Genomic DNA, 288,358 nt, shown 5'->3' with positions numbered 1-288,358 from the left:
GTTGGAGATTTTATGTTTTGCCGGATTCCTGATATTCACGGAAAAGTCGTGAATTGGTCGTCTGGTAAAATCCGCACATCATCACTACCTCAGAGATGCTGCGTTCCATCACTCGTGCGCCGACTATAACACCACGTTCAAGCTTCTCAAATACTGATAACTTGCCATTATAGTTGCAGTAATCGATCTAACAATTGCGCCGGACACCTGTTGTATCACATTGTTATTGCAGAGAGCAGCGCCGTATTACGCCTGTTTACATATCTCTGTCCAAATGAGCACTATGGGACTTACCTTCGGAGGTCATCAATCCCCCAGAACGTAGAACTACTTAAACCTAACTAACCTAAGGATATCACATACATCCATGACCAAGGCAGGTTTCGAACCTCCGACCGTAGCGGTCGTGCGGTTCCAGACTGTAGCCTGGCCGGCCCATATCCCTGTGTTTGAATTTACATGCCTCTACCAGTTTCTTTGGCGCTCCAAGGTATGTTATAGCAGTCGAATCTCTCATTACAAAGCACAGCTGTGAACTAAAAGTGACAAATGTTTATGCGAAAGATATGGTTGTAATAATTGGGAGTGATGAGGACAGTGGAAAATTAAAGAGTGTAATTCAGATTTATTGAATATAAATGAGCATAACAAAAAGTTAATTCCTTAATATGAAAGGTTTCCATGATGCAGATCACCAGATATCACTGGAAATGATCTTTCTTAAGTGAGAGGATAATACAGTACATAAAGGAAAATGAAAACCTAGTAGGCAGGGGGCCTAGAACGCAGTTGTAGGGAAGAGAATAGATGAAACGGTTACAGGAGAATATGGGATTGGAACCAGGAAAGAGAGAAGAGAAAGGCTAATTGAGTTCTGTAATAAATTTCACTTCGTGATACCGGATACTCTGTTCAAGAGTCGCAAGAGTAGGAGGGATACTTGGAAAAGGCCGGGTGATACGGGGAGATTGCAGTTAGATTACATCATGGTCAAGCAGAAATTCCGAAATCAGATACGGGATTTTAAGGTGTAACCAGGATATAGACTCAGATCACAATGTGGTGTCCGCATTGTCACCGGTCGCGCGGCTTCCCCCTTCGAATGTTCGAGTTCTCCCTCGGGCTTGGGCGCGTGTGTTGTCCTTCACGTAAGTTAATTTAAGTTAGAATAAGTAGTGTGTAAGCGTAGGGACCGATGACCTCAGAAATTTGGTCCCATAGAACTTACCACAAATTATTAATTACCACAACAATGTAGTAATCATGAAGAGTAGGCTGAAGATTAAGAGATTACTCAAGAAGAATCAATATGCAAGGAACAGGATATAGAAGTACTAAGGAAAGACGAGATACGCTTGAAATTCTCTTAGGCTATAGATACATCAATAAGGAATACCTCAGAAGGCAATACAGTTGAAGAGGCCTGGACATCTCTAAAAAGAACTATGACAAAAGTTGGAAAGAGAGACATAGGTACAAGGACGGTAACTACGAAGAAACTATGGGTAACAGAAGAAATACTTCAGCTGATAGATGAAAGAAGAAAGTACAAAAGTGTCCAGGAAAATTCAGGAATACAGATATACAAGTCGCTGAGGAATGAAATAAATAGCAAGTGCAGGGGAGCTAAGACGAAACGGCTGCACGAAAAATATAAGGAAATTGTAAAAGAAATGATTGTTGGAAGGACTGACCCAGCATATATGAAAGTCAGAACAACATTCCGTGAAATCAAAAACAAGGTTTGGAACATTAAGAGGCCAACGGAAATTCCTTAGTAAATGTAGAGGAGTGAGCGGATAGATGTAAAGAGTATGTTGACGGCCTCTACGATAGGCAAGGTTTGTCTGACGTGGAAGAAGAAGAAATAGGAATCGATTTAGAAGAGATAGGGGATCCAGTGTTAGAATTTAAAAAGGCTTTGGAGGACATAAGATCAGATAAGGTAAAATGGATAGGTAACATTCCTTCGGAATTCCTAAAGTCGTCGGGGGAAGTGGCAACAAAACGACTGTTCACTTTGATGTGTATAATGTGTGAGTCTGGCGATATAGCATCTGACTGTGGGGAAAATACCATCCACATACAATTCGGAAGACAGCAAGAACCGACAAGCACGGGAATTATCGCAGAATCAGCTTAACAGCTGACACATCCATCTTGCAGGCGAGAATAATATACAGAAGAACTCAAATGATAATTGATCATGTATAATATGACGATCAGTATGGTTGTTCGAAAGGTAAAGGCAGTAGAGAGACAGTTATGTAGGTTGTAGTTGATAATGGTAGCAAGACTAAATAAAAGTCAACACATGTTCATCGAATTTGTCGATCTGGAGAAAGTGTTCAGCGATGTAAAATGGTGGGTGATGTTCGAAATTCTGAGAAAAATAGGGGTAAGCTGTAGGGAGTGACGAGTAGTATACACTATGTACAAGAACGAAGAAGGAATAATAAGAGTGGACGACCAAGAACGAAGTGCTCGGATTAAAAAGGATGTAAGACAGGGTGTAGTCTTTCGCCCCTACTCTTCAATCTGTGCAAGGAATTATGGAAATAAAAGAAAGATTCAGAAGTGGGATTAAAATATATATATCATTGATACGATTCGTTGATGACAGTGCTACCCTGAGTGAAAACGAAGAATTACATTATTTTCTGAATGTAATGAATAGTCTGATGAGTACAGAATATTGAGATTAAATCGAAGAAGGACGAAAGTAATGAGAAGTAGCAGAAATAAGAACAGCGTGAAATTGTCATCTGGATTGATGGTCATGAAGTAGATGCAGTTAAGGAATTCTATCACCTAGGCAGAAAGATAACCAACAACGGATGCAGCAAGGAGGACATCAAAAGTAGACTAAAACTGGCAAAAAGGGCATTCCTGGCCACGATAGGTTTGCTAGTATCAAACATTGGCCTTAATTTGAGGAAGAAATGTCTGAATGTGTATGTTTGTAGCACAGCATTTTATGGTAGTGAAACATGGACTGTGGGGGGACCAGAACAGAAGAGAATGGAAGAGTTTGAGATGTGGTGCTACAGTGGAATGTTGAAAATTAGGTGGACTGATAAGGTGAGGAAAGAGGGGGTTCTGTGCAGAATCGCAGAGAAAAGGAATATAAGGAAAACATTGGCAAGGAGAAGGGACAAGATGATAGGACACCTGTTAAGACATCAGGGAATGACTTCCATTGTTCTAAAGAGAGCAACAGAGAACAAAAGCTGTAGAGGCAGTCAGAGACTGGAAATCATCCAGCAATTAATTGCGGGCGTAGGCTGCATGTGCTACTCTAAGATGAAAAGGCTGGCACAGGAGCACAATTTGTGGCGGGCCGCATCAAACAAGTCACAAAACTGATGACTCATATAGAAAAAAGTGCCCTTCCAGAACGGCTGCAGCAAACTGGAAATAAATGTTGGCATCACGCTGGGGACGGTGAATGAACACAGAAATAGATAAATGGATTAAGTACAGGCAGTGTAGATGTACAACTATACTATCTTTTCAAAAGCTTTTTATCTAGGTCAGTGCCTACTGACCCCCTTGTGAACTACGAAGAACACTACGACAACAGTTTGCTAGCTCATATGGAGGGAGCATTTATTTAAGGCATCTGGTGCTGCAAAATTCATGAGGCTTTTAAAAACTCGCTGACTGTATAATCTCATTATTATTAAATACAACGGCGCCAAAGAGCTAGATCTGCCTATACACATACTGTCAATAAAATTTTAATTAAAGCACATCAGAATTTATTTTGTCGTAGCAAGTTGTTTTCGGTGATTGTGTAAAATTAAAGGCTATATCACCTAGCCATCCGTCTGCCAAACACTTCCACGGAATGAAGTGAAAGGCAGAATAGAGGTGTACAAACGAACTGAAACTGGTAAGATATATGGAACACCATCAACGGTAGAGTCCTGTCAACAGAAAATAGTTAACTTGCTGAAAAATCATTTAACAGAAGCCTAAAATTCGGTCGGCTGTATAATGATAGTAATTCAGTGAGGCGGTCTTGTATCAGCTCCTGATAACAAAGGACCTTACGTAGCCTTACATTACGTAAGTCCTAACTACAATGCAAAGAGATTACAGAATTTGCTAGTATTAACTGTGATTAGTTCCTACTCTGCGACTGAATGGCTGTGACGAAAATAGCTGTTCCGCAACAAGGCAAGACGGTGGCTTTGCAAGGTGGCATATTTAACTAACGGTTGTATGAAGAGGACACGTTTTTAGTAAAAAGGTATTGCAACACATGACTCAACACATGACTTTAAGTTTGAACTTGTTTAAACTTTGAACGCAATAGACACAATGTATGAACTCGTGAGAGTGAAATAACTCACACTTCTCTCTTACAAAACGAAGACAATCGTGTTGAGCACGTGATCTAGAATCATGATTACAAAACTAAGCTCGCACTCCTTGAAGAATTAGCACTACAGAATTTAAGACTGTATATACTGAAATGAAGTTCTGAAGATTAGTAACCCGCCTCCAAGCCCTTAATAAATCGCACTCTCCGAACCTATTCCGCTCTTCCTAAGCGTGCAGAGGGATACCAGCGCGAGGAGCAATACTTATAAATAACCCGGCTAACCTCACACAATAAACTCCACTTGAGTTGTAGTAATCCTGCCAGACGTTACTCAAACTGTTCAGTCGCACATTTCCCATCAAACAAAAGTGACTTAGACCCAGCAGCATGCATCCGACTGAATGCATCCTCAAGAAGCCCACCAACCGGATACGTCTTAACACTCCAAAATACTGAAAAGCAACGCGACAACAGGCAAGCACGGCATAATGACTGTCTTCCTTCCAATAAGGCATCCAACGAATCCTGTTAGTTGATGGCCAACTGGCTTTCCAAAAGCATACTACCGACTCAAGCGTTCACTAAAGAGATGGTATAAGTGTCTCAATCAATATACTGAAATCGGTTATTTGCAAGATATCGAAGTTTTAGAAAAATAAGTGATTAAAATCATGAACACGACTGTGGTCCTCATTGCGGCGACAGAGTAGCTTTTCCTGTACTGTCGCCAGAGTATTGACCAAACAAATGGGCCTGTAATGTTTTGGTTGCCTCTGGTATTCTTTTTACTTCTTTTTCGCATAAAGATATTAGAGATTTTACCGAGTCTTGACACACGCCCCTTCAAAAGGCATTCGTTTAACAACACTATTATATATGGTACAATTTAGTCTACTAGCTTATATAACACTTCTACCAAAATTCTGTCAGGCCCTGGTCCTTTATTCTTCCGTAACTTCATTATTGTGAGCCTCACTTCCTCCTCAGCAAATGTAAAAACAATACAGTTATTCAATGCTATTGAGGAAATTCAGAGCGAGGATGGTGCTGTTACTCAGTGCCTTCCGTCGACGTATCGTCCAGCATCTGAGTTCTGAATAAGTACTACACTGATGTCTATGATACTCAGGGTAAAAAATTCAAAAGGATTTGCTTGACGTAAAATAACTCTGGTTGACTCTGAGCTGTGTGACTGCTCAAGTTACGTGCTGGAAGAATCAAAATTGTAATTTAACCACATCTACTCAAAGGAGATGGGAGCCTAGGTATATTTGCTGATGGACAAACTTGTGGTTGACACAGAATTTTAATTTCCACTAATGAACAAATATCATTATTACGGAGCTACAAACTTGGAATAACAACATAAAATTTAATTCGTACCTTTGTCCTCTGAAGAAAATATACAACTAACTTCAACCATCTGCCATGAATTAATATAACAAACAGTATTTTAAAGATAATAATCTGATTGCAGAAGGATTACAGACAGTCAGCACCATAAGCCCACTGTTCAGTTCACTTCTTACGTAACCAAAATTTACACAACACTAATTATTCACTTTGAGTTACTTACAAAAAGATCTCGACCGCGTGGCGGACAGGTCTGATACTTAACTAAAGGATGGGAGCACAGTTTATACACAGTGGTACTCGGAACAAGAGAGTAGAAAGCAACCGCCAAGCAATTTTGAAGATGATAAGGCTGCAAATCAGGGCAGAAAACGCGCCAAACACACACACACACACACACACACACACACACACACAAACAAACACACACACACACACGACCTTAGCCTACCCACCAAGGCGACGAACACCATCTGCTCCACATAGCAGACCATTTATGGAACAACAAATAATTCACGCGGAAGACAAATTCAACTCGTGATTCAGCTTTTTCAAGACCATGCAAGGCTTACTAACTATGCGACTACCTGTAACATAACTGACAACCAAATTGAGACATCTACCGAATAACAGAACAATTAAAGTAACACTGACTTACAAAGCTCTGCCCTTCACATTAAAAGAAAGTCTGAAACCAAAACAAGGCGAAGAGCACACAACCTTACATACTCCATCAAATGAACACTGTAAGAAACCTTTAAAACAGCCGGTAAACAACACATGGAAGCCTTAGACTTCGTAAGTTCAGTATAACACTCTCTTATTCAGAACCATCCTTAGCTGATCTCCTGCAGATACAACATGCCACCACCATAAGTTTCACAAATCTTCACAGGTTAACAGCATATGAATCATACGTAACTCAATGCTTACAATTATGCGATGAGAAGATGTCCAGCCTGAGACTACGGGCCCGCCACAGTTTCGCACGCAAACGTGTCGACTAATTAGCACCGAACACCGGGCGCGGGGCAAAACGGCAAGCACAGCGAGGACAGTGGGTTCCAGGCACAGCGGATAGAGACGAGGGCACACTGGACTCGCATTCGGGAGGACGACGGTTCAATCACGCGTCCGGTCATCCTGATTTAAGTTTTTCGTAATTTCCCTAAATCGCTCCAGTTAAATGCGGGGATGGTTCCTTCGAAAAGGCACTGCTGACTTCCTTCCCCGTTCTTCCCTAGTCCGATGACCTCGCTGTTTGGTCTCTTCCCCCAAACAACCCAACTCCAACCCCAGAGACGAGGGCCTGCCTTCAAAACATGTTGGCTCGTTGAACGCCGACCAGCGAGAGAAGTCGGCCACATGCCAAGCCGGAAAACCAAAGGGGGAACAGTCAGAGATATAAGACCAGACGAGTGTCGGTATCAGCGACGCATGTGGAGCAGCGCCAGTCGCCACGGCTCAAACTCACTATAGGCAAACGAAGATGAAGTTCTGCGGCTCGGAAGATGAATTTTAACTAATCTTCCTGGCAGATTAAAACTGTGTGCCGGGCCGAGACTCGAACTCGGGAACTTTGCCTTTCGCGGCCAAGTGCTCTATCGACTGAGCCACCTAAGCACGACTCACGCCCCCTCCTCACAGCTTTAATTCTGCCAGTACCTCGTCTCCTACCTTCCAAGCTTCACAGGAACTCTCCTGCGAACCTTGCAGAACTAGCACTCCTGGAAGAAAGGATATTACGGAGACATGGCTTAGCCACAGCCTGGGAGATGTTTCTAGAATGAAATTTTCACTCTGCAGCGGAATGTGAGCTGATATGAAACTTCCTGGCAGATTAAAACTGTGTGCCAGACCGAGACTCGAACTCGGGACCTTTGCCTTTCGCGGGCAAGTGCTCTACCGACTGAGCGTGAGTCGTGCTTGGGTGGCTCAGTCGGTAGAGCACTTGCCCGCGAAAGGCAAAGGTCCCGAGGTCGAGTCTCGCTCCGGCCGGCACACAGATTTAATCTGCCAGGAAGTTTCATATCAGCGCACACTCCGCTGTAGACTGAAAATTTCATTCCATGAATTTTAACGTGTACGTGTAACCTGATATACTATATGCATCTAAAAACAAAATATAGTTTATTCATAGCGAGAGAGAGAATATGAAATCTCGCTCGTGGTTTCTGAAGGTGTTGCGGGTTGCATAAAACGCGTAGGAAGAGGAGCTGAGTTATCCTGTACAGTAAAATCACGTGCTCAACTGGAAAATTAAATAGAACACATTGGCTTCATGAATGACTCTGATTTGCTTTTAAGATGCCCAGATCCCCTTGACAGTTTGGTCAGGCCTTGTTCCACAATCCTTCCGTGCTGGCGAAATTGTGAGACAACTTTGACTGTACCAAGAAGAAGCGATATTCTCGGGAACGGGAGATACGTTGGTGCAAAGCAACACGCCTGTGACGATGAGCTGGAGGTACGCGGCAGGGCCAGGACAGGGACAGGGGACGACAGGGGCTCTTTCTGTCGGCGGACAGCGCAGGTGTTGAGTAGCGCGCGTGACACCGGCACAAACGCCTCTCGATCGGAGCTGGCTGGCCACCAACAAAGACGGCCCACGTGCAGCTGACGGCTCGTCCACCACGCCCCGGCCGCGCTGGCACGCAAAAGCCACTGTCGCTCTTCGGGCACGCTTCGAAAACACCGTGAGAGCGGTTTTTGTAGCGCCTGGAGTAAACGCGCTTCTCTTGTTCTGTTCTGTTAATTGCGTTGTCTGACAAAGAGAAATAATCGCCGTCAGAGAGCTAGCACGTCCGTATGGGATACGAAAAGTCCTTTCGCGTCTACTGTCCAGATACAGGCGGTCGAAGCATGAAGTGCTAGGGAAGGGAAATTACATTCACTTGCCAACATAGTTACTGCAATCCGTAACGTAGTATCGCACCCGTTACGCCGCTGGTGTAGTATGAAAGTGTTGGACTGTAGCTGCGATGAGGGAATATTGAATCTATTGGTACTACGTGTCTGATTTGACCAAAGACATCATCAAATGGCGGACATAAGTGTAAGTCACTCACCAGAACCCCTACGCAGAAAATACGCATCATAACAAAAATTATAGTTATTCTCATGCCATCAAATACATTAGCTTCACTGCTTACAACCAAATTGCCACCATACAACCTAATCTAGGCCTAATCCTGTGCTCAGAATATGAATAGGAATTGAAAACTACTAAAGATCTTTAAGGGAAACATAACGACAAAGAAAGCTGATTTCCTACCAACCTGTCACATAGAAATATAAATAATATTACACCAAATAAGAGTAGAAAAAAGGGAGGCATACTCCAAGGATGAAATAGATGTCTGCGGTTTTTCACACAAATTTGTGACACACAATGTTCTATCACCCGCTACGCTACGAACTCTGAGACGATTTTGGCAAATCTCAGATCTTTTTCAAATAGTAGCAGCATAACGTACATTGTTCTTAGGGTGTAGTTCTGGTGGTAAACGGCAAGGAGATAGTTTTTACAAAATGTAACTACTCATTCAGAAAATGTCAGGTATTCAAGAAGTTGTAGTAACATCCACTAAATGTATAGGAGAATAACCTATGAAAAAGGAGTTACACAACAGCGTGAACTATAGCGAAAAGCACACATACAAAAGCGCTGAATTCAGCAATTAATAAAACAATCATCTAAACATTAGCACTGGCGAAACAAATGAGCATCGCACTGGCATTGTAGCAGGCTAGTCACAACGCTTTTTGACAGATGATGAACCCCTAAATTACGAGTGAGTGAAAAGGAAAGACAATTCGCCATACAGGAAAAGTAAGCGTGACAGACAAAAAAATGGTTCAAATGGCTCTGAGCACTATGGGACTTAACTTCGGAGGTCATCAGTCCGCTAGAACATAGAACTACTTGAACCTAACTAATCTAAGGACATCACATACATCCATGCCCGAGGCAGGATTCGAACCTGTGACCGCAGCGGTCGCGCGGTTCCAGACTGTAGCGCCTAAAACCGCTCGGTCACTTCGGCCGGCGTGACAGACAATCATGCGATTTTAAGGAGACTTCAAAAGTCTCTAGTTTAACTGGAACATCTCATGGTGCGTGCATGGACAAGATCCAAAACAGTCAAAACTGCTCCACAGGAATCATTTTGAAACACCATCACGTGTTGATCCTCTTTCTTACATTCCGTTTAACGATTTATGTCCAAGGATGGTGTATGTTGTCACCTTGGGTCGTAATCTCTGTCATAAGGGCTACCCTTCACGCACGGGTGGTGACTGGAACTGCATATACGCCAGGTGAAACTAGATCGTAAAAATTCCAGTGGCCCTCAGCTGAGGAGGAGAAGGAGGTTAGTGTTTAATGTCTTGTCGACTGCGAGGGAGCACAAGCACGGATGAGGGAGGAATGGGGAAGGAAATCATCTGCCGCGCCCTTTCAAAGGAATCATCCCGGAATTTGCCTGAAGCGATTTAGAGAAATCATGGAAAACCTAAGTCAGGATGGCCGGAAACAGGTTTGAAACGCCGTCCTCTGCTGAGGTGGACAACAGTAATGGACTACGATGCACATCACTCATCACGTGCTGCCAATAGGACGGAGCTGTTGCATCGCTCATGCAAACATATAAGTTGCGCGCCACGGCTTAGACGGCAGAGAATGTTACCCATCGAAGAATTATCCAGCAGCGAGAGACATCGAGTGTTTTCACAGTAGTAGCCGTTGCAGTTCCAATCACACCAACTTTCAGATCGAGAAGGAAATAACACTTTTCAGCAGTGTTTACGACAGGATAGACACTGCGCTTCTGAAATGGAATAAGTCGATGACACGACTGTTACGGACTTGCATTCTGCATTTATCTACCGTTGCGTATCTGTGTTCTATTGATAAAAGCTTGCCATTGGGACTTTGTATTGTAATCATGCTGACCACATGCGCCACCACATCCGCATCCAGTGACGCCTGTCGTCTGAGGATGACAGATCGATCGCTCAGTGCCGAGAACTCCAACTGAGAAGTACTGAATATCTTGTGGCTATTTGAAGTGGAGGATTAGTTAGTAGCGACATCGATTCTGCCGCCTGTCCAGGTAACGACCTGAAGGACTGCTTTTCCTGTTTAGTAGACATGTCTGGGGCTAATTCCGAGTGAGGTACTGTCACCGTAAAGCAGACGCGTCGTCGCCTCTGTGCTTATTGCGAGCGGACAAACGCTCGAGGACAGAGGGTACTGGAAACGCCGGCCGGGCGCGTAAAATGATTTTACGCGTGCCTGCGGCGCCGGCGAGCCGCCGCGGTCCCCCTGCCGAGATAAGCGCCGACGGCCGTCGTAAATCCGGGCTGCGGGCGCCGGCCTTTTGATGAGCACCGCTAACAGCCCCATGAATGATGCATGGCCTCGTAACCGATACACTTAAAGGCCGAGGTTACCGCCGCCTGCTTAGCTCCGTGTGTGCAGCCCGCGTGAGCACCCACTCCCGGACAGCTACTTATCGCCGGCCACAAAGTCGTCACGCACTGTGGATTTTGTCGACAGCAGGTGTCACTGCGCTGGCCCCCATTCTCCCGCTGACGACAAACAGAAGTTGCTGCCACGAACGTAAGTCAATAAACCTCCACACACTGTTTCTCTAGTCCATGCACGCTAGTTCGTCATAAACTGTCGTGTTTGTTTCTAAAAATCTCGTCTTTGAATGATTGTTGGAGAAAACAGGAAGACTTCTAAAGAATTTTTGATTGGTGTGACGAACGGCAGCCTCCTCTAAATGTGGAATAATGTACAAAAACTATTTTTTTTTCAAGTTCCGATCCCAAAATGAAAACAGAAGTGAAAATAAAAATGTTTTGTTTGCAAAATTTGGTTACTCCTTCCAGCACCGAGGGGTGTTCAATATATCAATGCTACACATTTTTTCCTCGGTAACTTTCGGTTGAAAACAGGAGCAGTTGGATGCGAGACATCATGGACCACTCTACACCTTCATCTTCATAGATACTCCGCAAGCCACCGTACGGTGTGTGATGGAGAATACACTGTACCATTACTAGTCATTTCCTTTCCTGTTGCACTCGCAAACAGAGCGAGAGCAAAACGACTATATGCCTCTGCATGAGCCTTAATTTCTCGTAACTTATCTTCGGGGTCTTTACACGCAGTGCATCTTGATGGCAGTAGAATAGTTTAGCAGTCAGCTTCAAATGCCGGTTCTATAAATTTTCTCAATGATGTTTCTCGGAAAACGCGTTACCTACTCCTTCCCCCCCCCCCCCTTGCCCCCCCCCCCCCCCCAATCCTCCAGCCCCAAGGGATTCCCATTTGAGTTCCCGAAGCATCTCCGTAACAATTACGTGTTGTCTAAACCTGCCGGTAGCAAACCTTCCAGCTTCAGCTCCTATAGTTTCATCAAGTTCCGGTTGGTGGCTATTCGTTGCCTTCAACATGGCGTCTGTAACGGAGGCGAGTTCCAAGCACAGAGTTGGAAGTAAGTTTCTTTTGGTGGAAAGTAAAGCATCGTAGGGGGAGGCGTGTTTATAGCGATAAGAAGTGCAATAGTATCGAAGGAAATTGAGGGAGATTCGAATTGTGAAATGATTTGGGTGAAGGTCACGGTTAAAGCAGGCTCAGACATGGTAATTGGATGTCTCTATAGGCCCCCGGGCTCAGCAGCTGTTGTGGCTCAGCACCTGAAGAATAATTTGGAGAATATTTCGAGTAGATTTCCCCACCATGTTATAGTTCTGGGTGGAGATTTTAATTTGCCGGATATAGACTGGGAGACTCAAACGTTCATAACGGGTGGCAGGGACAAAGAATCCAGTGAAATATTTTTAAGTGCTTTATCTGAAAACTACCTTGAGCAGTTAAACAGAAAACCGACTCGTGGCGATAATATATTAGACCTTCTGGTGACAAACAGACCCGAACTATTTGAATCAGTTAATGCAGAACAGGGAATCAGCGATCATAAAGCGGTTACTGCGTCGATGATTTCAGCCGTAAATAGAAATATTAAAAAAGGTAGGAAGATTTTTCTGTTTAGCAAAAGTGACAAAAAGCAGATTACAGAGTACCTGACGGCTCAACACAAAAGTTTTGTCTCAAGTGCAGATCGTGTTGAGGATCAGTGGACAAAGTTCAAAACCATGGTACAATATGCGTTAGATGAGTATGTGCCAAGCAAGATCGTAAGAGATGGAAAAGAGCCACCGTGGTACAACAACCGAGTTAGAAAACTGCTGCGGAGGCAAAGGGAACTTCACAGCAAACATAAACATAGCCAAAGCCTTGCAGACAAACAAAAATTACGCGAAGCGAAATGTAGTGTGAGGAGGGCTATGCGAGAGGCTTTCAATGAATTCGAAAGTAAAGTTCTATGTACTGACTTGGCAGAAAATCCTAAGAAATTTTGGTCCTATGTCAAAGCGGTAGGTGGATCAAAACAAAATGTCCAGACACTCTGTGACCAAAATGGTACTGAAACAGAGGATGACAGACTAAAGGCCGAATTACTAAATGTCTTCTTCCAAAGCTGTTTCACAGAGGAAGACTGCACTGTGCTTCCTTCTCTAGATTGTCGCACAGTTGACAAAATGGTAGATATCGAAGTAGACGACAGAGGGATAGAGAAACAATTAAAATCGCTCAAAAGAGGAAAGGCCGCTGGTCCTGATGGGATACCAGTTCGATTTTACACAGAGTACGCGAAGGAACTTGCCCCCCTTCTTGCAGCGGTGTACCGTAGGTCTCTAGAAGAGCGAAGCGTTCCAAAGGATTGGAAAAGGGCACAGGTCATCCCCGTTCTCAAGAAGGGACGTCGAACAGATGTGCAGAACTATAGACCTATATCTCTAACGTCGATCAGTTGTAGAATTTTGGAACACGTATTATATTCGAGTATAATGTCTTTTCTGGAGACTAGAAATCTACTCTGTAGGAATCAGCATGGGTTTCGAAAAAGACGATCGTGTGAAACCCAGCTCGCGCTATTCGTCCACGAGACTCAGAGGGCCTTAGACACGGGTTCACAAGTGGATGCCGTGTTTCTTGACTTCCGCAAGGCGTTTGACACAGTTCCCCACAGTCGTTTAATGAACAAAGTAAGAGCATACGGACTATCAGATCAATTGTGTGATTGGATTGAGGAGTTCCTAGATAACAGAACGCAGCACGTCATTCTCAATGGAGAGAAGTCTTCCGAAGTAAGAGTGATTTCAGGTGTGCCGCAGGGGAGTGTCATAGGACCGTTGCTGTTCACAATATACATAAATGACCTGGTGGATGACATCGGAAGTTCACTGAGGCTTTTTGCAGATGATGCTGTGGTGTATCGAGAGGTTGCAACAATGGAAAATTGTACTGAAATGCAGGAGGATCTGCAGCGAATTGACGCATGGTGCAGGGAATGGCAATTGAATCTCAATGTAGCGAAGTGTAATGTGATGCGAATACATAGAAAGATAGGTCCCTTATCATTTAGCTACAAAATAGCAGGTCAGCAACTGGAAGCAGTTAATTCCATAAATTATCTGGGAGTACGCATTAGGAGTGATTTAAAATGGAATGATCATATAAAGTTGATCGTCGGTAAAGCAGATGCCAGACTGAGATTCATTGGAAGAATCCTAAGGAAATGCAATCCGACAACAAAGGAAGTAGGTTACAGTACACTTGTTCGCCCAATGCTTGAATACTGCTCAGCAGTGTGGGATCCGCACCAGGTAGGGTTGATAGAAGAGATAGAGAGGATCCAACGGAGAGCAGCGCGCTTCGTTACAGGATCATTTAGTAATTGCGAAAGCGTTACGGAGATGATAGATAAACTCCAGTGGAAGACTCTGCAGGAGAGACGCTCAGTAGCTCGGTACGGGCTTTTGTTAAAGTTTCGAGAACATACCTTCACCGAAGAGTCAAGCAGTATATTGCTCCCTCCTACGTATATCTCGCGAAGAGACCATGAGAATAAAATCAGAGAGATTAGAGCCCACACAGAAGCATACCGACAATCCTTCTTTACACGAACAATAAGAGACTGGATTGGAAGGGAGAACCGATAGAGGTACTCAGGGTACCCTCCGCCACACACCGTCAGGTGGCTTGCGGAGTACGGATGTAGATGTAGATGTAGATGTAGATATTCATAGGCGCTTGCAGTATGTCTACGGAGTCCTGACAGTAGACAAAAGCACGGTGAGTCGTCGGGCAAGGCCTTTTTTATCATCGCAAACCTGTCCGGCCGGCTGGCCGCACACGGCTGTGGCTGCTGCAATGCTGAAACATGTGGATACTCTCATTCGAAGTGATCGATGGATGAAACACCTCGCTCCACGAATGGATGTCTCTGTTGGTAGTGATTGACAATCTGCGCAGTCAATCTAAGCTCACAAAACTCCATTGCACTGCTCTCTCTCATCTATCCTACAGCCTGGACCTCGCGCCTTCCGACTTCCATCGGTTTGGCTCAATGAAGAATGCACTCAGCGGGAAGAGCTACGTGGACGATGGAGACGTTATTGATGCAGCAAGACTTTGGCTCTGAAGTCGACCAGTAGAGTGGCACCACGGGGGCATACAGGCTCTCCCAGTAAGGTGGCATAACGCCCTCCCATTGAACGGAAATGGTGTTGAAGGTTAGGGTTTGTGGTCAAAAGAGTGGGGAATATATGGTGTATTGGAATCTTGAATAAAACCAATCCGCTTTCAGGAAAATGCACCTCGTACTTCTCTACAAAGTTGCCATTCTGACTAAGACATTTGTCGTAGCTTGGTACCAACTTTCCAACACCCTCATCATATAAGGTGGCTGCCTGTGCTTTCTATAAATTTCTACGCTGGTCTGAAGCTCGTTTTGTGTGCTGTTCCCATAGCCAGCAGTTCACATGAACAGAGAGTTGCAAATCAGAAGGAGCCAAATCCTGGATGTATGGCGGTGATCAAACACTTCCCATAGAAAAGGCTGCAGGAGCCTCTTTGTTGCATCTGCAGTGTACGGCCTTTGATTGTTCTGAACTGCCCTACGTAGACAGTTTTCTCGATTCGACTGGTCCACTCGCTGAATAAGGCCATCGGTTGGCACTTGTTTCCTTCTCTGACCTCGTGCATGATAAGTGTACGTCCTACTTCCAAGTCCCTGCATCACTGCCGCACTTTGGTGTCATGTTTGACAGCTAAGTTATGTGCGTTGCACGAAATCAGGCGGAACTCATCTACATGAAAAATCGATTTAGAGAACACACTTAACACTGCGCCGGTGTTAAGTATACTGATAAGCGAGAACATTATGATCACCTACCGCCTGCCTAATAGCCGGTATGTCCACGAATAACAGCGGCAACTCGTTGTTGTATGGAAGCAATGAGGCCTTGGTAGGTCATTGGAGCGTGCTGACACCACATCTGCCCACACAAGTCACCTAATTCCGGAGAGGAGGCTATGATCCCCGACGTCATATCCCAGATGCGTTCCATCAGGTTCAGATCTGTCTAACTGGGGAACCAGCACATCAGATGGAACTCGCCACTGTGTTCCTCAGACCACTGCATCACACTTCTGGCCATATGACATGGTGCATTATCTTGATGAAAAATGCCACTGCCGTCGGGTTCAAAAATGGTTCAAATGGCTCTGAGCACTATGGGACTCAACTGCTGTGGTCATCAGTCCCCTAGAACTTAGAACTACTTAAACCTAACTAACCTAAGGACATCACACACATCCATGCCCGAGGCAGGATTCGAACCTGCGACCGTAGCAGTCGCACGGTTCCGGACTGCGCGCCTAGAACCCCGAGACCACCGCTGCCGGCTCATTGCCGTCGGGAAACATGATCGTCATAGAGGGGTGCACGTGGCTTGAAACCAGTGTACGATACTCCTTGGTCATCATTGTGCATTGCACGAGCTCCTTTGGACACATGGATGCCCACGAGAATGTTTGCCAGTGCATAAAGGAGCCGCCGCCATCTTGTCTGCGCCCAGCAGTATAGGTGTCAAAGAGCTCTTCCCCTGGAAGACGAAAGATTGGCACCCTCCCATCGATGTGATGAAGAAGATAGCGGGATTCATCGGAGCATGCAACGCTCTGGCCACTGCACCAGCGTCCAGTGTCGAAGATCACGTATCCATTTCAGTGGATTGGCGCCCTCCCATGGGTATAATGAAGAAGGTAGCGGGATTCATCAGACCATGTAACGCTCTGTCACTGCGCCAACATCCAGTGCCGATGTCACGTGCCCATTTCTGTCCTAGTTGCCGATGTCGTGATGTTAACACAGACATATGGGTCGACCGTCATCTGCGGAGGCCTAGGAGGCCTATCGCCAAGAGAGTTCGTTGCACTGTGTGTTCAGACACACTTGCACTCAGCTCAGCATTAAAATGTGATGTTAATTCGCTGCCTGTCCTGGTTCACCAGTCTGCCCAGCCTACGACGTCTGGCATCTGCATTGATGTCCGGAAATTGTATCACCTTGCTTTAGTCACATTTTGAAGACACTCACCTCACCACTTCTCAAACACCCGACAAGTCATACAGTTTCCGGGATGCTGGTGCCGAACCTCCAGGCCATCATAGCCTGTCCTCGGTCGAACTCAGATAGATCGCACGCCTTCCCCATTCTCCACATGGATAGACGCTCACTGATACTACATGGACCGTGAGCATACCTGATTAGCAGTCATTCGTCACCAGGTGACGCTGCTACTGCTTGGAAGGGGTTTATATCGATAATAGGTCGGTGGTCATAACGTTATGGTTGATCAGTGTACATGCCAATGTGCAGTCAGAACTGAAAAGTGCGATCGACAGGAAAGCTTGTAACGCCGGAAATGCATATCCTCCTATTTCCATCTATTGTGCTATACATTTTTTCCTTATTTTGGTACATAAAGATATGACATTTCTGTGTTTTCATATATTGTAATTGTTTTACTATTCATATAAATATATATTTATGCATTTATGTCGATGTATAGTTGGTTTGTTTATTAAATATTATTTGTATTTTTACGCTGGGTCTGGCCTAGGGAAAACTATGCTATCGAACGATTACATCGATAGGTCGTGTGGAGAACCAAAGTGTTTAGGATCTTTGGTAGTGTTAACTCTGCCGAATGGAGCGCGGGCATAGAGAGTCTGGCTGGAATAGGGCGGTGGAGCAGGTTTGTTGTGTGACGCTCATGCGAGTTGCCGCGCTTTCGGGGTTTGGCAGCATGTAACTGCGCTCGACTTGCTATGATAGTTTCTGACACGGCGTCGCGGACGGGAAGCATTAGCTGGCGCACATCAAGAGTTCGTTTCGTCTGGTGATCGTGTCGAGAAGAACATCCAGCTTATGCAACAGCGACGGACAACATTGAGTGACTGTCGCCACCTCCCCGATCGAAGACTGCAAACCTTCACTCAGCTAACAAGGAAGACTGGAAGCACGTAAAGTTTTAGAACTGTCTGGCAGACCTCAGCTTTTCAAACTGGTAAATTAGTGTCACCAAATTACAGTAACGTAGCATGAACCTTTGTTGCTCATTGTCCCAATTGCATTACCAAGCAGGGTCCCTTCCTTTTCCGGAATGAACCCGAGTGTCGTTGAAATTCAAACGCCAGCATTAAAGTAATATCATTCCATTTCACTGCTTTAATTTCAAAGTTTAGTTAAAGTATTCATAGCTGGCTACAATATTTAGATTACGCAAGCACAAATTGATAGCGCGAGTTTTGTTACCATATTTTAGCTTACCTGTGACTGCAGCTCAGCTTGGTACGTACTAAATTTTATTATTCTTAGTTGTTCAGAATCATTTAATTAAAGTTCAAAGTTATATCTCTTATTTCTAAATTGCGTAGACTCAAGTAGATTTTGAAATGACTGTTGAGGTAGCCCAAGACTAACCTTATTTTACTGAATTTCAATGTGCTTCAGAAACAAAGCTCACTATTAATTTCGGTCACTAAATTAATTTTCTATTTTCAGGTTTTATTAATTCTTCAGCTAAATTAAGTCAGTGTGTAGCGAAATTTATTACTTCTGACAAACACTGAGTCTTCACACTACATGTGTCAACCTTCAGTTGCCACGCTTTTAGTGCTAATTATATGTGCAATAACCTTTCTTTTTCAGTTATTATAGTAGTCGTCCATAGGACTGGCGACCTTAATTTTCTACAATTTCACTGTCATTGAGGTCGATAAGTGAGGGGGAGATTACAAGCTTCATCGGACTTTCATGCAGTTTTAATTTTGTGAATGATTGGATCTTGAAACAAAAATTGTCCTCTTAAATTAAAATAATCTTGTTGTTGTGACCGCGAATTGCAACTCCAGTTAGACTTCCCTGCTGGAACGGAAGGTGAGCGGCATAGCCTACACGCGTAGGAGAAGCAAGTCTGCTAGCAAACTCTAGGTTAAATTCAAAAATGAACTTAAACTCAGATTCAAAACAGGACGAAGAGAGAGAGATGTAGTGCATCATGTGGCGGAAGTCTCTGGTAGAATGTGGAAAAAGTTAACGTCAATGGGTAATATCTACATTGGTTTCCACGCTATAAACGTGCGGAACTTTTTGGTGGTACCTCGCTGCCATAATTGCGGAGATGTAGACCATATACACAAATACTGTGAAAGGAAGTCGGCTTTCTCCAGGTGCGGAGCAGAAGATCATGCAAAAAAGAATAGCGTAAGACCCTCCTATATCAGGAGGGGCAAAAAGACATGCAATATCTCAGGTCGGGATTGCCCTACATACAGGATGCTGGAACAGAGATTAATATCAAGAACTGGCTATGGCTGAGTCCACTCCGGCATTCAGGATGCCCAAACGAAAATCCCCATGCAAGAGGCTAATCGATGCTGTTCAAACAATTCCTAACATTACTTGCAGAGGGTAAAAATGGAAGAAGGGAAGTGAAGATTGCGTGCGTCCAGACGGACCCACGGGAACTCGTGGCCGCCCCCTCTCCCTATTGCTGGGGACTATGAGCGCCAGAAAATCTGGCAATTCAAGACAGGCTTCCTGTAGTTGTGGGCCGACACGTTTTCGTTCAAGGGAGCTCTGTACTGGAACCGCCAGTGCAGGTCAACGCAGTTAGTAACTCAAATGTAGGCACAGGCAGTAGAACAAATGTTAGCACTGTCTCGGGACAACCACCAGCTGGACGAACAGCGGTTGATCCTGTTAGAACATACCAAAATCACGAACATTCTTTGCAACTGTCCCGCTTGGAGGAGTCGGCTGTCCTGACCATCTCACTACGACACCTAGTGCGGGTGGGGCATAAATATGGGCGTAAGGTCACCTTCTCGGTCATGGAGTCTGTTGACAGAGTACAACTAAAGACTATGAATCCTCCCACCGACTTCGGCGCCCTGCCTAACCTCGTAGAGAAGGTATTCGAAAGACGAAATGAAACCTTCAACTTAAACGAAATAGACAATCAGTCTGTCCTATCGAATGGGAGAACAGCTTACGACTGGACGAAAACTTTTCCAGAATCATACGTACATACATAATTCCCATGACTACAGAAATACAGATAGGGCAGCTAAATGCACTCAGCAGCAGGCTGGTCATGCAGGAGCTTCGGAGAGTGGTGGAGGAAAGGAGCCTTGACGTGCTCTGTTTGCAGGAGCCATACTCTCTTGCAGGGAACATAGCTTTTGCTGCCATGAGTTGGCAAGTAGTTAGTTTCGGAGACGACCCGAAAGCCATCATCATAGTAACCAATATGGCACTGCGGTTAAGAGTGCTCTCACACCTCTCAGACGATCAATGCAATGACATAAAACTTCAGTCACCAATTGGCATCATATATCTAATAAATATGTACTTTCAGTACGGCATAGACATTGAAGTGTATCTGGACCAACTTCCTCAGGTCGCTACGGTGCTGAGAGGGAGAAAGATTGTAGCGGTGGCAGATGTGAATGCCAAATCCCCCCTGCGACACAGTGGCTCTCGAGATGAAAGAGGAGGCAAACTGGAAGAGACTATTATGTCTCTATAGCTTCTCTTTGCCAACAGACCAGGAAAGCTCCCCACCTACACGGATGGCGGGGACGAGGGAACGAACATTAATGTTACGTCGATGACAGCCAATATCACTGCCAACGTACAAAATTGGATGGTTGGAGACAGAGACACAACTAGTGATCACAATGTAAATACCTTCACGATCTCAGATAAACAGTGCCACTGGAACATAGAGTGGAAAGTGCAGCTAAACTACAATAATACTAACAGGGAGCGCCTTGCAGGAGAGTTTGACGCCCTCCCATGGCCAGAGTTGAAGACGTCAACAAACACGCCGAAGAGCTAGTGGGCGCACTCACCAGGGCGGTGAAGGCTGCTGAAGCAACCAAGTAGTGGCCTCTCCATCACCATGGTCCGCAGAACTTGGACAGATCCGTCAGTCTGTCAGGAGGGCGAGGATGTACTACCAGAGAAGTGTCGTCTGGGAGGAAAAACAACGCTGGCTGCAAACATACAGAGAAGCCAAAGAGCAGTTCCAGAAGGAACTACGAGCAGTCAGGCTACAAAGCTGGCAGAATTATGCGCAAAACCAATTGGCTATCGATGTCGGGGAATTTCTTATAGGATAGTAAAGAGAAAATTAGATCGCGAATGGTGCTCTCCACAGTCACGGACGGAAACTGGATGACGGGGTCTTGGCAGGAAATTGCTGAGGTCCTTCTCTGCTCCCAGCTCCCTGATGATAGATCTGAAGAAGATACAGAGGAGCAACGCCTAATTAGGCAGGCAATGCAGGAGGAATATAGGAATAATACGATGCTCTATCCATTCTCGGAAGATGATGTGGCGCACATGAAATCATTAGAGAGAGGAAAGGCCCCAGGACCAGGCGGTAGTATTGCGAAAGTAGTGCAATACCTCGCTCCTCAAGTGGTAACACCTCTAGCAAGAATCTATAATGAGGCCCTGCGCCTCGGAAACTTTTCCTCCATCTGGAAACAGGCCAATGTAGTTATCTTCAAAAAAGGACTGGATAAAGACCCAAAAGAAGTAAAGTTCTACACACCAATTTGTCTGTTGGACCTGTTGGGAAAATTGTTGGAGAGGTTGCTAGCTGACAGACTGATGGCACACCGACTGCTGTGTGGGATGAGCGACAGGCAATTCGGTTTTCAGCAGGGGCGATCTGCATCTGACGCAATTGCACTGGCAGCAGAGGATTTTGGGTCGTACCCGCACAAGTACATAGTTGGCATCATGGTGGATATCAGTGGCGCCTTCGACAACCTGTGGTGGCTTTCGCTCTTCTCCTGATTGCGCGAGGAGTATCCAGGGGCGCTACATGGCTGTCTTAGGAGCTATTTTGTGAAAAGGGAGGTCTGGTTGTCGTCCTCTAGCGGGCGAATTGGTAAGAAGATTACAAAGTGGTGTCCATAGGGTTCTGTCATGTGGCCGCTCTTTTGGGATATAAACATGAAGCCTGTCCAGGAGAGCAGTGAGGATGTGCTACAGGCGACAGCCTACGCGGACGACCTCCTCCTGCTGGTTGGCGGCCGTTGTCGCGAAGAACTAGAACCTAAGATTGAAAGGGCATTAACTGTTCTCACACAATGGTGCCACAGGACGAAAATGACAATAGCCCCCAATAAGTCAACATACTTACTATTGAAAGGCCAATGGGCCAGAAATCCGAAGGTAAGGATCGGGGGCTCACCAGTAATTCGGCGTCGTGAGGCCCGGTATCTGGGCGTGATCTTTGACGAAAGATGTAGCTTTTCTAAGAATATCGAAGCGGCAACTCAAAGATCATTAGAAGCTCTGAACAATCTCATCATGATAGGACACAGATGATTTCACCTTCCACCAGAACTCATAAAGTTATATCATAACACCATTCTTGCCTTGATCGTGGGTTACGGATCCGGTGTCAGGGGCACACAGGCTCACGAGGGTCGAGCCTGCTATGGCCGTGAGGAGAGTGCACCACAACATTCTTCTACGTTCCATTGGATCATACAGAACATCTCCAGGAGGAGTACTACTGATATTCATAGAGGTGTGCCCCTGGACTTCAAAATTCGGGAACAGGCTTCTTGGTACTGGGTAAAAACCTGAAAGCATTTTGGGGGTGCGGGTGGAGGATAAGTTTGCAATCAAAAGAAGAGGAGAAGAACTATGGCAAGAACTCTGGGACAAAGAGGAAACAGGCAAAAGGACTCACCAGTTGCTGCTGAACATTAAAGGACGACTCCAACTTTCGCACTTCCAGCCAAGTAAGGGACTGCTGCATTTCCTCACAGGTCATGGACTATACCTGGCATATCTTTGCCAGTTCGAGAAAAGGGCTGCCCCCTCGTGTGACTGCGGAGCTGAATTGGTCACTCATGATCACGTGATCTACGAGTGTCCTATCTGCGATGATGTAACCCTCTGATTTAAGACACCAGCTATCAAATAATGACACTTGTCACCTAATTAGGAACCCGACCACATTTGAGATCATAAACCGCCTTGCCATCGAGGTATCGGCAAAGGTCTTGCGGGAGTATCGTAGGGAAAATATATCACCTATTGATCACGATGTGACATACTGCGACCTATTGGCGTGGGTTGGCAAATAGCCGTAACTGTACGAATGCACCACGTCCTAGAACAAGGGGAAGGTGCGCAAATATCTCGGACTTGACAACTGCACACCGATAATTTTGAGTAGGAAGTGGATTAGGACATCTCTAATCAGTACCTGCAGCAATTTTCGAAAGGTCAGCCCGGTGCCAGGGGCACGCCCACTGGGATTAGCTCGGTGGGTACGACCAAAGAGTAGGTTTATACATTCACTGCACGCCTGTAAGACTGCAGGAGGTGGCTTCTTGAATAGTTAGTTTAGAGTATACTGATTAGTTCTTACCCATTGAATAACTAACTTATTATATCCTGTAGCATGTTGTTGTCTTCAGTCCTGAGACTGGTTTGATGCAGCTCTCCATGCTACTCTATCCTGTGCAAGCTGCTTCATCTCCCAGTACCTACTGCAACCTACATCCTTCTGAATCTGCTTAGTGTACTCATCTCTCGGTCTCCCTCTACGATTTTTACCCTCCACGCTGCCCTCCAATGCTAAATTTGTGATCCCTTGATGCCTCAAAACATGTCCTACCAACCGATCCCTTCTTCTAGGCAAGTTGTGCCACAAACTTCTCTTCTCCCCAATCCTATTCAGTACCTCCTCATTAGTTACGTGATCTATCCACCTTATCTTCAGTATTCTTCTGTAGCATCACATTTCGAAAGCTTCTATTCTCTTCTTGTCCAAACTAGTTATCGTCCATGTTTCACTTCCATACATGGCTACACTCCAAACAAATACTTTCAGAAACGACTTCCTGATACATAAATCTATATTCGATGTTAACAAATTTCTCTTCTTCAGAAACGCTTTCCTTGCCATTGCTAGTCTAAATTTTATATCCTCTCTACTTCGACCATCATCAGTTATTTTACTTCCTAAATAGCAAAACTCCTTTACTACTTTAAGTGTCTCATTTCCTAATCTAATTCCCTCAGCATCACCCGATTTAATTTGACTACATTCCATTATCCTCGTTTTGCTTTTGTTACTGTTCATCTTATATCCTCCTTTCAAGACACTGTCCATTCCGTTCAACTGCTCTTCCAAGTCCTTTGCCGTCTCTGACAGAATTACAATGTCATCGGCGAACCTCAAAGTTTTTACTTCGTCTCCATGAATTTTAATACCTACTCCAAATTTTTCTTTTGTTTCCTTTACTGCTTGCTCAATATACAGATTGAATAACATCGGGGAGAGGCTACAACCCTGTCTCACTCCTTTCCCAACCACTGCTTCCCTTTCATGCCCCTCGACTCTTATTACTGCCATCTGGTTTCTGTACAAATTATAAATAGCCTTTCGCTCCCTGTATTTTACCCCTGCCACCTTTAGAATTTGAAAAAGAGTATTCCAGTCAACATTGTCAAAAGCTTTCTCTAAGTCTACAAATGCTAGAAACGTAGGTTTGCCTTTTCTTAATCTTTCTTCTAAGATAAGTCGTAAGGTCAGTATTGCCTCACGTGTTCCAACATTTCGACGGAATCCAAACTGATCCTCCCCGAGGTCTGCATCTACCAGTTTTTCCATTCGTCTGTAAAGAATTCGCGGAGTATTTTGCAGCCGTGGCTTATTAAACAGATAGTTCGGTAATTTTCACATCTGTCAGCACCTGCTTTCTTTGGGATTGGAATTATTACATTCTTCTTGAAGTCTGAGGGTATTTCGCCTGTCTCATACATCTTGCTCACCAGCTGGTAGAGTTTTGTCATGACTGGCTCTCCCAAGGCCGTCAGTAGTTCTAATGGAATGTTGTCTACTCCGGGGGCCTTGTTTCGACTCAGGTCTTTCAGTGCTCTGTAAACTCTTCACGCAGTATCGTATCTCCCATTTCGTCTTCATCTACATCCTCTTCTATTTCCATAATATTGTCCTCAAGTACATCGCCATTGTATAAACCTTCTGTATACTCCTTCCACCTTTCTGCCTTCCCTTCTTTGCTTAGAACTGGGCTGCCATCTGAGCTCTTGATATTCATACACGTGGTTCTCTTCTCTCCAAAGGTCTCTTTAATTTTCCTGTAGGCAGTATCTATCTTACCCCTAGTGAGATAAGCTTCTACATCCTTACATTTGTCCTCTAGCCATCCCTGTTTAGCCATTTTGCACTTCCTGTCAATCTCATTTTTGAGACGTTTGAATTCCTTTTTGCCTGCTTCGTTTACTGCATTTTTATATTTTCTCCTTTCATCAATTAAATTCAATATTTCTTCTGTTACCCAAGGATTTCTAGCAGCCCTCGTCTTTGTACCTACTTTATCCTCTGCTGCCTTCACTACTTCATCCCTCAGAGCTACCCATTCTTCTTCTACTGTATTTCTTTCCCCTAGTCCTGTCAATTGTTCCCTTATGCTCTCTCTGAAACTCTGTACAACCTCTGGTTCTTTCAGTTTATCCAGCTCCCATCTCCTTAATTTCTCACATTTTTGCAGTTTCTTCAGTTTTAATCTACAGGTCATAACCAATAGATTGTGGTCAGAGTCCACATCTGCCCCTGGAAATGTCTTACAACTTAAAACCTGGTTCCTAAATCTCTGTCTTACCATTATATAATCTATCTGATACCTTTTAGTATCTCCAGGGTTCTTCCACGTATACAACCTTCTTTCATGATTCTTAAACCAAGTGTTAGCTATGATTAATTTGTGCTCTGGGCAAAATTCTACTAGGCGGCTTCCTCTTTCATTTCTTAGCCCCAATCCATATTCACCTACTATGTTTCCTTCTCTCCCTTTTCCTACACTCGAATTCCAGTCACCCATTACTATTAAATTTTCGTCTCCCTTCACTATCTGAATAATTTCTTTTATTTCATCGTACATTTCTTCAATTTCTTCATCATCTGCAGAGCTAGTTGGCATATAAACTTGTACTACTGTAGTAGGTATGGGCTTCGTATCTATCTTGGCCACAATAATGCGTTCACTATGCTGTTTGTAGTAGCTTACCCGCATTCCTATTTTCCTATTCATTATTAAACCTACTCCTGCATTACCCCTATTTGATTTGGTGTTTATAACCCTGTAGTCACCTGACCAGAAGTCTTGTTCCTCCTGCCAGCGAACCTCACTAATTCCCACTATATCTAACTTTAACCTATCCATTTCCCTTTTTAAATTTTCTAACCTACCTGCCCGATTAAGGGAGCTGACATTCCACGCTCCGATCCGTAGAATGCCAGTTTTCTTTCTGCTGATAACGACATCCTCCTGAGTAGTCGCCGCCCGGAGATCCGAATGGGGGACTATTTTACCTCCGGAATATTTTACCCAAGAGGATGCCATCATCATTTAATCGTACAGTAAAGCTGCATGTCCTCGGGAAAAATTACGGCTGTAGTTTCCCCTTGCTTTCAGCCGTTCGCAGTACCAGCACAGCAAGGCCGTTTTGGTTAATGTTGCAAGGCCAGATCAGTCAATCATCCAGACTGTTGCCCCTGCAACTACTGAAAAGGCTGCTGCCCCTCTTCAGGAACCACACGTTTGTCTGGCCTCTCAACAGATACCCCTCCGTTGTGGTTGCACCTACGGTACGGCCATCTGTATCGCTGAGGCACGCAAGCCTCCCCACCAACGGCAAGGTCCATGGTTCATGGGGGGGGGGGGGGGCTGTAGCATGTAAGAAGGTTAAAATTAGAATTGGAAAAAATGGTTCAAATGGCTCTGAGCACTATGGGACTCAACTGCTGTGGTCATCAGTCCCCTAGAACTTAGAACTACTTAAACCTAACTAACCTATCACACACATCCATGCCCGAGGTAGGATTCGAACCTGCGACCGTAGCAGTCGCACGGTTCCGGACTACGCGCCTAGAACCGCGAGACCACCGCGGCCGGCATTTGAATTAGAAAATGTTGCTAAATGTCACTGAATGTATTGTAGATCTCAAGACCTACTAATGTGTGAGGTGGTGGGTTATCATGTATGATATTATTGGTTTGAATAAAGATTAAAAAAAAAAAACTCTAGATTACTGATGCAGAGGTTGCTAGCAGAGCAGAACTACATTTCACGTCAAAAATCTTGTGAAAGCAAACTGTGCAGAGATTAGTATCACTGCGTACTGGTATACAAGTTGCGTACCGTTTCTTCCTCCATCTAGGGTGTTCTCCAGAGTTCCAGCGAAAGTTAGTTCTAGTTCCAGCCGCAGCCGCCGCTGCTACACCAGTCATCGCAGCTCACCTGCCCAAGACGACGTTACAGTCTTCAACAACACACGATACCACCATGACAGTGACTACGCCATATGGAGAATTGTACTGTTCACCAGTGGAGCTAATGTCAGATTAGGACTGTCACATGCTAGGAATATTGTACAATGATCTCTAGAAACCATTAAATAATTGTCTGTGTTTTAAACAGAACTGCAGTCATTTCAGTAGTTGTACTAATGTAGTTACGCATGGCTGATGTTTGGTGGGAAGTAGCGCTCCTGATATCAGCTTCACCTCAGTGTTGGTCGAGAACACCCTACATTAGCGACAAAGTGTAACTTCAGCTGTGGTAGCACTGAAATACAGTAATAGTGGTGCGCTGCAGAGCCACGGCAATTAGATGTCTGGCAGTAGTGGTGCAAAGTGACGTGAAACGAAACGAAACGAGCTTGTAAGGAAGTTAAATGCTCGAATTCATGGTATATAGGAAGGCTTATTGAAAAGTGCAGCACATCTACAAAGGAGGCAGCGCACAGAACATTTGAGTGACCCGATCTTGAGTTCTGTTCGAGTGGGTTGGGATCCCCACCACGTAGGATGATAGGGAGAAATCGAAGTAATTCTGTTGCTTGCTGGTCTGATGAGAGTGTTACGGAAATGCTACGTGAACGCATAAGGGAAGTCCTAGACGAAACATGTTCTTTCGCGAAAGACTACTAAGAAAATTTAGAAAACCGGCATTTCCTGTGACTGGGAGTGCAGAACGATGTTACTGCCACCAGCACACATCTCACTCAAGGACCACGATGGCGAGAGAAATTAGGTATCGAACGGAACCATATAGAGAGACGTAGTTCCCTCGCTCCATTACTAGTGAACAGGAAAGCGAATTCTCAGCAGTGGTATGCACAGTATGGTAGTTTACTGAGTAAGTATGTAGATGTAGGCACCCGGAACATAAATGCTTTGCCTCGCTCTCTTTGTTATGGTCGACCACACACCTAATATTTTGTAAGTGAATATGAAAGCGTTTAAGACTTGCAGTATTTAGTCTTATGGTCTTGGTAGTAGTAGTGTAGTCCACATTTACATATTACATAATTTGTGATCAGACAATGCCGGATAATGTGCGTTCTGGGTTGCGGATGAACAGATATCTGTGCGCCAGATGGCCAGTTGGTAGTACGCAAATATTTCGTGTAGATATTGTTATTAATATAGTTCTTATTAATTCGTTTTGATGTAGATATGTTTTGTAGATCTCCGTCCTTAAATATCAGACAGCTTAGTTGATACCAACACATTTCAAATCATGCTAAAATATTTTGTGCTTATTCATGCCAATTCATGTGTAACGCTTGGTCTGTTCTTTTATACAGATAACAAACTAAAAGAAAATAGCAAATAGATAAATAAATAGATAAATAATCTTTTGGTTCACGAGTTATGCTCATAAAAACTCAAATTTGGGCACATATATTTTTAAACACACATAGCTTTCAGGTGCGTTGCCATGATACAGCCAGTACTCCATTCCAGAGAACACATCAAATAGAAGTTTACCAAATGTCTCATGAAACTCTTATAAATTGTTCATACTAAAATGCTACTATTCACCAGCTGTTACAGTAGAATATTTTAGGTTCGAAATTAATGGCCTTACTGGCGCTCATACCACAACACGTACCTCTTTCACTGCGACCGAACGCCGAGTCCTGCTTCGCCATACTGGCCTCTCATCGGCCGTTTCAAGCGTTCTAAAACCACTTCATGCATTAACGTACCGATCTCAAGGCATGCCATTATGTAAGTAATTATTTATCAAAATTAGCTTACTAACATAATAATAACATCGCTGATTGCTTGCTGGAGGGCAGATCAAAATGGTTTCTCGATAGTAATTTTTCTTACAACTACTCTCTAAAATCGTTAATTATAACATCATGGCAAACTATTGTAACACAGAAAATTATACAATAATAATCTAATGAATGTGTGTGGCATGTTAATCCTTGCTAACATCATTAGCACAATCACTTCATGTTTGTGTACTGTTTTTTAATTACGATCGTTGCTTAAAGGACAAATTTGTAGTGACATCGAAAGAACTTAAGTCACAGAAAAACAGTGAAACATCATTTACCTCATTGTACAACTATTCTAAGCCTCCTGCATGCTTTTACAAGTGAAAGACAGGGCAAGCCATTTGGTTCATATCTTTTCATTTATTTATAAATATTAATTAGGTTGTAGGGAAGTTGAGTTAGCTTAGATGGATTGCATGCGCTGATTTCATTTCCTGTTTTTAACTCTCTTTAATCTATCATGGTGCTGGCTATGTATGTTGCTTTTCTGCGTAACCTTTAGAGAGGTTCGGTAAAAAAAAAAGAAAAAAAAAACGATGAGCCGGGGGAACACGGCACTTCGCAGAACTGCAGGAAAGGGACCGGAAGGTGTAGTTTCCCTTGCCTTGTGTTGGGGTAGGGTCACCTCGGCTAGCGTCATGCTAGCGCCAGCCTATTTTGCGGTTTGTTGCACAAAAACACTTTGGATAGCCGCGATGAACGCATTAATTGAGGATGACGGAACACTGCCAGCAGGAGATACGTGCTCGTACCATGTTGAGAAAAATTCTTTCAGCAGATAAACAACTCCTGATTTAAAAAAAAATGGAAAACAGTTCTGACATATTATAGGTTCATAAGATGACCCAGAGTTAGCCACTAGCGTCATGCTTTTATTAGACCTGCAGTGCGACGCTAACTGCTGGTTGAGAGGGTACCGACTGGTGAAATAGATGTAATGTCAAGAGGTTGTAAAACTTGGGGGAATTGGTTTTAGAAAAGAGGGGAGAAAATACAGATCATCGGTTTTTTGACGTTTTGCTTCTTCTTGCCCCATGTTTTGTTAAAGAAACAACAACACAATTGGTGGATCAATGTAACTTTTAAGAGAGCATCGGTGGTCCCATTTTTCTTGGCAGGAATAAAGGAGCAGTCAGTTCGTTACTGACTTCAGAAGAGTGGCTTCGTCTCTCGCCTTGGCGCGGAATACATCGCTACTCCGCAGGCTGTGCTCTCATCTGGAGGTGTCAGCTGAGGTCCAGTGTTTAAGTCCTCGGTAGAGCGATTCTGCCGTCGAACTTCATTAAGCTGAGACATGGTGCCCCACTCTGTTCGTATTACAATGAAAATTATGGGGAGCAGAGCTACCAGCTCCAGCATGTTAGGGTAATCGAGCTTTGGAAGTGAGTTTAGATTCATGAAAGGTTTCACTATCCCACATACATGTGGACCATCGGATTTATTGGTTTCCTTGATTCTATAATCAGACAAACATTCACTGTAATCGGTATGTAGCCCGGCTCAGGTAAGTTTGACAGTCAGATGCCAATTTATTAACGCTATTGTCATCACTGAGTAACTCAGCCGGCCGCTATCTCCAGTTTTGTAATTCTCATGGTTAATTCTGTGACTGTAAATTGCGTAATTTCACAATTGTTTCAGATGCTTTACAGCTCTAATTTTTTTTTGTAATAAACTACAGAGATCATTTAAATCTTGTCTTTTATTATCATATTTAATTTTTTTCAATACTGAAAAGAAAATTTCGCACCTTGAGATTAACTGTTAGGGCCACAAAATTTCATAGCATTAATCAATCCGTTGTGTACATTATATCCAGAATTAGGTCTCAGGGGTGTGCCTGTATCATGATTAACTTTGATTGAGTTGTATTCAATTACATACATCTGGGGTTTTGCACTTGTTTGTGTAATGGTATTTCAACTATTTATCCAACTGTTTCTAATTAGTAGGTGTAACCTTTGGACTCTGGAAACAGTATATGATATGCAAATTAGATGCCGACGTCAAATCAGTCCTACTACTGTTACCACCTTTTATATGAGGGTTGTCCAGAAAGTAAGTCCCGATTGGTAGCGAAATGGACATCACAGTGATAACATGATGAAGCTTTGCACAGATGTATTGGGTAATGTCTCTAGTATGACCGTCGATTGCATCAAGACGCTCTTTTCGGTTATGAGAGTGCTGTGACCTAGTAAAGGTGCCTAGAACAAAGATGTCTCCCGCCAAGTAGGAGGGCCCGCTGAGAGGCTCCGCCTAAATGAACGCAGCCCACCTAACACAACTGCCACGCACTTCATACTTCATGGCAATTCTCAGCCGCACGGAGCAGGGGCATTGAAGAGGCCCCTGCAGCCTTTTCGATGGGAAGTGTTCGATCACCCCCAACACAGCCCTGATTGGCTCGTTCTGAGTATTATCTCTGTTCATATGAAACGCTGGATACGAAGACAACACTTGGGCACAGGCTACGCGCAATAGACCAGCGCAGAGAATTATCGCAAAGCACAGAGAAGTATGCGACTGATCGGAACTTACTTTCTGGACAAACCTCGTATTACACCACAGTGACAATATATTATTTATAGAAATAACTGAACTGAAAAGACTTGTCTTGATTAAAAATATATATAGTTTTACCACATATGAAGAATTGGTTATAAGAATTAAAATTACTCGATTAAAAATTAAGAAAATCATAAATTGTTAAGAAATTGAAATTGTGTTCGGAAATCGCACAATATGACAAGCTGTTTTTCGAAGAATTGTATTAAACAATTTTCACATCTGTGTAGTAAAGGACAATTATTTTCATTTCTCAGTGAACAATAACATCTGTCACTGGTTGAGTGTTAGCGTCTGAAGACCACGTCGCTGTTTTCTGAGCTTCCCTGTCCACTTCGCCTGCATGGGAATGCGGGACTTCAACTCAACTCAAATTCTAGACGTTAACAGTAAGACAAAATACGTTATGTTTCTTGTTCTACTTCAAATGTCATGGTAAGAAAAACGCACTTTCAGGTGTGTGCCAACCATACGAAACAGAGATTCCTTGAGAAATATATAGAACACACTTTTATTGTGTGTGGCAGCCATTGGCCCCACGTCTTTTCTTGGTAGTAACAGTAACGGAATCTGAACCCTGAACAGTACTTGTATGGTTCAGAGTAACTGATATCACGTTACCAATACCGGTATGAACCTGTGCCTTGAATTAACTGGTTTGGACTGAAGCTGGAATTTGACCAGCAATTGTGGTTCGAAAACTTGATACTTGTCTTGGTAACTGAATTTCTTCTTCAACAGTTTCGAGCAATCACCTTCAGTGCCGGATTAAGGTTAATTGATGCTTGAGGTTGACCAGCATTGTGGTTTGAATTAAAACTTGTAATATTCTGTTTTCAAATAACTGAAACTTTACACGGTAATTTTGGATAGGCACATTCAGAGCCATTCTGACCTCTCAGACGTTATTTGAAGCTTGAGCTTGATAGCGTTGTTCTGAATTACACCTTCTAACTTTTTTGTTTATAAATAAATACAATTTCGACGTAAGGAATTTGGGATGGGCCCCTTCACTGCCGATTTGAAGTGAGCTGAATTTAGAGCTTGACCGTCGTCGTACTTTGAATTATATCTGATAATGTTCTTGTGCTTAAACGACTGAGTTGTATGTAAGAATTTTGGGTGGACACCTTCAGTGCCTGTTATGTTAGTTGAGGCTGGATCTTGGACAGCGGTTGTTATAGACTGGCTTGTATTTGTGCCTTGAAAGTGTGTTATTAATAGCATTGCTACTATTTGCACACGAGGGTGGATATGCTGAGTGTATTTGTGAGCGGGTCTAGGCCTCTCCCTCTGGAAGTGGAATTTCGTCTTTCCATGCCCTTCGAGAAATAAAGATGTTTTTCAAAATGTGTGCAAGTCTGTCAATCCAGCACCACCGCTCCCGAAAAACCAGTTCCGCTATAATATCTTTAGCTGATGGTTCGCTTGATAATGGAATAAAGTGTTTAAACCAGTTATGGAGTTAAATATACATACGGTGTCCCAAGTTCTATCGAAGGTAGGGAAATTTCATCTGAATGTTTTGAGATAAGGAGAGAGTGCTGCCGAGCCAAGTTCTGAATGAAGAACGAATGTGAGATATGTGTTTATAAACCGTTAATCCTCCTTAAAAATGTGCTACTAACCCCAACAACACTTTGTATAGATAGCAAGGCCAAAATCTGACGATCTGGGTACCAAGAGCGGGACTTGGAGTAATAGGTAACTGAGAATTTACCTGTGAAGACATGGTGTGACTATTTGTGTGGTGTCTCCTTCTAGACAAACCATTCCAAGAACACTAAATATAACGTTTCAGCTTCTTGTCTTCCTGTATGTGTATGTGTGTGTGTGTGTGTGTGTGTGTGTGTGTGTGTGTGTTTGTGTGTGTGGGGGGGGGGGCTGACAGTCACGGAATTGAACCTAGGTTCTTTGTCTTCGGCTGGCAAGTGCTCTACCGACTGAGATATCAAAGAACGTTTTAACCACGCTCCCCCCCCCCCCCAACCTTCCACCCCCTCACAGCCATACATCCACGATCACCTCCTCTTCTACCTACCAAACTTGAGGTGGTGAGGTACTGGCAGAAACAAAGCTGGGCGGCCTTTGCGGCCGAGCCGTTCTAGGCGCTTCAGTCTGGAACCGCGGGACCGCTACGGTAGCAGGTTCGAATCCTGCCTCGGACACGGACGTGTGTGATATCCTTAGGTTAGTTATTCGTAAGTAATTCTAAGTTCTATTGTACTGATGACCTCAGATGTTAAGACCCATAGTGCTCAGGGCCATTTGAACCATTTGAAGCAAAGGTGTGAGGGCGGGTCATGACTCATGTTTGGAGAGCTCACTCGGCAGGCGACTTGTCTGCAATCCCCAAAGGAAACAGTAGCCTTTCTGGGTCCACATAGACGTTAACCAAACAAGTGGGGTGTAGAACAACTGGATATTATAATCTGTAGTACAATCGTAGATAATGGAAATTAAACACATAAATAAATAAACACTGATGACTCTATCAGGCTACAAGTGACAAATAAGAATACCAATATGGATATTTTAAACCAGCTTCTAAGAGAAACTTGGAACACGTACCAAAGGCAGTAACCAGAAAATTTTCCGTCTGTTTAGCACTGGAAACCCTACAGTTCCACAAATACACAAATATTAACGCAAAAAAAACGTACACACACTCCTGAAGAATACATCCGGAAGCACTGTCCAATACTCTTGCATAGGCTCTTTGCGGACAGCATGAGTGCAAGGAAATCAGAAAAGTCTAGATCATCACATGTTTTCTGCACCAATACTGCTACCTTTATTTTGTTCGCATCCATGAATGGCGCATACCACGGTTAAGCAGCTGTTATCTGCACGCACAAACACATTCAGTAGGAGATTCTCTACTAGTTGTGTCGTCGAAATATAGTGGATTTTGTGTCTAACTCAGAAGAGTTACCAACAAACAAAGTATCTTACCGCTTTTCTGTTTGACTGACCATCTCCTTACCACTTGTCATCTCTGTTTTCGACATTACCGACTGCTCTAAAAAACGCCAGCTGTGAAACAAAAGGTTCTCTCCATAAATGCAGCATCACCCCTAAACAAATACAAGGATATTCAGTAGAGCAGACCCAATAATTGATGCTAAAAGTCGCCAGTAGGTCGAAAAGCCCGCCGTAAACCACCAAGGTGCTACATTTACAATGCCAGATACAGAATTCGTGGAGTAACAGGATTAAATGAAAGTGACATAAACTGATTATATTAATTACATAGAGCTCTAGTCAGTTAGAAGAGCAGAAAGCGGGGAAAGGGATTACCGCGCGCCATGTTACGGAGAGGACAGACTTCCTCGCTGATTCCCAACGGACCGGACAGCCAAATGGTAAGGCCCTGCCACGGTTCTCTGTGCAATTATAACTTCGAAACCGGCCGCTGGTACGCGCAGCGTCTGTCCCCTCACAAAGGAAACAATAAATAACTTTTGTGCGCGTCACAATGGTAATTGTTTGCCGAACGATAATTGGTGTGGGCGGCAAGCGCAGGCCAATCCTTTGACGTCGCCTCGCCGCAGGCGGGCGGCGCTCGTCTCCAGGTAATTGGTGTACTAATCTGTTTTACCTGCTGCGCCCGTACTGTTTTAGCCCGCTCTGTCGATCGTCAGACAACCGAGATGTGACTCTGTGTAGCCCAGCGCTACTATTTGTTTCACGCTTGTTATCTCTAAAGAACCGATGTAAAAATTCTTTTCACGCGTCAAAGGGATTCTCTGATATAAATTCAGTTCAGTGACGCACAAGAATCTCGAAGACAGACGAACCTGGTGGAAAACTGAAGGAGAGCTGCACTGTCTTTCGAGGCTGGAGCGTCTGAGCTTCTACTGTTTGTAACGTTTCAATTTACAAAATAATACTGGCTACATGCTGTGAATATAGAGTGCCAAAAGAACAAAAAATCGACCACTCAGAAGAGGAGGACGAAAACAAATGAAACTTCTCAGACAGCTTAAGTTATATGAATGATTACAAAATCGAGAAATAATTACGAAGTCCTCGGCAATACGAGCTCAATTATGTGTATGTCGTTGCACCCTCTCTGGCCTAGATGCATGCGCTGATTTTGTTGGAAGGGCGTCATACGTCCATTGTGTTTCTCCCGTCTCAAGTTGGCCCACAAATGTTGTAAGTGTTCCACGATATCCAAGATACTGGCACAGGGACAGGGTTTACGTCCGAGCGTGTCGCACACATGATCTATCAGCAACAGATCTGGGGACCATGCTAGCCACAGAAATGAGACATGTTCCACATGTGGTCAAGCATTGTGCTGCTCGACAACGGGATTATGTTACAGTCACATCAGAGGAAACACATGAGGATGCAGGATGTCCATGACCTACCGTTGTTCTGTCAGTTACCTTAATCACTGACAGCTGTGACATGATGTCATACAAGATGGCTTCTGTCATGTAACACTAAAAAATAAATAAATGAAATTATGAAGTGATTTTTTGAATGTTTATTGAAGAGGTGGGACACACCGCATTGGTGAGAGCAGGAGTCCAATAATAATGACATGGAGTCGTAGAAATTTATGTTCATAATAACATTGAAATTCTCGTAAAAATCAATGGTGGAAATTGGCATTTGAGAGCGGAAAACATGCTGCCGCAGGACTGTGACTACACTAAATTGCCATGTAACAAATGAATTCGGTGTTAATTAGCAACAATGATAACCGGTCTTCGTAAAAAAAAAATTAAATTGCAGCCCCGAGTTGTGAAGTGTGAATGTACATTCGATAGTGCGCTGATGGTGCAGGATCTTCACGTCATCAAACCAACCACTTCCAAAGGCTTAATGGCTGGAACCATACAAATAGTGCACAATTATCCACATTTCACAGTGTGTTTAACGAAAGTTCAAGCGAAGTGTTGTAATTAATGTGGGTGAAGAAACGCCGAAAACTGGCCATCTGGTGTATGGAGACGGAGTAAATATATCCCCAGGACGACACACAAGGATTAGCAACATATAATCACCACTGAAGATACCTCATAATTAAAGAAGCGAAACGCATAAGGCAAAGAACAAACTGCCTTCCACCTAGTCGCAAAGATGGAATATAACCCCATGAATGTTAAAGGAACTGAGGAATGGATAGGTGGAAAGATATATTGAAGGCTTCTATGTGGGGAAGGTTTGTCTAATGTGGTAGAAGAAGAAAGAGTTGTCGATTTGGAATAGACAGTGGATCCAAAATTGCAATCGAACTTTGACCTTGGAGGACTTACGATCAAATAAGGCAGAAGGGATGGATAACATTCCATCAGAATTCCTATCATCATTGCGGGAAGTGGTAACTAAACGACTACACACATTCGTGTCTGGAACCTATGAGTCTCGCAAGATATCATTTAAATATAATCCACACAGTTCCGAATACTACAAGAGCTGAAAACTGAGGGAATTATTGCACAATCAGATTAACAACTCATGCATCCAAGTTGCTGACAAGAGTAATGTACATAAGAACGGAAAAAATTGAAAGTGTGTCAGATGACGATCAGTTTAGCTTTAGGAAAGGTAAAGTCACCAGAGAGGCAATTCGGACATTGAGGTTGAAAATGGAAGCAAGACTAAAGAAAAATCAATACACGTTCATAGGATTTGTTGACCTGCAAAAAGCGTTCGACAGTGCAAAATGGAGGAGGATGTTCTAAATTCTGAGAAAAATAAGGGTAAACTACAGGCAGAGACGGGTGATATACACACACAGAAAAATTGGAAAAGAGATCAACATAAACATTGTTTCCGCCCTTGGTATTGCTCATGAAAACCACGCATTGCATGTTGTACCACCATACAGCGAGACCTACAAAGGTGGTGGTCCAGACTGCTGTATACACCGGTACCTCTAATACCCAGTAGCACGTCCTCTTGCATTGTCGCATGCCTGTATTCGTCGTGGCATACTATCCACAAGATCATCAAGGCACTGTTGGCCCTCATTGTCCCACTCCTCAACGGCGTTACGGCATAGATCCGTCAGAGCGGTTGGTGGGTCACGTAGTCCATAAACAGCCCTTTTTCGGTCTACCCCAGGCATGTTCAATAGGGTTCATGCCTGGAGAACATGCTGGCCTCTAGTTCAGCGATGTCACTACCCTGAAGGAAGTCATTCACAAGATGTGCACAATGCGGACGCGAATTGTCGTCCACGAAGGCGAATGCTCGCCAATGTGTTTAACTCGTTCAGCCTGACATGGTTGCCTCCAAACAGAACGATTCTCTGGTTGAAGGCATACGCGACTATCGGTGAAGAGAATGTGATTCCAATCCTGAGCGGTCCATTCGGCATGTTGTTGGGTCCATCTGTACCGCACTGCATGGTGTCTTAGTCGCAAAGATGGATCTCGTCGTGGCCGTCTGGAGCGAAGTTGCACATCATGTCGCCTGTTGCGCACAGTTTAAGTCGTAACACGTCGTCCTGTGGCTGCACGAAAAGCATTATTCAACATGGTGGCTTTGGTGTGCGGGTTCCTCCGAGCGGTCATCCACTGCAGTAGTAGCCCTTGGGCGGCCTGAGTGAGGAATGTTATCGACAGTTCCTGTCTCTCCGAATCTCCTCCATGTCCGAACAACATCGCTTTGGTACACTCCGCGACGCCTGACACTTCCCTTTTTGAGAGCCGTTCCTGGCATAAAGTAACAATGCGGACGCTATTGATCGTCTAGGCATGGTTGAACTAAGGACAACACGAGCCGTGTACCTCCTTCCTGAAGGAATGACTGGAATTGATCGGCTGTCAGACCTCTTCCGTTAATAGACGCTGCTCGTGTATGGTCGTTTACATCTTTGGGCAGGCATAGTGACATATGTGAAAAGTCAAAGGGACTATGTCTGTGATAAAAGATCCAGAGTAAACGTCTATCTGCAGGTGTTCTAGGAACCAAGGTGATGCAAAACTTATTTTGATATGAGTAAAAAAAATGGTTCAAATGGCTCTGAGCACTATGGGACTTAACATCTGTGGTCATCAGTCCCCTAGAACTTAGAACTGCTTAAACCTAACTAACCTAAGGCCATCACACACATCGATGCCCGATGCAGGATTCGAACCTGCGACCGTAGCGGTCACGTGGTTCCAGACTGAAGCGCCCAGAACCGCACGGCCACACCGGCCGTGAATGAGTAAAATATGTACAGGCTATAAGATATGGAAATAGTCCTGCATCCCTACTGTTCAATCTCTGCTCAATGATGGAAATAAAAGAAAGGTTCAGTAGTGGAATCAAAATTCAAGACTGATATCAATTTACGATTCGCTGATGACATAGCTGACTTGAGTGAAAGTGAAGACGAATTAGATATCTGCCGAATGATCAGTCTAATGAGTACAGAACATGGATTGAGAGTGAATCGAAGCAAGACGAAAGTAATGTAAGTAGCAGAAACGATAACAGCGAGTTAACAGCAGGATTGATGGTGACGAAGTAGATGAGGTTAAGGAATTTTGCGACCTTAGTGCAAAATAACCAATGACCGACAGAACAAGGAAGTCATAAAAAGCAGACTAGTACTGGAAAAAACATTATTCCTGGCCAAGAGAAGTCTACTTGTATCAAACATAGGCCTTGATTTGATGAAGAAATTTCTGAGACTGTACGTCTGGGGTACAACACTGTATGGGTGTGAAACATGGACTGTAGGAAAACTAGAACAGAAAAGAATTAAAGCATTTGAGATGTAGTGCTACAGACGGATGTTAAAAATTAGGTGAATTGATATGGTAAGGAATGTGTAGGTTTCGGACAGAATCTGAGAGGAAAGGAATATGTGGGAAACACTGACAAGAATAAGGGACACAGTGATAGGACGTCTGTTAATGCATGAGGGAATGACTTCCATGGTACTAGAGGGAGCTGCAGTGGGCCAATCTGTAGAGAAAGACAGAGATTGTAATGTATCCAGCAAATAATTGAGGACGAATGTTTCAAGTGCTACTCTAAGACGAAGAGGTTGGCACAGGGGAGAAATTCGAGGCGGGCAGCATCAAACCAGTCAGAAGACTGATGACTCAAAAAACAAAACAAAAAATGAAAATAAAAAAATAAAAATGGAACTACGGAAAACGTGAAAAATGACGTGTTTAGAATTAGTAGAACAGGATCATTATGATTGGCGAAACGACTGAAAGAAATTGCATTTGTAGTTACTAAATATGTTACAAATAGAAACACAGAACCAGTTTCTCTGCACAATGGTTCTGCGCACTATGGGACTTAACATCTATGGTCATCAGTCCCCTACAACTAGAACTACTTAAACCTAACTAACCGAAAGACATCACACAACACCCAGTCATCACGAGGCAGAGAAAATCCCTGACCCCGCCGGGAATCGAACCCGGGAACCCGGGCGTGGGAAGCGAGAACGCTACCGCACGACCACGAGCTGCGGACACATCCAGTCGAGAGAGGAAGCAAGCATAGAGGGCAAGAGCCGAAGCAAGAGTAGGTCGAAAATGTTTTTTTTTTAACCAAATTGTTCTCGTATTTGAGACAGATTTCATCAAATACGCTAATGATGTACTCTCTGCAGGATATTTGTGTCCTTGACTTTAAATAGCGACTCGTTACAATGCCCTCTTGAGTGGCGGAGACAATGTTTACAGTAATTTATTATCGCCATTCAACTGTAATTTATTTACGGGATGAGTATTTCATCATTCTTAGAATAAAATACATGGCAAATCATTGACATACGAATGTAGTATGAATCGTAGCATAAACACCACGCCAGCTGGTTAGCGTTTCTGACAAGTACTTTTTGACATATTACGTGTATAAACGAAATATATATAGTCTAGAGAAACTGCTCGCACCTCTCATTGGGCCACTTGTTCAAACGACCGCTGCGTATCGGTTTTATCACGACTGTCACTGCCTGGCTCCCCATAGGCCACAAGTCTTCATTATCTAGTCAAAGTCGACCTCACGACCAATCTCAACGACCTCACAACTAATCTCAGTGCTTCTTCCTAAAATGATACAAACCCAGTACAGAAATTCAGGCAGTCCCCAGAACCACCGATGACAAGCTTGTCGGTGGTTTTCCACCACGCTGCCTCCGCCCCACCTCCGTCTCCGAAGCGATGTTTCCAACTCACTGCCGACGCACCTAAAAATTCGCTGCAATCGACGCTGCCCCACGTCGTGCCATGGCTCCACCTTCAGATATGGCGGTCCGTGCGTTAGATACAATCACGCGCTCTTCAGATGTAGCGAGCAGCCGGAAGAATTTCAGCTTACCGCGTGCATGGTGACGGGTTGTGCCGTCACAAACACCATCAAACTGCATTATGTCTAAAGTAGTACAAAGTGTAGAACGAAAAGGGCAGAATGATACTTTGTTCACAAAAAATTCTAATGTAATGCTTTGGGGCAAACAACTTATGTTTTTATAGTTGAGGTGTAGAGTTTCTGCTAAGTATATATCCGGTAACATAAAGTTAGTACGGATTAAATTATTCAGCTTAAGCCATGCGTTGTAAGCCCATCGATAAGAAAATAACCCCCTAGGGGGCATCAGTCACTGATGATTTGATACTCTAAAGCTAACAAATTGCGGGACGTTCTCAATTACATTTCGCACATTGTTCCAAATAGTCCTTTGCACTAAAATGAAAGATTTAACGGGAATGTCGGGGTGCAGTAGGGTGTCTGAGTACCCGTCAAAACACAAAAGAATGTATACAGCCTGGTACATGTTAACTAGGATATTTTTTAAAACAATTTAATGTCGCCGTGTTGAGGAGGGGACTGTCCACAGCATACTCATCATGAATATATAGAGAGAAAGGCACCGCTTGCCAACGAGAATGTTGAAATAAATATACCGGGTCACATCCACAGTAATAAGAATGAGTGGGCCGAAGTCATGATTCGGAAACCATCCCCAATGCATCACGGCTACTGGAACCACGTCCGATCAGAACTATACCCTCCACAAATTATTAAAAGCGTCAATGAGTCGTCTGTGTATAATGCACCTCGCAACGTCTGAAAACTGAAATTGCCCCTTGTCACACACCGCTACTACATTGATTGGGTTCTGTCCATTTCACAACGTAGTCTGTATTGGGGCTCAATAGCTCGCTTCAAAAAAGTCATACAGCTTGGGAAGAGTGACTGTATTATGCCAATTACTTACTTGACACGTTTAGAATTTATTTCCATCATCAGATATCTAAAAGTAAGATGAGAACAAATTTGTTCATAGAATATGTAAATATATAACATTTACCGACAAAGTACAAAATGCAGTTATGAAAACCTTCCCAAGTGCACAGGGGGGCACAGCATATGACCATCGTTAGATTTAAATGTAACATAAGCTAACATTACTCGCTGTCGTAGGGAGACGGAGGGGTAAAGAAGACAAGGTTGGCCGGAGGTGAAATGATGATGCCGTGGCCGTAATCTCTGACGTTTCGTATACAAAAATGGCATTTTTACAAAGATTACAGACTCCGTAGTAACAATCAATGCGAAACAGAAACTGAAAATTTCTAGACTGATAGGGTGTACATAACCATAAATAAAATCATGAGCAAATGCTAGGCTCCAAGTAGCAAGGATGCTGGCAGCGTACAGACGTATACTTAAACATAAGGTACGTCAAATATTCAAGATTTGACTGTGATTCATTACCAACTTGCACCTGTAGCCATTACAAATTGGCTAGTTTATGTACGTAAGCAATAATACGACAAAAGTGAGAAATAAAACGACGGATGAAGAAGGTACAGGACACATTTTTTAGTAACAATAATTAAATTATGTTTACGTGGTCAAAACACAATAATAAAAAATCGTGCTGGGTATACAGAAAAAAAGTTACAATCATGTATAGCTTTTGTTTTATAGACTGCTGCATTGGAATTAGTAGGTCCACTAAACTTGCCTTGTTATATATAAGCTTGACTTTTTAATCTTGTACCATTTCCGGATGGATAAGTTCGACCCAGTTTAGTAACTATCTGCCTAGATTGTAAAATTAACTTTGAATGACGATTATTATTTGTTCTGTATATAAGTCTCGTCCTTCGCTCATTTTTAGGATATTGTAAAATATATACCTATTGCTTGTTTTCGTACCACTTTTTATATCCCTTGTATGTGAGTAGCTTTTACGTGTGTGTGTGTTATCGTAAATACATATTTGTGGATGTGAACTGACAACCTCAATATTCTACTGAGCTCAAAGCCAGATCACTTACATGAAATTGAAAAGAATCCAAAGTGTTTGAAAACTGATCTAATTCATAAGAAAAAAAAAGCTAACTAATAATTTAAAGCTCAGTAGACTTGATGAGGTCGAACTGTCTACAAAAAGGTGTAATGTCGCCCTGTGTAATAATGTAACCCGCAACACACGAAAAGTTCTGCACTGATATATGGCCATCGAAAAATAAAGAAACTGACAGAACCTACATTGCGCAAAGGAAACGAAACAATCACGTATGAGGAATCCCACCTGCAAAGTGAAATACTGGCAGGAGCAGCAACACAGCAAGACTGCGCAACAGGTAAAAAAATACTGCTAAAAGCTAACTACAGTTGGTCCAAGGAAACTGGGTTCATAATCTTGACACAGAATGCCAATGGAACACATGACTAAATGTGTTCTGAAATTTCAGTTAGGAAGGAACTTATCAAAAGAATAATAGACTCTAATATAGAAATTCATTTAATCTAATAACGTTTTAGTACAGTAAATTAACTCAGAAAATCAGTCAATAGAATAATTATCAGAATATTCACTGTGGAGAGGGTGAAGTAGACCAACAATGCAGGTCCACACAAATAAAAAACTCATGTTTTTACCTCATGAAATAATACCTTCTTCTTCATTTCAAAACCTTTCTTTTCTGTTTGTATACCTTCCAACCATTGTTCTGAGTCATCATTCCTCCTCGTAATGACTCTCGCCTGTTGCACACCGCAGCTGTCCACTACTGACTCTCATTTTCTACGACTTCACAGTGCTGTCATCACAGACACAGACACTGTTGCCTAACAATTTTTTCTCGGGCCACAATTCTTCAAATGGGTCATTTCCCTTTACAAATATTAACACATCCAATAACATCATCAAACACTAGCCCTCTTATACCCTTATACCACTTTTTCTTCGACTCCCACATAACTTTGTCTTCCCTTTCCCATTCGCCCTTCCCTCTTCGCCACCTCATCCCATTACTTCTACCCGACACCCCCTTCCATCATCAGTCTCATGTCTTCCAATTTCTTTGCCTCCACGCCATGACACCTCATGTTACTTTTACCTCTTACAAGAAATCGTTAAGTTAAACCAGTTCATTTCTATAGTTTATACTTTGTTTTCGTTGACCACATTTAAATAACTTAATTATTGTGACTAAAAATAAGAGACCTGTTCATGTAGCACCTATACCTACGTGCATAAAAAGTTTTTTCTTTTTTCCTTGCTTACATTTGTAAACCATCTAACTTATAATGATTAAAAAGGTTTCGGAAAAGAACAGTCTTGGTTGCGAAATTGTTTAATATCAATAATGTGTTTCACCCTTCTGGGGCATTACCAGATTATGTGAAAGTATGTAACCCAACCACCAAAGCCAGATTAAATGGAAAACGGATGCAACAGTAACTGGATATTATAGATACCAGTTAGTAACGAATCACAGTTGTCTCTGCAACATTTGACGCCACTCATTTTTCTGCATACAATATGTTTGCACTCTGCCAACATCCCTACTGCATGGAGCTTCGCATTTATTTGTCCATGACTTCTCACTGAAAAATTTTCAATTGATATTTATACTTTTAGTAAGCTGCGACATGGTCATGAAATGAACAGTGACTCGAATTCACACACATCAAAAAAGATTTAGCATTACCCCAGTTCCCAGAACTCCTAAAGATAGACGTTGACTTTGGATATTGTATCACAGACACAGTCCCTTTGACTGTTCACTGATGTAGCTAAACCCGCCCAAAGACATAAACAACCATGCATCAGCAGCGCCTATTACACAGAGAGGGTCCGACAGCCGATCAGTTCCAGTCATTCTGTAAGATGGCAAGAACTATGCCCCTTACATGACTTCATTAAAGATCACCTAACTCACATTGAGCGAACAGTAAGGCTGACCCAAAATGACTGACAAGGCACAATGCATCTTGTAGAGGGTATAGTATGGATGTATTGGAATAATTAATGTCAGGTGATAATTTTAAAGTAATTCACACAACATGAATACTTTGTGGAAACACATCGATTTACTGGAGGCTAGTTTATCCCAGGGAAGTATTCAGAGTTGACCAAGGCCAGCTGGGAAGTGGCGAAGGGAAGTGACAATAGGCAGCTTAGGGGGCTCAAGCTCTGAGTAAGCACTAACGGGGTGGTGCCTCCAGCTGCCTTAAGATGAGTGACAGTCAGTGGGTGGTTGACCCCATGCTGGTGTACCGGGAAGCAGATGGAGAACTTGTATGCCTGACAAGTGTCCATTGTCCCGCTTTCAGTGAAACATGCGAGAAAGCCACGCAAAGGTACAGTGGAGCAGTGAACAGAGGCCAAAATATGTGTGTTTGTCACTATAGCAACTTCACGCTGAATTCATGGTCCGCAGAATCTGAAGTAAATCAGGTGAAGAGCGACACAATGAAATACGCCGGCCTCCGATGGGAACATAGGGCCAAGGAATTTAAAGTACTCTTCTAGGAGTCAGAATTTGGGAAAATTGGTGTTTTGTGCAGACGCTAACCTTGATGGGTGGCCTGGGAGGAGCTAAATAGCAGACGTTGAGAGGAAGCGAAATTTTGTGGGAATTTGTTCACTTCCCAGAGCAGGCATTGGTTGGCACTGGGAAGAAACGCATAATTAACGCGACTTGCACTGCAATTGGCGTAAGTGATTTTGCTGGAGGGGAAACCGAAGTGAAGAGCGGACTGGGAGAAGTCTCCATAGTGGTCTTCTGTTCCCAGCTTAACTAGAGTGCTGACATGGCGTTCTTTACTCAGCTTGCCTGAGAAAGAGTGAGCATCTCTGCAGTCTAGGACTTAGCAAATGGAACCATTGAGCTTGGAGATAGAAAGTTTTGGTTCAGCTATGTACTTAGCAAGATAGGTAGGAGTGAATAGATGAGCACAGCCTTGCAGCACTATGAGGCCAGCCGACGTCCTCACAATGAAGCCATCCAACCACCTGAATTCCGTGATATTGCACCTGCTCCGGCTTGAATTAGGCCACTGATTAATTTGTGTTGGCAAAGTTTCCACGAGGGTTTCATGGGCCGTGTATTGGGGAATTCTTCTCGCACTTCTCGTTACGCCTGGGTCAGTCGATATTAACTTTGATTTATTGTGCTTTACTCCACGTAAACGCAATTTATTACCACTGCCTGATAGGAAAGTCATGTAATGTGATGATTGAAGGTCGGGAGTTAAAAAACATTTTTGCTAATCGACTGCTTCTCTTTTCAATCAAGCAGTTAAAATCCCAAGTCACTTTCTTAATTACATTTATGTTCAACATTTGAATCTGGTGTTCAATAGCTGAATATAACATCAATGTGCACCCCTTTTTAATTAAAAGTGATCAATTCTGAATCAATTGATCTCAACACCGCCACCGCAGTTCAATCAGGAGTTACAGGGCCTTATTACTTTCTTTGCGTTACCCAATATTGCAGCAGTTTTGCACTCTCTGTTGATCTGTTAGTCAATTAGCTGGGGTGAACACTAGCCAAAATCAGATAAGTGGCGGGCGGGGTGTTACAATTCCACCAGAAAGGAGATACACGGCTCGTTTTGTCTGTAGTTCAACCATGCCTAGATGGTCAATACCACGGTTCGATCGAGTCGACATCGTTACTTTGTGCCAGGAAGGGCTCCCAACAAGGGAAGTGTCAGGCGTCTCGGAGTGAACCAAAGTGATGTTTTTCTGACATGGAGGAGATACAGAGAGACAGGAACTGTCGATGACATTCCTCGCTCAGTCCGCCAAAGGGCTACTACTGCAGTGGATGACCGCTACCTACGGATTATGGCTCGGAGGAACCCTGACAGCAATGCCACCATTTTGAATAATGCTTTCGTGCATCCACAGGACGTTGTGTTACGACTCAAACAGTGCCCAATAGGCTGCATGATGTGCAACTTCATTTCCGACGTCTATGGCGAGGTCCATCTTTGCAACCACGACACCATGCCACGTGGTACAGATGGACCCAACAACATGCTGAATGCACCGCTCAGGATGGGCATCACGTTCTCTTCACCGATGAGTGTCGCATATCCCTTCAAAGAGACAATCGTCGGGGACGTGTTTAGAGGCAACCCGATCAGGATGAGCGCCTTAGACACACTGTCCAGCGAGTGTAGCAAGGTGGAGTTTCCCTGCCGTTTTGGGGTGGCATTGTGTGGGGCCGACGTACGCCGCTGGTAATTATGGAAGGCGCCGTAACAGCTGTGCGATACGTGAATGCCATCCTCTGACTGATAGTGCAACCAATTTGGCAGCTTACTGGCAAGGCATTAGTGTTCGTGGATGACAATTCGCGCCCACAACGTGCGCATCTTGTCAATGATTTCCTTCAGGATATTGACACCGCTCGACTAGAGTGGCCAGCACGTTCTCCAGACAGGAACCCTATTGAACATGCCTGGGATACATTGAAAATGGTTGTTTATGGACGACGTTACCCATTGAACAAGTTCTAGGAACGATGATGGAAGCTGACAGCGATCATGCACATTTCTCTTCTAACTAAACTACGAAGGCTCAATAATATTGAGTACTGGCGACTGTGGAGACCAGGAGAAATGCGAAAATTCATCCATTATGCTAATTGATTTACGAACCCCTGAGGGTTGATCTATGATATACTGTGCTTAATCCCTCCTTCTGAGAAACCTCCCACTAATCCGCCTCCCCAACTCCTTTCCTACCTGTCTGGTAAATGGGACACTTTTTTGATTACTCCTGACCAATGCAATTGAGATCTACTTTTCTCCCTTCGTAGGAAATCCTCCACCCCTCCTCTCCCATTCACCACTTTCCCCCTCCCATCCCTCACTCAGCCTCCTCTCCCGCATCTGGAAATTTGTGGGAAGAATACTGTCTGTGCTGGAGAGGAAGGGTGTCATGACATGAAATTCGAATCAGTGTCAATAACATGCTGTTCAATTCAGTTTGCATACTCTTTATTTAATCAGTTGGTGTGCGACAGGGTCCCCCACTTGGGTAGAGCTCATGTCTGTACCACCTGCTCCTGCTTCCCATGGCATAATAACTGTAAGCACTGAGCAATGGAATGAAATTTGGTATATTAGCCACAATGTTGGGTCAACCACACACACGTCTGTCGCGTGCGCCGTGGGTCGGCACTGGGTGTGCACATCTGGACGCTGGAGGTCAGGACAAAACAGTGCGCTGTCTGCTGCTGGGCTCGCGGTTACACCGTACCCTAGATAAGTACCCTTTCCGCATACAGTTACGAGTAAGTGCCGATCTAGCGGTATTCACTCAGCTGTCGTAACAAACACTTGGAGACTGTAACTCAGTATTGAAATTACATGCAATCATTACACATACTGAGCTATTCATATATTCACATAGGTAAGAAATGATTGTTGTATTGTCTTCACTGCCTAGTTTCAGCTACTTTTCAAGTTCTTCCAACTACAGTCATTCCATATACATAGCTCATCATAAGCAGCAATCTTTCTCTTTGTATTTATAGCAGGGAAGAAAGAATTTTAAAACAAATATTCTTGTACAAAAGTCAGTGGCCATCCCTATAAAGGGCAATGGCAGATTTTGGAAAGGAAACCGTCGGAACGAAGAAGATGACTACGAAAAAACTATGGGTAATAGAAGAAATGCTTCAGTTGTTTGAGGAAAGAAGGAAGTACAAAAATCTTCAGGGAAATTCAAGATTACAGAAGTAAATGTTGCTGAGGAATTAAATAAATAGGAGGTGCAAGGAGGTTAAGGCCAAATGCCTACATGAAAAATATGAAGATATCGAAAAAAAAATTATTTTCGGAAGAGCTTACTCAGCACAGAAAAATCAAAACAACCTTCGGTGAAATTAGGAGCAAGGTTGCTAAAATTAAGAGTGCAATGGGAACTCCACTGCTAAATGAAGAGGTAAGATCGGATACAAGAAAAGGCTACATTGAAGCCCCCTATGGCGGGGAAGACTTATCTGATATGATAGAAGAAGAAACAGGAGTCTTCAAAGAAGAGATAGGGACCCAGTATTAAAATCAGAATTTAAAAGAGCTTATGAAGACATCAGAATTTCTAAAACCACAGGGGAAAGTGGCAGCAAAACGAATATTCACAATACATTAATTTTATTCGCTACTGGGAATAAGGACAACCATCAATTGTAAAATGGAATTGCGAATACATTTAATTTACTTCATAATGTCTGTTGTCGCCCTAGTGCCTTCTCCTTCGGACAAAGATGCAAAATGATGGTCGGAACAAGGAAAACATTAAAAGCAGACTAGCCTGGCAGAAAAGATCATTCCAAGCCAAGAGAAGTCTATTGGTGTCAATCACAGGCCTTAATTTGAGGAAGACATTTATAAGAATGTACGTTTGGAGCACAGCATCGTATGGTAGTGAAACACGGACTATGGGAAAACCGGAACAGAAGAAATTCGAAGCATTTGAGATGTGGTGCTAAAGACGAATGTCGAAAAATAGGTGGACTGATAAGGTAATGCATGTGGAGGCTCTATACAGAATTGGAGAGGAAGGGGATATATGGAAAACACTGATAAGAAAAGACATAGGACTTGTTTTAAGACATCAAGGAATATCTTCCATGGTACTAGAAGGGTAAGGTGGACGGTGGCTTGCGAATTTGCGAAGTTTGATTTGTATATGCTTGTAGAAAAATAGGAACAGAATATGTATTCCACTAAAGAAAATATAGTACTGAACACTCATCTAATTTCGACTGGCAAAAAGTAATTTATCACATATGAATACTTTAACAAATTGCTTGCAGCCAAGCAAGAGCCGTGACATAATCGCACTGTTTAGGAGTTGTGCATAATAAACGAATGAAATATGCCTGTAACAGTTATAATCTGAGTGTGCTGTAAACTAGTGAATAACAACAACATATCACACCGGAATTTTGCGAAAAGCTACTATGAATGTGATTTAGCATTTTATTCCGGAAATATGAAGTTACTTGAAATCGAAAATATGGTTATCATGTAGAATTTCTCGAGAATAATGTGTATATTTTTCCGAGACACACAAATATATATCACACAATAAGTATGGAATCTGATTGTTCAAATAGGATTCACCAGATTTCACGAAAAGTCTTCTACGTTTAATCTAGTGATGAATCCTATTGCAACACCCTGCATTTTAAAAGTAAAGCTCTAGAATGCCTCGTGCCAAAGACATGTTAATTTATTACCTTGTCTGAAATCTACACTTCCTCTATACTCTTCGGCGTGAGTTATTACTCTTACGTTAATGACATCTTAGTCAACCTAATTGTTCACTCTACCTAATAAGTTACCCTTTCATCTTTCTCCTAAACTAAATCCTCATGTACTCAACCAGAAAAGTAAATAACTCAGCAGAAGTACTAACGGCGACCTTCTCTTAGATGAACAACAGAATATAGCGTTTCTCGTTGATGGAAATGGACAGACGTAGTCATCGTTCTGACTTCTTTTATTTTGTAATTTACATTTACAGCAGAATGTAAATGGGGTCCCATTTACTTGCTAAAGATAAAAAAAAATCTTTTGAGGTTTCTACAGTAATCCGTTTATTTTCCGGTATGTAACATCACATATATAAAAGTACTAGAACAGTTTCGCAGTACATACTCGATTCCTTCCAGCAAAACTGAATGTTTAACTGTAAATCATTAACTAAAGAAACCGTTTCAGTTGCTGTTGAATTGAGTATTATACGATGGTCACACTCCTCAAACTTTCTTTTCTGAATTTTGGCACAAATGCTCCACTAACACATGCGTCAAAAAGTTTTCTCTGAAGCACTTCATACAAATCAGATGAAATCCTACTCAAGTATAGCATTTGCTAATTTAACATAGTAAAACTGCGATACGTATTACAGATTTTCATAGACGTTCTGTTGCCAGGCTGATTAAACATACGATTGAATAACTGAAATGACGTTTTGCAGGACATGAAAATGTATTTTAAATTTATTATACTTTTCGTTTTCATAGCTTTTGCTGTATTTCCAGTCTTCAGACTACCACAACGAAAATAAGTTTCAAATAGTTTATGACGACTGACACCACACTGTCCTTTTGTACTACTTCTTCAGATCACGTTAACCCTTACCTACCTATTTACTATTAACGGTATTTAAGTTATAAAGGTGCAATAAAGTGTCGTGTGACTAGGGCCTCCCGTCGGGTAGGCCGTTCGCCGGGTGCCAGTCTTTCGATTTGACGCCACTTCGGCGACTTGCGCGTCGAAATTACAAAAGTGTTCACTACAGAAGTGCCAACGGCCTTAAGCGCTGTCAGGCTGGGATAGAATTTGGATAGGTGACTATCCGGTCTGCCGAGAGCTGTTGGACGCGGGGTGAACTCAGCCTTTGTAAGGCAAACTGAGGGGCTACTTGACTGAGAAGTAGCGGCTCTGGTCTCAGGAAGTGACATACAGCTGGGAGAGCGGTGTGTCGACCACATGCCCCTCCATATCCGCATCCAGTGACGCACTTTGGGCCTTCATGGCCTGTTTGGGAGGAGAGAGAAGTAAGTATAGGCATTCAAATGTCGCAAGTAGCCAAACAAAGAAAACTGGAAACAAGAAGATAGGTGGCAAGAATGACTGAAGTGGATAACTTCTTGGCATTCAGCTGAAGTAACCTAAGGTAATCAAGTACTATGAAAAACCAAATGGCTGTAGATCAACTTCATACAAAGATATCATTTATTATTGCCGAAGTATCTTGGCTGGCATAGATGTTCAAGCGGTGCGTCAGTGATGTATAATCATGAGGAATTGTGCCTATACATATTACCTACTTACACTGGAATGTTCGCTTCCCGGGTCGGACCACGTTGTCTAAGCAAGAAAGAGTGCCTGTACATGTGTGATCACCAGCACTTTAGCTCGGCGTGTTCGGTGGGGGGTGATGGTCATCCTGTGTCATACAAAACAACCGACTCAATTTCTCATCAATGAAATTTAGATTATGTTGTAAGGTGTCAGGCAAATCCAACACCTTCCATGAAAACCCTGACATGATAAGCAAATCCTGCAGTATGTCACATACCTCCGAATAAATCGTGACATTAAATTAACCAAAGTAATACGAGTAACGAGTGAGCAAATGGAATACCACAGACTAAAACAAGAACGCCTAAATGCATGTCATACAATCCCACCGTAAGACAGACGCACTTCCGAGGGGAGAAACGAGAACAGAAGCCAAGAGCAGAACCTTGTTAAGCTAGAAGGCCCTATGATAAGGGACAGATAACCACCTCGCCAGCTAACCGACAGGACCACTCCTCCAGCCCGTGTTAAAAGCTAGAGCCCTCCAGAAGAACAGTATAGATCTTACGATAACACTAAAAGGGCCACACCAGCGGCAAGTTTTAGCGTGAGACTCTTTCGCGTCACTGTTACGTTGAAAACTTAAAAAACATTGCCCCAACACGAAAAGTATGACGTTTCTCATTGGACAGACAGAATTTTTGTAGCCGGAGCTTAAGGTTAACATTGAGACCCTGATTGGCCAGATGAAAACACAGCCAGATAGTTTTTTTTTTAAACCAACTTCGGTAAATTGTAGTAAGGACAAGTTAGAAAGAAGTTGCTTCGGAGACGGCGAGATGTATGGAGCTGCGCCGGCCGCCGCCCCTTGACGAACACCGACAAGGTAATGAACGCACCCGATGATGCATTTTTGAGTGCATAAGGGTTCACTCAGAATTGCAGAAGTCTCATCTGTTACATCCCCTTTTTACGTAATACTAGTGTCGATCGTCAATTGAAGCTCATGGTATTCACATTTGCTACGTAAGTTAAAAACTGAAAAGCGATGATTTTTTTTGTTATATAATTATTGAGAAGCCACATCAGCCACTGTAATTTATGACAAGTTAGATAAGTAATTAAAGATAATTGAGGGTCACTGTAGACCATTTTGATAGTTTTCTCTTTTGTGAAACTTAATTTAAACCAAGATTATAGATGTGATATGGCATAGGTCATCCTTCGATCAATTGTAGAACTTGGAAGCCCATTCAGGGAATATTCGTTCACATTTTTGTTGAACGCAGTTGGTTTTAACCATCCTGTATTAAAACACTTCATTTTATCAATAGCGCAATTTATAAACAATGTTTTGTGAGTAGAATAAAATTTCCAATGGTAAACTTAACTACTTTTTCGACGTTATTTTACCAGCTAACTAAAAATAGGAAAGCCTTGAACCCCTTCCACTAAATTTAGTTAGTACTAAGATTCATTTACAGGGAGTGCAGCGGAGCTGACGCTGAAATCATTAAGTATTTGATTATGTCATCGCTAGTCTCACCGAACTCTTGTGAACTCTACATGTCATGTGTGGTCTGTCGTCTCCCTACCAGCAACAGGTTCGAGGTTCAAACTAGTCAATTCCCTAAAAAACACGCTCATAGCTTCGTTGCATGAAAGTGGTAGGGAGACACGACTTAAAACGAACAGAAACCACGCAACATGTTAGAGAATGGCGACGATGCCATGATGGTAAAATACCATCGTTCAAGGTCGACCACATGCCCAACTAGGTCAGAAAAACATCCTGTTAAATACTTTCGTAATAATTTTTTTTAAAGCAATAAATAGTTGAAAACAATAGCTGCAGCGATAGATAGTAAGAAAGTATTCAATAGAATGTGAGACATTCTAGCAGAGACAATAGCATAATTAAGTTATGAATTTTAAAAATTGTTACAATTAAGTTTTCTCCCCAATGCAAGCGCAGGTGGCGGATACATCGTTGACAAGTTGGTTCTGGCTCAACAAGTAAGTGAATGGTTTGTCAAGTCGTGTGAGCAAAAAGCTTATGAAACGCGTGCGATCGTATGAGCGCATGTTGACGCGAAGTAGGTGGCGTGAATTTGCTTTTAAAACAGAAAATAAGAAATTCGGAAAGATTAGCAATGGCAGATCGAGACCTGGACCGAATTAAGGTAAACACTCAGCATGAAGATGGACAGAGAATAGAGGACAGTACAACAGACGATGCAGTATCGCGAGAAATAGGACATATAACGCACCATAACGAGGATAATGTACGTCAAGGCATAGAGAACGTAAGTCAGCATACGACAGAGGAGCAGGAAAATAGAGATACAGTCGGTGAGGATTCTAACTTGCGTCTTGAATACGTAGAACCCATAGTGCAAGTAATCAGAGCTCCCTCACCACAGAGTACAAGGAATGCGATCAGAAACGTGTCACAGCACAGTTCAATGCAATCGGTTGCGAACCAACACATGGGCGAAAACACAGAGCGTAAGGCGTCGGAAGAAGACACTATAGGACCCACCAATCTGGTAGAATTATTGCAACAAATTACAGAAACCATGACAGTGCAAAATAAATACATGTTGTTGTTGTTGTTGTTGTTGTCTTCAGTCCTGAGACTGGTTTGATGCAGCTCTCCATGCTACTCTATCCTGTGCAAGCTGCTTCATCTCCCAGTACCTACTGCAACCTACATCCTTCTGAATCTGCTTAGTGTACTCATCTCTCGGTCTCCCTCTACGATTTTTACCCTCCACGCTGCCCTCCAATGCTAAATTTGTGATCCCTTGATGCCTCAAAACATGTCCTACCAACCGATCCCTTCTTCTAGTCAAGTTGTGCCACAAACTTCTCTTCTCCCCAATCCTATTCAATACCTCCTCATTAGTTACGTGATCTATCCACCTTATCTTCAGTATTCTTCTGTAGCACCACATTTCGAAAGCTTCTATTCTCTTCTTGTCCAAACTAGTTATCGTCCATGTTTCACTTCCATACATGGCTACACTCCAAACAAATACTTTCAGAAACGACTTCCTGATACATAAATCTATATTCGATGTTAACAAATTTCTCTTCTTCAGAAACGCTTTCCTTGCCATTGCCAGTCTACATTTTATATCCTCTCTACTTCGACCATCATCAGTTATTTGACTTCCTAAATAGCAAAACTCCTTTACTACTTTAAGTGTCTCATTTCCTAATCTAATTCCCTCAGCATCACCCGATTTAATTTGACTACATTCCATTATCCTCGTTTTGCTTTTGTTGATGTTCACCTTATATCCTCCTTTCAAGACACTGTCCATTCCGTTCAACTGCTCTTCCAAGTCCTTTGCCGTCTCTGACAGAATTACAATGTCATCGGCGAACCTCAAAGTTTTTACTTCGGCTCCATGAATTTTAATGCCTACTCCAAATTTTTCTTTTGTTTCCTTTACTGCTTGCTCAATATACAGATTGAATAACATCGGGGAGAGGCTACAACCCTGTCTCACTCCTTTCCCAACCACTGCTTCCCTTTCATGCCCCTCGACTCTTATTACTGCCATCTGGTTTCTGTACAAATTATAAATAGCCTTTCGCTCCCTGTATTTTACCCCTGCCACCTTTAGAATTTGAAAAAGAGTATTCCAGTCTACATTGTCAAAAGCTTTCTCTAAGTCTACAAATGCTAGAAACGTAGGTTTGCCTTTTCTTAATCTTTCTTCTAAGATAAGTCGTAAGGTCAGTATTGCCTCACGTGTTCCAACATTTCGACGGAATCCAAACTGATCCTCCCCGAGGTCTGCATCTACCAGTTTTTCCATTCGTCTGTAAAGAATTCGCGTTAGTATTTTGCAGCCGTGGCTTATTAAACTGAACCATGGACCTTGCCGTTGGTGGGGAGGCTTGCGTGCCTCAGCGATACAGATGGCCGTACCGTAGGTGCAACCACAACGGAGGGGTATCTGTTGAGAGGCCAGACAAACGTGTGGTTCCTGAAGAGGGGCAGCAGCCTTTTCAGTAGTTGACGGGGCAACAGTCTGGATGATTGACTGATCTGGCCTTGCAACATTAACCTAAACGGCCTTGCTGTGCTGGTACTGCGAACGGCTGAAAGCAAGGGGAAACTACAGCCGTAATTTTTCCCGAGGACATGCAGCTTTACTGTAAGATTAAATGATGATGGCATCCTCTTGGGTAAAATATTCCGGAGGTAAAATAGTCCCCCATTCGGATCTCCGGGCGGGGACTACTCAGGAGGATGTCGTTATCAGGAGAAAGAAAACTGGCGTTCTACGGATCGGAGCGTGGAATGTCAGATCCCTTAATCGGGCAGGTAGGTTAGAAAATTTAAAAAGGGAAATGGATAGGTTAAAGTTAGATATAGTGGGAATTAGTGAAGTTCGGTGGCAGGAGGAACAAGACTTCTGGTCAGGTGACTACAGGGTTATAAACACAAAATCAAATAGGGGTAATGCAGGAGTAGGTTTAATAATGAATAGGAAAATAGGAATGCGGGTAAGCTACTACAAACAGCATAGTGAACGCATTATTGTGGCCAAGATAGATACGAAGCCCACACCTACTACAGTAGTACAAGTTTATATGCCAACTAGCTCTGCAGATGACGAAGAAATTGAAGAAATGTATGATCAAATAAAAGAAATTATTCAGATAGTGAAGGGTGACGAAAATCTAATAGTCATGGGTGACTGGAATTCGAGTGTAGGAAAAGGGAGAGAAGGAAACATAGTAGGTGAATATGGATTGGGGCTAAGAAATGAAAGAGGAAGCCGCCTAGTAGAATTTTGCACAGAGCACAAATTAATCATAGCTAACACTTGGTTTAAGAATCATGAAAGAAGGTTGTATACGTGGAAGAAGCCTGGAGATACTAAAAGGTATCAGATAGATTATATAATGGTAAGACAGAGATTTAGGAACCAGGTTTTAAGTTGTAAGACATTTCCAGGGGCAGATGTGGACTCTGACCACAATCTATTGGTTATGACCTGTAGATTAAAACTGAAGAAACTGCAAAAATGTGAGAAATTAAGGAGATGGGACCTGGATAAACTGAAAGAACCAGAGGTTGTACAGAGTTTCAGAGAGAGCATAAGGGAACAATTGACAGGAATAGGGGAAAGAAATACAGTAGAAGAAGAATGGGTAGCTCTGAGGGATGTAGTAGTGAAGGCAGCAGAGGATAAAGTAGGTACAAAGACGAGGGCTGCTAGAAATCCTTGGGTAACAGAAGAAATATTGAATTTAATTGATGAAAGGAGAAAATATAAAAATGCAGTAAATGAAGCAGGCAAAAAGGAATACAAACGTCTCAAAAATGAGATCGATAGGAAATGCAAAATGGCTAAACAGGGATGGCTAGAGGACAAATGTAAGGATGTAGAAGCTTATCTCACTAGGGGTAAGATAGATACTGCCTACAGGAAAATTAAAGAGACCTTTGGAGAGAAGAGAACCACGTGTATGAATATCAAGAGCTCAGATGGAAGCCCAGTTCTAACCAAAGAAGGGAAGGCAGAAAGGTGGAAGGAGTATATAGAAGGTTTATACAAGGGCGATGTACTTGAGGACAATATTATGGAAATAGAAGAGGATGTAGATGAAGACGAAATGGGAGATACGATACTGCGTGAAGAGTTTGACAGAGCACTGAAAGACCTGAGTCGAAACAAGGCCCCTGGAGTAGACCACATTCCATTAGAACTACTGACGGCCTTGGGAGAGCCAGTCATGACAAAACTCTACCAGCTGGTGAGCAAGATGTATGAGACAGGCGAAATACCCTCAGACTTCAATAAATACATAGCCAACCAAATTCTATTTCAGAATGCGGAAACCACGAGACAAATGAGTGAGATCAAAGAAGAAAACTAAAAAAATCAGTTACACCTAAGTCGTATTGAAGACGAGGCAAAAGAATCTCGAGAAGTGATAGGAAACTTAATAACAGGTCACAATCAATTGAGAACAGACATTGACAAGGTACAAGCGAACGTACAAACATTGCGTAACGACATTCAGGACGAGATAAAAACATTACGTAATAACACCCAGGGAGAAGTAAAGAAACTAGAGAAACAGATAAACGTAATTACTAGACAAGCAGCAGGTACAGCGCGTTAAATTGTTGAAAACAGTGTGTTACGCAAACATATCACAAAAGCAGCGCTGAAAAGATATGATAACCGCATAGTCAAAATAGAAGCGCAAACAAAGCCACGGTTTCAGAAATTGCGAACAGAGTTGTTGCAAACTATTGAAGAGTGTAGTGAACAGCATCGAACAAGCATTCACTGTGCAACCACATCCGTATCTGTAACAGCGCCGGAGAAACAAACAATTAACGAAGATATCATGCATTTGCGATTTAAATCACTGGCGGAAAGTAACATACGTGAAATCAGACAGCCTGCGTCGGGGGTACGCGAAAGTTACAGTGGACAATATCCAATGAATCCACCACAACCTGAAAGAACGACGGGAGAAATAACCAGAAACAAAAGTGGCGAAGAATCGCGAATTTCATATGGAACTATGACGAAGTATGACTATGATCATTTCCTCACAGTCAGAAAATTTTAACACTTTCGAGAAGGAAACTCATTACATCCACGAACTTTTATTGATCAATTCCGAGTAGGATTACCAGAACACTGGACGCCAGCACACAAATTAGACTTTATATGTGCACAGATGTCACAAACAGTCGCAGAAACCATGCAAAATGTGGCAGCGACTTGCCGATCGTACGAAGATTTCAGAGAGAAATTTCTCTCACGATATTGGCACAGACCAGAGTGAAGTACAAATTATTACTGAACCCATATTTTGAAAATTCAGGAGAGAAGAGTGCAGTGAAATTTTTCGAGTTAATGGCAAAGAAAAATCAATGCTTAGATGTACCATAAAGTGACGGAGAGTTCATTAAATTATGCGCGATAAAGTTACCATTGAAATTAGTAGGTCGCGGTGCAATGACGTCGACGCATTTAAAGGTATTGTAAGGGAACTGGAGTTCATATTTTCGGAAGATGACGCAAGAAAAAGACGATTCGCACATGAAAACGAAAGCAAAAAGCAGTGGAATCCACAAGACACAGTACGAGGAAACAATAATTACGACCACGTGATAACTTCGCACCAAGAAACGACAATAGATATCAACTAAGCATCGGCAATGGATTTAGAAGATAATATGGCAATAACTATAATTCACCCAGGAACGGCAACAACTATTACAGAGGGAATAACGACAACTGGAACGGGTACTGGAGAACCAATAGACCGACAAATTATCAACAAAGAAACCACTATCAACAAGCTGAACAAGAAAAGAGAATACATATAGAAGAGGAGAAGGTAAGACCACCAAACCCCGATAAACGTTCGAATTGACAGCTACGCGCCCATGCCAAAGAGAATGACGCACCGACCCAGGACAATTCCAGCACCTTGAACAGAGAAGTAAAAATCTTATTACGAGAAGAGAAGAAGGAAGAAACAAATCCGCAGGGACCAGATGAAAATGAAGACAGGAAAATAACAATATCGTCTTTGGACGAAATTAATTGGGAGAATACTGACGAGAAGATGAATTACCAGAGGCATGCACAACGAATGTAGGAGGAAAGGACGAAGTAATGAGTATTGCAGAGCTATTTGAGATGGAAACCAGGGAAAACGAATTCAATGAGAATAATGCGCAGTCGACAGAAGTTGAAAATAAGTTACTAGTGGGCACACAACCCAACATATATAATGAAGGAAGTTATGAAGCGATGATTAGAGCATTTAGATGTGATTATGCGGAAGTAGCGATGAAGAAGGAGAAGGTAGACGAGGATGAGGAGAAAGTAGAGGATGTTGAAGAAAACGTAACTAAAGGAAGAAATAGAGAGGAGGAAATAAAAGAGAGAGAAGTAGCAGTCGAAGCTTATCCTACAGAACGTTCGAATTCACAAGGGAAACTCCTAAAAAGACTTATCTATGATTCTGTGGAGGATTCGTTGATGCAAGAAGACGAACAACAGAACCAACCCTTTCAAATTCCACCAATTGTGAAGGCCATGGTAAAGAATATCCCAGTCAATATTGTAATTGATAGCGGAAGTGAACTGACTGCGATCTCAGAAAATTTATTCCTGCAGTGTAATGCCAATCAGGAATTGCCAGTTCTGAAAACACGTAAGATTAAAGTAAGAGGTCCTTTTAGAAACAATGCTGCGGAAGTTACGAGACAAACAAGGTTAACTCTTTCGTGTCACGGTCAAAAGATCGAAGCTAACTTCGTGATTATACCTAAACTAAATGAAAATTTGATTATAGGTGCCGATTTTTTAAATGAGAGACGAGCGATAATAGATATAGGGAAAGGCAGCATAACATTCGGGAATGTCACACTTCTCTTTGAGCAAAAGCTAAAATTAGAAGAAATACCAGTTATAAAAAAAATTAAGAATGATGCGAGATAAAGAGGATGGAGAATTAGAATGGTATGCACAAAAGGGGGAATCGCCTCAACTCATGTTAGAAGTCCATAAAGAAATCGACGAAAAATTGCAAGAAGTTCAAGGTATTTCGTAACCCAGTAAAAGAGAATTAGAGGGTATTTTACCAGATAAAGCAGAGGTATTTTTACCTAAGACAGGCAGTATTAAACACTTCCAGTAGAAGTTTGAAGTAGAACAGGCAAAACCTTAGGACTTCACCATGTGAGCCATATCAAAAATTTTGAAGATTAATTTTATTACTGGTAAATAATCAGCACAATATTTCAAGATTATGTTGCAGATAAGATCGTCAGGGGAAAGAAGAATGAAGAGAGGGGAAGGTGGGAAAAAAGAAAGAAGTTTCAATAAAAACAAAAACAAATTTAACAGTAGTACCATAGATTAAGGTGAAGAGACAAAGCATAGATAGTCTAACAGCACGAAATACTAAAATGCTATACACCATGACACTACACAAAAATAAAAAACGAATTTGGGGATTCTTGTAGAAGTTAAGGCTCTAAATATCTTAGAATTGTAACATGGAAAGAGCACCGAAATTTGTGAAGCTTTTTACAAAGGTGTAAAACAATGTAGATACTAGACATGTGTTAGATGAATATAAGTAAAATGTTTTGTGAGAACCATTGTAAAAACTCCAGCAAAGAGCAGATGCAACGACCCAAAAGTTGCAATGCGAGAAGTATCAAGAAAGAAAAGGACGTAATTAGCAAGACACAATTCCTACAAGGCAGAAGCGTCGAGAGATGGGAAAGGACAGCAACCGGTGGAGGGACAGACAAGCAAACACCGGACTTTCACCGCTTGTAAACCCTGGGACGCCCCCACTCAGTGGAGCGAGCAACAAACGGCCCGAAGAGAAGACCGCTTGGGCAAGCCACCACTGGTAAAAAATATGTGTAAAAGTCACTACTGCTATTAAGCAGCACACTGATGCACGAAACTGAAGAAAACGTCCGCAAAGTAGAAATGACATGTCCAAACAATTTATCAAACTGTTACTAAGAGAAGAACTTCAAAGCGACTAGTTATCAATAAATATTTCCATATCCTGCCCAGAGAAGAACCAAGAATCAAGTAAGAAGCAGACAAAATGCAGGAATAACAGAAGTTGAAGATTCGCAAGATTGAGACCAAGAAAGAAGATGGGTGAAGAATAGACGACATACCTTCCCAAATCCCTATTCTATTGTAAACTAGTCGTTTGCGAAGTATTACAACGAAACACGACCGCTTTTAGCGACACATAACGATGACTTTCACGCATACAAAGCCAGTAAACCACAAGATTCTGCACTCACAGCTCCATTCCATTATCGGACCTCCACAACAGCAACACACACTTGCAAAGCCAACAAGGAACGACGAACGAAGCTGTACATCAAATACTTGCCAACATACATCTCACTCAAGTCCATCAGCTTCATACAGAAACATTCGCCAACCTCATGCTTAAACATTCACAGGATTGTATGAATGTGTGAAATCAAATTATGTGATGTAGGAATTGTGCAAAAGAAACGTGAGAAAAACTAAATAAGTTAAGCACACCAGACAGCTAATAAACTACAAAATAACAGTCATTGACTATGGACATAAGTAAAAAATAGACTATCGATAAAAATAAGTCATTGGTTCTGAAATGGACAGTATATAAAGAACAAAAGTAAGGCATAATAAACATTAAATTATATGCCACTCATCTTCTCCTCATAAAAATAAAAGAATAACTATATTTTACTTATTTTCTCCTTATAAAAGCAAAGAATAAAAAATTATCTTGTTGCATGTTTTCCCTTTTTTTAACATTTGTACCATTTGTTAGGACAATATCTCAATACTTGTGTATGTATATTTTTTTGTCAAAGCAATTCTTGGAAATAATTCTTATTTGTTGGTGTAACAATGTTGAACTGAGTGTGTAGAAACAAAAACATTTTACTTGTACATGATACTTTAAAAAAGTGTTAGGAATAGATTTTACTTAATTACTACATTTATAAAAAAAATTCCTAACAAAATCGATGTGAAAGACTCCTCACTTTCGATAATAAACTTCTTAAAAAAAACTTCACACTTTGATAAAGAAATAAAATAATTAAAAATACATAATAATAATAATATCATAAAAATATTCTTCTCTTGTCAATATAAACATATTTTTGAGAATAATGTGGAAGAATATAAAAGTATAAATTAGTAATACAAACTAGCATAGAATCAGAATAACGTGGCTGAACAGTAGGCAACAGAATTTAGATAAAGGAATAATTTTTGACTGACTTAGACAACGATTCAGTCATTGCCTAACTTCAGTGCAAAAATTAAGTTCGAAGGGTCGTGATATGTAAGGTGTCAGGCAGTTCCAACACCTTCCATGGAAACCCTGACATGATAAGCAAATATGGGAGTATGTCACATAGCTCCGAATAAATCCTGACATTATATTAACCAAAATAATACGAGTAACAAGTGAGCAAATGGAATACCACAGACTAAAACAAGAATGCCTAAATGCATGTCATTTCTTCCCACCGTGAGACAGACGCAGTTCCGAGGGGAGAAACGATAACAGAAGCCGAGAGCAGAACCGTGTTAAGCTAGAAGACCCTACGATAAGGGATGGACACCCACATCGCCAGCTAACCGACAGGACCACTCCCCAGCCCGTGTTAAAATCTAGAGCCCTCCAGAAGAACAGTATAGATCTTACGATAACACTAAAAAGGCCACAACAGCCGCAAGTTTTAGCGTGAGACTTTTTCGCCTCTCTGTACGTTGCAAACGTTAAAAACATTGCCCCACCACGAAAAGTAACAGACAAGACCACACCCCAGACCATGTTAAAAAATAGAGCCCTCCAGAAGAACAGTGTAGATCTAACGATAACACTAAAAGACCACACCTGCTGCAAGTTTTGGCGTGAGACTTTTTCGCATTTCTGTTACATTGCAAACTTTAAAAACAAATATAACTTTTCTCATTGGATAGACAGAATTTTTGTAGGCGGAGCTTAAGGTTTACATTGAGAACCTCGATTGGTCAGATGAATACACAGCCAGATAGATTTTTTTTAAAACCAACGTCGGTAAATTGTAGTAAGGACAAGTTAGAAAGAAGTTGCTTCGGAGACGGAGAGATTTATGGAGCTGCGCCGGCCGCCGCCCCTTGACGAACACCGACAAGGTAATGAACGCACCCGATGATGCATTTTTGAGTGCATAAGGCTTCACTCAGAATTGCAGAAGTCTCATCTGTTATATCCCCTTTTTACGTAATACTAGTGTGGATCGTCAATTGAAGCTAATGATATTCACATTTGCTACGTAAGTTAAAATCTGAAAAGCAATGATTTTTTCTGTTATATAATTATTGAGAAGCCACATCAGCCACTGTCATTTACGACAAGTTAGATAAGTAATTAAAGATAATTGAGGGTCACTGTAGACCATTTTGATAGTTTTCTCTTTTGTGAAACTTAATTTAAACCTAGATTATAGATTTGATATGGCATAGGTCATTCTTCGATCCATTGTAGAACTTGGAAACCCACTCAGGGAATATTCGTTCACATTTTTGTTGAACGCAGTTGGTTTTTACCATCCTGTATTAAAACATTTCATCAATAGTGCAATTTATAAACAATGATTTGTGAGTAGATTTAAATTTCCAGTGGTAAACTTAACTGCTTGTTCGACGTTATTTTACCAGCTAACTAAAAATATGGAAGCCTTGAACCCCTTCCACTAAATTTAGTTAGTATTAAGATTCTTTTACAGGGAGTGCAGCGGAGCTGACGCTGAAATCATTAAGTATTTGGTTATGTCATCGCTAGTCTCACTGAACTCTTCTGAACTCTACATGTCATGTATAGTCCGTCGTCTCCTTACCAGCAACAGGTCCGAGGTTCAAACTAGTCAGTTCCCTAAAAAACACGCTCAGAACGTCGTTGCGCGAAAGTGGTAGGGAGACACGACTTAGAACAAACAGACACCACGCATAATGTTAGAATGTTATGTATCATCCGCACAGAACCCTTGAAGAAAAAACGACAATGAAACATATCGGAAGAAAATGAAGCCGCGTAATTGAACCCGTTCGGTTCACACAATTTGTAGGTTGTGTTTTAACCTTGTCTCTTCACATTCTAGCGATGATAAGAGCAGCGAGAAACGACTCGAGATTCGTATTCCACGTTAAACTGTACGTTCTCTCCGCCTGGTTGGATAAGTGGGGTAGTTTAGGAACACGAAGCCACCGATATGGCATCCAATTGAAATACCTGAGCTTATCATTGAGCGACACGAAATTATTATTATTGTTATTATTATTATGCTTGCTTCCTGCTACCGTGCATACCTACTGCTTACCGCTATGTTAATTTTTGGTTTACACACTTCTAGTTCATTGGATGTTCTGTTAGCTACCTCAAAAAGCATCATCCAGCCTTTGCAATAGCACACATTACTTCGTAGACTTCGACTCACGTTTCTACTTCTAATGCCCATCCTAACTCCTATAGCTAACCTCTCTGTAATTTTTAAGGTTGTTAAAAGTAAGTTGATAAGTATTAGGATAACGTGACTGGAAGAATGTTAAGGAAACGACACCCATCAAATAAAGAATTGACTTACAAAAGATTGGTGCCACCGACTCTTTATCAGCAGGGAACCTGACCTTGTACGGTTAACAAAAGTGAAAGACACGATCCAACGAAGTGTGAAGCGTTTCGTCACGGGATCGTTTAGTGAGGACGAGAGGATTTCAGAGATGCTCAATCTAACCTCAGTGATATATGCTGCAGCATAGATGTTGCGCGTCACGGAGAACTGACTGCTGGAATTTCGAGAGAGTTCGTCTTGGAAAGAGTAGGGTAACGTATTACTCTCTACCAGATACACCTCATGATTTACCACGACGAGAAAATCAGAATAATTACAGCACATACGAGGGATTTCTGACAAACACCCTTCCCTCACGCCATTCACGAATGGGACAGGGAAGGGGAAAAAGTTAATTGTGTGATGATACACTCAAATACACACAGCAAAGTGACTTTCGGAGAACAGATGTGTAGACTTGCACAATACACTACCAGTGTGAGACAGGGATGATGCTTATCCTTTACGTTATTCAACAGAAAATTCAGGAAGCAGTAAAGGGGAAAAAGTAAAATTAAAAAGTGAAATAACCTTCTGGAGAACAAAATAAAAGCGATGATGCTGCAATTCTACTGGAGATAGCAAAAAAACTGAGAGATAAACTGATGAAATAGATAGTGTCTTGGAAGCAAGGTTACAAAATGAATAACAAACGCCGAGAAAAAAAACACTGGAATGAAGTAAGACACGTGAAGTAGTAGACGAGTTTCGTTAATTGGGCAGTAAAGTAAATGACGATGGCCAGGGTTGAGAGGACAAAATCCGACTAGCAATAACAAGAATAGCATTTCTGAAGCTGAGAAATAACTTAACAGCGAGTATAATTTAGATTTAATTTTTTCCTCAAGATAACTGTCTCGAGTGCAGCATTGCACGCAAGGGACGTTCAGAATAGTAAAAACGTCAGGCAAGAAGAAGAGATGCTTTTGAACCGAGGCGTTGTAACAGAATGCTGAAGATTAGATGGGCAGATCTGATAACTAGCGATGAGGTACTGAAGCGGATTGCAGAGGAAAGAAATGTATGGCAGAACTTGTCAAGGAGAACGTATCGGTTGATAGGAAACATCCTCAGGCATCAACGGATCGGCACTTTGTTAATGGAGGGACGCGTGGGGCTACAAATTGCAGAAGGATAGGAACTCTTTACTACAGTAATCAGTTGTAAATGAATGTAAGTTGCAGTTGTTAAGCAAATATAACGAGCGTTGAGCAGGACAGACTAATGTGGACAGTTGCATGAAAGAAAAGTCTTCTGACTGATGACGTCAGTAAAAGTATATATTCGTCAATTCGTACGCTAAGAACTGTTTTCCACTTGCACAAACCACTTTTACACGCCGGGCTTTTCCAGACTTTCACGTGGACTCCATATTCAGTGACTCCAACCATGACAGTACGCGCAGTCGCGTGTCTTAAATTCGCGCAAACAAACGCACATTGTTGACAGGACTGTTGCATGATTAGCGCCGAAGCGAGTGGCGTGGGCCGTGAATAGAGGCCTGATTATCGGGCCAGCAACTCGGCGGCGGCCGTGTGTCGCGGCGGGCCGTCCGGAAGAAAAAGCAGGGCGTGGGTGGCGTGAGGGGGGGAGGGGTGCGAGGGCGGATGGGAGGAGGAGTGCGGGTCGCGGGCGGCGGGGTGGGGGCGGGGACGACCGGGGGCTGCATGCGAGGCGCGCAAGAAAAGAAAACTGCGCGGGCGACCGACAAATTGAAAACGGAAATTAAATTTCGGCCGCGAAAAATCGATGCCAGGCGCTGCATTTAATTTTCTAATTCGAGCGTGATTTAATCACAGTGAAAGCAGGTTAGACACAAAGAACGATTAATGGTAAAAAAAAGTCTACTCTCGGCGTGCTCCTCTACAGAGTCGCGCTTGTGCTCGGACGCCTTTCGAGCCGGTGTGTTAATTTCATGTACTACGAGCGCTGAGCCAGCGAGAGAAATTAAATCCGAGTGAGAGCTACATTCGAGCTAAATTATGTTTGTGTTTCTATATTTTCGAGTACATTGTGCGTCTCATTCACGTACAAAAACAAAATAAGCGTCGCTTTCCGAGTAGATTGATCAAGCCATTCTACGGGCCAACGGTTAATAATACGATGTATCTTAACAAGAAGGTGTAGGTATTTCAGGTCTATCGCTATCCCTAGAGAACTTAGTTTTGACTCTCTCATAATTCCAATTGAAGTCACAAGTTTCAAACCACCGACCAGCACTAAATTTCATTGTGCGCTGACAAGGCAACTTCCGTTCTCATATAAAAATTTTCACCACTGCAACTTGAAAAATAAAATGTAGAGTCATTATTATTCCCCATTTCCCAGACACTATGAAAAACGTCGCCATATTTTCCATTAGTTACGAATATCTTAATACCGTGTTAGTTTCACATATCAGGGCTCTTCTCCCCTTATCGATATTCACTACTATTTTTGCAGTCTCTTCAACTCAACTTTATTTAATTATCGAATGGGAACATTTGTCGACTTTTTTATTATCCATCCGTAACATAATTATTGGTGCCTGTGTGAAGTGGTACAATGGTTAACACAAAGACTTGTATTCAGAGGAAGCTGGGTTCAAATCCTCATTAAGCTATCTTCACACAGGTATGGTATTGCAGGTCTGCCTTCATAAAAAAACACTTTCTATGTTATTTTATTTCCCAAACGAGTTTCAGAGGAAATGAAACAAACAATCAGAAATAACAAACCTTCCATAAATACATACACAAAAACATCTGACGAGAAAAGCGCAAACAGTATACACAAAAAACTGAAACAACAAATGCACTCATCACCAATGTGGAGAAAAGAAACTCTCTAGTCTTAGCAACAGAGGTAGAATACACTGAGAAAACAGGAAAATTCTGAGAAGAAAATGAAATAGCCAAGCTAACCAGTGACACAACACAAAGCTACCAAATGAACCTGAAGACTCCCATGAAAAGCATCACAAACACTCTCACAGAGAACAAAACAGAAACAATGACACAAAAGAATTCTCAAGTTCCAGTTGCACTCTTAACAAGCAATCCAAGGATCCAAAGTACTATTATTCTGGTGAGATAGTGACTGATTTCACAAAAGCCCGATCTTCCTTACGAGGGAGACACACGCATACTTTCCAACAGACAACACACACATACATAAACAACAGAAGCCTCAAAACGCAAGAGACACAACAGAGAAAATAAATAACATGAAGATCCTCCAACAACAGAGGCGGTGATACTTCCTGGAAGATTAAAACTGTGTGCCGGACCGAGACTCCAACTCTGGACCATTGCCTTTCGCGGGCAAGTGCTCTACCAACTGAGCTACCCAAGCACGACTCACGCCCCGTCCTCACAGCCTTATTTATGCTAGTATGTCGTCTCCTACATTCCAAACTTAACACAAGCTCTTCTGCGAAGAGTCCAAATACATTACTATTTCTGAGACTCATGGCTGCACAGCAAGCCTGACAAGCAAACTGACCAGCCAATATGTTGATCTAAGTGTTTCCGTAGGTAAGGTGTCGTATTTGGTTGGCGTTTCTCAGAGATATTTCAAAAATGCGTTGCTTTTAGTACGATTTGTTGTCCTGAAGTGTCGGACAATGTAACAGCGGTGGGTAAACATACTATAGATATTATCTTGGAGTTAGCTCTTGGTATTGTTTAGCAGTTTGTTAGGAAAAGGAAAGGAGACACATTGTGTAAACGTTTTAGAGAGCCTAGGCATCGTAGCTCAGATCGGTGAATGTCGAAGTCTTTCTCAGCGTGACAACCACAATATGGGCTTCTTCAAACATAAAGTTGTGTTAAATCGTTCAAGATGAACGGCAATATATAACCAATCTGTAATGTCAGCTATGTATTATTTTCTTCCCTAACGAAAATATTGCTTTGTGAAGCGAAATGTTACTGAAAAACATCTAAAAAACAACAGGTGATGCAAAACTGTTTTTGTGCCACCAGTGGAACATAACCTTAAATGGGCCTAACGATCAAAAGCAGATAAACATTACAGAAGACAAATATTAGAGACAATTTAGACATGCTAAAAAGATTGTAGCACCTTACGTGAGGGTCTTCAGTCTTGTTTCAGGTGTTAAGTGTACCTTAGCCTATATGACACACAAGTAGATTCAATAAAGTGAGACACATGTGATTTTTACCTTTATAGAACAAAATTAACTTATTTTCATAAATAATAGAGCCTTTTTCCTTTATTTAAAGTTCTCTTTCACTGTGGCACAAAGACTACTACAGTCGTCTCCAAACGCGCCTTAACCTGCAACTTAGAGCAACAGTGATAATAAGTGAGCCACATGCATTTTGTAACGTAATGGAACAAGAATACAGTCAGTTTAGATGTAGAAATAACATTGTGATATTTAATATGAGGATATGAGGGTTCATTGTTCATTGGATTGAAGATCATTCTGGACAATTTGAAAGACTGATTTGGTCACACAGAGAACCCAACGTCAATTCCGTGGGACAGTTATGTAACATATCGAGAGGTCAGTTCGTGCAAAAAATCCTGCACCGGTAAAACTTCCGCAGGTATGGACGCCTGTAGAGAGAGCATGGATCAATATTTCTACAAGGAATACCAGTGACGTGTTGAGTCCTTGGTATGTCTATTTGCTGCTCTAAGCCTGGAAAAATGAAGCCCGATACGATATTAGGAGGTATCCCATGACTTTTGTCACCTCAGTGTATTTTATAGTTATACAAATGCTCACCATGGCGCAGAAGTAACGTCTTTGACGAGTAGTCCTGACTTCTAATCCAGCTATTACTCAAATATTGACTAAAAATCATTTGCAATGGAGCTCAAAAGCTTCTGGAATGTGAAGTCAGCCTCCTTCTGCCAACAGCCGTATCAAAGAGGGCGGAGGCTCACAGCGCCCTTTTGCACGGGGATGGGAAATAAACCCTGGAATGCAGACGAATAAGCAATAGTGAACAACATGCGATGCAGAAGGTCATGGAAACGACTGCGTTAAAGATAGACAATGTGTATCCACAAAACATGTTACTTGTAACTGAAAATGTATCACGATTATCCTTTAATTGAGCAAAAGATTCTGAATCAGTCAGCAGTTCGGGTCTCAGGGAGATGACTAACAAGGAGGAGGAAACCATTACGAACGGTTGAATACCCGTAGAAAGAGTAACAGGGTTTCTGTCTGTGCGTGGAATGTCAGAAGTATGAATATCATTGGTAAGCTAGAAATCTGGCCAGGGATTAGCGAAGATTGAATGTAGATAAAGAGTAGGGATAGTGTGAAGTGAAATGAAAGGATGATGAGGATTTTTATGAAAGGAATATAGGATAACATCAATAGCAGCACGAAACGGTTAAACAGAAGTAAAGTTCGTTATGTATAGTGTGCCACGATAAAGCGGCAAGCGAGGCAGTTGAAGTTCTGCACTACATGGCAGTTGGCTCCAAGTTTGGTGATGTGTTCCTGAAGTGGTAGAAAGTTCACACAACATTAAGCAGCCAAGTGCACCTCCACTTCGAGTTGAGGAATGGGCATGAGCTACAGTGGGGTGTAGTGAGATGTGTGGCAGCACAGCAGACATAATTTAAATCCAGCGATTGGCCCAGTGTGGCACTAGACTGACAGTACCTATAAGAGGGGTCAGAGACATAGAAGGTTCAGAGTCCAGTGTTATCTTCGTCTTTGACTGGTCGGTTCCTGGAGTTTTTCGGCAAGCAACGGCATCTCCTGATCTTGTAGCGTGTGTTTAGAACGACGAGTTATGGTTGGCGGGCTGGAAGCACAACTGAGTGGCCCTGTGTATATGGAGCATTGGCTGGCTTACGTTATCTTGATGACGGACAACAGTGGAACTAGGTAGCCTTGGAGTGCAAAGGGTTGCTGGGTAGCAGTTTGGAGGCCCAGTTCCAGAAGTCAGTGGCCCAATGTGCATAGAGCAATGGCTGGTCTATATTACCTTGCCGTCAACTAGTATGTAGGACAACAGTGGAATTGGGCAGTCTTGGAGTGTGCGCTTGGAGAGACGAGAAGTGGTTGGTGGGCTGTCAACACAGGTGAGCAGTTCTGTACCTATGAAGAGTTGACCAGCCAGTGTTTTCCGGTTGTTCACAAGCTTGTGAGACAACAGTGGAACCAAGTATTCTTGAAGTGTGTTGTTCGTGACAGTGCACCCGTTTGTCTGAAGGACTGGCAGCCACTATGTCCTACGTGCTTGAAGAGTGTGTGTCATGGAGCCATTTAACAGTGTAAAACTGCACAGTCACCTGACGAGCCAGGTAGTGTTTTGCCGCAGATAATAGGAGTGTACAGTCCTTATGGCTACAAGTACGGGACATCCAGAGTTGTGTTGGTGCACAGAAGTCTGATTATTGCTGTTCGTGGAGAGCAAGGACTGGTGGGGCATGCTGCGGTGTGTGTTTGTCTTGCAGACTGCACCCCGCTAAGGATAGTGCAAGTTGTCTTTAAGTCTCCTCACAAAGTGGCCAAACTTCTAAAATATGCACAAGTGCTACATAGCATACATGAGCTTCGATGTGTGCAATGTTGATCACATTCTTACACAGCCTCCAGATGATTGTTAGTTTCCTGAGTAACATTATTTCGTACAGCCCTTGCAGCAGTATTTGGAGAAGCAAATTTTTAATATGTGACTGAATGATGAATTTTCACTTAGAGAATAATATTATTTTTGGGGGAAATTAAAGTGATGGTTATGTTGCTATTTCTGGTGCTCATTTCATAATATATTATGTAGGGCTTCTGAGCATGACAAGGTATACTATACCTTTGATAGCCAAGTCCAATGTTAGACTCTCTCTCTCTGGCGTCTCAACCACTGTCAGAGATCCTTAGTTTCCCTTTCCAATTTTCGCACTTGCCTGCCCTTGCTTATGTGAATTATGTGAATGCTATTTTTTCACAAGTCTGATGTCTTCTAAACACCAACTTGAACAGTCGTTTTCTAACCATTTTCTATTCATTATTTTATAAATTTGACGGAAGTTTATCTGTACATTCCGCATTATTTTCTGCCACGACTCAGAAAAAGTGTTTAACAATGTAAAATTGTTACAGAATTTCGAAATCTTTAGAAAATATGTGTAATCGATAGGGAAAAATGAGTATCCCTTTATATTGCTCATCCAAAATAACTACTTTCTGAAACGTTAAATGAAAAATTGTTTCAACAAATGCTTTCTAACGTCATTGGGTAGACCTTCCTGAGGGTATACGATTTACGTAACACCGCAGATCGAGATATGGGGTGGAGGCTAAATTTTATAAATGAAATCACGTATATTTTATTTAACAATACACTCATCCTGTGCAAGGGCTATTCAAAACTGTATCACACTGTACCCTTTTAACAACGAAACTAGTAGCTATGGAAACGGCAAATAATACATAACCTCTCTATTTTAACTATCACTTCACTGCATTTCATTAACCAAATCATTTCATCTCTTCAAGGCACGTTTGAACGTTTTATAAGTAACCAATCTACATTGACTGTAACAGTATGTGGATCTTGTTATTTTACCGTAACGTTTCACAGTGCGAATGACAATGCAGAAGTAACATGGCCTTTTTTGAGTAAATTTGGCTGTGATACCACCACTACATGAAAAACAGAGCGTTTACATCACATGCTCAACATGGTGACCATTGGCATTCATACATAGGATGTCTCTGTAGATGAAGAACGTCCTATATCGTGCTACTACTTCCTCTGTGATGGCTCTGCGAGCAACACTAATGCGTTGCTCTATGGTCTCTAGTGTTGATGGAACATTTTGGTAGACAGCATCCTTGACTGCTCCCCTCAGAAAGAAACCTAGCGGTGTAAGATTCTGAGATCGGGCAGGTCTACTAATTGGCCTACCACGTCCAATCCATCAGTAGGATATTTACGGTATGGAATTCGTCGAGCTGCTAAGGACTTAGGCACTGGGTTTCCAACATGCCGAGACCACATGACCATTCTCTGGTTCAGAGGTACGGCGTGAAAGAGAAAAGGAAGAGTGTGTCTTAAAAACCGGCCACATGGCCTGACATTGTGGTTGCCATTTCCAAAGAAAGGTCCGATAATGGCAACTGCAATAATTTCCGCACCAAACATTAACGTTCCAGGGATGTTGATGCTATACCTGTCAGAGCCAGAAACGATTGTTCACGGACCAATAATACAGATTTCTTATATTGACCATTCCTTTCTTGGAGATTGACGCTTCGTCAGTAAAACAACATCTTAGAAGCAATTGAGTTTAGTCAGAAGTGTTTGCTGAGCCCACTGCTGGCCTGAAGATCCACGGCTACGGCAGCGAGCACAGCGACCTCAGAAGCTTCATCTCTTCTTTTTCTACGACGAATTCGATGTCTTGCGTTTAAACTTCCAGTTTCAAGTAGGCGAGAAACGAGACGACCAAATACTCAGTGAGAAGGCGATTGCTTGTCAAGGGATCGCCTGCTGTACAGTAGTTATGAATAAAAAGAATTTCGCCCACCTACAGCAAATTACAGTACAGGTATCTTCAGCAGAGTACAATTTAGACATAATAGCGAAAGGATCATAGTATTCTCTAATTGTACTGAACATAAAAATGCAAGTTTCTAAATTATTTCCTGTCAATGTACTTTCTCCGCTGATCAGCAGAATTCCTACTTTATCGTCATGCGAGTACATAATACATTTTTACACAACAAAAATTTTTTTCAGAATGAGATTTTCACTCTACAGCGGAGTGAGCGTTGATATGTAACTTCCTGGCAGATTAAAACTGTGTGCTGGACCAAGACTGGAACTCGGGACCTTTGCCTTTCGCGGAGAAGTGCTCTACCAACTTAGCTACCCAAGCACACTTCACGATCTGTCTTCATGACTTCAGTTCTGCCAGTACCTCGTCTCCTACCTTCCAGACTTCACAGAAGCTCTTCTGCAAACCTTGAAGAACTAGGACACCTGGAAGAATGGATATCGCGCAGAGATGGCTCAGCCACAGCCTGGGGGATGTTTCCAGAATGAGGCAAAGGTCTCGAGTTCGAGTCTCGGTTCGGCACACAGTTTTAGTCTGCCAGGAAGTTTCATATCACCGTACAGTCCGCTGCAGAGTGAAAATCTCATTCTGTAAACATCCCTCAGGCTGTGGCTAAGCCATGTCTCCGCAATATCCTTTCTTCCTGGAATGCTAGTTCTGCAAGGTTTGAAGAAGAACTTCTGTGATATTTGTAAGGTAGGAGACAAGGTATTGGCAGAACTGAAGCTGTGAGGACGGGTCGTGAGTTGTGCGTGGGTGGCTCAGTTAGTAGAGAACTTGCCTGCGAACGGCAAAGATCCAGAGTTCGAGTCTCGGTCCGGCAGGCACACAGTTTTAATCTGCCAGGAAGTTTCTTAACAAAAATTGTATTCACAGTGTGTGCCTTAGCGATGTAGTTACTACGTTACGCTGATGCACAACTACACTGGTATGCAGTGTACTGTACGCTAAAGCAACAACAAATGAGGTGCGCGGGGGAGGGAGTATCTATCTTTACATGAGTCCGAAATCCTAAGCAAAACCCACATCTCTACTACAGTAAAACATTGGGAACGTGTTGTGTAAATCAAGGCAGTAAACGGCTAGGTTGCTTCACAAACTATGTACTCTTTATCGTTTGCACGTGTACGTTTTATGGACAAAGATCATACAATTGATACACTTTGGAATAGCTCTTGCAGAGGGTAGGTGTACTCTTGGATAAAATGTGCATGGTTCCATTTAAGAAATTGAACTTCTGCTCCCTATCTCATACATCCGTGGGGATACATAAAACTTATACCCTCAATAAGAGCTACCAAATGATGTTAAAAAAACATTGGTTGAAACAATTTTTCATTTAGCGAGTGAGATAAGAGTTTTTTGGGGAGAGCAAGCTAAATGGAACACCCTGCATATATGCGTAATAACCAAGAAGGAAAAATAAAAATGGAAGTTCAAAGGGGATAAGGCTGGGTTTCGGTCCTCCTCCTGGCTATTCGTCCAGGAAGTAATGCCAGAAATAAAATGTATTTTCGGAAGCTGGAATAGAATTCTGGGTAAATGGATGTCAATAATAAGACTCACCGAGAGAGAACTACAAGAGATACTGAATGGAATAAAACGTTTATGACCACGAAATATGGGCTGAGAGTAAACCAAAGAAATGAGAAGAACCAGAAATTAGATTAGCCACAAGTTTCCTATTGAAATTGGGAACCACGATGTAGACGAGATGAATAAATTCTGGTACAATGGACGCCAAACAACACAAACTGACGAAGCAATAAGGATATAAAAATCAGACTAGCACGGGCAAAGAGGGAATTCCCAGTCGAAAAAAGTCTAATGATGAAAATATTGGCATTAATTAGAGAAAGGAATCTCTACAAATGTAAGTGTGGAGCACAGTGTCGTACGGTTGTGAATCATGGACTGTGGGAGACGGAAAAGAAGAGAATGCAAGCGTCTGAAATATGGTAATACTGAAATGTTTATACGTAAGAGTGGTATGGTGACAGTAGTCTCAAACCAGATCTGCCATTCCATTTCAGAAAACAGTGAGAATCTGCGTGAGAGAAGGCGTTTTTAACGCAGAATAACAATATTGAGTATTTCTTTCATAACGGAAGAACCATTTACATACAGGAAAAGGGAATATATTGCGGCTTCCTGCTTCTGAATACCCTCAGTGCTGCTTCTGGTGCACTATGAAATCACGGGAAATGAACGGCGTTTTGTATGCAGTAGATAACGTTTATAGTCCATCCTCCGTTTTCCTCAGTCTCCCATTTTTCCTGGTAAAGCGCTGACGTTTCTGTGCTGCAGCGTTCCTCTGCGTGACAAATGGGCGAAACGAAATACCTATATCTGCCGGCACTGGACGTCAGGTGGCTCTCCTGTACCAGAAGGCCACAAAAACAGAGCCATCGGTAGCACGGTATTAACCTTTCTTTTCGAGCGAGGAAAGATCAAATGTCAGAACGCAGTATAGCTCTGTGCACGATATTGCCATTCCATCGTGCTTGTCATCCATATGAACTTTTTTCTTTTTACCCAGAAGATCCTCAGAAATACTGAGCCCAACAAAGTCAGTACAAATATTGTTCGTCAACCCACTTCTGCAGTTTTCCATTCGTCTACAAAGTAAAGTTTTCATCAACAGCTTCACATCAACCTATCTGGCATTCGCTACGTTCATAATTTTTTGCTTGTCTCAGCTGTATTTCCTGTACTTTCGCTTCAGGTCTGTATAGTATTTTTCTGATACGTGTTTTTCTGAAATAGACTGTTGTTTCTTACCGCCAAAAATTGCTTTTGGGAGTTTTGTTTCATGTTAGAGACATCTATAGATTTTATAATGAGGCAACTTCTGAGAGGACAAATTACATTACGTTAAATACTGGACCAGCTGCTCTTCTCATTATATATAAATGATCTCTTATGGTGTAGTGACAAAACAGAAAATTGAATGAATGACACGTAATTTTCACTTCAATTACTAACGGATACGTACTGTTCTGCTAGAGGGAGCGTGTAGTTTTGTCACCAATAGAAAGCGAAGGGAGAAATACAGTAGTAAAATGGAATCCTTAAGTTTTCTGGATAGGTATTTAAACAGATTTCATTAACCGGTGTGTTTTATCTTTTTCTCCTTTTCCATTAGGTAATTATTCTTTTGAACAGTTGTATACCGCCATCATTCATTTTTCGTCTGAAGCTAAGGTTTGTTACAATACGTACATGCTATAATGAGAATCATACGTCTTACGTAGTCGTAGCCCTTCCAGCACTGCTTCTCCACCTAGCGCATTTGTGTAGTGTTTTGGGCACCGGTCTCGAATTCTGGACGACCGTGGTTCAAATCCATGTATCCCTATTTAGGTTTCCGTAATCTTCGTTAAGATTAATGATGGGCTGTTTAGTTTTACTTCCCTTTCATCGCCAGTTGATGCTTGTGCTACATTTAAGTGACTGGAGTGATCATATAAAGTTGATCGTCGGTAAAGCAGATGCCAGACTGAGATTCATTGGAAGAATCCTAAGGAAATGCAATCCGAAAACAAAGGAAGTAAGCTACAGTACGCTTGTTCGCCCACTGCTTGAATACTGCTCAGCAATGTGGGATCCGTACCAGATAGGGTTGATACAAGAGATAGAGAAGATCCAACGGAGAGCAGCGCTCTTTGTTACAGGACCATTTAGTAATCACGAAAGTGTTACGGAGATGATAGATAAACTCCAGTGGAATGCAGGAGAGACGCTCTGTAGCTCACTACGGGCTTTTGTTGAAGTTTCGAGAACATACCTTCACCGAGGAGTCAAGCAGTATATTGCTCCCTCCTACGTATATCTCGCGAAGAGACCATGAGAATAAAATCAGAGAGATTAGACCCCACACAGAGGCATACAGACAATCCTTCTTTACACGAACAATAAGAGACTGGATTAGAAGGGAGAACCGATAGAGGTACTCAAGGTAACCTCCGCCGTACACCGTCAGGTGGCTTGCGCAGTATGGATGTAAATGTAGATGTAGACTTCGTCGTCAACAGAATGGTAAAACTTAAGCTTCCTACTTCATTTCCGCACCGGCTCATTCACAGTCGTCATCTATACTCTTAAATTACTGTCTAGTGCTTTGCCGATAGCACTTCCTACCTGTCGAACTCCTTTCGCGAAAAAAAGGTAGCAAACAGCTGTCCGTATGCCTCTGTACTTACCACAACCTGTATTTTCGTATTCGCATTATAACTACTCGGTATATGTGATGGTGGCAGTAAAATTCTTGGAGAATCAACTTCGAATTCCAATTCACATTACTGTGTCGTTCTATCCTCATATATTTATGCCAGGCTGTTCCCAGTCTGCCCCAAGCTATCGCCTGATGTTCAACTAACTCATCGGTTATTCAAGTAAAAATTCTCCAACAACCCCACCATATTCGTATGTTCTACGCAGCACCTCTCCGTATAAAATTGTACATGCCCATTAAATTTTTAAAAGCCTTCTGTAACACCAGTTCAGGGGATAACAGTAACTTCTTCTGTCGTTTAACAAATGATAACTCACAATTACGTACTCCAGCGTCGAAAAGCTCTTCACTTGACAATATTTAATCCCACCAGAACCCTTAAATCTTCTTCTCTAATGTGTCCTCGTGTCTTCCTTCTTTCGGCCATTTTAGCGCTCTATTTATCCTTCCTTCCTCGATTATACCACTGTTCAAACTGCATGTAGCAATTCTTACTCCTTAGGTAAAAAAGGCTTTTTTGAGCGTTGTAATTATTAGAGATTACTCTCGAAGATCTACTCAATTGTGAAATTCTACACTTTCCGTCCCCGCTAATAAAACAGGCTTAGCTACATTGGCCATAAATAGAATTCTGTAATGACTTTTCAATTTTAGCGCAATTGTTAGCGATCTGGGTTCCACTTCAATGGACAACGAGCGTTATGCTGTCTAACACTGCCGCGATATGACGGTCGCAAATACTAAAAAAAAAGGCGTATATAAAAATTGCCAGTTATCACATAGTCGTGCTTCCTTCTTCTCCAAGCACCGCACATCAATACACTGAGGCTTAGATTAATTATTCTGGGTAACAAGGGATTCGGCATACATGTATACAGCGGCAATCACAAGCTCTCGAAGAAATCCTGCATATACAGGGTGGTCCATTGATCGTGACCGGGCCAAATATCTCACGAAATAAGCATCAAACGAAAAAACTACAAAGAACGAAACACGTCCAGCTTGAAAGGGGAAACCAAATGGTGCTATGGTTGGCCCGCTAAATGACGTTCCCATAGGTCAACGGATATCAACAGCGTTTTTTTTTTTAAAAAGGAACCCCCATTTTTATTACATATTAGTTTAGTACGTAAAGAAACATGAATGTATTAGTTGGACCATTTTTTTCGCTTTGTGGTAGATGGCGCTGTAATAGTCACAAACGTATAAGTACCTGGTATCACGTAACATTCCGCCAGTGCGTATGATACTTGCTTCGTGATACATTACACGTGTTGAAATGGACCGTTTACCAATTGCGGAAAAGGTCGATATTGTGTTGGTGTACGGCTATTATGATCAATATGCCAAATGGGTCTGTGCTGTGTATACTGCTCGGTATCCTGGACGACATCATCCAAGTGTCCGGACCGTTCACCGGATAGTTACTTTATTTAAGGAAACAGGAAGTGTTCGGCCACATGTGAAACGTCAACCACGACCTGTAACAAATGATGATGCCCAAGTACGTAGTTCAGCTGCTGTCGCGGGCAATGCGCACATCAGTAGCAGACAAATTGCGCGAGAAACGGGAATCTCAAAAACGTCGGTGTTGAGAAAGCTACATCAACACCGATTGCACCCGTACCATATTTCTATGCACCAGGAATTGCATGTACAGTTCGGCCACTGGGCACAAGAGAAATTATGGGAGGATGACAGATTTTTTGCACGCGTTCTATTTAGCGACGAAGCGTCATTCACCAACAGCGGTAACTTAAACCGGCAGAATATGCGCTACTGGGCAACGGAAAATCCACGATGGCCGCGACAAGTGGAACATAAGCGACCTTGGCGGGTTTGTGTATGGTGCGGCATTATGGGAGGAAGTATAATTGGCCCTCATTTTGTCGATGGCAGTCTAAATGGTGCTACGTATGCTGATTTCCTACGTAATGCTCTACCGATGTTACTACAAGATGTTTCACTGCATGACAGAATGGCGATGTACTTCAAACATGGTGGATGTCCGGCACATAGCTCGCCTGCGATTGAAGCGGTATTGAATAGCATTTTTCATGACAGGTGGATTGGTCGTCGAAGCACCATACCATGGCCCGCACGTTCACGGGATCTGACGTCCCCGGATTTCTTTCTGTGGGAAAAGTTAAAGGATATTTGGTATTATGATCCATCGACAACGCCTGACAACATGCGTCAGCACAATGTCAATACGTGTGTGAACATTACGGAAGGCGAACTACTCGCTATTGAGAGGAATGTCGTTACACGTATTGCCAAATGCATTGAGGTTGACGGACATAATTTTGAGCATTTATTGCATTAATTGGTATTTACAGGTAATCACGTTGTAACAGCATGCGTTCTCAGAAATGATAAGTTCACAAAGGTACATGTAGCACATTAAACAACCGAAATAAAATGTTCAAACGTACCTACGTTCTGTATTTCAATTTAAAAAACCTACCTGCTACCAACGGTTCGTCTAAAATTGTGAGCCTTATGTTTGTGACTGTTACAGTACCATGTATCAAAAAACGAAAAAAGTGGTCCAACTAAAACATTCATATTTCTTTACGTATTACACGAATATGTAATAAAAAATGGGGGTTCTTATTTTAAAAAGGAAACGCAGTTGATATCCGTTTTACCTATGGCAGTGCCATGTAGCGGGCCAACCACAGCGCCATCTGGTTTCCCCCTTCAAGCTAGACAAGTGTCGTTCTTTGTAGTTTTTCCGTGAGATATTGGCCCGGTCACGATCAATGGACGACGTCATTTTTGTGTTCCACATTGTTCGATGTTTAAATTATTAGTTCGCATTTCATGTGTATTAATAAACTCTGCCGATCGATTAGGTAAATTAAGTTCGTCCTCTCAGACAATCAGATTTACCTTACTGCCATCATCATAAATTCTTTGGCAGCTTTAAGTTATAGAGAATATAAGCGGCTACAGAAAACGGACTGACAGGAAATCCAAAATGGCAAAGCAGGAATGGCTAGAGAACTGTAAAGCTGCGGAAGTACGCTCGCTATGGGAAATACGGATGCCGTCTACACAAAACTAAATAAAAGTTGTAACTCCAAGGCATAGATTTTCGTTGTAGGTAAACGGGCAATTAGAAAATAAATTCTGACGTAGCGGTACTTCACTTTAAACATTTCACTTTACATGACTGCTTATGTGATTGCTTAAAACACTGTACAGTGACAGAAGTCATGGGATACCTCCTAATATCGTGTCGCACAGCCTTTTGCCCGATGTAGTGCAGAAATTCGTTATAGCAAGCCGCTGAAAGTCCCCCACAGAAATATTGAGCCATGCTGTCTCTATAGCAGTCCTTAATAGCCAAAGAGTTTCCAGTGCAGGATTTTGTGTACGAACTGATCTCTCCATTTCGTTCCATAAATGTTCGGTGGGATTCATGTGGGGCGATCTGGGTGCCTAAATCATTCGCTCAAATTGTCTATATTGTTCTTCAAACCAACCACGAATAGTTATGGCCCGGAATCAGGTCGCATCGTCATCCATAAAAATTACATCGTTATTTGGGAGCATGAAGACCTTGAATGGCCGCAAGTGATCTCGAAGTAGCCGAACATAACAGGTTAGAGTCAATAATCGGTTCATTTGGGCCAGAGGACCCAGTCATTCCAATGTGAAGACAGCCCTAGTCACTACAGAGCAAACCACCAGTTTGCTCAGTGTCTTGTTGAGAATTTGGGGCCGGCCGCTGTAGCCGAGCGGTTCTAGGAGCTTCAGTCCGGAACCGCGCTGCTGCCACGGTCGCAGGTTCGAATCGTGCCTCGGACATGTATGTGTGTGATGTCCTTAGGTTGGTTAGGTTCAAGCAGTTCTAAGTCTAGGGGACTGATGACCTCAGATGTAAGTCCCACAGTGTTTAGAGCCATTTTTGACCATTTGGGCCCATGGCTTCGTAGGGTCTGGGCCACCCGGAACTCTACCATCAGCTCTTACCAACTGAAATCGTGACTTACCCGACCAGGCCACGGTTCCCAGTCGTTTAGGTTCCAACCACTATGGCCACGAGCCCAGGAGAGGCGCCATAGGCGAAGTCGTGCTCTTAGCAAAGGCACTAGTGTCAGCAGTATACTACTACAGCCCCTTAGTGCCAAATTTAGCCACACTGTCCTAAGGATACAATCATCGTATGTCCTTTATTACCTTTTTAATTCCTGCGGTTATTTCACAAAGTGTTGCTTGTGTGTTAGGTCTGACAACTCTAAGCAAACGCCGCTGCTCTCGGTCGTTAAGTGAAGGCCATGGGCTACTGCGTTTTTCGTGGTGAGAGGTAATGCTTAAAATTTCATCTCAGCACACTCTTGCCTCTGTGGACCTCGAAATATGTAATTCTCTAAGGAGTTCCGAAACTGAATATCCCATACGTGTCGCTCCAACTACCACTCAGCTGTCAAAGTCCGTTAATACCCGTCGTGGGGCCATGATAATTTCGGAATTCTTTTCACACTAATCACCTGACTTCAAATGACACCTCCACTAATGCAGTGCCCTTTTCTACCTTATGTAAGTGATACTACAGCATGTGCATATCGCTATCGTACGACTTTTGTCACCTCAGTGTATAAATGAAGCCATCTCACAGATCAGCCTTTTATTACAGCACAACAGAAATGAATCTCTTTAATGTAGACCCCATATAGCATTTCACTTTGCCGTATTTAATGATACAACTCCCTCATGGAGTTTGCAGATCACAGACACCACATATTACCCGAAACGACCACCCGTAAGGCCAAATAGTTGGGAACGCGGTCCTTCCAGCATGGCTAGAGATACTCATTGCCAAAAACTGTCTCAGTAACTAAAAGAACAGAGATAACAGAACTTTTAATGTTTGTGAGATCGAGACGGCACAAGAAAACAAGAAATTAATATAGGCCAATACTAGAAATAAGAGCAAAACTATGTAGCATGGGCGGTGTGGCGACAATGTGATTGATTGCTTCCTCTTAACGAGAGATTAAAACAAGCCATATGCCAATGTTTCTCGTTCACTTCGTCTACAGACTATTAAAAGTCACATCCCGAGAAGATGTAGTAAATTTAATTCCTAGACAATAAGTGATGGGAATGACCATACAGGCTGGTGGACTAAGGCGGTATGCCGTCGCTGTAATTGGTAGCGGTGCTGCAACTCGTTTTTGTAGAAAAGTTAAAACCACTCCCGGCGACCTGCTCCTAATACTAACATTATAAATGACTCACATTCCTTCGTTACGTGTTGGCCACTGCGTTCAGGGGCGAACTCAGTAATAAGCATAAACTCTCAGGCATTATACTTTTCTTAACAATGCCGCGCACGTTTATACCTTGCTCAGGAAGACGGTAACCAGAAGCATTGCGGCTCTTCCAAAAGACATTTGGATTATTTATTTGTTCATTGTAATTTTAAAGACCTGTTACCTGATATTTTAAAACTGGTCGTACATGCTATAGATTACCATGATCATCTTTTTTGTAATTTTTTTGTTTTGTTTTTATCTGCAACGTTCGACAAAGAATAATACCTTTTTGAAATAACAGTTATGGGTAGTTGAAATATAAAATGCTGTTGTTTTAAGAAGAATGTAAAGGACGAAGGAGAGATTTGTTTGTGCCATCACCTATTGTGATTGGCCGTGAATAACTCGGAGTGGTTTCTTTGAGCTGATGATCGCCAGCCATAACAATGTAGTTTATAGTTAGTAGTTGAGAAAGGGTGTGGCAATTCTATGCATTATCGTTAGGTACTCAACCGCATAGAACATTGAGTGATTTCTTGACTAGATTACCAGCACATTATAGTACATTTACTGTAGTAATTGCTATCCTGAATTATCACTGACTGACATGCACAATATGTCAACGTATTTTGGCATGTTATGTCTGATTCATAATTCTAGGTGTCTTATTACTGTTACATCTCAACTTCCTCCTCCACCTTCTCCCGTCCTCCTGCTTAGCTGCGTGGCAACATGACTGCCTGCCATGCAACGGACCCGAGTTGGATTCCCAGCCGGGTTGGAGATTTTCTCCGCTGGTGGACTGTGTGTTGTGCGGTCGTCATAAACATTACATCATCAGCGACCCGCAAGTTGCCCAAGGTGGCATCAAATGAAGGAAGGCTTGTAACCTGGAGGCCGAGCTTCCCCGGGTGGAACTTCCCGGCAATCAAGGTTACACGATGATTTTATTTTTCCTTCTCCTCTTCGTCTTCAGTGTCGCCGTTTCCGTTGTCACTATGAGCCTCGCTGTCCACCCTCTGGAGATTGTTGTTACGTTCCATATATGCTTGCCTATTGTTTCGCTTCCAGAGGTACTCTTTATGTTAAAATTGAAACAAATGAGCCCTCGGTCACAATTTTTTAGTCTTATTAGTCAGGTTTCAACACTTCTAAGAGTGCCTTCATCAGAATGTAGACATTGCAAATATAAAATAATTGCAAATTTGTGGGGAAAAAATTTATTCAAAAAGTGTGAGTAGTTACTAACAATACAAGACAGAGACAGTACTTACATGTCACGTATATAATAAATAACAGGCCAGAAGGGCTTTAATCACAGAATATTGAAAAGGAATGTGTGAAGGCGATCCTCTAAGGGCTGCTCATACCTGTACAGTCACAGGTTGCAATGAACTCGTAACGTGTGGCTGTACAGGAGTGAGCAGCCTTTAAAGGATCGCCTTCACACAATCCTTTTAAATATTTTGTAACTAAAGCCCTTCTGGCCTGTTATTTATTTTATACGTGACATGTAAGTACTGTGTCTTGTATTGTTAGTCAGTACTTACACCTTTTTTTACATTAACATTTTTCGTCCCACAAATTTGCAATCATTTTATAGACTACTTTAAATGTCTAAATTCTGATGAAGGCACTCTTAGAACTGTTGAAACTAAGTAAATAAGACTAAAAAATTGTGACCGAGGGCTCATTAATTATAATTTTTTATTTATAAACGGTCACTGAATCAAACAGCCATGTTCAAAACTTTACTCTTTATGTGTTATTTTCTGATATATATATATATATATATATATATATATATATATATATATATATATATATATATATATATGTGTGTGTGTGTGTGTGTGTGTGTTTCTGTGTATTTCTATTGTTCGCATATTACCTGCAGAAGAAGACAGTGTGTACTGGGGAACCTTCCTCTGCATGTTCATGAAGACGACTGTCTCATTTTCGGATGGTCCAGATACTATCTCAGACGTGCCGAGAGCAACGAGCGGCTGACAACCTAGTAGCAACGTGAACAGTAAAGACGCCGGATGTCAGTGCTTCCAGGATGGCACCCGAGGGGAAAGAAAGGCAGCAAGCTGGCAGAGAATAAAGGGAGCGGCTCCGTATTTTTAATATGTTGCTGAGCCCCCGAGCGCCGCAGTAATCAACCGGTGAACGATGGCGGCGCGGTGATTAGCGCCCCGGCAGACGTATGGTGGGACAATCTTGCGCGTTATTGCTGCCTGCGTCCGCTGCCGTCTTCCCTTCTCCTCCTACGGGAAGGCCTCCTCGGGGCGATATATGGGAAGGAGCGGGCTGGGGCGAGGTAGGCTGCGGCACCTGACCAGATTTCGCTGGAGGGGCTCCGGCCGGCAGCCTGCGGCGATCACGGCGGACGAGCAAACCTCTCACCCCCTCCGCATCTCCTACCCCTGCAGCCAGCGCGCAGCCAGATGGGGTGTCGTCAGCACCTGCCTGCGGTGCGCACATCTCTCTTCATTCCCAGCCCTAGTCCCTGAGCTTACCACTTAATTTGGCAGCGCCATTTCCCCTCTACCCGCAGAACTAGTGGTATTGCCAAGTTGCAAAGTGGCTAAGTCTGCTACAGCTCTACCTTTCGTGAAGGAAATGGAACTGATAGTGACCACGTCTGGGAATACACCCACCATTTTTAATATCTAACAAGTCTCGTAGTTTTATATGACATTTCTCACACCAAAGTTTCCGATTTTAAACAGGAAACGATCGGTAATTTCATGTTCTCTGCGGTACACTTGGAGACATTACTGAAGCAACCTTACACCAACCAGGTGTAAGGTTTTTGTGGCTTTCCTAAATAAGTTAAGGCGAATAATAGGCTGTGTTCTTGCAAAGTCACAACCTACTTCCTTTTTTTTGTCTTCTGAAACCCTAACTTTCCTTTCATCCTTCTTTGGGGAAATTGTTTACATATCCTGGTGTCCAACAGGCCCAATAGATTCGGCTCAGTTAACCAAACAGAGGGAATCAGTAACAATATGGCTTTTATACTGTGAATTCAAGTGATAAGAGAGACAAAAAAATTATTCATACTGTACATAAATAGCGTAAAAATTCTTCTCTTGGTATGGTGTTTGGTCTGTAGGAGTGTGGCGGCATTTTTTGTGACCGAATACTATGTGTACTTTTACTTTGCGGACTTGTTTTTGGTCATTTTGTGCCAGCTACTTCTAATTGTCTACAACAGTGTAGCTAATAGGGAACAAGGCAAGCCTACATGGTTGACACAGCCTCCTCCCCCCACCCTCTGTTCATGTAGTCGAATTTACCTACACACAAAATGATAGGAAATTCAAAATATGGAGAGAAATTCAAGTAGCTCAGTTGAGCTACAGGGTTTCCTCCACACCTGTGATGTCACAGTAGGAGTTGAGCAGCTGTCCTAAGTGTAAAATGGCGGAAATTTTTAAAAAAGAACTTCCTGGGTAAGGTATATCCTCATTGGTGTGAAATTAAAAATATTTAAAATGGCAGAGCTGTGGAATATGAGCTGAACCATGTGACATCAGATATCCAAGACGACGACCTATGGAGTATGATTGCTGCCCTATGATAAACAGAGTCCATGCTGGCGACACAAGGTGATGGGTCTAGGTTACGGAGGGCAGCCCTATGGCATTAGAATTCAATTCGGTCAACCTAAGGGATAGAGGCACAGCCTGCGTCGTTGTAGGGTCACTTATTCTAAGTATAAAAATGGTCCTAAGCTTAATTTAGTGGGGTAATTCAAAACATCATTGATTTTCCTCACCCCTCTGATATCATAGTTTAATCAGTCATCACATTAAGTTTAAATTCTCTTTTGCTATGCGTACACAACTGCAACCACTGTTAGGACAGGATACAAATAATTGCGTTTTTATATTTAAACAACTACCGCACTGGATAGAGCCCCTTCCACAGTTCCTAAGTTCATGATCACTGGAATAGTTGGGAAGTATAGGCCAAGCCATATGAATTGTGCATCATTACATATTTGAACTTCCAGGTGCATTTGTATCCTGACATTGTGTGACTAGACACTAGTAGCTCAAATGATTTTATATTGTTGTACTAGATACCTGGGTACTTTTGTGACATCACAAATTTTGTTCATCAAATTCGATGGAATAACTCTCAAATTGGTGCAAATGGCTCCGAGCACTACGGGACATAACATCTAAGGTCATCAGTCCCCTAGAACTTAGAACTACTTAAACCTCACCAACGTAAGAACATCACACACATCCTTGCCCGAGGCAGGATTCGAACCTGCGGCCGTGGAGGGCCGCGCGGTTCCAGACTCAAGATCCTGAACCACTCGGCCACACCGGCCGGCCAAACTCTCACCATAGCACCTGTGTTTATTGCAACCAGACTGGGTACTTTTCTTGCTAATACATACACTGTGGCTTGGACAATCTCTTCACTCTGGACATGGCATTTGAAATTGTCTGTAACTAGTTGTTCCCCAAAGTCTGCATCATCGATTTAACAAGATAGATTTACTGTGTTACTCATGTTTCCCCTGTCCACCCCACAGCCAACGTTTTGAGGGCTCTGTGGGGCTGAATTTTATTTGTTGACCTGAATTAGCAGGTCTGGGCTTTTCCACCAGTTCAGTGATGTTCACAGTGCGTTTTCTGTCCACAAATTGCCTTCAAAAGTTCGGTTCTGTACCACGAGAGTTGGTGGCGGTTTTTCATTCGGGAATTAAACCTGTCGTTGTTTTGGTTGTTATTGTGGTTTTGGCAATGCCTATTACTGTTACTGTAATAACCTGGATGACAGCTGTTACATGTTCATTATTCTATTACAGTCCGATGGGCCACAATGAATTTGCTGTGCATTATCCACGGGAAGCAGTCTCATCTTCGCATGTAATTTATCTTATTCTCTCTTGTCCCGCCAATGTTGTAGTATTGAGCATGCAGCAGAGAGGATTGTCTCGCACTGTTGTTGTTATAGCTATTCGATGTCTAATCTTCTTGTATAAGGTCAAGAAAGTCCAGCACAGATATAAAATGTTCAAGAACAGTTTAATATGCAGGAACAAATTTGTCCCACAGATCCAACGGCTGCTTAGCCTTTGGTACTCCTAGAACGCCCTGATTAGATAATCGACTCCAAAGAATTCATGGATTCTACCCTTTCTACTAGTGTAGGGTTCTGAATTAAAGACTTTCTTTGGCAGTCTTTCGTGGACATACCTTGACCAGTGCTTAGCTACGAATGCTCCGGCAAGTTGCACATAATTTTCACATTTCTCTGTAGTCTTGGTAGCCCAAATGGGAGTCTCCTCCTGATTGAAGCGTGTGATGAAGTGAAGTCTTCGTTGATCTGTCCACGACCTTGGTGAAACACCTTTGAACAGCCTGTCGAAGACATCAGAGTGAATAATTTTGTATACAGATTGAACACTCGAAATTTTCTATGCTTTAGTAAGCTCTCATCCAGTAGAACATGTGACAATTGAGGTGCTGTCCCCACCCCATACAATGCAGGGTTAAGTGACATACTTATATGGCTTAGAACATTACCATGTCTTCTCCCACATCTGTAGATTTAAAATTTTCAGCTTCTACTCTATCAACAGGCGTTGCTAAGCCAATTACTCCCTGCCATTGTGGTAACTCTTTGTCTAGCGCCATTTTAATTTGGCTTAATTCCATGTGAATTGCTTCTCCTAAAGTGCCTCCATGACATAATACTAAACTAACTGTCATATGAACAATAAATGGTAGTTCTGAATTTAATCCTCCATTGTTATTGGTTTCCCTATCTGAAATCCATGAGGAATAATATTGCTCAAAATTGTCTCTTTGAATATGAAATTGGAGTTTAATCCTGGCCTTATGCTCTGCAGTGAAATTCTCCAACTTTGAATTTAGCATGGAAACAGACTCCTTAATTTGTACTTGTTTGTCAAACTATTGTTTCATTGTTACAGGCAAATTCTGTAGACATCTTTCAGTGCAACGATTTTGCTAGTTATTGTATTTTGCTCAGTTAACATTTCATTTCATTGTAACTGTTAACTTTGACACAGTGGTCGTTAAACCAGTTATTTGAAATGAAATCTCATTATGGCAGTCATTTTTAGATTATGTTTCATTATAGAATTCGCATTTTTTAGCTGACATTTCATTACACATTGCTGACATTTCACTATGGATAGTAGACATTTTATTTTACATTCATTACATAAAATTACCTCGCATGACAAAGCGAGCATCTGACAATGAATCTTGTTCTGACACACTATACCTGGAATTAAATCGATACTTACTATCCACATAAAAACGGAAAATACAGATAATGAGAAGCTGCTAGCCTGAAAAAGTAAAATATACAACTTTGTAAAAGTCAGAATAAAAAGTTTAAGCATAAAATAACATTTATATAATTAAATCTTCCAGCACGACAAAACAATTACTATAACCGTAATTTTAACGTAATTAACGAAACAGTTACTGTTAATTAGAAAATTAATGTGTCGCATTAGAGGAGAAGTAGTATCTAGAATAAGATTCATTCTACAGTGCGCACTTAAGACGAAAACACAAATTTCGTCAAAAGTTGTGTTTCTGTTTATCCTACTTCCATTATGAGAAAATACAAAGTACATATGCTGCGTCAAACGAAACGTAACCCTTATATTCCTGCGACCAAAGAACCAGCTACATTGTGTTCTGTTGGTCATGGTAACTTGCTTTTTGAGCCAACAGCGAGTTGTGTATCTTGTCTTTCGTTAACGTAAATTTTTCGAGGACTATTATAAATTAATTTTAGTAATTAATCCCCTTTTAGTTATTACATTTCATCCACATGTCATCTTTTCTGGTACTGTCGTTTCAGACTCCATAACGTCTCGAAATTGTATGTTTGTTAGACTTTCTCTGAACAGATACTGAATATTAATATCAAAATTAATGTACTTTCGTTATCTAAAATTTTCTGTACATACAGGCTGAATCATCTAAAACATGCACCGCAAATACTGCGAAAATGGAATGTGTTATTGATGTGTGGTTTTCACCTAATGGATGTTAGTCAGGGGCTCCTGTTGTTAGCTAATCAATAGATATTAATAATACGTAGAAGGTGTATTTTTCCGTAAACATAAACTTTGTATGCAAATCAATACCTGTTGACATTAATAAACTAAAAATAAGGTAAATTTGAATGTCGGTGGTGTTTTTTGCAGTGCGCGGTATCACATTTTCAATATTTCCCATACCGACACTTGTACAATACCTGAGGTACCACACACTACAGAATCACAGAAGTGCATACAATAGTTACGTGGATTCCAACCAGTAACGAGACAATCGACATAAAAGGTTGTGTTCAAAATTACCACCGACAAGCCGGCCGCGCTGCTGCTGCTGCTGCTGCTGTCGCAGGTTCGAATCCTGCCCCTGGTATGGATGTGTGTGATGTCCTTAGGTTAGTTAGGTTTAAGTAGTTCTAAGTCAGGGGGATTGATGACCTCAGATGCTAAGTCCTACAGTGTTTAGAGCCATTTGAACCATACCACTGCCAGCGGCAATACACGCTTCCAGTCCGATATGGAACAACTGCTGCACACGTGCAAGCATTTCAGCGGAGATGTCCGAGCAGGCTGCGGTAATACATAGTCGATATGTCCATGTATACAGCATTTTTCAGCTTTCTGCACTGAATAAATGACTACAGGCGTCAAATCCGGGGAAAGAGCTGGTCAAATACACATCCTCTGCGTTCTATCCAACAATTTGGAAATAATTCGTGTAGACATGCTGTACTACTTCGTGCGCTATATGCCGGACAGCCATCATGTTGGTACCACAGGTTCCTCCTAGCCTGCAGAGGGACTTCCTCCAGCATCCGTAGAAGATGGTCTGTTAGGAGGTTGCGATACTTGTGCGCTTTACGTGTTCAGTCTATGAAGTACGAGCCTGTGAGCTGATGGTTCACCATTCCAAACCAGACGTCCGCACTCCACGGACGTTGACGTTTCACCCGATTAAGCCAACGGGGATTGTCAACATACCAGTAGTGTATGTTTTGGCAGTTTAAGTGGTCATGACTGGTAAATGCTCAAGTCAGCTTTTTCTGCATCCGTAAATCACATCCTCCACTCACGACGCACTGCCTGGGCTATCACACACTGACTAGCAAGATAAAGTGCACTCAAAGAACACAAAAGCAATAACCACACTATCCGGAAACATAAGGACATCGTACCTGGCAACTATACAGGTTGAATGACACACTAAAATGTATTCGTGGAAACTTTTCAAAATTTGATATCACGCAACAAACACCATTGGCATTCTAATTTATGCTACTGTTAGTTTGTTAATGTCAATAGGCATTATCCCGTTTAAAATGTATATGTTAACACAAAAAGTACATTTTCTAGGCGAAACTTTAACACCACTTCTGCGCCAGCACAATCGGTGACTCAGAGGTAGGACCGGTCCCAAAGGCACAAAACAAGATTTTCTAAAATTTTTCATGTTACTTTATTGTAATATCAGTATAAAAGAAATAGTGAATGATTAAATTCAACAATTAAACAATTGTGGTTCATGGTGTGGGTTCCTGTAGTCATGTCCTAGTTCATGAACCATGGGCAACATATGAGTGGCCAAGAAAGTGGTCCCGACAGTCGGTATCCAGTTACCTTGGAATAAGTCTGGACATCTCGGGCATATTCTGAGTCGTGGTCACCTTTGTGCTCATGCGGAAAAGTCTACCTAATCCACCGGTTAGTCCCTCAACCGTTAGGGGTCAAACTCAATGGGACTCGGAGCAAGTAAGGCTAGCAACCTGCTTCACTGATACTTTAAATATGATGCTGGCAACAATCAGAGCAAATTGCCTCGGACCTTTGGAGGTGACGGAGTCCCACCTCTAACTGACGAACCAGAGACTCCTAAGATACGACTTGGTAAACAAATGGTAATGAGATGGGGAGCTATTAATATCAATGTGGGCTACTCTGGGAAGGAGGTAGGGCTGGAAGAGGCTGCAAGTAAGATGGGGCTGGACGTTTTAGCTGTTAGTGACATTCGGGTAAGGGGTGAGAAAGAAGAGGAATTGGGAGAATACAAGGTCTACCTGTGAGGAGTCAAAGCAGGAATAGCACAATGGGGTGTAGGGCTTTACACCAGGAAGGAAATGGAACCCAGCGTAGTTGCAGTAAGGTATGTAAACGAACAACTGATATGGATAGAATTGACAGTGTCCAGCAAGAAAATTAGGATTGTGTCAGTATATTCGCATTGTGAAGCGACAGATCAAGATATGATGGATAGTTTTTATAAGGCACTCAGTGACGTAGTTGTTAAAGTAAAGGACAAGGACAGTGTTCTGCTCATGGGTGATTTTAATGCCAGAATAGGAAATCGAACAGAAGGGTACGAAAAGGTTATGGGTGAATTTGGAGAGGATATGGAGGCCACAGGAACGGGAAACAACTCTTGGATTTCTGTGCCAGTATGGGCTTAGTAATCACAAACTCCCTTTTTAGACATAAGAACATTCACCGGTATACTTGGGAAGACAGGGGAACCAGATCTGTCATTGACTATATAATAACAGATCAGGAATTCAGGAAGGCTGTGAGAGACACATGTGTATTCAGGGGATTCTTTGATGACACTGATCATTATCTAATCTGCAGTGAAATTGGGATTGTGAGGCTGAAAGGGTAGGTGGTCAGGTCCATATGTGGGAGGATAAGAGTGGAGAAACTTCAGGATAAGGAAATCAGGCACAAGTACATAACAGCGATCTCAGAAAGGTACCAGTTAGTTGAATGTAGTCAATTACAGTCATTGGAAAAGGAATGGACAAGGTACAGGGACACAGTACTAGAAGTGGCTGAAAAATGTCTTGGAACAGTAGTGTGTAGCAGTACGATGAAGCAAACAGCTTGGTGGAATGACACAGTCAAGGCAGCCTGTAAAAGGAAAAAGAAGGCGTATCAAAAATGGGTACATACTAGAACTCAGGTAGACAGAGAAAGCTATGTTGAAGAAAGAAACAAAACCAAACAGAAATCTTGGGAAGACTTTGGAAACAGGTTGGAGACTATGGGTCATATTGCTGGAAAACCATTCTGGAGTGTAATTAGTAGTCTTCGAAAGGGAGGTAAGAAGGAAATGACAAGTATTTTGGACAGGTCAGGAAAACTGCTGGTGAATCCTTAGGTTGCCTTGGACAGATGGAGGGAATATTTTGAGAATTGCTCAATGTAGGTGAAAATGCGATCAGTAATGTTTCAGATTTCGAGGTAGAATGGGATAGGAATGATGATGGAAATAGGATCACATTTGAGGAAGTGAAGATAATGGTCAATAGATTGCAGTGCAATAAAGCAGCTGGTGTGGATGAAATTAAGTCGGAACTCATCAAATACAGTGGAATGTCAGGTCTTAAATGGCTACACAGGATAATTGAAATGGCGTAGGAGTCGGTACAGGTTCCATCATACTGGGCAAAAGCAGTAATCACACCAATCTTTAAACATGGAAACAGAAAAGATTGTAACAACTACAGAGATATCTGTTTAATCAGCGTTGTGGGTAAAATCTTCTCAAGTATTGTTGAAAGGAAAGTGCGAGTATTAGTTGAGGACCAATTGGATGAAAATCAGTGTGGGTTTAGGCCTCTTAGAGGTTGTCAGGACCAGATCTTTAGCTTACGGCAAATAATGGAGAAGTGTTATGAGTTGAACGGGGAATTGTATCTATGCTTTATAGATCTAGAAGAGGCATATGATCGGTTTCCTAGGAGGAAGTTATTGACTGTTCTACGAGAATATGGAATAGGAGGCAAACTTTTGCAAGCAATTAAAGGTCTGTACATGGATAGTCAGGCAGCAGTTAGAGTTGACGGTAAATTGAGTTCATGGTTCAGAGTAGTTTCGGGGTAAGACAAGGTTGCAACCTATCTCCACTGTTGTTCATATTATTTATCGATCATATGTTGAAAACAATAGACTGAGTGAGACTACGATATGTGAACACAAAATAAGTAGTCTTGCATGTGCGGATGACTTAGTTGTGAAGGCAGATTCGATTGAAAATTTGCAAAGTGATATTTCAGAGCTAGATCAGAAATATAAAGACTATGGTATGAAGATTAGCATTTCCAAAAGTGAAGTAATGTTAGTGGGATAGAAATATAAACGGATTAAGTGCGATATAGGAGGAAAATAGTTAGAACATGTGGACGGTTTCAAGTACTTAGGATGCATATTCTCACAGGATGGCAACATAGTGAAAGAACTGCAAGCTAGATGTAGCAAAGCTAATGCAGTGAGCGCTCAGCTACGATCTACTCTCTTCTGCAAGAAGGAAGTCAGTACCAAGACTAAGTTACCTGTGCACCGTTCAGTCTTTCGACCAACTTTGTTGTATGGGAGCGAAAGCTGGGTGGGTACAGGTTACCTTATCATCAAGGTTTAGGTCACGGATATGAGAGTAGCTAGGATGATTGCAGGTACTAGTAGATGGGAACAATGGCAGGGGGGTGTCCACAATGATGAAATCAAAGAAAAACTGGGAATGAACTCTATAGAGGTAGCAGTCAGGGCGAACAGGCTTAGATGGTGGGGTCATGTTACACGCATGGGAGTAGCAAGGTTACCCAAGAGACTCATGGGTTCAGCAGTAGAGGGTAGGAGGAGTCGGGGCAGACCAAGGAGAAGGTACCTGGATTAGGTTAAGAACGATTTTGAAGTAATAGGCTTAACATCAGAAGAGGCACGAATGTTAGCGCTGAATAGGGGATCATGGAAGAATTTTATAAGCGGGCTATGCTCCAGACTGAACGCTGAAAGGCATAATCAGTCTTAAATGGTGATGATGATGAATTAAACAATTACAGAAGCCAAACAGAGCTACCATTAAAGAGCATTCATTAATTTATAATAAGTGATAATTGTTTTTCCTTAGAAGTAAATTTAGAAATATGAGCAGGTAGCAATGCAAGCCAATGAAGAAAAATTGAAACTTATTTATTTACTCAGAGCAGGCACTTGTAAGATGACAACTGCCACACTTGCAAGCTATATAAAGTTCTTTGATTTACAGCTAAATTTAGTAAGGCAAATCCGGCCTAGTTAAAGAAAAATTTGATATTCGTATACCAAATAATCATACGCCTCAGACAGCTGTACAAATTAAACAATTTAACAACTGTACAAATTAAACCCATCATGGCGGCCTTGTGGAGCCATATTAGCAATTCAGTATGTAATCAATAGCAAAAAACTAATTAGAAAACAAATGCAAAAAAATGGCTCAGAGGACTATGGGACTTAACATCTGTGGTCATCAGTCCCCTAGAACTTAGAACTACTTAAACCTGACTAACCTAAGGACATCACACACATCCATGCGCGAGGCAGGATTCGAACCTGCGATCGTAGCAGTCGCGCGGTTCCGGACTGAGCGCCTGAACCGCTAGACCACCGCGGCCGGCCAAGTGCAGGATAACAAGAACTTAGATAAGTTCAATAGCTCGGGCTTATAAGGTAATCCAGTGACGTTAAATGAAAGCGGAGACTACTGAGATCAGTTATTTGATTAAAGATTCCCTCAAAAATTTAGTTACTATTGCACAAATTTGGCTGAATAAGTAACGGACTAAAAATCCATTACGGAAGAAATATGCACTTACAGTGACATCACTGTAGATGGTAGTTTCAATTAATTAGATATAACAATTTCATTTTTTAGGGGGGGGGAGGTGCCTTAAAGTTTATTCGACCTCAGACTCCTCACTGGCATCGGTCCAGTCACAGACCACTGGGACATATAGGATCCATTCTGGGTCAAATAAAGCTCTCAGATGAGTACTCGTTTGGCACTGGCGTAAAAGGAGGTCATATTGAAGTACAATTAAATTTTAATCCGAGCTCTACAATTATATAAATACAAAATATCGCATAGTGAAGAGTGAGAAATACGAAGCAGCTTGATTGAGATTTGAGCTAAAGGCGGCAGCTCGTACTCGAACCGAAGCTACTTGAAGTAGTTGCTTAGACTGGTAAATCCCGTGACACATACGTGGTTAGAATACCCGCCAAACGCCGCTCCATACGAGTTTGTTATGAGAGTAGCAAGTGCATGATAAGTATCTGCAGGAAATGACTGAGCTCAGCCAGTTGGCTGCTAGAAGCCAGCTGCTAGCGTTCCAAAATAAATTTCAAGTGCACCTAGTGCGTTCTAGGTCGTCTTGGAATAGTATTATATCTCACTCCATACAGCCCTAACACACAGCTCACAACAAATAACATATTATCTTTACCCCAAAAGCACTTGACAATTTACAAGCCAGTTTTAAAACAGCAGTACTTACGACAGCCAAATTTTAGCCTGAACATGGCTGTCTCTTTCAATAACAGGCAGTAGTTCACATACAAATGTTCAAATGTGTGTAAAATTTTATGGGACTTAACTGCTAAGGTCATCAGTCCCTAAGCATACACACTACGTAACCTAAATTATCCTAAGGACAAACACACACACCCATGCCCCGATGGAGGACTCGAACCTCCACCGGTACCAGCCGCACAGTCCATGACTGCAGCGTCTTAGACCGTTCGGCTAATCCCGTGCGGCAGTTCACTTACACCACTGCATACTTTAACAAATAGTCCAACAATTATTTAGGCACAACGCTAAATAAAGGCCCAAGTTTCAAACAATATTACCGCTTAACGGAACGCACAAGCGCCCAGGTATTATTAACCAGTACACCCAGCCTACTAAATACTTAAACTACTCATCAAGAGTACCTAAGGTCTCTTATGATAAGCATGAATACAGGAACTGGCTTCAGAAGGTGCAATTCCACTCTACAGAGCCATCAGAACTGCTCACTTTTCAACTGGCCACCTTGCTCTCGCACACGCTGTTGTAGACACAAAAATGTACACCAAACTCCCTGTCAAAGATCCTCGTGGTATTCTGTGATGAGCGACACTGCTGAATCACGCTGGGTCGGGAGCGTTGCGTGTCTCAGCGACACAGATAGCCGTACCGTAGGTGCAACCACGGTATCTGTTTAGAGGCCAGACAAACGTGTGGTTCCTAAAGAGGGGCAGCAGCCTTTTCAATAGTTGCAGGGGCAACAGTCTGGATGATTGACTGATCTGGCCTTGTAACACTAACCACAACGGCCTTGCAGTGTTGGTACTGCGAACGGCTGAAAGCAAGGCGAAACTACGGCCATAATTTTTCCCGAGGGCATGCAGCTTTACTGTATGATTAAATGATGATGGCATCCTCTTGGGTAAAATATTCCGGAGGTGAAATAGTCCCCCATTCGGATCTACGGGCGGGGACTACTCAAGAGGATGTCGTTATCAGGTGAAAGAAAACTGGCGTTCTACGGATCGGAGCGTGGAATGTCAGATCCCTTAATCGGGCAGGTAGACTAGAAAATTTAAAAAGGGAGATGGATAGGTTAAAGTTAGATATAGTGGGAATTAGTGAAGTTCGGTGGCAGGAGGAACAAGACTTCTGGTCAGGTGACTACAGGGTTATAAACACAAAATCAAATAGGGGTAATGCAGGAGTAGGTTTAATAATGAATAAGAAAATAGGAATGCGGGTAAGCTACTAAAAACAGCATAGTTAACGCATTATTGTGGCCAAGATAAATACGAAGCGCACACCTACTACAGTAGTACAAGTTTATATGCAAACTAGCTCTGCAGATGACGAAGAAATTGAAGAAATGTATGATGAAATTAATGAAATTATTTAGATAGTGAAGGGTGACGAAAATTTAATAGTCATGGGTGACTGGAATTCGGTATTAAGAAAAGGGAGAGAAGGAAACGTAGTAGGTGAATATGGACTGGGGTAAGAAATGAAAGAGGAAGCCGCCTGGTAGAATTTTGCACAGAGCACAAGTTAATCACAGCTAACACTTGGTTCAACAATTATAAAAGAATGCTGTATACGTGGAAGAAGCCTAGAGATACTGACAGGTTTCTGATAGATTATATAATAGTAAGACAGAGATTAAGGAACCAGGTTTTAAATTGTAAGACATTTCCAGGGCCAGATGTAGACTCTGACCACAATCTATTGGTTATGACCTGTAGATTAGAACTGAAGAAACTGCAAAAAGATGGGAATTTATGGAGATGGGACCTGGATAAACTAAAAGAACCAGAGGTTGTACAGAGCATAAGGGAGCAATTGACAGGAATGAGGGAAAGAAATACAATAGAAGAAGAATGAGTAGCTTTGAGGGATGAAGTAGTGAAGGCAGCAGAGGATCAAGTAGGTAAAAAGACGAGGGCTAGTAGAAATCCTTGGCTAACGGAAGAAGTATTCAATTTAATTGATGAAATGAGAAAATATAAAAATGCAGTAAATGAAACAGTCAAAAAGGATTACAGAGGTCTCAAAAGTGAGATCCACAGGAAGTGCAAAATGGCTAAGCAGGGATGGCTAGAGGTCAAATGTAAGGATATAGAGGCTTATCTCTCTAGGGGTAAGGTAGATACTGCCTACCGGAAAATTAAAGAGACCTTTAGAGATAAGAGAACCACTTGTATGAACATCAAGAGCTCAGATGGAAACCCAGTCCTAAGCAAAGAAGGGAGAGCAGACAGATGGAAAGAGTATATAGAGGGTCTATATAAGGGCGATGTACTTGAGGACAATATTATGGAAATGGAAGAGGATGTAGGTTAAGATGAAATGGGAGATACGATACTGCGTGAAGAGTTTGACAGAGCACTGAAAGACCTGAGTCGAAACAAGGACCCCGGAGTATACAACACTCCATTGGAACTACTGATGGCCTTGGGAGAGCCAGTCCCGACCAAACTCTACCATCTGGTGAGTAAGATGTATGAAACAGGCGAAATACCCTCAGACTTCAAGAAAAATATAATAATTCCATTCCCAAAAAAACAGGTGTTGACAGATGTGAATATTACCGAACTATCAGTTTAATAAGTCACAGCTGCAAAATACTAACGCGAATTCTTTACAGACGAATGGAAAAAATAGTAGAAGCTGACGTCTGGGAAGATCAGTTAGAAATGTTGGAACACGTGAGGCAATACTGACCCTACGAATAACCTTAGAAGCTAGATTAAGGAAGGGAAAACCTACGTTTCTAACATTTGTAGACTCAGAGAAAGCTTTTGACAAAAGTGACCGAAATACTCTCTTTCAAATTCTGAAGGTGGCAGGGGTAAAATACAAGGAGCGAAAGGCTATTTACAATTTTTACAGAAACCAGATGGCAGTTATAAGAGTCGAGGGACACGAAAGGGAAGCAGTGGTTATTCAATCTGTATATTGAGCAAGCAGTAAAGGAAACAAAAGAATAATCTCGGAGATCGTATTAAAACCCATGGAGAAAAAATAAAAACTTTGAGGTTCGCCGATGGCATCGTAATTCTGTCAGAGACAACGAAGGACTTGGAAGAGCAGTTGAACGGAATGGATAGTGTCTTGAAAGGAGGATATAAGGTGGACATCATCAAAAGCAAAACGAGGATAACGGAATGTAGTCGAATTAATTCGAGTGATGCTGAGGGAATTAGATTAGGAAATGAGACACTTAAAGTAGTAAAGGAGTTTTTCTATTTGGGGAGAAAAATAACTGATAATGGCAAAGTAGAGTGGATATAAAATGTAGACTGGCAATGGCAAGGAAGGCGTTTCTGAAGAAGAGAAACTTGTTAACATCGAATACAGATTTAAGTGTCAGGAAGTCATTTCTGAAAGCATTTGTATGGAGTGTAGCCATGTATGGATGTGAAACATGGACGATAAATAGTTTGGACAAGAAGAGAATAGAAGCTTTTGAAATATGGTGCTACAGAAGAATGCTGAAGATTAGATGGGTAGATCACATAACTAATGAGGAAGTATTGAATAGGATTGGGGAGAAGAGAAGTTTGTGGCACAACTTGACCAGAAGAAGGGATCGGTTGGTAGGACATGTGTTGAGGCGTCAAGGGATCACCAATTTAGTATTGGATGGCAGTGTGGAGGGTAAAAATTCTGAGGCATCAAGGAGGGTGGAGGGTAAGAATCGTAGAGGGAGACCAAGAGATGAATACACTAAGCAAATTCAGAAGGATGTAGGTTGCAGTAGGTACTGGGAGATGAAGAAGCTTGCACAGGATAGAGTAGCATGGAGAGCTGCATCAAACCAGTCTCAGGACTGAAGACCACAACAACCCAAACACCCACTGTTATAACAAAATTTACAGCTAACCTCTCAGTCATTTAATACTCCCCACGACCAGTGGTTGCTTATGTGATTTAGGCTGGTCAGACGTTTAGTGACATTTCAGCATGAGAATGGCTATAACGCTGAAAATACAAAAATGAAATAAATGCATAGTAATTTACAGTCTAAAGATGGAAGTTTCTTTGAAAAACGTTGCGTATATAGCGAGAATGTTGGTAGTCCGTGACTATACTTTTGCGAAATCGCGTACTCGCTCTCCTTTCTACGCGGAACGAGTCCGTTTGTACTCGGCCGCAGACTTAAATGATGAATGGACAGTGGCGGAGACTCACCGGACTTTCCAAGCAAAGGTGTACGGCGAGTTCGTAGGTGACGTCATAGGACACGTTGGTGAGTCTGAAACGAGTGTACGGAGCTCATTTATGATGTCTAGTATAAATATCACAAACTGAGGTAGTGTAGGCCCTACTTGCTTCTACTCTGCACAACATTCTTTGGAATACTCAGGAAATGTTGTTCATCCACGTAAGATGTGTGGTTCAAAAGTCTCTTTCGCCCATTTTTGAATACTCCTAGTCACTCTGAGAGGTTTGTATAGTAAGATTACTAACCGGGATGTTGAAGATTCAATGATGAGTGGCACGATTTGTCCCGGACTAGTTTAGTAAGCGCGAGAACTTACTAGAACCATAAGGAAAGAGTTAACGGTACTTGCTCACCTGAAACTACCTGGCAGATTAAAACTGTGTGCCGGACCGAGACTCAAACTCGGGACCTTTGTCTTTCGCGGGCAAGTGCTCTACCAACTGAGCTACCCAAGCACGTCTCACGCCCCGTCGTCACAGCTTTACTTCTGCCAATACCTCGTCTTCTACCTTCCAAACCGGCACACAGTTTTAATCTGCCAGGAAGTTTCATATCGGTGCACACTCCGCTGCAGAGCGAAAGTCTCATTCTGGAAACATCCCCCAGGCTGTGGCTATGCCGTGTCTCTGCAATATCCTTCGGAGTGCTAGTTCTGAAAGGTTCGCAGGAGAGCTTCTGTAAAATTTGGAAGGTAGGATACGAGGTACTGGCAGAAGTAAATCTGTGAGGACGGGGCGCGAGTCATGCTTGGGTAGCTCAGTTGGTAGAGCACTTGCCCGCGGAAGGCAAAGGTCCCGAGTTTGAGTCTCGGTCCGGCACACAGTTTTAATCTGCCAGAAAGTTTCATATCAGCGCACAGTCCTCTGCAGAGTGAAAATCTCATTCTAGAAACTTGCTCACCTGTTGTTAATTAGAATTTACTATCGACGAATAATAACCGGTGGCTGTCTTTGGTTGTGTGATGGAGCTATCTGGCTACGTTGATTGAGCTGTCTTTCTTCATACGGTGTGTAATGGTTTTCTGTCAGCTTCGCCCCAAATGGCGAGGCGTAAAATTTTCTAGGACGGCCCTCTCTCGTTGCTTTCGCTTCTTGGAAATGTTGCGATTTCCACCTGTTTAAACATCGGTAGTTGTCAAAGACGTCACATAAAACTGTTTTGCAATATTTGAGACTTATTTCTTTCATAAGTTACAGCATTGTTATACCCATAAATTTTCAGTCCCTTGAGTCACTGATGACTGATGTGTAATCGAAATCAACGTATTTTTAACTCTTTTCTACCGAGTTCGTGGCTGCTGTAATGTAGCCTACCTACAGTAACTGATACGTAAAAGAAACTTTATTATTTGTCCTCGGATATTCTTTCCAAGCGACCGGGGGGCGCCATCTCAAGCAATTGCCATATTAAAACAAAGACCTGCCTAAGACACAGAGAACTCTTTTTAACTGTGGTGGTCTCTTTCTCTGGGGCATGCATATTTATGAAGATATTTCAGTTTAACTCCTCAGAAGTTTTTCTCTGATTCAATTACCCAGCATTACTGTTAAAGCTCTCCCCCTGACAAAGGGACGCGCGTAGCGAGCGGCCAGTGGCAATCCGAGGAGGTGCGGCTTAAGAAGTCATGGGTCGGCTTTCGTCAGACATTATCGCCCTTCCGAAATGAGTTCCGCTGAAATATTCCCCCTATTTCTGCTGCCTTTAGAAAGCCCACCACCTGCGTGCCAAAGATACTGCGTGATATCGCTCCCGTATTATCGCTGATTTCGGAACAGTAACGAGTACTATTCAATAGTCATCCACTTTCTCCAGATTTGCATAAAGAAATTGTCCACAAAGATAGGATTTCCTTCCTTCATCAGCTTCGCAATATGATATTTTAGGGGCACTGGTGGCAATAATATCAGCTAAAAGCTCTGCGAACTTTTTATTTAAAAATGATGCGAGTTCCGTCGTCAACGAATGCCATTTCCAGGTGACACCATAGACTTGCAGTCAAATGTGAAATAAACATAATTAGTTCTGTACGATGTACATTGTACAACGCAGCACTAATAAAACCCGTCTGTCGATCTTATAGGAGAGGTTGGCGGTGAGGATATCCCGCAAATGTATTATAAGCAATGAAAGAAAGTTCTCTTGAAACTGCGATGGCAAATTTAATAGTTTGGATAATCTGAGTACTCAGTAGCATTGTAATAGTCAATTTTTTTTAGGTAAACCGTATGACTCCCTTTCTTTTGTGCTTTCGAATCTCGTTTTCGTGATAGATGATTTGGTGAGAATTGAGCGAATAATGGACGTGTAGGATTTTTTACCTTCAAATTATCCAGAATAACTAAACTATACTTTACCACATGTCGATTTACATTATTTTCACATTTAACGTTCCACATACTCCGCAATCCAGTTCCCAGGAGAGTCAGCGGTGTCTCTGCCCACAGTTGTCTTCTATATCAGTAAGTTATATGTTTGTGCAAGGTTTGTCGGAAATTACTCAAGATTTACAGAGTTCTCAGAAAACGGCCTGTACTGATTATTTTAATATGAATTTCTCGCAGGTGACATTTGGTTAACCATTGCCTTGCTGATGATTCATCATCATCATTTAAGACTGATTATGACTTTCAGCGTTCAGTCTGGAGCATAGCCCGCTTATAAAATTCTTCCATGATCCCCTATTCAGTGCTATCATTCGTGCCTCGTCTGATGTTAAACCTATTACTTCAAAATCATTCTTAACGGAATCCAGGTACCTTCTCCTTGGCCTGCCCCGACTCCTCCTACCCTCTACTGCTGAACCCATGAGTCTCTTGGGTAACCTTGCTACTCCCATGCGTGTAACATGACCCCACCATCTAAGCCTGTTCGCTCTGACTGCTACCTCTATAGAGTTCATTCCCAGTTTTTCTTTGATTTCATCATTGTGGACACCCCCCTGCCATTGTTCCCATCTACTAGTACCTGCAATCATCCTAGCTACTCTCATATCCGTGACCTAAACCTTGTTGATAAGGTAACCTGAACCCACCCAGCTTTCGCTCCCATACAACAAAGTTGGTCGAAAGACTTAACTGTGCACAGGTAACTTAGTCTTGGTACTGACTTCCTTCTTGCAGAAGAGAGTAGATCGTAGCTGAGCGCTCACTGCATTAGCTTTGCTACATCTAGCTTGCAGTTCTTTCACTATGTTGCCATCCTGTGAGAATATGCATCCTAAGTACTTGAAACCGTCCACCTGTACTAACTACAATCCTGGAAATTGAAATAAGAACACCGTGAATTCATTGTCCCAGGAAGGGGAAACTTTATTGACACATTCCTGGAGTCAGATACATCACATGATCACACTGACAGAATCACAGGCACAGAGACACAGGCAACAGAGCATGCACAATGTCGGCACTAGTACAGTGTATATCCACCTTTCGCAGCAATGCAGGCTGCTATTCTCCCATGGAGACGATCGTAGAGATGCTGGATGTAGTCCTGTGGAACGACTTGCCATGCCATTTCCACCTGGCGCCTCAGTTGGACCAGCGTTATTGCTGGACGTGCAGACCGCGTGAGACGACGCTTCATCCAGTCCCAAACATGCTCAATGGGGGACAGATCTGGAGATCTTGCTGGCCAGGGTAGTTGACTTACACCTTCTAGAGCACGTTAGGTGGCACGGGATACATGCGGACGTGCATTGTCCTGTTGGAACAGCAAGTTCCCTTGCCGGTCTAGGAATGGTAGAACGATGGGTTCGATGACGGTTTGGATGTACCGTGCACTATTCAGTGTCCCCTCGACGATCACCAGAGGTGTACGGCCAGTGTAGGAGATCGCTCCCCACACCATGATGCCGGGTGTTGGCCCTGTGTGCCCCTGTCGTATGCAGTCCTGATTGTGGCGCTCAACTGCACGGCTCCAAACACCCATACGACCATCATTGGCACCAAGGCAGAAGCGACTCTCATCGCTGAAGACGTCCCTCCATTCACGCCTGTCGCGACACCACTGGAGGCGGGCTGATCGATGTTCGGGCGTGAGCGGAAGACAGCCTAACGGTGTGCGGGACCGTAGCCCAGCTTCATGGAGACGGTTGCGAATGGTCCTCGCCGATACCTCAGGAGCAACAGTGTCCCTAATTTGCTGGGAAGTGGCGGTGCGGTCCCCTACGGCACTGCGTAGGATCCTACGGTCTTGGCGTGCATCCGTGCGTCGCTGCGGTCCGGTCCCAGGTCGACGGTCACGTGCACCTTCCGCCGACCACTGGTGACAACATCGATGTACTGTGGAGACCTCACGCCCCACGTGTTGAGCAAATCGGCGGTACGTCCACCCGGCCTCCCGCATGCCCACAATACGCCCTCGCTCAAAGTCCGTCAACTGCACATACGGTTCACGTCCACGCTGTTGCGGCATGCTACCAGTGTTGAAGACTGCGATGGAGCTCCGTATGCCACCGCAAACTGGCTGACACTGACGGCGGCGGTGCCCAAATGCTGCGCAGCTAGCGCCATTCGACGGCCAACACCGCGGTTCCTGGTGTGTCCGCTGTGCCGTGCGTGTGATCATTGCTTGTACAGCATTCTCGCAGTGTCCGGAGCAAGTATGGTGGGTCTGACACACCGGTGTCAATGTGTTATTTTTTCCATTTCCAGGAGTGTATTTTCCTCCAATTTGGCACTCAATCCGTTTATATCTCTTTCCCACTGACATTACTTTCCTTTTGTAGATGCTAATCTTCACACCATAGTCCTTACATTCCTGATCTAGCTCTGAAATATTACTTTGCAAACTTTCAACCGAATCTGCCATCACAACAAAGTCATCTGCATATGCAAGACTGCTTCTTTGGTATTCACATATCTTGACCTCACCCAGCCAGTCTATTGTTTTCAACATATGATCGTTAAATAATATGCACAACAGTGGAGACAGCTTGCAGCCTTGTCTTACCCCTGAAACTACTCTGAACCATGAACTCAATTTACCGTGAACTCTAGCTGCTGCCTGACTATCCATGTACAGACCATTAACTGCTTGCAAAAGTTTGCCTCCTATTCCACATCCTCGTAGAACAGACAACCCAGTCATATGGCTCTTCTAGATCTATAAAGCATAGATGCAATTTCCTGTTCCACTCACACAACTTCTCCATTATTTGCCGTAAGCTAAAGATCTGGTCCTGACAACCTCTAAGAGGCCTAAACCCACACTGATTTTCATCCAATTGGTCCGCAAATAATACTCGCACTTTCCTTTCAACATTACCTGAGAAGATTTTACCCACAAAGATGATTAAAGAGATATCTCTGTAGTTGTTACAATCTTTTCTGTTTCCATGTTTAAAGATTGGTGTGATTACTGCTTTTGTCCAGTCTGATGGAACCTGTCCTGACACCCAGGTCATTTCAATTATCCTGTGTAGCCATTTAAGACCTGACATTCCACTGTATTTGATCAGTTCTGACTTAATTTCATCCACCCCAGCTGCTTTATTGCACTACAATCTATTGACCATTTTCTCCACTTCCTCAAATGTGATCCTATTTCCATCATCATCCCTATCCCGTTCTACCTTGAAATCTGAATCACTGCTGATCGTATTTTCACCTACATTGAGCAACTCTTCAAAATATTCCCTCCATCTGCCCAAGGCAACCTAAGGATTCACCAGCAGTTTTCCTGACCTGACCAAATTCTTGTCATTTCCTTCTTACCTCCCTTTCGAAGACTGCTAATTACACTCCAGAATGGTTTTCCAGCAGTATGACCCATAGTCCCCAACCTGTTTCCAAAGTCTTCCCAAGATTTCTGTTTGGTTTTGTTTCTTTCTTCAACATAGCTTTCTCTGTCTACCTGAGTTCTAGTATGTACCCATTTTTGATACGCCTTCTTTTTCCTTTTACAGGCTGCCTTGACTGTGTCATTCCACCAAGCTATTTGCTTCATCATACTTTTACACACTACTGTTCCAAGACATTCTTTAGCCACTTCTAGTACTGTGTCGATGTACCTTGTCCATTCCTTTTCCAATGACTGTAATTGACTACATTCAACTAACTGGTACCCTTCTGAGATCGCTGTTATGTACTCGTGCCTGATTTCCTTATCCTGAAGTTTCTCCACTCTTATCCTCTTACATATGGACCTGACCTCCTTCATTTTCGGCCTCACAATTCCAATTTCACTGCAGATTAAATAATGATCAGTGTCATCAAAGAATCCCCTGAATACACGTGTTTTCCTCACAGCCTTCCTGACTTCCTCAACTGTTATTATATAGTCAATGTCATATCTGGTTCCCCTGCCTTCCCAAGTATAGCGGTGAATGTCCTTATGTTTGAAAAAGGAGTTTGTGATTACTAAACCCATACTGGCACAAAAATCCAAGAGTTGTTTCCCGTTCCTGTTGGCCTCCATATCCTCTCCAAATTTACCCATAACCTTTTGATACCCTTCTGTTCGATTTCCTATCCTGGCATTAAAATCACCCATGAGCAGAACACTGTCCTTGTCCTTTAGTCTAACAACTACATCACTGAGTGCCTCATAAAAACTATCCATCTTACCTTGATCTGTCGCTTCACAATGCGAATATACTGACACAATCCTAATTTTCTTGCTAGACACTGTCAATTCTATCCATATCAGTTGTTCGTTTACATACCTTACTGCAACTACGCTGGGTTCCATTTCCTTCCTGGTGTAAAGCCCTACACCCCATTGTGCTATTCCTGCTTTGACTCCTCACAGGTAGACCTTGTATTCTCCCAATTCCTCTTCTTTCTCACCCCTTACCCGAATGTCACTAACAGCTAAAACGTCCAGCCCCATCTTACTTGCAGCCTCTTCCAGCCCTACCTCCTTCCCAGAGTAGCCCACATTGATATTAATAGCTCCCCATCTCATTACCATTTGTTTACCAAGTCGTATCTTAGGAGTCTCTGGTTCGTCAGTTAGAGGTGGGACTCCGTCACCTCCAAAGGTCCGAGGCATTTTGCTCTGATTGTTGCCAGCATCATATTTAAAGTATCAGTGAAGCAGGTTGCTAGCCTTACTTGCTCCGAGTCCCATTGAGTTTGACCCCTAACGGTTGAGGGACTAACCGGTGGATTTGGTAGACTTTTCCGTATAAGCACAAAGGTGACCACGATTTAGAATATGTCCGAAATGCCCTGGCTTATTCCAAAGTAACTGGTATCCCGACTGTCGGGACCACTTACTTGGCCACTCATGCGTTCATACGGTTCATGAACTAGGACATGTCTACAGGAACCCACACCATGAACCACTGCTGATGATGAATGATGAAAAATGTAAGTAATTTCATTGTCTTATTAAAATAACGAGGTCTGTATTTGGCAAATTGATACTAACCTTTGTTACTAGAGACTAACTGTTTTGTACTCAAAAATAGTTCTTTGCAATCACAATGAACAATCTCCAACTGGTACAAAGCTTGGCACACGTTAAGGCAACAACAAGACCTAAACTGGAGTTGATTCCCTCATATTACTTTCAACGGATATGCTAGACTCTGACCCAGTTTCGATATTGTTTCGTTATTATTCTTTTAGTGCACACTAGTTTTATTCCATAGATATTTTAAGTAAATATTTTGTATAACAGGCATAAATTTTAAAATGTTTAATTTTCTTCATTAATTTTAGAGTATAACTGAGCAAAAACGAAATCAATAACAGCACACAACAAAAGGTGAAAGATCTTAATCGCAAGTTAATGTACTGAATGATCCGATGCTCCTTCATCAGACAAACCACACAGAAGTTGGCAAGTAAGACAGTGACAAACAAGTCTCATATATATTGCAATGATCAACGGCATTAGATTGCAGAAGGCAATGGAAACTATCGCATTTAAGACACGTAAGGTGTATCCACACGAGATGTGGCCAGTAATTGAAAAAGTGTCATGATGATCTCTCCAGTGGCAAAAGATTGCGGAGTAGTCCCCCATTCGGAACTCCAGGAGGGGACTGCCAATGGGGAACTGACCATGAGAAAAATCATGACTAACCAATGGAAGGATAACGTCCTACCAGTCGGGAAGTGGAATGTCAGAAGCTTAAACGTGGCAGGGAAGCTAGAAAATCGGAAAAGGGAAATGCGAAGACTCAATCTAGATATAGTAGGGTCACTGAATTGAAATGGAAAGGAGACTAGTATATCTGATCAGATGAATGTTCGATTATATCAACACCAGTGGAAAATGGTGTAACTGGAGTAGTATTCGTTATGAAGAGGAAGGTGGGGCAGAAAGTGTGCTACTGTGAACAGTTCAGTGATGAGGTTAGTCTTATCAGAATCGACAGTAAACCAAATCGAACGACTATATTTCAGGTACAAACGGCAACGTCGCAAGCTGAAGAGTTGTAGAAAGGTTAACACAGTATGTAAAGGGAGATGAAATACTCATAGGGAACTGGAATGCAGTTGTAGGGGAAGGATCAGAAGAAATGTTACAGGAGAATTTAGGCTTGGGACAGGGAATGATTGAGGAGAAACAATAGTTGAGTTCTTTTATAAAGTTCAGTTAGTAACAGCGAATACTCCGTTCAAGAATCACAAGAGGAGGAAGTATGCTAGTAAAAGACCGGGTGATAAAGGAATATTTAATTTAGATTACATCATGGTCAGACAGAAATTCCGAAATCAGATACCGTATTGTAGGACGTACCCAGAAGCAAATATAGACTCATATCACAATGTAGTAGTCATGAAGAGTAGGCTGAAGTTTAAGAGATTAGTCAGGAAATATCAATACGCAAAGAACTGGCATGCGGAAGTACTAAGCAATGACGAGATACATTCGAAGTTGTCTAAGGCTGTAGATACAGCAATTAACAATAACCCAGTAGGCATTACAGTTGAAGAGCAATGGACATCTCTAACAAGAGCGATCACAATCTGGAGAGGAAAACATAGGTATAAAGAAGGCAACTGCAAAGAAATCATGGGCAGCAGAAGAAATACTTCAGTTGATCGATGAATGAAGGGAGTATAAAAATGTTCAGGGAAATTTAGTAATGCCTGAATACGAGTCCCTAAGGAATGAAATAAATAGGAAAGGCAGGGAAGCTAAGATAAATTGGCTGCATGACAAATGTGAAAAAATGGAAAAAGAAGTGTTTGTCGGAAGGGCTGACTCAGCATAGAGAAAAGTCAAAACAATCTTCGTTGAAATTAAAAGCAAGGGTGGTAACATTAAAAGTGCAACGTGAATTCCACTATTAAATGCAGACGAGAGAGCGGATAGGTGGAAAGAGTACACTGAAGGCCTATATGAGGGGGAAGATTTGTCTCATGTGGTAGTAGAAGAAACAGGAGTCGATTTAGAAGAGATAGGAGATCCAGTATTAGAAACAGAATTTCAGAGAAAGCTTTGGGGGACTTAAAATCAAATAAGGCTGAAGGGATTGATAAAATTCCATCAGCATTTCTAAGATCATTGGGGGAAGTGGTAACAAAACGACTATTTACTTTGGTGTGTAGAATGTATGAGTCTGGGGACATACCATCTGACTTTCGGAAAAATATCATGCACACAATTCCGAAGACTGCAAGAGCCCACCAGTGCGAGAATTAGAGCGCAACCAGCTTAACAGCCCATTAACAGCCCATTCATTCAAGTTGCTTACAAGAATAATACACAGAAGGACCGGAAAGAAAACTGAAGACGTGTTAGATGATGATCGGTTTGACTTTAGGAAAGGTAAAGGCCCACAGGGGAAACTCTGAAGCTGCGGTTGGTAATGGAAGCAAGACTAAAGAAAATTAAGACACGTTAGTAGGATTTGTCGACCTGGGAAAAGTGTTAGACATTGTGAAATGGCGCAAGGTGTTCTAAATTCTGAGTAAAATAGGGGTGAGATATAGTGAGAGGCAGGTTACATACAAAATGTGCAAGATCCATGAGGGAGTAATAAGAGTTGATGACCAAGAAAGAAGTGCTCGGATTGAAAACGGTGTAAATCAAGAATGTAGTCGTTCAATCCAACTGCTCAGTCTGTACATCGAGGATGCAATGATTGAATTAAAAGAAAGGTTCAGGAGCGGAATTAAAATTCTACATCTACATCTACATCCATACTCCGCAAGTCACCTGACGGTGTGTGGCGGAGGGTACCCTGAGTACCTCTATCGGTTCTCCCTTCTATTCCAGTCTCGTATTGTATGTGGAAAGAAGGATTGTCGGTATGCTTCTGTGTGGGCTCTAATCTCTCTGAATTTATCCTCATGGTCTCTTCGCGAGATATACACTCCTGGAAATGGAAAAAAGAACACATTGACACCGTTGTGTCAGACCCACCATACTTGCTCCGGACACTGCGAGAATGCTGTACAAGCAATGATCACACGCACAGCACAGCGGACACACCAGGAACCGCGGTGTTGGCCGTCGAATGGCGCTAGCTGCGCTGCATTTGTGCACCGCCGCCGTCAGTGTCAGCCAGTTTGCCGTGGCATACGGAGCTCCATCGCAGTCTTTAACATTGGTAGCATGCCGCGACAGCGTGGACGTGAACCGTATGTGCAGTTGACGGACTTTGAGCGAGGGCGTATAGTGGGCATGCGGGAGGCCGGGTGGACGTACCGCCGAATTGCTCAACACGTGGGGCGTGAGGTCTCCACAGTACATCGATGTTGTCGCCAGTGGTCGGCGGGAGGTGCACATGCCCGTCGACCTGGGACCGGACCGCAGCGACGCACGGATGCACGCCAAGACCGTAGGATCCTACGCAGTGCCGTAGGGGACCGCACCGCCACTTCCCAGCAAATTAGGGACACTGTTGCTCCTGAGGTATCGGCGAGGACCATTCGCAACCGTCTCCATGAAGCTGGGCTACGGTCCCGCACACCGTTAGGCCGTCTTCCGCTCACGCCCCAACATCGTGCAGCCCGCCTCCAGTGGTGTCGCGACAGGCGTGAATGGAGGGACGAATGGAGACGTGTCGTCTTCAGCGATGAAAGTTGCTTCTGCCTTGGTGCCAATGATGGTCGTATGCGTGTTTGGCGCCGTGCAGGTGAGCGCCACAATCAGGACTGCATACGACCGAGGCACACAGGGCCAACACCCGGCATCATGGTGTGGAGAGCGATCTCCTACACTGACCGTACACCTCTGGTGATCGTCCAGGGGACACTAAATAGTGCACGGTACATCCAAACCGTCATCGAACCCATCGTTCTACCATTCCTAGACCGGCAAGGGAACTTGCTGTTCCAACAGGAGAATGCACGTCCGCATGTATCCTGTGCCACCCAACGTGCTCTAGAAGGTGTAAGTCAACTACCCTGGCCAGCAAGATCTCCGGATCGGTCACCCATTGAGCATGTTTGGGACTGGATGAAGCGTCGTCTCACGCCGTCTGCACGTCCAGCACGAAAGCTGGTCCAACTGAGGCGCCAGGTGGAAATGGCATGGCAAGTCGTTCCACAGGACTACATCCAGCATCTCTACGATCGTCTCCATGGGAGAATAGCAGCCTGCATTGCTGCGAAAGGTGGATATACACTGTACTAGTGCCGACATTGTGCATGCTCTGTTGCCTGTGTCTATGTGCCTGTGGTTCTGTCAGTGTGATCATGTGATGTATCTGACCCCAGGAATGTGTCAATAAAGTTTCCCCTTCCTGGGACAATGAATTCACGGTGTTCTTATTTCAATTTCCAGGAGTGTACGTAGGAGGGAGCAATATACTGCTTGACTCTTCGGTGAAGGTATGTTCTCGAAACTTTAACAAAAGCCCGTACCGAGCTATTGAGCGTCTCTCCTGCAGTCTTCCACTGGAGTTTATCTATCATCTCCGTATCGCTTTCGCGATTACTAAATGATCCTGTAACGAAGCGCGCTGCTCTCCGTTGGATCTTCTCTCTCTCTTCTGGTGCGGATCCCACACTGCTGAGCAGTATTCAAGCAGTGGGCGAACAAGCGTACTGTAACCTACTTCCTTTGTTGTCGGATTGCATTTCCTTGGGATTCTTCCAATGAATCTCAGTCTGGCATCTGCTTTACCGAAGACCAACTTTATATGATCATTCCATTTTGTAGCTAAATGATAAGGCACCTATCTTTCTATGTATTCGCATCACATTACACTTGTCTACATTGAGATTCAGTTGCCATTCCGTGCACCATGCGTCAATTCGCTGCAGGTCCTCCTGCATTTCAGTACAATTTTCCATTGTTGCAACCTCTCGATACACCACAGCATCATCTGCAAAAAGCCTCAGTGAACTTCCGATGTCATCCACTAGGTCATTTATGTATATTGTGAATAGCAACGGTCCTATGACACTCCCCTGCGGCACACCTGAAATCACTGTTACTTCGGAAGACTTCTCTCCATTGAGAATGACATGCTGCGTTCTGTTATCTAGGAACTCCTCAATCCAATCACACAATTGATCTGATAGACCGTATGCTCTTACTTTGTTCATTAAACGACTGTGGGGAACTGTGTCAAACGCATTGCGGAAGTCAAGAAACACGGCATCTACCTGTGAACCCGTGTCTATGGCCCTCTGAGTCTCGTGGACGAATAGCGCGAGCTGGGTTTCACACGACCGTCTTTTTCTAAACCCATGCTGATTCCTACAGAGTAGATTTCTAGTCTCCAGAAAAGACATTATACTCGAACATAATACGTGTTCCAAAATTCTACAACTGATCGACGTTAGAGATATAGGTTCAGCACATCTGTTCGACGTCCCTTCTTGAAAACGGGGATGACCTGTGCCCTTTTCCCATCCTTTGGAACGCTTCGCTCTTCTAGAGACCTACGGTACACCGCTGCAAGAAGGGGGGCAAGTTCCTTCGCGTACTCTGTGTAAAATCGAACTGGTATCCCATCAGGACCAGCGGCCTTTCCTCTTTTGAGCTATTTTAATTGTTTCTCTATCCCTCTGTCGTCTATTTCGATATCTACCATTTTGTCAACTGTGCGACAATCTAGAGAAGGAAGCACAGTGCAGTCTTCCTCTGTGAAACAGCTTTGGAAGAAGACATTTAGTATTTCGGCCTTTAGTCTGTCATCCTCCGTTTCAGTACCATTTTGGTCACAGAGTGTCTGGACATTTTGTTTTGATCCACCTACCGCTTGTACTTTATTTTATATAATTCAAGCTGAAATGGTATCAATGATACGATCCGCTGATGACATTGCAATGCTGAGTGAAAGTGAAGAAGAATTACATGATAGGCGGAATGGAGTGAACAATCTAATGAGTTAAGAATATAGACTGAGATTGAATCGCAGAAAGACGAAAGCAATGAGAAGTATGTAAAACGTTTTATGTATCTCAACACTTAGAAGAAGCGAAATGAAATTCATTATAAAACAGCCTTAGAAGTGACTTAAGTGTAACAGAACAGAGTTGAACATAAACGTAATGAGCTGTAAATAACATATTGACTTGAGCTAAGAACAGCGGAAATAAGAACAGCGAGAAACTTAACATCAGGACTGATGGTCATGAACTAGATGAAGTTACGGAATTCCACTATCACGGCAGCAAAATAACCAGTAACTGGCGGCGCAAGGAGGACATTGAAAGCAGGCTAGAAATGCAAAAAGGGCATTCCTGGCCAAGAGAAGTCTACTAGTATTGAACATAGGGCTTAATTTGAGGAAGAAATTTCTGAGTATGAACGTTTGGAGCACAGCATTGTATGGTAGTGAAGCATGGATTGCGGGAAGATCGGTACAGAGCAGAATCAGAGTATCTGGGATGTGGTACTATAGACGAATGTACAAAAGTAGGTGGACTGATAAGCTGAGGAATTAGGAGGTTCTGCCCAGATTCGGAAAGGAAAGGAATATGCGGAAAACACTGATAAACAGAAGGGACAGAATGATAGGACATCTGTTAAGACAGAGAATTACTTCCATGGTACTAGAGGAATCTGTAGAGGGTAAAAACTCTAGATAGGACAACATCCAGAAAATAATTGAGGACGTAATTTACAAGCTCTGAGATGAAGAGGTTGGCACAGGGGAGGAATTCGGGGCGGACCCCATCGAACCAGTCAGAAGATTAATGACTCTATAATGAAAAAAATTCTCAATAAAGAAAAATAAATTTTGTGCCATGTGCCACACTCAAGTTTGCCTGCTGCGCTCTTTTATGTGGCTTGTTCTTGTACTTTATTTTATGTCTGATGATTCATCGAAACAAGCTAATAAATTAGTTTGCAAACAGGGCCTTTCATTATTAATTGTGTGCCAATTCTCAATGGTCATCTGTTTCATAGATGGAACCATTCCCCTATCAACTCCAGGAGAATCCACTATTTTCAACTATGTTTAGTTTCTATTACGACTTTCATTTGCAAGGTAATGTACACTGTTATTTGACATTAAATTAATTCCAGTTTTTGTAAGCGAAAAACTGGGAAGTGTAATTACACTCCGACAGTAATAGTAAAAGTATGTAATTCCTGATTTCGACAGGCTTAGCTCGAGTCAATATGTTGTTTACAGCTCATTACGTTTATGTTGAAATCTGATCTATTACACGTAAGTCACTTATAAGGCTAATTTAAAAGTCTGTCTGCTTCTAATAAATTTCATTTTTGCTTCTTCTAAGTGTTGAGATACGTAAAACGTTTTCAAAATATGCAATTTTTGTTTTGAATTTATCTGTGATCGTAACAGCGGCAGAAAATATACACACACTCTGATTTAAAATTAAAATGGTTCTTCAGAGGAGACAGAACCCGAGATCTGTGTTTTATGGACAGTGATTTACCTTCTGAGCTACGCGCGCAATCCCCCACTGAAGGCAAAGTTTAACAATGTCGCACGCTTCGCCTCAGTCTTTCTCTATTTGTGATCCTATGAGCACTACTGGGAAAATGGAAAGTGTAAGATATGTGCGAAGAGTGTAGCCCACAGCATACTATCCGTGAAAGACAGGTATCGGGGCTCGACTTCTGGAACATTAATAATTCAATAAGAGAATTGAGCGTTTTCCTGCGTCTGTAGTAACTTCATAAATTTGTAGCACTGATAAAGTAAATAGTAGGGATAATTTCTTAAAACTATATGAACATTCAGAAAGCTAAGCCACATACAGGGTGCCGGCCGGAGTGGTCGAGCGGTTCTAGGCGCTTCGGTCTGGAACCGCACGACCGCTACGGTCGCAGGTTCGAATCCTGCCTCGGGCATGGATGTGTGTGATGTCCTTAGTTAGGGGTTTAAGTAGTTCTAAGTTCTAGGGGACTGATGACCATCGATGTTAAGTCCCATAGTGCTCAGAGCCATTTGAACCACAAACAGGGTTTTAGTGAAAAACAATAAAACAGTTTCTCGGGCCAACTTTCGTTTCATTTTGGCAGGCGTACTCAGTATTTACAGAACAGATCGAGTGGTCACTGTCAGGTGTGCTGATCGACTGGTGCGAGGTGGTCGAAATCTTCTTACCAGTCCTTGGTCATCTTTATTAGTTTTCGTTAAATTATTTACAGGTTCCATGGTTCATTACATAATCTGTCGATATAATGTGGAACCAGTCGGGTTTACAGTTATCGTATACTATACAGGTGAAAAGTTGCCAACGCGCAAACCATTAATTTTCTTTTACTTACTTTCATAAATGTCTTCATACGTAATAAAATACAAAGCGAAGTCAATATGTTCAATCTTACAGTGTGCAGCTGGAGTCAGTCAAAACAAAAACTGCTCGTCATGTCTTTTATGCGGCACCTAATAACAACGGTAGAGTTGCCAACTTTAGCTGGAGCCAAAACCGGACAACTGAAAAATTTATATTTTTACAACAATCGCATTGACCAACTAGGATCACGTTAACAACTTCAGTTCCTCGAAATACCTGGAGCAATGAGAGAAACAGACCGAAAGTGGAAATGCTGAAAGCCGAACTACTTGTAAATTTTAACTAATGTGTGAAATGTGCTGAATCTGCAACATCTGTCAAATCCGATAAGTGAAAAGAACTTGTTGAAGTTTTGAAATTAGAAAAGAAGCAAACTTCAAAATATAACTAGCAACGACACTAGAGACTCGCGGAAATGGGTGCACTCGCAACAGTAACAGTAAGTATCGTTTTAAAGAAATGCATGCTTCCTCTTGTAGCAACTCTAATGTATGTATTGTTAAATGTGTTATGAATAATAATGACAATGATTATAACAAAAATATAGTAGCAATAATGCAAAAATAATCCATCCACTGCACAATAAAGGAGATGGAACGAATGTGAACAACTACAGAGGAATCTTCCTGCTACAAAGCACCTACAAAATTTTCTCAGCTTGTTTACTCCAGAAAACAGGAGAAAAGTTAAACACAAAATTCGTGAGTACCAGGCAGGCTTCACCCGGTCGTTCATGCACAGAACAAATCCTCAATCTGAAAATCTGAAAATCTAAAATACAAGGCCATCAGGAATGCGCCAATCATTTGCACTTCCACAAACCAAACATCATTAACATCATCATCATCAACGTGTCTGTTGCCCCACACTTAGACCTTCTTAGCACACAAGTGACGTCTAAGAGTAGTAAGGGACTAATATTTGACTTCTCAGATCTACATTCGCACAAAGCACAGGATCGGCAAAACGTAGCGGGAATGAGTGGAACTGTTTAGCGTACGCTATGAGAAATGAGAAAGTGATATTACTTAAGAAAATACGTCCATGTCTTCCACAACACTAAAGTAAAGGAAACAATAATGGGAGAACGTCACGATTTACCCTCAAGAGCTGCAGACAAAATTTCTTAATGAACAATCTGTTTCCGTCATCAGGTCCATAAAAGGTTTTACAACATTACATAGATGGTCTGTGTATCGAAGCTAATTGATCAATAAACAAATATTATCAGCAGTTTTTGGCGATAAATCATGCCTTCTCATATGTTTAGTAGCTGTGCGGCATCATCTTCTTAAAATATATTCGTTACTAGGGGTCAGCGTTCTTCGTGCTGAACTCCTAGCATCGGAAGAGCAGTGCGATAGAAGTGTTTTCAGGTTACGAAAACGTAGTGTTTAAAGTGTTTATACTGTTAGTTTAGTCGGAAGTTATAAGTTACGGAAGACAGCCAAGTTAGTGACAACGTCACACTTCTTTGCAGGCTCGACCAAAAGTTCGTAACACAGTGTGAACATAGAACGCTATTTCTTGGGAACGGCAATAATGGTGATAGGAGCGTTACATTGTGCTTAATTTGTGTTTGAGCCTTAAATTTGTTGTCGCTAAATTTGATGATTCCCTGTGCGGAAGTAGACAGGAGATAAGAAAACACTAACTATAGTAGCATATATAATTCCAGTGGATGCGATCAGAGTCCTTTTCCATTTGTGTTTATGTGATGCCGCTTTATTTTTCCTTTACCTGCTACCTCGGTTGGGTATTTAGGATAATGTGAACGGTGACGGAGCAATATAAAATATATTGTGTAATTGCCAATCTGACTCAAATCTTTCGTTATGACGTAACTTCAGCGGCTTGTATGCCAATTTTGCTCCACGAAAGACCCGAACAAAAGACTCGAAAGTTCAGCAGATCACAACAACATTCAAGAAAGGCAATAGGAGTAATCAGCTAAATTTACGTCGATATGCAGCTGGATTTTGAACCATACTTAGTGTTCGAACATTAGGAATTATTTCGAAGAGAATGGTCTATTGGCACATAGTCACCATGGATAGAGAAAACATCGTGTTGCGTAACACAACTAGCTCTTTATTCACACAAACTGATGGGTGCTATCGACAAAGGATTACAAATTGATTCCGTATTTCTAGATTTCCAGAAGGCTTTTAAATCAAACTGCGTGCATACGGAATATCGCCCCAATAATGCTACTGGATTCTTGACTTTCCGTCAGACGCGTCACTGTTTGTAATAACTGACTGAAAGTCATCGATTAAAACTGAAGTGATTTCTGGCGTTTCCCAAGGTAGTGTTTTAGGCCCTACGTTGTTCTTTATGTGTATCAACGATTTAGGAGACAATCTGAGCAGCAGTCCTAGGTTATTTGCAGATGATGCTGCCGTTTATTACCTATTAACGTCATCAGATGATCAAAACCAAATGCAAAACGATTTAGAAACGATATCTGTATTGTGCGAAAATTGGCAATTGACCCTAACTAATGAAAAGTGTGAGGTCATCCACATGAGCCCAAAATGAATATGTTAAACTTCAGTTACATGATAAATCAATATCTAGGAATTACAATTACGAAACACATAAATTGGAAATAACACATGCAAATTGTTGTGCGGAAGGCGAACCAAAGACTGCCTTTTATTGGCAGAACGCTTATAATAAGAAAAAGATTATTTAAGAGACTGAGAAATGGCTTTCCACTAACTCAGTTTAACAACATTGTCAGTCAGATTCACATTCAGATTTTCGAAGTTTCCTTTTTGGAAAGTGGTTGTGATTCTTTGCCTTCTTCGTCTTTTAGTTCTCCCCTAGTGGAGAACTTCCGGTCTTTTCCTAGTGGGTGAGACGTGTGGTCTGTATCTTGTGGTGGCCTAAGAGCCAATGGCAGTTTCCAACTGTACAGATAGTGGAACTGCATACCACATCGGACGTATCATGTATCATGAGGGTGATCTTATTCGTCGTGATTCGGCCGTCTGGCGTTCGACAATTTCAGCAAGCATCGTCGTGCCTTTGAGACAAATTTATTTGGCCAGACCAGCGAAAGGTTGTACCTCAGAGTGAAATCTGCCGAGATTTCAGGGCTCTGATAGGGAAGCCTCCCTCTTTTGATAATCAGAACACCAACTGCGTATTTTCCACATTTTCGTGAACGCTTCAGAACATTACAGTTGCTGTAGCACAATGCTTCCGACGGGTCGGGTTGCTTCCTCATTATCCATTGAACAATCTCTCCACCCTCCTGGATAGGTTTCAGGTTTTCGGTCCCTTCACTCTTCAATGGCAGATACTGGTTTAGGCCATAAACGGAGCGTTGACGAAAATTCGACTCTATGCCTACCACGCAAAGGCCAAATAAAAGGTTGAAATGACGTAATATCTGAGGTCATCAGTCCCCTAGACTTAGAACTACTTAACCCTAACTAACCTAAGGACATCACACACATCCATGCACGAGACTGGATTTGAACCTGCGACCGTAGCAAAAGCGCCGTTCCAGACTGAAGCGCCTAGAATCGCACGACCACAACGGCTGGCAAAGGCCACATAACTCCAGTCCATGGGCAGCAGCTGAAAGTTAGTTAAACTAACGGGCTTTCGGGATTCCTGTATGACTCGTTTGAAAAATGTCTAAAATTTCCTGTAAGTTGGTTTATTGCATTTAAAACACAGAAAATGGCTATCAAGTCCGTATTTAACATCCCGACGACTGTTATGCTATATTACCTACTGTTCCTGTTAGAAGTTCACACTGGAAAGCAGCCAGACGATATTTAGTCTGAAGCGATATTTTGAAGGTCCTATACAGTCACTGACCCACAACTATTTGCGAGTTAGTGGAGTGGCCGCGCGGTTCGATGCACCACGTCACGGATTGCGCCGGAGGTTTGACTCCTCCCTCGAGTATGTGTGTGTGTGGGTCTATGTGTGTGTGTGTGTGTGTGTGTGTGTGTGTGTGTGTGTGTGTGTGTATGTGTGTGTGTGTGTGTGTGTGTGTGTGTGCGTTGTTCTTAGTATAAGTTAGTTTGAGATGTGTGTAAGTCTAGGGACCGATGACCTTAGCAGTTTGGTCCCTTTGGAATTAACACACATTGAAACATCTGAACTTGATAATTAACATATTCAGTCGTTCAGTAGGCTTCTTGTAAGTAAGTGATCGCTCAGAATTTCACAAAATACTCAAAACTGTTGTCGCTTTTCGCCAATGAAAAGAGAACCGATCAAAGGCGGGCAGTTCTTCAGTTTGGTACAAATTTGATCAGTGCGTTTTAACATAAACGTTTTCCAGAAGACGGCTCCCGGGCGAGTCTCTCGAATCATAGATCTGAGGCACAAATGCCCTACTCAGACGCGCGGTAAATGCTGAATTCATATTGGGTAGTAAGTCAAGCAGCCAATCACATCATCTCGAACACTTCTATACTCGTGATATTTCGAACGTCACCCAATCAGTTCACCACAAGTATTTCTAGACTAGAAATCTCGTAATTCCGAAAATAAATAAAATTTAATGAAAGCGGAAGTAAGACTCCTACCCACAAAACAAATAATAAATTAAATACGCAAGTACCTCCTGGCTGCCTTCTACAAAAGCAGGCTCACTCGGACATGAGTCACAAATTTCCCTATTGCACAACAGGTTTCTCACGCATATATTTACGTATTTTCAATAAAATATGATATTCTCATTTTACCTAAGTCCTCCATTCATTCTCTCAGTCTCTCTAAAACACTCAGCAACCAAATCTCTATGAAACAATAATTCTCCAAATTACTTTTAATTTTGTCAGAAACCTGTGATAATGAAGCTAAAAATAATTTCAGAAAATTAGATTATGTCAACCTATCCTCTTTGTTGTAGTTTCAATTGATACTATAGACGAATACATTACTGTCCCTAACTCTGCTTCACGATACCAACACAGATATTACATGTTTTATGTAAAAATTTGTATCTCGAAAAATATTGAAGTTATTGATTTGTAGTGCTATGATTGTATTATTCATAGAATAAGAACACTAAGTATGAAAAAGATCGATTAATATTTAATAATACTTCTTCAAATTCATAGGGAGAATGTGTAACTTAATGCACGCAGCATTATTCATGTACACTGCTCACCTGGACCAGTAGTAAGCGTCTGCTCCATGGCAAGCTACGTTTTCAATGCAAGGTGACAGCTCGTAATAATTTGCTACGTAACACGCTTCTCGCCCTAAGCGCGCTGTTTCTTGTCGCTGTCTGAATCAAGGTGATCGTCTAAAATGCAGCTGCACTGGCGTAGCAGTGTTAAATAATATTCATAGCTCCCTGTTCTCCGTGAACCATAGTTTGTGGTCTACTTGGTAGTAGTTGTTTCCATTAGAATATAATTGGGCCTCACAGTGCATTCATGTAAGCAAAGTCAGATTGCTTTGCAATAATGATTCATTCAGGGGAGAATTTATGTAGCTTTCACCCCAATATATGCTATGTCAATCAAACAACATTCCTTTCCTTGTCTGTGTTTGTCATTTTTGTGTAAGATTTATCAGCTAGATTTAGTCACAAAAGGATTGACGAAACTTGTCATTATTTTGTAAACCTAATTACGCCACTGTTGACATTCATGCTACCTCAATTATTCGCTGTTTTTATTCTATTGTGGTGGTATGTCACTATAACAGCAATTTAAGATTTAGTTTTATTAAATTTATTAATTTGATTTCTGAAAGTGACCACAGACATAGGCAACAAAAGTGACACGAGTAAATTAATTCATAAACAAAAAATTAAGGGTGTAGATCAAGATTTGAAGGTTGTTGAGAACATCATACTTTGAAACGTCCCCTTAGAAAAATTAATGAATTACTGCGCTGATAAACCTCTTACACTATTTGATTTTCAAACAGCTGAGCAGAACTGAACGTACTCCGACATTTCGCTCTTTACCTATTCTGATCAACACTAAAACTGACAGCCAATATTTTTAGCGCAACGCAATCTGACTTTTAATAATCCCTACAATAGAATGGCCCAGACTAACATTAATCTATACTTTCACAAATCACTTACCTCACAAAAATCTTCATTGCTCGAACTACTGCAATACAGCGAGCGCCACTACTGCCAGCTAAATAAAAGATTCTAACTACTGAAGGCACTAACTACTGATAGGCATGTTAGCAAATGAAAGATTTTGATAGAGAACAAACAATGTATTTACCTTCATAGTGTTCAAAAGTCATAATATATATAGTAGTTCATGACATCCATTCTTACAAATGTACTGTTTCTGATGGACACACGTCCAGATCATGGGCTCTCAAAAATCCGCCATCTCACTTTCCCACTGCTGGCGGCTCACCTACAACTGCGCAACGCTAAGCGCTGTTAACAGCCAACTGCCCAAAACTACAATTGCAGACAACAATGCAAAGCAGCCACAGACTGCACACAGCACAGCCAGTGATTTTCATACAGAGTGCTACGTGGCGTTACCAATATAAAAACCTAAACAGCCTATTTACAACTTTTCTTTACGTAAAAAAGTAATAACATTTGGCGTCACTGAGACATGTATTTATGACTAAAACAAGCGACGGCTTGCAGTTGGCGTCCTTTGACCAGGATCTCGAATGATGGCACTTTTGTGAGTTAGTTACTGTGTTATTTTGTGGAACAGACGTTTTTTTTCTTTTTTTTTTTTCGAAGCGAGGTTATGGTGCACTGAGAATATTTAGAGTCGGGTTTGGCTCTATGCATTGTATCTCAGCAATTTGTATTATATTGTAGTCATTTTATTTCTGTGTATGTATTGCTTCTGTCTTTTCTTTTCCATTCTGTCTTGTCAGTGAATTCTGCGTCACTTTTTGTCTCATGTTGCGTCGTTGCTAACAGCGTTGTGCATGTATTTGCGGAACAAATTTGATTTTGGGGATATTTACAACACTATAGAATATGTTTTGTTTCATGGACTTAGGCAAAGATGTATGCATTATTTAAAAGAAGATCAGAGTAGAGTAGTGGTGCACGATGCTTTAGAAGTGGAAACTTGCGGAAGTAGCAGTCGATTTGAATGTTTATCAGAAGCAAAGCATGTTTGTACAGTGGGAAAGGCTGCACACTAATGTCGTTCAAAATGGGACTCGAGCTAACCACTTATTAAGAACAAGATAGAAGAGTGGAAGAAGTTCATTTACCTAATTCGACAAGCAGGATGCAAATATCAAATACAGAATACTCCGATGATGAGGGTTCAGTTCACTTAGGATGAAACAGAAAACGATTCCGAGGCGGCAGATCATGTAGGCTCTGTAAATACGGAAAATGGTACAGTCAGTTAAAGTAACAGTTAGATATCGCTGACAAGTGCGTCTAGTCCAGGGTACGTTCCTGGAAGTGCGCCTCTTGCATTCGATTTATGCAAGAGTCAGACAAGAGACAAAAGGAAAGGGAAGAGAAGAGACGAGGAAGAGGAAAAACAGAGGAAGGAAAGGGAAGAAAGAGACGGTAGGAAATAGACCTTAATGAAATTAGGGTAATTCAGAAGCGACAAGGAGGAAATGAGATAGGACGAAGTCATGAAAGAAATTAAGGAAATTCAAAGGACGGCTCATGAGCTTGTCGAAAATGTAAATCAGGTCAGGAATGAAGTTAAGGGTGTGAAAGCAGAGGTTGAAGACATTAGGAGACGCGAGAGGTAGCGTTAACGTCCAAGCATGAGGGTAGGACGTCATAATAATAGCACGAGATGCACGAAAAAAGCCCAAATTGCGCGAGATCAGGCAGCGCTGCCAAGGCCCAAGTGAGCACAACCAAGAAGGCTTTCTCTGCGCTTAAGAAACAGGGACAGAGAGTAGTTGAAAAGACACAGGAAGAAATGTTGGAAATAAAAGACGAGCAAACACATCTCACTACCCATCAGAAAGAGCTCGCGGATGAGATGGGACAAATGTTCGGACGGGTCACTCGTGTAGAAATTCCGGCAGAAGCAACAGCACGTCGCCGTGAGTTCGGTGGTCACCAGGAATGTCGAAGTCATAATTTTGCAACCCATTCCGCAGCCAAGTCTCCGGCACAGGCCGACAAATGGCAGGAGCGCCCGCTTAAGGTTGTACGGCGCTCGGCCGGGCGTGCGCAGTCAGTGGCGCGTGCACGAGCTACGGATCCGCACCACAAATGTGCGCAACTCAGACAAAGGTACAACAGTGTTCAGGGATCGGTCGGCCATGAAGTCTTGCTTTAGGTATCTCCTACATAAGCGGAGATAAATACTGTCACTACATTTCTATATCTTTCTTCATCTACAAGCCCTGGAACGCCGCTCTAGCTTCAGACTCGCTGATGCTCCCGCCACACCCTCTCGGGCATTTGAACTATTCTTGCACTTAAATGGTCTGCTGGCACTGCTTTCTTAGCAGTTGATGTGCATCCTTTTCCTGACTGCCTATTCATTTTTCTTATGTCCCTTCTCCACTTGTCTGTGTTCTTACTTCTTTTTCTCGCTTTATTTTCTTTTCGAACTTCATTTCCTCTGTCGGAGTTCCCTGCTTGTGTATAATTAGAATCAAAAAGTAACTATATTTACTTCTTCCTGTAACATCTTCATTAACATCACAAAACCATTGCCTAGACAAATTGAAGAATCAGGAATGAATATCTGACTTCTCGGTGAATGGGGATTTGCGTAAATTATCCCCTTTGTGACACTTCTTGGAAAGGGGAAAATTATATTATTGACTTTAGTGCCTTACCTAGCATTATATACAACATCAATCATCTATGAATCTGATACCCTTATGATGTGCGATAACTCCGACAAAATCTACCAGTTCACAAAGAGACAAGATAATGTAGTACTAGATCTACTGAAATGCAGCTGTGTACTTCTTTTAGTATCAATTGATAAAAGAAATAAATAGTATCTAATCCAGGAACACTAAGGAAAGGTGATTACACAATCACATTAAAACGAGAGTCTCACTACACATTCCTTTAACTACACATTCGAATAACTAGTGACTGAGAAATTAGCATTTTAAATGTTATAAAAGACCCACATTGAAAACGGATAATTATTTTACTTACTTAGATTTTCTAATGATTGTTGCGTTTTCAGTTGAGCTGCTGCTCTCCGTTTCTTTGGCTTTGGAGATGGTGATGATGATGATGCTGACGATGATGATGATGATGAATAATCCGTGTTCATTTCAGGTATGTAATTATCTGATGAAGCCAAACCAAGCACTTTGGATTCGTTAAATACTTCTTCACTTAACTCTGGCAGTCGTTCCATATCGAAACTGTTTTGTATTACAGACAATATTTCACCCCTCTTTCCTTCTGCTTCTGTAATTTCTAAAACATACGCTGAAGTGCCAAAGAAATTCGTATAGGCATGCGTATTTGAATACAAAGATTTGTAAACAGGAAGAATACGGCACTGCGGTCGGCAACGCATCTATAAGACAACAAGTGCCTGGGGCAGTTGGTGGATCGGTTACTGCTGCTACAATGGCGGGTTATCAAGATTTAAGTGAGTGAGGAAGTGATGTTATAGTCGGCGCCGAGCGATCGGACACTGTATCGTCGATATAATGATGAAGCGGAGATTTTCCCGTAACAAGGAGAGAAGAACTGGGTTTCATAAGTGCTGAGTGCCAGGCTGTGTGAGTGATCCCGGGATGCCCCTCGCTCAGTTGATCGTACCTGGTCGTACCTGCAGAGAGACTTCTGACGAAAGACCTCGCCACCTTTCACATAGGATGGCCTGAAGGTTACTGGTTTGCAAAATATTTTACATGGGGGAGGTGGCAATCTGTCATGAAGGCGACCAGTTGGCGGCAGTGGGTGGGACAGGCCATTAAAGAGATACGACTATGAACAGAGCCTTTGAGCAAATGGTGGAAAGGTAATAAAACTCTGTGCATTCTCATGTGAGAACCTGGGGCAATACTGACAGAGTAGTGGTGCACATGTTTAATGTATACAAGACTGTAACCCCTCTGACACCAGGAAGCAGCTAGGTTCTTCTATAGAGTGGCAGAATCATGTACTTCACAGGCACATCAGCCTGGGAAGGTTAACAGCCTTCTTTCAGAATCTGCAAATGGTCAGTCTGGAAAGATTAGATTAGTCTATAAATGAGGGAATGTGGTCCCTATAAGTAGACTTTTTTGCCAAAAATTGACACACTTACAGTGACAACGACCACGACAGATTTGGTGTCACTCATTGGATCTACTTGTTGTTGTTGTTGTCTTCAGTCCTGAGACTGGTTTGATGCAACTCTCCATGCTACTCTATCCTGTGAAAGCTTCTTCATCTCCCAGTACTTACTGCAACCTACATCCTTCTGAATCTGCTTAGTGTATTCATCTCTTGGTCTCCCTATACGATTCTTACCCCAGAAAATGTCCTACCAACCGGTCCCTTCCTCTTGTCAAGTTGGGCCACAAACTCCTCTTCTTCCCAATTCTATTCAATACCTCCTCATTAGTTATGTGATCTATCCATCTAATCTTCAGCATTGTTCTGTAGCACCACATTTCGAAAGCATCTATTCCCTTCTTGTCTAAACTATTAATCGTCCACGTTTCACTTCCATACATGGCTACACTCCACACAAATACTTTCAGAAACGACTTCCTGACACTTAAATCTATACTCGATGTTAACAAATTTTTTCTTCTTTAGAAACGCTTTCCTTGCCATTACCAGTCTACATTTTATATCCTCTCTGCTTCGATCATGATCAATTATTTTGTTCCCCAAATAGCTAAATTCCTTTACTACTTTAAGTGTCTCATTTCCTAACCTAATTCCCTCAGCATCACCCGACTTAATTCGACTACATTCCATTATCCGCGTTTTGCTTTTGTTGATGTTCGTCTTATATCCTTCTTTCAAAACACTGTCCATTCCGTTCAACTGCTCTTCCAAGTCCTTTGCTGTCTCTGACAAATTGACAATGTCATCGGCGAACCTCAACGTTTTTATTTCTTCTCAATGGACTTTAATACCTAATCCGAATTTGTCTTTTGTTTTCTTTGCTGCTTGCTCAATATACAGATTGAATAACATCGGGGAGAGGCGACAACCCTGTCTCACTCCCCTCACAACCGCTGTTTCCCTTTCATGCCACTCGACTCTTATAACTGCCATCTGGTTTCTGTACAAATTGTAAATAGCCTTTCGCTCCCTGTATTTACCAATGCCACCTTTAGAATTTGAAAGAGAGTATTAGAGTCAACATTGTCAAAAGCTTTCTCTATGTCCACAAATTCTAGAAATGTAGGTTTGTCTTTCCTTAATCTACTTTCTAAGATAAGTCGTAGGGTCAGTATTGCCTCACGTGTTCCAACATACCTGCGGAATCCAAACTGATCTTCGCCGAGGTCGGCTTCTACCAGTTTTTCCATTCGTCTGTAAAGAATTCGCGTTAGTATTTTGCAGCTGTGACTTATTAAAGTGATAGTTCGGTAATTTTCACATCTGTCAACACCTGCTTTCTTTGGGATTGGATTTATCATACTCTTCTTGAAGTCTGAGGGAATTTCGCCTGTCTCATACATCTTGCTCACCAGATGGTAGAGTCTTGTCAGGTCTGGCTCTTCCAAGGCTGTCAGTAGTTCCAATGGAATGTTGTCTACTCCCGAGGCCTTGTTTCGACTCAGGTCTTTCAGTGCTCCATCAAACTCTTCACGCAGTATCGTATCTCCCATTTCATCTTCATCTGCATTCTCTTCCACTTCCATAATATTGTCCTCAAGTACAACGCCCTAGTATACTCCTTCCACCTTTCTGCTTTCCCTTCTTTGCTTAGAACTGGGTTTCCATCTGAGCTCTTGATATTCATACAAGTGGCTCTCTTTTCTCCAAAGGTCTCTTTAATTTTCCTGTAGGCATTATCTATCTTACCCATAGTGAGATAAGCCTGTACATCCTTACATTTGTCCTCTAACCATCCCTGCTTAGCCAGTTTGCGTTCCCTGTCGATCTCATTTTTGAGACGTTTGTATTCCCTTTTGCCTGTTTCATTTATTGCGTTTTTACATTTTCTCCTTTCATCAATTAAATTCAATATTTCTGCTGTTACACAAGGATTTCTACTAGCCCTCGTCTTTTTACCTACTTGATCCTCTGCTGCCTTCATTACTTCATCTCTCAGAGTTACCCACTCTTCACCTACTGTATTTCTTTCCCCCATTCCTGTCAATTGTTCCCTTATGTTCTCCCTGAAACTCTTTAAAACCTCCGCTTCTTTCAGTTTATCCAGGTCCCATCTCCTTAAATTCCCACCTTTTTGCAGTTTCTTCAGTTTTAATCTAAAGTTCATAACCAATAGATTGTTGTCAGAGACCACATCTGCCCCTGGAAATGTCTTACAATTTAAAACGTGGTTACTAAATCTCTGTCTTACCATTATATAATCTATCTGAAACCTGTCAGTATCTCCAGGCTTCTTCCATGTATACAGCCTTCTTTTATATTTGTTGAACCAAGTGTTAGCTATGATTAAGTTGTGCTCTGTGTAAAATTCTACCAGGCGGCTTCCTCTTTCATTTCTTAACCCCAGTCCATATTCACCTACTACGTTTCCTTCTCTCCCTTTTCCTACTACCGAATTACAGTCACCATGACTCTTAAATTTTCGTCTCCCTTCACTACCTGAATAATTTCATTTATCTCATCACACATTTCATCAATTTCTTCATCATCTGCAGAGCTAGTTGGCATATAAACTTGTACTACTGTAGTAGGAATGGGCTTCGTGTCTATCTTGGCCACAATTATGCGTTCACTATGCTGTTTGTAGTAGCTTACCCTCACTCCTATTTCTTTATTCATTATTAAACCAACTCCTGCATTACCCCTATTTGATTTTGTATTTATAACCCTGTATTCACCTGACTATAAGTTTTGTTACTCCTGCCACCGAACGTCCCTAATTCCCACTACATCTAACTTCAACCTATTCATTTCCCTTTTTAAATTTTCTAACCTACCTGCCCGATTAAGGGATCTGACATTCCACGCTCCGATCCGTAGAACGCCAGTTTTCTTTCTCCTGATAACGACGTCCTCTTGAGTAGTCCCCGCCCGGAGATCCGAATTGGGGGACTATTCTACCTCTGGAATATTTTACCCAAGTGGACGCCATCATCATTTAATCATACATTAAAGCTGCATGCCCTCGGGAAAAATTACGGCTGTAGTTTCCCCTTGCTTTCAGCCGTTCGCAGTACCAGAACAGCTAGGCCGTTTTGGTTAGTGTTACAAGGCCAAATCAATCAATCATCCAGACTGCTGCCCCTGCAACTACTGAAAAGGCTGCTGCCCCTCTTCAGGAACCACACGTTTGTCCGGCCTCTCAACAGATAGCCCTCCGTTGTGGTCGCATCTACGGTACGGCCATCTGTATCCCTGAGGCACGCAAGCCTCCCCACCAACGGCAAGGTCCATGTTTTACGGGGGTAGGTGGATCTACTTAGGATACACAGAGTGGAAGCTTGCTCTCTCAGTGTGGGAATTCTGGTGCTGTGTCTGAATTGGTTCCCAGGCCAGAACAGTAAAGAGGAGAGATTCAGTGACTAGGGTATAGTTAGACTGGTTTGTACAATGTGGGAGCGGTTACGTTTTTGTTATTTCGTCTCCCGTACCGAGCGTTGGTGGAGAGTGGTTGTGATTCTTGGCCTTCTTCATCTTCTGGTCCTCCCCTGTTGGAGAACTTCAGCTCCTTCCCTAGTGGGTGATACTTACGGTCTGTATCTTTTGGTTGCCTAAGAGCCTGTGGCACTTTCCAAGTGTACGGACTGTGAAACTGCAAATCATCTCTGACATATCATGTGTCAGAAGTGTGAACTTATTCGTCCTGAGTCAGCCGACTGACGTTTGACAATTCCAGCATGCACCATCATACCTGTGAGTCACATTGGTTTGTCCAGATCAGTTAATGGGTGTACCGCACACTGAAACCTGCCAGAATTTCTGGGCTCTGGTACGAAAGATTCCCACGTTCTGATAATCAGAACGCCAGACTGCATTGTTTCCAAATTTTCGAGGACGTATCCGAACATTAGAGCTGCCGCAGCGCACCGCTACTGGTCGACAACAAGCCGTTTCCTGCTGCCACCTGCATGAAGGTGAAAGTGTAAAATACTGCTGCGCCGGAGCAGGGTTGTTAAATGATATTCACAGCTCCTTGTTCTCTAGTGAACCTTAGCTTGCGGTATACTTGATCGTACTTGACCCGATTTTAACAGAGTTAGGCCTCACAGTGGATTGGTGTAAACGAAGTCAGATTGCTTTGTAATAGGGATTAATGTTGGGGAGAAGCTTCCACCTCAATATATGCTTTTCCAACCGAGCAACATTCCTTTTCTGATTTGTGTTTTTCCTTTTTTGTGTAAGATTTGTCATAAGTTGAAGTCACAAAAGGATGAATAAAAGTTGTCATTATTTTGTAAACTTAATTATGGTACAAGTCTCATTCATACTTCCCCATCGATTCATTTTTTATTGTGTTGTGTTAGTACATGGGTACATTAGCAATTTAAGGCTCAATCTTATTATATTAATTAATTTTAAATTGACCACAAGCATAGGCACCTAAAGTTCCATAAGTAAATTCACTAATTCATGTATAAAAAATTAACGGTGTAGCCCACAATTTGAAGGTCGTTGAGAAGGTAACACTTTTCTTTATGTAAACAATAATAGAATTCAGAGTGACTCAGGCACATATTTACGACTAAAGCAAAGCAGCTTGCAAGAATGCCTACAGTAAGATGTCCATCTTCTCCTGTAATATTTCTGAGCGGTGTTGGAGCCATACTAGATAGGATTAACGAAGTACACAGGGAGATTTGAAAGAAGAGCAGCATGTTTTATACTATCGAGGTATGGGGGAGATAGTGTCACGGGCTTGATACAGCATTTGGGGTGTAAAAATGTGTTCCTCGTTGTGGCGGAATCTTCTTACGAAATTCCAGCACCAACTTTCTCCTCCGAATACGAAAATAATTTGTTGACACCGACCTACGTAGAAAGAAACGATCATCATAATAAGATAAGGTGAATCAGAGCTCTCACGGAAAGATATATACATTCTTTTTCCTGTGAGCTGTTCGAGTGTGAAATAACAGGGAATTATTGTGAACGTGGTTCGACGAACCCTCTGCGAGGCACTTAAGTGTAGTTTGCAGATTGGCCATGTAGATGTAGACGTACTGTAGGTTTTTCCTCGCTGCCCACGCCCGGGTTCCCGGGTTCGAATCCCGGCGGGGTCAGGGATTTTCTCTGCCTAGTGATGGTTGGGTGTTGTGTGCTGTCCTTAGGTTAGTTAGGTTTAAGTAGTTCTAAGTTCTAGGGGACTGATGACCATAGATGTTAAGTCCCATAGTACTCAGAACCATTTGAACCGTTTTCCTCGCTGTTTGTCGTCTGGCAGCAATGGGTGGAGCTAATCCGTCCAGCTGTACCACCATAGATCACTGACGTTAGTAATTCGTTACTCCAACCACTACACTTAAGAGGCGAACTTCAGAGGTGAAGACGGATAAAAATTCAAAAGGAGATTGCCCCGAGATATGGAGTGGGCTCTATATTAGTCACTCAATGTGGTTTAGAGCGTAAAAGCACGTTCAGTTTTGAACAGAACGATAGAATGTACCTGAATGTTTCAAAAATACTTTTACAAACTTTTGGGATAGGTTCCTTACAAGAAAACAAGATAAAAGTATAATAAACAGAAGCTCTAAGATGCGCTCGTTTATCTTCGACACTGCGATACAAGTGGCTTCTACTGCAAGCTCTTTGCTTTCCATAATGAGGGACGTGGTAGAAAGGACCTAAGCAAGAAAAAAAGTCAAGTGAATATCTTCTCTAAAGAGCATAATTTAAGACTATCATCAATATTTTAACAGAAGAGATGTGTTTCACAGTAGCGAACGTGAACAAGTACTAAGAGCTGTTAAGGTATGTATTTTAGAGCCTACGTTGACTAGGCATTTTTTTATTGTTTTGATGTTGGGGGACCTGTCCCCAAAGTTTTTAAATTATTTTTGAAACATCTTGTATAAGTGGACATCTTGGTCACTTCCAGCAGCGTGTTCAGGAAAGACAAAGCAATGATAAAACAACATATTTGGATGCGCACTGTTCCCACAGTTGCGAAAAGAAATTTTGAGGTTGCTGTGACCTAAAGATTGAGATTATCACATAAATTTTTCAGGAGAAAGAAAATATTTTTGGGAAAGATTTTTAGTTTGCACTAAAGAAAAGACACCCAGGGCTACGTTGCAGCTAATCCCACTCTACCAGTTTAAATTTTCAGTGCTGATGAAAAACGGGGCTTGGAATACCTAAGAAACCCGTCAGCCTAGTTGTAATTCGTCTCACTGATTCAAAAGGCAAAGTGAAGCTCGGGAACTAACTCACGGAGATCCTTTGAAATAAACATAGGGTTGAGATAAGGAGATGGTGTGTCACCGGTATTGTTCAACCCGACACTTGAAAAGACAATGAGAGAAGTCCCTCGTAAAAGCTTCGAGGGTACAGAGGTAGAGTGTGAGAAAATCACACATTAGACTCCTTGTGAATGAATGAAAGACGGAATATCTGGTCATGAGCAGGACTCATGCTTATTCAAGAGGCCCACTCCAGCCTTTGATAGCCGGAAACCGATTCTACACAAGGGTTCGTGAATTTAAATATCTGGGAGTAATCTTTACAGAAGACGCAGCATGTGAAGCATAAATCAAAGCGAGAATCCAAGACGCCAACTGATCATACTTTGGACTCAGCTAACTTCTTGCATCGCGTGGTCTCTCGAGGAATTTCAAACTCAAGCTGTATGAAGCAATGATTCAACCCGTAGTATTGAATGGTTGTAAAACTTAGAGTGTCCGAAAAAAAAGACTTGATAGTCTTCTTGCTTTTGAGCAGAAAGTCTTAAGGAAGATCTTTGGTCCGGTACAGGATGAGAACACTGGAGAATGGAGGGTCAGACATAACTGTGAACTAAACGAAATGTACAATAAACCAAACATTGTAGGACTGATAAGCACCAAGCGCATTGTACGGGCAGAGCATGTTAATCGGATGGATAAATGCCGATGGCCTTTGAGAGCTATGGATTATACTCCCTATGGAAGATGCCCACTAGGAAGACCATAGAAGAGATGGAGGGATGGAATCCATGAGGACTTGCTGCAGATTGGAATAGAGAACGACAGGCACCAGGAGGCACAAAACAGATCCCAGTGGACGAGGAACCTTGTAGCAGAGCGCCGTCTTCTGGAACTCATCACGTAAAGTGAAGTATAAGTAAGTAAGTGAGTGAGAGCAGATGAAAAATGTCGTTCAGAAGGTTAGGCTACTGAACTTTCCACACGTTGGAGGACCTGTTTTGCTACCATTAGAGCATTGTAAATTTAAGAACTTATAGTTCATGTTAAATTGTCAAAAACAGTTAAATACAATGCAGTCTTTTGAAAAACTGTGTTGCCTTGTATCTGAAAATATCTGTTTCGTTTAATGCATTCGTGCTTTCGTTGTGGACCCTGAAACACGTCAGAAAAACAAACAGCATGAAATCGGAGATAACTTCGAAGTGTTAAAATCCCTCTTACATAAATTACTCCGCTTCTTTCTATAAGCTGCATACTTCTGAAACATGGTCTGCGTAAAATAGGTCTGTAAACGTTTGAGATTTATAGAAGTCCTCACCGTACTTATTCACCGTAATTCGATGTTGGATGTTCAGAAAGCAGATTAACAACAAAAAGTATTCACAACATTGGAATCTCGCAAATGGTAAGCAGTCAAATATTTAGTCTGTTGCTCGTCTCTTAAGCGACAAGCGCTAACATCTGTTACGGAATATGCACAGACAAAATTAGTTCGTTAGTAAATGAGATCTTATTTACTTAACACTGCTGATAGAATTTGTCGTGGTGAGAACTTAAAAGAGGGATGAAAACGATGAAATGACGCCATTGTATTCGTTGTACAAAAGATTTTAATGGGAAATCGGAGCCAAAGGAAAAAAAAAAAATTGTCCGTGCCGAAAACGGTAGAAAATTTCGAGCGAGTCTGTTACTGTTTCCTGCTATAGACCGAAACAACGTGCGCAGCATGGACATGGAAACGTTCTCCGTGTTCAGTTTGAGCAAATACACAGTCACGTGGACGCAATATCAGCTGGGTGGCAAAATGGGACGGTCGGAGGCGAATGCGGGAGGAGGCAGATGCTACGAGAGGTGGAGGATAGAGTTGACGGGGAGAGGTGGAGTACAAGTCACTGGGCAGAGGTGGGCAGGCGAAAGCTAACGTGCGGTATTCACCGGACGGCAGGGGGCGTGTAATCCGGTGCCCGCCGTACGGGCCACCTCTCAATTAAGTCTTTATGCCAGGCGGAGCGCGGATTAGGACCGGTTCGACCTAACTGCACGAATGGTGAGATTCCACTGCGGACACAAATGCGTGGATTGCTTTCGGTCGTAACTCCCTTTGTGCGAAGGCGCGAGGTTGTGCTGTCTCTTCCTCTGGGCCTCGTAACTGGTCCAACCACTCCGTGTGTTGAAGCCTAGACCAAACACTGAGTGGGCTGTCTGCAATAGCAGACAGTCTCTCTAGTTCCTGTGTATGCAATGACTCATTTCTGTCAGGGCGTACTGTTCAGGCTCAACTGATACTTCCGGGAGAGCTTAAAGTCATCGTCAATCCTTGCCTCTCCACACCATAGAAGATGATCAGCTATATTCGAGGTCCATGTTCTTTCGAAGACCTACTGCGTTGAGATTTTCTCACCGTAACTGACTGTAAGACTCTTAGTTTCAATTTTTATGTCTTTTTTCGATGCTATGAGAAGCCAATACTTCATAAGGACTATGGTATTGTTAGCAACACCTATCTGTCCATTAACAGATAGATTTCTAAAGCCAGCTTTGATGCGAATCTGTGTTTTGGCGCCTGATAGTACGGAAGCCAGGTGACAATCCTCCATAGCCGATTTTGACCCTTCCGACCCTGTTTATAGTCACTGTAGACGACATAATCGTATTGAGAGATTCGGCAACTGTATAGATATTTAATTCTTATTTGTACCATCTCAGATGCACAAACATGTTTCTATCACTTTGGATCATATTCAGATCCAAGTAGCTGCGTTAGCAACCCGTCTTGTCTACTCAGAACCAAGACACAATCCAACAGTGAAAATATAATTGGCATGAAGTAAATGTTTGTTTACTAGATCTACCATGCTGTTGACGTAAATGACAATGAAAATCTCGAATTAGCTCTTGTTAAAAGGGAGTGCATTTAATTATTTTTTACTAACGTCATTGTCAGTCCCTTCCTACATAGGCTCCGAAAGCCCGTTGATGGTAGAGAGAGTGATGAAATTTCATGCAACATTAACGGTATGCATTTTGACGCTATTTTTAGCCCAGGCTCGTGGCCACAAGGTAAAGAGGAACACAAAGGGAGGGAGGAACGGATTATGTTACATTTAAGCGCAGTTTCAATCTGTTAAAAGCTGTGTCCTGTTCGTATGCTGGATAACGTGTTAGTGAAGTGTAGTAAGTGCGTGTGGTCACTGCAATTTCTGTGATTCAAAGTGTATATCAAATATGTAAACAGAGCTGACAATTTTTGCTAAATTTGTGAACAGGCTGCTCTGAAATCGAAACGGAGGACAATAACGCCATATATTAGGAAATTGGTTGTGAAATGGGGGGCCAGGACAAGCACTGGGATCCTCATGTATGTTGCAGATCTTGTGTCTCAAGTCGTCATTCATGGTTGAATCGTAGATCATCCTTTCACTTTGCTGTGCCCATGATCTGGTGAGCACCATCAAACCGTATAAATGATTGTTACTTTGCGTGACAGATCCATTAACACATGGTATTTCGAAGAAGAAAATGTCCTCCTTGACATATCCTAACATACCGTCGTGCATGCGGCCGGTTCCTCACGGCGACGAACGGGCTGTTCCAGTCCTACATGATTGTGATAGTGACGGGATGATAGTGAAACTAGTATTGCATCATCATCTTCAAAACTCAGTTCCTCGAAATATTCCGAAATTTTAGGTAAGGATGAGTGTACAGAGATTCACAAAAATCACCGCATGACTTTAATGACATAGTGAGAGATCCTTAATTACCGAGAGGTAAACTGAAATATTGGCGTCAAGAATACAACAGTGAAATCGTCTTCAAAAGATGGTAAATGTGACTGCGTTACGTAATCGCCAAATATAATGGCAACGTGTGACAATCGATTCCAATTGAGGACGTACCTTACATGAAATAAAAACATGATAACACGAAACAGTTGTCATTGCGATTGAAATATAACAAGTTTAACTGGTCGATTTCCGGTGATCTACAAGTCATAGGCATATTACTTGGGCTACAACATGGCTAAAAAAAATTATGTTGCTTCCTTTGCCTCTGGGATAGCCGCCACGATTCACTTCCACTATAAAGAGAAAGACTGGCCTAAGCGTCAGTCACATGAACCAGGATCTCACAATGTTCTGCATGAAGCATTTGTCGAATCCAACAACATAATTCTCTCTGCTCTTCATATACAAATGAGGCTAATGGGCGTGGACAAAATGGGTAACTCATTTCTCTATACACGCGAGAAATTTCTACGTCCTAGAGAGGCGAAATTAGTAGCGTGAATTTTCGTATGTCCACAGATACGCAAACTATACACAGATGAGCATTTAACATCATCCTGAAACGTGATGAAGACTTAGCTTGGAATGCCTTTGTTCAAATCTCAATAATCTTTCTAGGGAATAAGAGAGCAGAAAATTGTAGCGATCTTGACACAAATCATTCTGCTCTACTATAATAGACTGATGCGCAACGTATCCTTAAAATTACGTTTCCTAGATTCCCTGTTAGACGTCTTCGCTGATAACTACTGCACTGAAACCGATGCGCACAGAGAACGCTTCCACTAGCGGATTTCGGACGTGCAAATGAGATACCAGGGAAGTTGGAGTGAATCAACGTTAAGCGATTACTGCTGAACACTAAACAGAGTATAATCAGCAGAAAACTGCAAACAGCAGGCAAAGCTGTCTTTCAGTGACCTTCCTCCGACGGATAACACCAAGGTAAACACATATATAACCTTAAATAGGCAATAATGTAAAATTATCATAAATCGAAGCTAAGGTTGCATTTTCATTAACATTTTCCTTATCAGCACACCTGGAAGCATAAAGATCAGCTGTTTGCGTACGAGTTACAGAAAAAAACTAAAATTTTATTGTCTAGTGACAACAAAATATTGGTTATAATGTGGGCATGTGTGAGTGTTTTGAGAGATTCCATTATTAAGGTCGTCAAAGTGCTTTGGGCAGAAACTGAAACATCATGTACGCAGCACCCACTACCACTGGACCATTCATTAATTTAATTTCTTTCCGGAATATGATAGGTTCTGTTTATGCACGCTACTGCATCTTGAATTTCTGGCCATAGGGGGCTGGCGGCTTCTCGATTTTGCACTGTCAGTGTACGATCGTGGTATCACGTGAAAAAGCGAGAAGTCGCCAGCACCAGTAATATGGGGCCAAAACAAAACTCTGAGTATGGCTTTAACGTAACCCGAAATCGATCACAATAAACAAATATTACTAGGATCTGGACTGCTGTATTTAACCAAAGTATAGCAACAGTCCGCTGCGCTTCAAGGACAATGTTGTCTAAATTTATGATGTTCATTCATTTTTTCGTTTACTTTAGCGTTGTGTTTATTAAGTAATATCACAGTGTTCCTGGTTCATAACATACGCTACACAGTTCCGCTCACTCCTCTTGCATTTTGCCGATCTTATGCTTTGTACCCATGTGGATCTGCGAAATCATATATTGGACCCTTACAGCTGTTATACGTCAGTTGTGTGTTAAGAATGTCTAAGTGTGGGACAGCAGACTCATTGGATAGCTAACGACAGGCGCAAGCAGGCACCGGGACAACGTAATAATGGGAAAAACTCTCCCCTTGCCTCATCTCACTGCCAAGCGCGCGAGCTACCCGTACGTGTGTGTAACAAACGACTGCGCAACATCATATGAAAAATCCATTAATAAAATCGTTCAAAATCTTAAAAATCAATCAGTCTTCAGTTCGTCTGTGATCAGATCGATAATTTCCACAAAAATGGATTTCTTACAATACTTTCAGATTGACGGAAATTTAGAGCCACAAAGTTTATGTTTCCATAACAAATGTGTTATGGCCGAAAAACGTGGTGTGGAAGTGTCTTTCATGTACGTTCAATATTTATCAAGTTTTTCAAAGAATTGAAAATATTGGCCTGTTGTTGTTGCTCCCTCCAGAGCTAAAATGGTGATCCCATGGTCACTCAGAACATGTCCTACCAACCGATCCCCTCTTATAGTTAAGTTTTGCCTCAAATTTCGTTTTTCCGTAATTCTATCAGTGCCTCCCAGATCTACCCATCTAATACTGAGCGTTCTTCTGTAGCACAACGTTTCAAAAGCTTGTATTATCTTGTGTTTATCGTCCACGTTTTATTTTCATGCATGGCTACACTCCACACATGCACCTTTAGAAAAGACTTCCGAATTCTTAAATCTAAATTACATATTATCTACCCATCAGACATAAGTCACCGTCTACTTAGTGCCGCACCACCGACTGGTCATAAAATGGTAAGGCTGTACCGAATTTCAAGGGAATTGATATATTATTAAATGTTACAGCGGAAACAGGAAGCGCAGTTCAGGAGGAAGACGACCAAACAAAGCAGTCTGTAAAAATTTGTACAAACATATTTACTTTAACAGATGCTCGAAATTTTAATAGCACATTCGTTTAATATAAAAAATATCAAAATGTAGATACAATACCGACTAAGAGATTGTTAGAAATTTAGTGTAGTAAGAGGGTACTAGTATAGAGCTGGCTGCACTGGCGGTCAAGAATTGAGTAATCTGGTTTCCGTCTGCACCTAGGGCAAGTAAGCAACCACATTAGTGTGGTCATTGTCAGTGACAGTAAGTCAGCAGTTGGTATTTGACCTGTCTGTTAGAGCTCCACCATGTATTCCCTTGTGATCACAGTCTGAACCGTGAGCGTTAGCCTCGGATGGCGGTAACTAGAGTAACGTTAAATTAACGCCAGACACATTAATGTCCTACTTGATTCGCGTAGTATAAAACTCAAATTTTATGTGAACATCAGGCCCATAATTAGCCTCATACGTTCCCATATCGCAATTTTTGTGCGCCACTCTTAGACACTGTGTGATCAAAAGCATCCGGACACCCACAAAAACATAAGTTTTTCATATTAGGTGCATTGTGTTGCCACCTACTGCCAGGTACTCCACATCAGCGACCTCAGCAGTCATTAGACATCGGGAGAGAGCAGAATGGGGCGCTCCGCGGAACAAAGTAACTTCGAATGTGGTCAGGTGATTGCGTGTCACTTGTGTCATACGTCTGTACGCGAGATTTCCACACTCCTAGACATCCCTAGGTCCACAGTTCCCGATGTGACAGTTAATTGGAAACGTGAAGGGACATGTACAGCAGAAAGGCGTACAGGCCGACCTCGTCTGTTGACTGACAGAGACCGCCGACAGTCGAAGAGGTTCGTAGTGTGTAATAGGCAGACATCTACACAGACCATCACACAGGAATTCAAAACTGCATCAGGAACCACTGCAAGTACTATGAAAGTTAGGGGGATGTGAGAAAAGTTGGATTTCATGGTCGGGCGGCTGTTCATAAGCCATACACCAGGTCGGTAATAGCCAAACAACGCCTCGCTTGGTATAAGGAGCGTAAACATTGGACGACTGAACAGCGGAAAAACTTTGTGTAGAGTGACGAATCACGGTACTCAATGTGGAGATCCTATGGCAGGGTGTGGCTATGGTGAATGCCCGGTGAACGTCATCTGCCAGCGTGTTTAGTGCCAACAGTAAAACTCGGAGGCGGTGGTAATATGATGTGCAGTGGGCTTGCACCCCCTGTTGCTTTGCGTGGCACTATCACAGCACAGGCCCACATTGACGTTTTAAGCACCTTTTTGTTTCCCACTGTTGAAGTGCACTTCGGGGATGGTGACTGCACCTTTCAACACGATCGAGCAATTGTTCATAATGCACGGCAAGCGGCGGAGTGCTTACACGACAATAACATCCCTGTAATGGACTGGCCTGAACAGGGTCCTGACCTGAATCCTATAGAACACGTTTGGGATGTTTTGGAACGCCGACTTCGTGCCAGGCCTCACCGACCGACAACCATTCCTCTCCTCAGTGCAGCTCCCCGTGAAGAATGGTCTGCCATTGCCCATGATACCTTTCAGCACCGGATTGAAAGTATGTCTGCGAGTGTGGAAGCTATCATCAAGGCAAAGGGTGGGCCAGCACCATACTGAATTCCAGCATTACCTATGGAGTGCGCCACGAACTTGTAAGTCATTTTCAGACAGGTGTCCGGATACTTTTGATCACATAGTGTAAAAGCATCTCACAGCGTGTTGAACACTAGAGTTTACTCTTTTAGGCGATCACAGCTAACGCTAACATACGTACGTAGACTTTTGCGGCCGGTGTCATGATGATTATAATTCTTCTGGGTATTATACCGTGTCCTTGTATGAAAATCAACGTTTCGGTCGTATTACAGTGGCCAACCTGAGGGCAAGATTCGTTTTAGTGGAGGAAAGGTGGCTCTACTTACTGCACGCAATCGGTGACAATAAGTCATATTTTTAAAACTTTATTAGTCATAATATATGATAGCGTAGACATGATGTTTTTAAGCTTCCAATTAAAATATTTTGTACAATGACGTGGGACAACACGCGGAAGAAATTAATCATCATGACACTGACTAGTCTGGCCGATGTCTCATAGTATTTTGTGCATGTTCAGCGAAGGAAATTTGAATATATGAATTTTTCCAGGAACAAGGGTTAAATAATTTCAAATTGTTTTTCCCTCATCTCTTCACATTCTCAAGTAAAAGCTTTCTTTTGCAGCTATGGAGAGCTGGATATGTCAAGAAGATGGATGCATACTAAAGGTAACTATTTTGTGACTACTTTAAGATTACCTGTCTCTGTAGTTCACAGGTCCTTATTCCGTGGGTAAACAATTGGTATATTAGGGCAAATAAATGAAAACAATTAACCCTGCATTCCACATAATGAACAAGTGACTGAAGGTCATTTTATCAGACAATAGGCATTATTAGTAGCGGAATAATCCTGTATAGCTTTTCTAATCCGCTGTGGGATGTGGTTTAGGGTTTTATTGTCCTTTACGCGTTCAGCACATTTCTACTCTATGGATCTCCCTATCTCATTCATAGACGAACCGCTGTAAAAATGACTATCGAAAACCCTAGGCATCTTTTTCTAATTTTCATACATTGTGGATTATTTCCATGGATACATGTGCTGCGCCGTGGTGCGCTCGTGTAGTTGTTACGGAATGCAAAAAAGGAAAATGACAAACTTGGATGCTGACACCCACAGCTAATACTTTACTTTTATATGTAGAAGGCTGCAGAGCTTAACATCCCATCCGATGGCGGATCATCATCAAAATTATCAATGATCTCAGTCTACTACAAGCTGCAGTCGATCAAGGATTTAAGCTACGACATTAGTGGTCAGCCCAGTGAACAACGATGAAAGCTTCTTCCGCCATCAGGATTTAAACAGACCACGTCAGCGTCGGCGTCTTCACACTAGAAATCGCTAGCGACCAGCGTTAAGAAGTGAAGATTACTTAATGACGTCATAGATGAGCAAGGAAAATATAACGTCTATAGTTACGCGCACATAGCTAAGCAGTTGTTCAAATAACGTACGGGAATGCAGCCGGATGACCTCGTTGACAATCGTTTGGCGGTTGCCAACGACCCCAACCAGCTGCATTCATGTAGTAAGTTATCTGAACACTGTACATGCCGGGAGGAACTCACATTGCTAAGCAGTTGTTGTGGAGGCGCTTCATTTTATTAATTCTCTTACACACATGCAAATATTCCTCGTGAGTCTTTTAATCTCGCTAAAAGCGCCGGTGCTTACCTCTAAGCAGGAGGAACGAACGTCGCGGCAACATCTCTGGTAATTTTCTTGAATGACGCAAAGTTAGCGGACAGTAAGTATAGTCAAGAAGGCTTATATTTATCTCGCAGTGCGAAACTGCTGAAAGGAAAAATCTCATTTCTGGAGTGCTTATAAATTTTCATTCTGTGCCACATTTTGCTTGGTGAGCGTAACAGATCTTCCTTATATTTGAGCAGTGTAACACTCGAGAAATTAGGAACAGATTATCATTTTCCCGAAGACGCGTCCCAGAGTGGTACTCGTAGCAACAGAGAAATGATAAACAGCGTAAAACTTTATGCACAGATCTATGCTGCAGCTACGAGATTCGAACTGTCAACAACAGCGAACAGGGTAGACTGTAGACGATATACCGTTATTCGGTTACCTGCATGTCATGAGCTTCGTTTGGAAATGAATGTTACATAAATTATTGATTTCTAGGAATCAGGTTAAAGTTCCCTCCTCACGATCTGTTATTGAAACTTACCAGGCTGACGCAGACGTCAGACAATGGACTCGCATTCGAGGAGACGTAGGTTCAAATGCCTGCCTCCAGCTATCAGTATTTAGATTCTCCATAATTCCCTAAATCTCTTAAAGTCAGTGCTAGAACAGCTCCTTTCAAAACGGCACGGCCGATTTCATTCCTCATCTTTCCCCATTCCGACTTCGTGTTCCGACTCTAATGAACTCCTCTTCGACGGGACGTTAAACCATAATTGTCCTTCCTTTCTATTGAAACTGAATATTTCAGGTCTGCCTTTACGCAGTGGTGACATGGACTCGCAGAAAAGCGACAAATACGTGGGGCGAGACGTTTTATAGAAAAAAGGATGTAGAGAATATGTATCCTCAAATATCGTATTTCTGCAGAGCTATGGGGTCATGTGTTTTAACGCTTCATACCATCCAGTCAGTGTTCCGACTTCTCGGCTCAGTACTGTTACGTAGTGATTCCAACGCGTCTGTAGAAGAAAGTGGAAGTTCCATAGCTCGTGTTGTCAATAGTTTTATCCTATTGGAGACTATCAAAGTATTCATGATTCTAACTCTCTGGTGTGATGCTTAAGTTGTTATTCCTGTCTGCTTTACGCTATGTTCGTCCTGTTGCAAATGATAATGCCGTGTGACTTGCGTTTGCATTATGTCAAAGCGACGCTAATAATTGTTAGGCTAACTGTATTTGGGCGCTAGCGATGGTAGGTGCAGATTCTACACGAAGCTAACAACGCCTCCGACATGTCTTGCCATTTCGTATGTGTTTCGGACAGTTCTAGAGCGATCTGATTCTCCTGCCTTTATTCGCTATACAAGCACGTCATTGGTTGGAGAATAAAAGCTAGATACAGATGTAAGCCCAGTTCTAAGACATTTGTTTGTTCTACAGTTTCTCAGACGTGACACAAATCACAATTTGAATTAATAAAGTAATTTCGTGTGCAAGTCAATTCGAAAACATTAAAGTACCATTGTAGGCCCATGACTGAGATAAAATCAAGCAAAGAGACAGAAAATATTTTCATTGATTTGTAGCGTTAGAACACTTTAATGTACAGACAAACAGCTGATTACAATTTCAGAAAAATTTGATTGTTTGGTCAAGAGATAAGGCCTGACAAATTGAGCAAACCATTAACGAGTTAGTCCGTCTTTGGTCTTTAGGCAAGCAGTTATTCGGCTTGGCGTTGGTTAACAGAGTTGTTAGATACGCTTTGGGTACGCACATGATTCCAGATTCCATCCGATTGGCGCGTTATATCGTCAGAGAATCGAGATGGGTGGAGAGCCCTCTCGATAATTCTTCAAATGTTTTCATATGGGGAGATGGTTCAAATGGCCCGAAGCACTAGGGGACTTAACATCTGAGGTCATTAGTCCCCTAGACTTAGAATTACTTAAACCTAACTAACCTAAGGACATTACACACATACATGCCCTAGGCATGATTCAAACCTGCGACCGTAGCAGCAGCGCGGGTCCGGACTGAAGCGCCTAGAACGGCTTGGCCACAGCGGCAGACAATTGGGGAGAGATCCGGTGACTTTGCAGACCAAGGTAGAATTTGGCAAGCACGAATGCAAGCTGCAGAAACTTTCACCTTGTGCGGGTGGGTATTTTATTGCTCAAATGTAGCACTACGATGCGTTCTTGCTATGAGAAGAAATGGCACCCCAGACTACCACCCATGGTTGTTGGGGGTGGGGGGGGGGGTGGGGGGGGGGAGGAGGAGAGGAAGCGGCGGCTGCAGTCAGGTCGGTATTTTATTGCTGTCCATACGTTTTGGCCTGCAGTCTGTTGACTGGACGTAGAATTGTCTTCAGTGAAGAGTCATGCTTCCAACTGACCACCGATGACTAGCGAAGACGTGTCTGGAGATACCCCAGGCAGTGGCTGGATACAGTCTTGACTGTCGCCTGCCCGACAACTAGGAGTGATGGTGTGCAGTGCCACTTCTTTTCATAGCAGGCACCATTTGTCTTGTCATCGGCGGTCCCGTTTCCTTGCTGTTGACGGCAAGCCAACCCGGCCCTCAATTCAGTAACATAATGCCCGCCCACATATAGTCGCGTTTGTCAAACCCTTTCTCGGCCAACAAAGTCACCGGATCTCTCCCCAATTGAGAACATAATGGGCAGGGACCTCCAACCTGCTTGGGATTTTGACGAACTAACGCTCCAGTTGGACAGAATTTGTAACGATATCCCTCAGGAGGATATCCAACAATCATATCAACCATTTTCGAGTCATAGAAATGCTTGCATAAGGTTCAGGGGTAGACCAAAGCGTTACTGACTTGCTTAGCTTGTGTAGCTCTGGAGAAAGATGTGATACGGATGGATTCTATATCGATGTAGAATGCCTAGAACAATGCCTGACATGACACCACTAACAATTTCGCAGAAGCTACCGGTAACTTACGAATCAACTGTAACAGCAGCGCAAGATCATTAATGTCCCCCTCTGGGTCGTCGCTTGTTTCCTTCTGGTACGTTGTCTGCATGTTACACTACTACTTCCACGATATTGGTTGAAGAGGATGATTAATAATTGCCGAGATGGCTGACGTCTATTGTAATATCTCGCCATTTACACCGTACAAGAACAAACTGCCGCTGCCTTTTTCCTACACTCTCCATACACCATGTGTATGTCGTCTTTTACTGCGTTGGTAAATCCTATCGTTCACTCACGACCTACTGCGTAAACTGTCACACTCTACTGGCTGACAAGTCACAATGCACTAAAGGAACACACAAGCACACCATAAGCGAACATAATAAGATCGTACCCAGCAAATACGCAGGCTGAATAGCTGAAAGATATATCGGTCTGGAAACTTTAGAATACACGATTTGTCGTAAACGACTCGTACTAGAATCCTGCAACAAATATCACTGATATTATAGTTTACCCGAATTTTCGTATGTTGATGTCAATAGCCACTGGTATATATATATATATATATATATATATATATATATATATATATATATATATATATATATATATATATACTTTTTTGCGATAAGGAGCTCCTGATGAAGTGCCATTATTCTCCGTGTTGCACGAAATGCAAATGGATATTTTGAGACCCGTGTAGTACAAACCGCGGAATGGGTCTGTGACATTTCAAACTTTCCCGTAATAAACCAAAGCATAAAGACTCCGAATAGCAAAAGGAGTCTGAAAACAGGGAAAGGACATGAAAAATGGAAGGAGTAGACGTCTTGCCAGTATAAAGGCGAAATGCGATGCAAGAAACATCGGGATCCAATAAAAATAGTTCCAAATAAGTCTTCGCGAACTGAAGCAGGGCATTAACCTCAGGCTACAGCAACAAAGCAACGTTGTAAAGGACCACATTGTAAAGGACAGACTGCATTCGTATCCAGAAAGTCTAACGTTTTCCTCTTTCCGAGTATTTCACATATAATGCTACATTGCATTATATATAATTATTTAAACAGAGTGCCAAAATGTTTCTTTCATCTTCAATCAGCCTTGTAAGTTCTGCCAATATATTATCAAAATGCTAAGAATCTTTCACCGAATGAAGTAAGCATTCAACGCCCACTGTCGTAAACACGTGATATACAAAATTACAACAGACAGCTATAACATATATTAGATTTGACTTGTGCCATATATAATAAATCATTCTCAGTATATATTGCTGCTACTGATACAATAGATATATACGTTTCCTCCTGCGAATGATAATTATTCAGCAACAGTAGTAGAATGTAATTAGCAACTGCATGTTACTTAAACAGGAGACCAATTACATTTCCTCAGAAATTTCCCAATGTATCTCACTTCACCGTAGATTTGTTTCAGAAAACATCTTCTAGGTAAGTTATGTTTCTGACTGAACCAGTGGATCTCTGTGAAGCCCAAGACTAACGCAAAACTCTCGTCCAGTGTAGTTCTACATACTCGGACATTAGACGCTATTATGTCTCAAGCCCCTTCTGCCGTCGCTGTCATCTCTAGTAAAGCTATACCGATAGGAAAATTGCTGTTTGTTGCCTGATACCCAGACTATTTCTCAGATGACGTGGCTACTGCGTCTGAGATCGTCTTTCGTATGACATGTTGGCCGGCCGCAGTGGCCATGCGGTTCTAGGCGCTTCAGTCTGGAACCGCGCGACCGTTACGGTCGCAGGTTTGAATCCTGCCTCGGGCATGGATGTGTGTGACGTCCTTAGGTTAGTTAGGTTTAATTAGTTCTAAGTTTTAGGGGACTGATGACCTCAGATGTTAAGTCCCGTAGTGCTTAGAGCCATTTGAACCATATGACATGTTCGTCAGGATAGAAGTCAGGAACGGAAAATTGTGGGTGTTGCAATAATTAAAAGTAATTAAGCTTGATTGGACCCTATGTTTTCATGTAAATATGGTACATGGGTGCCTGCGTAGGGCTGAGCAGCCCCAAGACGGGTTCATCAGGAGGTTTGACGAGAGAGGCCGAGGCTAGAGGAGCGACTACTCGGGGCCGAGGTCTGAAGCTAAGAGAGCGCGGAGCTGTTTCCAAGCCGCCCTCGCCGCCCCGGGCAGCATCCCCACGTGATCACACGACTAGTCACTGGTTGGAGGGCTGATTCCGCCAACGCGCTTGCTAGTAGCGTTCCCTCGTCAGCGCAACCAACCCGTGGGACTACATAGAGTCTGACAGAGGAGCACGTGGCAGGAATGTGCCGACCACGGTCTTCCGGCCAGCACCTGCCATCACAGTATGCCCAAGCCGGCTACGGCCGTACGTTATGACTGGAAAAAAATTATTTAAAATTGTTTTATCGGCAATGATCCCTCTTGGGGGTCTCTTCCTTGCACAGACACTATGTAGACATGTACAACTAAATACGTGTGCGCAGGAGTTTCTTGCACAGACTAGCTAACCTGGAGGAACATCTTGTCACTCTACAGAGCCCTACGAAAACTGAGTTGCTGCTTCGGTGTGCATACTCGTAACTCTGTAGTAGTCCACATTTTATGCCCCATTGCACTATTTTTAAGGTATTTCCCAACAAACTGAAATTAATTACTTATTTACGTAATTAAACGTGACGTGAACTGTCTGACAATCTAGAAATAACATAACTGTATTGTTCTAGTTCAAACTGAAGATGCCCTAGGTTAAAAAAAGACGTAACGCTTCTGGGAAAAATAAATTAAGTTGCAACAAGAAAGGGCGGATTCATTTACAAAACAAGTATTGGATTTCGATATGTGCTTATACAGCCATCTCAACAATGGAACATCAATCTCCTTCCCAGCTGGGGATCGGCAACCCACCGTACTGAGCGCGCAGCTACAGTGGAGAACACCCACTGCGCCTTGAGGAGTGGATCTGTTCTTTACGGCCCAGACGTTCTATATACTCGGGATTGTCTGTAGTAGCATTATGATGCTCAGTTTTACGGAACGTCACATCATACGCAGACCGACGATTAGTCTTCATACAAACCTAGGAACATTTTCTTGTAAACCCTTTCATCGAAATACTTTTTTTTACGCCACCGTTGGCCTCATGCAAACGGCGGTACATAACTTGCAACACTCATATGGTGCTTTTATACTCGTACATACCGTTAGTATTCAGATGTCGGCTGATGTCCCATACTAAATATTCCTCTCACGCCCTGATGATTTGCGTCTCATAACATACCTTGAACACCTTTACAGTTTGACGGCGTAATCATACTAACTTAATGGTTAAAGCTCTACAGATTTCACACGATTTATAAGGACTTAACGGTAACGTAATTCCGAATACGTAAGACATAGTTCTATCTCTAAATAAAATTGGTAATTACCTCGATATACTACCTTCCTGTTAGGGATAGATTGCAGGCGTTGGAAGAAGAGACGGCAAGTGTGAACATACATACTGCAAATTATATTCCAAAGTGAGTACTAAAAAGGGATAGAAAGTATAATATAATATTGACGGAAATGGATAGTAACAGGAACAATAGCAGACAGGTCAAGCAAACAAAGTTATTGTGTGTGTTTGTAACATTCAAACGAGAGCGAATACAATGTGTAGCCGGTCACATCTTATAGACGCAAATGTCGAATTATTATCATAAATGAAGAGCTTTTCAGTCGTCTCTGTCCACTACTTTGTGACGCTAAACCTTATATAATAAGGTTTTGTCTTTCGTTTGTTGCTAATTTCATTGCGTGAGTCTCTTTTGAAAGTTTAAGTTTCTTTAGGTTTCACAGTAGGCAGAAACTTCGTCGTTCCGCATAAAACGATTACGTCAGAGGTTGCAAAGTGTGTTTCTTGGGATCCTAAGAACTCCACAGTTGTTATATTCGATATCCCACAGCTGAAGGATGATACGTAGCTATTCCGTTTTATTGATGGTGGCTATAAGACGCTGTGTTCGCATTCGGAACGACTTGGCGCCCTGCCCGGACACAACTCGTTGGCTGTACCCATTCCTACTTCAGTGAAACGCTCCCCATAAACTTAGAAAAGTACGTATTCTTGCTCTATAAGGACTGAAATGAAAAGCCTAAGAAATACATGTCTCAGAATTTTTGCTTAGTTTCCTACTTCATTTATTTAGCTATTTTGATTCGGAAATCAATACTACTTTCTTTGTGCTTCTATTCGGAATTGTACATTCCTAGAAATTAGTTTCTTTACGTCCCCCTCTTTCTGCGCTGGTCTTCACCAATTTTTGTCACATGGAATCGAATCATCCACGTCTACTTTGCAGACTTTATTTGCCTCATTAGCGTTCCGTTGTAGGTCCTAAACATGGGCGCCCCAGTCGCATCTCGTACAACTCAGGCTCCCATACGGAAAGAAGTGTAGGATTTAACGCCTCATCGATGTTGAGGTCACTACCAAGGAACATGGAAAGAATGAGGAGAAAAATATGCGGTGGCCTTTTCAAAGGAACATCCCAACATTCGTCTTAACTTTTTAGTGAATCCACGAGCAATACAAAGCTCGATCGGTCAGAGACATGAACTATCGATCTCCCTGCGACCACTATGCCACCTCGTACCACTGCTGGGGCCAATAAGGTAAAAGAAAGAGATTTTGTGTATCCTTGCGTCGAAAACTCAACACATTTGTTACACACAGCACATGTCATACTATTTTTCCATAGTAATTATAAGCAATAATTACTTCCTATACAACGCAAAAGGAAGATAAAATTATATTTTGCAGGCTGTGATTCACATCAATATCTTAATAATGATGATCGAAAGATAAGGAACTGACTGATAGTAAGTCATTCAGCGGAATGGCTCATACCTAAGAAATATTTTTTTTACGACACGCATCTTATTTAAATAATATTATGACAGAAATTGTTAGTAGAGTGAGGAATTATGGCAACGTGTACTATTTACGTATTTGGAAAGTATCTGCAGCTGTTGCATACTCTCAACGCGTTGGGTACTTTTACGTAATCCACGATCCTTCTTGAAACAGGACAGCTATTTTTCAACTTCTACATATTTCCAACTGTTTAGAAGTTTATGATTCCAATCATCGAGCCCATTTTGCCTTGTATCTGTGTTTAGTACTGCTCGGAAGTGCAAAAGCAGATGGGTTCACGCTATGTGAAACATCAGTGTATCGCCATGAAACGTTTTTTGTTTTTATAACATTCAATCAGAAGACTGGTTTGATGCTGCTCTGCGTGCTACTGTGTCCTGTGCAACTCTCCATCGCCGTACAACGACCGGAACCTACATCTTTCTGAATAAGCTTACTGCATTTAACTCTTGGTCTTCCTCTATAATTACCCCCACCCCCCACACATACACACTCACCGTGCAAGCATGCACACACACAAATATACACACACACATACAACAAAAAAAAACAATACAAATTTGGTGATCCCTTGATATCTCAGAATGTGTCCCATCAACGGATTCCTTCTAGTCAGGTTGTGCCACAAATTTCTTACCTGCTCAATTCTATTCAGGATCTCCTCATTAGTTACATAATCTACGCTCTTAATCTTCAGCATTCTTCTGCAGCACCAAATTTAAAAAGTTTATATTTTCTTCTTGTCTAAACTCTTTATCGTCCATGTTTCACCCCATACCAGGTTACACTCCAGAGAAATATCTTCAGAGAAGACGTCCTAAACAGCTTTGGAAGAGACTTCCTAACACTTAAGCTTGATATTAGATGTTAACAAATTTCTCGCTTTTATTACCATTGCCGGTCTACATTTTATATTCTCTCTACTTCTGCCATCAGCAGTTATTTTTCGGCCCAAATAGCTAAACTCATCTACTAAATTGTCTCCTAGAATTACAGTATCATCGCAAAGTTTTTATTTCTTCATTCTGATTTTTTTTCCGACTCCAGATTTTTCTTTTGTTTCCTTCACTGCTTGCTCGATGTACAGACTGAATAACATCGGCGATAAGCTACAACCCTGTCTCACCCCCTTCTCAACCTCTGCTTCTCTTTCATCCCCCTCGTCTCTTATAACTGCCGTTTGTTTACCGTACGTGTTATAAATAGCGTCTCGTTCCCTAAATTTTACCAACGCTGTCTCCAGAATTTCAGGGAGAGTTTACAGTCAAAATCTGCAAAGCCCTTCTCTAAGTCTACAAATGCGATAAGGCTAGATTTGCTTTCCCTTAACCTATCTTCTGAGATACGTCGTAGCATCAGTATTGCCTCGCATATTCCTACATTTCTCCGTAATCCAAACTGAGCTTTTCCGAAGTCGACTTCTACTAGTTTCCACTATTCTGCTAAGAACGAAGGATTCGTGTTAGCATTTTGCAACGATAGTTTATTAAACCGATAATTCGGCACTATTCACACCTGTCTGCGCCTTTTATTTTTGGATTTTGAATTATCACATTCCTCTTGGAATCTAAGGGTACTTCGCTTGTCTCATGCAAATTGAACTCCAATACTTACGCCATCTCTGTGGAACATAGAAAAAGTGGGACTTAATTCTGTTTTGTCTATTACTCGACGCTTACTGTGTCGATAGTCGATAGCTTCCATTAACTTTCAGAGCAATCCTTACGTCCTTTTATTTATGAAAGTAATCGAGACAATCAGTGTGAGTAAAAATACTATGTCACGTAAAAAACAATAAGGTAAGTTGCTACCACATAAAATCGTCTAACTTAAGGGTAGCTCAATGTATACACTTTTCTACGATAACGTATCAGACACATCTCGTGGAGCTCACAGTAAGATGATGTAAAGCCGAGTCAGTCACTATGATTTGGAGTTTCCAGTTTGTGACAGCGTTAAACTATGAACACCATGACCGAACGCGACCAAACCGATGCTCCAGTATTTGCATGGCTGTGAGGTGTGTTGATTAAAGTTTCCTACCTACGGGTGCTTACTGAAGGGGTATTCCAGTACAGAAAAACGTAATTACTGCAGATGAAGAATGATGCGAGAACATAATGGATATTGGATGTGTCTAAAACTGATAGTAATTATCAGTTGGAGATCTGAATACAGCTTATCCAGAGGACGAGCTGGTGTAGTTTTTCGCCGTCTTTCAGACTTCGGGGAAGGGACATGGGAGTCGCATACCGACAGACTGCACAGACAGTTGGCTGTAGGGCGATGACTGCAAAACGAGTAGTAATTAGATAAACCTAGGACAACTAATTGACAAAGTACTGCAGGTACGGATACATTCAGAAGGACTAAACCAATACTAGATCGAAGGGTTGTGAGTGAGGAGAACAGACGGATGAAAACAACTGAACTGAGGTCGGGGCATACGTCACGCGCAGAGTGTCGCCACGAACAGATAGGTGCAGATAGTTGAATCTGGGTTGGAATTTCGAGTTTTCATGCGTCTTTTAGCGTTGACACCGTAGCAGAGACGACCATGGTGTAGGACCTGACTCAGCTGGAACACTGCGTGACATTCTGAGGTGTTTAGTAATGACTCTAATCCCTATCTGTAGCAGGAAAAAACGACGCTGACGTATCGATGGAGGACCTGGTGAGCGGTCAAAATGAGCAGGGAATATTTGTACCCATACTTCTCGAACACCTGAATCAAGATGTGGGGAGCTGTTGAAAGCCACAACAGCAGTTCTTTGATAATCATAATCGATTAATGGTCGCTAGTACGTGGAAAGACTCGTAAACACTATTGTTCACTTACAGACCAAGGTAGAGGATATTATGCAAGACCTAACACCACAGGTCATCCCAAATCGTCATGAGGAACGAAACGACCCTTGATTGGGCTGCCCAGTCAAAAATGGCTCAAATGACTCTGAGCACTGTGGGACTTAACATCTGAGGTCATCAGTCCCCTATAACTTAGAACTACTTAAACCTAAGGACATCACACACATCCATTCCAGAGACAGGATTCGATCCTGCGACCGTAGGGGCACGCGGTTCCTGACTGAAGCGCCTAGAACAGCTCGGCCACAACGGCCGGCGGCTGCTCAGTCCCCTGATTTATTATTCATAGAGAATTTCTTGGAAGCAAATTGTGAGATGTATTCTTTCATATCAGCCTCCACCTTGGAGTCATCATTAAACGGCACAAAATGAGTTTCCATAGCAACAAACTCTTCGAAATAACTTTCAGAGACTGTTTGTTTCTACACTACAATGAATACACGTATGTATTCGTTCCTGTGGGTATCACATCTTATACGTATGTTGGTAATGGGCTCTATTCCAAATTTATTTAAAGTTTAATCTTTGAACATCCGTTGCAGGACGAAAATCTCCACAAGGTTCTATAAATACTGGGCTGCTTCATGGTGTCACACTTCCCATTTCCATTACTGTAGATTGCAACTTCTCTAAGCCGACTGATAAATAAGAAGAATGCCTGCGAACATGATGTGTTAAAGTCACGGGGTACCCGCTTATACCGTGTCGGACCTCCCTTTGCCCGGTGTAGTGCAGCAGCTTTACATTTCGTCTACTCAACAAGTCACTGGAAGTCCCCTGCAGAAATACTGAGCCATGCCGCCTCTATAGCCGTCGATAATTCCAAAAGTGTTGTCGGTCCAGGATTTTGTGCACGAACAGATCTCTCCATTATGTGCCACAAATGTTCGATGGAACTCATGTTGTGTGATCTGGGTAGCCAACAATTCGCTCGAATTGTCCAGAATGATCTTCAAATCAATCGCTAACAATTGTGGCCCGGCGACATGGCGCATTGTCATCTATAAAAATTCCATCGTTGTTTGGGATCATGAAGTCCATGAATAGATTAAAATAGTCTCCAAGTAGCTGTAAATATCCATTTCCAGTCAACGATAAGACATTTCGACCAGAGGACCCAGTCCATTCCATGTAAACACAACCCACGCCATTGTAGAGCCACCACCAGCTTGCACACTTCTTTGTTGACAAGGGTCCATGGATTTGTAGGATCAGAGTCTCACTGGAAACTTACCATCAGCTGTTAGCAACTGGAATCGGGATTCATCTGACCAGGACACAGTTTACTAGTCGTCTAGGGTGCAATCGGTATGGTCACGATCCCAGGAGAAGTGCTGCAGCCAGGCTTTGTGACCGAGCGGTTCTAGGCTCTTCAGTCTGGAACCGCGCGACCGCTACGGTCGCAGGTCCTAATCCTGCGTCGGACATGGATGTGTGTGATGTCTTAAGGTTAGTTAGGTTTAATTAGTTCTAAGTCTAGGAGACTGATGACCTCAGATGTTAAGTCCCATAGTGCCTAGAGCCATTTTAACCATTTACAGGTGCTGCAGGCGATGTCGTGCTGCTAGCAAAGGCACTTGCGTCGGTCGTCTGCTGCTTCAGCCTATTAACGCAACATTTCGCTGCACTGCCCTAACGGATACATTCGTCGTACGTCCCACATTGATTTCTGTGGTTATTTCACGCAGTGTTGTTTCTCTGTTGGCATTGACAACTCAACACAAATGCCGCCGTTTTCGGTCGTTATGCGAAGGCCGTCGGCTACTGCGTTGTCAGTGGTGTGAGAAATGCCTGGAGTGCTGTATTCTTGACATACTGTAGATCTTAGAATACTAAATTCCTCAACGATTTCCGATACGGAATGTCCTATGCGCCTAGCTCCAACTGCCACTCTGCGCTCAAAATCTGTTAACTCCTGTCGAGTGGCCTTAATCACGTCGTAAACCTTTTCACATGAATCATCTGAGTAGAAACGACAGCTGTACCAATGTACTGCCATTTTGTATCTCGTGTACGTGATGCTACCGACATCTGTATATGTGTGTATCGGTACACCATGACTTTTCTCACCTCAGTGTATCTGCCCCATCCACAAGTCAAGCCTGGCACTCAATACTGCGTTCCGTAATACCCCTTTCTGCAATTGTTGTAGCCGTTGAGCAACATCCAGTTCTTTTGCCACACCCGGAGGCATAAGTAGATTGTTTGAGTCCCTCTTGCCTTCGTGTATCAAAGCAGACAGAATGGTCTCGAGTTACGAGGATGAGACAAGTACGCGTCGGCACCGCGTAGCCTCGCAAGCACAGCCCGTGAACCGATGTTGCTGGCAGAGGTGTCGCAGGGGTCAAGCCGATGCTAATGCTGCTGCTGTTTAATTAATACGGCAGACGCAATTAGCTCAATTTACGGCGCTAACATAATGGCACTGTCGATGAAAACTACTGAAATCCGGAAAGAGCATAATTAACTCGGATGTCCGCCACGCAGGCTTTGGTGTTAGAAGTTAATTATAACGCGTAATGCGTTTAAACCAGTTTGGCCTGGTACTGCGGTCAGAGTCAAAGTACAAATGTACATAAATCTTCGCCTAACGTGTCTCAGTGTCAGACCTGTGTAGGAGAGGAGACCTAAAATATTGCGTCTTATCGCTTGATGAACCTCCTACATCTTTTACATCTTTGTCTGTTTCACTCGGTTTACATATTCTTTCACAAATCGAAATCTATATGATCGTGAAGAGTACGTGATATTACTGTATTAAGGGAGAGGAATAGAAAGGGTGGGGATCATATCTGCAAGAGCATGTGCGTGTTCTAGTGTGTGTCGGTGTGTGGCAGCGCTCGCATTCGCGCGCGCCTGTGTGTGTGTGTGTGTGTGTGTGTGTGTGTTTGTATTGATTTGTTCGTTCATGTTTGAGGTTAGAAGAGAGAGAGAGAGAGAGAGAGAGAGAGAGAGATAGAGAGAGAGAGAGTCAGAGACATGGCAGACGCACATTCAATAGGGGTAGTCATGTATTCAAAATATAGATGCCTCAGGCTGAATAAGTTACCTGTTTAGGAGTACTGTACTGTAGCACGAAAAGTCATTCATCAACCCCATATTTTCAGTCCTTATTTTCGTTATAATCAAACATCTCAATCTCAAAGGACCAACTCAGTGTTTTAATCTATAGACGTAGAGGTCGACGATGACCTAGTATGAGGAGCTATCCCAGTATTCATTTGAAATTTTTCAGGGAATCCTAAACTAATGTGGCCGGAAAACAATCTGGACTTGAGTCGTGTTTTTATTAACCACTGGCACTCTCTCATGGCATATGTTTAGCCTGCAGTGGAATGTTTCGAAAGAATGTAAGTTTGAAATAAGAAGCCAAGTGGTTTATTGGATGAAGTAAATTATACCGACGAACTAATCAACTGACTTTGGTCGAGAGAATTCTGATTTTGGAAAACATTATCTAATCACCTCAGGGCAAAATCTTTTCCCTTGTTCGAGGGCAGTAGTTTATTTCCTGGTATTCTTATAAATCAGAAATTTTTCTGTATCATTCTGTCGATACATAAAAGACTGTTTTGACCGTAATGTTCGCAAGGTTTTGAGTAGAGAACGATGGGTTGACTTCTTGAATGTTCGTTAAATGACACTAAGGTAAATCTACCTAAGCATCTCAAACACACAAACACTATGTGATCAAAAATATCCGGACACCTGGCTGAAAATGACTTACAAGTTCGTGGCCCTGTGGAATTCAGTATGGTGTTGACCCAACCTTGACCACAGCTTCCACTCTAACAGGCATACGTTCAATCAGGGGCTGGAAGGTTTCTTGGGGAATAGCACACCATTCTTCACGGAGTGCTGCACTGAATAGAGGTATCGGTGTCAGTCGGGGAGACTGGCACCAAGTCGGCGTTCCAAACATCCCAAATGTGTTCTGTAGGATTCAGGTCAGGACTCTATGCAGGTCAGTCCGTTACAGGGATGTTATTGTCGTGTAATCACTCCGCCACTGGCCATGCATGATGAACATCAGCTCGATCGTCTTGAAAGGTGCAATCGCCATCCCAGAATTGCTCTTCAACAGTGGGAAGCAAGAGGGGACTTAAAACGTCAATGTGGGCCTTTGCCGTGATAGAGCCACGTAAAACAACAATGAGTACAAGTCCCCTCCATGAAAAACACGACCACTCCATAACTCCACTGTCTCCGAATTTTACTATTGGCACTACACACGCTGGTACTGGCACTGTTGGTACACTGGCAGATGACGTTCACCGGGCATTCGCCATACCCACACCTTGCCATCCGGTCACCACGTTGTGTACCGTGATTCGTCACTCCAAACAACGTTTTTCCAGTGTTCAATCGTCCAATGTTCAAGCTCCTTACACCAAGCGAGGCCTAATGTGTGGCTTATGAGCAGCCGCTCGACCATGAAATCCAAGTTTTCACGCCTCCCGCGTAACTATCATAGTACTTGCAGTGGATCCTGATGCAGCTTGTAATTCCTGTGCGGTGGTCTGGATAGGTGTCTGCCTATTAAACATTACGAACCACTTCAACCGTAGGCGGCCTCTGTCAGTCAACAGGCGAGGTCCCCCTGTACGCCTTTGTGCTTTTACGTGTCCCTTCACGTTTCCACTTCACTGTCACATCTGAAACTGTGGACCTAGGGCTGTTTAGCAGTGTGGAAATCTCACGTACAGACGTATGACACAAGTGACACCAAATCACCTGACCACGTTCGAAGTCAGTGAGTTCCACGGAGTGCCCCATTCTGCTATCTCGCGATGTCTAATGACTACTGAGATCGCTTATATGGAGTACCTGGCAGTAGGTGGCAGCACAATTCTCCTAATATGAAAAACGTAGATTTTTGCGGGTGTCCGGATACTTTTGATCACATAGTGTAGTTTGTTCCACATCACACGGAGTGAAAGTAGAAAGACTGATAGATAAAATACCCATAAGGTGAGGAAGAAGCATTTTGGTATTTCTTATCGAGAGTTAGTTTTCGGAATTAAGGTTACAATGTCTTATTTGAACTGAGTAACAGTTGCTTCTACATTATTAGTAATACCACTTGAATAGCAAGTGGAAATATGAGTATTGTTGTCACAGGCAAACGAATCATTAAAATGAGTGAAATTTTAGATGACAAGATGGACGACGCTTTGCTGTTAAGCTATCGCGTTGAAAGTATACTGTCGAAATAACGCTCAGATACTGCAGTATTTAGGAATTACTGGCTGTAACTGATACATGGTGTCATAAAATCAGTGTGGTTATAGATTGTCTCCAGTTCACAATTTCGTCAAACTGGGTCGAGCATCGCAGTGGCCGATGGTAAGTGGAGACACAGCGCAAAGTGCGCGCTTCTTCTTTCCTGCTACTATCGAACGTAAAGCTAGCTGAGTATCCGGCAGAGACCTCAAGGGAAAGGCACACAACAATGAAACAGAAGTACAAAATAAATACATTAACCAGAGAGAAAGCAAAGGTGCAATACCCTCGCTGCTCTTTCCCGAAGAAGAAACAACATTGATGATGGACCGAAATGTAGGTTTTTCCGCAGTAGGGGCGTTCGTGTTGCGATTCATTGAATTTTTTACCGAGAAGAGTCTGAATTAAATGCCCATGGGGGACCATGTGATCTCTATCGTTTTCTGTAATAGAAAATAATTCCCATCAAAAGTTATGTTTTAAGGTTACAATTATTTCACTGGAGATTGTCATGAATTACTAGTACTCGGGTAATAGCCTGCGGTGCTGTGGAAAGATTTAGTGTGATTGGTGATTGTATTGTGCATACTAGATTTTAATAAAGGAAACCACACCTCCTTCTATTAATCACTTGTTTTAAAACTTTCCGATACCTTTTTACCAACCTTCGCAAGTGCCTTACATTCGTGATAAATCTTTCTCATCAACTGTATTAATGCATCATCCACTCTAACATTTTCCGTTGTTGTTTACTTGCTTGGGATAGAATCATAGACCTTTTCTGAATCACAAATGAAGATTTTTAATTTTGCTATCATTTTGACGCATTTGGCGTTGTTGTTCTTATGATCACGGCTTTTTCCGGCAGTAACACCTAACTGTTCCTGAAATACAATGAAATGAACGACATTTTCCAATCCGTTCTTTACTGCTGAACAACATAATCACAGAAGTAATTATACTTATTCCCCCGTAAATCGTCGGACCTCTCGTTCTCCCTTTCTTGCGAATGGCGGTAACGTCTTCCATCCTTGGCGTGTTACATTTCGTTGAACCACATTCATAAAAATGGTTGCAATTTTTTCGCTCCCCTCTCCTCCCTCTTCCCACTGACTGCAACGCAGACGTGTATTCTTGGATGAAAACTCTCATAAAGACAGTGAATGGCATACTGCAATTGACCCAAGGATCTCGTGCCTGTGTTGCCATTCGTCAATGGTTCTTGCAGTTGCTGGAGAAAGAGGAAACTCCCACTTTATCATCTCATATATGAATTCAGCTAGCGATAGATCTGGTAACTTGCTGGCGAAGGTCGTTATTTTGCACCAGAAAAGGCACATTGCAACTCCGAAGTCGTATATAGGCGTGAATTTTCCTGCTGAAAAGGAACATCATTTTCCTGTAGAAGAAATAGCAGTAGATCGGGATAACAGTTTTTGCAGTGTAGCGGGCACCGGTTATTTTACCCTGAAGAAACATCAACTGTGGCCGCGATATGTAACTGATAGCCAACACCAAACCATGAATCCTGTGATGCTACCTGTGTGTCGTGGACGAATGCATTCTGGAGTAGACAGCTCATCAATTCTACGCCACACACGTCAATCGCAGAATACTGACAGAACCCACTCTCGTCGCAGAGGACAGAGGAGCGTCATTGCACCCTCCGGTCAACTCTTCCACGACACCATAGCGGTCACGCTGGGCGTCGTCGCGGTGTCATTGGTAGGCTGGCCAGCGGCAGCCGCTATGTTAATCTTGCTGCAAGAAAGTTCTCCGTAGTTCAATGAATCCATTGCTATCTCTCAAGGTTGGCTTTTATTTTTGAGAGCATGATAAATTTCAGTGTCAGCCACCTCTACCACAGAATAAATCACCATTTCGCTCTGCTATCCTCGAAACTCTACCCCATTATCTATAGGAAGATATTTAAACAGTGTCTTCAATTACGAAGTGGTAGTCATTGTAGATCATCTTCTACATTTAGTAGGAGCTCTGTATTAACGAAAAAAATTTCCAAGATTTTGACACCCTGTTGTAGTCAAATAATGTTCTACGTCGACACATTTCTTTTTCTTCCACGACTCCCCTTTAACTCGGATGACCATCATGTTTACTTCTTTCCTAATTGTATATTAGTCATACCCATCTTCCTTGATTTCAGAGCCGAGCCATTGCTGGTCAGCTGTCATCTTTTCTTCCGTCCTTACTCTAAAGGGTGAAACTATGAACTACAAGAAAGGGGCAGATAGAGAGAATGGGAGACGAACATCTAAAAAGAACATTTTGTAACGTTAATCGAGCAAGGAAATGTATCTTAGGATGAAATTACCTTTAATATTAAAACTGTCTCAGACCAGCACCCGAGGCCACTCTTGAGGCTATCAAAGATTCCTCCAAAATGAACTATTCTACCACTGAATGAGATTTTCACTTTGCAGCGGAGTGTGCGCTGATATGAAACTTCCTGGCAGATTAAAACTCTGTGCTGAACGAGACTCGAACTCGGGGCCTTTGCCTTTCGCGTGCAAGTGCTCTACCAACTGAGCTCCTCAGGAGACGAGGTACTGGCAGAAATAAAGCTTTGAAGACGGGGCGTGGGTCGAGCTTGGGTAGTTCAGTTGGTAGAGCACTTGCACGCGAAAGGCAAAGGCCCCGAGTTCGAGTCTCGGTCTGGCACACAGTTTTAATCTGCCAGGAAGTTTCATATTCTAACACTCTTCATAAACATGCCTGGAACTTCAAGCTGTCAGTTGGACTCCTACATGTACCCCACAAATTGTTTTATATGTGGCAGAGAACGGCGGATTTTCGTGTGAAACATGACAAGGAAGTATACAATCGTCCTCCATTCTCAAGTTATTTATTCTTTCCTATTCTGTCTGATTAATCTGACTAGCCGAGTGAACTGCACGAATTGCGCGAGTTACTTTTGTCTGTATTTTATCGTCTGTGTGTTTCTCTTTGTTATCTATCCATCTTTCTACTTTTTCTATGAACTTTTTAGTATGTTCCGCTAGGCAATTCTACATTCTTCCCTCATATCCTATCTCTGTATTTTCTACCCTCTCAGTTATGTTCTGCATATCTTCCTTCATGCTCTATCTGCAGATTTTATACGTCTGTTGTTGACTAGCTACCAAATTTGGCAATTCTTGGTATGCTTGATTCAAATTAGCTATGTCTGCTTTCATGACTTCGAAACTTTTAAGCTGTTAGTATATTCCGTCTTCCCTCTCTTTTTCCCTTTTCTCTCTCTCTCTTTCTCTCTCCTCCTGCTGTTACTGGAACTGATCTGACTTCATTAGAATTGAAGTTACGATGTCGCAACCTTGCTCGGCACACGTACCTGTTTGCTTAGTTGCGGGCGCGGCTGTTTCACCCGCAACAGTTGGCAACACACTGCTATCAACGCTACGCTCTATCTCTGGGCGCTGATGTGAAGTCTTTACTTCGTGATCCGTAATATTTTCTTGCATCTTTCTATTGGATGTAGATCCCATGGGAATTTCCTTCAATGCGTTATCACAACCCTCTCGTGAATTTGTTTCCATATCAACTTCTCTCCTAATCTGACTACGTAATCTCATGGATTCTGAACGAGACATTATTCTATCACAATTATTTTCACAAAGCAATCACCACAAAAATAATACTAATACAATCTATAATTTCTAATCCTACACAAAATTTACAGCAAACATAAATTTTCTTGCCTTCTTGAATTACTGTTTGCAAAATACTACCACGTGGTACGAACCATGAAAACTGGCAAACAACTCGACAAGCGAAAACAAGAGATATTTTCAGAACCCTTACCTTCGTTTTAACAGTCTCTTCTGATCTTATTCAAATCAGGAGAGGGTTCCAGGTCTTCAGTTTCTCTTAACATCGAAAGTAATAATCCTCGTACACGTGAAACAAATTACATATAAAATCATTAATTTTCCTATCTTCATAAAATATTCTTTTCGCATACATAAATTTTCTGGAACATCGAGCCCAGAGCGTGGACCAAGAAACAAAAGATACAGTTTATTGTTTCGCACATAGTAGGAGATGCTGCTCTATGGGCGATAGATGTAGCTGAAAGTAGCTACACCTATGGACAATTTGAGAAAGCATTTTTAAATAAGTACTGGTCATCTTGTATTCAGGAAAGACTTAGAAAGAAAGTATACAGTCTAGAGGCATGTAGTCCTAAACAAGGAAGCCTAACAAAAAATTTGGAAAAATATATTAACAAAACGCGATATTGGGACGAACCTATCTCAAATCGTGATGTGATCAGATTATTAAAAGCCTGACTTCCACCCAATATTAGAGAGAAACTAATCTATGTACCAGACAATGATTTGGATAACTTCTTGTCTGTCTTGGATTCGATAGACTTAATTCAGGAAGACTTGAAGTTGCAAAGAAGCAATGGAAATGGTTACGAGTATAAAGAAAAGAACAACAAGAAACAAAATTTTTGAAAGAATTGTGCGAATTGTTCTAATGGACGAAACTACAATATTAAACCAATGAACGGAAATCAGTCATTTAACAGTCATCCGAATGATGACAAAGGTAATAACAATAGACAGGCTTGGGGAAACAGTTCACCTCAATACAGACGAAAGCGAAGATCTGAGGAAAGATTTGGCACAGGAGGTGGCAATCAACAGCAGATGTGAGACGCAGGGCCACAGGTTCAAATGGTTCAAATGGCTCTGAGCACTATGGGACTTAACAGCTGTGGTCATCAGTCCCCTAGAACTTAGAACTACTTAAACCTAACTAACCTAAGGACATCACACACATCCATGCCCGAGGCAGGATTCGAACCTGCGACCGTAGCAGTCGCACGGTTCCGGACTGCGCGCCTAGAAGGGCCACAGGGGAAGAATAGGTTTTCTGTGCCCTGTTATCCGAGACAGAACAATCAAAATAACCTCAAAAGATACTCGAACAATAGTAATAGTAGGAACGAATACGGTCAAGCAGGTACTTCAAACAAGCCGGCCTGATAGAACCAAAATCAAAGTGTGAGAATAGTTGATGTGACGAATGATAAGCATCCTACATCAACCGATTCGAAAAGCTAAAGACGACCTCAATTAGCTCAGCGTTGTTGGCCGTAGAGCTCACAAGAGACTAAAGAGAAACAGGATGCAGTCGATTGTTAAGATATGGGAACGGTGTTGAAATGAGGGAGGAAGTTTTATATGAGAATATGAGATGAAACCAAGTAGATAGTGAGTTGATACAGGCTATGGTTCAGGCTAAAGTTCTTATTATACCGGTCAATATCATAATAGATACAGGAGCTACAGTTAATGTGATGACTTATGATTTCTATAGGAAATTGTGCCAATTGCATAAAGTACCAGTGTTGCCAGTTCAGAACTGCAAAGCGTCGGGTGCCATTGGTGCCCAAGCACAGTAGTGAAGAACCAGGTACAGGTGGACGCATTTATGGGAAATGGAGCATTCAATTGCACGTTCCTGGTTGTAAAGGGATTGAGAGTCGCCTGTATTCTGGGTTGGGAATTTTTGAGAGAAGTGAATGCCTATATGGACCTCTATCAAGGTATTTGCAGTTTAGAGAATGAGAGTGAAACTGGAATTGGTGCGTACAAAAGCTATACATGGCAGATATTGTCAGAATGTTAAAGTCAAATGCAACCTGCCAAAAAAACTGGAGCAGTGTTTGAGGGGGGGGGGGTGTAATTATATCTGTCGAGTGGAGAGAATGTTAGTACCACAGAGTCCTGTCAATCAGTGAAAGAGAAAGTAGAAGAATCCACCTATCTGACACGAGAACAGCAATTACAATTACCCATATAAGAACTCGAAATTTTTTTATAAATAATATGTATGTATGTAATAGATGTAATTTTAGGCTTAATAAGTATTTCTTTTCATTAATGAATTTACAGTTTATTGGTAGTCAAGATGAAAGTTTTTTCCTAGTATGTAGTAAAAGTTTTATACACTTAATGTCATAACAGAATTTGTTAGAAAAATGCAATGATATATCTAGAATTATGAAATGGACTAAAGAATTTATTAATTGGTCATGAGCGTAGTACACCTGAAACGTCCCCTTAGAAAAATTATACACGACTGTGCTTAAACTGGCACACAATAGTTTTTAGCGCAACGCAATCTGACTTTCAATAATCCCTACAAGAGAATGGCCCTGACTAACATTAACCTATATGTTTCACAAATCACTTACCTCACAAAAATCTTCGCTACTCGAACTACTGCAATACAGCGACCGCAACTACTGCCAGCTAACTAAAAGATTCAAATTACGGAAGTCAGTAACTACTGATAGGCACAGTTAGCAAATGAAAGATTTTAATAGAGAACAAACAATGAATTTACCTTTATAGTCATAATATATATATATATTCTTACAAATTTCAAAACTCCGCCATCTCTCTACCAACGTCCACCACCGCTGGTGGCTCACCTCCAACTGCGCAACGCTACGCGCTGTTCACATCCAGCTGCCGCTGCCCAGCACTACAATGGCAGACAACAATGCAAACCAGCCACAGACTGCACACAGCACAGCCAGTGGTTTTCATACACAGCGCTATGTGGCGTTACCAATAAGAAAACCTAAACAGCCTACTTACACACCTAACGGTAGAAGTCATGAATCAATGAATCAACAAAAAAAATCCAGTAGGTAGAAACCAGGTAGTTTTATCTACCGAACTTATAAAAAAATTGTCACTAAAATACGTTCACATTTTGAGTGAACCAGACTGTCAAGTACAGTGATTTACTTAAAAACCATCAAGGAAGCAGAAACATATTCAGGAGCCCTGTATTCAATAAGCGTTCGAATGCATTATGTGTGTATTTCATCATGTAAGTAAAATGTTAAGGTTTTCATGAACTATTTAATGTGCCACAAGAGACTGTAAAGGATAGTGACTGTGTATGCATAGACCCGAATTAACGTTGTATCAATAAACTGAATTCATTGTGACCAAAAGTAACGTCATGCAGGGGAACTATAGTGAAATGAACAGTGTTCATGAAAAATATAAACGGTACAACGCCAGAGACGTTGGTTTTATTATAGTGTATAAAGGCTACATGTAGTAAGTAGCTTACAGACCGCGGCGAACTAATAAGTGTGTTTCGGACTAGGACGTTTTTAAACGTAGTCGAAGAACAACTGATCTAAACGGACGTCAGCAAATCAATATCTCACTGATAAACGGAGTGGGGTAAGTCAACAACGGGAATCCGCCCGCGCAAGCGAACAGAACAGCTAATATGTGCAAGCGTGTCCGGAGATACTTGTTTGTGACATTATAAGCTGTGTGGTGTGTGACAGAAGTAGTGAGACTGTGTAAACAGCCTACTCTGGGGCACAACAACTGCGTGAAACTAAAGTTAACGTATGACAAACTCTGCGTTCGAACAGTGTCATACAGCAATACGAGACGGAAATATAAACTGCGAGAGAATGTGACGAACTGTACTTGAGCAGTGTCATACCGTGGATTTCGTATGTATTAACAAGTGAACGATTAATTCATACGCAAACCGACATAAATTGGTGCTGGTTGAAGCAATAAAACAGGACGTATAATCGTTTCCCCCATCCACAGGAATAAACATCTATTTACCTACAGTGAACTGATGCTGCTGTTGTTCTTACATTTCATGAAATTTTGCTGTGGAGTGGTGGCGGAGAACATCTGCACGCAGGCTAGAACACGGCGCACTTCCGGTACTCGGTTGTGTGCGGCTCTTCGCTGTCGCGCGTCAGCTGATCGCTCGCCTCGGTGACGTCACGACCTGCAGTATGCGCTTTCGGGGGCGCAGTCCGTCGCCCACTCCCTCATCAGTTCAACAGCTTACCGCGGAAGAAGATTAACAATGAACATTCCAAATTTTGTAAAAAATATTAACGATGAACTCAACTTAAATCATTTATACTTATTTTATCTCTTTAAATGTTGAATAAGAGTACAGTCTTGTAGCTCTGCCCTGGTTTTCCCTCGGTTTCCCAGTAGCTTTTACCCAAATGGAGAGCATAAGACAATTTATTCCGAGGAAAGATAGTAAAAAGACTGCACTCAACTTCAGAATAAAATCATCCATGTGCAAGAACTGCAACAAAGCACAATGATCAATGTGTCGTCACCTGTTTGGATGCAGACGAATTCAATCAATAATAATAATAAAATAAATCATATAAATCTGTAGTCACCAGTTTCGACGCAGGCAAACTTAAAATATGTTAATACAATGATTGAATGAAATACGTCTGCCGTCACCTGTTTATAAACGGAAATGTGCTATCTTGGAATGTCATTTAGAAGACTGTATGTTATTATGCAAATGGCATTCCAGGGGGGTATTTGTAGCATAGCCTCCGTAGAAAAAAGGAGTATAAATTAAACTATAGATACACAACAATGCAAGCGCTATATGCCCTTCAGAATAGTAATGTGTATTATCTTTATCATTTGGTACAATTGGGATGAACGTTTTTCTTGGTTATAATGTTCTAGCTGACGGACACTTATTGTTCTCGGTCTGTAACTAACACAATTATCTGTAGTAATACTAGTAATATTTTGAATATATATAAAAATAATCGTTCAAAATTGTGTTTTTGCCAGTAGAATGTATTTTTTTGCTCATGATTTAGTTACCTAAAATTAAATGTTACCCTGGCCATATTGTATAGGCTCACTGTTGTAGCGACGCCATTAATAATAAAAATGATATATGTTTTTTAATAGTCATTTAATGCTAAAAGAACTTAAAAAATAAATCTCAATAATTGCAAAACAGCGTCTTGTAGTATTTTCCAATTCATTTTCGTCCAGAGGTACAGTTTTATTATTACGTAACTAAATCATAGTCAGGAAAGGAACTTGCTACTGACAAAAACACAATTTTGAATGATTATTTTTATTTGTATTCAAACTTTACTAGTATTACTACAGATAATTGTATTAGTTACACAGACCGCGAACAATAAGCGTCCATTAGGTAGAACATCAGAACCAAGAAGACAATGAAACAAAAAACGTTCACCCCTTTTGTACCAAATGACAAAGATGCTACACACTACTATTCCGAGAGGGCATGTAGCGCTGCCATTGTTGTGTATCGGTAATTGAATTTTCACTCTTTCTTTCTCCGTAGGCTATGCTATACTGAGTACAATCAAATAACTGTAGTCACCAGTTTGGGTAATATTATTACAAAACAAACGATTCTAACTGTACTGTTCACAATTAACCATTCGCTCACCAAATTTATCCACAAACTAATTACACTCCTGAATTCTTGACGTTGCAGGTAAGCCAACTCATTGTGCTGACTGATTGTCGACATACCAGACGAGGTTCACTTTTTTCATGGGCACTCAGACAGTGTAATGCACAGATATTCAGACTGTCCCCATAAGGTAATATTTCCAGAGATCTGATTACAGTATAAAGAGATTACTTCCTCGTAATGTAAACCGCTTTCCTGCAGTATTCGTTACTTCAAATCGACTCGAAAATGATGCGAGCACTTACACGTCTCGATCACTTTGTGGCTAAATTATCCCGTAGTGTTTGCGCAACCCTCCACGCTCGCACAGAACACGCTCCTCTTCTGCGGTTCTGCAGCGACTCCAGAGTCACGCAGCTAAGAACCACTGGCTCACACGCCCGCCCAACTGTCAGCTTCGATACAGTAGGCAGCCACACTAGTTGACTACTCACAAGCTTCACTGACATTTTAAACGTCACTAAATTTTGTGAAAACTATTCTGACGAATCACTAAAGAGAAAAATAAAACCTTCTTGTATGAAGGCATAGAGGTAATTTGCTCGGATATTCATAATGGCATTGTCTTCTTGATTTTATTCATTTAAATATTGTGTTACGCTTTTTAGTGCAGCTCATCTACATCGATCAGTCAAAAATTCATGGCCACCGCAGACTGCGTGATTGTTCGCTGCTTGGTGGCGGTGTGGGCTCGTGACACTTTCGGGAGGGTGCAGCGTGAAAACTTCCTAATTTACGATGCACACCACACAGCGGCCATTACTCATTGTTGTATTGTTGTGTGAGGTTGAGTGGATTCAAAAGGGCTGAACATCTTTTTAAGGTTAGTTCAGCAGCGGTCATGCAGTGGACGAGAGACGTCGCGACGTTCTTTTCCAATGGCCGTTCGGTCATCGCAAGCCAGCGCGCTAACAGGGAACATTTAATATCGCCCCTGCACATCGTGTTCATTAACGGAAAACGTATTTTATGTGGGTGGACACGTTTTTGGAAGTTGATAGTGTGCACAAAAAGAAACCAGGACCATTAGGAACCAGCAGGGCACCAGAAATCTTACAGAAAGTAAGGCTAGCAATTTGGAATTTCGCGTAAGCAATCTGCACAAAACAGGCAGCTGCTCTTGCAATTTCAGATCGCACTGTGGGACGAGTTCTTCATGAAGACATGAAATTTCACCCAAGCAAATGGGCTGTGGTGCACACACTTAGTCCACGCGATTTTGTTTCACGAAAAAATGCATATGAGGTCTTGACATTGTAAGGTGTCAGGCTAATCCAACACCTTCCATGAAAACCCTGACATGATAAGGAAATCCAGTAGTATGTCACATAGCTCCGAATAAATCGTGACATTAAATTAACCAAAGTAATACGAGTAACGAGTGAGCAAATGGAATACCACAGACTAACACAAGAATGCCTAAATGCATGTCATACCTTCACACCGTGAGACAGACGCAGTTCTGAGGGGACAAACGAGAACAGAAGCCAAGAGCAGAACCGTGTTAAGATAGAAGGCCCTACGATAAGGGACAGACACCCACGAAACCAGCTAACCACCAGGACCATAACCCAGCCCATGTTAAAAGATAGAACCCACCAGACGAACAGTATAGATCTTACGATAATACTAAAAGGGCCACACCAGCTGCAAGTTTTAGTGTGAGACTTTTTCGCTTTTCTGTTACCTTGCAAACTTTAAAAACATTGCCCCACCATGAAAAGTATAACGTTTCTCATTAGATAGAAAGGTTTTTGTAGGTGGAGCTTAAGGTTAACATTGAGACCCTGATTGGTCTGATGAAACACAGTTAGATAGTTTTTTTTAAAAACCAACTTTGGTAAATTGTAGAAAAGAGAAGTTAGGAGAGAGTTGCTTCCGAGACAGCGAGCTGTATGGGGCTGCGTCAGCCGCCGCCCCTTGACGAACACCGACAAGGTAATGAACGCACACGATGCCACATTTTTGAGTGCATAAGGCTTTACTCAGAACTGCAGAAGTCTCATCTGTTACATCCCCTTTTTATATAATACTAGTGTCGATGGTCAATTGATGCTCATGGTATTCACAATTGCTACGTATGTTAAAATCTGAAACAAGATGATTTTTCTGTTATATAATTACTGAGTTGCCACATCAGCCACTGTAATTTACGACAAGTTAGATAAGTAATGAAAGATAATGAGGATCACTCTAGACCATTTTGATAGTTTTCTCTTCTGTGAAACTTAATTTAAACCTAGATTATAGATGTGATATGGCATAGGTCATCCTTCGATCCATTGTAGAACTTGAAAACCCACTCAGGGAATATTCCTTCACATTTTTGTTGAACGCAGTTGGTTTACATAATTGTGTATTAAAATATTTCCTTTTATCAGTAGTGCAATTTATAAACAATGTTTTGTAAGGAGAATAAAATTTCCAATTGTAAATGTAACTGCTTTTTCGACGTTATTTTACAGGTAACTAAAAATAGGAAAGTCTTTAACCCCTTCCACTAAATTTAGTTAGTATTAAGATTCTTTTACAGTGAGTGCAGTGGAGCTGACGCGGAAATCATTAAGTATTTGGTTATATCATCGCTATTCTCACTGAACTCTTCTGAACTCTACATGTCATGGGTGGTCTGGCGTCTCCTTACCATCAACAGGTCCCAGGTTCAAACAAGTCAATTCCCTAAAAAAACATGCTCAGAGCGTCGTTGCACGGAAGTGGTAGGGAGACACAACTTAGAATGAACAGAAACCACACAGAATGTTAGAGAATGGCGACCCTGCCAGGATGGTAAAATACCATGATTGAAGGTCGACCACATACCTAACTAGGTCAGAAAAATTTGCGGTTGAAAAATTTTTGTAGTAAAATATTTTTTCGTAAAGTTATAAATAGCCGAAAGCAGTAGCTGCAGCGATAGATAGTAAGAAAGTATTCAATAGAACATGAGCCATTCTAGCAGAGACAATAGCATAATTAAGTTATGAATTTTAATATTGTTAGAAGTAAGTTTTCCCTCCAATGCAAGCGCACAGGTGGCGGATACATCGTTGACAAGTTGGTTCGAACCCAACAAGTAAGTGAATGGATTCTCAAGTCGTGTGTGCAAAACGTCTATGAAACGCGTGAGATCGTATGAGCGCATGTTCAGTGAAGCAGGGCGCGTGAATTGCTTTTAAAAAAGAAACTATGGGATTCGGAAAGATTAGCAATGGCAGATCGAGACCTTGACCGAACTGAGGTAGAGACCCAGCATGAAGATGGACAGATAATAGAGGACAGTACAACAGACGATGCAGTATCGCGAAAAATAGTATAGCTAACGCACCGTAACGAAGATAGTGTACGTCAAGGCACAGAAAACCTAGGTCAGCATACGACAGAGGAGCAGGAAAGTAGAGATACAGTCGATGAGGATTCTAACTTGCGTCTTGAATACGTAGAACCCATAGTACAAGTAATCAGAGTTCCCTCACCACAGAGTACAAGGAATTCGAGCAGAAACGTGTCACCGCACAGTACAATGCAATCGGTTGCAAACCAACACTTGGGCGAAAACACAGAGAGTAGGACATCGGAAGAAACCGCAATAGGAACCACCAATCTGGCAGAATTATTACAATTAATGACGGAAACCATGAAAAGACAAAATAAAGAAATTGCGAATCAAATTAAAATTCAGAATGCAGAAACGTCCAAACAAATTGCAGAAACCACGAGACAAATGAGTGAGATTAAAAAACAAAACAAAAATATTCAGTTTCACCTCACATTGAAGACGAGGCAAAAGAATCTCGAGAAGTGATAGGAAACTTAACAACAGGTCACAATCAATTGAGAACAGACACTGACAAGGTACAAGCGGACGTACAAACATTGCGTAATGACACTCAGGACGAGATCAAAACATTACGTAACAACACCCAGGGAGACGTCAAGAAACTAAAGAGACAGATAAACGTAATTACTAGACTAGCAGCAGGTACAGCGCGTGAAATTATAGAAAACAGTGTGCTACACAAACGTATCACAAAAGCAGCGCTGGAAAGATGTGATAACCGCATTGTCAAAATAGAAGCGCAAACGAAGCAACAATTTCAGAAATTGCTAACAGAGTTGTTGCAAACCACTGAAGAGCGTAGTGAACAAGATCGAACAAGCACAGAGCCTGCAACCACATCCGTATCTGTAACAGCACCGGAAAAACAAGCAATTAACGAAGATATCATGCATTTTCGATTCTTATCACAGGCGGAAAATACCATACGTGAAATCAGACACCCTGCACCGCAAGTAACACGTTTCGAAATTCTTGATGAACAAACGGCACCACAAATACATGCAGGACCACAAACGTATGTGCCAAGACAGTTTGGATCGTGCAATGAAGCGGCAAGGTTAGCCAGACAAGATACCGAACCAATACGTGACAATGGAAAGCCAGGTCGTGAAGGGTACAGTGCAAAGCATTCAGATACACGTTCACAACCGATGGAAGAAAATTATTGTGTACCATTCCAACGATACTACGCAAGGGTACATGAAAGTTGCAGTGGACAATATCCAATGAATCTACCACAACCGGAAAGAACGACGGGAGAAATGATGAGAAACAAAAGTGGCCAAGAATCGCGAGTTTCGTATGGAACTTGACGAAGTACAACAATCATTTCCTCACAGTCAGAAAATTTCAACACTTTCGAAAAGGAAACTCATTACATCCACGAACTTTTATTGATCAATTCCGAGTAGGATTACCAGAACACTGGACGCTAGCACACAAATTAGACTACATATGTGCACACATGACAGGAACAGTCACAGAAACCATGCAAAATGTTGCAGCGACATCCCGATCGTACGAAGATTTCAGAGAGAAGTTTCTCTCACGATATTGGTCCAGCGAAGCACAGAACAGAGTAAAGTACGAATTATTACAGAACCCATATTTTGAAAATTCAGGAGAGAAGAGTCCAGTGAAATTTTTCGAATTAATGGCAAAGAAAAATCAATGCTTATATGTACCATACAGTGACGGAGAGTTGATTAAATTATGCGCGATGAAGTTGCCATTGAAATACCAGCAATCAGTAGGTCGCGGAGCAATGACGTCGAAGCATTTAAAGGTATTCTTTGGGGAACTAGAGTTCATATTTTCGGAAGATGACGCAAGAAAATGACGAAGCGCATGTGAAAACAAAAGCAAAAAGCAGTGGAATCCACAAGACACAGTACGAAGAAACAATAATTACGAACCACGTGATAACTTCGGAGCAAGAAACGACAATAGATTTCAAGAAAGAACCGGTTATGGATTAAGAAGAGAATATGGCAATAACTATAATTCACCCAGGAACGACAACAACTATTACAGAGGGAATAACGACAACCGGAACGGGTACTGGAGAACCAATAGACCGACAAATTATCAACAAAGAAACAGCTATCAACAAGCTGAACAAGAAAAGAGAATACAGATAGAAGAGGTGGAGGTAAGACCACCAAACCCCGATAACGTTCGAATTGACAGCTACGCGCCCATGCCAAAGAGAATGACGCACCGACCCAGAACAATTGCAGCACCTTGAACAGAGAAGTGAATACCTTATCACGAGAAGAGAAGAAGGAAGAAACAAATCCGCAGGGACCAGATGAAAACGACGACAGGAAAATAACAATATTGTGTTGGGACGAAATTAACTGGGAGAATACTGACGAGGAAGATGAATTACCAGAGGCATGCACAACCAATGTAGGAGGAAAGGACGAAGTAATGAGTATTGCAGAGCTATTTGAGATGGAAACCAGGGAAAGCGAATTCAATGAGGATAATACGCAGTCGACAGAAGTGGAAAATATGTTACACACGACCCAACGTATATAATGAAGGAAGTTATGAAGCGATAATTAGAGCATTTAAATGCGATTATTTGGAAGTAGCGACGAAGTAGGAGAAGATAGACGGGGATGAGGAAAAAGTAGAGCATGTTGAAGAAAGCGTAAATGAAGGAAGAAATAGAGAAGAGGGAATAAAAGAGAGAGAAGTAGCAATCGAAGCTTATCCTACAGAAATTTCGAATTCACTAAGGAAATTCCTGAAAAGACTCATGTATGATTCAGTGGAGTATTCGTTGATGCAAGAAGAAGACGAACAGAACCAACCCTTTCAAATTCGACCAATTGTGAAGGCCATGGTAAAGCATATCCCAGTCAATATTGTAATTGGTAGTGGAACTGAACTGACTGCGATCTCACCAAAATTATTCATGCAGTGTAATGCCAATGAGGAATTGCCAGTTCTGAAAACAAGTAAAATTCAAGTAGGAGGTCCTATTAGAAACAATGCTGCGGAAGTTACGAGACAAACAAGGTGAACTCTTTCGCTCAAGGTCAAAAGATCGAAGCCAACTTCGTGATTATACGTAAACTAACTGTAGATTTGATTATAGGTGAAGATTTTTTAAATGAGAGACGAGCGATAATAGATATGGGGAAAGGTAGCGTAACATTCGGTAACATTCGGGAATGTCACATTTCTCTTTGAGCAAAAGCTAAAATTAGAAGAAATACCAGTTGTAAACAAACAATTAAGAATGACGTGAGATAAAGAGGATGAAGAATTAGAATGGTATGCACAAAAGGGGGAATCGCCCTAACTCATGTTTGAAGTCTATAAAGAAATGGACGAAAACTTGCAAGAAGTTCAAGGTATTTCGGAACACAGTAAAAGAGAATTAGAGGGTATTTTACGAGATAAAGAAGAGGTATTTTTACCTAAGACTGGCAGTATTAAACACTTTCAGTACAAGTTTGAAGTAAAACAGCACAAACCATTTAGAGTGCCACCCTATACAATCCCATTAAGCTACAGGAACAAAGTATTCCAGGAGATATCTAAAATGTTAGATGATGATATTATTGAACCAGCTACCTCCACTTATAACAGCCCGCTCGATACTGTACAAAAACGAGATGGGAGCATCAGGTTAGTGCTTGTTTCCTGACAGATCGACACAATCATAGTCACTGAGACAGATCGCCTAGAAAAATTAGGGGAATTCATACAAAACTTCCACAGTGCTAAGATATTTTCATCAATTGATTTACGGAGTAGTTTCTGGCAAATAGGATTGGCCCCAGAATGTAGAACATTTACAGCATTCATCGTATTCGGTAGATGTTACCAGTTTTAACGATTGCCATTTGGTTTAAACATATCATCAGCAGTGTTTATTAGGGGATATAATACTATACTCAGCCCTGAAATTTTACAAAAAATTACTTGTTATGTTGATTATGTGATTATAGCAGAACCCTCTTGGGAACATCACAACGACACATTAAAACAGTTTTTACAGATCATGAAAGAGAATGGGGTCACAGTAAATATAACAAAACCCAAATTAGGAAGGCGAGAGGTCAAATTTCTAGGACACATAATTTCAGAGAAAGGGGTAATGCCCGACCCAGAAAAACTAACGGTAATCAAAGAATTCTGTACTCCATATAATAAAAAAACTCTCAGAGGATTTCTAGGTCTCACCGGATTCTATAAAAATCTTAAATGGATCAACCCTCTCGCAACACCACGCCTATGTGCATTGACTGGAAAAAACACGCCATGGGTATGGGTTCAACAAGCCAATGATGTCCACAGGATGCATCCAATAACATAGGCTTGGAAGCAGTAGAAGACCAGTTTACAATGTACTATATGAAACAAGTACCTTTCGAAAACTACATTACGACAGCATAGGCAAAGAACAGGACAAGGATCCCGAAATACTAAGAATCAAACACAAGTGGAGAAGTAAGGCTTTTCCAGACATTCGACAGCACTACTCGTAAAAAACAATCTTTTATTTTTTAGACGAAATGTTGCTACGAATGAATGATTAATTTATATCCCAGATGAACTAATTAATAAGTATATATGGTATACACATTTAAGTAATGGCCACTTTGGACCAAAGAAATGCTTTTTAAAAATAAAACGAACAAGCCATTTTCCTAATATGGATAAGACGAATTAGAACAGTGTTAGTCAAATGCAAAAAATGTATGAGGGCTAAACACGTCACTTTCTAAACCAAACCACCTATGTTTCCAATAATCCCTAAAAAATTAAAACAAATAGCTGCAACAGATTGTGATGGGGCTCCTCCCACGCACAAAAATGAATATATTTTCATATTTGTCGTTTTGGAACTTACTTCTATATATGTGACCTTGCCACCACTGAAACGGGCAACAGGTCTTACTAAAAGTAAAGCATTTAGACAAGATTTTCCCAGACAAGTAGGCCGAGTGGAACGAATAATTTCGGATAATGGCCCACAATACAAATCAGTGCAATGGCAGAACACGTTAAAACAACACAAAATAAAACCCATCTACATATCTAAGTACAAACCTAGCGCAAATCCAGCAACACGATCTACGAAGGACAGAGGCACTTTATGCCGATTATATGCAGGAAAAAGACACAACACTTGGGATATATACCTTAAAGATTTTCAAGTAATTTCAAGTAATAAACGAAATGCCACATAGCACTACACTACTATCTCCAGTCACTGTACTTAAAAATATTGCACCCCCAAACATAACCAGAGAAAATGTTTGATTTTCTATTGTACCACGTAGACAGCACAAACAAGTCATAGCAACAGCACTCTCCAACATCAGAAAGGAAGCCATTAAAAGAAAAGAAAGAGGAGATAGAACAGCAATTAAAAGAACATTCTCAGTAGGCCAGAAAGTATTTGTATAAACACGCCATCTCTCCAGCAAAAAGAAACACAAAATACATAAGTTTTACGCTGCATTCAAAGGACCTGTCTTAATTAGCCGAATTACTCATAATACTGCTGTGGAACTAATGAACCCATGAACTGAAAAAACCTTAGAACTTCGGCATGTGAGCCATATCAAAAAGGTTGAAGATTAATTTTATTACTGGTAAATAATCAGCACAATATTTTAAGATTATGTTGCAGATAAGATCGTAAGGAGAAAGAAGAATGGAGAGAGAGGAAGGTGGGAAAAAGAAAGTAGTTTCAATAAAAAAACTAGTAACACCAATAGTACCATAGATGAAGGTGTAGGGATAAAGCGTAGATAGTCTAACAGCATTAAATACTAAAATTCTATACACCACGGCACTACACAAAAATAAACGACGAATTTGAGGATTCTTGTAGAAGTTAAGACTCAAAATATCTTAGAATTGTAACATGGAAAGGGCGCCGAAATTTGTAAAGCTTTTTAAGAAGGCGTAAATCAATGTAGGCACTAGACATATGTTAGATGATTATAAGTAAAACTTTTTGTAAGAACCATTGTAAAATCTACAGCAAAGACCAGATGCAACGACCCACAAGTTGCAACGCGAGAAGTATCAAGAAAGAAAAGGACATAATTATCAAGGCACGATTCCTACAATGCAGAAGTGTCGAGAGAAGGGAAAGAACAGCGAGACCAACAGAGGACCCTTGTAGCAGAAGTGGGCAGTAAATCTGCTGAACCACAGAGTGGCAGAACCCTGCTGGGAAAGAACACAGAACCACAGAGTGGCAGAATACGGAGGTCCAACAGGGTCTCAGCGGAGCTAGCAAGAAAATGGCCCGACGAGAAGACCGCTTGGGCAAGCCACCACTGGCAAAAAGAAAATGTGTAAAAGTCACACAACTGCTATTAAACAGCACGCTGATGCACGAAACTGAAGAAAACTTCCACAAAGTAAAAATGACACGCCCAAACAATTTACCAAATTGTTACTAAGAGGAGAAGTTCAAAGTGACTAGTTATCAATAAATATTTCCATTTCCTGTCCAGAGATGAACCAAGAAGCAAGTAAGAAGCAGAGAAAAAGCAGGAAGAACGGATTCGCAAGATTGAGACAAAGAAAGAAGATGAGTGAACAATAGACGACATACCTTCCCAAATCCCTATCCTATTGTAAACTAGTCGTCTGCGAGGTATTACAACGAAAAACGACCGCTTTCAGCGACATATAACGATGACTTTCACGCATACAAAGCCAGTAAACCACGAGGTTCTGCACTCACAGCTCCATTCTATTATGGGACCCCCACAACAGCAACACATACTTGCAAAGCCAACAAGGAGCGACGAACGAAGCTGTACATCAATTACTTGCCCACATACATCTCGCTTAAGTCCATCACCTTCGTGCAAAAGCATTCGCCAACCTCATGCTTAAACATTCATAGGATTGTGTGAATGTGTGAAATCAAATCGTCTGATGTAAGAACTGTGCAAAAGAAACGTGTGAAAAACTAAATAAGTTAAGCACACCAGACAGCTAATAATCTACAAAATAACAGTCATTGACTATGGACTAGAGACTATCGATAAAAATAAGTCATTAGTTCTGAAATGGACAGTATATAAAGAACAAAAGTAAGGCATAATAAACACTAAAACTATATGCCACTTATTTTCTCCTCATAAAAATAAAAGAATAACTATATTTCACTTATTTTTTTCCTTATAAAAACAAAGAATAAAAAATTATCTTGTTGGATGTTTCCCTTTTTGTTAACATTTGTACCATTTGTCAGGGTAATATCTCAATAGTTGTGTATGTATATTTCTTTGTCAAAGCAATTCTTGGAAATAATTCTTATTTGTTAGTGTAACAATGTTGAAATGAGTGTCTAGAAACAAAAACATTTTACTTGTACATTATATTCTGAAAATGTATTAGGAATAGATTTTACTTAAATACTACATTTAAAAAAACTATGTTTCTAAGAAAACCGATGTGAAAGACTCCTCACTTTTGATAAAAAAACTTCTTAAAAACAACCTTCACACTTAAATAAAGAAAATAATTAAAAAATAATAATTATAATAGAATAAAAATATTCTTCTCTTGTCAATATAAACATATTTTTGAGAATAATGTGGAAGAATATAGAAATATAAATTAGTAATATAAACTAGCATAAAACCAGAATAACATTGCTGAACAGCAGGCAACGAAATTTAGATAAAGGAATAACTTTTGACTGACTTAGACAACGATTCAAGCATTGCCTAACTTCAGTGCAAAAATTAAGTTCGAAGGGTGGTGATATGTAAGGTGTCAGGCAAATCCAACACCTTTAATGAAAACCCTGACATGATAAGCAAATCCAGTAGTATGTGACATAGCTACATCTACATCTACATTTACATGACTACTCTGCAATTCACATTTAAGTGCTTGGCAGAGGGTTCATCGAACCACAATCATACTATCTCTCTACTATTCCACTCCCGAACAGCGAGCGGGAAAAACGAACACCTAAACCTTTCTGTTCGAGCTCTGATTTCTCTTATTTTATTTTGATGATCATTCCTACCTATGTAGGTTGGGCTCAACAAAATATTTTCGCATTCGGAAGAGAAAGTTGGTGACTGAAATTTTGTAAGAAGGTCTCGCCGCGACGAAAAACGTCTATGCTGTAATGACTTCCATCCCAACTCGCTTACCATTTCTGCCACACTCTCTCCCCTATAACGCGATAATACAAAACGAGCTGCCCTTTTTTGCACCCTTTCGATGTCCTCCGTCAATCCCACCTGGTAAGGATCCCACACCGCGCAGCAATATTCTAACAGAGGACGAACGAGTGTAGTGTAAGCTGTCTCTTTAGTGGACTTGTTGCATCTGCTAAGTGTCCTGCCAATCTACATCTACATGACTACTCTGCAATTCACATTTAAGCTCTGAATAAATAGTGACGTTAAATTAACCAAAGTAATACAAGTAATAAGTGAGCAAATGGAATACCACAGACTAACACAAGAATGCCTAACTGCATGTCATACCTTCGCACCGTGAGACAGACGTAGTTCTGAGGGGACAAACGAGAACAGAAGCCGAGAGCAGAACCGTGTTAAGCTAGAAGACCCTACGATAAGGGACAGACACCCACATAACCAGCAAACCACGAGGAGCACTACCCAGCCCATGTTAAAAGCTAGAGCCCTCCAGAAGAACAGTATAGATCTTACGATAATACTAAGAGGGCCACACCAGCTGCAAGTTTTGGCGTGAGAGTTTTTCACGTCTCTGTTACGTTGCACATGTTAAAAGCATTGCCCCACCACGAAAAGTATAATGTTTCTCATTGGATAGGCGGAACATAAGGTTAACATTGAGACCCTGATTGGTCAGATGAAAATACAGCCAGATAGTATTTTTTTTAAACTAACTTTGGTAAATTGTAGAAAGGAGAAGTTAGGAGGGAGTTGCTTCCGAGGCAGTGAGCTGTATGGAGCTTTGCCGGTCGCCGCCCCCTGACGAACACCGACAAGGTAATGAACGCACTCGATGCAACATTTTTGAGCGCATAAGGCTTCACTCAGAACTGCAGAAGTCTCATCGGTTACATCCCCTTTTTATATATTACTAGTGTCGATCGTCAATTGTAGCTCATGGTATTCACATTTGCTACGTAAGTTAAATACTGAAACGCGATGATATTTCTGTTATATAATTATTGAGAAGCCACATCAGCCACTGTTATTTACGACAAGTTAGATAAGTAATGAAAGGTAATTGAGGCTCACTCAGACCATTTTGATAGTTTTCTCTTTTGTGAAACTTAATTTAAACCTAGATTATAGATGTGATATGGCATAGGTCATTCTTCGACCCATTGTAGAACTTGGAAACCCACTCAGGGAATACTCGTTCACATTTTTGTTGAACGCAGTTAGTTTTTATCATTCTGTATTAAAACATTTCTTTTTATCAATAGTGCAATTTATAAACAATGTTTTTTGAGTAGATTAAAATTTCCAATGGTAAACTTAACTGCTTTTTCGGCGTTATTTTACCAGCTAATTACAAAACGGAACGCCTTGAACCCCTTCCACTTAATTTAGTTTGTATTAAGATTCTTTTTCAGGGAGCGCTGTGGAGCTGACGCTGAAATCATTAAGTAGTTGGTTACATCATCGCTAGTCTTACTGAACTCTTCTGAACTCTACATGACAAGTGTGGTCTGGCGTCTCCTTACCAGCAACAGGTCCCAGGTTCAAACTAGTCAGTTACCTAAAAAACACGCTCAGAGCGTCATTGCGCGAAATTTATAGGGAGACACGACTTAAAACAGACAGACACCACGCAGAATGTTAGAACCTCAAACCTGCCTCATGATGCCCTTGTGTTAAAAATGTAATTAAAAGTTCTTTGAAACGGAAAATCATAATAGTAAAAAAGTGCCAAACATATTTTATAGTTTTGAATAATCCGGTATTATTATTATTATTATTATTATTACATTTACAGATCTTTATGATCTGTATTAACATTTATAAGTAAATTACGGAAATTATAAATTACAGATATAATTTGACTTTGCTTGAGTAGATCTGGTTCAGACAATATCTTTCTATAGGTACTTTCTATCGCTGATGACTCCCCTTTTTGACGTATTTTCAGTAGTTGTAAGATGAGATTTGTAATAATTTTTGTAGAGAAGTGTGTTTTGTGGCCCCATGTGGTATTAACCCTTTCATCCTCTGGCTACAACTGTTTGCATTAACTTTTACTTTGTCTTAGCTGCAGCAGAAGTATTGTTTCCCTATGGAAATCTGAGGTATACATTTGTGAATGTTCAACCTTTTCATCATGAGCAAGTGCTGTCACCTGATGGGCATTAATTTGGTAACATCAGGAAATCCATGTGGCAGTGTGCAGATGCTAGTGACCACCAGACTGTATGGATGTGTTCGGTTCGCTATGTTCCAAAGTGTAGTTGAGTGTTGTTTTTGTTATTTCACATGGTAATTATTCAATGATCATTTTCATAATTATTATTATAGACAATATTTCGTAACTACTTACCTCAGTCCATAAAATAAACCTAAGTGTTCAAAGTATGTTTTGAGAATGGATACATATTTTCATATAAAGGAGTCATTAAAAATCATTACCCCAAAAATATTTCCCTTCCTCTATAAACAATTCAGGTCTCAAAGGACTAAGGCGGATCTGTTATGGGGCACATTTTCTAGAATTTTTTGTCTGATGTATGATTTTGTATGTTATCATGTGTGCTTCAAAACAAATTATTATAATATGTACGCAATCATGAGAACCGGTTTCGCAACTAATCATTTCCAAAGTTCAGTCCTAGATTTATTCTCTTCAAATATGTTGCATGAGGGCTTAATTAAAAAGAAAAGACTAATATTAATGAATAAATGCAATAATTTTACTAGCTGTGTGACTGGTTACGAAGTCTCATAACTGGTTGGCCCGGACTATTATTAGCAGGCAATCTGACTGCAAAAAAATAAAAATAAGAATGGGAAGGAATTTCCATTAACACAATTGATTAATTAAGTCCCCTGCAACTATAAAAGCTACGAAACAAAAAAGCACAAGTGTAACTGTTCTGTGTGTGGTAGTTTGACTCAACGTACATGTATCTGGTTAGGAACCTGATTATCAGAGCCTGTAACATGACGCACTCTGAAACGGAAGGCAGATATACGAACGGCCCATGGCCCTAGGGCGTGCCAAGACCCAAGACTTGTTAGTCGATTAAGCCATGGTCCCTAAGCTCAGGACAAATGGCTCTGAGCACTATGGGACTTAACATCCGAGGTCATCAGTCCCCTAGAACTTAGAACTACTAAACCTAACTAACCTAAGGACATCACACACATCCATGCCCGAGACAGGATTCGAACCTGCGACCGTAGCAGTAGCGCGGCTCTGGACTGAAGCGCCTAGAACCGCTCAGCCATTTCGGCCGGCTGGCTCGATACAGAATTCCTCAAGAGCAAATAAGACATCATATACCACACTCTCATATACCAAGTATTTAAGTTCAGAACCTGCTAAGCTCCTCGAGGCAAACGCTGAAGGACGCCATTCACCTAAATCTTTCTGTAAAAGTACAGCAGCAACTCCGGCATTGGGAGCATCAGTCTGCACTATAAATCTCTTTCCAAAGTCCGGGATAGCCAATATCGGACGCTTGCTGAGGGCGGTCTTCGTGACTCCAAAGGCGGATCGCTAACTGTCCCGCAAACAAAGTTCGCTCCCGCTTTACACAGTCTGTTAAGCGGAACAACAAGTTGGGTGAAATTAGGGACGAACCTCCTGTAATAATAGGTCTCACCAATGAATCTGACCACTTGGGTATTGAAAGTTTCTCAAATTGGAAATCCGTTCTTGATCAAGCTTAATGCAATCCGTGGAAACCAGGTGATGCAGGAAAGAGATCTGCTGCCTACTGAGAGCAATTTTCCATGGTTTGACAGTTATCCAGCCTTGACAATACCTACTTAGTATGAGGAAGATGTTCGTCAAAAGAGCGGCTGTAGACCACCACATCATCAAGACAACTATACACACAACCAAACATAAGGACACGCGCAAAACATAGTATAGAAGTCGTGAAAGAGCCACAGCCTCGGTAGCCAAGCCAAATGATACCCAACTAAATTCTTACTGATTTCAATTGCGCAAAAGGCAGTAACGTGCTTAGAGTCCTCGATTAATGGGATCTGATAGCATGCCTGACTTCATTCAAGTACAGTAAAATAGCAGGCACCAGTAAGCCATGTGCAACAATTATGGAGATCAGAAATGGAAACTGACTCCAAAATAACCTCCTCATTACGGGCTCGTTAACCGACTACCGACCTATAATCCTTACCCTTTCCCATATGTACGAAAAATATAGTTGAAGCATACAGGGAAGTTTATGGTCTAATAACTCCATCCTACTGTACATCATTAATCTCTTATCTTAATATTCTCATCTTAGGGGGAGAGAGACGAAATGGTGTATGCCGTACCGGGATGTCGTCGGCTAGACGGAGTTTGTATTGAATTAGCTCGGTTACGCCCAATTTGTCAGTCAATACATCGGTAACTGTTCTACAAGAGCCATTAACTGTTTAGCCTGGTCACGACTGAGGAGACTGGAGACTAACCTTGAATTCCGAGGGCTCTGCCTTCAAAGAACTGATGAATTGATAAAATGACAAAAGCAAAGCGCCATTTTCTTAGATGGACGGAATCTAAATAAAAAGGTGTTGCTGGCAAAGTCGAGAACCAAGCCTGTCCGTTGAATGAAATTACGCCCAAACGACAAGTTAACAGACAAGTTCTTAACGACTATGAATCAAACAGGCCAAGAAAAATCACAAGTAGGTAAACACCAGCACAGTTCACCCACCAGAAGCAACTCTTGCCCATTGGCTACACAACGTCTGTGGGAAGAGGGGCATATTGGAGGCAGCCTACACAAATTATGGAATTCGAAATCCCAACATTATTCGAGTAAGGAAACGGATATTCCAGAATCCAGATGTGCAGAAATAGGTTCCTGGTACAAACATATGGAAGAACACCTTTATTAACAGCGTCGATACGTGAGCAATGAGCGGGCACTTCGCTCGGAAAAGTTGTACTCCGTATGTTGTGTGGCCTAGGCCTAGGACAACGTTTAACTGGGTACTCGCGCACGAAATAACTCGTGGCACGATAATGAAAACATCGTTTGCTGGCTAATGAATCAGAATGCGACTGCCGATGATTACCATTTCGGTGAGGAGGTTCAGACTGAAAACCCATATCCTGATCTCGTCGCTCGTCGGAAAATCTAAGTGTTTCGATAGAACAAAGTAACTCGTTTATCTCAGAGACCTTAATGATCAGGAGACAGTATACAGCTGGTCGATCAACTGAAAGATCTACGAGTTAGGACTGGTTCATTGAATTTGGATAGTGACGTGCGTAGTTTGGAACAGGGTAGTTTCACAGTCAGTTACTAAACTAAATAGATATTTGTGCTCGAAATCTTGATTTTTTGGGTCCTGATGCATTCGTTAATTTACCTAACCCGATCGCCGGCCGGTGTGATCGAGCGGTTCCAGGCGCTTCAGTCTTTAACCGCGCAACTGCTGCGGTCGCAAGTTCGAATCCTGCCTCGGACATGGATGTGTGTGATGTCCTTAGGTTAGTTAGGTTTAAGTAGTTCTACGTTCTATGAGACTGATGTCTTCAGATGTCAAGTCCCATAGTGTTCAGAGGCATTTGAACGATTTGAACCTAACCTGATCATAAGTTTGTAGTATTTAAGAGTTAACTATTTATCACTTAGATCATGTTCGACAGGTGTGGTTACTTGTTCAATTTGAATTTCATGCTCATGCTTTGCACGTATCACATTCTGTGATGCTTGTTTTACATTTGAAGAAGGAGTTGTTAAGGTATTTGTTCTCTGAGATAATTAGAAATCAGGGGACCCTAAGTCAGTTCAGGACTCTTACAATAGAGACGAAGTATGCGTAATGAAGCAGGTACAAGCATCTACCCAGACCTTCAGTCAGTATATTGACCTTCATGGGTTTACGCGCAAATACAAAGAGCGGGCGATCTTCGGGCGTCATGCTTTCCAAAATGTTCGAGATACAATCCTGTTCGCTAACCTCCACCTTCAAAGCCGGGACAGCAATGCGAATACGCTAAGGTCTGGGTAGGTGCTTGTGCCTGCCAATAGTGTATATGCTCAAATTCTTTACAAATAAATGGTGATGACTTCATCGAGAGCTTAAGTAACATCCACACGAGCGAAAGAACAGGCACAAAGCATTTATATAATTACTCCATTAAACTACTCTCTGAAGTTGTTCAAAATGTTCAAATGTGTGTGAAATTGTATAGGACTTAACTGCTAAGGTCATCAGTCCCTAAGCTTACACACTATTTAACCTAAATCATCCTAAGGACAAACACACATACCCATGCCCGAGGGAGGACTCGGAGCTCCGCCGGGGCCAGCCGCACAGTCCATGACTGCAGCGCCTTCGACCGCTCGGCCAACCCCTCGCAGCTAAGAGAGAAATCTACAAGTGCAGAGTGAGTACAGAGGAGCAGCTTGTCACTCGTATTTCACATACGTTTTGCTCAAGTAAAGGACTATACGTATGAGCTCGGATCAGCAACACAGCAACTGTATACAACAGCAGCAAAATGCGTTGCAATTGATGTTGGACTTTTTTAAAAGTCTTTCGTGAGGAAAACCTTTGATCACAGTGTTCCATTTACTATTACTTGGATATGTTCTGCTCCCCAGAGTTGTCATTAGTTTCATCGGAAACAGTCAAGGAGAGGACAAATGTTTACACGATGTGTTTTTCTCGGAATCACTAATACTATCACTCCACAAAGCATTTACCTTTCCTCTCGATCCGCCCTGTCACATGTAATGCCAGCGTTTAAGACGCTTCCGCAAGGCGCGGGTGGGGTGACCGCGTGACCCAGAGCGGGCCGCGCCTGCGGCAGGTGTTGCGGCTGCTGCACTGGTTGCGGCCGGAGGGTGGGTGGCGGAGGGTGGGCCTGCGTGCCGCGGACCCGGCCCGACCGATTAGGAGACGGCGGTGGGCGGCGGTGGGCGGCGGCCGGCGCTAAGCCCCCAGGCCGGGCCGCGTGCACGCCGCCGGCGCCCGCTTTCAGACTGGAGTAGCCGACACTTAGGCCGGCCCGCCGGTGTCGTTTTCGCTGCGGAGACCACTTTAGCCAACCAGAGGGCTTCAGATGAACGGCCGGCATCGACTCTTCATTATATTAGGAACGGGGAAACAAACAGCTGTGGTGTAATATTCGAAGATATTTGCTATTTTACAAACCAGTTTTGGGTATTACGCCATTCTCGGGAACAGAGATAAATACGTGTGGGTGTGAAATTTTTGTGACGTCGATGATTTTAAAACCGCGAGGCTACAGAGTACCTCGGTTGGTTCCGAAGATGACAAATTTAATCTTTGTCTGAAAGGAGGGGGATCATTTAAGGAAAAAAAACTGATGTAAAATATTTAGGTCAGGTAAAATATGTGACACATTAAATATTGAACTACATGAGAAATTAAGGTTAAGGTGCACTTACGGTGTCGGCGGCATTGATTTTCCGTGCTGCAGCTAGCAATTCGTTTCCTACGATCGTAGTAGCCATTGAGAACCCCTGAATCTAATTACTTGTCTCGGCGGAAAATACGAATTGATGAAGTTGGTTTTCGCTGCTTTATGAATCTATATTGCTTATTAAGTTGTTTACTAGTTTTCAAATGGCTCTGAGCACTCTGGGACTTGACTTCGGACGTCATCAGTCCCCTAAACGTAGAACTACTTAAACCTACCTAACCTAAGCACATCACAGACATCCATGCCCGAGGCAGGATTCGAACCTGCGACCGTAGCAGCAGCGCGGTTCTGAACTAAAATATTGGTTTTCGTATGTATTTCTTGTACTATAAGTTTCTCAGAATAGTACAGGCTTTCTTAGGGGTGTTGTTCAGTATTCTGGTGTTATAGTTTGGTTGTAAGCTGGTGATCCCACCGGAATTTGACTGGAGGAAAACTGACTGTGGTAACAGACTGATCTGTTGCATAGCGCGATGTCTAGGTTAGGATACATGTAGCAGTTTGGTTGTGAGTTGACGAAGCCAACAAATGTGAGTGTAAGAAAATGGTTTTGGTGACAGGCTGATCTGTAGTGCAGCCCGAGGTGTAGCTTAGGCTGCATTAATGAATTTGGTTTTGAGTTGTCGGAGCCAACGAATGTGACTGGAGATAAGCTGACTATATTGATGGAGTGATATGTAGCGCAATCCACTAATCATTTTGAAAACTTCGTACAGTATTTTCGAAATGTCCCTATTTCAGAGGTTGTGATTACGCAGGAAAAGCAGAGTACAGTTTCAAATTTACGGTGTATTCCGTTTTATATGACAGCATTCTGCACAACAAATTTTATTTCATCTCACATCATGACGACTTTTATTGAACACTATTTCCTAATTGGTTCCGCCATCTTCCTATCATCCACCGCACAAACAGTTACCAACTGCAACATGCAAAGAATAGCCGTTAACACCGTAAGTGCACTTTTATCCAAATTACAACAACTGTTCTAAGAGGAAATATTATTGATATGTTTATAAAAATTTGGTGATCAGTTCCATGGTTATGACTGAAGAAAGATAAAAATTACAAAGAGAAAACCAGACGGATCTGTGATAACGTATTTTCTCAGCACAATGAGAATTAAGCGTTTTAATCTCCTTATGAATAAGATAATTTTATAACTATCGAAACCGAGGTCAGAGTTCTAATAAACTTGTGTTTAACTACTGGTTGGCTAGTTTTTCATGCGTTATAAGACAAACAGATGCAACGTAACTAATGAGACTAAACAGGTAAATAAAGCAACACTAATTACAAAAAGGAAAATATTTTAATGTGGCAAGTAAAACTACTTTCACCTAAATATTTTACAACCCGTTTTTACTTAAATAATTCTTCTCGTTTTTGTCGGACACTAACAGCTGTCCTCCTAGGAAACAATTGAAGTACTATGTGGTCGCAAAATTTTAAAGTCCCTGATACTGCGAAAACGTCAAAGTCACAAATATTAATCTTCGTACTTGACGATGGCGTAACATCCAAAAACCGGTCTCTAAAATTTAGAGGATATCTAGATACAGTGAGGGTCGGCGAATTGGAATAGAAAGTTGACAAGGATTTCTTGTCAGACAAGTGTACAGTAATATCAACAGCAGCAGAAAATTGTATGACGGAAGTAGGATTCATTATGAATAGTATCGTAGGGCAGAGAGTGAGTTACTGTTAACAGTTCAGCGACGAGTTTGCTGTTATCGGAATCGACGGCAAACCAATACCCACAACAATAGTTCCCGTATACAGGCGAGTGAGGATGAAGAGAGAAATAAATTACATGAGGATATTGAAAGGGTAATTAAATACTAAAGGGGAGACAGAAATCTAATAGTCGTGGATTGTACGGGAGGGGGTAGAAGAAAGGATTACAAGGGACTATTGGTTTTTTAGCAGGAACGAGAGGGGAAAAAGACTAATTGTGGTCTGTAATAAATTTCAGCTATTACTAGCGAATAATCTGTTCGAGAATCACATGATTAGGCGGTATACTTCGTAAAGGCCGAGGGATACGGGAAACTTTCAGTTAGATTATTTCATGGTCTGGAAAGGATTCCGAACTCACCTTTTCCTTTGTAAGTCGTACCCAGGAGCAGATAAAGACTCAGATCACAATTTAGTTATAATGAAGAGTCAGAAAGCATCAATGCGCAAATAAGGGTGGTACTGAAGTACTAAGAAATGAAGACCCACGCTTGAAGTTTTCTAAGGCTGTAGATACTGAGGTAGTAAACAGACCAGTGGGAAGTGAAGCAGAAGAGGAATGGACATCTCTAAAAAAGGCAGTCACAGAAGTAGGACAGAAACATGTAGGCTGAAGGAGCGTAAATGTAAGGAAATCTTGGATAACAGATGAAATGCTTGAGCAGATTTACGAAAAAATGAAGTACAACATTTTCAGGGAAATTCAGGAATACAGAAATGCACGTCACATGGGAAGGCAATAATTAGAAAGCACAGGGATATTAGGGCACAGTTGCTGCACGGAAAATGTGAAAAAATTAAAAACAGAATGATCGTTGGAATTAGCATACGGAAAAGTCAAAACATCATTCGATGAAATTAAAAGCAAGGGCGGAAACATTCCCGGTGCGATGACAATCCCACTGTACAGAGGAGACAGAGAGAGGGGGCGGGGGGAGGAGCTTTGGTGGAAAAAATACACATAATGTTCTACCGATGTTACTACAAGATGTTTCACTGCATGACAGAATGGCGGTGTACTTCCAACATGATAGATGTCCGGCACATAGCTCGCGTGTGGTTGAAACGGTATCGAATAGCATATCTCATGACAGGTGCGTTGATCCTCGAAGCACCATACCATGACCTGCACTTTCACCGGAACTGACATCCTCGGATTTCTTTCTTTGAGGAAAGTTGAAGGATATTTGCTATCGTGATCCACTGACAACGCCTGACAACATGCGTCAGTGTTGTGTCAATGCATGTGGGAACATTACGGAAGGCGAACTACTCGCGGTTGAGAGGAATATCGTTATACGAATTGCTAAATGCACTGAGATTTACGGACCTCATTTTGAGCATTTATTGCATTAATGTGATATTTTCAGGTAATCACGGTATAACAGCATGCGTTCTCAGAAATGATAAGTTCACAAAGGTACATGTATCACATTGGAACAACCGAAATAAAATGTTCAAACGTACCTACGTTCTGTATTTTAATTTAAAAAGCCTACCTGCTACCAACTGTTCGTCTAAAATTGTGACTATTACAGCGCCATCTATCACAAAGCGAAAAAGTAGTCCAACTAAAACATTCGTATTTCTTTGCTTAGTACACGAATATGTAATAAAAATGTGGATTCCTATAAAAAAAAAAAAACCCAGTTGATATCCGTTTGACCTATGGCAGCGACATCTAGCGGGCCAACCATACCGCCATCTGTTTTTCCCCCTTCACGCTAGACAAGTTTCGTTCTTTGTAGCTTTTTCGTCTGACGCTTATTTCGTGAGATATTTGGCCCGGTCACGTACAGTGGACCACCCTGTATACTGAGTGTTTGGAGTACAGAATTGTAGGGTAGTGAAATATGGACGTGGGAAAATAAGAACAGGAGAGAATCAAAGCCTCTGAGACTTGCTGCTACAGAAGGATGTTGAAATAAGGTAAGGAATGAGGAGGTTCGTCAAAGAACGGGGGAGGAAAGGAGCATGTGGAAAACACAGACTAAAAGAAGGGACTTGATAGGACATATGCTGAGACATAAGGGAATATTTCCGTGGTACTAGACGGAGCTGTAGAGGAAGACAGAGAATGGGATACACCCAGAAAATAATTGAGGACGTAGGTTGCAAGTGTTACACTGAGATAAAGAGGTTGTCATAGGAGAAGAATTATTGACGGGCCGTATCAATCCAGTCAGAAGACTGATGACTCATAAAAAATGTATCCAGACTGTTGTGTTTCTTCATTCATAATGTGTAAAATTTCCTAACGAGAACGTACTGTTTATCAGCTTCTATCTTTGGTCTAGTGCAGACGGCATCAGGGAAGCGTATCGCAGCAAGGACAGTAATTGTTCGGCTGACTTTATTCCGAGATCTTAAAAATTCCAATTGGTCCATTTTCAGTTTAGTTCACAATGCTTTCCTAGAGTACATTACATTCAGCGACCCTGGAAACTCTTATAACCTATCCTTCTACGGTTGCCGAGACTCTTTAAATGACATTGATGTACTCAGTTAACCAGAAAACCGTCGCCAAAATTTCTTGATTCTTTAATCTGCGGTTACAGTTTTGGGACATTCTTCAAGTAAAGCGTCTCACAAACAAGTGCAACTTTGTTTAAGTTCAGCCACTCATTTCTTTTTGCTGTTATTGTAGCTCTCATTGCTACTGTATCCTGTGCAAGCCTCTTCATCTCTGCAAGAAATTGCCATGTTTGTTACAGTGTTAAGCAGTCTGTAGCTACGACCCTTGACCCGGCATCAGAATTCATTCGTTCAGTCGTTCAAATGTCTACAGCAAGCGCTTCGTGGCTTGCCTGGGCACAAACTGGATCAATTCACTCACGCTACTTGTTTGCTGACAACAGTAATGCCAATTTCATATTTCATTCCCAAGCTTGCAGACGTACTGTTAGCTTCCGTCCCGCGTTTGTTTTTCGGTACTGTTAACTGTACATGAAAAGGGGTACACTTCAGAATCGATAGGTTTATTGAAAAGAGTTAGCCTATACGCATTTCTTGTAAGGGTTAACCGACTGAGATGGAAGACAGGCACATTGGCGCTACATTGAACTGTTTCCGCACCGGCGGCTACCGCACCAAAGTATAATACTTTTGCAGCTACCGAATGACATTCGACTCGCATTTTGGTGGACGATCGTCCAAGTCCCCTTCTGACTATCCAGATTTAGGTTTTTCGCGGTTTTCCGAAATTCCTCCCGTAAATGTATGTTGTATAAAACATTCTCGGACTCGATGCCGCTTCAGTTCAGGGTAAAACCACGAGATATCGACGTTGCCTCCACCCTCTTCGTCAGGAGCAACTGACTGTGAAACCTGTTGCTTCGGTAGCCTTATGTAGTTCACAGACAGCTTCTGTTTGGTCGGTAATAACGTAATGCTGTCGCAGATGATGTCAACGTGCGCGCTAGTGAAAGCTTCATCATCTCCGTATGTCTGCCGAAACCTTCATTCCTTTAACCCGCTTACTGTATTCAAGCCTTGGTCTCTCACTAAAAGTTTTTCCTCTCCACCACTCTCCCCCATCCCCCTCCTCCCCCCCCCCCCCGCTACTTTCCACAATCAATTTGACAATTTTGTGACGACTCTGGGTGTGCCTTATCATATGATCCCTTCTTTTGGTCAAGTTTTGACATAAATTCCTTTTTCTCCAAATTCGATTCAGTACCTCCTCATCGGGCATTCGATCTACCCTTCTTATCTTCAGGTTTCTTCTATAGCACCACATTTCTAAAGCGGTTTTTCTGTTGTATGCTTTTGAGGTTTGGACGAATGTGTCTCTTCAGATGTACTCGTGCTCTGTTCGACGTCTATCAAAAATCAGGAAAATGTCAATGGCATTGAAAATTGGAAGTGACTGTTAAACAAGCAACTTCCAACGGAAATCGGAGGAAAACAGTCCACTAGTATTGGTTATCATCATTAACGAAAGATATCGATAAAAAAGTAACACGACAAATATGTGCTGACATTTCTCGAGGCACCATAGGTCAACGCCGAAGGATGGAGAGAAATTCTAGCAATGAAAAGCGGCAGTGGAACGTGTGGACTATACTTGCGCTATAGACGGTAGCATCGCGACGCTCAGCTGCAGACGGCATGCCGACGGTTCACCGTTCGCGTAAATCGTGGAAATAATTTACATCTCGCGGACGACAACACCACGCTCTCTGCTCCTCTGGGAGTCAGTACAAGACTAGTCAACATGACGTCCAACACGAGGCCTCTTGTAGTCGCCGCTGGCTTCAGGACGTGGACGTTGCTTGTTGGCTGCGCCAAAAAAACCATCAAAAGAGAACCTGAGCGATTCTGCTGGATCCCATTTACAAACGCGAACTCAATTACAATACTGCAAGCTGTCGTGATTGCCAGTATTTTTTTTCGCCATGTGAAATATGTATTCCTACTATTATGAACAAGTTCCAAAGGAACTACACAGACCTATTAGCCTGTCATTAGCTGTCTCGTCCTAGTCACCAACTGCCTTCCAGTGGATGTATTCTGCCACTCTTACAACGACTCTGTCTCGCTCACATAAAAGAAACAAAAAATACTACCGTAACTAACGAATGACCTTACCCAATTTTCGTCTTCTCACCTATGGAACAGATAGAAAACCGTAATTAAAATATTAGCTCTTATGAATTAGTTTCGTTGGCTAAAATAAGTGTTACTTACTGTCGAAACGAAACTTTAAGATTGGCCGTTGTGATCCACAAATACGTTACGATATCAATACATTTGTTTGCGTGTAATGTAATTCTGCTGAAACAGACCGTGTATCTACCGTAAGGCAGCAATATGTGGAGTCTATGGCACTCGTGTCACCTATAAACAATGCAGTACTTGTGCTGTGTCTCATTACAAGAATTGATGCCTCAGAATGGTTCGGACAACAATAACGTAAGATAAGCGACTCCGTATAGCCACTATAATGGAGCAGGGAATGCGAGGTGAACGTCGCAGGGGAGTCAAAATGATGTCTCCTCTTAGTCTGGAACAAGTTCTAGAGACAAGAGCAGACATTCGTCACAGAAGTGACCACGGGAGGAAAACAGTAGATGTGCAGGACTGATAACTGTGTATAACAACAAGCAAATTGAACACAAACGGTACGACATATGCTCCATGAGCTGAGGTTATATGCCAGAAGACCTTTCTAGGTTCCTCCTGTAAATCGGGGTCGGAAAGAGCCTCGTATCGCGTGGACACGAAACCACTCTTTGTGGACTAGACAGCAGTGGGGCTCAAGGCTCTTTCCTGATGACACCGTATCTGTCTCCACACTGACAATATTGACATTCGCGTGTGGAGGCAACGAGGAAAAATCTTTATACCCTAACTGTATTATAGATGGCCAGCCTTTTAAAGACGGTTCACTCATGTTTCGAGATGGAATCATGTATGGCCACAAGCCAGCCCTTGTTGCAATAATAGGGGAATCACTGGTTTGAAGTCCTTGTACGCATTGTGGCTCCATTTGGCGAACATATTGAAGAGGGATTCATGCTGACAAAAATGCACGCCCTCAGCATCAAAATTTTGTGAACACCTTCCTAGCGGAACATAGGAAACAGTCGGTTTTAATGGCCTCTGTATTTTCCACATCGCATCTACACTCAAAATGCGTGGACCACGCTAAAATGAGCGCTTTGCAATTTTCCTGCCCCACCAGAGACCTTACAGAGCATCATAGAGGCCAGTGTGAAGAAATGGGACAATATGATACGGAGTATGCCTAACGCCATATCAAAGTATCTCCAAATAACAAGAGCGTCAGTTGGTTCATAAATAAGATTGCAGTGGGGAGAAACTATAGTGTTTGCAGCGGCAGCTTTTTCAAGGTTTGGGATTGGTTTCTTTGTGTTTATATCACTTGTATATATGTTTCTATTCTTTATTTTCATTTTCTTGTTACTGTAGTTGACAGGGAAATCACTTATGATTCTTATTATGTCCAGTATTGACAATAAAGCAACAACCAACATTCATTTTAATCATTGTACTTATTTACTACAGAAACTATAATTTTGTAGGCTTCCATGGCCAGTGTCAGTTTGAATAAAATCATTTTCGGTATTAGGCCACGAGGGAAACATTACCCCAGGGTACAATCTGCCGATTCACTATTGCCTACCAGTCACCTGCCAGAGTAACACAGGCAGTAGTCTACCACACAGCCATCCCTCCACAGCTGCCTTTACATCGAATTCTCCAATGTCATCCCAGAAATTGAAGTCGGAAGCCACCTGACAACCGAAGTAAGTCAGTATATAGGAGAACACCATCAACAGGATCCAGCAGTTAGTCGCGCCGAAGGCGACTGCTACAAAGTCGGGCGAAATGTCCTCATTTATTTGTTTGTGTTTTATAATTACAAGATCTAACACCCAGAATGATTTTACTCAAATTATCGTAACTCAGCTACATTTACTGTACCTCTACTTTAACAAACACAATTAAAACCACTTTGAGTTACTTGGGTGCTGCAATACACTCAGTTCTCAATAATAGATCTCTACTGTGGCCTGAAGTCTTTACTTTGTTACAACATTGCAGTTTGGTATGTAGTTAATAAGAGGCAACGAATCGTTTCGTTTTATGTCCATGCAAACTGAAATTTTATTCATAACATATGTAAAGGAAGTTCATAATTAAATAATAATGAATTACTAAGAAAATTTGTACTTGAGTTTAACGTTAGATAAGTGACATATATAGAAATCGCGGTCATTACTTTGCACGAATATTGCACTGATAAGCCAAAACATTATGACCACTGACCACCGCGAGATTATTTGACGCCTGGTGACTTTACGGATACGTGACGGGCTTTGAAAAGTATGTAAGCGCAACAGAAAGTGATGGGGATCACACTAGCGAAGATATGGACTGCTAATTTGGATATCCACTGAGATAGTCGATTTTGTCAAAGGTTAGATTATTATTACACAAAGCCTGTGAACGAGTATCTAGAAAATGGCGAAGCTGGTTGAATCTTCACGTACTACTTTCGTGATAATGTACAGAAAGAGGCAGGACAGTGAAACTACCACTAGGCGCTAAAGGTTGGACGACTCTTCAGAGAACGTGGGGTTCGGAGACTTCTCAGCTGCATACCACCCCTACGTATTCACATGCCGACACAACGACATTGACAGTTACAGTTGCAGTTGGCACGGGACCATCGGGATTCGACCGTCTATCAATGGAAACATGGCGGCTCTACGGGTGAATCACAATTTTGCTTCACTAGGTCGATGGTCGTCTCCAAAGACGCCGTCATCGAGGTGAACGGCGGCTCGAAACGTGCAGCACGTCGTGGTCGCAGGTTGGTGAGAGCAGTATTATAGTAAGGGAGACAACCGCCTGCGCTTGCATGAGACCTGTGATAGTAATCGAACACACAATGACAGCTGCGGATCGGCTGCATCCCTTCATGATTGATATCTTCCCCAACGGCGGAGTCATCTTTTAGCAGTACAATCATCTGCGAGTCGGAGCCAAAACCATACTACATGCGTTTGAAGAGCATTGTAGTGAACTAAAATTGATACCTCGGTGACCAAAATCGCCTGATTTAAATTCTATGTAGGTCGCTATCGGAAACCATCATCAGGTACCCAAGTTAGCGGACCGTTACTTACGCGAATAACATGACCTGGGCGTAGACATTTAATGCCACATGCCTCCACAAATCTACGTTGCACGCAGAATCTGTCATGTATTTTGTTCGAAAGACAGACAGACAAGCTATTAAGCAGGTGGTCACTAAGTTTTGGCTCTTCAGTGTATATACATTTTTAGTGTTCTTTTGGACGACTCATTCCATTGCATGGACGAATCTCAGTTTTACAACTGGTAGCCAGTTTTCTTTTCTTTTTTCTTTAAAAAACAACCTTGTTTTACGTATAGTTGCACGTGTGGAACTAAACAATGTGTTCATTTATGTTACCATTTGTGGTGTCACCGCCAGACACCACACTTGCTAGGTGGTAGCCTTTAAATCAGCCGCGGTCCGGTAGTATACATCGGACCCGCGTGTCGCCACTATCAATGACTGCAGACCGAGCGCCGCCACAAGGCAGGTCTAGAAAGACTTCCTAGCACTCGCCCCAGTTGTACAGCCGACTTTGCTAGCGATGGTTCACTGACTTCTACGCTCTCATTTGCCAAGACCACAGTTAGCCTTCAGCTACGTTATTTGCTACGACCTAGCAAGGCGCCATGTTCAGTTTCTACTGATATTGTAAAATATGTACCGTCCAGACCGACGTTCGTCATTAATGGATTAAAGTTAAGTATTCCACCAGCTACGTCCGTTGTTTCTAAATTCTAATTTCCTTGCCCTGTTCCAGACCTCACGCCAGCCTGCGTGACCTAAAACGCATGCATTTCGGCCTCCTGTAGTAATGGTGTTAGCTCTCCTGCCAACCACAAAATTGGCGACGCCTGTAAAAGTGTTCTTATCTAAATTGCTCTGATTTACTTGTGTAATGGCTTCGCCACAATCTCCAGATATACTGTCCGAATTTTGTCGCTTACAGAGTCAGCAGACGCAGGCCTTACTGGATGCCCTTGGACAGCTCGTCCAGGGTCAACGTGCGATGCAAAACGATGCGGCAGCAGCCGCGTCACCGTTAACGCAGCGACAATACGCTGTTGCACCAACTTTTCGACCTTTTGATGCGGCACTGGAAAGCTGGACGGAGTGGTCCGCCAATTTGGATTCCATCTCGCCGCCTACAGAATTCAAGGTTACGAGCGGCAGCCTTTTTTGTTATCTTTCGTCGGGGTGACCACGTACCGTGTGATTGTCAAATTATTTCCCCGCCGCGACGAAGCAACTCTGTCCTACGAAGAAATTTTGTCTGCATTAGATGCATATTTCAAAGAGTCAGTCAATGTAGTTGCGAAACGGTATACCTTCTTTCGTACAAAACGTACGGCAGGTCAGACTAATCGGGAGTGGGTTGCAACCTTGCAAGGCCTTACTAGGGATTGTGCTTTTGAGTGTCAATGTGGACTCCCTTATTCAGATACTATGGTACATGATGCAATTGCACAGAACGTTTCTGATGTTCGTATAAGGGAACAGATTTTTAAACGAGTAAATTCCTCCCTTCAACAAGTGATGGACATATTGGATCGGCAGGACACACTTGACTTTGCTCAGGAATCATTTGAAACTTCGCCAGCAGTGTGTCAGGTTAAACGGCCCAGCGGGCGAGCTGCACGGAGCAGTAAACAGCCCTCGCGCCCGGCCGCGCCGCTGCCGCCAGGCTCTCAGCCATGTGTGCCGCGCAGGCAAGCAAATGCAGTGATCAAATCATGCCCGTGGTGTGCTACTAAACATTCGCGTGAGAATTGCCCGTCAATCCAAGCTATTTGCTTTTATTGTAATAAAAAGAGACATGTTCAGAGTGTTTGCCAGAAAAAGCTCAGATCGGAAGCTCAAAACCTTTCCAGGCCTTTTGCTTCGCGCCAGAATCGGAATCGAACCAGGGATACTCCGGCTCGCGAAACTTGGCCCATGGAAATTCATGTAGTTCATTCCACTCCGCCCAGTGCCACTCTCGCTAACAGTGACTGTGTTCGTACCAAAAATAGTGTGCGTCGACATCGCCGGAACTCCCGTCAAGTCGCAAGTGATTAGGTACCAGTGTCAGTTCACGTTGCACGAGACAGTCGCTCTTGTCGTCAGCAGGACAATAAACTTTTTGTAGACTTGGACATTAACGGCAAAGTGATACCATTCCAGCTCGATACTGGAGCTGCAGTTTCACTGCTCAATCAAGACACTTACAAACTGCTGGGAACACCTCCGCTGCGTGCCGCAAATGTTAACTAGCTATTCAGGACAAAAGATCCCTGTGTTATGACAGTGCAACCTTCTTGCAACATACAAAGTACAAACAAAACTTTTGTCATTTTACGTCCTTCGTTCTTCTTCTGCAGTGAACTTGTTTGGTTTCGATTTATTTCAGTTGTTTAACTTGTCTATAGTAAATAAGGTCCTATCAGTGAACCAGACTGTGCCTTTAGACAGTGTTTCTCGTCTATGTGAAGAATTTGCAGACATTTTTGCACCGGGCCTCGGTTGCGCTAAGAACTATAAAGCACATTTGGAACTGAAAGTAAGCGCGCAACCGAAATTTTTCAGAGCGCGCAATGTTCCCCACGCATTGCGTGATGAGGTAACAAAAACATTACACGATTTGGAATCACAAGGTGTAATTGAACGTGTGCAGGCTTCTCTCTGGGCATCACCCTCAGTAATTTTGCCAAAACCTTCCGGAAGGTTGAGGCTTTGTGTGGACTTCAAGGCAACAGTGAATCCACAACTAGTGATTGCAACTTTTCCTTTACCCCGCTCGGAAGATCTTTTTGAGAAACTGTGCCCAGGCACATATTTTTCGATGTTGGACCTTGCAGATGCGTACTTGCAAATACCGGTGGTTAACACGCATCTTGGTTTGTATCGATTCAAACGACTGCCATTCGGGTGTGCATCCGCCGCTGCATTGTTTCAGCAATATCTACAAACTGTTTGTGCGTCGGTCCCTACTGCAGCAAATTATCTGGACGATATTGTGATCTCCGGAAAGACGGAAGAAGAACATTTGGCCAATCTCAGAACATTATTCCAGGTCTTGCAACAAAATGGTCTTCGTTTGCGGAAGGACAAATTTGAGTTTTTTTGCTCGGGACTTGCCATACTTGGGACATGTACTCAATGCCCAAGGCATATATCCCAGTCCAACGCACCTCCGTGCCATACAAGACTTGCCTTCGCCGCAGAAGTTGAAGCAGCTACAGAGTGTGCTGGGAAAAATCAACTATTATCATAAATATATTCCGCAGGCCGCTTCCATTTCAGCTCCGCTTCATCGCTTACGCCGCAAGGGTGTTCCGTTCGTCTGGACGACGGAATGCGAACGCGCCTTTCGCCAGTTGAAATCGGCGTTGCTTTCCAATACTTGCCTTACGCCATTCGATCCCCAGAAGCCCCTTTTGTTTATGGTGGATGCATCGGATTTCGGGATCGGTGCTGTGCTTGCGCACAAACATGGATGGCCCGATCGCCCTATTGCCTTTGGGTCCATATTGCTCTCGTCTGCGCAAATAAATTATTCACAGATCGAGAAAGAAGCATTGGCTCTCGTATTTGGTGTTACAAAGTTTCATGATTTCTTGTATAGTCGTCACTTTACCCTAATGACAGACCACAAACCTTTGACATCGCTTTTTCATCCGACCAAGCCTGTACCTCCACGTACAGCGCAGAAATTCATTCGCTGGTCTATTTTCCTCTCGCAGTACCGTTACGATATCTTGTATCGGTCCACTGCTAAGCACGGAAACGCCGATGCGTTGTCCCGGTTGCCTGTTGCTGACGATAGGGCATTCGATTTCTCCGAACTTGCTTGCATCTTCATTGATGCGGAAACCGATGACGTGGTCGAATCGTTTCCGATTGATTTTCGTTGTGTAGCTACAGCCACAGCTGCCGACCCTGTCCTTGCTCCCGTTCTGCGTTTTGTTGCTCCGCAATGGCCCTTGTCAATGTCACGGTTCGGGGACCCGTTGGTTCGCCGATTTTTTGCTCACAAGGAGAGACTTTTTGTACGACGTGGTGTTTTGCTGTTGCTTTCTGATAATGATCAGTCCAGGGTGTTGGTACTACGTTCGTTACAGTCCTCTGTCTTGCAGCTTCTCCACCAAGGGCATTGGGTTATAGTGAGAACGAAACAACTTGCTCGTCAGCACTGTACTTGGTTCGGAATCGATGCCTCGATTGCGAATATGTGCTCTTCTTGCATGGTGTGTGCCGAACAACAATCAGCACCACCGCGGAAATTCTTTGCATGGCCAAAAGCCACTTCCCCTTGGCAACGCTTACACATCGATTTTGCTGGTCCATTCTGGAATGCTCGATGGTTGGTTCTGGTAGATTCATTCAGTAATTTCCCTTTTGTTGTCCGGATGTCTTCTACGACGTCATCTGCCACCATCAAAGCGTTATCCGCTGTCTTTTGCATTGAAGGTCTTCCACAGACTATTGTTTCCGACAATGGCCCACAATTCATGTCCGCAGAATTTCAGTCACTCTGCAAGGCCAATGGTATTTAACATCTGACGTCCGCGCCGATTTCGCCACAGTCAAACGCTGCCGCTGAATGATTGGTCAGGACTTGCAAGTCAAAGACGTTGAAGTTGAAAGAGTCGCATTCTCGGGACTACTAGTTATTGGTCTTTTTGTCCTCATATCGCTCTCAGCCCCGAGATGGTCGCTCGCCGGCTGAGTTGCTCCACGGTCGCCCTCATCGCACCTTGATGTCTTTGCTGCATCCGCCGCATCAGGTTCCTGTGCAGCGGCAGACACCTGCTTTTGCTCCAGGCGACGTTGTCTACTATCGCCACTATCAAGGTTCATGGCGTTGGCTCGAAGGGCGCATTCTTCTCTGCCTCGGACGCGCTATGTATCTGGTTTTGGGGGCCTCTGGTGAGGTGCGTCGGCATCTCAATCAGCTGTGCCTCTGTCCTCGCACGGGATCTGCCGCTCGCCGTCTGCTTTCAGCGACGGTGCCGTCCGGTCAGCGCCCCGGGGACCCGTCTACTGGCTCGCCTCAGCCCCAGGTGTTACCGACGCTACCTTCCATTTTGCCCCATGGCGACGCGCCGCCGCCACCGCCGCTGCCGCCTGTTCTCCCGCCGTCGACGCCCGCAGTGGAGGCGTCGCTGCAACCGCCGGGCGCTTCCCTGGGTCACGCGCCGCCGATCGCTTCCCGTGACCACTTGTCCTCCGACATGGAATTCTTGCCCGCTCTGGACCATATCTCGTCTTCGCCCGTCGGCTGACCCGGCCCGATGGAGGTCGACCCTTCGGCCCCTCTGTCTCTCAACGGGCGCATACACCGGATGTTGGCGTGCAACCTGGAGCAGGTTTTCATGCGTTTCCTAGCTCCCAGCAGTCCGAATGGCAGGGTGCGGGTGGCACAGCCTCGCCTCTTGTTAGGCTCTCCACCTCGTCGCATACGTCAACATGGGGTCCTCCCCACGGCGGGCGGAAGCTTTATGACACAAGCGTACGCCAATTTGCGGGGGAGGAATGTGGTGTCACCGTCAGACACCACGCTTGCTAGGTGATAGCCTATAAATCTGCCGCGGTCCGGTAGTATACATCGTACCCGCGTGTCGCCACTATCAATGACTGCAGACCGAGCGCCGCCACACGGCAGGTCTAGAAAGACTTCCTAGCACTCGCCCTAGTTGTACAGCCGACTTTGCTAGCGATGGTTCACTGACTTCTACGCTCTCATTTGCCGAGACCATGGTTAGCATAGCCTTTAGCTACGTTATTTGCTACGATCTAGCAAGGCACAATGATCAGTTTCTATTGATATTGTAAAATATGTACCGTCCAGACCGACGTTCGTCATTAATGGATTAAAGTTAAGTATTCCACCAGCTACGTCCGTTTTTCTCAATTCTAATTCCCTCGTCATGTTCCAGACCTCACGCCAGCCTGCATGAGCTAATACTCGCGCATTTCGGCCTCCTGTAGTGATGGTGTTGGCTCTACTGCCACCCACAACACCATTAATCATGAATAAACAGCCTGTAAACTAACTCGTTCCACATAACTTCGACAATAAAAATTTTCAAATGAAAAATAAAACATGTAGCTGTACGTAGGCCGTTTACGTTTTCTTATTGGTAACGACACGTAGCGCTCTGTATGAAAAATCACTGGCTGTGCCGTGTGCAGTCTGTGGCTGGTTTGCATTGTTTTCTGCCATTGTAGTGTTGGGCAGCGGCAGCTGGATGCTAACAGCGCGTAGCGTTGCGCAGTAGAAGGTGAGCCGCCAGCAGTGGTGGACGTGGGTAGAGAGATGGCGGAGTTTTGAAATTTGTAAGAATTGGTGTCATGAAGTTATATATATATTATGACTACTAAGGTAAATACATTGTTTGTTCTCTATTAAAATCTTTCATTTGCTAACTATACCTATCAGCAGTTAGTGCCTTCCGTAGTTTGAATCTTTTATTTAGCTGGCAGTAGTGGCGCTCGTGGTATTGCAGTAGCTTGATTAACGAAGATTTTTGTGAGTAAGTGATTTGTGAAACGTATAGGTTAATTTTAGTCAGGGCCATTCTTTTGTAGGGATTTTTGAAAGTCAGATTGCGTTGCGCTAAAAATATTGTGTGTCAGTTTCAGCACAGTCTTGTATAAATTTTTCTAAGGGGACGTTTCATAGCCAACTGAGAACGTTTTCATTAGAAGTGAGAAAATGTTATAATCTCATTGCAGTAGAGCAGTTCCCCACTGCACTCGTAGTGACTTTCATTAATTAATTATGTTAGATCTATTTCGTGATACTGGGTTTCGTAGAAAGTATTTCGGCGTTTTAGTGCTCTCACTCGACATTAAGGACCTTTTGCGCTTTCCTCATACGATCCAAAAGTATTCTAGTGAAAGGCTTTTCTTCATCCACTTGTCCGCAATGCCCTTGTTATCCACATCCATGTGATGCCAACATTTGCAGACTGCAAATCAGCATCGTTGGCAACGGTTTCGTCTCAGTAGAAAGTACTCAGATTCACACCAGACAACGTAAGAGAATTAAATAGGGTTTCTCATGATTCCAAGATATCATTAAACTAACTACCTATATACTTCTCCAAAATTTGATAGCCAGATCGAACACATCTGATCACAAAATCTTTTATTAAAACATACTTGCATGATGACGTTTTTAATTTTCTAATGCGAAATTGAAACGAAAACGCTGCTGAATGGAATCATCGATCAATCTGGGAAGGACAAATAAATGTAGGGTTACTTTGATGGTGGTCGTAGATCTAAGTTGGGATCTAGAGAACTATTAGGAAACAGTAACCGTTTGGGTGCGACTAGGTAAAAATTGGTGCGTTTGAAGAACAGTTGATCATACATATAGAAGGTCAGTCACTAGCAAGGCCTATTCATAAGGTAGCAGGTAAGTGATGTAATGCGATCTTTCATTTGCTAACTGTGCCTATCAGTAGTTAGTGACTTCCGTAGTTTGAATCTTTTATTTAGCTGGCCGTAGTGGCGCTCGCTGTATTGTAGTAGTTCCAGCAATGAAAATTTTTGTGAGGTAAGTGATTTGTGATAGTATAGGTTAATGTTAATCAGGGACATTCTATTGTAGGGATTATTAAAAGTCAGATTGCTTTGCGCTAAAAATATTGTGTGTCAGTTTAAGCACAGTCATGTATAATTTTTCTAATGCGACGTTTCATATGTCGACCCTTACCCGAGGATACCTCACTGGAATCTTCTGATTTTTTCTTGTACTTTGTGTAGTTAGTGCAGTCTTTGTTTACTGCTAGTGCGTAATTGTAGAGAGAATCTCCTTTGTAGTTGCTGTCTTTCATTGTTGTACAGTCAAACAGTTGTGGCATGCATGTAGATTTGCACCAAGTATTTCGCAGCTGCTCTTGCACTTAACTAGATATTATTTTCAGTGCTATGTTAATGTGTTCTCTTATTTTTGCTCTTCAAATTGTGCTTTTCTGTGTTGTCGAGTGAAATATTGTGACAATAATGGCGTATGAAAAACGTAATACTAGGCTCCAAAGTAAACTGAGAAATGACAGCGAAGACGAAAGCAGTGTGTTAGCGCCACCGAGTAATGAATTAACTAATTTTCAAAGTAGTAATTTGGTAATTGTGCATAGGGAAATGGAGCGGGCAGCAAACAATGGTGTAGGCAGTGAAACAGTTAGTGAACAGGGAAGCATTATCGATCGATCGGTCGGTAACAACACGCCTCAGGATTCCGAAATGATAGGACACAATCTTGCAAATACTGTACATTCAGGTTTTGCGTCCTCACCGTTTTCTCAAATAAGTCAAGACACATTTTTTGCTTGTCAAAATGTGAATGTTGCCGGTGCAAATGCACTGCCAAAAAGCATAGAGGAACAGATTCCAGACACTAATACATTATTATTGCAATTAATGCAACAAATGAAACAAAATCAGAGACAAACACGGCAACAGTTGGACGCAATGGAACATAATCTTCAAAAGTTAGACACAATGGAACAAAATCTTCGGAAGTTAGACACCACACTTGAACAAACACGTAAAGATTGAACTACTGAGTTACATAACATTGAATCGAAATGTCAAAAAATCTGTAATGACGTAAAAACACAAATTTGTGAGCATTTTCAACCTATTTTTTCGCGGCATGAAAACGCATTACAGATTCACGAAGTAGCCATAAAAGAATTGCAAACTATTGTTCGTGAAAATCACGACACCTTGCAATCTAAAATGGACTCAATCCACCGATTCTGTTACGCAACTTGCAAGAACTCAGGAAAACTTAAAGGACACAGTAGATTCGATTTCAACACAAATGGACACTCTGAAACTTGGATCAGAAAAACACACTGAGGAAATGTGTTCACTATTGGGGAAAGTAGCCGAACTTTCGGATCAGTTCACTAATTTATCTGCAAAGGTAGATGATGATCTGAATGACACAAAACCTGTAGCCATCACTGACACAGAAGAGTATGAACAAATTAAGAACTTCAAACAAAATCAGAATCAAATTAATACGCAATACAAAAGAGAAATCCGGGAAGTACAAGATCAGTTGACGCAGGTAATACAAATATTACATATTTCAGAGGACACTCGCGCTCCAACACGGGAAGAGGAACTCAGAAATACGGAAAAGCCACAAAATAATAACACAGGGCATTTCGGAAATCATGAAAGAAATTGGCAAGGTGCACCGAATTTTGAGATGGAACCGCGGACACGACGTAACAATGACCGATATGCTACTCGCCGACACGATGATTTTGACTATAAGCTGTTCATTACTGCACGTAAATTCAAAACATTTAAGAATTCTGGCGACGACATTCATCCTGAAGCGTGGCTCCATCAATTCTCTCATTGTTTTCCTCCCAACTGGTCATTAGAGCACAGATTAGAATTTATGTGTGGCTACTTGGAGAGAATGCGATCGGTCATTCACGATTCTCACAGTGAAGGAGAATTTTATCATGCCTTCCTCTCAGCATATTGGTCTCAAGCCACACAAGACCGAGTAAAACATGGCATCATAATTAAGAAACATATCGAACAATCTGAATTTTCCAGTCTTGTCAAATATTTTGAAGATATGTTACATAGGAATCAGTATCTTTCAAACCCATACAACCCTTCAGAACTCATCCGCATTTGCTTAATCAAATTGCTTGAACATTTACGGCCTATTATTTTGGCAGGCCGTTGCAAAGACGACATTGAAGCTTTTCAGGGACTCTTACAAGAATTAGAAATTGACACTGACAATCGCGGAACGCGAAAACAGGAACAATACAATTACTGGTTACATCCGTCGCAATTCCGCGATGAAAGAAATAATAACTGGACACGACAAGGCTATTCTCACAACACAAATCGTGACCAAAACAGACACCACCCGTATGACAACCGTTGGCAGAGTAGTAATAATTACAGGGAAAGATCACCTCTCCGCAGTAATGACTATCACAGAGACAATTAGAGAAACAGACAATATGGGAACCAAAATAATTATTATCAAGGGAGACAGAATAACTTGAGACGCAAAGGTCCAGCGGGCAGTTACGATTCAGAGAGAAATTCTCCACAACGTGACCGACAAGAAAGTAACTATGGAACCTACCGACATGACGACAGACGATATGATCGTAACGACAGACCTGAATTGCAGCAGAACTGGCGGGATTCAAACAGAGCAGGGCCTTCTCCACAAGGTGAATTTGTAGAAGTTAGGTCTCCTAATCCCAATAACGGTGCGCGCCAACAAAGTGACAGACAATGAGTCTCACCTCAGGCAGCCGCGTGCGCCGGCTGGCTCAGAGAAAAATAACATAGATGCTAACCTTGAGAAAAATTCCAGTATTCTTTACCGACGTATACCGCATGATAATTGCGTTCAAGTTAACTCTGAGCACTAGGAAGAATAAAGGATAGTACTACATTTCACATGTAAAATCGTTTATTGAGAGATAATCTGTTTTTTAACTTAGTCTTTTCTATAAAACGTTTCACTTCACGTTACTAGTACTCTTTGTCACACTTAGAAACTGTTAACATGCAACCATGTTTGAAGTTAAATATCCAGTCAAGAACCAAGAGAACTGATTTAAACAGAAATTACGAATGCATTGTTATAGTGAACAGACGTCACAGTGTTACTGTGTGTGTACATTCTTGCTTGTTAGTTGCACGATTATGTAACGACTATAAGGCTGACATACTTAGAACATTTACCAGTATTGCTAATGAGATTTTAATGCAACATTTTGGTTTACTTGAAAATAAATTCTGGATTTAAAGTACTTTCTGTGAGATACCAGATGACTCAGTGGTTAGTTTATGTGACAGCTATACGATTTTATCACGACGCTACTATTGAGTGACAATTTAAAATGTTGCTTTTGCACTGTATCTGTTTTATATCTGCACAGTTTTTCTGTATTATTCTGGAAAGTAAAACATGTTTCAGTAGTAACTTTGTGGTATAGCTACAATGAGACAGCCTTTTCTGTAGCACAACAATACGTTACAGTACAGTACTTACTTCATCACAGCAATAGGCGTAGTAACTAAGATATCTATACGCAAAGCATTTCACTTTTGTTTATCATGAGGTAAGTACATTGACTTCTGCAGAACTTAGCCTTCGGAGGACGATAACTTTGACACTTCCACAGAGATTATCTTACAACAAGGCGCACAGTTTATCGCTACAGTACACGTATTTGAGTGATTAATTTTGTACTTAAATCATTTATTTTTAAAGATATTTGAAGTACAATGATACAAAGGTTTTCCGTGATACATTTCATTCCATTGCTGTAATCTGTAACATCTGAGGATATAATTACATTAATCCTCAGGGGGCTACACGCTTACTTTGTGTACCATGTGTTTGGCAAGCACAAGGAGCCCTACCTAATATGGTATTTACTTATACAACCTTACACATCGGTACAATATTTCTCTAAAACATAAATTACACAGCTATCAGGTCATTTAACTGAGAGAGACAAACATTTGTTTTACTACATCAGTGACAGATGTTTACGTAATTACACCGTTGGATAGCGTCACACTTATGAAATTTTATTTGTCTGTGCTTTGTGAACTGTTCATACTTTTTCGGAACCATTGTGATTCTATGAGAGCTTTGAATGATGTATTTGGTATGGGATCATGATTTTTAAAGTACGTTTGAGGTAGATGACACTTTTGACATGAGCAGAGAATTTTTTTTTTAGGTTTTGAAATTATTGCAGAAAGCTATGACGTTTTTGACATTTGACGAGGTGTTATGATGTTATTATTAGGACGACAATGTGAATTATGCTGCTGAGATATGTTTAAGCTGATGCTATATGAGTTATTTGATTATGCTACGATTATGCCATGATGAAATATTGAAGAAGTGTGGACGAATAAGGTTACGAATAATGAGTAGTGGTTAGGGACTCTGGTTTGTGAAAAAGGTTGTTCGAAACCAAGAATCGTACTTTACGAGTTATGAAATGTGTGTACATGCGTGAATGTATTACAATGCTGTCGAAAAATTTTTGGACTTTGTTAAATTAATAGGATTTTATTTTCTACACGATTATAACGCAAATTCTCAACCTGTGAAAATATTTTTACATGAGACTGTTACTGTAGCGGAAACTGCTGTCGTAAATATTTCGGTAAGAAAGGTAGGTGACAGTGACGTAATGCGTTGCGAGCGGCCAGGTGTGCCAGCCGCCTTGAGAAAAAGTCATTAGTGTGTGTCTTTCAGAGGCAGAGGTGGAGAAAAAATGAGGCCATTAACCTCGCTATTGACATTCCTTTGTAGAAAGAATCGCAAATACGACTCGCCCAAACTTGAAAACATATGATTACACTGTGAAGCTCTTAATTTATGATATTTACTGAAATGAAATGATGAGAAACATTTTATCTCTATTGTCTTTCTAGCTTAGAGATTGCTGATTTTGTTTAATATCCAGTTTCTATCTGCACTGCAGCATTGGTTAAAATAAAATTTAATAGATGTACTAATATCACTATTTTCTGTCTACAGACCCAGTAAAGAATCATTTTATGATGTACTTTCTTAGAAAAGAGAGCACAAATAGAAATTTCCCTTCACAGGAACTGCAAAAATATTTTTTTTACGATTTGGTTACTTATCTGCTAGCGTATGTTCTCGTGATGCATCACTCTAGTGTTAAGATGTGACATAGGTATTAAACATTTTTACTGTAATATTTTTTTCTGCTTGTGGGTTTGTCATGTTTAGATATAAGTTATTACATTTATTGCTGCTTGCTATGCTTACATGCATTTTTTAGTCATTGCTGTTTGTGTTAATTGCTTTGTGCTGTTGCATTGCGTCGTCCCTTAGTTTAGCATCTGAGCTCAGTAGATTTTAAGTTAGCTTAAGAGGGGGTAGCCTATATAAAAGAATGAGTTGCGATGAATTGGAAGAAATGCACTGAGAGATTATACGAAAAATGTACAGAAAGCAGGTATAGGTAGGATTCTCTTGGAGATAAATGATGAGGTAAGATACTGGAAAATAAATGATGAGGTAAGAAATATGTGAACATATAAATACAGAAAGCATGCTTGGATAGGATTTTTTTGGTGGAAACAAATGTTGAAATAAGACGAAAGATCTATGGAATGAAGTTTTGGGTTGGACTGCAGTACCAAATGTTACACTGAAAACAAACCCTGCCCTTTCCTCTTGTGTTATCCCACTATGTGTTTGTGTACCCTTGTGTATTTATTTTCTTCCTGTCTCTGTGTACTGTTTCATAGAATTTTTTCTCTTCTAATACTAAGCTACATTCACTATGATGAGGAATACTGTTATCCTCAAATATAATTTGCATTAATAACATGTTATTTACTTAGTAAAGATGTTTACACATTATTTATTGTGTTTTGTTCTAATGCTCATGTGTGAAGTTGGTGTTTCGAAATTTATTCTGATCTTTTATGTATGTATTTATGTCATAATTTTTGTAACACTGATGCATTTGTTATTTCGATTCTTTTGTAAAGCCCCTATTACTACAAATGTTATCTGTATTATTATGTTCTTTAATGATATATTTTGTACCTTTGTTATTGTATTCTCATGTTATAAAATTGTAATTGACACCTGTTCATCAAATTAAGTAACTTGTAAGTTACATTTCACTGCACACATTTCTGTTGGTCATAGTATATGGACAATATGTGAGAAGTAGGGACTGATAGTGTTTGCACGTGTGTTAATAATTTAGTAAGGGACTGGATAACAGCATTGCTGGTTCTAAGGACATTTGAAAAACAATTTTTGTGAGTGCGCAAGTGGTAGTTATGGACTTGCTATATTATCTGCAAGACTCTTCAAGGTGATTGTGCACCTGCACAGTCAAACAGATGGCTGCTGGCCATCTCTACAAGGACTACAGCGGGTCTACACCTTTGATGACCCACCAATACCATTATTTCTACAAGGACTGCAGTGGGTCTGCCCCTCTGGTGGCCCACCAATACCGTAATCTCTACCAGGACTACAATGGGTCTACTCTGTGACGACCTACCTACCAATATTCTTTAAAACTTCGACTGACTCTGCTGTGGGTTTGCTCTGTTGTGGCCCATTACCTGTCTGCATGTCAAGAGTCACCACTGTCTTTCCGTTGAAAGGACAACACTACTTCTTCAAGACTGCACGGAAATCCACTACTTCCGTGTGCATTTTCTTTTATTGCTCAGTCTTTGAGAAAAACACTACTATTTTACTGTGATGAATGATCAGGACTGTCTATATGGACTGTGAGAAAATTTTAGCTTTTGACCAACATTGTATCAATAAGTGTGGGCATTTGATTTCTTTGCTATTGTAATCATAATTATGAAAAACTTCAAATCTGTATTGGCCACTGCCCAAAACAATTTGTAATTTTTTTTGTGGGGAGATGGGGGCTATGTAAGTAGGCTGTTTACGTTTTCTTATTGGTAACGCCACATAGCGCTCTGTATGAAAAATCACTGGCTGTGCCGTGTGCAGTCTGTGGCTGGTTTGCATTGTTTTCTGCCATTGTAGTGTTGGGCAGCGGCAGCTGGATGCTAACAGCGCGTAGCGTTGCGCAGTTGAAGGTGAGCCGCCAGCATTGGTGGACGTGGGTAGAGAGATGGCGGAGTTTTGAAATTTGTAAGAATTGGTGTCATGAAGTTATATATATATTATGACTACTAAGGTAAATACATTGTTTGTTCTCTATTAAAATCTTTCATTTGCTAACTATACCTATCAGCAGTTAGTGCCTTCCGTAGTTTGAATCTTTTATTTAGCTGGCAGTAGTGGCGCTCGTGGTATTGCAGTAGCTTGATTAACGAAGATTTTTGTGAGTAAGTGATTTGTGAAACGTATAGGTTAATGTTAGTCAGGGCCATTCTTTTGTAGGGATTTTTGAAAGTCAGATTGCGTTGCGCTAAAAATATTGTGTGTCAGTTTCAGCACAGTCTTGCATAAATTTTTCTAAGGGGACGTTTCATAGCCAACTGAGAACGTTTTCATTAGAAGTGAGAAAATGTTATAATCTCATTGCAGTAGAGCAGTTCCCCACTGCACTCGTAGTGACTTTCATTAATTAATTATGTTAGATCTATTTCGTGATACTGGGTTTCGTAGAAAGTATTTCGGCGTTTTAGTGCTCTCACTCGACATTAAGGACCTTTTGCGCTTTCCTCATACGATCCAAAAGTATTCTAGTGAAAGGCTTTTCTTCATCCACTTGTCCGCAATGCCCTTGTTATCCACATCCATGTGATGCCAACATTTGCAGACTGCAAATCAGCATCGTTGGCAACGGTTTCGTCTCAGTAGAAAGTACTCAGATTCACACCAGACAACGTAAGAGAATTAAATAGGGTTTCTCATGATTCCAAGATATCATTAAACTAACTACTATATACTTCTTCAAAATTTGATAGCCAGATCGAACACATCTGATCACACAATCTTTTATTAAAACATACTTGCATGATGACGTTTTTAATTTTCTAATGCGAAATTGAAACGAAAACGCTGCTGAATGGAATCATCGATCAATCTGGGAAGGACAAATAAATGTAGGGTTACTTTGATGGTGATCATAGAGCTAAGTTGGGATCTAGAGAACTATTAGGAAACAGTAACCGTTTGGGTGCGACTAGGTAAAAATTGGTGCGTTTGAAGAACAGTTGATCATACATATAGAAGGTCAGTCACTAGCAAGGCCTATTCATAAGGTAGCAGGTAAGTGATGTAATGCGATAGCGTATTTTGGGCCTCCTAAATGCAGGCTAAGCGGCCTCTCGTTTTTAGCAGAACTGTTTAAGATAGTAAACACGGAACGTACGGTTTAAGATCTGTACAGCGTTCAGAAGCGTAGATGTTCGACGTAAACAATAGGAGAGAAATGACTGGTTGTACGATTTTCTTTAGTTTGCAGTACTTCCGTCAAAGCAATGGCCCATGTCTCCAGGAGAGTCAGAAGATGAAACAAATTAGCTCTTTGATTCGAAGGCAATATGTACTACGTAATTGTGTTTCCACCAAAGTAGGGTGTAAGTCATAGCAACGCTTGAGTATGAGTTGTAGACGTATACACAGGGGGTGTCAGAACCATTTTTACAAGATTGCGAGGGTGTTGCAGTGCAAGTTGTGCTGAGAAAGAATTGTTAGGAAAAGAATTCGATACCCCGCGGCGGTTCAGAGTTAAGCAGCATTGAAGTCAGCCAAACGGGAGACGTTGCGCGCGCAGATTCAAGCGACCTGCCTGACGCAGTTGGTGTTGGTTGTTCTCAAATAGTAAATGAAAGCGCACAAGACTGCTCAAACTTTGCCTCAGATTCGATCCTTACTACCGTCCCATATACGACATTTTTAAAGCTTTCTTTTTCAGTTTTAGGAATCAAATGACAAACACGTTTGGCGACATCTTTGGAGGGCCGTTCAAATTGCGTGTGCATGGGCCTAATTGGCTAGCTTCTCTGTCAATTAACGGAAACGGCGGAGCGTATTGAATTTTTTCTTAACAATTACTTCTCAGCACAACCTACCCTGAAACACCTTTACAAGCTTCTCAAACTGTATCTGACCAACTTGTATACATGTTATGTGCATCACTACAACTTTATACATTAGGATATTCAGAATTGAAAGTAAAGCCAGGATATAAGATTCCATAGCAACCACTTTATTCACTGCACCCCTGAAGATATATATATATATATCCTCTCCCTATCTTCAGAAAGCCTCCCCCTATCCTCTCCCTATCTTCAGAAAGCCTCCCCTCATGAACCACGGACCTTGCCGTTGGTGGGGAGGCTTGCGTGCCTCAGCGATACAGATAGCCGTACCCTAGGTGCAACCACAACGGAGGGGTATCTGTTGAGAGGACAGACAAACGTGTGGTTCCTGAAGAGGGGCAGCAGCCTTTTCAGTAGTTGCAGGGGCAACAGTCTGGATGATTGACTGATCTGGCCTTGTAACAATAACCAAAACGGTCTTGCTGTGCTGGTACTGCGAACGGCTGAAAGCAAGAGGAAACTACGGCCGCAATTTTTCCTGAGGGCATGCAGCTTTACTGTATGATTAAATGATGATGGTGTCCTCTTGGGTAAAATATTCCAGAGGTAAAATAGTCCCCAATTCGGATCTCCGGGCGGGGACTACTCAAGAGGATGTGGTTATCAGGAGAAAGAAAACTGGCGTTCTATGGATCGTAGTGTGGAATGTCAGATTCCTTAATGGGGCAGGTAGGTTAGAAAATTTAAAAAGGGAAATGGATAGGTTAAAGGTAGATATAGTGGGAATTAGTGAAGTTCGGTGGCAAGAGGAACAAGACTTTTGGTCAGGTGAATACGGAGTTATAAACACAAAATCAAATAGGGGTAATGCAGGAGTAGGTTTAATAATGAATAGGAAAATAGGAATGCGGGTAAGCTACTACAAACAACATAGTGAATGCATTATTATGTCCAAGATGGATATGAAGCCCACACCTACTACAGTAGTACAAGTTTATATTCCAACTAGCTCTGCAGATGATGAAGAAATTGAAGAAATGTATGATGAAATAAAAGAAATTATTCAGATAGTGAAGGGAGACGAAAATTTAATAGTAATGGGTGACAGGAATTCGAGTGTGGGAAAAGCGAGAAGGAAACGTAGTAGGTGAATATGGATTGGGACTAAGAAATGAAAGAGGAAGGCGCCTGGTAGAATTTTGCACAGAGCACAACTTAATCATAGCTAACACTTGGTTCAAGAATCATAAAAGAAAGCTGTATACATGGAAGAAGCCTGTAGATACTGTCAGGTTTCGGATAAATTATATAATGATAAGACAGAGATTTAGGAACCAGGTTTTAAATTGTAAGACATTTCCAGGGGCAGATGTGGACTCTGGCCACAATATATTGGTTATGACCTGTAGATTAGAACTGAAGAAACTGCAAAAAGATGGGAATGTAAGGAGATGGGACCTGGGTAAACTAAAAGAACCAGAGGTTGTACAGAGTTTCAGGGAGAGCATAGGGGAGCAATTGACAGGAATGGTGGAAAGAAATACAGTAGAAGAAGAATGGGTAGCTTTCAAGGATGAAATAGTGAAGGCAGCAGAGGATCAAGTACGTAAAAAGACGAGGGCTAGTAGAAATCCTTGGGTAACAGAAGAAATATTGAATTTAATTGATTAAAATGCATTAAAGGAAGCAGGCAAAAAGGAATACAGACGTCTCAAAATGAGATCGACAGGAAGTGCAAAATGGCTAAGCAGGCAAGGCTAGAGGACAAATGTAAGGATGTAGAGGCTTATCTCACTAGGGGTAAGATAGATACTGCCTACAGGAGAATTAAAGAGACCTTTGGAGATAAGAGAACCACTTGTATGAACACCTAGAGCTCTGATGAAAACCCAGTTCTAAGGAAAGGAGGGAAAGCAGAAAGGTCGAAGGAGTATATACAGGGTCTATACAAGGGCGATGTACTTGAGGACAATATTATGGAAATGGAAGAGTATGTAGATGAAGATGAAATGGGAGATACGATACTGCGTGAAGAGTTTGACAGAGCACTGAAGGACTTGAGTCGAAACAAAGTCCTCGGAGTAGACAACGTTCCAATGGAACTACTGGCGGCCTTGGGAGAGCCAGTCCTGACAAAACTCTACCATCTGATGACCAAGATGTATGAGACAGGTGAAATACCCTCAGACTTCAAGAAGAATATAATAACTGCAATCCCAAAGAAAGCAGGTGTTAACAGATGTGAAAATTACCGAACTATCAATTTAATAAGTCACAGCTGCAAAACGCTAACACGAATTCTTTACAGACGAATGGAGAAACCAGTAGAAGAGGACCCCCAGGGAAGATCAGTTTGGATTCCATAGAAATGTTGGAACACGTGAGGCAATACTGACCCTACGACTTATCTTAGAAGCTAGATTAAGGAAGGGCAAACCAACGTTTCTGCAATTTGTAGACTTAGAGAAAGCTTTTGACAATGTTGACTGGAATACTCTCTTTCAAATTCTGAAGGTGACAAAGGTAAAATACAGGGAGCGAAAGGCTATTTACAATTTGTACAGAAACCATATGGCAGTTATTAGAGTCGAGGGACATGAAAGGGAGGCAACAGTTGGGAAGGGAGTGAGACAGGGTTGTAGTCTCTCCCCGATGTTATTCAATCTGTATATTGAGCAAGCATTGATGGAACCAAAAGAAAAATTCGGAGTTGGTATTAAAATCCATGGAGAAGAAATAAAAACTTTTAGTTTCGCCGAGGACATCATAATTCTGTCAGAGACAGCAAACGACTTGGAAGAGCAGTTGAACGGAATGGATAGTGTCTTGAAAGGAGGATATAAGATGAACATCAACAAAAGCAAAACGAGGATAATGGAATGTAGTCGAGTTACGTCGGGTGATGCTGAGAGAATTAGTTTAGGAAATGAGACACTTAAAGTAGTAAAAGAGTTTTGCTATTTAAGGAGCAAAATAACTGATGATGGTCAAAGTAGAGAGGATATAAAATGTAGACTGGCAATGGCAAGGAAAGCGTTTCTCAAGAAGAGAAATTTGTTAACATAGAGTATAGATTTAAGTGTCAGGAAGTTATTTCTGAATGTATTTGTGTGGAGTGTAGCCATGGAGAAGAAATAAAAGTGTAACATGGACGATAAACATTTTGGACAAGAAGAGAATAGAAGCTTTTGAAATGTGGTGCTACAGAAGAATGCTGAAGGTTAGATGGGTAGATCACATAACTAATGAGGAAGTATTGAATAGGATTGGGGAGAAGAGAAGTTTGTGTCACAACTTGACCAGAAGAAGGGATCGGTTGGTAGGACATGTTCTGAGGCATCAAGGGACCACCAATTTAGTATTGGAGGGCAGCGTGGAGGTTAAAAATCGTAGAGGGAAACCAAGAGATGACTACTCTAAGCAGATTGAGAAGGATGTAGGTTGTTTTAGGTACTGGGAGATGAAGAAGCTTGCACAGGATAGAGTAGCATGGAGAGCTGCATCAAAGCAGTCTCAGGACTGAAGACCACAACAACAACATCTTCGGAAAGAGCAAAGTATGTACTTCTTAGTACAACATACCTGCTCTGAACCGCCGGAAAATTCAGTTCCAATACATCTCAGTGAAACATACTTGCATTGAGCCGCCAAAGGAGCTTGCACGCGTAATCAAGCTCAGAAATGTTTCATCAGCCAGATAATGCACTGTGATTAACAATGCCCCTATAATGTAGTATTATTGTAATATTCAGGCTGCGAGTACCAGAGATGATGGGCTTCCGTAATTGAGACAACAACGCTCTTTGCTGTGAAAAAAGAGCATCTGTGATTTTTGTAATTGTTGGAGGTAAAGAATGTCGATTGGACATTATGTTTTTTGGGGGTCGGATAAGTTTGCATATAGAAGTAATTTGAAGTGCAGAGGAGACACAACTGGTAATCGCTATTATCAAAAATGAAAAATTTACTTTGTGGAAAATAAGTTAAACATCATCTACGGACTTTTATTCGATGTTGTATCCCCGAAACTTCATAAAACGATTAGTGTGTTTAGCAATGGAGTGCAGAGTGATTTCTTCGTAAATTAAGAATAATGGGCGAATCTGTTACCATCACGGTCCGAACGACGCGAAATATTTTGCCGTCAGCTTGCGTGTTCAAGACGTTCCATAAGCTACTACTTTGTTAGTAAGAAGATATACTGGCACTCTTGTTCAACCTTCTCGTTCTGTAAGTGTTTCCAGAAAATCTTAACGGCGATTCTGAGTACTCTAGATGCCATGAGAGAATGAATTTTCATCGCGAGTTGCATCAGTTTTCTCCGACTATGCCTGGCGTTCTCTGAGAACCCGAGAAACGGAAACCTCCGACCGTCAACTCATCCTGTACCTAACCAGTTCTCTCCTTACAGCAGCCTCGAAGAAAACATATTTTATCTATAGTAAAGTTTTTTCACCAGATTTTTTATGTTATACCGGAAAAAATTAAAGGAGATTATCTGTACCTCTGTTATCTGTGTCAAAAGTTAAGTTAAATAATTTTTCTTTGCGACGTAGCAGATCATTATAGAGTGACGACCAATTGACAGGACTGCTTGCAAAATTAGGGAATTTGTTAGGATTTTGTATCATATCCATGTATGTATGCTATTGGTAAGAAGTGTGTTTCTGTGTTGCATACCCTGTCCTTGTTCGAGACCACGGGGACATAGAGGCCAGCAGACTGATTCTGTACGTACGGTTCATCTCAACAGATCACCCGAAAGTCCAGGCCGTATGCTGGCAACAGCACGTTTACCCATCTGGTATCTAATACTGTCTCTTATGTGGAGTCTTCCTATTTCTATTAGTTATATACGTATATTTAAAAAAAAAAACATGTGTAGATTTGTACTGATTTGATGTGTGTGTTTTGAAACTACGTGGGTCGAGTGAAGATATTTTTTATTATTACTACTTTTTTATTATTTTTTTCTGATTTATGGTTAGGACACGCGTCCAATGAAGAATGGAACGGAAACAGTATACAACGGACCATGTTGAGTCATTTGTGAAGGTCCCTTCCACTGATATTACAGTACCTGTAATTACCACAGCTAGGACTGAGAAGTTTAAGATTAGAGGTCTTCTACTTAGTATATCCCAACCGGTGCATACGTTTACTTTAAATCAACGATCGATGTCCGCGAAAGTGCAATCTGTAGCACAAGAATCAATGTCAGCATAACAAGACGATATTTACAAATATAGGTCATACAGTAGCAGTAGAACAGGCGAGACTAGCTGCTAAACAAGACGGTCTCGTTAAGCAGCAGGAGGCACTAGTATCTGGACTAGCAAATTTCGGGCTAACTAGGGAAGATATTATTGGTATGGCTAAGTCGTTGCCGACCAAACAGGATTTGGAGGGTTTGAAATGCGAAGTGGATGATTTAAGCATTCAGCAAAGCGATCTTGCTACGAAAATGGAAAATCTTAAGCTGCCCCAGGAAAGTTCCTGAGGAAATCTCTAAAATCCAAATCGGAGGAAAAGATGTTGCCGCAACCGTAGATTCTCGTGGGTCCAAATTGGAACTTGTTAAATCAGATTGTGTCGCTTTTATGGAAGAGAGGGTGACACAATGTGTAATGAACAACTGCAACAAACTGTGGAAAATGTCCAACTGTCTAATGTACCGGATTCCACAAGGATCCAGATTGATAGTGATGTATTTATATGGTGAAGAGTTGTCGAAGTGAGAAGACAATATAACCAAATCGATTGAAGAATGTTCCAAGTCAATAAAGAAAATAAGAGCGAGTGGCTCTGACATATATGTCACATTTTCCGAATAACGGAAGCAAAATGTGATGAATTTGACATCAGTGATAAGTAGCCCGACGCCTACGACAAATTGTACACATGTGGTGTGTGACTATTTGTGGTAATATACCACTCAATAATGTATACTCCCAAATGTTAATGGAGGAGAAGCTCCTGAAGCACCGGCAGTTCCGAGCCTTCTGTCCGGAGAAGAAAACTGTTAACCACGTCTTTTGCATTCGCGGTTTCAGAGGTGTTTTGCCCCGTGCATGGACTGAAGGGCAAAAGATTTCTTTTGTCTCTGACTACGTTATGGTGCACGGATATTATGGAAACCTGTGGCACCTACTAGTATTCTGAGCGGGCATTCTTGAGTACGTATTGGTCCAAGGGAATTCATGAGAGGGAACTTGCGTCGGTACATTGAGAAGTACCTGAATGACAGTAGATGTTGGGAGACTCCAGTCCCACAGGTGGATATTTTGAAGATTATTAAGGGAAACTTACCGGTCGCGATACGTGAAAAACTCATGTATGCTTCTGAAGACAATATCAAAGACTTCCTCTCTGTCGTCGACAGCATAGACCTGTTAAACGAAAGCAGTCATGAGAATGGGTCGTCAACTAGTGTAAACAAGGACTTTGCATATCACCCAAGACCGAGCGGCAACAATAATACTAGAGCGCAGCAGAGCTCAGGCTCCCAAGATCAACAAAACAAACAACTGAACGTCGACCAAAGATTGAATGCCAATGCGGTGCAGTTGCAACCTTGCTGAGCCAAAAATAAACGTAACGAGGAAGATTCAACCTGATGCAGACCAGGGATCCAAATAACCACAACCAACAGTCAGAATGGCCAGAAAGTCCACGGGAATAATCCGAACAGACAACCACGAAATATTAACCAGGCATCTCCGAATATAAATGACTGGAGACGTCGTCGTTCACGACGACGACGACGACGGTTGCCATGATCATGATCCTCATTTGTATATTTTTCGACCTAATCAGTTCTTAAATTAGAAATTCCAGTTTCGGCATAGTTTCCTGTTGAAAACACCAGTCATAAGGAAACGCAAAGAGAACACATCTCCTCGCATCATTTACGTCATTATAACCCCAACAGAAATGTCTGTTCGCCGACGAGATAACAACAGATAATTGGATGAACTATATTCTGGACCCAAGAACAGGAAGACGCAAACTAGATGGCTATATGTAATCTTTTAGCAGCTGTCATCACTGACAAGTCTTCTGTGCTAGCAGCCTTACATTGGTTTGGAAATGTTCCAAGTACCATAGCAAGCGGAGAACCCCACGGCGAAGAACAGAAGACATGGAGAATACTTAGACACCTCCATTAAGATATTGTACCTATCCTGTACGATATCAAACGTATTTTCTTGTCCACGCCTTTTTTTATTACACAATTTGGCAGTGAGCCCTAGAACGTGAGCTCCTCGTAGGCATTTTATTGAACTAGCTGCAAGCAAATCGATAGCGGAATAAATGGAAGTATTTAGGTGGAGTTATATACTGCCTGCATTTGTCTTAATAATATCTTTTTTTAATGTACCATCTCTATCATAAAGTAGGATGAACTGCTTCAGATCCAACACACTGTATAGATCAGTTGTTTTCCGCGAGATAACCGCAAACTGGAGATGGGGTAACAGGCAGACAGGCATTTACCTCACAACGGAAGGAAACCTCCAGAAAATGTTGGTCGGAACAAGAGTGGAATGGACATATTTTTATTTTATCTTTTTGGGGCCTTGAGTTCCAGATGCGTCGTAGTTTGTGAGTATGTATGTTAATGAATGTAACAGAGAAAAGTCGATGCGTTGCTCTAGATGGGATGTGTACCTAACTGGGTGCCGAATACTTAAATTTTTTCTTCAGTACGTTTAATTTGTCTACTTCTTCGCAGTTCTTTAATTCCTCATCGACTTTTTACCACTACATTACTCCGCAAGCCACCGTACCACTACTGGTCGTTTCCCATACTGTTCCACTCGCAGATAGAGCGAGAGAAAAGCGACTATCTATATGCGTCAGGATGAGCCCTAATTTCTCACATACCCTGATATGTATGTTAGCGGCAGTAGTATCGTTCTGCATCCAGTTTCAGAAAGCAGTCCTGTAAGATATTTCAATAGGATTCCTCGAAAAGAACGTCGGCTTCTCTTCTGCGATTCCCAATTGATTTCCCAAAGCATCTCCGTAACACTTGCGTGTTGTTCGAACGTATCAGTAACAAATCTAGCAGCCAGCTAAAATTCTCCCAATAAACACGAAGTGGAATGTCGCTTTCCGTATTACAGTCTTCATATGCTCTTTCCATTTCAGATCGGTTTGCGTCGTTCCGAAAAGATATTTAAACAAGATGATTGCCGATCAAGACAGAAGTAATGCTGTATCGCAACTTTACGGATTTGTTTTTCCTACTCATCCGCATTAACTAACAGTTTTCTCCATTTACAGTCAGCTAATCATATCAAATAGTAAATTTGTGTAAGTCATCTCGAATCATACTACAATCCTTCACCTTCGACATCTTCTTGCACACTACAGCCATCATCAGTAAACAACCTCAGATTGCTGCCCAACCTGTAAGCCACATCATGCATGTGTATGCAGGTCGGACTACTGTTTTTCCCTCGTTTTCCTTGTCTCAGTACGAGATGTACATCCCTTTTACCGTTTATCTCGTCGCAAGGTGTGTGCTATTTTTCATTATTCGACAAATTTATTTTTATATTGTCTTTGTGGCCGACTCCTCTCCCTATTGTCACCATCGTCATTTCTTAAACTAAGGGACGATAAACCATCTCTCTGTGAACCATATACAGGGTGGTCCATTGATCGTGACTGCCCCAAATATCTAACGAAATAAGCGTCAAACGAAAAAACTACAAAGAACGAAACTTGTCTAGCTTGAAGAGGGAAACCAGATGGCGTTATGGTTCGCCGCTAGATGGAGCAGCGTTTTTTAATAGGAAACACCATTTTTATTACATATTCGTGTAGTACGTAAAGAAATATGAATGTTTTAGTTGGACCACTTTTTTCGGTTTGTGAAAGATGGCGCTGTAGTAGTCACAAACATATGGTTCACGAGCTTAGACGAACTGTTGCTAACATTTAGATTTTTTAAATTAAAATACAGCACTTAGGTATGTTTGAACATTTTATTTCGGTTGTTCCAATGTGATACAAGTACGTTTGTGAACTTATCATTTCTGAGAACGCATGCTGTTACAGGGTGATTACCTGTAAATACCACATTAATGCAATAAATGCTCAGGATGATGTCCGTCAACATGAATACATTTGGCAGTACGTGTAACGACATTCCTCTCAACAGCGAGTAGTATGCCTTCCGTAATATTCGCACATGCATTGACAATGCACTGACGCATGTATCAGCCGTTGTCGGTGGATCACGATAGAAAATATCCTTCAACTTTCCTCAGAGAAAGAGATCCGAGGATGTCAGATCCGGTGAAAGTGCAGGCCATGGTATGGTGCTTCGAGGACCAATGCACCTGTCATGAAATATGCTATTCCATACCGCTTCAACCACATGCGAGCTATGTGCCGGACATCCATCATGTTGGAAGTACATCGCCATTCTGTAATGCAGTGAAACATCTTGTAGTAACATCGGTAGAACATTACGTAGTAAATCAGCGTACGTTGCACCTTTTAGACTGCCATCAATGAAATGGGGGCCAATTATCCTTCCTCCCACAATGCCGCACGATGCATTAAACCGCCAAGGTCACTGATGTTCCACTTGTCGCAGCCATCGTGGATTTTCCTTTGACCAGTAGTGCATATTATGCCGGTTTACGTTCCCCCTGCTGGTGAATGACGCTTCTTCGCTAAATAGAAATCGTGCAAAAAGTCTGTCATCGTCCCGTAATTTCTCTTGTGCCCAGTGGCAGAACTGTACACGACGTTCAAACTCGTCGCCATGCAATTCATGGGGCATAGAAATATGGTACGGGTGCAATCGATGTTGATGTAGCATTCTCAACACCGACGTTTTTGAGATTCCCGATTCTCGCACAGTTTGTCTGCTACTGATGTGCGGATTAGCCTTGACAGCAGCTGAAAACTTACTTGGGCATCGTCATTTGTTGCAGGGCGTGGTTGACGTTTCACATGTGGCTGAACACTTCCTGTTTCCTTAAATAACGTAAATATCCGGAAACTTGGATGATGTCGTCCAGGGTACCGAGCTGCATACATAGCACACGCCCCTTGGGCATTTTGATCACAATAACCATACGTCAACACGATATCGAGCTTTTCAGCAATTGGACCTAAACGGTACATTTTAACACTTTAATGTATCACGAAGCAAATACCGTCAGCACTGACGGAATGTTACGTGATACCAGGTACTTTTACGTTTGTGACTATTACAGCGCCATCTATCACAAAGCGAAAAGACTGGTCCAACTAAAACATTCATATTTCTTTACGTACTACACGAATATTTAATAAAAAATGGGGGTTCCTATTTTTAAAAAAACGCAGTTGATATCCGTTTGACCTATCTAGCGGACCAACCATAGCGCCATCTGGTTTCCCCCTTCAAGCCAGACGAGTTTCGTTCTTTGTAGTTTTTTCGTTTGATTCTTATTTCGTGAGACACTTGGCCCGGTCACTATCAACTGACCACCCTGTATACTTTGTTCTGTTCGATATTTTATTTTAGCCTAAAAACCATGCTCAGACGGGCTGCTGTTAACAGTCCGATGGTTGTTAATCCGCCGCCCGACTTCGACCCGGGCACGGTTCATCACCGTGTCGCGCACACTACCCCCTGTGCGTTGATCTAAGCCAGCAAGTTTTCATAAAGACATACACTTTAATTTTATTAGCATGATAGCGTCTCAAGGCGGACAAGAATCCTCAGATGGTGCAACTGTTATCTACACAGAGACGAAGTAACTTCAAACAGAATGTGGAGAGAACCGGTCGCCCTTCTAAGACGAGACATGCCACTGGCGACTGCGAGAGTCGCGTCGCTACAACGGCGTCGGCAGCACAGTCCCGGCACCCCCTCGTCCCCGCGGCCGCCGCCATTACGACAACAATTGCAGCATGACCGGGCGCGGCTCGTAAATCCGGCCGGCTGTAACTCCTTTGATGATATCTGCAAGGCTCGTCGGCGAGCCGCTCAGATTTTATGGTCGGCAGCGGCGAGAGGCGTGGGGACGGGAGGGGACTCAAACAGTGGCGTCTCGCACTCCGCCCTCGCCGACTCCAGGCGCTCGACGTCTGCTACTGTTGTTGTTCACAGCTCTTCGATTCCTTTTCTCTCGTTCCTTATTCCGCATCTTTCTTTCCTTCTCTGGATGGTGACGACAGTCTGAGCGTCAAATGCAATAGGAATCAGAGTAAAAAATAACGTAACTCAATATTTTCTAGCTATTGCATGTATGTCACAAGGAGCAGAAACTATCACCTGAAACACTAGTGTACGTTGTTCACACTTTCAAGGTTTCGCGTTTCTAACTGGACCAGACGCCTTGCCCTACATTTTTAGTTAACAGTTCCGTTCACTCTGAAGTGATGTCCTGATCGGATTAGTAGTCCATTTCCTGTTCCCCACCTTTACAATGCTGTCATTCTTGAAGCACCTCTCCATGTACCTTGAAACATCCCCTTAGAAAAATTATACATTACTGTGCTTAAACTGACACACAATATTTTTTAGCGCAACACCATCTGACTTTCAAAAATCCCTACAAAATATGGCCCTGACCAACATTAACCTATAGCTTTCACAAATCACTTACCTCACCAAAAATCTTCGTTACTCGAACTACTACAATACAGCGAGTGCCACTACTGCCAGCTACATAAAAGATTCAAACTACTGAAGACACTAACTACTGATAGGCATAGTTAGCAAATGAAAGATTTTGATAGAGAACAAACAATGTATTTACCTCAATAGTGTTCAAAAGTCATAATCTATATAGCAGTTCATGACATCCAGTCTTACAAATTTCACACTCTGCCATCTCTCTCCCCACATCCAGCACTGCTGGCGGCTCACCTCCAACTGCGTAACGCTCCGCGCTGTTAACATCCAGCTGCCCAACACTACAATGGCGAGCATTAAAACAATGCCAACCAGCCACTGACAGCACACAGCGCAGCCAGTGATTTTTCATACAGAGCGCTATGTTGCTTTACCATTAAAAAAACCTAAACTGCCTACTTACATAGCCCTCATGCTCCCCACAAAAAAATTTACAAATTGTTTTGGACAGTGGCCAATACAGATTTGAAATTTTTTTTCATAATTATAATTACAATAACAAAGAAATCAAATGCACACATTTGTTGATACAATGTTGTTCAAAAGCTAAAATTTTCCCACAGTCCATGAAGACAGTCCTAAAACATCCATCACAGTAAAATTGCAGTGTTTTCTCAAAGACTGAGCAATAAAAGAAAATGCACTCGGAAGTAGTGGATTTCTAAGCAGTCTTGAAGAAGTAGTATTGTCCTTCCAACGGAAAGACAGTGCTGACTCTTGACATGCAGACAGGTAATGGGCCACAACAGAGCAAACCCACAGCATAGTCAGTCGAAGTTGAAGACTATTGGTAGGTAGGTCATTACACAGCAGACCCATTGTAGTCCTGCTAGAGATTATGGTATTGGTGGACCACCAGAGGTGCAGACGCACTGCAGTCCTTTTAGAAATAATGGTAGTGGTGGGCCACCAGAGGTGCAGACCCACTGTAGACCCTGTAGAGACGGCCAACAGCCATCTGATGCGACTGTGCAGGTGCACAATCACCATCGAAGAGTCTTGCGGAGAATATAGCAAGTCCCTAAACCACCACTTATGCACTCACAAAGTTTTTGAATTGTCCTTAGAACCAGCAATGCTGTTAACCAGTCCCTTGCTGAATTATTAACACACGTCCAAACACTAACAGTCGTATTTTTTCACATATTGTGCTTATACTATGACCAACAGAAACGTGTGCAGTGGAATGTAACTTAAAGCTACTTAATTTGATGAACTAGTGTTAATTACAATTTTATAACATAAGAATACAATTACAAAGGTACAAAATACATCATTAAAGAACATAACAATACAGATAACATTTGTAGTACAGGCTTTACAAAAGAATCGAAATAACATATACATCAGTGTTACAGGAAATATGACAAGAGTACATACATAAAAGATCAGAATAAATTTCGAAACATCAACTTCACACATGAGCATTAAAACAAAATAGAATAAATAATGTCTAAACATCTTTACAAAGTAAATAACATATTATTGATGCAAATTATATTTGAGGATAACAGTGTTCCTCATCATGGTGAATGTAGCTTAGTATTAGAAGAGAAAAAATTTCTATGAAACAGTACACAGAGACAGGAAGAAAACAAATACACAAGGGTACACAAACACATAGTGGGATAACACAAAAGGAAAGGACAGGGTTTGTTTTCACAGTAATATTTGGTACTGCAGTCCAACCCAAAACTTCATTCCATAGATCGTCACTCTTATTTCAACATTTGCTCCAGCCAAAAAAAAAGCCTATCCAGCCATGCTTTCTGTATTCTGTTCACATCCTCTTTCAAAAATAGTTTTTCTCCACTGTACACTACTTTTTTGGCCAAACCATTTTCTTATAGCTTCTCAATGCATTCCCTCCAATTCATCATAGTTAGTTTCTTATATAGTCTACCCCTCCTAAGCTAACTTAAATCTACTGAGCTCAGATGCTTAACTAAGGGACGAGGCAATGCAGCAGCACAAAACAATTAATACAAACAGCAATGACAAAAAAATGCAAGTAAGCAAAGCAAGTATCAACAAATGTAATAATTTATATCTAAACATGACAAACCCAAAAGCAGAGAAAATAGTATACTAAAGACAACAACACAGATGAGGGATATGTATATTCACATCTTAATGTCTATGTAATTAAAGTGGTGCACCACAAAAACTTATTCTATGAAATAAATTACCAAATAGTTGAAAAGAAAATTACGTATGCAGTTCCTGTAAAGGGAAATGTTTTTTTGCGCTGCCTCATTTTTTGGAAGTATATCACAAAATTATTATAAACTGGATCTGTAGACAGAAAATATTTAATTAGTACATCTATAAAATTTTATTTTAACCAATGCTGCAGTGCAGCTAGAAACTAGATGTTTAACAAAATAGACAAATCAAGGCGTGAAACGTGATTCACAAGCCATACGTCGTTTCATAATGCAGTAAACAATCTTTCAACTAGCAAGACAATAGACGTGAAATGTTTCTCATCATTTCCTTTCAGTAAATGTCATAAATTAAGAGCTCCACAGTGTAATCATATGTTGTCAAGTTTGGGCGTGTCGTATTTGCGATGCTTTCTACAAAGAAATGTCAATAGAGAGGTTAATGGCCTCCTTTTTCCTCCACCTGTGCCTCTGAAAGGCACACACTAATGACTTTTTCTCAAGGCGGCTGGCACACCTGGCCTCTCACAGTGCATTACGTCACGGTCACTTACCTTTCTTACCGAAATATTTACGACAGCAATTTCCGCTACAGTGACAGTCTCACATAAAAATTTCACAGGTCGAGAATTTGCGTTACAAGTGTGTAGAAACAAAATCCTATAAATATAACAGCATCGAAAAAAAATTTTGCCGGCATTGTGATAGTCACGCATGTACATACATTTCATAACTCTTAAAGTACGATTCTCGGTTTGCAACATCCTTTTTCACAAACCAGAGTTCCTAACCACTACTAAGTATTCCTTGCTTTATTACACATATACATATTCGTAGACACTTCTTCAATATTTCATCATAATAAATACGTAGCATAATCAAATTCCTCATATAGAATCAGCTTATTGTTCAAAAACTTACTGCAACAACGTAATACATATCGTCATCATAACATCATAAAACCTCAGAGAAATCTCAAAATCGTCGTAGCTTCCTCCACTAATTCCAAAACCTAAAAAAAAATTCTCTGCTCATGCCAAAAGTGTCATCTGCATACTTTAAAAATCATAATCCCATACCAAATACATCATTCAAAGCTCTCATAGTATCACAACGGTTTCGAAAAACATGAAGGGTTCCCACAGTACAGACAAATACAATTTCATAAGTTTGACGCTATCCAACTGTATAACTGCCTAAATATCTGTCACTGACGCAGTAAAAAAAATGTTTGTTTCTCTGTTAAATAGCCATGTAGAAGTGTAATTCTGTGTTGGAGAAATACGTACTGATGTGTAAACTTGTATAAGCAAATACCATATTAGCTAGGGCTCCTTGTGATTGCCAGACACATGGTACACAAAGTAAGCGTGTACCCCCCTGAGGATTAATGTAATTATATCCTCAAGTGTTGCAGATTACAGCAATGGAATGAAATGTATCACAGAAAACCTTTGTATCATTGTACTTTAAATATCTTTAAAAATAAATGTTTTAAGTACAAAATTAATCACTCAAATATGTGTACTGTAGCGCTAAACTGTGTGTCATGTTGTAAGATAATCTCTGTGGAAGTGTCGTAGTTATCGTCCTCCGAAAGCTAAGTTCTGAAGAAGTCAATGTACTTACCTCATGATAAACAAAAGTGAAATGCTATGCGTATAGATATCCTAGTTATTACGTACCTTATCTTGATCAAGAAAGTACTATAATGTAACGTATTGTTGTGCTACGGAAAAGGCTGTCTCATTGTAGCTATACCAAAAAAGTTACTAGTAAAATATGTTTTACTTTCCAGAATAATTCAGAAAAAAGCAACATTGTGAATTGTCACTCATTAGTAGCGTCGTGATATAATCTTGTAACTGTCACATATACTAACCACTGTGTCATCTGGTATCTCACAGAAAGTACTTTAAATCCAGAATGTATATTCAAGTAAACCAAAGTGTTGCATTAAAATCTCATTAGCAGTACTGGTAAATGTTCTAAGTATGTGAGCCTTATGGTCGTTACGTAATCGAGCCACTAACAAGCAAGAATGTACACCCACACAATAACACAGTGTCGTCTGTTCACTATAACAATGCATTCGTAATTTCTGTTTAAATAAGTTCTCTTGGTTCTTGACTGGATATTTAACTTCAAACATGATAACAGATTATAAGTCTGATAAAGCATACTAGTAATGTGAAGTGAAAAGTTATATGGCAAATACAAAGTTAAAAAGCAGATTATCTTTCAATAAACGGTTTTACATGAGAAATGTGGTGTAAACCTTTACTCTTCTTAGTACGCAGAGTTTCATCTTCAACGCAATTATCATGTGGCATACGTCGGATTCTGTAAGGTCCATTGGAAATTAGAAAGAAATTGTAACTCAAGTGTTTCTTCTTATGTGACAATGAATGAGCTTTAATGAGAACTTTCTGACCAATATATAATTTCTCTACATTTGCTTTACATTGTAATTTTCTCCTTTTGTCTGCAGCCGAATTTATATTTTTAATAGCCAAATCAATTATGTCTTTGTGTCGAAGTTTACGTGTATTCGGAAAAGGTACAAGCTCTCTGATTCTGTTCGGTGGTTCTTTATTCTTCAGTACAAGAATAGGTGGTAAAGCAGTGGAGTCATGAGGCATTTCATTCAGGACGTTTTGAAATAAGTGTAAATATCTGTCCCAATGCTGATGCTTTCTGTGACAATAAAGTCTGCAAAGCTTATTGATTTATTTCATAATCCGTTCAGACGGGTTACAATGTGGTGAGTACAATGAAATAAAAACAGGTTTGATTTTATGGTTACGAAGCATGCGTGACTAAACAGCAGATCTGAATTGCGGTCCGTTATCTGAAATGACTTTACTAACGTGTCCAAATTCACGTAAGAAACTTTTAACAAAGGCGTTGGATACAGACCATCCAGTGGCTTTACGTAACAGAGTGAAAGAAACAAATTTTGAAGTAATTTCAACAGCGACTAGAAGGTACGAAAATCCATTAGATGTTCTGACAAGCGTTCCCAAGAGATCAACAGCAGCAAAATTCTTTTAATTTAGAAGGAATGATAGGAAGCAACGAAGCACGATGTGAGACAGTAGATGGTTTCGCCTTTTGACAAAGTTTATAAAAAGTGGACAAGACACTTCGAATTCTCTTTTCCATATTGTTAAAATATCAAGTCGTCCGAAGAATACGATAACATTTTCGTGGACCAAAATGTGCATAGCTGAAATGAACGTACCAAATGAGCTTATTAACGAGATCCCTGGAATGCAAAGTACCCATAGCTTGTCATCAACAGCACAGCGTTTGAACAGTATGTTTTTTTCTAACCAGATAATAATGCCGAATCTGTGTGTGTGTCTTTTCATGCCATTTACTTTTTATGTCTTTCCAAATCGGATCTTTATCTTGTTCATGAGCAGTGTCCTTTAAAGATGTGATGATGAAGTTTTCAAAGGCGACATTCTGAATGTAAAGAATACTGAAATTTTTCTCGAGGTTGCCTTCTGTGTTACTTTTCTCAAGCCCAGCCGGTGCTCGTGACAGTGCGTCCGCAACAATATTCTCGTTGCCGGAAAGTAGACTATTGTGAAGTGGAGTTCTTGCAGAAACAATGCCCAACGTTTAAACCTGTCATGATTTAATTGTGAAGACATAAGAAATTGTAATGCACCATGATCACTGTATACTTTTACGTGCTTACCAGAAAGAATGAAACGGAATTTGTTAAATGCCTAAACGATAGCTAAAGCTTCTAATTCAGTAACGGAATAAATTTTTTCAGATTTTGTTAGCACTTGGCTAGCAAAAGCAATGGTTTTCTGAACGGTACTGTCATTTTCTATGGCTTCTTGAAATAAATGATCACCAAGACCGACTTTAGAAGAATCTGTGCTAAGGCAGAAATCTTGTGACAGATCTGGATGAGCTACTATTGGCGCATTAAGTAGCGATTCTTTCAATGAATTGAATTCCAACTGTGCTTGTTCGTCCCAGTTCCAAATAGTGTTTTTTTTCCAGTGAGAGAACAAAGTTTTGGTGTAACTAAAATTTGCATATTCAGAAAACGACGGTAAAAATTTACGAGACCTAGAAAACTGCGGACTTGTTTTTTTTTTTTGTGGATGGAAATGGAATGGCTCTGATTGCTTCTAACTTTTCAGGATCCGATTGAATGCAATCAGAAGAAATAATATGTCCCAAAAACTTCACCTTTGTCCTACCGAATTCAGACTTTTCCAAGTTAACTGTAATTCCAGATTCTGCAAAAATATGTAACACGCTGTTGAGGATGCGATTATGTTGTTCCCATGAGGCTTCTGCTATCAGAATATAGTGCACATATAAGATGATGTGACGTTTTAAGACCTCAGGTAATATGGAATTTAGCCCGCGAATAAATGCTGCCGAAGAAATGTTCAAACCAAAAGGAAGTTTCCGAAACTGACAACAAACGCCGAAACAAAGGAAAGCTGTGTATTTTCTACATTCTGGATGAAGTTCGATCTGATAAAAGCTGGATCTGAGATCAATGGAAGACAACACTTTTACACCATTAAAATTTTGAAGAAGTTCTTCCAACGTTTGCGGCCTGTCTGTTTCAGGAATAATGATAGTATTAATTTTTCTCGATTCTAAGACAAGCCTGATCGATCCATTTTTCTTCTCAAGAACATGTAATGGATTGTTGTATGAGCTGACTGCAGGCTCAATGATGCCCTCGTCAAGCATAGATTGTATTTCTGTTCTAACACGGTCCCTATAATGTGCTGGAATTACGTATGGTCTAATATAAAATTTAGTATGCCCACGAACACGAAATTGCTATTGAAATCCCTTGATTGTTCCTGTTTTGTGAGTAAAAACAGTGGAATGTGCTTGTAAAACCTCAAAAAGGTCCTGCCTATCAGTGTCATTACAATTCTCAATTGTTTGAATTTTATTCTGAATTAACTCATTAGTTTCAAAAATGTCGTCGACGTCATTCCTCTCAGTACTTGCAGAGTGATTGTTAGTGTCTAGTTCCGTAGAAAATTCCGAACTGTTGTCTAACAGAAGGTAAAGCCGATTAATTTCTTCGTCATGGCTTGAGAGCCAATCTTCAAATTTCAAAACTATTGACTTACCTTCTTTCTCTAAACTTATTTCAGCAGTGTGAAAGTTTAAGTTTGCTTTGTGTTCATTCAAAAAGTTTACTCCCAGTATAATTTCCGTCGACAATAATGGAACAATAAGAAAGTTCATAGAGAGGCTGTGGCTTTGACAAAAGAATTCTAAGTTGGGTTGTTGGCGCACATCTACACTTTTCCAATGACTGCCCCTTGTAATTTAACTTGCGTAACGGAAGTATGGGGCATTCGTGCGATTTGTTGCATTTGCTAAAAGCTGTTTCACTAATTACTGAAATGGGTCTGCCTGACTCAAGTACTTCCGTAAATTTTACGTCATTTACAATAATGTGAACTACAGGATATGCAATGTTGTTATGTTTTACGTCGTGTTCCTGGAGTAACATGTCCCTAATGTCTTCCATTTTTACGTAATTACTAGCTACGGCAGCTGCGTCGTCAGTTTCATAAGTACGTTTTGTGGCTGTCAGCGGTATGAATCATTGCCTATTGTGTCTTTGTTGGCTCGCGTAGGGATTTGGAGAACTAACTTCTACAAATTCACCTTGTCGAGAGGGCACTGCTCTATTTGAATCCCGCCAGTTCTGCTGCAATTCAGGTCTGTCGTTACGATCATATCGTCTGTCGTCATGTCGGTAGGTTCCATAGTTACTTTCTTGTCGGTCACGTTGTGGAGAATTTCTCTCTGAATCGTAACTGCCCGCTGGACCTTTGCGTCTCAAGTTATTCTGTCTCCCTTGATAATAATTATTTTGATTTCCATATTGTCTGTTCCTCTGATTGTCTCTGTGATAGTCATTACCGCGGAGAGGTGATCTTTCCCTGCAATTATTACTACTCTGCCAACGGTTGTCATACGGTTGGTCATGATTTACGTTGTACGAATAGCCTTGTCGTGTATTATTTCTGTCATCGCGGAATTGTGGCAGGCGTGACCTGTAATTGTTGTGCTCCTGTTTTCGCGTTCCGCGATTGTCAGTGTCAATTTCCAGTTCTTGTAACAGTCCCTGAAAAACTTCAATGTCGTCTTTGCATCGTCCTGCTAAAATAATCTGTCGTAAATGTTCAGGTAATTTGATTAAGCAAATGCGGATGAGTTGTGAGGGGCTGTATGGGTTTGAAAGATACTGATTCTTATGTAAAATGTCTTCGAAATATTTCACAAGACTGGAAAATTCAGATTGATCGATATGTTTCATATTATGATGGAATGTTTTACTCGGTCTTGTGTAGCTTGAGACCAATATGCTGAAAGGAAGGCATGATAAAATTCTCCTTCACTGTGACAAACGTGAATGACCGATCGCATTCTTACAGCTGGTTCATTCTCCAAGTAGCCACACATAAATTCTATGCTGTGCTCTAATGACCAGTTGGGAGGAAAACAATGGGAGAATTGATGGAGCTACGCTTGAGGATGAATGTCGTTGCCAGAATTCTTAAATGTTTTGAAATTACGTGCAGTAATGAACAGCTTATAGTCAAAATCATCGTGTCGGTGAATAGCATATCGGTCATTGTTACGTCGTGTCCGCGGTTCCATCTCAAAATTCGGTGCACCTTGCCAATTTCTTTCATGATTTCCGAAATGCCCTGTGTTATTATTTTGTGGCTTTTCAGTATTTCAAAGTTCCTCTTCCCGTGTTGGAGCGCGAGTGTCCTCTGTATTATGTAATTTTTGTATTACCTGCGTCAACTGATCTTGTACTTCCCGGATTCCTCTTTCGTATTGCGTATTAGTTTGATTCTGATTTTGTTTGAATTTCTTAATTTGTTCACACTCTTCTGTGTCAGTGATGGCTACAGGTCTTGTGTCAATCAGATCATCATCTACCTTTGCAGATAAATTAGTGAACTGATCCGAAGGTTCGGCTACTTTCTCCAATAGTGAACACATTTCCTCAGTGTGTTTTTCTGAACCAAGTTTCAGGGTGTCCATTTGTGTTGAAATCGAATCTACTGTATCCTATAAGTTTTCCTAAGTTCTTGGAAGTTGCGTAACCGAATCGGTGGGTTGAGTCCATTTTAGCTTGCAAAGTGTCGTGATTTTCAAGAACAATAGTTTGCAATTCTTTTATGGCTGCTTCGTGATTCTGTAATGCATTTTCATGCCGCGAAAAAATAGGTTGAAAATGCTCACAAATTTGTGTTTTTACGTCATTACAGATTTTTTGACATTTCGACTCAATGTTATGTAACTCAGTAGTTAAACCTTCACGTGTTTGTTCAATTGTGGTGTCTAACTTCCGAAGATTTTGTTCCATTGTGTCTAACTGTTTCTGTGTTTCTCTCTGGTGTTGTTCCATTTTATCTAACTTTTGAAGATTTTGTTCCATTGTGTCTAACTTTTGAAGCTTTTGCTGTGATTGTCTCTGATTTTGTTCCATTGTGTCTAACTTTTGAAGATTTTGTTCCATTGTATCTAACTGTTGCTCTGTTTGTCTCTGATTTTCTTTCATTTGTTGCATTAATTGCAATAATAACGTATTAGTGTCTGGAATCTGCTCCTCTGCGCTTTTCGGCAGTGCATTTGCACCGGCAACATTCACATTTTGACAAGCAGAAAATTTGTCTTGACTTATTTGAGAAAACGGTGAGGACGCAAAACCTGAATGTACATTATATCCTAGATTGTGTCCTGTCGTTTCGGATTCCTGACGCGAGCTGTTGCCGACCGTTCGATCGATAATGCTTCCCTGTTCACTAATTGCGCTGTCTACACCATTATTTGCAGCCCGCTCCATTTCCCTATGCACAGTTACCAAATTACTACTTTGAACATTAGTTAATTCATTACATGGTGGCGCTAACACACTGCTTTCGTCTTCACTGTCTTTTCTCAGTTTACTTTGTAGCCCAGTATTACGTTTTTCACACGCCATTATTGTCACAATATTTCACACGATAACACATAAAAGCATAATTTGAAGAGCAAAAATAAGAGAACACATTAACATAGCACTGAAAATAATATCTAGTTAATTGCAAGCGCAGCTGCGAAACACTTGGTGCAAATCTACATGCATGCCACAACTGTTTTACTGTACAACAAATAAAGACTGCAACTACAAAGGAGATTCTCTCACAATTACGCTCTAGCAATAAACAAAGACTACACTAACGACACAAACTACAAGAAAAAATCAGAAGATTCCAGTGAGGTATCCTCGGGTAAGCGTCGACATGTGAAACGTCCCATTAGAAAAATTATACATGACTGTGCTTAAACTGACACACAATATTTTTAGCGCAACGCAATCTGACTTTCAAAAATCCCTACAAAAAATGGCCCTGTCTAACATTAACCTATAGCTTTCACAAATCACTTACCTCACCAAAAATCTTCGTTACTCGAACTACTGCAATACAGCGAGTGCCACTACTGCCAGCTACATAAAAGATTCAAACTACTGAAGACACTAACTACTGATAGGCATAGTTAGCAAATGAAAGATTTTGATAGAGAACAAACAATGTATTTACCTCAATAGTGTTCAAAAGTCATACTCTATATAGCAGTTCATGACATCCAGTCTTACAAATTTCAACACTCCGCCATCTCTCTCCCCACATCCAGCACTTGCTGGCGTCTCACCTCCAACTGCGCAACGCTACGCGCTGTTAACATCCAGCTGCCCAACACTACATTGACGAGTATTACAACAATGCCAACCAGCCACTGACTGCACACAGCACAGCCAGTGATTTTTCATACAGAGCGCTATGTGGCTTTACCAATAAAAAAACCTAAACAGCCTACTTATAACCTCAGTTACGCTTCCTCTTCAGCCGCATCCACAACTTGGCCGTAATGTACTCTGAGCTCCTTCTCTTCTGTCTTCTCTGCATTAATCTGCAGTCCACCTTGCCTCGGAACTATTTATACTTTTGGTTTTTCCTCAGGTCGCTTTTACAATACTGTGTCACACAGTAGCTGAGAAATAGCACCATGTTGTCGCAAAGTTGTGCCAGAGTTGTTGTTATTTGACTTTTTTGCCTGCTCTATATTTTGAGAAAGCTTTTGACAATCTTGATTGGAATACTCTTTTTCAAATTCTAAAGGTGGCAGGGGTAAAATACAGGGAGCGAAAGGCTATTTACAATTTGTACAGAAACCAGATGGCAGTCATAAGAGTCGAGGGGCATGAAAGGGAAGCAGTGGTTGGGAAAGGAGTGAGACAGGGTTGTAGCCTCTCCCCGATGTTATTCAATCTGTATATTGAGGAAGCAGTAAAGGAAACAAAAGATAAATTTGGGGTAGGTATTAAAATTCATGGAGAAGAAGTAAAAACTTTGAGGTTCGCCGATGACATTGTAATTCTGTCAGAGACGGCAAAGGACTTGGAAGAGCAGTTGAACGGAATGGACAGTGTGTTGAAAGGAGGATATAAGATGAACATCAACAAACGCAAAACGAGGATAATGGAATGTAGTCCAATTAAATCGGGTGATGCTGAGGGAATTAGATTAGGAAATGAGACACTTAAAGTAGTAAAGGAGTTTTGCTATTTAGGAAGTAAAATAACTGATGATGGTCGAAGTAGAGAGGATATAAAATGTAGACTGGCAATGGCAAGGAAAGCGTTTCTGAAGAAGAGAAATTTGTTAACATCGAATATAGATTTAAGTGTCAGAAAGTCGTTTCTGAAAGTATTTGTATGGAGTGTGGCCATGTATGGAAGTGAAACATGGACGATAACAAGTTTGGACAAGAAGAGAATAGAAGCTTTCGAAATGTGGTGCTACAGAAAAATACTGAAGATAAGGTGGATAGATCACGTAACTAATGAGGAGGTATTGAATAGGATTGGGGAGAAGAGAAGTTTGTGGCACAACTTGACTAGAAGAAGGGATCGGTTGGTAGGACATGTTTTCAGGCATCAAGGGATCACAAATTTAGCATTGGAGGGCAGTGTGGAGGGTAAAAATCGTAGAGGGAGACCGAGAGATGAGTACACTAAGCAGATTCAGAAGGATGTAGGTTGCAGTAAGTACTGGGAGATGAAGAAGCTTGCACAGGATAGAGTAGCATGGAGAGCTGCATCAAACCAGTCTCAGGACTGAAGACCACAACAACAACAACAACTATATTCTTTCACTTTGTCTCCTAGCTTCTTTGGTACCCCATATTCACCGAGGATGCTTTGTGGGCTCAGTCAGTAGATATAGTTAAAAACCTTGGAGAAACCAGTAAATGTTGGAACTATATCTTCCCCCCCCCCCCCCCTCAATCCGAGAAGCAGACCCACATTCTGAATAGTATGGCCCAAATTTCTATCTACTCATCATCATATGGTTTCCCAACATTTAACATTCTAATAGCAAAACCAATAACCAGCATCCTCAACACACACGGACTAAACATCTGATGCTGGTAAGGCCCGAAAGATCACCTCCAGTTGGTTGACCGTCAAGAAATAGGTGGATCAAGTTGTCAAAGATAGATGTTAACTGAATGTTGGCGCTAACTGGATTGACAATGCTCAAGAACGCAATTGTTGTAGGCCAAATGTGATATTGATGCATACTTTCCATGATTCAAAGACCCAAGAATAACAAGAAAGCAGTCAACGTTTATTTCTCACATCTTTTAGTAGATAGCAACTGCAGGCAAGAATTTAGAACAATCGCAATTAGCGACTGAAAGAATAATGATCATGACAGTAAAGCTGTGGTGGTTACAGAATTTTTCCCGAAGGTGGGGTGGGGGGGGGGGGGGGGGGTTGAGAGGGGCACAAGGTTTACAAGCGGAGCATATGTTTGTAGGTCTTGTCAGACAAAATTCAAAACAGGCACAGCTGCCCCTACACAAGGGCCTCATGCAACCCGCATGCTATGGGATACTTTTTCGCCGGTAGTTTTCAAATTATGCAGGAAAAGCGACAATAAAAACGTTTTTCTTCAATAACTCTTATACCTTTGCCCGCAGCGAAAACACACCCCCGTACAAAATTTAACATCAAATGTCCTACAAAAAGGTCAAGTTCCTTTTTTTCTTTGGGACAAATACTAGCCCGTACCAAGCGAGAGAATATAAAAATCATCTGCATGATTTATGAAGGTGTCGCATGCTGCATAAAACCAATAGGTATGGGTATCTTAATCACCCTGTATTGTGATATTACATATCAGAAATTAATTTTATTAGTCACAAGCATATAGAAATATAATTTTATTAAAGCGATAATTTTATCGCAGTCATTACTACATCTGATGCAACGAAAGTTTCCTCTCGTGTTTCCTACAAGAGATATACAACAGTTCGTCAGAGCTCATTGTTGATTCAATATCGTGTGTATATGCACTGGTGCCATTCCATTTATACTATCTCCTGTCATCATGCTGGTTCTTACAAGAACTGACACTAGATGCTAGTATTTGACAGCACCGTTGCTCTTTTATAGACCTCTACTGGAGGCACTTTCATATTTTCGTCCATTTATTGGCCCTTCGAAACTACAGAGCAAGGGAGATCGTGTTTGTATGGTTCAGCACTTTAAAAATGCTCTACAATTTTATTACAAACTTTTGCGACAGATATTTTTATAGCTGACTGATAGGGAATTTTAATGACATTTCATTTAACAAAATGCCCGAGAAATAGTATATGAATGGTAATAGTGTTCTACAGACTATGTCCGACAACTGGGTCTGTTGTTCTGTACAAAACATAGGTTACATCACTACATAAATTGAGTGCCACATGTAAGCATATCCGAAAGTCCTCTATCGATTAGTTCAAATGTTTCAAATGGCTCTGAGCACTATGGTACTCAACATCTGAGGTCATCAGTCCCCTAGAACTTAGAACTACTTAAACCTAACAAACCTAAGGACATCACACACATCCATGCCCGAGGCAGGATTTGAACCTGCGACCGTAGCAGTCGCGCGGTTCCGGACTGAAGCGCTTAGTACTGCTTGGCCACCGCGGCCGGCTATCAGTTAGTAATAGTGTCCATTTAGCTGCATATTAAATTAGGTTTTACCCATGGCTTCGTTCAAGTATCATTAGTTTTGTTAAGCTGAATAAGTGTAGTAATGTGAGTCGTCCCTCCGCTGACCGGTCGCACCAAGTCAGCTCCGACACGAAAGCTCCAACAACAATGCATATTTTTCATTTGTTTGGAGGCTAGTTTAACCAGACGTGTCATGACGTATGTTTGAGGGAAGTTTGTTCAGCTTTTTTAAGAGAAGCTGCTATATACTGCAAAAAGTTTGCCGGCAACACACGCTGCCAAATTAATATGTGGTACATATTTTTATGTCTTATTAAAATGTGGATCTCGGAAATATCTACAAAGAATTCCGGGAGAACATGTTGATCTTTTATGGTTCAGCCACAATCACCATTTTTGTTATGTCTTTCGGATTCGCTGCGCCAGGTGCAATCAAAAGACAAACATTCTGACTATGGGTGAAGCATGAAACATAATCATATATTCTCCGGCACTTTTCTGTAGATCTTTGAGATCTACCGTTTCGTACTTTCCAATGTGACATAGCTCTGATCACCTGCGCGATTTATTGTAAAGAATGCATTCCCAACAAACATTCTTTATCTTGTTTCACTGTTATTGACCATTATCACTTATGTCTATTGATTTAATTGTTTTGAGCAGCATATGTTCTTCCTCACGGTTCAAGCTATCTCCATACCAAACTACAACAAATTCGATTCAGTATTTTATTCGTGAAAAGGTGACGGGCAGGGCTAGTTTCCCATTTATAGCAAAAGTATGCTATAGATCACTCACTGTGCCTTTCAACAATATGTGCAGTGTTGTATCCTGACTGAAATATACTGGTTCTTGATAAAAAGTTCAAACAGGACACATGGTACTATGTGCCAACAAAAAGTGTGTGGCGAGAAGTCTAGGCGCACAGAACAGCCAATGTTCTTTCTGGCTGTAACAAACCTGACGGTGAAGGAAAATCTAAACGCGTAGCTCAAATAAAGCTGTTAATAGTAACTGGTGGCAGTGCTATTTGTTACTAAAAAATGGTTCAAATGGCTCTGAGCGCTATGGGACTTAACATCTGTGGTCATCAGTCCCCTAGAACAACTTAAACCTAACTAACCTAAGGACATCACACACATCCATGCCCAAGGCAGGATTCGAACCTGCGACTGTAGCAGTCGCGCGGTTCCGGACTGAGCGCCTCAACCGCTAGACCACCGCGGCCGGCTATTTGTTACTAACTAGGAAGAGATTAAGTGTTTACCGAAAGTGTATGAACGTGTGACCATGAGCTCAACACTAGAACTTTACAAATGTTTCGTAATGCACAAGATTTTTCTTCACTTGTTTTGCTACGCAATGATGCAACATTAAACGAAGTCACGTCTGATTGTACTTTACTCTTAGATTGTGACAAAAAATACGAGAAGCAATGAAATAATGGCATAACACAAGAAGTCACACGTTCCGTTTATCCCAGGCTTTTTGAATTTTTGTAAACAGACAGTGACATACTGCCCGTAAGTAAAAATTGTGATTATGCCGAGATTCTGTCTCTCTTTCTCTGTATGGCTCTACCTCTACCTCTCTTTCTCTCTCGCTATGCCTCTGTCTCTCGCTCCCTCTCTCTCCATTGCACTCTCTCTCTCTCTCTCTCTCTCTCTCTCTCTCTCTCTCTCTCTCTCTCTCTCTCTCTCTATGGCTTTCTGGGGGAGGTGGATGCAAGTGCCTCCGTTGCCCCTCCCCCTCTCCAGAATCCCCTTTGCAGTAAAATAAGCTACGATTCTGTCCGCACGCCTGTGTATCGTCGTATGGCGTTCGTTGTATGTACCCCAGTGTATCGTCGTATCGAGTACCTTGTAAATATTCCTCAACTAAGGAGATGGTGCTTGTTATTCAGTCGTTGATGGTGATTCTGTTAACACAATGAAAGGTTTTAACTTAGTAACACTTAACTTCAAACACTGTTTTACCCACTCGTTAGGCAACTTTTAACAGGAGGGAAGACTTTTGTACCTAGAGGCCATTGTACCTAGGACGAAATGTTTCCTCGTCCGTGTTTCAATCTGGTGGCAGATTTTAGAATCACATGAAGGAACGCGAACTAGAAATCGCCATAAGAAGTTTCCGCCAATTTCTGTTCTAGTAACGGGAATCCGGCAGGATCGGGAGACGCAGGCCGACTAGCCGAGGACGTCGACGGTGAGTCTCCGAACCCCACAGAAACACAGGTATGGACAACAACGAAGGCCACAACAACAGCCAGTTGGCAGTATGCAAGTCCGAAGAGTAAACCAGATCGAGAGCCTAGACCTAGTGAGATCAGGAACTAACAACGGAGGTACGATAAACAACATAAGAGCGCAATCGGGACATGACTGATTTCCGAGTTCCTGCATTGGCGGCGTTACAGGCCTCCATGAGTGTCGATAGGCTGGCGCGCCAGGCATGGCCCAAGCAAAGCGCTGTGGCGGCGGCAGCAGTGCTCGAAGGTTGTAGGGCCGTTGCTACTGGCTTTGCCGATCATCTACGTCTACGCCTTTTGGCGAGCTGTCCAAATTGTCGGACAGGGATATCAGAACCGTCTCGCCTGAAATGGGTGCATAGGGCCTGAAGCGCCTTTGCCGATGTTTAGGGAGGTGAACGGGTGGTGCCCCGTCAGTGGAAGCTACTACTGGGAGAAGGAACATGGGGCACTGGGGATTGCAGTATGATGGATGACTGCACAGTAGTTGGAGGCAGTGTTGATTTCTCGACCTCCATAACCGTGCCTACGGAAGCTGCCGATAAAGTTTTGGATGTGGAGGGATGTGTGAGGTAATTCGTAGAAAACGAGATGGATATTTTGAACAGTTCCAGTTATCTCTGGAAGATCACTGGAGCAGAATAGATCGCAAACAGCAAACGCTTGCGTGTTGATGATAACAAAGCGTTACGATTTCTCATCTAGTGGAATCTGCAAGAAAGAGGAGGTCTTCTTGACGTAATATGGGGCAAGTTTCCACCAGAACTTGGGCACTGATCGTCACCTTTAAATCTCCACAAAGCCGGAGTGAACAATTTGGCTTCTGGACTACGGCCAGGGGCGTGACCAAAGCACTGGTTTTGACCGTTTCTATGACCCCAGCGTCGTGAAGGCTGTCCATAAAGAGACTGGAAGAGGACCTGCCCGACAGAAACGTGCACCGCATCTGTGCCTCAAAATCAGTAGCGCAAACGAAGCAAGGCTCAAATAGAGACGCGTACGAGGCACAAAGGTCACCAAGTTCCTGGAAGTAGGCCGTGTCTGGTATGAGCCGAACTTCGTCCGTGATGGAGAACCCGAAAGCATCCACGACGAAAATTTTGACAACGTACAGCGTTATCGGCTGTGCAACCATCTTGCAGGTAGCCATAGTGGTGAACCGACCTCTGAGCAGGATAGAGTTATCGCCATATGCAACCAATCTGTGAGAGAGTGTTTACAACGCAGGGAAACACAGACGAGCGTATGTCAGGATATTGACCAGGGAAACCGTCGTTCCCCTGTCGACTTGGAAACGAACGTCCTGACGAACAATCGTGAGATAAATGTACAACCTGGTGGTGCAAAGTTTGCCCTGGTGAAGATGGCCTGAAGCTCATGCATCGTCCCGTGACGCAAGTTAGTAGTGGGGTTAGACTGACGAGACTGACCTGACGGCTTACTGCAGGCAGTTCGGAGATGTCTATCCTTGCCACAACGAGTGCAGAGCGTTCAGCGATCAGGTTACTGCCCGTTAGTGCATCACAGAACAGTGAAGACAAGAAAGCAGACCCCAGTGGTTGTGCCAACGCTGCTGGACTGGCTGCTCAGAGGTCATTGGCACGTCCACAACTGACGAATCACAACGCCGCCTTTGGTAAGAAGACAGGTGAAAATTCTGACCCTGTGGCGCTGGACGAAACGTAGCGCTCAGGAGGCGGGTCGTAAGACGTTCATTCGCAGCCTGCGCAATCACAAAAGAGCGCGATATTCAGTATGCCATGCGAAGAGGGATTGTCGAGCTCAGGGCTGCAGTATTAACTTCTGGATCTGGAGCCAACTGAACCACTAAGACACGAATCAGGGAATCGGCATATGAGGTTTTGCACCTTGCAGTTCCGTCACCCACGATCGATAGGACTGGCCCGCTCGCTTGTGATACTGATGAAACTCGAGGTGCAATGCGACCGCGTGGAATTATTGCGAATAACAGGTCACAGCAACGAACACATCTCCTCGAAAGTGAGTGCAATCGGGTTTGAGAGGGAAGCCAACTTATTACATGAGAAAAATGTCTCTGGGGAATCCCCAGAAAGGAAGAGCGACCGTTGGAGAGCGTGATCAGAAACTCGAAAGGCGGTGAAGTGCTGTTTCAGCTGCTGCAAATACGTGTACTGATCCTCCCTGGCATCGTTAAACAGAGGAAATGTGGGTGGGCGGGACTCTGTCTGGGAGGCGACTACAGTCGGGACAGGTTGTGAACCTTGTGCCTGTTATCGGTCCGACAGCAGCTGAATCTCCTGACGCAAAACGTCCGTTTGCTCCTGGAACTGCTGTTGCTGTTCCACAAGCTCCACGAGTTTCGCGTCCATAATGCACCTGTAACCTTTTACCACGTCGACAATTCTAGTAATTGGTATCCGGCGTGATAGGGAGACGCAAGTCGAACGGCCGACGGCGTCGACAGTAAGTCGCCAAACCCCACAGAAAGACAGCTGTGGGCAACAACAAAGACAACAGGCACGAACGGATACGGCAGTATACAAGTCATAAGAATAAACCAGATCGAGAACGTAGACGTAGCCAGATCAGGAACCAGCAACAATGTGTGCGATGAAGAAGAGCGCAGTCGGAACGCGACTGACTTCTTAACCCCTGCGCTGCCGGCATTATGGCGCCCCCGGGGTGAGTACTGACAGGCTGGCGCGGCAGGTGCGGCTCGCGCTCACAACGCTGTGATGGCGACAGCAGTACTCACTTCCCGCAGGTTGTATGGGCGTTGCCTAGCGTCGTTGCCTGTCGTGAAAGTCCGTGCCTTCTGGCCGGCTGTACAAATTGTCGGACAGGAATACCAGATCATAGCTTTTGTTGTTGTGAGGCATGCGGTTGTTTCATGTGGCGTTTGTAGATATCAAGGATGTAGTTAATTCTTGCTACAGTGCATTAAGCTGAGTAAAATTCCTTACATTTTTAAAACTTCGTGTATCACATGTGGATGGTTAAGAAGAAACGGAAGATTGCCTTACGCCATGGAACACTTGATACTTGCTAATAAAATTAGTTTAGAAGGAGGAGGAAGAGATTAGTGTTTAACGTTCAGTCTAAAAAGACGTCATTAGAGGGTGTAACTAAGTTTATTTAATGTCTTAATAACTTTGCCTAACTTAAAAATGGAAATCTGTATTGGTTGCCAATAGCTTGTTTCAAAATGTTCTCAACTTTTCTTTCTTGATAATACTTCTTCCTAATTTAATTCACTTACAGATTATTGGAGTGTAATAAAGTAATAATGAAACACACTGGCTATTAAGCACAGTATTTTCATAATTTTCTCCAGTGCAACACTTCTGTATTTCAATGGACTATTTGTTCCGTGCTTCATGACCGTGTTGCACGCTGGAACAGTTTACCGTTTTCGAAGAACCCAGCTTTTTGAGTAATTTTTATACTTTCTGAAACAGAATGCAGCACACATAAATTGAATGCAACCATTTAAAACTGTAATTAGAAAACACAGTATAATAAACTTCTAGTACATGGCTGGTTAGAGGCGGAAGTCTGAAGTGTGAATGAAGGCACAACACTCACAGCTGCTATTCAAAATATTTTGTTTTACTTTTTCTTTTTTTGTTTTACTTTCTCTTTTTTCATTGCCTTAGAACTAGAAAGGGATCGATTTTAACGTAGTGAAAAAAAACTAGAAAAAGAAAGCGGTGTTAAAAGTACATAACAGGAAAGATTATACGTTTACACTGTGGGACCTTCATTCCCCAAAATTTGTCTCCTTCGAAAAAGGACGACCCAGCCTTCGTTCGGCATTTCGTGGTCCATAAGCATCGATCGTGGAGTTTGCGTATTCCGATCAGTCAGTCAGTGATACTGTCGTGGCCATCGTATCCGGCATTATTGAGTAAAGTGCCACAATGGTAAAACAATGGATCATACTCGGGAAGCACACAGGCTATTAAGCACAGTAATTTCATAATTTTCTCCAGTGCAACACTTCTGTATTTGAATGGACTATTTTCGCCCTTGTTGTCTCAGCGCCGCTTGCGGGAAGCCACAGGGCAGCCTGCCGTGTACTTCTTTGCCATCATGGTTAGGATAAAAAAAAATGGTTCAAATTTCTCTAAGCACTATGGGACTTCACGTCTTAGGTGATCAGTCCCCTAGACTTAGAACTGCTTAAACCTAACTAACCTAAGGACATTCCTAATGGCAAGGGCCACGATGGTTTCTGTGGAAAGGACAAGTTCTACAGGTTCGGTTTTTACATCTACATACATACTCTGCAAGCCACCGTAAGGTTCATGGTGGAAGATGCTAAATATCACTCCTCTTTGATTTCTTACCTATTCCAATAGCAGGTAGAACGATGGAAAAACGACTGCCTAAAAGCTTCCGTACGAGGCCTAATTTGTCACATCCTGTCTTCGTGAACCTTACGCGAAATGCAAGTTGGCAGCAGTAGAATCATTGTGCGGTCGGCCTCAAATTGCGGTTCTCTAGCGCGCATTTCGCACAGAAATAGAGTGGCGCTGAGGAGACCTGAGCAATTGGCAGTGAAGTAGCGCTGCGACAGGCGCTGGACAATCGTGCTACGAATGTTTCAAAATAAGTCGTCGTCATCTGAAACTTGTGATTCGTAAATGTTGAGCAGCGAAGAATATATTGCGTACATCCATTACGGTTGGACATAGAGAAGAAATATGGCACATCCGAAGTATTGAAAGAGGAGAACATGCACCCCAAACGTCTACTGCATTTTTGCACAATGTCTCAAAAGTGTTTCTGTATTGCCTTAGAGAAAACTATGGACACCATTCTCAGAAAAGAAACAAAAGTGGAATGTATTGTCCATAATCCCTATTTCTCATATGATTTTCATTTGAGTGTAATCTTAAACACTGCTGATTTTGTGACAAATGTTCAAAATTTTACGACGTTTTTCGAAAATCTCACCATCCGTAAATATATCACTGCTGCAAACCGGAAATTCCTCGTTACGGGGCATTGTTTCCTATCACGTTATAGATATTTCCCCCTTGTAAAGAAGAACAAAGTTTTCTTTCATTCAGAAAACTGGATTCCAGTCGTTGCTTACCCCAAGGACAAGTCGTCTGAGTTTCCCAAGAGATTTATTATTTCCAGTTACAGTGTCCCCATTCCTCTCAGACTGCGTCACCGGGTCCTACAATGATGAGGACACACCTTCGCTGTTTGTGAAATGGCTTGGCATGGAATGACTGCCTCAGCAAGCTGTGCAGCACTCTGCTGTGTGCTGGCCTTGTACGGCTGCGGGGTTGTGACGACGTCAGGATGCATCTACAGTTGACTCAGCGGTCTTCGCCCCTGTTGTCTCAGCGCCGCTTGCGGGAAGCCGCAGGGCAGCCTGCTGTGTGCTTCTTCGCCATCATGGTTAGGATAAAAAAAATTGTTCAAATGGCTCTAAGCACTATGGGACCTCATGTCTTAGGCGATCAGTCCCCAGACTTAGAACTACTTAAACCTAACTAACCTGAGGACATCACACACATCCATGCCCAGGGCAAGATTCAAACCTGCGACTATAGCAGCATCATGGTTCCGGACTGAAGCGCCTAGAACCGCTCAGCCACAGCGGATGGTGTGGTTATGAACGCAGCGACAACAACCGCCTGTGATCCCACAGCCAGATCTGTGGCCCTCGTCTCAGGATGCCTCCAGTGTGGATTGGGAGCCAACAAGACTGCCCACAGTACCGAGCCATAGCGTGGACCACCGCTGGCTGGCTACGAACCACGCGTTGGCCTCAGAGAGTCGAACCAGCATCATGCAGTGGACTGGAACGCTGGCGCCCCATCTGCTGATGCATGTAGCCGGTGGCGTGACATGCCCCGCCGTCCAAGAGAGCTGTCACACTTGAATGCCTTGTTAGTGAACCGGCGCCTATTAATACGTGGCTGTGGGCCTCTGTTTTGCTAACATGGGTTGGGCCAGTGGGCCCCTTCTGCCTGTAACTTGCGCCATGCAAACCGCTGCATTTACTTTTTTCAGTGGGTCTACAGCCCTGTGGCCTCCATTCTGTTTCGCAGGCATTGGCTTCACAACTGCTGGTAGTGTAACTTACTGTCAACAGTTGCGCACTTGGCTGTAACTTGTGCACTTACAAATATTCCACTGAAGCTAACCTTTTCCCATTTTAAATGGTGGTGCTGCTACATTATTCCCCCCTTCCGAAAGACCCGGTCCCTGGATCAACCTCTAACTATTCTTAAACTTGTTTGGCTTGGCACCTATTTAGGACATATATACTACTACTATTGGAGAACTTTCATGTGGTCCAGTCCTCTTAAAACACATGAAATGACACTAAACCTAAAAATTCCTTAATGGATGACCACTCCACTTAATGCTCGATCAACCCCTTACCTACCCATCTTATGCCCTCGTTATCCAATCCACTGGGTTCTTGGAATACCCTCAGTTCCCTCTTGGAATTGTCTCCCTGCAGGATCAGAATTAAAACAACACACAACAGAGTTAAGGCTGCGATGGCATTTGGCACAGAGGTGATCATGACGGTCGTTACTGGTCGTTGCCTTTCCCTATATTGAGCGACCTGCTGCACCAACTGTTCGGCTGGTATGCGCCCCTCGTGCTCTGAAATGAACTGGTTTACGGATCACAACAGATCTGATTCCAGAGCTTGATTTAACAAGGTCAGGTTCTGCCTTGGCAAATACTCTAAAGTCGCTTATGGCCAGTAAAGCTGTTGCTGCGTAACATTCAATTACGTGACTCCTGAAATTGACGCTGGCAGGTGGAAGGTAGGTCCTATTATGTTACACGCAGTTCCATTGATTAAAATTCGCTTCGGCAAATACTCCCTGCTCAAAACAACTTGCTACTACTATTAATTTTTCTGTTGCAAGCTCAATTTTGTCTCCATGATGTCCCTTGGACACTCTATTTCTTCCCTCCTGGCTAAAATTAACCGCACCATGCATGCATCCGGATTGGTGCTTATCACCCTGGCTGGACGTGCTGTTACCTTCCCTCTATGGCAGCTTCGTAATTCCTCCCTTGTCATCTCGGCGTACCGGCTCTTAACTGCTGAGATCAGCAATACCTCCTCAGTTTTTCCTTCTACAAACTTGCTCAAAGCTTCCCACTTCACTGGATGCAGGTGGTCCATGTAACATTAAAACCTTGCGTTTTTCTCCATAACTGGGAATTGGATCAAAATATACACTCATGCGTGGTTAGTGACTACCTTTGCCGTTGCAGCATGGTAGAAAAACGGCAAATTTCGCTCTCTGGGCGCCATTATTGAATATAACCCTAACAGTAATTCCTTTTGCGCCTTGCGCAATCCGCGTAAATAGTGGTCCGGCGGTAACAAATCGGTACTTATCTGGCATTGCAAAGCATGATGCAGCACTTCTTGCAGATTCACTCCCTGTACATCCCACGCACTGGCAGCTACCCCTGCAAAAGTGTAGTTAACACCACCCGGCTATCTAGGACTTCCAGACGCCCCAGTAAGGTTCCCAGGTTACCATATATTACATCTGACTCCTTAGCGTTTTCCACTGCCTGCCATGATAATGAATGGAGTAACCGTTATTCAGAAATTCCCCTTCCAATGTCCCTATCTCAGTTGAGCGCCAAGCTTCCACTGCTCTACTCCTCTCTGCAAGTTACCTCAACACTTCAACCGTGTTGATCATCTCCTTTACATCGTTTTTGTCCGTAGTTCCAGATATTGCTTTCAATATTTTCCCCCATGCATTCAGCCACCTTCGTTTCTGTCTTACCCGTGACACCGCTTCCTCCATCTGTCCTACCTGCTTCCGTAGCATCTCATAAGCCTCATGCAATTTCTTATACTCTCTGGTTACTTTCTTCAGCATTCCCTTGCCCTCTGTACATTGCCTAAGCTCCTCAAACACTTCGTTAAGCCCCCTTATTTCATTCCGCATTTCCCATAAGTTCCATACCAACCTTAATGCCCACTGGTGACTTGACACCACCACATCTTCCTGCCTTGAGTACAGCACACCTCTATTCAGGTGCTACTGGTGCAAGGCGCCCACCGCGATGATGAAGAGATGGATTACCACCAACACTCCCTCTCACAGTGACCCAAGGACAGGGATCACTATCACCCCTCCTCCCTATTCAAAAAGACTGCTGTCCCTAGCAGGCTACAATACTCGAAAACGCAAACAACATATGAAAATACAATGCCTAATTAATCTACACAAACCCAATTATACATAACAAGAAAACACAAAAAAACTACAAATGCTCCACTACTTTCTGGATCACAAAGCATATGGTACATCATGCTGTACTCTGTCTTACTGGTCTTCTCTGCGTTAAACACCTCTTTTCACTCTCTTTCTTCCTTTTCCCTACCTGTGACATGCCTGGAATCACATCTGGACGACCCTTAAATGGCCGCAACTGCCCAATGCGTACTATCGTTGTTCTAGTTGACAGCTGAGGCTTAACATTAACAGAGGACGTGGTTTCAACAATTTGGAATGGCCCTTGACCTCGTGACAAACTTCATAGTGTTCCCTTTTGGCGTATGGGGGCTGGATAGCATTATCCATTGCCCTACTCTATACTGTGGTAAACTTCCTTTCCACCTCACTGCGTGTTCTTGCCTTTCCGAAGCCTCTGTATTCACGTTTTGTACCCATTTCTAAACATCCCGAATTGTTCTCACGATTGATGTACAGATTCACCAGTCCTTCCTTTCTGTTGCTTCACTCAACCAAATGGTGACGCCATTTTTCACCCATACACTAAGCTATATGCAGACAAACCGGTATTGGTATGGACTTTTGTATTGTATGCACATACAATATGCTTCAAATACTCGTCCCACTGACGATGATGAGAATCCACATAAAAACTCAGCATCTTCCCAATTGTTCTGTGTAACTGTTCTGTTTTTCCGTTCGCCTGTGAATGCAACGAACTCGTCCACAACTTCTTTATGTTCAACAATTTACAAAGTGCCTTCTTTAAATCCGACATGAAGTTGGTCCCTTGGTCAGTAATTATTGTCTTTGATACACCAAATTTCAAAATCCAATTATTTAATATTGCTTTCACGACAATTGCTGCCTGTTGATCTGGCATAGCCACCATCTCCACATACCTCGAATAATGGTCAATTATCGTCATAACGAATCTGTTCCCTGATGATATTTGACTGAAAGGTCCTAAGACATCAATTCACAACATGGAAAATGAAAATGCCGCTTCCAGCAATCGCTGTAGCTGTATACGTTTCCGACTCAAATCTGCTCTCTGGGCACACGGTATACAATTCTTGACATACTGATCCACATCCACTTCCCTACCTCTCCATCGATGCCTCTCTGCCCTCTCCTACTCGTCGCTCTCACCTATCATGACCAGATAACATGTCATCAAATGGTTCAAATGGCTCTGAGCACTATGGGACTTAACACCTGAGGTCATCAGTCCCCAACATGTGATCATCTGCTTCCTTTAAAACCTCTTCTCTCAGTATTGCTGGCACTACTACCCTTGACCCTAACTTCATATCGCTCCACAAAAGACTGCCGTATGTATTAAAATGTGGCTGTGTCTGATACAATTTACAATCGTTGTCAGCGTCCTGTAATTCTTGCAATGCTGCTAGGTCACAACCTACGACTTCTACTTTTGCCACCTTTGTGCTCACTGCATCTGCATTACCGTGCTTCTTTCCAGGCCTGTGCACCAACTCGTAGTCGAATTTACTAAGCCCCACAGCCCACCTAGTGAGTCTAGTGGACGAATCTTTCAACCCCAAAAATCACTTCAATGCATCATGATCTGTAACTACACGAAATCTTCTCCCATATAAATAACATTTAAAATATGTGACTCTATAGATTATGCTAAGCGTCTCCCTCTCTCTTGTTGAATAATTTCTCTCTGCTGCATTCAACTGCCTAGATGCATAGGCTATACGATGTTCTTTCCCATCCATTTCCTGACTAAGAACACACCGTAATGCGTGATTCATATGCTAGAATTATTCCTTTTCAAAATCTGGAAACACAAGAACCGAACATCATGTTAACACTTCTATTTGTCAAACGCTTCCTGACACTCTTCTGTCCACTCAAATTTCACACACTTCTGTAACAAGTGCGTCAATGGTTGCGCTAAATTTGCAAAACCTTTTACGAACTTTCGATAGAAATTGCAAATTCTGACGAATGATTGTACTTCCTTAACTGTTTTTGGCTCCTGAAAATTCCTTGCTGCCTGTACTAACCTCGTATCTGTTCGCACTCCGTCCTTACTGATGATATGACCTAAATATTTCACTTCTTCCAATGTTGAATGACACTTCTCCAGGCTCAACGTTACACGAGCTGCTCTTAGTCTCATAGAGACTTTCCTTAACTAGTGTCTATGCTGATCAATACTACTTGAAAGCATTATGATATCATCTAAATAGGAAATACACTAACATTGTTTCAAACCACTCAACACATTGTCGGGTAACTTCAGAAACAATTACAGAGCGTTTTTCAAACCGAATGGCATTCTGATGTACTGGTAATAAGGTGTTTTTGGACGATCCTCTGGAGCCAGCTCAGACTGAAGATAACCACTTGTCAAATCCATCATAGGAAAGTACTGGTACTGTCTTCAGTGATCCAAAGTCTCCAGTATGTTTTGAATAGGGTATGCGTCCATTACTGTCTTATTATTGAGGTATGGGCAGACACAAAGGAACCTGTGTTTCTTAGTTCTATTCATAGATTGTTTAGGCACAACGACAATGCCTGCACCCCAGGAAATATTACTATGCTATAAAATACCGTCCGCAAGCTGTTGATCAATGAAATCCTCCACAATGGGATGGTCGCCATCTGTGGCTGCTCTCTGAGGCCCGCCCTGTGTCGGGCTTACCATTCGCGGTCCGCGCCTGCCTGGTGCTGCTCCTGAGGTTTGGGCCCTTCCATGGTGCTCCCACAGACGTCCGCCCCCGGCTCGTCCACCATCTGTGGCTGTGGCAGCTGTCTGGGGCCAGACAGGCGCTTGGCTTTCCGTTCGTGGTCCCCGCTCGCTTGGCGTTGCTCCTGAGGTTTTGGCACTTCCCTGGTGCTCCGACGGGCGTCCGCGCTCGGCTCGTCCATCATTGCGGCCGTGGCTGTCAGAGATCTGTCTTGCGTCGGGAGTTGCGTTCGCGGTCCGCACCCACCTGGCGCTGCTCCTGCGGTGTTACTACTTCTTGAGGAGTTTATTGGGTCCTTTTGTTGGGGCTGGTAAGCTCCAGAGCCGGACTCCACGTCGAGCTGAGATAGTAAACGCTGTCTCGGTTTATTGGGTTGTCTGTGACCTTGATCTCAATGGCCTCCTTTATGACACTGTCCCAAAATCTTGGCGTCTGTGTCATAATTTTGGTGTTATTGTAGTTCATTGAGTGACAGAGCTCCAGACAGTGCTCTGCTATGGCAGAATTGGTTGCCTGTCAGAGTCTGCTGTGCTTCTGGTGTTCTTTGCACCTGACGTCCACCGTCCTGGTTGTCTGGCCAATGTATGACTTTCCACACTGGCACGGGATGTTGTAGATGCCTGGTTTATGTAGTCGTAGGTCGTCCATCACACTCCCTAGCATTGTCCCAATTCTGGAGGGTGGACGGAAGATACTCTTTATATCATATTTTGAAATAATTCTGCTGACCTTTGCAGAAATAGGTCCAGCATATGGCAGATGTGCCACCTTTTTCACCTCCTCTTGCTCCCTTTCTGTTCCCTGTGGTTGGCTGGTAGCACAGAGTGCCCTTTGGATATCTGTGGAGGAGTATCCATTTCTGCTGAACACCAGCTTTAGATGTTCTATCTCTGTGGCCAGACTTTCCCTATATGACAGAGCCCGAGCCCTGTGAACTAATGTTTTCAAGACTGCATTCTTCTGTGCCGAGTGGTGGCAGTTACTGGCTTGAAGGTATAAGTCAGACTGTGTGAGCTTACGATACACATTGTGCCCCAGAGTGGCATCTGCATTCCTCTTGACCAGTACATCAAAGAATGGAAGCTGTCTATCCTTCTCTAGCTCCATATTAAATTTTATACTTTACTTTATACTTTACTTTTATACTTTATACCTAAGAAAGTACTTGGGTCGGTAAGTGGCTGAAGCAAGTGCCTCCTCTTCGTACCTTTCCATGAAAATGTTGGCTACCACTAGTGATAAAGGGCTGCCCATTGCCCCTCCTTCTGTTTGCTCATAAAATTGACCCCCATGAAGAAAATATGTTGAGGTCGAGCAGGGCACCATCGAACTTCTCTCCAATGATATTGAGTGAATCGGTGAGTGGCACCCGTGTGAAAAGCGACACCACATCGAAACTGGCCATGATGCCAGAGTCCACAGTGTGTAGCTGCCTTAGCCATTGTAGGAAGTCCTCTGAGTTCCGGATGTGGTGTGCACATTTTCCCACATATGGTGCCAACATCTTCTCCAGGTACTGTGCAGAGCTGCATGTGGCTACGCCAATGTTACTGACAATAGGTCGAAGAGGGATCCCCTCCTTGTGGACCTTAGAGAGTCCATAGAGTCTGGGTGGTATAGGTGCTTTGGGATGAAGCTTCTTGATGAACTGTTCAGGTAGACCTGTTTCCTTCAGCAACTTCTGGGTCTTCTTGTCCACCTTGTCAGTGGGGTCGCCATCTAGTGGTTTGTAAGCAGTGTCTTCCAAAAGTTGTTGCACCTCCCTATCATACTCCAACTTGTTTAGAATCACCATGGAGCTACCCACATCAGCTGGCAAAACTACAACGCCATCATCCTCCCATAGCTGTCTGAGTGCCACCCTCTCCTCGCTCGAGATGTTGGATTTGGGGGACTTCACCTGGTGAGTGCCCTGTGGATCTCTTTAGATATGTTGGAAGGTAGCGTGTTGACTACTTGCTCAACCGAACTGATGAAGGCTGCAACAGGTACACTTCTGGGAATCACTGCAAAGTTGAGGCTTGCTAAGTGCTTTTGAGGTGACCTCATCAATCTGCTTGTCGCTCAGGTTGACCACTGACTAGCGAGTTGCAGTGCACTCAAGGAACACACAAGCACACTGTAAGTAAACCTAACAACGTCGTAACTAACAATAACGTAGGTTGAATGCCACAAACAAGTGTCGGCATGGAAACTTTTCAAAATACGATATCTCATAAATGACGCACTATAACGCTGCAACAAACATCACGAACATTCGAATTTACCCTACTTCTGGGTTGTTAAAAATTTCAATTAAATCGTTAAAGAACATGTCGTGATTTTTGCTGTAAACCATGCTGTTGTTGTGGCCTTCAGTATGAAGACTGGTCTGATGCAAATCTCCATGCTACTCTATCCTGTGCAAGTCTCTTCAGCTCGCAATAGCTTTTGAAATCTATGTCCCTCTTAATCTGCTTACCGTATTTATCTCTTAGTCTCCCTCGTGGATTTTTACCCCCCACACTTCAATATTAAAGCGACGATCCTTTGATGTGTCAGAATGTGTTCTACACCTATCCTTTTTTCTTATCAGGATTTACAAACTGAATCAATGAACATTTCGGAAGACGAAGTTATCGACGCCATTGGTAAAGGAGCGGTGAACATTTCTCCTGGCCCCGACGGGCCCCCTGTAGAGTTTTATAGAACTTTCCAGTATTTACTGGCTTCCAGGTTGACAAACATCTGTCGGGAGCTTATGTTCCCCACGGTGCCGCTCCCCGCGGCATTCGTAGAAGGAATAATTATACCGGTTCACAAACCTAAAGGTGGGGCTCGAATACATGATTACCGCCCGCTAACACTCGTCAACTGCGACATGAAGATATTCACCAGACTATTAGCAAACCGTATACAACCGACACTGCCTCACGTCCTCTCACCAGATCGGGCCTCCATAGTGGATATCAATAACATCCACACAGCGTTGTGTCGATACCGTGACATATTACCCCTAGCGAGGGCACGCCTAGCTTTCGATAGAGTGGATCAAGTATACCTAACGTCCGTTCTCCAACACATGCAGTATCCACAGCAATTCACAGACGAACGACTTCCAAGGTTCTCGTTAGCGGACGTCTTACGCAGTCCCTCCAGATTTTCAGATCGGTGAGTCAAGGCTGCCCCTGTCCATCTTACCCCACGCTCTGGCACTGGACCCGCACCTCTGTGGCCTCACCGAACCCACGTGACGTCACATTTCGCCGTACAACATGTGTAAATGACATAGTTCCCGTACTCCACAACCGTGACGATGTAACCAGCTCCCTAGAATGGATTACCACATACGGTGTGGCTTCCGGCGGCTCTCTCAATGTCACTAAATCGGTCGTCGTGGCCATAGGAGACACGTTGACTCCAGTGTGTGTCGACCCCCTACACCTTTGTGGCACTATCCAATACCTGGGAATAGTTTCATGCCGACGCACGGCGCACTGCCACCTATTACTACAACAAATTCTGGTCCAAATCTCCAACCTTCGTCTGCGGACCCTCAACATTCTTCAAAAGACACACGTCTATTAGCGGCATTCGGAGCCTACGTCAGTGCAGGCAAACTCTCCAAAGCCAGTTATGAGACGGTGACCCCTTCCCCCGGAAAGGGGATGTCTTGGCCTAGTCCATGACCACGACAGAGCTGTGACCCTGGCTGTCAGCTCACACAACTCGGGAAGATTGACAAGCTTGCTGCAGGAGTCCTTAGCTCCGTCCTCTCTTATGCCCCACTGGCGACGCTTTTACTACTTCGGACACTTTTACATTAAACACAGCTATTTCCGTATCGCAGTACTACCGACGAAACAGGCGCCAGCGCGGGATATACACTACTGACCATTAAAATTTCTACAGACGTGATGACGTGCTACAGACGCGAAATTTAACTGACAGGAAGAAGATGCTGTGATATGGAAATGACTAGCTTTTCAGAGCATTCACACAAGGTTGGCGCCGGTGGCGACACCTATAACGTGCTGACATGAGGAAAGTTTCCAACCGATTTCTCATGCACAAACAGTAGTTGACCGACGTTGCCTGGTGAAACGTTGTTGTGATGCCTAGTGTAAGGAGGAGAAATGTGTACCATCAGGGAATAACAATATTAATGTGCTAATAGTAAACTGCAGGAGCGTCTATAGAAAGGTCTCAGAACTGCTCTCATTAATAAACGGTCACAACGCCCATATAGTACTAGGGACAGAAAGTTGGCTGAAACCAGACGTACACAGTAATGAAATCCTAAACTCAGATTGGATTGTATACCGCAGAGACAGGCTGGACAGTGAAGGGGGAGGCGTGTTTATAGCGATAAGAAGTGCAATAGTATCGAAGGAAATTGACGGAGATCATAAATGTGAAATGATTTGGGTGAAGGTCATGGTTAAAGCAGGCTCAGACATGGTAATTGGATGTCTCTACAGGCCCCCGGGCTCAGCGGCTGTTGTGGCTAAACACCTGAAGGATAATTTGGAAAATATTTCGAGTAGATTTCCCCCATGTTATAGTTCTGGGTGGAGATTTTAATTTGCCGGACATAGACTGGGAGACTCAAACGTTCATAACGGGTGGCAGGGACAAAGAATGCAGTGAAATTTTTTTGAGTGCTTTATCTGAAAACAACCTTGAGCAGTTGAACAGAGAACCGACTCGTGGCGATAACATATTAGACCTTCTGTTGACAAACATACCCAAACTATTTGAAACAGTTAATGCAGAACAGGGAATCAGCGATCATAAAGCGGTTACTGCATAGATGATTTCAGCCGTAAATAGAAATATTAAAAAAGGTAGGAAGATTTTTCTGTTTAGCAAAAGTCAGAAAAAGCAGATTACAGAGTACCTGACTGCTCAACACAAAAGTTTTGTCTCAAGTACAGATAGTGTTGGGGATCTGTGGACAAAGTTCAAAACCATCGCACAATATGCGTTAGATGAGTATGTGCCAAGCAAGATCGTAAAAGATGGAAAAGAGCCACCGTGGTACAACAACCGAGTTATAAAACTGCTGCGGAAGCAAAGGGAACTTCAAAGCAAACATAAACATAGCCAAAGCCTTGCAGACAAACAAAAATTACGCGAAGCGAAATGTAGTGAGAGGAGGGCTATGCGAGAGGCGTTCAATGAATTCGAAAGTGAAGTTCTATATACTGACTTGGCAGAAAATCCTAAGAAATATTGGTCTTATTTCAAAGCGGTAGGTGGATCAAAACAAAATGTCCAGACACTCTGTGACCAAAATGGTGCTGAAACAGAGGATGACAGACTAAAGTCCGAAATACTAATTGTCTGTTTTCCAAAGCTGTTTCACAGAGGAAGACTGCGCTGTAGTTCCTTCTCTAGATTGTCGCACAGATGACAAAATGGTAGGTATCGAAATAAACGACAGAGAGATAGAGAAACAATTAAAATCGCTCAAAAGAGGAAAGGCCGCTGGACCTGATGGGATACCAGTTCGATTTTACACAGAGTACGCGAAGGAACTTGCGCCCCCTTCTTGCAGCGGTGTACCGTAGGTAGGTATCTAGAAGAGCGTAGCGTTCCAAAGGTTTGGAAGGGACGTCGAATAGATGTGCAGAACTATAGATCTATATCTCTAACGTCGATCAGTTGTAGAATTTTGGAACAGATATTATGTTCGAGTATAATAACTTTTCTGGAGTCTAGAAACCTACTCTGTAGGAATCGACATGGGTTTCGAAAAAGCCGGTCGTGTGAAACCCAGCTTGCGCTATTCGTGCACGAGACTCTGAGGGCCATAGACAGGGGCTCACAGGTAGATGCCGTGTTTCTTGACTTCCGCAAGGCGTTCGATACAGTTCCCCACAGTCGTTTAATGAGAAAAGTAAGAGCATATGGACTATCAGACCAATTGTGTGATTGGATTGAGTAGTTCCTAGATAACAGAATGCAGCATGTCATTCTCAATGGAGAGAAGTCTTCCGAAATAAGAGTGATGTCAGGGGTGCCGCAGTGGAGTGTCATAGGACCGTTGCTATTCACAATATACATAAATGACCTGATGGATGACATCGGAAGTTCACTGAGGCTTTTTGCAGATGATGCTGTGGTGTATCGAGAGGTTGTAACAATGGAAAATTATACTGAAATGCAGGAGGATTTGCAGCGAATTGACGGATGGTGCAAGGAATGGCAATTGAATCTCAATGTAGACAAGTGTAATGTGCTGCGAATACATAGAAAGATAGATCCCTTATTATTTAGCTACAAAATAGCAGGTCAGCAACTGGAAGCAGTTAATTCCCTAAATTATCTGGGAGTACGCATTAGGAGTGATTTAAAATGGAATGATCATATAAAGTTGGTCGTCGGTAAAGCAGATGCCGACTGAGATTCATTGGAAGAATCTAAGGAAATGCAATCCGAAAACAAAGGAAGTAGGTTACAATACTCTTGTTCGCCCACTGCTTGAATACTGCTTAGCTGTGTAGGATCCGTACCACATAGGGTTGATAGAAGAGATAAAGAAGATCCAACGGAGAGCATCTCGCTTCTTTACAGGATCATTTAGTAATCGCGAAAGCGTTACGGAGATGATAGATAAACTCCAGTGGAAGACTCTGCAGGAGAGACGCTCAGTAGCTCGGAACGGGCTTTTGTTAAAGTTTCGAGAACATACCTTCACCGAAGAGTCAAGCAGTATATTGCTCCCTCCTACGTATATTTCGCGAAGAGACCATGAGGATAAAATCAGAGAGATTAGAGCCCACACAGAAGCATACCGACAATCCTCCTTTCCACGAAAAATACGAGACTGGAATAGAAGGGAGAACCGATAGAGGTACTCAGGGTGCCCTCCGCCACACACCGTCAGGTGGCCTGCGGAGTATGGATGTAGATGTAGATGTAGATCACGTTTCCGACTTTGATAACTGTCGGATTGTAGCCTACAGCTATTGCGGTCTATCGTATCGCGACATTGCTGCTCGCGTTGGTCGAAATCCAATGAATGTTAGCAGAATATGGAATCAGTGGGTTTAAGAGGGTAATACGGAACACCGTCCTGGATCCCAACGGCCTGGTATCACTAGCAGTCGAGATGTCAGGCATAATATATGCATGGCTGTAACGGATCGTGCAGCCACGTCTCGATCCCTGAGTCAACAGATGGGGACAACCATCTGCACGAACAGTTCGACAACGTTTGCAGCAGGATGAACTATCAGCTCGGAGACCATGGCTACAGTTACCCATAACGCTGCATCACAGACAGGAGACCCGCGATGGTGTACTCATCTACGAACCTGGGTGCACGAATAGCAAAACCTTATTGTTTCGGAAGAATCCAGGTTCCTTGTTACAGCATTATGATGGTCGCATCCGTGTCTGGCGACATCGCGGTGAACGCACATTGGAAGTGTGTATTCGTCATTGCCACACTGGCGTATCAACGAGCGTGATGGTATGGGGTGCTACTGGTTACACGTCTCGGTCACCCCTTGTTCGCATTGACGGCACGTTGAACAGTGGACGTTACATTTCAGATGTGTTACGACCCATCGCTCTACCCTTCATTCGATCCCTGCGAAACCCTGCATTTCAACAGGATAATGCACTAGCGCATGTAGAAGGGCCTGTACGGGCCTTTCTCTGTACAGAAAATGTGCGACTGCTGCCCTGGCCAGCACATTCTCCAGATCTCTCACCAACTGAAAGTGTATGGTCAATGGGGACCGAGCAACTGGCTCGTCACAATACGCCAGTCACTACTCTTGATGATCTGTGGTATCGTGTTGAAGCTGCGTTGGCAGCTGTACCTGTACACCCCATCCAAGTTCTGTTTGACTCAATACCCAGGCGTATCAAGGCCAGAGGTGGTTGTTTTGGGTACTGATTTCTAACGATCTATGCATCCAAATTGCGTAAAACTGTAATCACATGTCAGTTCTAGTATAATATATTTGTCCAATGAATACCCGTTTATGATCTGTATTACTTCTTGGTGTAGTAATTTTAATGGCCAGTAGTGTATATATATCGCGTCCTACAGCAGAGGCGCCCACCAAACATCGTAGAGACCAAAAGCCTTCAGGTTAGTTGGAAGGAGGTGTGGCGGACGATCCACTAGGTTACATTGGATACAGACGTCCGATCCTTATGGTAGATCAGTCAACGGTAAATAGATGACCCGATCACGTTTCCACAAGATATATATGGCAGACTTGCCTCTATGTGCAGACTGAGGAATACCGGACATGAACGAGCACCATCTCACATTTGGCACATCAGAAGAAGTATGGCAGTTGGTACGACAAATTTTGTCGTATTTTCTACGGCCAACTCCAAAACACATGCCGCCCGGGATTAGCCGAGCGGTCTGAGGCGCTGCAGTCATGGACTGTGCGGCTGGTCCCGGCGGAGGTCCGAGTCCTCCCTCCGGCATGGGTGTGTGTGTTTGTCCTTAGGATAATTTAGATTATGTAGTGTGAAAGCTTAGGGACTGATGACCTTAGCAGTTAAGTACCATAAGATTTCACACACATTTGAACTTTTTTTTCGGAACACATCACACCTCGGCTTCTACTGTTTCCTTATGAACAGTATTTCCCGCGCACCAAAACCTTCTCAGTCACGTGGGTCCGTGGGCATGGGGTACAATACTTATTTCACGATGGACCTAAACGTGTACTGGACTTTCGGAACTACTTGCAACAACGTCATTGCAAGATCGTATGGAACCTAAAATAGCAGCAGTATTTTTCTAATTACTTAGGGAGTGCCCTACGCGACCCACCACGCAGCTGGATCATCAACAGGTAGGAGAAGATACCCAATACCCATCGACTGAGCTGACAAGAACATATCCGCGTATCGGTGGAACAACATAAATACATGCGTGAAGACGTACCTGGATGATGAAGCGTAAGGAGAGTAGCGAAACACCCTTATTTATTGTTTCCCCTTATATATTATCTTGGCATAGGAAAGTACTGAGTATATTGTTTATTCAGAGCACGATGATGTCTTGGTACATTTATTTTCGGTGCGGTATAAAGTAAATACAAATTACAACTACACTCCTGGATATGGAAAAAAGAACACATTGACACCCGTGTGTCAGACCCACCATACTGGCTCCGGACACTGCGAGAGGGCTGTACAAGCAATGATCACACGCACGGCACAGCGGACACACCAGGAACCGCGGTGTTGGCCGTCGAATGGCACTAGCTGCGCAGCATTTGTGCACCGCCGCCGTCAGTGTCAGCCAGTTGGCCGTGGCATACGGAGCTCCATCGCAGTCTTTAACACTGGTAGCATGCCGCGACAGCGTGGACGTGAACCGTATGTGCAGTTGACGGACTTTGAGCGAGGGCGTATAGTGGGCATGCGGGAGGCCGGGTGGACGTACCGCCGAATTGCTCAACACGTGGGGCGTGAGGTCTCCACAGTACATCGATGTTGTCGCCAGTGGTCGGCGGAAGGTGCACGTGCCCGTCGACCTGGGACCGGACCGCAGCAACGCACGGATGCACGCCAAGACCGTAGGATCCTACGCAGTGCCGTAGGGGACCGCACCGCCACTTCCCAGCAAATTAGGGACACTGTTGCTCCTGGGGTATCGGCGAGGACCATTCGCAACCGTCTCCATAAAGCTGGGCTACGGTCCCGCACACCGTTAGGCCGTCTTCCGCTCACGCCCCAACATCGTGCAGCCCGCCTCCAGTGGTGTCGCGACAGGCGTGAATGGAGGGACGAATGGAGACGTGTCGTCTTCAGCGATGAGAGTCGCTTCTGCCTTGGTGCCAATGATGGTCCTATGCGTGTTTGGCGCCGTGCAAGTGAGCGCCACAATCAGGACTGCATACCACCGAGGCACACAGGGCCAACACCCGGCATCATGGTGTGGGGAGCGATCTCCTACACTGGCCGTACACCTCTGGTGATCGTCGAGTGGACACTGAATAGTGCACGGTACATCCAAACCGTCATCGAACCCATCGTTCTACCATTCCTAGACCGGCAAGGGAACTTGCTGTTCCAACAGGACAATGCACGTCCGCATGTATCCCGTGCCACCCAACGTGCTCTAGAAGGTGTAAGTCAACTACCCTGGCCAGCAAGATCTCCGGATCTGTCCCCTATTGAGCATGTTTGGGACTGGATGAAGCGTCGTCTCACGCGGTCTGCACGTCCAGCACGAACGCTGGTCCAACTGAGGCGCCAGGTGGAAATGGCATGGCAAGCCGTTCCACAGGACTACATCCAGCATCTCTACGATCGTCTCCATGGGAGAATAGCAGCCTGCACTGCTGCGAAAGTTGGATATACACTGTACTAGTGCCGACATTGTGCATGCTCTGTTGCCTGTGTCTATGTGCCTGTGGTTCTGTCAGTGTGATCATGTGATGTATCTGACCCCAGGAATGTGTCAATAAAGTTTCCCCTTCCTGGGACAATGAATTCACGGTGTTCTTATTTCAATTTCCAGGAGTGTAAGTATATATACATTACTGAGAGTATCTCACTGTCCGGGTGCAAGTCTTTCAATTGGGTGCCACTTCAGCGACTTGCGTCTTCCTAACTTAGCTCAGTTGCCCATGCCGGGAAAGGAGACCAAGAGCGTATGTGGAATCATAACTAGGTGTCTTTCCTAGTGACTCCTCACATAGTTGACAGCTGAAGACTAGATTAAAGGCAGAGGGATTTGATGCGGCAACCTCTCGGCTTCCATGCACTTGCTTTACTACTGACCACGAGGCCTAATTGAAAAATGTACAGTTCCACAGTACGATTAAAATTTAATAATATGTCATTACAACCATGCTCGTGCAATGTTTCCTACTACGAAGTTTAGTTTCATAACGAATTTCTATTTGCAGTAGCATCATTTTTGCAGTAGAAAGCGACATTAACACCCCATGAATCATTAACATCCCACAAACTATGGACCTAGCTGTCAGTGGGGTGGCTTGCGTGCCTCAGCGATACAGATAGTCGTACTGTAGGTACAGCCACAACGGAGGGATATATGTTGAGAGGACAGACAAACGTGTGCTTCCTGAAGAGAGGCAGCAGCCTTTTCAGGAATTTCTGGGCAACAGGGATGGATGACTGATCTGGGCTTGTAACATCAACCAAAACGGCCTTGCTGTGCTGGTACTGGGAACGGCTGAAAGCAAGGAGAATTTTTCCCCAGGGCATGAAGATTTAATGTATGGTTAAATGATGATGGCGTCGTCTTGGATAAAATATTCCGGAGGTAAAATAATGCCCTATCCGGATTCCGGTCGTGGATTACGCATGAGGATGTCGGCAGTAGAAGAAAAAAAAACTGGCGTTCTACATATCGCAGTGTTGGCCACTTAGTCAGGCAGGTAGGTTGGAAAGTTTTAAAAAGAAAACGGATAGGCTGAAGTTAGGTATAGTGGGAGTTAGTGGAGTTCGGTAACAGGAGGAACAGGGCTTCTGGCCAGGTGAACACAGGGTTATGTATATATGTATAGAATTAGATAATGGCATTGAAGGAGTGGATTTAATAATGAACAAGAAAATAGGGATACAGGTAAACTAACATGACCAGCAAAGTGAACGCATTATCGTAGCCAAGACAGACACAAAGCCCACGCCTACTACAGTAGTACAAGATTAAATTCCAACTAGCTCCTCAAATGATGAAGAGATTGGAGAAATGTGTGATGAGACAAAAGAAATTATTCAGATAGTTAAACGAGACGAATATGTAATTGGTGTGGGAGACTGGAATTCGATGATAGGAAAAGGAAAAGAAGGTAAAATAGTAGATGAATATATACTCGAGGCAAGGAATGAAAGAGGAAGCCGCCTGGTGGAATTTTGCACAGAGCGTAATTTAATCATCGCTAACCCCTGATTTATGAATCATAGAAGAAGGGTGTGTATGCGAAAGAGACCATGGAGACCCCGTAAGTTTTGAGACTGGTTTTGCATCACCCCAGTTCCCAGAACTCCTGATGATATACGTTGACTGTGGATATTGTATGAAAGACACATTTCCTTTGACTGTTGAGAGATATCACTACACCCGCCCAAAGAGGTAAACAACCATGCATGAGCAGCACCTACTGGACGGGAGGGGTCCGACAGTCGATCAGATCTAGTCGTTCCACCAGGAAGGAGGTATATGGCTGGTGTTATCTATAGTTCAACCATTGATTGTGTATATAAACATATGCTTCATGTAATCGTCATGTTTAATATACCAGTACGATATTCATATATATTGTATCCTGCTGAAATGCTGTTATGTCTTACTACTGTTGCCACTACTACCTCCATTATTACTAAAAATAAAAAAGTAGTAAATAATTGTGCTGGATGATTTTTACTTCCGAACGCCTAGAAGGACATGCTTGTTCAGTACACAGCAGTTTTTTCTTCTCCGTGACGTTTGACCCTGAATGTAGACTAAGTTAACAAAAACTTCAGGCAATAATTCTGTTAACAACTCTGCCATTCTAAAACTCTTCTGTATATACTCTTGGGTGCTGTTCTGAATAACCGACTACTCAATGGAACGTGATTAAATTCAATAATATTTTCCATACTTTTATGTCGTCTTCTATAGTTTATAGTTTCATCGAATTATTTTTTGTTGAAAAATATGAACTTCAGTAGGGTAAATTGTTCTGCCTACTGGACATATTTGTTTCAGTCCTTTGTTTCGTCTCAAATCCTCCTCTGCTCTTTCTAGTCATAAATAAAGCACTGAATACAGGGATTGAGATCCTTCTTTCGATTAGCCTCTCCTTCGTTTGTCTATTTGTGACTTTTTGTTGACTGAGTTGCTCATTAATTGTTTTTCTCTTTAGCAACCGTCTGCTTCGTTGTCATATGCAACTACACTCCTGGAAATGGAAAAAAGAACACATTGACACCAGTGTGTCAGACCCACCATACTTGCTCCCGACACTGCGAGAGGGCTGTACAAGCAATGATCACACACGCACGGCACAGCGGACACACCAGGAACCGCGGTGTTGGCCGTCGAATGGCGCTAGCTGCGCAGCATTTGTGCACCGCCGCCGTCAGTGTCAGCCAGTTGGCCGTGGCATACGGAGCTACATCGCAGTCTTTAACACTGGTAGCATGCCGCGACAGCGTGGGCGTGAACTGTACGTGCAGTTGACGGACTTTGTGCGAGGGCGTATAGTGGGCATGCGGGAGGCCGGGTGGACGTACCGCCGAATTGCTCAACACGTGGGGCGTGAGGTCTCCACAGTACATCGATGTTGTCGCCAGTGGTCGGCGGAAGGTGCACGTGCCCATCGACCTGGGACCGGACCGCAGCGACGCACGGATGCACGCCAAGACCGTAGGATCCTACGCAGTGCCGTAGGGGACCGCACCGCCACTTCCCAGCAAATTAGGGACACTGTTGCTCCTGGGGTATCGGCGAGGACCATTCGCAACCGTCTCCATGAAGCTGGGCTACGGTCCCGCACACCGTTAGGCCGTCTTCCGCTCACGCCCCAACATCGTGCAGCCCGCCTCCAGTGGTGTCGCGACAGGCGTGAATGGAGGGACGAATGGAGACGTGTCGTCTTCAGCGATGAGAGTCGCTTCTGCCTTGGTGCCAATGATCGTCGTATGCGTGTTTTGCGCCGTGCAGGTAAGCGCCACAATCAGGACTCCATACCACCGAGGCACACAGGGCCAACACCCGGCATCATGGTGTGGGGAGCGATCTCCTACACTGGCCGTACACCTCTGGTGATCGTCGAGGGGACACTGAATAGTGCACGGTACATCCAAACCGTCATCGAACCCATCGTTCTACCATTCCTAGACCGGCAAGGGAACTTGCTGTTCCAACAGGACACTGCCCGTCCGCATGTATCCCGTGCCACCCAACATGCTCTAGAAGGTGTAAGTCAACTACCCTGGCCAGCAAGATCTCCGGATCTGTCCCCTATTGAGCATGTTTGGGACTGGATGAAGCGTCGTCTCACGCTGTCTGCACGTCCAGCACGAACGCTGGTCCAACTGAGGCGCCAGTTGGAAATGGCGTGGCAAGCCGTTCCACAGGACTACATCCAGCATCTCTACGATCGTCTCCATGGGAGAATAGCAGCCTGCATTGCTGCGAAAGGTGGATATACACTGTACTAGTGCCGACATTGTGCATGCTCTGTTGCCTGTGTCTATGTGCCTGTGGTTCTGTCAGTGTGATCATGTGATGTATCTGACCCCAGGAATGTGTCAATAAAGTTTCCCCTTCCTGGGACAATGAATTCACGGTGTTCTTATTTCAATTTCCAGGAGTGTATTTAACTACTTGTCTCTGATCCGAAGTACTATTCTTACATTTATTCTCTTCCTGAGTTTCGTGTTTGCGAGTAAAATCCTGGTCATTCATACACTGTTGCGTTAAGTCCGTATCATAATTTTGGTTACTTCTTCAATGTCCTGAGGATTTCTCTTGTCCTACTCTTCGTTCCATTAATTCTATCCACATTACCATCTAAGCTTGTTTTGAAATGCATGTATGTCGTTAGCCGTTATTTGATAGCTATAAGCTTACCGCCCGCTGTGAAATTCGCTTTTTGTGGTATAAGTGTGGATGAAAATTTAAAACTTAACACCTTATCGATAAAACAACGCTGGAGTGCAGTGCAAAAATTCTAGAGAAGGTGTCACAATTAACGTGGCTGTGGACTGCTCATTAGTAATTATCTGCGTTAAACTAATGAAACGTATGATAGTTTTCTAAGATATACTGCAAGCGCCGAAAAACAGAAAACATATTTTTCGCCACACATTTCACTTTTTTAATTTTTTTCCAAAGAGTTGGCGATAAAAAATTCAGCGATATGTAAAAATGAGTAGCAGAGCGCGGCAGCGGTGGGCCCGCCTGTTGCAGTTAATGAGCCACAATGTTTGTTTACGGCAGTCCGCCCGCGCCAGCGCCGCGTAATTGGTGTAGTTGCAGCCGACTGCCGCCAGCAGCGCCACTGTCGCCACCAATTGTTACTGCAGGGCCCGCTGCATCCAAATTGTACAGGCCTAAAAATTATCCAGCGCGCAGGCATCCATGTGATGACTGCAACATTCAGTATCTCGCGATACCTACACATACTCTCATAAACTGAAACATATGGAGCGAAGTAGCACTTTATATATGACTCCATGAAAACATAGCCTAATGAGAGAATTTTATTGCAAAATTAACGTGTGAGCCACAATGAACTCTTCATGGCCATACACAATTTGATCACAACATGATGAATTCTGATGTAAACTTTATCGAATGCAGCCACAGTTACGACTGTCGTCAAACATGGTACACTAATAATTACAGAAACATGATGTGGATAACGAGTGCCGTAACATTTAAGATAAGCTAACTACGGTATTTTAGGTGGCAGCTTATACCGCCTCTGAAAATCTTTTACACAAGGAAAGTCGTTTGTTGTTGTATATTTCACTACGTTATTAAACCTATAGAAATGTAACTCAGAAACACGTTTTCTATCAATTATATTACAATTCTGAGCAATAATCGTTAGTAAAATATTCTCTAATAATCTTTAACGTATGTTGGCAGTGAGAGAATTCAACTGAATTATACGATACATTGTAATTTTTGTCATTTATTCTTTAACTATTAACTTGAATCTTTAGAGCATTGCCGATTTCAAAGGTATACCTCATACAGCGTAGGCCTATTTTAATATCAAGGAGTATTAACATCTGGCAGAGAAACTAAATAGAATCTCGGAAAAAGTCCTCTTTCGAGGCTCCTTCCGTTGCCACAGAAATATCATACCTTCCCATTTACAAAAAGCAACAAAGTTTGCGTCCTATATCAGAAGATATAGACGATACAAGTTACATGCGTACCTCACAACATTTGGCACATTGACCGTTAAACATACAAGTTCCTTGTATTTTGCATGTTAGACGCCCGTCGATTTCCTTTCTGCCGTCCAGGAAAGTAGGGGGTAACTGATCTTTCTGGATCAATTCGAGGCCATATACTAATTACCCTAATCTACTTTCGCTTTTATGCAATTGTTGTAGGTGTTAAACAAACAACTATGATGCACTCCAAGGTCATGAACAGCTCAAGTGTCCCAAGACAATCCAAAGTTTCTAATTCCCAATATAAGTTTAAGCAGAACATTCTCGGTTCGAACCGTGGCATGTTTAATTTTCTTAATTTTCAACCAGTTTAATTGAAATTTTGCATCTGAAATAGTGCAATACACATAAGTACAACCCCCATTATCACATCCAGCGACCTGCCCTAAAAGCCCAATAAGTGTATGGGTCTTGGTTCAACCCCAACATGAGTAGTTTTCTTAAAATATTTTTATGTCCAATGCCCTTAGCATTTAACTATTCCAATACGACTCACTCCTATAAATCCATCCAATTGCCCTAATAGTTCAGTAGCTGTAGGGTCATACACAACTGTTACATCACATAAGTAACACGCCACTGCCATGGAGGGCTTGTGCATATGAATACAAGGACTCTTTATATCATACTGCTAGTTCACTGCAGAGTGCTGTAGTTTAACAGTACATATATGTTAACACCATATGCGTTGAAATGAGTAAAGGTTGGCGTAATACCAAGTTGTAACTTTGAAGTATTAACAGAATTTGAGAATGTGGGACGTGATACTGGATTTCAGTTTACTGAGTTGGAGTGGAAACAACTATGCAGGAAGATGAAGCACATCGAAGGGTTGTGACAACACAGTATAGTTCACTACATCTTCCTCCAAAGGTCAACATCTTCAGCAACAACGCATCTATCACCAAGCTGTATGGAACTCTTACACTGAAGTTAAGAGCTGAAAACTCTAATAACTGTATATGTTTACATCGTTCAAGTGTGATTAGGTTGCAGTGGCTGTATGGTGCAGTATGTGTTGTAAAGACAGACTAAGTCGATGGCAGCTGTATTTCAAAACACTATTTGATGATATTGTGTGTTATGCACGGGTATATAGCATACATCAGGATTATAACAATGTATAAATGGTTCTAAGCACGCAGTACCAAATTCTGCTGAATTTACAGATGTAATACCAAAGCATGTCATTCCTCCTATTGGTTTGAATCCCACACAAAGAGTCTATCACAACTGTCAGAATAAGGGGAAACATAATAAAAGGATGTAATGATTATTTATTTTTGCATACATTTGTTGATACTAAAAAATAACTTACAATGTATTATTTACAGAAGCAGTTCCAATGCTACTATGTAATAACAATATTTATTTGCATAGAGAAAAATATATGAGATTTATGACCAGCAGCTGGAAACGTAAGCTAATGTATATTTAGTATGTTAGATACACACACACACACACACACACACAGCTACAAAATAAATATTTTCACCCATTCAGTGCAGGTATGTTACATTTCAGTTCCATAGTTCCATAATCACAAATGATCCGAAACTCCAGAGTAGCAAAATTCCTTATCGAAGGATGTAGCACATTTAAAATATGGCTTGGCAATCAAGAGTCCGATCCTCCTTGTAATAGAGTATGTATCACGTTTTCTTAATTCAAAATTGACAACGCACCATGTGTGGAGGGTGGAGGAGAACAATCGCCAGCACCACCATACAGACACTTTAAGTAATCGTCAATCATGCTAAGGGCTGTATCTTTGTCTGTACCTTATGTCTACATTTTGGAACACAGATGTATCAACTTCGCGATCTGTTAGCTATTTGCTCAGTCTTTCGTTAGACCGATAACCTCATTGTTTGCAGGGTTTATGCCATAGGGATTACTAGGCGCATATCCAATTGTTGAATTCAGTGGGCTGGCACCTTATCATTTCACATGGATCACAACACTGCAGCCAATAAATGAAGGTGTCAGTATCCATACAAAGCGACTTAGGGTCTTAAAATGAAATTTAGCACTCATAATGGAACATGTGTAGTTTAGATAAATCAACATATACATTCCTGCACAAACAAATTTCGTGAACTGTACTGGAAGCTTCAACCTCCAGAGTAGCAAAATTTCATATCGAAGGTTGTAGCACATTTCAAATTTGGCTTGGCAGTCAATTGTCTTCAGCCAAAATGCCCACCCCAAGAACAGACTAAATAAATATCACAGCACTTTCGAATTTTTGTGTGGTTATTTTGTACACTGCATTGTTAATTAGTATGTAGAAAGCATTTTCCGACTAAAAAATTGCCAAAGCTCTTTTTTAATATTTAAATCAAAGAACTCCTTCAGCAAAAGCACGGATCGGATTCAATAGCGCAATGGAGTTTACTCAGTTTCCTCCCCAGCTTTAGACAATGCATAAGATTTCTATAATGTATGATGTAGCTGGTTTTTCCTTCCAGAGTTGCCAATAAGCTCCAGTTGAGAACCAGTCTGCGGAACTCGATCCTGTGGATGTAGTGGTAGCTTTCTGTAGACATAATGATATCTCATGTCTACCTCCAAGACATGTCCTATCTTATAATAAGCAGCCACAGACTAGACATCACGTCATTTGAAGATTTCATAATCAGGTAGCCATCGAAACACTTCAATACCTATAGATTGTTGTATGGAATTTCCGTACAAATTGTTAACATCCAGATATACGATGTAACTTGAATCAAAACATGTTTTGTCGATGATGCTCTCATTTGCTGATTATTTACCTCTCTGTAACTATGCTGGCCTTGGTTAACTACTCTGCAAACACCTCATTCAAAAACAGTAACATGTCAACATCTGATTATACTTGTAACACGGCATGTACCTTTTTCAGCACTGTGTCCCATGAACGACTTGGTGTCATGTAATAGAAAGCACGATCCAGCTCATACGTTCCCATGCATACATTCTGGAATTGCTCGAAGATGTCTCCAAGTAAACAAACATCGGTATTCATACAATGACCAGCATACACCCCAAAATTAGACATCTTAATTTCTTACTGTTGCCAGTAAGTTTGCTGGAGAATGCTGCTGTGTTGAGTAAATCCAAATCTAAATACTGATAAGGAAAGACTCCTTTCTGAGTGAAAATGTAGCGTCATCAATATGTACAGCTCGAGAGAGGTGCATATCCTCTACAAGAATTGTTTCGACAAGTTTCTGCATTGCTGCCTGCATAATCTTGAATCGTTCATGAAATGAAGCCTAACATGTTTCAGTGCTCTCAGCTATAACCGTAATATGATCATCGCACAAACCAAATTCACGCAAGGGCTAAATAAGGAACTGACCATAAAACACACAAAAATTGTGGAAAAAGTGGGTATGTGTCGGAGGGGTTTGTAACTCAGTTGCACGCATTATTTGCTGTACTGTGGAAACTACCGGTCATAAAAATGCGGTGCAATGAAACACAAACTTTCTTTGGGAAATCTCAGAGAGCAGCTATCTTCCAATATGTTCCCAAAATAATTAGAAGTTGATATGTATGCGTACTTAATTTGATAAGTGGCTGCAAATTATATGTGTAATTAATTGTGTGTGTGTGTCTTCCGGTGATGACAATATATGAGGTAGTGGGATCACCCTTACAGTATGCCACAGGAGTGAGAAGGCATCCAGAGTCGGCATAAGCAAAACATATTTGCTGTATTCAGTGTGCTCTTTCCACCTGTCCGCTCCCTCCTCTTCATTTAACAGTGAAATTCCCTTTGCACTCTTAACGTTACCACCCATGCTTTTTATCTCACCAAAGCTTGTTTTGACTTTCCTATATGCTGAGTCTGTTCTTCCGCCAATCATTTCTTTTGCAATTTCTTCACATTTTTGATGCAGCCATTTCGTCTTAGCTTCCTATTTCTATCATTTTTCAGCGACTTGTATTTCTGTATTCCTGAATTTCCCTGAAAATTTTTGTACTTCCTACTTTCATAGATCAACTAAACTATTTCTTCTGTTACCCATTGTTTCTTCGCAAATACTTCTTCGTACGTATGTTTTTCTCTTCAGCTTCTCTGATTGCTCTTTTTAGAGATGTCCATTTCTCTTCAACCGTACTGCCTACCGAGCTATTCCTTATTGCTGTATCTATAGCCTTAGAGAACTTCAGGTGTATCTCGTTATTCCTTAGTACTGATGTATCCCACTTTTTTACGTATTGGTTCTTCGTGACTAATCTCTTGAACTTCTAAATTGTGACCTTAATGTATATTGCTCCTGGATACACCTCACAACCCAGAATCTAATTCGGAATCTCTGTCTGACCATGATGTAATCTAACTGAAATCTTTCCGTATCACCCGGTCTTTTCATAGTACACCTCCTTCTCTTGTGATCCTTGAACAGAGCGTTGGCTACTACTAGTTGAAATTTATTACAGAATGTAGCTAGTCTCTCTCTTCTCTCATTCCTTGATCTAAGCCCATATTCTCTCGTAACCGTTTCTTCAACTCCTTCCCCTACAACTGCATTCCAGTCCCCAGTGACCACTAGATTTTGATTTCCCTTTGTGTTATGTATTACGTTTTCAGCGTCCTCATATATTTTCTCTCCCTGTTGCGAAGTCGGCATGTAAACCTTAACTATTATGTCAGAGTTGGTTTGGTGTCGATTCTGACAAGAAAAACCCTGTCACTGAGCTGTTTACCTTTACACTCTCTTTTCCCTATCTTCCTATTCATAACGAATTCTACTCTCGTTATACCATTTTCTGCTGCTGTTGATATTACCCTACAGTCATCTGGCTAGAAACCCTTGCCTTCTTTCCATTTCGCTTCAATGGCCCTACTATGTCTAGACTGAGCCTTTGCATTTCCCTTTTCAGATATTCTAGCTTCCCAACCACATTCAAGCTTCTGACAATTCACCCCCTTTCTCGTAGGACCTTATCTGTTCGTTGACTATTCAATCCTTTTATCATGGTCGCCTCCGCCTTAGCAGTCCGCTCCAGGAGATTAGAATGGGGGAATATTCCGGAATCTTTTGCCAATGGAGAGATAATCATGACACTCTTTCAATTAAAGGGCACATGTCCTGTGAATACACGTTAAATGTCTTTAATTCAGTGGTTTCCATTGCCTTCTTCACCCTCATGCCATTGACCAATGCTGATTCTTCCGCCTCTAGAGGCAGTCTCCAATAGCGAAGGCAAGAGATTGCCCTGAACCTCAGTCCGCTCCTCCGCTCTATTTGACAAGACCGTCGGCGAAATGAGGTTGACTTCCAATGCCGGAAGTCTTCGAATAATGCTGATTATTAGTCAAAATTTAAACAGCGGAGGGTTTCGAACCGGAGACCGAGGATGATTTTATTACTAATTAAAGAAGCTACTCTTTTTTTTAATTTTGGAAGGGATGGCGGGGAGGACAGATTGGGCAGGGGTCATAACCCGAGGCCTGGTCAAAGTGTCCGCCTCGCCCGCCAAGGTATGGTGAGGGGAATCAGTTGTGGGATTTTCTTTATTTTTCTTTATTTTTAAATAAACACTCCTGGAAATTGAAATAAGAACACCATGAATTCATTGTCCCAGGAAGGGGAAACTTTATTGACACATTCCTGGGGTCAGATACATCACACGATCACACTGACAGAACCACAGGCACATAGACACAGGCAACAGAGCATGCACAATGTCGGCACTAGTACATTGTATATCCACCTTTCGCAGCAATGCAGGCTGCTATTCTCCCATGGAGACGATCGTAGAGATGCTGGATGTAGTCCCGTGGAACGGCTTGCCATACCATTTCCACCTGGCGCCTCAGTTGGACCAGCGTTCGTGCTGGACGTGCAGACCGCGTGAGACGACGCTTCATCCAGTCCCAAACATGCTCAATAGGGGACAGATCCGGAGATCTTGCTGGCCAGGGTAGTTGACTTACACCTTCTAGAGCACGTTGGGTGGCACGGGATACATGCGGACGTGCATTGTCCTGTTGGAACAGCAAGTTCCCTTGCCGCTCTAGGAATGGTAGAACGATGGGTTCGATGACGGTTTGGATGTACCGTGCACTATTCAGTGTCCGCTCGACGATCACCAGAGGTGTACGGCCAGTGTAGGAGATCGCTCCCCACACCATGATGCCGGGTGTTGGCCCTGTGTGCCTCGGTCGTATGCAGTCCTCCATTCACGTCTGTCGCGACACCACTGGAGGCGGGCTGCACGATGTTGGGGCGTGAGCGGAAGACGGCCTAACGGTGTGCGGGACCGTAGCCCAGCTTCATGGAGACGGTTGCGAATGGTCCTCGCCTATATCCCAGGAGCAACAGTGTCCCTAATTTGCTGGGAAGTGGCGGTGCGGTCCCCTACGGCACTGCGTAGGATCCTACGCTCTTGGCGTGCATCCGTGCGTCGCTGCGGTCCGGTCCCAGGTCGACGGGCATGTGCACCTTTCGCCGACCACTGGCGACAACATCGATGTACTGTGGAGACCTCACGCCCCACGTGTTGAGCAATTCGGCCTCCCGCATGCCCACTATACGCCCACAACTGCACATACGGTTCACGTCCACGCTGTTGCAGCGTGCTACCAGTGTTAAAGACTGCGATGGAGCTCCAAATGAAACGGCAAACTGGCTGACATTGACGGCGGCGGTGCACAAATGCTGCGCAGCTAGCGCCATTCGACTGCCAACACCGCGGTTCCTGGTGTGTCCGCTGTGCCGTGTTGTGTTCATTGCTTGTACAGCCCTCTCGCAGTGTCCGGAGCAAGTATGGTGGGTCTGACACACGGGTGTCAATGTGTTCTTTTTTCGATTTCCAGGAGTGTATTTTATAGTAATCGTATTTGTAAAGGAAGTTAAACAACTAGTAGAAAGCACATTTTTACACCTTACTTGTCCATAAACAATCGAGAACATGAGATAATAGTATAAACATCCGTTGCCGCAGTACAAGACAGAGACTTTTACTAGTTAGAACAGAATGAGTAAGTATTTAGGCCTCGACATAAAATGAATAAATTCAATTTACTAAAGAAAATAGAAACAATCTCAATCAGAGAAAATGAGCAAATATTTTGATGAACTTGATTTACATGCTAAGTCTGGATGGTTTATCAGGAAGCACAGCACTTTGGAAAATCTAAGTTATATTTCAGAACAACGCCTCACAACTTCCAATAGTTTTGTGTTTCACAAGAGACACCAAAAAGTAAAAAGAATAAAATCTACTGGATGTGCAAGTTTTTTGTTATTGGCAACCATTATTTATTTCGTAACTTACATCGCTTTTCTTTTCAGGGCGCTGAAGAAGTAGTGGTTTTCAGTGTGAAGACTGGTTTAATATAGCTCTCTACGTTAGTGTATTCAGTACAGGGCTCTTTATTTTTGTAGAACTACTTTAATATATATTCATTTGAGCCTGCGTATTGTACTGAGGCTTTGGTCTCAGTAGGCTATACAATTTTTACCCTCCACACTACCTTCCATCATGAAACTACCGGTACCTTGATTTCTCTGGACGTATACTACCAATAGATCCCTTCTTTTAGTCAAATAGCACTATATTTTTTTTTCCTCCCCGTTTATGTTTAGTATATGTTCAGTTACGCGCTCAACTTACCTAATCTTCAACTTTCTCCTGTAGCACCACTTTTCAAAACATTCTGTCCTCTTTTCGTCTGCAATGTTTATCGCTCCATGTATCAGTTCTGTGCAAACCTACACTTCATACCTGTAAACAGACATCCCAACACTTAAATATACGTTCAATGTTAACAAATTTTTCTTTGATGAGAACGAAGTTTACACAACGATAGAACGATGATTTCTAAGGAATATACATCAGCAGCACAATGCTAGTATAATTGTTTTATCACATTTAATTAAAACCAATCACGGTATCGACAAAGGGACTTCTGAAATCGCCATAACGGAAACGAGGCTTCTGATAAACTATTAACTATGAATTTTGACTTGAGTACACCATTATCCTACGAGGTATGACGTGCCATATATGTACATGTGTGTTCAGTTGTATCCCGCTAGTGTTTGCTAAAGAGCTTGTATAGGTAGTATATGAAATAGAGGACTTCCTTTTACATAACATGTGCAATTTAAGTCATAGTCGGACTTATTGACAAAAATAACTGCTTATTTTACTGATTTCCTTGTAACAATTAGTATCCACATGCCACATATAAACACTTCGATTAGAGAGCGTAACCAAATGATCTGAATCTTTCTTCAGCTTGAGTGTTTTGATTATTCAGGACTGTGGGAAAACTTATTTTTCTATTTCGTGTTGTCATTTGTGTTATCACTGGCTGCAAAATCGTCTCAAGAATGATAGAACAAGCAACTACTCACTGATGATTACTATAATTTCATGAACAGTTAACTGCTCATAGTCTCTTTTTTATTTAATAAACCGAAGTCAAAAGTAGTCTTCACCTGATAAACCAATTTGATAATGATCAGTACCCAAGAATAAACATGAGAGACTTTAATGAATCCTTTATCGACTGTTTCATCATCATCATCTTCTTCTTCTTCTTCTTCTTCTTCTGCACTTCAGGGCTTAGGCACTTGTGCCTCTTGTGTCTTTCCTTTTCACTGCCACTTCTGCCTGGGTCTTCCTACGTCCCTTCTTCCCCTTGTGTCGATACAACATGACGAGATGGAAGATTCTGTTTGCACTCATTCTTTGTACATGATATTCGCATACTATTTTATTATGTTCAGTCTTTTCACCACTATTATAAATATCTAGTTTATTCCTAATGCCTTCATTCCTCCTACGTCTTCCCTGGTAATACCTCTCACTTTCCTAGGAAATCTCATTTATCTTGTTTATATTTTTCCATTTATCGCGTTTTTAGGGGTCCAGGAGTCTCTTCTATACAGCAGTACAGGTGCGGCCACGGTTTTATAAAATTTTAATTTTATTTCCTTCCGTATTTTGTACTGGAATGTTTTGGTCCTCTTTCCATATATTGATAGATACATTTTAATCTTGTTTCGTATGTTATCTTCCATGTCATAGTTTGCATTACATCCTAAAAAAATTAAAGTTGGATTATTATCTATTATTATTTTTTAGTGTGTGTGGTATTTCTCATGAAGAGCTATGATTTTAGTTTTGTTCGTCGATATTCGTAGGTTATATGCCCTTTATAGAATACTTTTTGAAGCTCATCTTCGCTTTCACCCAAAATGGTAAAATTATCTGTGTACATAAGAATATTAACGTATTCATTTCTATTAATTTTTATACCCAAATTTACTTCCTATCTCCAGTTTTTTATCAAATCGTTTGTATGTATAGTAAACGTAGTTGGTGTTAGGCTACAGCCTTGTTTGTGTATCTTAATTGTGCTGATTTCTTGAGTTTTGTTATTGCCAACTTATTATTTTTGTGTCTATGTATAAGCTTTTTACAGCTTCAGTAAGATGTCTAGGATAGTCAGATTTATTCATTACGTTCCATAGTTTCTTTCTGTTCACACAGTCATAAGCTTTCTAGAAGTCAAGCCCCTATGTGTGTTTCGAAACTGAATTCTCGTCGTTGCTCTAAAATTCATTTTTGGTAGATATATTATCATTGAACGAACGACCTTCCCGGAATCCACATTGCTCTTCTAATAGGAGAGCTACGTTATGTTTCTTAAACGATTATTGTACATTTTTGCACACATTTTGTAGGCTGAGTATAGAAGGCTCCTTCCTCTATAATTTTCATAATGGTTTCTTTAATCTTTTTTCTAAAAATTCATATTACTTCTGCTACTTTCCAAGAGTTTGGGATTTTATACCAGTGCCAACATTCGTTAAATAAATGTAATAATCAAGACTAAAAAAAGGGACCAACGTATTTGAAAAGTTCCATATTAATACAATCTGGCGCAAATGATTTTTTTTTTGTTTTAATACTTTTTAAAACTACAGACGGTTCATGTATTATGACTGAATCCATCATTCTGTTATGCAATGTGATCTCCTCCCCCCCACCCCCCCACCCCCCTCAGTTCAAATGGCTCTGAGTACTATGGGACTTAACATCTGTGGTCATCAGTCCCTTAGAACTTAGAACTACTTAAAGCTAACTAACCTAAGGACATCACACACATCCATGCCCGAGGCAGGATTCGAACCTGCGACCGTAGTAGTCGCGCGGTTCCGGACTGCGCGCCTAGAACCGCTAGACCACCGCGGCCGGCCCCCCTCAGTTGTGGACCTACTATTCACCTAACTTATTTTTATAAAATTCTTTCCGCTAACCTTCGCAATAATATTTATGTCTGCACTATCTTTCTCCATTCTGTTCTTTTATGGAGTTCTCTTTCATTAAACGGAAGGTTATTAAGATCTACTGAAACCACACTAACTTGTTTCCAGTCAAGTTTCAGTGATTAACATCTTGAATCGAATAATGACGAAACGTTTCATTAACCAAAAACGCACAAATACAGCTCGTCAGGACCCGGCAGGTGAGGCCCACGCCTCTCGAGAGGTGCGAGACGGGACGGGAAGCCGAGCGTAGCGGAGGCCGCACTCTGAATGCACAGCTCGCCTTCCAAGGGCCTTCCCTCCACTCAGCCCTCCATGGATCTGCCTTCCTCTAATAAAGTCAATTTGCCTGATGGCTGAAACTTTTCTCAAGAGCGTTAAACAGGAGGCGTCAACTCCGGTGAAGTTCCCTCCGACTTAGCGATAATAAACTGCCGCTAAAATGACTCACCGCCTCGCCGGGGCGGAAATCACTGAAGTCGATACTCGGAGCCGGCCGACGCCGTACCGCGACCAATTTCTTTTCAAAAACGGTGATTAGTCTCTTATTTACCGAACGTAAAAACTTCGAACATTCCCCCTAAAACAAACAGAAATCTCATTATTTAGAATAAACACATATCCGCTCCAAATTGAGAAGTTCCGGAATGGAATCCTTTGATCCCCATCTCCCACCTGACAAGTGCTGCGAGGCCCGGTTCCGCCCGGAACTTTTTACGGGATGGAGTTGCGCGCCGAAGAAGAATATACGCAGAGCGAAGGCCTGAAATAGAATATGTTTGGATATGATGTCGTTTGACAAGTGGATTCTGTTCTCGCAGAAATAAACATAACAAACTTAGAGACCTTTGTTTCGCCGGCAGGGATTCGCCTGCCTGAGTTTCCCTAGCGCTCGCTCGCCGATATTGAATTCACGACCAACTTTTCAGACTGCTGCGCCTCACTCCGTGCCTCAGCCCGCTGCGGTCTTCACTTCGCAAACAGCCTGTGCCACAGGTGGACCACCCCTCAGCCCTGCCTCTCCCGCTACTTCGCTTTCTGCGAGACTTTCTTACACGCATCGGTTTACGTTTTAACATTCATCATTAAGAATGTAAATGTCGTGTGACCAGGGCCTCCCGTCGGGTATACCGATCGCCGGGTGCTAGTCTTTCGATTTGATGCCACTTCGGCGACTTCTGCGTCTATGGGGATGAAATGGCGATGATTAGGACAACACAACACCCAGTGCCTGAGCGGAGAAAATCCCCGACCCAGCCGGGAAGCGAACCCTTGCCTTGAAGATTGACATTCCGTCGCACTCACCACTCAGCTTACGGGGGCGGACACATTCATCATTTATATTACAGAATATAATCGAATGTTTCATTAGCAGCCTTCTTACAATATATTTTCAGAAGGTGCTGCCCCACAGCTCTCAAATATTTGAATAACGTCGTGATTTACCGCCAAGAGCCACTGATAAATTTTTTTTATTTAACAGCATCTTTCGGTTCACATATCATCATCCGGTTCCTGTACACCAACTGAAAGAACAAATAAAGGGCATTATGGAATTAAACTGTCGCAATAGTGTAAACTGATGCACACTTTAACGAAAATCCACATGTAAGAAAATATCACATACTCAAATAAAATAAGTTACATCTTACTAGGCAATATAAAATCAATGGAGAAAGATAATAAAATTCATGAATTCGTCTCTGGTAATACAACACACATAATAATGTAAGCAGTTCTGAACAATGCATGTCATAGAAACACAGATACATCGGATTTATACAGAATTACATGTTGTCACATAGTAATATAAATATTCCTGTCAATCATAAAATTGACAGACTATGTTTGCATTCATGATATATCAACAATCAACGCTACGAGCGAAGGCATACTGCCTACTGTGAAGTACACTGCTGATCACTGTTTACCAGTGGAGACAACGATGTTATACATCAATAGTCCCAGTAAGATTTTGATTGCTAGCATGTTATGATTATATGTGGTGTGTGCGCTATTTTTGACAGCACTCATTTTATATTGCCTGGTATGATGATGTTCAAATGACTGTGAGCACTATGGGACTTAACATCTGAGATCATCAGTCCCCTAGAACGTAAAGCTACTTAAACGTAACTGACCTAAGGACATCACACACATCCTTGCCCGAGGCAGGATTTGAACCTGCGACCATAGCGATCGCGCGGTTCCAGACTGAAGCGCCTAGAACCGCTCGACCACAACGGCTGGCTATGATGATGTAATTGCTTTTATGTGACGATGTGATATTTCATTACATGTGGGTTTTCGTTACATGTACGTAACAGTTTAATCTTGTAATGCTCTTTATATGATTTTTCAGTTGGTGTACAGTAACCTGACGACGGTCCATGGCCCGAAACTGGTTGCATAGTAAAGAAATTTTATCAGCAGCTCTTGGCGGTTAATCATGAGATTCTTCTAAGCACAACTTCCTCATATTAATTTTGATATTTCATGTACATGACTCCTTTTTATACGAACCCGTTTACATACTGACATTGACCGTCATATTAGAGACTATAAGCCAATGTGTTATTAGAAGTCTTCTTAGTAAAAGCTTCTGGTCTTCATTCTTACACATACATGAGAGTAGCAAAGATGTAAACGAGCAAGCAACAAAATTTGCAATTATATCTGGATCAAAAACAGATAAAGCACCTTCATCGATTGCAATGGCCTGAATCACTCTGTGCAAACTGTCTAGAGGGCAACAGCAATATCATTATCTGCTGTCTTCTGTGATTATAAAAAACAACACATTCACCACATCGCTAAGCAAAGTGTGGTTCGCTATTATTCATTAGTGATAAGACTCTGTAAGTAAACTTTTTTCCACTGGTCACATAATGGGGTAACGTTCAAAGTGCTAAATTCTACATTTAAGATTTTTAAGCATATGTTTTGAATTTGTATATATATGTCTGTGTGTGTGAGAGAAAGACAGTGAGAGAGAGAGAGAGAAAGAGAGAAACAGTTTATGTCTCTAATTCATTAACAATCGTATAGTGCTGTTCTTGCTGCAAGTTGACTGTACATGTGGTAATGACCTTACATCAGTCTTCTCCTACAGCTTCAGCATACAAAATGTCTATTGAAGAAGAAATATCCTCGTAGTAAAGATTCGTAGAATGACAGAAATGTCTTCGGACCAGAGTCATGTATGGATTATTTTGTTTCTTCGGTGTGGTTGGCCAGGGAACCTGTCGTTAGGTTCCATTGGTTGGGAACACAGGTCTGACGATCTCCACTTGACTGGTAGCCTCAGGGCAGAAAGAAGACCTACTCTGAGAGCATTAGACGCACCGCGCTGAGGGCTGTGGGGATGGTAACAAAAGAGCTTTATTGTTGATCATGGATGCCGAAAATGACCCTCATCGAGCGTCTTACTTATGAGAAGGATGTAAATAGTACAGGTCCTCGCCAATAGTGCATTCACTCGCAAGACAAACACATCGTCATGGAAATGTCATTCCAGTTGCTACACGGCAAGCACATGGCGGTATACTGCACAATTAATCATTTTTAGTCCCAGGGGGGTTCGGGATGGCGGCAGGAAGGGAATCCGGCCACCCTCTGCAGCTAACACTGCCAAATCTGTAATAACAAGGCCAACCCCACGTTTCAGCGGGACAATGGCCCAAAGAAAGAAAGAATGAAAGAGAGTTTGGCATCATTTGCAACAAACCTTGTTCTTTGTATTAATTAGTTTTACATCATTATAATTACAGAATTGCAGTTAGCTGCCGCCCACGACATGTTCTCTAAAATCACAATTGCTTTAATGGAAGTATAGCAATCCAAAGCCTGATCAGGCCCATATAGACATTCTTACTCCTTCGGCTGTTTCTTTATACCATGTTACACTACTTCTCGATTTGTTTACTCAGAGCTTTTATAACTACACTCCTGGAAATTGAAATAAGAACACCATGAATTCATTGTCACAGGAAGGGGAAACTTTATTGACACATTCCTGGGGTCAGATACATCGCATGATCACACTGACAGAACCACAGGCACATAGACACAGGCAACAGAGCATGCACAATGTCGGCACTAGTACAGTGTATATCCACCTTTCGCAGCAATGCAGGCTGCTATTCTCCCATGGAGATGATCGTAGAGATGCTGGATGTAGTCCTGTGGAACGGCTTGCCATGCCATTTCCACCTGGCGCCTCAGTTGGACCAGCGTTCGTGCTGGACGTGCAGACCGCGTGAGACGACGCTTCATCCAGTCCCAAACATGCTCAATAGGGGACAGATCCGGAGATCTTGCTGGCCAGGGTAGTTGACTTACACCTTCTAGAGCACGTTGGGTGGCACGGGATACATGCGGACGTGCATTGTCCTGTTGGAACAGCAAGTTCCCTTGCCGGTCTAGGAATGGTAGAACGATGGGTTCGATGACGGTTTGGATGTACCGTGCACTATTCAGTGTCCGCTCGACGATCACCAGAGGTGTACGGCCAGTGTAGGAGATCGCTCCCCACACCATGATGCCGGGTGTTGGCCCTGTGTGCCTCGGTCGTATGCAGTCCTCCATTCACGTCTGTCGCGACACCACTGGAGGCGGGCTGCACGATGTTGGGGCGTGAGCGGAAGACGGCCTAACGGTGTGCGGGACCGTAGCCCAGCTTCATGGAGACGGTTGCGAATGGTCTTCGCCTATACCCCAGGAGCAACAGTGTCCCTAATTTGCTGGGAAGTGGCGGTGCGGTCCCCTACGACACTGCGTAGGATCCTACGGTCTTGGCGTGCATCCGTGGGTCGCTGCGGTCCGGTCCCAGGTCGACGGGCACGTGCACCTTCCGCCGACCACTGGCGACAACATCGATGTACTGTGGAGACCTCACGCCCCACGTGTTGAGCAATTCGGCGGTACGTCCACCCGGCCTCCCGCATGCCCACTATACGCCCTCGCTCAAAGTCCGTCAACTGCACATACGGTTCACGTCCACGCTGTCGTGGCATGCTACCAGTGTTAAAGACTGCGATGGAGCTCCGTATGCCACGGCAAACTGGCTGACACTGACGGCGGCGGTGCACAAATGCTGCGCAGCTAGCGCCATTCGACGGCCAACACCGCGGTTCCTGGTGTGTCCGCTGTGCCGTGCGTGTGATCATTGTTTGTACAGCCCTCTCGCAGTGTCCGGAGCAAGTATAGTGGGACTGACACACCGGTGTCAATGTGTTCTTTTTTCCATTTCCAGGAGTGTAGTTTATCGCTTTCTTTAAGACAAACTAATAATTTTTCAATTCTTACCTCTTATGACTCTCTAAACTTGTAATTACGTGTACTTTCGACAGATAACGGTACGAGAACAAAGAACGGAAATTTACAGGGGAGAGGAGAAAAATATGGAAAAACCGCGAGAAATGCATCCTCAAACATACGTGTGGATCCTGCAGGTTGCGGTGTTGCAGCTGAATACGAACAGCACCTGTGCAATGTCCTCAATACGTCACTTCCGTCAGTCGTGGTCACAACAGTGTTCTGAGTAGGAGCGTGGGCGAAATGTTGTTGCTCGTATGGTGGCCTAACTATGTGAGGTTTGAAGATTCATGACGCATACATGGAAGGCGGGGAAACATCATCTGCCAAGTCACTAGAGGGCGAAAGTGTGCTGAGTGATCCTGGCGGACGATCCTCTGACGAAAAATAAAAGGACGACAGCTGCAGAAGCCACTGCAGAAAGAACGTCGCTCTCACGAACGCTGCCAGTACTAAAACATCAATAAGAGATCTCCATACATATGGAATTGCAGCTTGAACTGAATTTCCAAAACCACTCATCAGTGATGCAAATGCCTATAACAGTAAAACGTGGCGCCGAAGCCAAAAAATTTTGACGAAGGAGTAATTTGGGGTGGGGACTGATATGACCTGATGTGTCTTGCTTCACACTTCTTTTGCTAACTTCTAACTTCTGGCCAACTTTAGGTCCAGACAGTGAAACAGGGCGGGGGTTCGGCGATGGTTTGGGCAGTTGTACAGTGGTGTTCCATGTGCTCCTTGGTTACTCTGCAAGTTCGCATTATTGCCATGGATTATGTAACGTTTTTGGCTGATCTGGTCTGTCCTATGGTATAATGTTTGTTAACCAACGATGATGCTTGTTCTAAGACGACAGGACTCCCATTAACACAGCCCGTATCGTCCAAGACTGTTTTTGTGAGTACGAGTATGATTTGTCACACCTACTGTGGTCACCACAATCATCAGGACTCATACTGAACCTTTGTGGTCTACTTTGGAGAGAAGGGTGCATGATCGCTTTCGACCTCCCATTATCGTTATCTGAACAGGGCACTATTTTGTAGGAAGAGTGGTACAGGAATCTCTTGAAAGCCACACTGTAGCAGTACCTATCGATTCCGAGACGACTGGAGTTGTTTTGAATACCACCGGCTTCCCTGCACCTTATCCTAATACCAAGATGATAAGTGCTGTGTTTTCATTTTTCAGTATTTATGTCCACCGTCTGAAAATGTACTCCCTTTCAGCGTGCCAAGTAAATTCCTCGGGTCCATGACATGCAGGACAGACATGGAACAGATTATCCTTGAGCACAGTTCAACAAATAGGTTTCCAGAGTCAGGGCTTAATTCTGTCAGTACATTCACATTAAAGTTAAGGTTACGTCCTTTCATCAACTGATACGCATTCAGATAATGCCCAGTTCAAGTCATATTAGGACCTAATTAACAAGAATTCTGTTTACTTCACAACATAAGCACAGTAACATAACAAGAGTTTTTCTTTCAATGTTGTCTCTAAGAACTTATTCAAGTGACGTTTAATATCACAGAAGAACAAGTTTCAGCTTTGCATGACACTAGTATGGCGGTAATTTTATATGGTTTTTAAACACGGGCTACATCAGCAAACACTGAAGAAGAAATACGCGCCTTCGAGAGGGAAGTATTTCAAAAATTTGTGGACCCGTCTAGATACCATCGGAGAACGAAAGAAGGCTTGTGCCAGCAGTTTGGAAATCCACACACCGTCCGATTATTAGGGCAGAAGAGCCTAAACTGGTTTGGTTACATCTTTCGAGCTGATGGATCCCTCCCGTGCCGAGTCCTCCTGTCTCAGCCTGCTAGAAAACGCAGAGGTACGCGATGGATGGATGAATACCAACAATCGAAGAGCAAGCAGAGCTGACAGCGGTGGAAGATGAAGCAAGAGACCGGCAACGCTGGTTACCATCTGCAGTAGGTATCTCCTACGTTGTGACTGCCTACTTCCCTTTCTCTTTATGATTTTGGTAATGTGTCTGACATAATGATTTTTGTAATCTGCAGTTTTTTCTCCTTTCATAGTGTGGTTTCTCCTTTTGTTTTCTGTTAGAGGCCTTTAGGGCCCATTAATGCAATAAGTCCTGACAAGGATGAAGAATCGTATGTGATACATCGTTTACGCATATTAAGAATGTTAGAGGACCTATTACGCTTCCTTATGGTCCACCAATGCTCCGTTAGTTTCTAGAAAAATATTCTTGGTTGCACTGGCCAAATATTGATCTAGCCGTTCACATATAAGCGAAGCCACTCCGTATGAGTATTACACAAGTATGGTGGACTGGCAATCGAAGTCATAACCTCGCGTTTTGCGTGCTGTGCTCTTACCGAGTAAAAGTCCAGGATCTGCTCACGACCCACCCGTCTGATACCCGTCTTGCGAGCAGTTGTCACAGTTTGCTATCTTCATGTGTCAGAGAATAAATGGACATCTGTCCTTTTTCACGTTTTACTAACTGTCCTTTCAATTTTTTATCAGCGTATTTGATCTGGCTTTGGGCTTTTGGAAGAACCCTAGACACAGCAATCTACATCTACAACCACATTCTGCAACTCACCTTGTGTACTGTGACAGTGGGTTGTTTGCTTACCAATGTCATTTGACCTCTTTTCAGTTCTAATCGCGAATGGTGTGCGCTTGATTAGCCTTCGCGTGATCGCATATCCCTCTTATTTTATTGCAGCGGTCTTTCTGCGAGAAATACGTACGAGTAAGTAATAGATCGGGTGACTCTTCTACGACAGTACGCTCTAGGACTTTTAATACTAAAACTCACCGTGATGGAGAACGTCCTTACGTCTTTCTTGCAGAATGCTACAGGAGTTGACTGAGCATCCGTGGCACCTCCGAGTTTACTAAACGTACATGAGAGGAAACGCGACGCTATTCCTTGGATGATGTCCGCTTCCTCGATCAGTCCAGTGTAGTACGGGTCCCAGACTGACGAACAACATTCAAGCATCGACTGAGTGAAGGCTTTGTAGCTACCTGCATCGTGGTTGGATTGCACTTCCTCACGATTCTTCCAATGAATCTCAGTTTGCTACACGCCTTTGCTGCAATTATTATCACTGGTATGCTTCACCTTTAAACTCCCATGGACTCATTCTTCCAAGTATTTAACTCAAGTGACTGCTTTCAGTAACTATTATTGTACAACTGTGGAACAGGTGATGTAGTCATACAATAAATGGTCATCTATTTGTATTCAAAACATTGTCTATGTTGAGAGTCAGCTACCGATCACTGTACCAAGTGACAATCCTCCGCATGTCTTGCTGCGTTGCGCTACAACTTTCTAGCATTGCGCCGTTTCGAAGTACAACATCGTCAGAAAAGTAAAGGTACATTGCACAACTACAGAAGCTACTTCTTCATTTGGAGATTTCTTTCACTTAAGAATGAGATGCGTTCTTCTATTTACTAGACATCCTTCTAATAGCAAAGCTATTCTTATAATAGACTCGCATTTTGTTCATTAGATGTTCGTCCATGATGGTAACGAACTTTCTGCGGAATTCAACGAAGGAAGAGTCATCGCGGTATCTAATACTTTTTGGGTGCCACGGACAAGAGCAGTGAGCTGGAGTTAACACGACCGTTGTTTGTCCAAGCCACTTAGATTCCAACAGAAGAGACCACCGATCTCCATGGCGGTCATAATAAGCTAGCACAAAACGCGTTCTAAAATTGTACAACAGAATGACATGAGCGATATAGACGTACAGCTGTGGGCTTTTGCTCGACGGTCCTTCTTGGAAATGGAAATCATCTGTGCAGTTTTCACATCACCAGAATCACTTCGCTCCTGCATCCACCTGCGGTACAGTGCTGTTATGAGAGGAGTAAGTGATTTTGCATAATCTGCGTTGAATCATACATCTACCCCATCGGATCCAGTGCTCTTGCGTCCGTAGAGAGAGTTTAGCTGAGTTTTCTCGTGGTCGCGTATTCCTGTACCTCTAATTTCGAGCTGGCCGCAGTGGCCGAGTGGGCTCTAGGGGCTTCAGTCCGGAACCGCGTTGCTGCTACGGTCACAGGTTCGATTCCTGCCTCGGGCATGGATGTGTGTGATTTCCTTATGTTAGTTAGGTTTAAGTAGTTGTAAGTTCTAGGGACTGATGACCTCAGATCTTAAGTCCCGTAGGGCTTAGAGTGATTTGAACCATCTAATTACGACGTTCGTGTGATCATTGAAAGGAGGAACAATAGCGCAGTGTTCCTCAGTCAGTTTTGGAAGAAAGATTTTAGCACATCTGCCTTCTTCACGTCATCCTCCGTTTCGTTCCATTATGGGCACAGTGTTTCTGAAGGGATGGCGTTCATCCATTTGTTGATTTAGCATACGACCAAATATTTTCAGGATTGTTTTACACCGACGGAAAAAATCGCAAAATCAGGTTGGAGTTGTTCGACATAAACGAAAATTGATATGCCTGCTTCTACTTCTGAAAAATGATATCTACTGAAATTTTGCACCTGTTGCACAAGTGTGACACTAGTAGAGACATAATGAGGATGGAAAAAATGGCTCTGAGCATTATGGGACTTAACATCTGAGGCCGTCAGTCCCCTAGAACTTTAAACTACTTAAACCTAGCCAACCTAAGGACATCACACACATCCATGCCCGAAGCAGGATTCGAACCTCCGACCGTAGCGGTCGCGCAGCTCCAGACTGAAGCGCCTAGAATATGAGGATGGAAATCAGCTTTGCTTCAAAGACACGCTGTAACGGTCGTGAGCCTTAGTTAGCTTTGAGATTGCATGTGATGAGTTGGTGTTAGTCAAGAATGCCTTTAAGCCGACAAAGACGTCATTATCAGAACCTTACTGTTTCAACGAGTTCGTGTAATAGGCCTAATAAAGCTGGCTGTTCCTTCTGTGATACTGCGCAGAGACTTGCAGGTATGTAGCCACTGTACATGTACGGTCGCAATAAGATCGGACTTCGGACGCCCACGTGGCACTACCGCGAGGGAAAACATCGCGTTCGGCGTGTGGCTCTGGCACATCGTACTGATCTGCAGCAGCAATTTGACCAACAATTGGCACAACTGTCACAAATTGGTTACTTCAACG

This window comes from Schistocerca gregaria, chromosome 1 (assembly GCF_023897955.1).
Source record: "Schistocerca gregaria isolate iqSchGreg1 chromosome 1, iqSchGreg1.2, whole genome shotgun sequence".
NCBI classification, from domain to species: Eukaryota; Metazoa; Arthropoda; class Insecta; order Orthoptera; family Acrididae; genus Schistocerca; species Schistocerca gregaria.
Note: the sequence above shows the minus strand (reverse complement) of the source record.